The following is a 288358-nucleotide window of genomic DNA, read 5'->3' as shown; positions in this document are numbered from 1 at the left end:
GGATTCGTACTATTCGTTCTTGCTGCAAATATGTCGACAAACTTTAACATTTTCTTTTTACGAATGAAATCTCTATTTGATGCAATGGCGATTTTAGTTCAGCTGCCCGTTGCATTGTACGCCAGCTTTTACCAAGGTGACGGCGACTTTATTCCATATTCTATCTGTGTCTTGATGAATCTGTCAACTTATATCTTGCCGTCACTTTTTCACACTATGTCGATGTTTACTATGCTTGGTATAGCGTGTCAAAAATTTGTGATTATTTCATACCCGCTTAAACTTAACACATATCTGAAATTGAAATATGCACGCTTATATATGGTTTTATGTTGTAGCGTTATCACGTTGGTACACTTTCCTGGGTTTCTATTCATATGTAATATGGCAGCGGTAGAACTACAGTCAAAGTATGATGACATGATCTTCATAACAACCATGTTTCCATTCCCGGCACCAGAAAGCAGTCAATGGGTACTACTTATTTATAAATTTGGATACCAAACCAGAACAGTCATCATTCAGTTTTTGCCACTTTTCGCTTTGTTTGTGATTGAGTTGTCTTCTATAAGCAAATATCTTAGATACATCCGCAACACAAAAAACATACGGCGATCCTCACCTTCTTCAGGAAGTCTCATGCAAGTTGTACAAACATCGCTCGCTAATACCTGCATCTTTATTGTAGCTGAACTACCAAATACAATACTTCTTGCACACTATTGCTTTAGAGCCAATTTGGATTTGGGCCAAGACTTAATCACCGATTTGGTAGCTATGGTACTCAACAATGTGACCTCGCTTTCAGCATTATGTAACTTATTTGTATGTCTTCTATTTTGTCAAAACTTTAGAAAGGCATGTCTAGAATTGACAAGATGTTCGAAGCAACGTAAAACGTAACATTTCTAATAAATTCCTCAAATGAAGTTTTTCTTATATCCCAACAACGTTGTCCGATGTATTTTAAGACAATGGTGTTTTGATTGATGCTTATGGAAGAGTGAAAATCGATTTGATATTAACAGGCTTACAGTAAGTGTTGCATGCAACACACGTTCTTTGTCATTAATTACATTTTTCTAATCTATGGCCAGTTATTATTGCTTAGCTTTGCTATCATTGTATAAAATTTGAACAAATTGTGTCTCAAGTTATCGTTCGAAAACGAAATATTGTGAAACAAACTATTTTTTAGCAACAGTGACCTTTTGACCCCAAATTCAATCTCAAGCTGTATTTTGTCATATGCTACCATTGAGTGAAGTCTGATCAAAATCTGTTTATTTTTTTCGGATAATGTCTAGTAACTAAAGATGATTAAACAATCCAGTTTTAGTACCAGTGACCTTTGTAGTTGATATTTTGACCCCAAATTCAATCCAATGCTGTATTTCCCCATATACTACAATTGTGTAGAGTTTGATTAAAATGCATTGATTTTTTGTTGAGTTATCGTCTGGAAACTAATATTTTGTTAAACAATATATTGTTAGTAGAATTGACCTATGTAGTTGACCTTTTTGACCCCAAATTCATTCCCAAGCTATATTTGCCTGTGTATTACCAATTTATGAACTTTGATTACATTCCGTTTATGTCCTAAACATATCATCCGGAAACTAAAATTTGCGAATCAATCTATTTTTAGTGATAGCGTCCTTTGTATAGTTGACCTTTGACCTCAAATTCAATCCCAAACTGCATTCATATGCTAATGCTACCATTGTGTGAATTTTGAAGAAATTATGTTGATGTTTTCTCAAGTTATTGTCTTGAAACTACTATTGTGTGGAAAAATCTATTTTTGGTAACGCTGACCTTTGTTGTTGACCTTGTGACCCCAATATCAATCTCAAGCTGTAGTTCCTCATACGCTACCTTTGTGTGAGGTTTGATCAAAATTCTTTGATTTTTTTCTCAAGTTATCGTCTGAAAACGAAATTTTTTAGACTGTCTATTTTTAGTAACAGTAACCTTTGAAGATGACTTTTTGACCCCAAATTCAGTCCCAAGCTATGTTATCCCCTATGTTACAATTATATGAAGTTTGAACAAATTCCGTTGATGTGTTTTCAGCTTATTTTCTGGAAATTAAAAGGATTTATGAAACAATCTATTTTAAGTAACAGTGACCTTTGTAGTTGACCTTTTGACCCCAAACACTAAAGTCCCTTTCGGTTTTACCGGCAAGGGATTAAAAAGAATAATCCACAAATGCCATGTATTCGATTTCTATTAGTCGAATTAGTTGATAAAGAAGATATTCAATGCTTTTTGATGAAAACTAGTTATATTTCATCGAGTGAGGTGGAAAATATGAAGTCATTTTCGCACACAAACAAATGATGAAACGATCACAATGATATTTTTACTCTCAATGCTGCATTCCGACTAGCCGAAAGCGAGTGGAAATATCAAAATTGATATTTTCAATGGAGTGAAGTATATCGCTTTTTACTCACGTTAAGATCTTATATTTCACAGCGAAAAATATAATAACTATTATTGTTAAGTTGACCACTTACTTCCTTCATTGTGGAACAGGAGCATAAAGTGATGTCAACCAACCGCACGGCTAAAGATTTCCATTTCAATACAAGTTCGCGAAGATTAACGTTTGCGGAATTGATATTTATATTAATTAGTGGTTATATAACATTCACTGGACTTTGATCGCGAAATTCGCGAAAGGAAAATGTGATGTGTGTTTGGACCACGGGACAAGCCAAGCGCGTTCCCAAGCGCAGCAAAAACCAGTCGTCGTCAGGAGAGAAAAATATAAAGATGAAGTCATTAAAGGAAGAACTGAAAAGATCTTAAGTTAAGTCAGTGTTTGCTATCATAACAATAGAAATAATTCATATACCAAGTGATACCCGATAACGTTTTTGCGGGACTAGTATCTCAAATGTGATGGAATGTGACTCTTTACAGTCATCCTGTTGAATTAACGAGGAAATCATCTTTACTGTCATTCCATCACCAACAGAAACAATAGTCTTGTACAAATGTTATCGTGTATCAAGTTAATTATTCTTTTTGTCATGGGTCACAGGTCGGGTCGCTATACCTTCTACTGGACGTACAAAAATATGTGATTATCCGACAATGTATTAATAAAAGTGTCGACAGACTGCTAGGCTTGTGTCTCAATTTAAACAAAGCTTCTCATTATTAAACCAAGGCCTAAAATTACAAACACTTTTGTTTGGATTAACTCATTGAGACCCCTTGTTTCGAGTGCTAATGCTTAGCACTTAACATAGCTGTGTTATATAACAAAATAAATCGTTTCTACTTTAGCCGGTAATGTTGAGAACGAACCAGTTTAGTGATTTAAAATATCACATGAAAAATCATTGATAAGCCGGATAACGTGATATATCAGTGATATTTGAAATTAGGAGATAGGAATTCAAATTAAGAAATGCATTATATTTAGTCATCTGAATACGTCACTGCTGACCGACCCATAGTTCGCGTTTTTGCTTGTTTCTTACAACCATTACGAATATTAAATATTCTTTATGATTTTATTTTTCATTTGCATTATATTTCATCCATACGCTACTATACGCATGTGGACATCTGTACATTGTTGTAAACTATTATTGTAATGTCAATGGAAAATGATTAAAAGAGGTCACAATACGGCATCAGTTATGTTGTGTATAAAACCGGTATAACTCTTAAAATATGTTGGAGAAGTTCAGTGATTTAGACAACAATAACACTGTGATTACAATATAATAACGTTAGGAGTAGTCGTCGACAGTAATGGTGGGGATGAGGAAACTTAGTCTTTGGGCAGGAACAGTTGAGTCGGCCTCTGCGGTGCTGAAACAAAACAAATGAACATAACTACAAAATAGAGATACGTAGGTTTGTAGTTAGCATGTTTTTAGTTAAAATCCCGAAAATATAAAATCCCTTCGTTTTTAGGTAAAATCACGAAAATTGAAAATCCCCAAGTCCCTTCATTTTTAGTTGAAATAAAAAAAAATCCTTCGTTTTTAGTTAAAATCTCGAAAATTGAAAATCCCTCAATCCCTTCATTTTTAATTAAAATCCCAAAATTTTAAAATCCCTTCGTTTTTAGTTTAAATCCCTTCGTGTTTATAAAATCGCGAAATATATTAATCCCTCTGTTTTAAGTTATTAGTTAGAATCCAGAAAATTTAAAGCCTCTTCGTTTTTAGGTAAAATCCCGAATATTTAAAAATCCCTTTGTTTTTAGGTAATATCCCGAAAATTGGTAATCCCTTCGTTTTTAATGAAAATCCCTAAAATTCCAAAACTCTCCGTTTTTAGTTTAAGTCCCTAAAGTTTAGAATCTCTTTGTTTTTAGTTAAAATCCCGACATTTAATATCTCTCTGTTTTTTTAGATAGAATCTGGTAAGTTTAATATCCCGTCGATTTTAGTTTGAAGTCGGAAATTCCGCTTTTAGTTAAAATCCCGAAATTTAAAGTCCCTTCGCTTTTAGTTAAAATCCCGAAATTTATAATCACTCCATTTTGAGCTAGAATCTGGAAAATTTAAAATCCCATCGTGTTGAGGAAGAAACTACTGTAGAAAATTTAAAATCCCTTCGTTTTTAGTTAAAATACCGATAATTAAAAATCACTTCGTTTTTAGTTTGAATACGGAAAATTTAAAATCCCTCCGTTTTTAGTTAAAATTCCGAAAATTTAAAATCCCTTCGTTTTTATAAAGACACCCAAAAATTTAAAATCCCTTAGGTTTAGGTTAAAATTCATAAATTTTAAAATCCTTTCGTTTTTTTAGTTTTAGTTGAAATCCGGAAAATTTAAAGCCTCTTCGTTTTTAATTAAAATTGCGAAAATTGAAAATCCCTCCGTTTTTAGTTTAAATTCCGAAAATTTAAAATCCCTTCGTTTCTATAAAGAAACCAAAAAATTTAAAATCCCTTAGGTTTAGGTTAAAATTCGTAAATTTTAAAATCCTTTCGTTTTTGGTTTTTAGTTAAAATCCCGAAAATTGGAAATCTCTTCGCTTCTAATGAAAATACCGAAAATTCAAAATCCCTCCGTTTTAAGTTTAAATCCCTAAAATTTAAAATCCCTTCGTTTTTGGTTAAAATCCCGAAATTTAAAAACTTTCCGTTTTTTAGTCAGAATCTGGATACTTTAAATGCCCGGCGATTTTAGTTAAAATCCGGAAAATCTTAAATTCTTTCGTTTTAAGTTTAAAGATGCTCCACCGCCGACAGAGCATAAATGATATTCCTCATTTGAACAATAATTGGTGTTTAATTGTATATATATATGTCTAATTAACACGAAAAATTATATATAAATAATATAGTGCCACGGATTTTTTTCGGGATGCAATAAATTATATTTTATATTTTTAACTTGAAGTAAAATTAGAAGATCAAACTTTTCAATGGTGGTAATGGTGTTAAGTAAGTAACTTTTGTAACTGAAGAAAAATACAAATCGTTTGCTGCTGTTTTGATGGTGAAAAAATACCATTTGTCAGCGATGGAGCATCTTTAAATCCCGAAAATTTAAAATCTCTTTGTTTTCAGTCAAAATCTCTAAAATTTAAAATCCTTCCGGTCTGAGATAGAATCTGCAAAATTTTCAATCCCGTCATTTAAAGTTAGAATTCGGAATTTTTTAAATCCCTTCGTTTTAAGTTAAAATAAATTAAAAAAAAATACCTCTCTTTTAAATCCCTTCGTTTTTTAGTTAATATCCAAAAAAATTAAAATCCCTTCCTTTTTATATTAAAATCCCGAAAATTTCCGAAAGTTTAAAAATCCCGTCGATTTTAGTTAAAGTTCCGAAAATTAAGAATCTTTTTGCATTAAGTTAAAATCCCAATATTTGGAATCCATCCTGTTTTAGTTAGAATCTGGAAAATTTAAAATACCTTCGTTTTTAGTTTGAATCCGGAAAATTTAAAATCTCTCCGTTTCTAGCCGAAAATTTAAAATCCCTTCGTTTTTAGTTTTTAGTTAGAATCTGGTAAATTTAAAGCTACTTCGTTTTTAGTTAAAATCCCGAAAATTGAAAATCCCTCCATTTTTAGTTGAAATCCTGAAAATTTAAAATCCCCCGTTTTAAGTTGAAATACCGAAAGTTCAAAATCCCTTTGTTTTAAGTTGAAATACAACAAGTTTAAATTCCCTTTGTTTTCAGTTAAAATACCGAAAGTTTAAAATCCCTTCGTTTTTTGTTAAAATCCTGATATTTATAATGTCTTTGTTTTCGAAATCCCGAAGACTTAAATCCCTCCGTTTATAGTTAGAATCCGGCAAATTTAAAATCCCGTCGTTTTTAGATTCCCGAAAATTTAAAATCTCTTCGTTTTTAGTTGAAGTCCCAAACATTTAAAATCCCTTCGTTTGTTATTAAAATCACGAAAATTTAAAATCCCTTCGTTTTTAGTTAAAATTCCGAAAATTTAACTTCCCTTCGTTTTTAGTTGGTTTCATGAAACTTAAAATACCTTTGTTTTAGTAAGATTCCCGAAAATTTGAAATCCCTCCGTTTTAGTTAGAATCCGGAAAATTTAAAATCCCGTCGTTTTCAGATTCCCAAAAATTTGAAATCCCTTCATTTTTAGTTTAAGTCCCAAACATTTAAAACCCCTTCGTTTGTTGTTAAACTCCCGAAAATTTAAAATCCCTTCGTTTTTAGTAAAAAACAGGAAATTTTTGATATGTTAATAACCATTTGTTGACAACACATACAAAGTAGATAAGTAACTTGATTTTCTATTTGTATTAAATAAAACCCTACGGGTGTCAAAGTTACAAAAGGACAAAGTTTTTTTTTTATTTCCTTATAGTTCCTCTTATTCGAGTTAAGTCGGCTTGGTAAATCGAAGTTTATATAAGGATAAAATAGTATATACAGTTGTGAAGTTTTACTTTTGATATAGTGTCGTCTAAAGAGGCATTTATATCACTGCCAAAAATCATTTTCAGCTCTTTGTTAGTGCTTGTAAAATTAAAACCTATGCATTGAAAATACTGTATTTCTCAAAATGTAACTTTTGATAATAAATAACATGAAAAGCTCATCTTGATTCATGAGTATGGAAAATACGGCACCTATAACTACTGGGTCACCAAGGCTCCAAGAGCTCATAACTCAAAAGCTAGTTTGCTAAGAATATGTAGTTAGATGACGAATGTATACATATTTTTAAATGAGATGGGATTGTTTATACTTACGTATCTGTCTGTGGATCTTCGTGTATTTCCGGAATCAGTTCCATCCTCCCGGGGTCTGCCGCGTCGTCCTCCTCGTCACTGGTCAGAATCTGGGTCAGACTCGTTATCGTACCGCCTTCCTCAATGGCCGACAGTAATGGCGCACGTGACACAGCCTTTCCCGCCATGGCCTTTTCTATTATCTGGGCGTTCCTTCGATGGGAGGATTCATCGATGTCATACCCATCAGGTATGTGTTCCACAGTAAAGCTAAACAACAGCATTACATTATGGTTATCATTTATGTACTGTAAAACATTATATTAGTGTTTTAGTTTAGTCATTACAATGACATATTTGTAAGTAGTGATTTTAGCTATGTATAATTCTAAAGATTCCTAAATTTCACAACCTGATTTGGAGATATATTTAAAAATATAGATATAACATAAACTTCCATTTCCATTCTACATATAGTTTCCCGTTTTCTCTATTTTAAACCATATGGGCAACATCAGGCTATGAACTCCAATCTGGTCAAGCGTATGAATATTTAACGTTTCTGCCGCGTTACTGGCAATGTATACAATGTTTATTTAAGCATATACATAACAGTCAAATAATTTAAAAAAGTGGTTTTAAAGTTGTGCGGTCTATGGAATCTAATAGTATTATCATGTTGATAAAATAGGATATATTAAAAAATTATCATCGCATAATTTTCATTTATTCGCTTGTTTCAAACCGTTTTGTGTTGAACTATATTCAGAAGCTGATGCTATGGCTATTCCGTTTATTGAACTTGATGACGTCAACAATAGCGCAAGCAGGAAATTTAAAGGGTATACGTATAAAGTTTGGTCTTTGAATGATCGTAATGGAAATATAAGTAATAAACTGTTACCAGATTGGACATACATTTGATATGAAGCCCATCCGTCCGAAAGATAAATATTCATGGCGCCCTAACGGGCGCCATTCTATTTATCTTCCTTCCGGATAGGTTTCATACCAACTGTATGTCCAATCTGGTAACATTTTATTGCTTAAATATATTATAAACATTCGAGAGTTTCTTTTTTCCTATTTTCAGAAGGATGTTTGTCAAACATTATCTCTCTTGGGCACGACATTAAAAACGCCATGTGTGTAAACCTATTACAGAATAGAGATGAAAATTATTGCTTAAAAATGATATTTTCCTATTTTCTCAATATATTTTTTGCATTATTTGAACTGCTATATCAGAATATAGCATATTCATTTTATGCAAATTGGATGTAAAACAAATTTGATATAAAAGTTTTTAATAGGAATAGCGATCTGCAAAGTTTGTTTCCCTTACCTAAACATTGATTAGTTTTCCGGCCTTCACCAAAGAAAAAATAGATCATCGACCTTCACCAAAAGTTGAAATGTTCATAGACCTTCACCAAAACATTGAATGTGTATCGACCTTTACCCAAGCATTTTAACTATTTGCAGATTGAGTTTACCCTTCCAAGTCTCTCGCCCTCCTCTGAGCACGAGAACTAGGCAGACGCAGCAACCTCCTATCGGGGTCATTCATGGAGTAGGTTAGTGGGTCAAACTGGACAGTACGGCGTCTAGGTGATGTGAGCATGCACAGAAACGATATAAAATCCTGTAAAGTTCTGCATGAGTGGTACTTGATTTCATATAGAATATTAGAGTGCTGTTTTATCATATTGATTATATACTTTAGTGATACAGGTGCTGTGAATGTTTTATATTTAACTAAAATATATGGCCATGCATATCTTCAAATTACTTATAATAAAAAGCAGACAATACCGGGATGGTTTTGCTTGTGGAATCACATTTTCAGCGGAAGTAGATTCTGTTGATCCTCCTCCGTCTGACGAATCACTGTGTTTCCGTTTAAGCATGCCAAGAGGATAACTTAACTTCCGCTTCCGGTCGACATTGGGTTTGGCGCGTTTATTAGCTTCCTGTATAATAGTAGCACGCCTCAAAGGCACATACTCCGGCGTGGAGTCTGGATCAATATCATTGTGAACACTTTTAGAACTTCCAGGATTAGGCTTTTCTGAATGAGACCGAAGTCTCCGTAATAAACTTAACGGGAAACTAACTTTACGATGACGTTCTTTTTTCAAATCTTTTTCAATATCCCGCGCATTCGCGTCTGTATGAGATCTTTCCCTTCCAAAATGACCATGGAGTCTATTTCCCTTACGTAGTTCCGAGTCGGAAGACCAGGATGAAAACTCTCCCTGTCCTTTGCCGTTACTGCGGAGTCCCATATCTACAGACACAAACCTATCGTGGTGAAGGTGATGATTGAAGTGATCCATGTGGCCGTTTGGTACACTCCTGTAGTCTGTGTAGTCATGAGAAAGGTACGGCGGAAACCTTCTACAAAAAGAAAATGGCATCCCCAATAATTAGTTTGAACTATTGATAAATTCAGAAAACGATTCAGTAAAAGGGAAATTCTGATTTTAGTAATATCATCACTTTCAGAAACATAGAGAAAGGATGATTTTAGTAGGTCAGTACATAATCAGAAACATAGGGAAAGGCTGTTTTTAGTATTGAACAGTATATAATCCGACACATAGGGGAAGGTTGATTTTAATATTGATCAATACTTTTAGAAACATAAGGAAAGAGTAATTTTAGTATTGCTCAGTACATAATCAGAAACATAGGAAAAGGCTGAATTTAGTATTGATCAACACTTTCAGAAACATAGGGAAATTCTGACTTTAGTAATATCAACACTTTCAGAAACACAGGGAAAGGTTTATTTTAGAAGATCAGTACATAATCAGAAACATAGGGAAAGGCTGATTATAGTAGGTCATTACATAAACAGAATCATGGGGATAGGCTGATTTTAGTATTGAACAGTATATAATCCGACACATAGGGGAAGGTTAATTTAAGTATTGGTCAGTACTTAATCAGAAACATACGGAAAGGCTGATTTTAATATTGATCAATACTTTCAATATTACGTACATGTATGAAGAATTGAATGTGTAGAAAAAAGACAGGAATACGGGCGATACGTTACAGTAGAGGCTAATATGTCAAAATTATGAACAAATAACCGTACCCCGAAGTATTTAACACTGTCTTTGAGATCGCAATCTGTTTAAGACAAATCATTGAGGTCAGTGTTGTGTAAAATATAAAGGGAAGTATCTAAAAAAATGTATTGTTGTTTAAATACATGTGACTGATTTTCATTGGATTTGACAATTGACCTTAAGAATTTTTTTATTAATTACTCCAAACTTTTTTCAATGTTATGAATGGTATACGCCCCTGATGTAGTTTATGTAAGACAGCCATCATAATGATTTTCTTAGAATGTACATGTATCTGTGATTAATCTAAGTAAAGACATAAGTACGCTTGTGATGACGATCTGCCTGTCAATAAACTCAGCATAGATCCAGCAAAGTTACTTCCGTGTGAAGTCCGTCGTCTTGGGTGTGATGTTATATTGACTTCTTCAGGGGAGATAATCCTCTGCTCCTGTAACGTTGGTATCCTATCAATAGAGGACAAATACCGGACATATCTTGTCATTACTCAGAATAGTTTAATACATTTCTGAAACTTGACATAATCATGTTCATATTGTTGTTATGTGATACAACTGCATTTAGAATAACATCTTTAATCCGCTTGACCACTGAATTAAGAAGAAGGAAAACACAATAAAACGTAACCAAACGGTCCATTAAGATTCATTTTAATACATACACAGAAAAAAACAATAAGAAACCAGAGGCCCATGGGCCTGAGCGGTCACACAATGAAACAAAGACATATATGCACTATAAATTGGCCAATCAAGCCTAATTGAAATAAGTCAATAATTTTATAAGTTTGACTTTTTAATCTATGAAGAGTAATTGGTTCCATCAAATATGTGAATTCAAAAGAAGATTTTTTAAATTTGTCATTTTGAACGCGTTTGGTCCCGTCCCACTGGTTCCTGGGGTTCAGCGAGGACCAATATGGAAACGTTAAAATATTATATCTCAGGCTAATAATTCTAACCAAGTTTGACTCATTTCCTACGAAAATTGAGCTAATAATGCTCATAAAAGTGTTTTTCCAACATGAAATATAGTACATTTGATCCCCTCCCCAGGGAAAAAATCTGAGATCCCAGAGCTATGAAATTAACATTTTTGTAAAGGGCCTTAAGACCTTTCAACCTATGTAGAGTATCTAGTTTCATCAAATCTGTGAATTCAGAAAAAAATAGTCATTTTGACTCCTTTTAGCCACACCCCTCTGCCCCTGGGGGTCGGTCATGACCAATATTTATTTGATGTTAAAATGTTATCTCAGGATAATAATACTAACCATGTTTGACCTATCTCCTATGAAAATTGAGCAAATAATGCTCATAAATGTGTTTTTTTCCAATATAAACTATAATAAGTTTGACCCCCTACCCACAAAATATCCCAAATATATGATCCAGGGTAATATAATTCATAATTTTTGTAAAGGACCTTAAAATCTTTCTATTTATGAAAAGTATTTGATTCCACTACCGGAATTTCAGAAGATTTTTGAAGTTTTAACCTATTTGACCCCCTTTATCCCCACTAATCAGGACCCTGGGTGTTAGCCGTGGAAAAATCGTTAACAGGATTCAGTGGCCATTCATACTGACAATTCTGACATTTGACTTATTTTCTATTACACATGACCAAACAATGCTCTAAAATATGTTTTTTCTCTAGAAACTATAGTAAACTTGACCCACTCCCCAAGGGGAAATGTGAAATCTCAGGTTCATATATTTCACATTTTTTGTAAAGAACCTTAATACCTTTCCATCTATGAAGAACATTTGATTCTATCATTTCTGGAATTTCAGAAGAAGATTTTTGAAGTTTTAGCCTATTTGACCTCTTTCGGTCCGACCCCTGAGGCCCATAGGGGTCCTGGGACCATATGATTTAAAAGTTTGGTTGTTTTTGGCCATGGAAGGTTTCTACAAAGTTTCAACAAATTTGGTTTAGCATTTGTTGAGAAGAAGTCAAAAATGTAAATTGCTTACTGACATATGACGCACGACGGACGACGACGAAAAGGCGATTAGAATAGGTCACTTGATACGTCGTCTCAGGTGAGCTACAGCGATACTGCTTATTATTTAGTAAAACTTGTAACGGTAAATAGTTTGGATCCCTTTGATCTCCCACACAGCTCGGCGACGTTCAGTTTGCAGAACTTTTCTGATTGGCCGACCAATCAGGGAACAGTATCGGCGTGCGTGTAATACTTTGATTGAATAATAGTTTTGCTTATAGGGACCAATGTTTGACGGTAAAATTCATTTCTTTTTCTTTTTTTCTTTTTTCTTTTTTTCTTTACAACAATTGATTGGATAATATTCAAAAGTTTACATTCGCTAAACGCAGCGTGCAGTTTGTAACCAACTTCTTTTTATGTGTAACATAAAGTAGGGAAATAGTATTTAATTATCATATACATGTATCAACTATTGAAAATTTGCCTCAGAAAAAAAATAACACATCAGTCGAAAATGATTTACGAAAGAAAATTACCTTTTTAACAGTTTAGTAAAAATAGTTCAACCCATCATTTTTGTTGCTATTGTATATAATCTGAAAATTTGCAAATGTGGAACTCTCAGAATATTCAAAACATGATTGAATTTTAACATTCTATAACGGATTACATTCAAATATCTAATAATTCTACTGTAATATTGTATGTCTGCCAAGGATATATCATGCGGAACTTCAGAACTTCCTACATTAAGTGTTAACACACATGTATATGTATATTGTTCCTGTTTGGTTACATATTTCAGTTTGCAAAACGCATTTTAAACTGGATAGAAATCTAGGCTATATGTAGGCAGAAGGAAGAGAGAAAACAATTAGCAAATCATTCGTTTTTCTGGTATCATGTAACAATGGGTATCTTTGGTACAATTAAGAACGTAGATAACTTATAAAGTCATGATACAAACTTTGAAAAAAAAAATGCGACGAACCGTGGCTCCGCCTTCCTCCCTAAACTATTTATCACGCACTCACGACGATACTGTTCCCTGATTGGTCGGCCAATCAGAATCGTTTTGCAAACTGATCGTCGCCGAGCTGTGTGGGAGATCAAAGGGATCCAAACAATTTACCATTACAAGTTTTGCTAAATGATAAGCGGTATCGCTGTAAAACAACTCAATTTGTAATGTGGTAGGATTGTATTTGGTGTTACAAAGATGTCTAAATTTGAAAGTGAAACGGGTGAAAAAATTAAAAGATCTATTTTAATTTTAGACCAAATAACAAATGTCAACGTGCATATTTCATTCAAGGATAACAAAGTTTGTTCGCTCTTCGTCACTGGTAATAATTGTACATTCGTATAAACTATATATATAAATGCATTTTATCTAATAGCATATTTTATAAATGATTTATAAAAATGAAACAGGGTTCTTGTTTTCATTTCATCGAAAATAAATGTTCAGTATAATATAAATGATTTATAGTCAATCATATTACGTACGCAAGGTTGTAGGTAGATCCGAGAAAGTTTGGTTTCCTGGACGCGATAGAGGCCTCTGTGTATGGTAGTTCTGTCATTTGTTCGTCAAAGTGCATGTCACGCAGCAGTGGCGGATGTTTACCGTACATGTAGTCCACAAGGGTCATCGCAACCTAGTGTAAAACATAAAAACAGCATATTAAATTATTGTCAGTATTTGATTAATTTGTCATCCATATCTTAGTTGTTTCAACGTTACCATATTGATGTAGAAGTTTGTCTATCAAACAAAGCTCAACATAGGAAAAAAAGAAATTTACATATTACGACTACTTTTCTTTTTAAACGTTAAAAATATAAAACATTCCCTATAAGATATATTGACTCACATTTCAATTGGGGTGTTCATCTTGAACACATTTTTATTTCCGTCTTAATTTTAAAATATGCATACATATAAATGAATATGCTTTAACACTAATGTTGTTCTCGTTCTTATTCATTGTCTTGCCATTGTCTCTTACAGCCGTATGTCTGTCAAGTAACCAGTTGATGTCAAAATCGTCGTCATCCTCTCCGAACGGGTTGATCAGCTGCTCTGCTACCTACAGAAGGAATTATAAAACTTTAATTACATGGACCGTGTTTCAATTTTATCGAAGATAAATGTTTACTACATTTGTGTGTGCATTCATCTTCAAAGGAAGTTAGTCATTGTATATGAACAATGGTCGCTGAATTTTAACCTGAACACAAAACCTGATCCTACCTTTAACCAGCCCATGTAGAAGAAGAACTGCATGAGTGTGAACACAGGCACGTACAGATCAATCTCGTGTCCAGGGTAATTCTTAGTCGTGTCTAGAAACTGACGTCCAATTAAACAAGCAGCGAAAAACATATAGACAGACCATGTCACCACCTACAACGAATTCAAAAAATCATATGATTTCAACGTGAAATCAAATAATACATTTTAAAAAGTATCGGGATAACGCAAGCAAGCCGGGTTCGAACCGGTGACCCCGTACAACTGGTCCGCCGCTCTACCGATTGAGCTAAAGGGAAATTCCCTCTATCGCGAAACTAAAAGGGGACCGTATCACTATGTACAATTAAAAGCGGCTACAATAGCTTAGTAGATGGTACTGGCACATGTAAAGAATTGTAGTCGCTATTGTTAGGTCTCAATATCATTTTTTGTTTGACAAGGTAGGTAAATCCTGGTTTGAATTATTGTATATGTTTGACTATGCCATTGTTTGTCAACGGACTGGTATAATATTTGCTGGAATATTAATAAGATTAATAAAAGGGTAATAATACTATGTTTTTCATAGTGATTTCCGATATTTTTGTTAATTCTTATTACCAATTTAAATAACAATGATAAAATTACTAACAAAATGAAAAAACACTAATCAATGGTATCAATTACAGCCTGAACAAACTGATACTAAAGGCTAAAGCCTGAGTAGTAGATATTAACATATTTACCTGTGTGTAAACTAGTGGTATGGTAATCCAATCGTACACGAAGCACAGTGAACACTTGTCTCGGAAATCGGCCAGTTGCTGTTGAATTAATAAAATAATGTTATCAAATAATTCGTGTGAAAAAAACCAATTCGGGGAATCAAATCTTCGATGTAAAACCATTAGTCAGGACCTCGAGGTTGTACTATATCCTCTTCAGCTAGAAGGACCCATTTTCTAAACATGAAGTTAAACTCTCTCACAGATAGGAACGGATTGTGAAATGTATGTCAAAGGTAAAGCAAGGAGGCCAAACCGACCAAAGTTTTGTATATGATAGAGCATGTATAACACATTTAAAGTGTAATGTGAGTGCCTTATAATAAATACGAAAGTGATGGACCAATTTGTTTTTCGTGAATATAGGTCAATGTCAAATATGAGTGTAACAGTGTGAGAGGTTTGGTTTACAATATATCGCCTCGCCTATTTGGGGCCACAAGTTGTTCCAAATTCTTTAAATATTGTGGATGTAGTACAAGTAATATTTTCTTAAATATTAATACAAGTTGAAAATATAGACTTTCATTTTACGTTTATATTTTTGAATCTGTGTTGTTGTTTATTGTTACCTCTATAATCATTCTCAGTCCCCAGTCCGTCTCCACTTTGTTCTCCTGCCTGGCCTGGACGAGCACACTGTTAGCCCACATGATAGGTACCCAGAACTTGTTGTATTTACATTCCACCTCCTCGTACATAATGGCTTCCTCCTTCGATATGAAGCCTGTGTTTATTACTTCATATAAGTTTATATTATAGGTAGTAATAAGGTATATGAGTTGTATAAACTATCGAAGATATAGCCAGTTTTGAGTAATGTAAACAGCAGTAATAAACAACCAGAGATTGTATTATAAAAAGTCTTCCGCGGAACTGTGAGCAAATATGCGATGTTGATAATAGCTATCAATAATATAATTCTATATATACCTTCAATTTACCTGCTTTGGAAGACGTAATAATGATTTTATAACACCAGTTTCTCTGAGCTTACCAGATTCGACGATGTGATCTAGGGTGGGAAATCGCTTCATTACCGCCACACTGACTGATCGAGTAATCAGAATGAAGCCAAACATCATGTACCGCGCAACACTTCTGCGCATAATCCGGGCCTTTTCATCATGGCCGTGAAGGTAACAACACGTCATAAATAGCGTTCTGCAAGTTTACGTAATGAAATTATAATATCTGTTAACATTACAAAACAATATAGACACCATGATTTGTCAACCATTTCACGTATATTTGTTTGTTTGTTTGATTAATTAACGTCCTATTAACAGCTATGGTCATGTAAGGACGGCCTCCCATGTGTGCGGTGTGTTGCGTGTATGTTGTGCGAGGTGCATGTTTTGGGAGACTGCGGTATATTCATGTTGTGTCTTCTTGTATAGTGGAACTGTTGCCCTTTTTATAGTGCTATATCACTGAAGCATGTTGCCGAAGACACCAAGCAACACAATCCACCCGGTCACATTATACTGACAACGGGCAAACCAGTCGTCCCACTCCCGTTGTGCTGAGCGCTAAGCAGGAGCAGAAACTACCACTTTTATAGACTTTGGTGTGTCTCGGCCAGGGGACAGAACCCAGAGCCTTCCTCACAGGGGCGAGCGCTCAACTAAAGGCCAAAAGGGAGGTGGTGTCAAGGGAGACTCTAGGAAGAACAAAGTAATTTAGGGAGAAAGTAGGGCGTTAGAATTGTACCTGCTGCCCCTATTGCATGATCGTAAAAGGTGACTAAATTTAGGATCTTATCTTTTCTTTCACGTATAAAATGTGCGGAAACAAATGTCAGATCAATACAATTGTTGTATACAAACAAATATTATATACATTAGTGCATAGTATAAACGGGATGGGACGACTGATTTGTCAGTATAATGTGTACTTGTTTCCCCCTCCCCCACCCCCACTCAGGGTCAGTCTCGCATTTTAATATTATCAATACCATATGAATATTGGTGTTATTCAATGATTAGTTTCAGAAATATAGTATTTTATATGGAAATAGCCAAATTACCACCATTTGCCCCATCCCTCAGAGTCTCATAGGGAGAATTCAGCGGCACTATTTGCTTAAATTTGAATCCCCAACTCATAAGGATGCTACCAATGCAATATGTTGACGGACGGATGATAGGGCGCCGCGGTATCGCACTGGCTAACTTTGCCTTTTAAACCATTTGCACTATAAGTGTAGAGTCCATAATTACAAAGAGGCCAAACACAAACATACTACAGTCCCACAAATACACGCAGCGTCTGGGGAATTTGAGGTTACACTGTCATTAGTGCCATCTCTCACTGTTACGACATCCGTGTATTTCGTTAACCTGACAAACATTTAATCATTGAATACCTACCTGTCTGGCCACGGCACGTTCATAAACTGTGTCCACCATCTGTGGACGATAAGTGACACGTAAAATCCAAGTACAAACGACACGGGGATCATGTCGGTATAGTGGGCACAGAATATGGACAGCTGCTCAAACACTCTGCAACAAAAAGTCATTTAGAGTGACGGTTCATATAGCTGTAGCTCATCGTTAAGAGAACGACACATTGCTAGCTCTTGAAGATCCTTACGTTCTTAACAACAAAATTACAGTGTGATTGTTTCTGAGAAAAGTAAACATATTCACATATCTGATATCTATATCAAGATGGAAATAAAACTACTCAGTAAGCCAAAGATCATAGACATAAAGTCGAAAAACCCACAAAACCTTTTATTTCATAATTCATATTCAAAAATATTTATATTTTAGTTATCATGGAATGAATGATGAATCACTTAAAAAAGCAAAACGTAATTGTAAATTAGTGTAAACTATTTGTAAATAAGTTTGTATAACTAAACTTTACCTAATGATAAAACTTTCAATATTGAAGGTTCTATGTAAATCAGGACAAGACGTATTGTCTTGTTTAATATGAACGCCATATTAACAACCAGACTCTTGTTAGGATAGCCTCCTTGTAAACAGTGTGTAGCGTGTGTGAAGCGGGTGCGTATTTTGGGAGACAGTGGTATGTTCGTGTTGTGTCTATATGTAAAGCGGAACTCTTGTTTTTTTATAGCGAAATATAACTGAAGCATGCCAACATTACAAAACAATATAGACACCATGATTTGTCAGCCATTTCACGTATATTTGTTTGTTTGTTTGATTAATTAACGTCCTATTAACAGCTATGGTCATGTAAGGACGGCCTCCCATGTGTGCGGTGTGTTGCGTGTATGTTGTGCGAGGTGCATGTTTTGGGAGACTGCGGTATATTCATGTTGTGTCTTCTTGTATAGTGGAACTGTTGCCCTTTTTATTGTGCTATATCACTGAAGCATGTTGCCGAAGATACCAAGCAACACACCCCAGCCGGTCACATTATACTGACAACGGGTGAACCAGTCGTTCCACTCCCTGTTTGTTGAGCACTAAGCAAGACCAAAAACTACCACTTATTTAGACTTTGGTGGGTCCCGGTGGTCAAGGAAGATGTCGATAAAAAATAAAGTTAAATTAGGAAGAAGAGACAAGATAAGATCCTACATTTACTCGTGTTTAACATCATGCAATAGTGGCAGCAGGCACAATTCTATTGCCTAAGCATTGAGTTATCAAAACGCAGGCTTAAAGTATTAATTGCTAGTGAACTTACATTTTCTGATCTTTGTTCAATGCCAGTCTGTATGAACAGCTGATGGTCGCGTACAGAAATGTAAAGATAAGAACTTCCTTATACATCAGTTTGTAAATACTGCCTTTCCAGATCCCCAGTAACTTTACAAAGGTACCAAGTCTGGCTGTCGCCACGCGGTACTGGTAGGCTATCGTCATGGTTACAGCTCTTCAGTCACGTCTGTCTGCAATATCAAATAGTAGCATTTGTTTGTTAGCGATGTAATGTAAAAGTTTGGCATTAAAAAACCACTAAAAACCTGAGCCATGGAAAGTATCTGACAACTCTAAAGGTGTCTATCGGAATGATGAAGCCATATTAAAATGTGATGAAACAATATGTAGGCCTATATTTCAGATAGATTTATGAAACAGGTTAAAATTTATCACAAAAAGGATAGAATTACACTCTAACTGAAGGGAGCAAATAAAGTTAGGAGAACTTTAATATATGTCAAATATATAAATATTAACAACGTTATCTGTCACCATTTTGTACGGAAATCATTACATTTGTTCAGTACTATATGTAGCATATACTTGTACGTTTACGAAATAGAACCGAACGATTGAAGTGTATTTAAACTTCTTCATGTATTACACATGTGATACAAATTCATTCCATACAAATAATGTTACAGTGATATTATTATATTTAACGTGGAAACAATTTACAAAACATTTACAAATCGGAGTGTCATTATTATCAACACTTCAGACAAAATATGCAAATAAATCACAAATTTACCTCAAATAATGCCTCAGTTAAACATAGTTACAAGTAGTAAACACCAGATCACAACAGTCGTTATTTACCTTGAGGACTCGTTACTGTGATAAGAATGTCTGACCAATCTAAAGATAAGATAGGAGTGCTAATGATATACACAGTACAACATGCAATGAGATTTATTCACCCTTCCAAATAAAATGGTAATAAATGCCGACGGTAATTTAAATCGTATACCGATTAAATACGTTATGATATCATTGTTGATATTAAGATGAGCTGTGTAATACATGGTGTGTTAATTAAAGTGCGTATCCTTTCTAACTCGGAGAGGATCTGACAACATACATCTTGTTTTGGTGATCTTTACACCTTCGGTATTCAGTATTTCAGGATAAAGACGAACCGTCGAATTACCTACGTCATCTGTCTGTCATGCAGGGATTATAAGTGCATCCGCTGCCACGAATGCATCATCGTAAAAGGTGACTACATTTCTCTATAAAGTTTGCTTGGTTCATTTACGTTCCATCAACAGCTAAGACCATTACTGTAACACGGTTTAATCCTCTGTATGTAATGATTGGATGTTTGGTGTTTGTTTAATCCTCTGTATGTAATAATTGGATGTTTGGTGTTTGGTTAATCATCTGTATGTAATAATTGGATGTTTTGTGTTTGTTTAATCCTCTGTATGTATTAATTGGATGTTTGGTGTTTGTTTAATCTTCTGTACGTAATGATTTGATGTTTGATGTTTGTTTAATTTGGTAGTTTTGTGTCCGGATGTTTGGTGTTTGTTTAGTTTAGTAGTTTTGTACCTGGATGTTTGGTGTTTGTTTAATTTGGAAGTTTTGTACCTGGATGTTTGTTGTTTGTTTAATTTGTAGTTTTGTACCTGGATGTTTGATGTTTGTTTAATTTGGTAGTTTTGTACCTGGATGTTTGATGTTTGTTTACTTTGGTAGTTTTGTATCCGGATGTTTAATGTTTGTTTAATTTAGTAGTTTTGTACCTGGATGTTTGTTGTTTGTTTAATTTGATAGTTTTGTACCTAGATGTTTGATGTTTGTTTAATTTGGTAGTGTTGTACCTGGATGTTTGGTGTTTGTTTAATTTGGTAGTTTTGTACCTAGATGTTTGGCGTTTGTTTGATTTGGCATTTTTGTACCTGGAATAGTGAAAACTCTTGTCAATTTCAAAGTGCTATCATACTAAATCAAACTATACAGCATAACAACATATTGCCAGTCAAATACCGACAGCGGGCAAACCAATTGTGTGTGAATATGTTTTAGGAAGCTACTGGAAGTTAAGATGATCACTCTGAAAGAATATAGTCTCTTGACCAGGTATTAAATCCCTCAATCTTGTACTGTTTTTGTTAGTATTATGATGTAAGTTTTTTCAATCAATACAATTTCTATGTACATTATCATTAAATCATTCGCAGACATATCATAGTAATTAGTATTTGTTTTGTATAGTCATATAGGTAAATATCAGGAGAGAAGAGCCCAGCAATTAATGTACGATTTTAAGGCGAGTCCAGAAGACTAATTTTCAAATTTTGATGAGTCCCAATACAAAGAAATCTTGTTTGAGGGTACTCAACATTTTGATGAGTCCTACAGGAAAATCATGAATCCAGCACTCGTCTAGGCGAGTTCCGTAAACCACCGGAAGCCTGTGAAAATTTCCTGTAGTTTTTAATATAGGAAATATTACGAACAACATGTATGAGTAATTTCAATTGTCACTGTTAATTGATTGATAAAACAACACATACTGATTAAGCACTTCAAAATTCATTATTCAAGATTTTATACTCATATTGTTTAAAAAATATGGTTTGTGCTACGTTGTTTTATGCTTCAAACTGACATAGACGGTATTGTCTGTAGACGACCACTAAAGCTGAGATCTAAAGGCCGTGGTCGTTAAATGTCAAGAAGTCCTAAACAAAATTTGTCGTTTATCATGCCGTTACTGACATAGATATACACGAGACATTTATGACAGAATATAGTATAAAGGACTTTCCCATGTACAAATAAAAAATATAGAATCATCAGCCATCAACAATCACCTTAATTATTTTTGTCCACTTGAAAATCCGCTATTCCAAATAAGGACATCAAGATTAAGGAACAAGATCGCGTGCACCAGGATTGGCGAGATCATTTACATATGAACATCACATGGTAATTAAATATACGAGACATTCCCGCATTCTAACGCACAGTGTAGGGTTCCTTTAACGTGTTAGTGAATTGTTGTTTGAAAACAAATATGAAAATAATATCAAAGGGAACCTTGGATTTAATTCATCCTTGTAAATTAGGAATACTAAGTCTGCGATTTTATATGAAATAAATACTGAAAGTTCTACATGTCATGCTTCATACTAGTTTACATCCCGACATACACACGGGTTATTTTTTTTTACACATTAGTTCAACAACAATAGAAAAACGTATTTATTATAAATTATCATTTATATATCGTTAGTTATCCTCAGAAGCTAGAGGTTATGGAATACACAAATTCCATAACACCTCTACTGGTCCTAGTGCAGAGAGCCTGGTTAGGCTGAGGCGGGAGACATAACTGTCAGTGGTTTTTGTCGTGCTATTTATCAACAAGTGTTATGAACGAAGACTAAGGTGAAATTTGTACACTACACAGGTTAGCACAATAACGTGGTACATACCGACGTCAGGCGATGTAAACAGAACACAATAAAAAAGTAAAATAACTGCAGTAAAATATTAAAGCGAATGTGGTCGAATGATTACCGGTTTATGCATTAATATATATATGGTCTTCTAAAATGGTAGATTTAAAAAAATTGCCTATTGAGTCATAGACCTGAAAATAAAGCATACGACGTCATAACAAACGTATCTCGTCTCCAAAAATACGAAAATATTTTGTCTATCAGTCATAGACTTGAAAATAAAACTCACGATGTGATAAACAAACGTCTCTGGTCTCAATAAATACGACAAAATTTTGTTTATATCGAGAAGTTTTAGACTCTGGTTTGGTCAACGTCAAAACTATTGCGCTATAGAAAACTTTTCTTTTTGTAAGTAAGTTTTACATTCGTCGACTCATCTTTTTGTGTCAGTGTAAGAAACTGAGTTAAAAAGATTAAATGTGCGATTATTATGTAATCTATTGATTTACTGATCGAAAATTGAAATGCAATCTTTAATATAACTTTATTCAGACTGTGGATTAAAAAATATTATATAAATACTTAAACACAAATTATATATTGAGATGTGTATTAGGTTGAAGGAAGGCATGTCTTCAGATTTGCGTCGTTGCGATATGTTGAAACATCTGACACACAGTAGTTAGACCTCTATGTAAGTATGCACATAATAATTACACATCTACAGCCATTTCCTTGTCAACGAATTCAACCAACGACAAAACTAACGTGAAAGGTCATACAGTGCAATACCGTTAGATAAGATATCGCCAAGTCAAAGACGTAATGCTTCCTATTCTCCTTTTTTCACATTTAATATTGATTACTCTTCAATACAACTAGTATATAAACAGTTTCATTCTATTGTATTCTTACATCAGTATTCGTAATCGTTTTACGCTGCATTATGGAATACACATATTAAAAGATCAATCAATATCTACCGAAATCATTTGATATGTCAAAAAGACAAATTATTTAGGAGTTTGGTTTTATTAGTTTTTAACGCCATTTTAACAGCCATAATAAATGAATAATCAAGAACAAATTTAAGTGTACAAAATGAACCTATCTTCCAAACTATGCAATTTGTATCGACTATTTTACTTTGTACTGCATATGAACACTTACTACATTATATTCTTTTGTATTTTTGCGAATTAGTTTCTAACTACAGACGATATATACATATCCATCTTCTTGTGTATACATTTAATGCATGAATTATGTAATCTTATTTTTTGTTAAGTATAAATATTCAACATTTCTCATTCACTTAATTTTGTAGATGATAAAATGTCGAACAGTCAAAACTGTTGAACCGCAATAACTGTTTCCTGCTATATATACATATCATGTCAGACGTAACACATTTTGTTTACAGTAACAAATAAACAATATATCTACACAGGTAAATCACACATTGTATAGCTAGGTAATTATTCCTTACATGTTAAACAGATAATCTTCACGCCTAAAAACTTACCTTGAATTAGCATACCGATATGTATACGGAGGTTAACAGAAGTTTCTAATTAAGACATCTACTCTTCACTCTCAATACATGATCCGGATGTTGAATGAAGTCAGACGATGTATGCTCCCCGTAAAAAACCCTCTGTTGACTATAGAGGTCGTATAGGTTCCCGTTAGATAGATGGTCGCCTTCCCTGAGGCTGTCACATGACAGTTGTACCATACCTCTACGGTAAAGGTAACGTGGAATGATTACCGCCTTTGATATCGAGATGTAAGAGCTCATAAATGACCTAACGTCTGACCTTAAATATGGGTCAAGGTAATGAATACGAACATGCTTGGTAGTCTGTCATCCTAATCATGACTTGCCTTGTATAATGATATGTACACATACTGTGCCAAATTAGATCGAGCGCCTATATAGACTTAAAAACAAGCAGGCGCAAAACCACACCCTGTTGAACATAACACATTTTAATATTTATTTCACATACTGTGTTCAACAAGGTGCCGTTTTGGATACGATATTCTTGCGGAAAAACAACATTTTTTTCAGTATTATAATTGGTCAAAATATAATATTTATCAGGACATAATTACGACAAAAAATAGTTGCGATTGTTGGTAGAATAGAAAAAAGCACAATTACAGTAAAGGGAAAAACAAACAAAAGCAATAAAACATGTTTTGGGATATGCTTTAATGGCGGCGTTTTTAGTACTATATCAATGAAGCATGATGCCGAAGACACCAAGCAACACGTCCCATCAACGGTTAACGGCGAACAAGTCGTCCCACTCCCTTACTGTTGAGTGCTTAGCCGCCGCAGACATTACCACTAAACGGCAAGAGTTCCACTTTACAAGAGGACACCATACGAATATCCCAAATCACGTACCTCTAAACGGAATTAATTACTAAGCCTAGCATGCTGAATATGGCATGGATAAATTAGTAAAGATGTAATACAGAATAAGCAAATGTTTTAAGTTGAATATCAATAGTTTCGGAAAAAGAATATTGATTGGGTTTGTTTTATTGGGAAAACGTCCATTTTAGAGCCAAGGTTATTGTCCAGTATTATTGACCAAAATCCATTGTGACCTTGGTCATAACATTTTGTTTTACTGTTTAAACATACAAGACAAAATGATCCAATCTATCATCTGATCTATCCCATTATTTACGTCCTTCAACTGTTCAAGGTCAGTCAAACGGACCATGTGGAATGGCCAACGATTCTTATATTATAATGAAAAGTGAATGCTTAACTACAATGAAATACTACTTCTGGTCATATATAAAATATAACATAAAAAAACCACAAATAAACCATCAAACGTCTTTATTTTCTAGAAAGTTTTGACTAAAATAGTTTTTTTTAATTGTTTGGTAAGCTCAACCTAGCTGGCTGAGTAGGCTTAGGCCTAACGTTCTACTGCATTGATAGCTTTCACCAAGGCAGTTAGATATAAAAGGCGACTTAATTTATGATATCATCTTTTTTTCGTCCTAATAAACTTTCTCTTTTGACATGGGGATGAGCGTTTTTCGTTATACGTTAGGCCCAATCGATCCACCAACCAATGCATGCTTTGTCAGCCTGTGGCTAATTATAACGTTCTATCTACAAAACAGATTTTTATGAATATTTCAAAGACATCACCTTAATTCATATTGATGATAATGGCGATACGTTTATGTTATATGATGCAAAGAACAAAAGCAATCAAATACAACACAAAGCTATTATCTTTTATGTTGTTAATTACAAAAACGGGTCGAAGGGTAATTTAAATGTCCATTTTATTTTTGAATCACCATTTTTGGCTTGGTTTATTGTATTTACGTCCTATTAACAGCCATGTCATGTAAGAACGGACTCCTATGTTTCTGTGTTGCGTATTGTAGAGGAAAGAAATGTATTTATTAAAAATATTTTCATTTGCAGTCATAGAACACAATTAAAACTTTGGTTGAAAAATTCAAAAATTGCCAAATTCGTTTGTTTGATTAGTTATCGTTCTATTTACAGCCAGGGTCATGTAAGGACGGCCTCCCATGTATGCGATGTGTACTTGTAGTGCGAGGTGCGTGTTTTGGGATACTGCGGTATGTTCGTTTATTCTGCGCAATGCCTTTCAACATCTCTGGTCATATAAAGACCGACTCTCCTGTGTTTTGTATGAGACACTGTAGTTCATTTTGTGTCCCTTGTTATAGCTGGACTCTTACCAAGTCCATGGTACCGCCAAATATCGTACAGATAAAGGACACTACATGTACACACTACACACCACATACATGGGAGGTCGTCCTTGCATGACCTTGGCTGTTAATAGGACGTTAATTAATCAAACAAACAAATAAACAAACAATAATGTTACTATTGTAAAAGGCGACTAAATTCGGTTCTCTTTCTATATCACCTCATTTTATTTTTGCTTCAAATTTAGCTTTCGCCTTTCTAGTCGTTCATTCAGATCATACATTCGGTTAGCCTAAAATATACTAACGCTATTTTATCTTTAAAATGTTCGTTGCACTTTGTGAGATATTTGTTTGTTTGTTTGTTTGATTTATTAACGTCCTATTAACAGCTATGGTCATGTAAGGACGGCCTCCCATGTATGCGGTGTGATGCGTGTATGTAGTGCGAGGTGAGTGTTTTGGGAGACTGTGGTATATTCATGTTGTGTCTTCTTGTATTGTGGAACTATTGTCCTTTTTATAGTGCTATATCACTGAAACATGCCGTCGAAGACACCAAGCAACACACCCCACCCGGTCTCATTATACTGACAACGGGCGAACCAGTCGTCCCACTCCCGTTATGCTGAGCGCTAAGCAGGAGAAGAAACTACCACTTCTATAGACTTTGGTGTGTCTCGGCCAGGGGACAGAACCCAGAGCCTTCCTCACAGGGGCGAGCGCTCAACCATGATCGAAAGAGGCGACTAAATTTAGGATCTTATCTTTTCTTACTTCCTAAATTACTTCATTCTTCCTAACGTCTTCCTTGACACCACCTCTCTTTAGTGAGAAAACATGACCCAGGGTTTTACCATTACAACGAGACGCTAACGCAGACAACTACGCATTACATACGCACATTGATGTAATATGTGGATTACTATTCTTAAAGTTGTATGGTCTATAACTTTCGCTCTTTTTGTCATAGTGAAAACTGTTTAAGTGTTATACATATTTTTCTCCGTCTGCCTGAGATTTAAACTTTCTAATTTTACCATTTTTTATAAAGTTGCAGCACTGTTAGTATCTTTAATTATAAAAGCAAAAAATCTTTTTAACGCGTACACGTGAAAAATAGGCTCGAAAGATGCCGAATCATTCCGAACTCTTCCGAACATGGTCGCGACAATCTCGAAGTAAAACGAGAGTTGTGAAACCAAGAGAAAATATGAACAATTTTTCATAAACAAAACATGTGGTCGACCTCATCAGACTCTATCTACAAAGAAAATAAGGCTCGCACATTACAATATTTAATACACACAACATTTTACGGTAATGTGTAAATTGGATGTTTCAAAAAATAATCTGTGGACATATACCAGCATGATTTGCTCATATAAGCCAGAAAGAAAAAGTACACAAACACGTGTGTGCTTACGCTAGTTACCTGGCTTACCACGTGCAGGTCGTGTCGAACGTCAGTCACGTGATACGATTCGTCACTGAACATGGCGGTGATTGAAGGCGCTTTATTCAAAACTAGGAATATATGATTCCTAGATTTCGGCTCTCTTATAGGCCGATATATGCTTTTGGGGAGCTAAAACATCAAGTTACATGTCAATGTTTAAATATCAAATGTTTAAGTGTCATATCGTTACAGTGAAATTAGCAGCAATACAACTTTAAAGAGACACACAATAAATATATCACAGCCCTCCAATAAACGACTTATTACATACAGGGAATAACATGAGGGGCCCTTCCAACCATTACTATTTCTGATCTACCTTGAAGGTAGGGCGTTTGAATTGTACCTACTAATTGCATGATTGTGAAAGGCATATTATGTGAAGTTATTAATTTTCGTGGGGATTTAATTTTCCTGGATTTCGTTTTTTGACCAAAATTCAGCTAATTTACGTTCCGACTAAAATTCTTCGTTTTAATGGAATGTATACACATGTCATGTAAGTTTATGCACTATAAAAAGGGCATGCGTTCCGCTATACAATAAGACACAACACGAATATACCGCAGCCTCCCAAAACACGCATCACACACTTCACACACCCAACACATCGCATACATTGGATGCCGTCATTACATGACATTGGCTGCTAATAGAACGTTAATCTAATCGAATAAGCAAATACATTCAAAGATCCATAGGATGATTAATACCTCACTGTATAAAGTTTATTCAAATCCTTGGTTTACTTCAGGGAGTAGCATAACAAGTTCAAGGTTGGAAAATATTCTTTAAGTAAAGTTATTTTCCAAATTTTGTAGACTTTTTCCATATATACCAACGAATAATTTATTGAGTCTATCTTGAAATTACCAAAGTGACACGATAATTGTTTCATGGCCACACTTGTAAAAACAGTGGTCGAGTACCTACTCTAGCTTCTGATTGTAACCGTTTTGTGTTGTACCGGTGACAGTGTCCACTGTATATTTTTAACAGTAATGTGTAAGAGCTTCTCCACGAATATAAGTGACAACGACACTGTAAAAGGTTAAAAACCACGAAAATTGAGCACAACGAAAATCAATGATTCTATAGTAATCGGTATTATGTTTTCTCTTCTTTCTAACTAACTTTGTTCTTCCTGACTGACTTTTTACTTCCTAGTTGACTGTCTCCTTCCTGACTGACTTTTTACTTCCTTGTTGACTGTCTCCTTCCTGACTGACTTTTTACTTCCTAGTTGACTGTCTCCTTCCTGACTGACTTTTTACTTCCTTGTTGACTGTCTCCTTCCTGACTGACTTTTTACTTCCTAGTTGACTGTCTCCTTCCTGACTGACTTTTTACTTCCTAGTTGACTGTCTCCTTCCTGACTGACTTTTTACTTCCTTGTTGACTGTCTCCTTCCTGACTGACTTTTTACTTCCTAGTTGACTGTCTCCTTCCTGACTGACTTTTTACTTCCTTGTTGACTGTCTCCTTCCTGACTGACTTTTTACTTCCTAGTTGACTGTCTCCTTCCTGACTGACTTTTTACTTCCTAGTTGACTGTCTCCTTCCTGACTGACTTTTTACTTCCTAGTTGACTGTCTCCTTCCTGACTGACTTTTTACTTCCTTGTTGACTGTCTCCTTCCTGACTGACTTTTTACTTCCTTGTTGACTGTCTCCTTCCTGACTGACTTTTTACTTCCTAGTTGACTGTCTCCTTCCTAACTGACTTTTTACTTCCTAGTTGACTGTCTCCTTCCTGACTGACTTTTTACTTCCTAGTTGACTGTCTCCTTCCTGACTGACTTTTTACTTCCTTGTTGACTGTCTCCTTCCTGACTGACTTTTTACTTCCTAGTTGACTGTCTCCTTCCTGACTGACTTTTTACTTCCTAGTTGACTGTCTCCTTCCTGACTGACTTTTTACTTCCTATTGACTGTCTCCTTCCTGACTGACTTTTTACTTCCTAGTTGACTGTCTCCTTCCTGACTGACTTTTTACTTCCTTGTTGACTGTCTCCTTCCTGACTGACTTTTTACTTCCTTGTTGACTGTCTCCTTCCTGACTGACTTTTTACTTCCTAGTTGACTGTCTCCTTCCTAACTGACTTTTTACTTCCTAGTTGACTGTCTCCTTCCTAACTGACTTTTTACTTCCTAGTTGACTGTCTCCTTCCTGACTGACTTTTTACTTCCTTGTTGACTGTCTCCTTCCTGACTGACTTTTTACTTCCTAGTTGACTGTCTCCTTCCTAACTGACTTTTTACTTCCTTGTTGACTGTCTCCTTCCTGACTGACTTTTTACTTCCTAGTTGACTGTCTCCTTCCTGACTGACTTTTTACTTCCTAGTTGACTGTCTCCTTCCTGACTGACTTTTTACTTCCTAGTTGACTGTCTCCTTCCTGACTGACTTTTTACTTCCTAGTTGACTGTCTCCTTCCTGACTGACTTTTTACTTCCTAGTTGACTGTCTCCTTCCTGACTGACTTTTTACTTCCTAGTTGACTGTCTCCTTCCTAACTGACTTTTTACTTCCTTGTTGACTGTCTCCTTCCTGACTGACTTTTTACTTCCTAGTTGACTGTCTCCTTCCTGACTGACTTTTTACTTCCTAGTTGACTGTCTCCTTCCTGACTGACTTTTTACTTCCTAGTTGACTGTCTCCTTCCTGACTGACTTTTTACTTCCTAGTTGACTGTCTCCTTCCTAACTGACTTTTTACTTCCTAGTTGACTGTCTCCTTCCTAACTGACTTTTTACTTCCTAGTTGACTGTCTCCTTCCTGACTGACTTTTTACTTCCTTGTTGACTGTCTCCTTCCTGACTGACTTTTTACTTCCTTGTTGACTGTCTCCTTCCTGACTGACTTTTTACTTCCTAGTTGACTGTCTCCTTCCTAACTGACTTTTTACTTCCTTGTTGACTGTCTCCTTCCTGACTGACTTTTTACTTCCTAGTTGACTGTCTCCTTCCTGACTGACTTTTTACTTCCTAGTTGACTGTCTCCTTCCTAACTGACTTTTTACTTCCTAGTTGACTGTCTCCTTCCTGACTGACTTTTTACTTCCTGTTGACTGTCTCCTTCCTGACTGACTTTTTACTTCCTTGTTGACTGTCTCCTTCCTGACTGACTTTTTACTTCCTTGTTGACTGTCTCCTTCCTAACTGACTTTTTACTTCCTAGTTGACTGTCTCCTTCCTGACTGACTTTTTACTTCCTTGTTGACTGTCTCCTTCCTAACTGACTTTTTACTTCCTTGTTGACTGTCTCCTTCCTGACTGACTTTTTACTTCCTAGTTGACTGTCTCCTTCCTGACTGACTTTTTACTTCCTTGTTGACTGTCTCCTTCCTGACTGACTTTTTACTTCCTTGTTGACTGTCTCCTTCCTGACTGACTTTTTACTTCCTAGTTGACTGTCTCCTTCCTGACTGACTTTTTACTTCCTAGTTGACTGTCTCCTTCCTGACTGACTTTTTACTTCCTTGTTGACTGTCTCCTTCCTGACTGACTTTTTACTTCCTAGTTGACTGTCTCCTTCCTGACTGACTTTTTTACTTCCTAGTTGACTGTCTCCTTCCTGACTGACTTTTTACTTCCTAGTTGACTGTCTCCTTCCTGACTGACTTTTTACTTCCTAGTTGACTGTCTCCTTCCTGACTGACTTTTTACTTCCTAGTTGACTGTCTCCTTCCTGACTGACTTTTTACTTCCTAGTTGACTGTCTCCTTCCTAACTGACTTTTTACTTCCTAGTTGACTGTCTCCTTCCTGACTGACTTTTTACTTCCTAGTTGACTGTCTCCTTCCTGACTGACTTTTTACTTCCTAGTTGACTGTCTCCTTCCTGACTGACTTTTTACTTCCTAGTTGACTGTCTCCTTCCTGACTGACTTTTTACTTCCTAGTTGACTGTCTCCTTCCTGACTGACTTTTTACTTCCTAGTTGACTGTCTCCTTCCTGACTGACTTTTTACTTCCTAGTTGACTGTCTCCTTCCTGACTGACTTTTTACTTCCTAGTTGACTGTCTCCTTCCTGACTGACTTTTTACTTCCTAGTTGACTGTCTCCTTCCTGACTGACTTTTTACTTCCTTGTTGACTGTCTCCTTCCTAACTGACTTTTTACTTCCTAGTTGACTGTCTCCTTCCTGACTGACTTTTTACTTCCTTCCTTGACTGACTTTTTACTTCCTAGTTGACTGTCTCCTTCCTAACTGACTTTCTTCTTCCTAATTTAACATAGTTTCAACTTTGGTATTTAGTTGAGTGTTTGTCCCTGTGAAAATTGATGTGGATTATATCCCATGACCGAGACACTCTAGTACATATAAATGGTAGTTTTTACACTACCTTTGTGCTCAGCATACATGGAGTGGGACGACTGGTTTGCCCTTTGTCAGTATAATATGACAGTACTGGGTGAGCTTGTTCGGCGTCTTCGACTGCATAGAAACACATCACGAATATATCGCATCCTCTAAAAACATGACATTCACACAGCGCAACTCAGTGCCCACATGGGCCACCCTTACACGATCCTAGTTGTCAATAGGACTTTGACTAATCGGCTAACAGTTCACGTTCCCTTTTGTGTGGATATTATAATGTAAGAAAAGGTCTTGGTTTCACATTTGTGACGCAAATACACGATAATAAAATATTAAGAGTTTGTACAGTACATCTTTATCACACTTAAGTTCGGTTTGGTTAAATTGTGGTTTTATGAAAAAGCTTATACAGCAGAAATCTATGTAACACGAAAGTGAATTGTGGTGTGTAATTATGATACCTTGATGATACAAAGGAGATAACTCTTATTAAAACACACAGTCATATCACCAGCTTGGCAAGATATAGAATTAATTAATATGTAGAAAACAATGCCGGAAGAACTAGGAATTTGATTCTTCCTGTAAACATATGTCATAGTAAAGAAATATAACTCAAATTCTACTTAATAAACTAATAGAATGATTCTAAATCGATACCCTTAAGTAAATTCGCTTTACTGTATATATGACGCTGTAAATAATGTTAATAAACGTTGACTAGGTATTTATAATATATTTTATTGTGTCTTTTTTAAACGACCAAAAACAAATAAAAAGAATTGTAATGCACACATTTGGTAACAGGGTGATATTGTAAAATGGCTGCCAATTCGAATCGTTTGGTTTGGTTTGGTGAAGTGTGAGGTGCGAGTTCTAGAGTTCTTAGTTTATTCGTGTTGAGTCTTATTGTATAGTGGAACACTTGCCCATTTTATAGTGCTACATCACTGAAGCATGCCGCCGAAGACACCAAGTAGCACAACCCATCCGGTCACATTAAACTGACAACGTACGAACCAGTCGTCACATTCCCTCTATGCTGAGCGCTAAGCAGAAGCAGAAACTACCAATTTTATAGACTATGGCGTGTGTCGGCAATGGGACCGAATACAGAGCTACATTGTAGTGAGTTAGGAAGAAAGACAACAAAAAGATCCTAAAATTAGTCGCCTTTCATTATAATGCAGCAGACAATGATACTTTATTTCCTGGCACCTGGCCTTTGTCATATTAATAATGTTGTGATGCTGGTTTCATGTCTGTTTTGTTAACTTTGTTTTGGAAATATTTCTATGATGAACAATGGTCATAGACGAGAGTTTCCGCTAAAAAGTAAGTTGGCAGTAATTTCCGATAGAAAGCATCAATATTTGATATGTATGCAGTCTATAGCCTATGGGCAGACGAGTAGAGCTATTGTGGAGACGCTATTACATGTGTTTAGATGTGTCTCAAGAACATCCCGAGAGTTCACAATAAAAAGAAAATTAAATATACATTCTTGACATCAGACGTAGGGATGATTGGTGTTCCGTCCCGTTTTGTTGTCGTAATCTATTCGTAAAATACCCCTAAAACGTCACCCTTAAATTCGCTGACTGGCAATGTAAGCGATATTCTGTAAAATATAGATATATAAATGTACATTGATCAAGATGTACGAATAGACCTATATTTGAACTTTCATGTAGACATTAATCAGCCATGTCATATATGTATATAGATTAAATACACGGATATTTCACCAGCTGAAGACCAAATGTCATGTGTTACAAATAAAAACTAATTTGCACAGAGAATTGATACAGAACATTGCGAGCCTATTAGACTGGGATTTCGTAACCTAGGTTTTAGTATCTATCAGACAAAAACATTTATAGACATATAAAGATTTAAATGATGAACAGGCTGTTCATATTGTCAGGCGTTCCATAAACTACACATACTCCAGCTTGGAGGGATCCAAATGTCTACGATCACCAGAATATGATTATTGCTCAACCTTCTATAAAGTACACTTCACAAGCACGCAAAGCTTCAGAAATGCCATCGCCGGTTATAATTGGCATCTACTGGGTAGCACCTCATTTAGTGTGAACAAGTCCAAAACACCTCACGCAGTGCTGCCGATAGGTTATTTCACAACGTAAAGGATTTGTATGTCTTATAATGCCTGTTTCAAGATTAGCTGGGAAGTTTCCCGTGGTTAGACAATAGCACCAATACTAGCTTTATTAACTTTAATCATTTTTGTTGCTATTAGTGGTGATTATATTTTATTCGTTTCTATTCATTATTATGGCCACTTATTTAAGATAATAAAAAAGTCTTCTCATAATCATTACATCTCGGGATACCCGCCGACACGCTTAAATAAGATAGTTTATGCGACCCAGTGCAGTTGTTTAATAAGTTATAGGCGTCTGCTTTTAGTAGCAAATATGTGCATTACTGCATTAAAATGTGCCTTGTTTCAGCATGAATATGTGCAGCTCTCTCATAAGATAAAGCACATTTACCTTTTTATCCTAAGTATGATTCCTGGCTCCATGGTACGTTTAGCATGCGTATTGATGAGGGAGAAACTCTATGAATATAGAAGCACGTGTTTCGTTTAAGCATGCACATTATATCATTCCATAAATATGACTACTGACAGTTTTGTAGTGCAATGATGGCGGAATAAATAAACTAACCAAATCATAAATGGAAACAACATAATGGGATCTTATTTTTTCTCTTTTTTTTTGTATAAATCACTTTCTTCTTCATAACGTCTCTCTTGACACCACCTTGTATTTTACCTCTAGTTGAGCGTTAGCTCATTCAGGAATGCTGTAGGTTCTATATCTGGCGGTCGAGACACATCATGGTACCCATAGATATAGTTCCACTTGGTAAATACTCTCAGATGTTTTAGTTTGGTCTGCTTTATAAGGTTAAACGTTCGTTTACAGTCAGGGTCATTAAAAGACGATATGTGTAACGCTGTGAGAAGCTTGGGAGGCTGCTCTATAGTCTTATTGTGTCTCCTTGTAATAGTGGACTAGTTTTTATAGTGCAAATTCACTAAAGCATTCGACCGAAGAAACACATACCAATCGTTCACATTATGTTGGCAATGGAAAAACCAGTCGTCCCACATCCTTTATGCTGAGCGCTAAGAAGGAGCAGAAACTACCGCTTTTATAGACATAGGCGATTCTGCTCCTAGTGGTCAGCATACATGGAGTAGGACGACTGGATTGCCCGTTGTGAGTATAATGTGGGTGTTGCTTGGTGTCTTTGACAGCATGTTTCAGTGATACAGCACTATAAAAAGGGCAACTGTTCCACATGATTGGTGAAACAACCAATAGTGTTTTTATTTTTGAATAATGCATTTTGAACGATTAGTTTGGTCTGGTTTATGACATTTAAATTCGTAATAACAGCTTTGGTGATTTAATGACGGATTCCCCTGTGTGGAATACGTTGAGTGCATGAATGTCTGTATGTTTTAGGAGGCTGCAGTATATCTGTGTCGTGTCCTGTTTTAGTGTATATATTTATCATTATTAAAGCGCAAACTAACAGGGGCGAACGCTCAATGTCAAGGTGAGGCGATGTGGAGGATGACGTCAGGAAGTAAAATGTAACTTAAAAAGAGAAAAGATAAAATGTCGTCTAGGGTAGGTACGTTAATGATCATGCAATGGAGCATCATGTACAATTCTAACCCACTACGCTGATGACAGGCATTTGTGAACGTAGTACACTGCAAACATTAAATCCAGTGAAATTCAGCAAAATATTTTGTAAGAAGAGCAGTCTCGATGGAAAGGGCGACAATTAATTGAATACAGCATGACATTACAGATGGGGCCATGTTTTAAGAAGCTGTTAGTGACGTTGTTTCAGTCACAATATCAGTGGGGTTTTTCATTAGGAGAGTGGAGTTTCGAACAAAACAAAAATAAAGTACTCTGATAACGTCAGTTCTCATAAACAATTTCCTGTTGCTGGTTCATTTACGTCTTATAAGCCTCCTATGTGATTGTTTTTGTTAACGTTTGAATATTTTAGGAGACTGTGGTATGCTATATCTCTTTCCACTGCAACTGCATATAACGTTGCACAAATATCACCCGGTCCCATTATACTAACAACGGGTAAACTAGTCGCCACACTTCATTTATGCTCAGCCCTAAGCTGAAGCAGGAACTATTAATAATACATGAAAATATATATTGCACTGTCTGTATGATAAATAGTAATATAACTATGTTGCGGTTTTAATGTCATACTGACAGTTTTCTAGTTTAAAGGTAGAGATAATAAAAGAGGAATGTAGGGTATTTCTTTTATTAAGAAAACCAATATCTGGTTGGTATTTTAAACATTCTTAAATGCCAACTACCTTTCCGAAACGGCTCTTATTTTTTCTTAAATGGGAATGTAAAACAAGATCGATATTTTCATAGACTCTCAAAAGTTATTAACTTACCGTTAATACTTCATGTATTATCACCTTCTGAACAATATGATTAAAATAAATTAAATCCAAATTTTCATAACGCGGGTCGCCTTATGTTTCCCGCCGTCGTCCTAAATACCGCGCGGTAGTTGACTATCATTGCGTTAGACGGCAAAACAGCGAAATGACTCTCCACTGTTATATATATTACGCAGGAAATCTGGCATATGTTTGGTATGTAACCTCACATTAGGTATGTATTTTCTGATGTTATTAATGTTTTAAGAAACCTTTATGTTTTGCTCCGGAAAGGTAGTGGGCTTTTAATGTTTCTTCAGTTTTTCCATTGACAGCGATTTCGAATCATTTCGTGTCATTATTAGAAGGAGACAACATTGATATACCACAGCCTCCCGAAGCATACAGGCATGTATACACCACAACACGTTGTATACATAGGAGGTCGTTCTTAAATGACCCTGGCTGTTATTAGGACTTAAATCTAATAAAATATATCGTTTTTGACAGTTACTCCTACTTTATTAGGCCAACTGTTACTAACTAGACACACAATCCACGGATGCTCTGATGCATCGAGTGAACACTACTTGACGATGAAAGTTTCTTTGATAGTTCAAGCACAAAACGCATTCAAATAGATAAAAATGCAAATAAATTGTTGAATAACATTGAGAAATATTTTACAAGTACTTAGATGACTTTTTCTCGATTATTGTAATTTGGCATAATGCTAGTAAAACACGAAGAGAGTAGAAAAGCTTTTGTTCGCTTTAAAATCTATGATCACTTTTGTTAGCAACTTAGCATGACAAAAAAATGATAATAAAATGACAAAAATGAGCATTGTACTAATATTTTCCTTATGTCTGTTTGTTAATGAAAATTCAAGGTTAAAAGCAGTACACAATAAAATAGGCTAAAACAATACGCATAATACAAGTCCTTTTTAAACAAAAACATTCCGAATCTGGCTAAGACTAAGTGCTGCCAAGACGTTTGTAAACAGCCATTCGCGACAATAAGCTTTCCGAGATAATTGAGAGCCGCGGTTGTTATCGATCTTCCATCAGAAACAACTGTTTGGTAGACCTTTGTGATGCAACCTTTATACGTAAGTCGATGGCATTTAATGTAGTATCACAGTTAATATACATTTTATGGCTATAAAAACATCCTATTGGTATTTATTTACACACCGAATTGTCGAATCTGATCGTATCGTTAAAAGCGGAAGGACCTTTTGTTCGGCCTGAAACGACCATAATTGATTTTTCCATTGGCAAGACTCGAAAACCAGAGTACAAGTGATACGTCCCGATCGTCAGATTTGTATTGTGTTAATAATTTTGTTTTCATTTATTTCTTCACTTCGTATGTAACCAAAACTTGATATTGAAAGAAATTGAATTTCAAGTACGTATGACTCGATCATGGCCTTAACAAATTGTGTAGATGATTCATGTGAGGAAAAAAAATGTCCAGAATAAGTTTTATTTTGTTTATAAAATTTTAGAGATGAATGTCACCGTTCATTCAGCAACACTCTTATGAAAATCATTATCTGTACTACGAGTCAATAAATACAGCCTATCTACAGGTATGCATGAGTAGTGCGAGTGTCGGTGCAAGTACCTGAATGAGTGAGACTTGAGTGTGAGTATGGATGGTAGAGTAGAGTGCAGTTGTCTGATATAGATTTCCATTTTGTGTTTAAAAAAAAATAATAATAAAAAATTGTACCCCTGTATAATTTTTATCAATTGATATCAGATATTTTGAGGTGAATGATCATAGCTAAGTAGTTGATGATGATGAATCTTGATCATGATGTTACAGATGATGATGATGATAATGATGATGACTAATGTTTAAAGAATGATGATGATGATTAATCATGATCTACGACGACATGATGGTATGATGATGATTAATAATGATATCAAGATGAAGATGATGATAACTGATTATATGATGGTGATGATGATGATGATGATGATGATGATGATGATGATGATGATGATGATGGTATCATGTATTGTTTGTGTTCAATATTGATGTATTTGTGAGGATAATTACTGTTTTGTAAGGATGATTGATGATGTGAATGATGTGAATTAATTGATGAGGATGAGGACGATGATATGTGAATGAGATATTATGTATCAATGAAATTGGAATTTTTTTTTTTTAAATTATAAAAAAAATAAATACAGCCTAAACTTTGTGCAGCAATATATGTATATATTTACCCTTCGGCTGCCACTTGCCAAAAGGTAAATTGCGCTCCATTGTGCTATATAGTTTAATATTTATCTACTTAGTCCCGCATTACTGTTCGTATCCTATTATGTAATCGTTGGCGTTATGTATGTCTTGATAAAGGGGCGGATCGCCTCGAAAATTTGACAATTTTGTTTTGTCCCTACGGTTGGAATTACTTCCTTGTCCAATATATATATTCATGAATGAGATTCCTGTTTACCGACTCGGAACACACATTAAATGAACCAGAGTAGTTTTGAAATTGATAACAACATATTGAGTGTATCTGGATTATTAATGGGAAATTGAAAGTGAAAATTAGTGATTAAGGGAATATCTATTACATAGATCTTGGCTACTCAGGTTAAAGAGTTATAGCGTTAAAATTCAAATGTTTATTCGCATTTTAAATATGTTTTACTTTGGAATAAAAAATGTAAAATCAAACAATTAAAAGAGTTTTAGATTGCAATTGTTGAATATATAAATTTTCAATAGTTGCAATCTAACAATTCTTTAATTGTTTAAATTTACATTTTTCATGCCAAAGTAAAACATATTTTAGATGCGAATAAACAATTTTACTGAAATTGGTGAAGTCTCTTCCAAACAACTAGTATGTTACAAAAACGATAGGAATCAGAATAATAGCTGTGCATAGCCTTTGTCGATTAAACATCTATATAACATATGGGCTGCTATAGCAAAACACTCACCAGTAGAAAGGGTAAAATAGTGTACCCCCACGACTCTGGCATATTCACAGTTGTAAACAATAAATGGAAAACTTAATGTACAAACTAGGAAAGGAAGAACATATCGGTAAACGGACATTGTAGCAATAGAGCACGTTTGTATAAAGGTAAAAATCATTTATACAGTTTATTATTTTGATTTTAGTCAAACAACCATAGTCAATATTACATTTTAACTAGCTAACTCACAAGTACGTAATAACAAGTTTATCAAATGTGTGTAAACATGTGTTTGGAAATCTTAGTAAGCAATGCCAAGGATTCCCGATATACCAACATAGCGCCTGATATCTACTCCTTCTCTGTATCTCGTCACTGTCAACCTAATAGGTTCAAAAGCTGATTCAGTCGAAATTACGACTTTATAGACTATGGTGTGTCTCGGGTAGAAGTAAGAACCCAGAGCCGAAACCTAAAATGGAGGTGATGTCAAGGGAGACATAAGGAAGAAGAAAGTAAGTAAGGAAGAAAGAAAAGTTAAGATCCTAAATTTAGTTACATTTTACAAGCAATAAGTGCAGCAGGTACAATTCTAACGCCTTACCTGCAGGGCTTCAATCAAATAACACAAACATCTGAAAGGTAACGCATGGAGTCTGTTACACAAGCATGTAGACTATTACACAGGCATGTAGACTTTTACACAGGCATGTAGACTATTACACAGGCATGTAGACTATTACACAGGCATGTAGACTATTACACAAGCATGTAGACTATTACACAGGCATGTAGACTATTACACAGGCATGTAGACTATTACACAGGCATGTAGAATTTTACACAGGCATGAAAACTATTACACAGGCATGTAGACTATTACACAGGCATATAGACTATTACACAGGCATGTAGACTATTACACAGGCATGTAGACTATTACACAGGCATGTAGACTATTACACAGGCATGTAGACTATTACATAAGCATGTAGACTATTACACAGGCATGTAGACTTTTACACAGGCATGTAGACTTTTACACAGGCATGTAGACTATTACACAGGCATGACGATTTGGTATGATGATTCCTGTGCCGGATGTTGTAATGTTTGTTATCGACAAAAAGTCATACCAATCTAAACAGAATGCGATAAAGGGTTTGCTGACGGAGCATTAGAAATAAGGTCAAACCTCACATTTAGCTCTAACTACTTTCGTTTCGTTTAAATGGCTATCGCTATACAACGTGCCAAACCACCTACACAAAAGAACTATCCGATGTTCTATAACGTTATCTACTAAAGTGCAAGATATTGTTAAATTGTACATCACGTGATAAGCCCACCAGTCAACCTTTGTTATCAAACAGGCAACAGCATTTCATATTTGGCCACTTTAAGAACTGATGTCCTATTGATAATTTTGTCCTGTCAGAGAGCAGCGAACAAATACGTGTGTTATGCACGTCTAAACACGATGTTGCTGATAAATCTTTATTACCGCGTTAACTTTGATACTTTTTTGCCTGATAAAATTGATATTGTACTTGACAATCGTAGATGCAACACCTTTTCAGAGGCTCTGTGTTCTGTCCCCTGGCGAGACACACCATAGTCTTGAAAAGTGGTAGCTTCTGCTCCTGCTTAGCGCTCAGTATTAAAGGAGTGGGACGACTGAATCGCCCTTTGTCAGTATAATACGAATGGGTGAGATGTGTTGCTTGGTGTCTTCGGCAGCATGCTTCAGTGATATAACACTATAAAAAGGACAAAAGTTCCACTATAAAAGAAGAAATAACATGAATATACAGGAGTCTCTAAAACACGCACCGCACTTACATGACCTGGCTGTTAAAAGGACATTAATTAATCAAACATATAGACAAGCACCATGGACCGTTGTCAGAGCAAAGTAATATTGTATTTAAAAATCATTGAGAAGTTTTTAAGCATGAAAATGTTTCTGCACAGTTGTTACAAGTAAGAAAGCTGGCCTCCTGCGTGTACATACATGTCCCTCATAAATGTAGTGGAAACAATCGTTATGTTATGACGACAATTTTTTATCGTAAAACATTTTGTTGTCAAAGGAATCAATTAGGTGTGTTTTTATTGTTACACTTTTAGGATCAATGATATTTACGGTTACCTGTTTAAATTTGTTTTTTGCGAAAAGGAAAAAAATGCAGTACACTGTACAAGGTGATATGTATAACACTTTTTATAGGTCAGTTCTACTGTAGTAGATGCGAATTATACATGCGTAATTAGTATGTTAATTTGTACAGTATCTACTGGGGAAACTTGAGAAATTAATTAGTTTCAGGAATAAAAACTATTCCTTATAGTTCCCGACTAGTTTTGTATCACTTATCAGACATAACAGGGAGTCTGTCAGTGTTCCGTTTTTTACAGGCTGCACCACAACAGTTTAGTACAATAGTATCATAGATGTTCTATTCACTGGGGAGCTATTCATTTAGTCATAACAATTTTCTCTAATTACCATATGTGGCTATTATGACCAAGCGGTCATCGGTCCTTTAATTAGACATTGACCTATTAACTGCATGAACGTTTTCGGAGTGTCTGAGTATCTGCAATATATGATTATCACCCGGGCACTCCAGCTGACATTGACGTATGTCTATAAATGACTAAAACCGTTATTTATTTTAACCCAGATACACTAACAAATTATCACATATTACAACCGAATTCCCCATATACAATACTATTTTTCATTTCTTTGTCAATCATTACATTGGATGACACTTGAGGGGATTATCTGTTTTGTTCGTATTGGAACTATTCCCTAAGTGCTACAGGCGAGCGTTGGATGAATGGCCCACTGACATACGACATTTATAACAGGGTTAGAGACCCTCCTTCCCTGTCGTCTCCAGACACAGAGAACATAGACAGAGATAACATAGACACACATGTTTTGTTAGTATGGGTTACTGACCTTTTACAAAATAGAAAATCGAAAATCTTTTGCTCTGTACATCTTTTTGTTTTGTTTCAATATGCCTTTGATTTACCATTTTTAATTTAATTCTATTTTTATTTATAAATTGTATAACACTATTGCGATCAATAGCATTCCAAAGACGTCCTTTTGGTATATAAAAACAAGATTTTTCAATTACGTAAAAGGAGGTGATCTTATTTAATCGTGTATTTTAAATTATATGTTTGCGTTTTGATATCACAGTGGTCTATTCTTTTCGTTAAATTGAAGATAGAGTACTGTCGCCCTTACCTTGTTGCCGATATCAGCGTTCAAGGATAGAACAACGAATGACTAAACCAAACTGCAATTCCAGGATGTTCGCGAAATGTGTAAACTTTCTCTGTTAATACGTTATCGGCTTATTTGAATGTCATTTAATTCGCCTGACCATTGCCTATTCGTTTGTTATTGAAGGAGAGTGTTTACACTAGGGACATATATTGACACAAAATCGTAATCGTCCAACTCTTCCGGCCATTTCGGAGATGGGGGGTGGGGGGGGGGGGTGGGGGGTGGTTGAGGTCTGATGTGATTAAATTTAGAGACGATGACCTTGTCAGACCGTGAAACACATTCTTCTCACTGATCACTGATCTCGGATCTCGGCTACAGACCGTCCATCGGTCATCTATCCTAATTATGTTTCCATATACGACGACAAAATTAGAATAATATACTTTCATTTTTAGTTCTTCATTTAATTCCCTATCTTGTTGCTTTACAACAGGAGAAAACATTTTCTGAAAGTATTTTCCTCAACTCAATTTGTCTGATATATGATGATAACATGCTGAAAGGAGGAAGCGCTATAAAATTCCTATCACAAAGAGACTTAACGCACATTGACCGAAACAATCGCACTTGAACTTAACTGTATTCACGTTAACTTACTGTTAACCTACAATTAACAGTAGGGTCATTCAAACGCGCTTACTTTGTGTGTAATGCGTTACATGTCTATATGTATTTGAAGACGGAGAATACTGTATTTAGAAAGAAAAAAAACCCAAAAAAACAAAGATAATAAACAAATTAGTATTCATCTACCCTGTGAATTTAGCGCTAGAGATAGTTTATACTTTTAAATATATTGTGATATATGGCGTTCGAGTGACATAACAACTACTGTACGAGAAACAGTGCTTAAAACATGTAAGGTATGAAGATTTAATATTACCAAAAACTCTTTCAAATCAACAAGAAAACCATTAAATGCATCACTGTTTTGCCTGTGGGAAAACAAATATGCGATTAAAATTGAAAATACCATGTGGTACTAAGAATAAACTTAACAGTCTATGAGGATAATTCGAGCTATAGACTTTTATGGACCAAACCGGCAAACGCTGAGGACAAAGTGACTGGGTCTAGGCAGTAATCGTCGGCTGGATCCCCTCATGGGTCGCTGTCTAATGCCCGTGTTGACGTCACTAATAGGTTTTGGTTTTACATCTGGCTGATATCTTCCCGGCATTGAGCGGAACAACGTTGGTTAAAACGACCTTGGATTAGTTCGATCCATCAATCTTTTTTTTTTTTTTTTTTTTTTTGCTATCTCATATCAACAGGTTTAGCATTCAGTATCATAGAGTTGAAATATCTGCATCATATGACTAAACATGATGAATTGACTATATTGTTTTGTTTGGTGTATTGGGCTTTATTGAATGTATGTTTGATGTGCTTCCTATTAATTGACTCTGTCAGCAACGGATATATATGAATGTATGTATAATTTTGGAGGCTGTAGTATGTTAGTGTTGTATTTAGGTCACCTGAGACGAAGTCTTAAATGACCTATTCTACTAGCCCTTTGTCCATCGTCGTGCGTCAAACGTTTAAACACAAAAATCGAATTCAACAAATAGCATGATATAATTCCCTTCACATAGAATACTCACAAGGTCCTTTCAAACACAATCGGTTTAAATGAGTCTGGTGCCCCTGGATGTCTCTCCCCTGGGGATATGGTAAACTTTATTTAGTCCACGAGCCATTTTATTGGATAGCAGTTAGATATAAAATGTTCATAATGGTCCTGACAGACAGTATATAATACCGAGAAATAACCAATGGTCAGGTGACCTTCAAGGCCCCATGAGCCTCTTTTTCGTTGAACTAGTGGAAACTCTTGCCCATTTTACAGTACTATCTCTCTCCATCATACTCTACCTGATCACATTATACTGACATCGGGCAAACCAGTCGTCCCTGCAGTAATTAACACTTTTATAAACTATGGTTCATTACGCTTGTTTGTTTGATTCCATTAACGTCCTGATAACATTTAACGACGGCCTACGATGAATGCGGTGTGTTATGTGAATGAAGTGCGTGTTTTGCGGCATGCTTCAGTGATATAGTACTATAAAAAGGACAACAGATCCACTATACAAGAAGACACAACATCAATATACCGCAGTCTCTCAAAAGCACGCACCTCCCACAACATACACGCACCACATCGCATACATGGGAAACCGTCCTTACATGACCATAACTGTTAATAGGACGTTAATTAATCAAACAAACAAACAAACAAACAAAATTTTGGGAGACTGTGATGTTTAAGTGTTGTGTCTCTATATGTTATTGTGGAACTCTTGCCCATTTTATAATTCTCTCACTGAAGTATGCCACTAAAGAAGCTAAATACACACCATATGGTTTATGCTGAGCGCTAAGTAGAAGCAGAGACTACCAGTTTTTAGACTATGGTGTGTTTCGGCCAGGGGACGGAATCCAAAGCATTTCCGAACTGTTGTTTAAATTGTCGTGGTTGTAAACAAGAAAATAGTAAAACATCCTTATATTTAGAGATTCAGTGAATTGTCTCTATAATATAACTGTCATCATTCATATCAGTCTAGATCAAATCCAGTTCTGATCGCAATCCAAACTGAAGTCTGGTGTTGAGAGTGAGACAATTTTATTAGGTTTGGCCTCATATCGCAAAACTTTTACCGTCAACAGCATTGAAACTCCGTCAGAGGGCAACTTGGACAACAAATCAAGGGAGTAATTTCTGTAGGTTGATAGTTCATCAATCTAGCGCTATTCAACAAGTAATTAGTTTGTTAGTATATGTTAATCACAGTTCTTTCCCGTCCATCACAGCATGTCTTCGGAACTTGTCATTAGCCACGGCACGGTACTTATTGCGGAACATTGACATGTCCTTAATGTGTTCCAAGGTGTCTCGAAAACAACAGTTTGTCTCGAAACCCACGAATACAAAGGGAATTTTTATATACATATTTTTTTCATTAAGAGTGCAATTACGTTTTACAGTATTTAGTATATGGCTTCAAAGCTCAGGTCTGAGTATGAATCGATAGCTCATAACGCAGGCAGCTCCGGTAATGTGTTTCATCTCGTACTAAATCGTACTATATGAAGAAATGTTTCTTCTCTAATAACATCCTAATGTAGGTTACAAGTATTTCAGATGGTAATTGTGGCCATTGATGCGGTTAATCCGGCTAGAAGAGCCGGTATCAACTGAAACGGTTAACTCCGGCCAGAAGATTTGGGATGCATTGACACGGGTGATCCCAGTCAGAAGTGTCGATATCCAATGACACGGTTAATCCCGGCCAGAAGTGTCGGTAACCATTGACACGGTTAATCCCGGCCAGAAGTGTCGGTAACCATTGACACGGTTAATCCCGGCCAGAAGTGTCGGTAACCATTGACACGGTTAATCCCGGCCAGAAGTGTCGGTAACCATTGACACGGTTAATCCCGGCCAGAAGTGTCGATATCCAATGACACGGTTAATCCCGGCCAGAAGTGTCGGTAACCATTGACACGGTTAATCCCGGCCAGAAGTGTCGGTAACCATTGACACGGTTAATCCCGGCCAGAAGTGTCGATATCCAATGACACGGTTAATCCCGGCCAGAAGTGTCGGTAACCATTGACACGGTTAATCCCGGCCAGAAGTGTCGGTAACCATTGACACGGTTAATCCCGGCCAGAAGTGTCGGTATCCATTGACATGGTTAATCCCGGCCAGAAGTGTCGGTAACCATTGACACGGTTAATCCCGGCCAGAAGTGTCGGTAACCATTGACACGGTTAATCCCGGCCAGAAGTGTCGGTAACCATTGACACGGTTAATTCCGGCCAGAAGTGTTGGTAACCATTGACACGGTTAATCCCGGCCAGAAGTGTCGGTAACCATTGACACGGTTAATCCCGGCCAGAAGTGTCGGTAACCATTGACACGGTTAATCCCGGCAAGAAGTGTCGGTATCCATTGACACGGTTAATCCCGGCCAGACGTGTCGGTATACATTGACACGGTTAATCCCGGCCAGAAGTGTCGGTATCCATTGGGCATTAATGATAGAGAGACCGTTGTGTAAATGTATGCCTTGTTCTCCTTCATTACTCGGCCACTCTACAAACCAGACTTGACCAACAAATATTTGTCCCTCACTCTACTTTAATTTCACTGATATTGTAGATACATCTTCCCAGTTTTTGTTTTGTCACAAGTCTAAATGGCTTTTCAATCGCTTATATGAAAATACAATTGACAGGAAATACTCTTGCCAAACTGAATTTGCCAAACTTAAAGATGCTCCACCGCCGACAGAGCATGAATGATATTCATCTTTTGAACAATAATTGGTGTTCCATCGTGTGTATGTATGTCTAATTAACACAAAAATGATATATATATTTTCATTTTGCCTTTGGTGCATGCGTAATCAGTACTTCATTCCATATAGGATATAGTGCGTCGGAATTTTTTCGGGATGCAATTAAGTATTTGGTAATGGTGTAAAGTAAGTAATTTTTGTAACTCAAGAAAAATACTAAATCGTCTGCTCCTGTTTTGATAGTGAAAAAAACACTATTTGTCGGCGGTGGAGCATCTTTAATAGAACATCATGTACGCCAGACTGATAAATATGATGTATTTTGGTGTTTTATAAACAAAGTTGTCGTTAATGGATTCTTTGTTATGTTTGATGATGTATAATATAGCATTAGTAGTCCTGCCTCTCCCATCCTCGGTCCCAGGTGTACGTCGCACTACACAGGCAATATGTTTCAGGTCAATTTGGTCAATTTGACCTGAAATTGACCAGAAATTGAGGTAAATTTTACATGAAGATTCAGGTCAAACTCTTCACCTGAATTCAGGCCAATTTCATATGAATTTCAGGTCAAGGTTTTCACATGAAATGACTTTTGTGCTCTTTTCAGGTAAAAATGGCCTGAAAAATTTCACCTGAAATTGACCTGAATTTACATGAAGACATATTGCCTGTATATCGCTTACTAACACATGGGACCGAGGATGTACCACTTCCTAATTTATCTTGATTATACGTAGTGATTGCAGTATATTCTAGTAATTTTATTTCCTTTTTTTGAAAGCCAGGAATTATTTACCCTTTTGAAGAATATTCCCAGTGTATAGCTAACCAACATACATGATATACTGCTTAGACGAGACACGTCCAATCAACAACCATGTAAGGACATCAAATGTGTGCGGTGCGGTATGTCAACACAACAAAATCAGAAACAATTTACACAGGTAACGGTTTGATCACAGCCGTGGCCATCAATACATTATCCTAGTTTAACCAGTGTAAAAAGTGTTTAGTTGAAGACAAATAAAAATACTATAAACACCCGTAAGTTATTACGATGGAGACGACAGTTACTGTTAATTTTTACCGTTAAAACGGATGTTTATGCAACGTCATGAATGCCTTCGTAGGTATCGTTTAGACTTTCAGCTTTTAATTAAAATAACACGTCCTTGATACAAGTAACGTGCATATATATCACTCTATTTTAAACGTCTACATGAAGTATTACAGGTATGGATAAACATAACTAATAATGAGTTGAGGGCGTTTTGCATCTTTTTACCATCACTCTTTTGGGTTACATATCGTTTCGTTTCGTCTTGTGAAAAGTGCGGATTTATCGGTTTCCGGCTTGACGTTACAACTTGGTGAAATGTATTGCTCTTGAACACCATTGGGTAACTTGTCAATATGTTTCTTTGATTAAGTTGAGAAACAAATATATCATTAACTGAAAGATGAACAACATTCTAAAACGAAACAACAGGAATCTGAAGAGATAATTCCTTGGAAAAAAACAACACAATTTGTAACAGCAGTCTTCAGAGATGTACACCTTGTAAAATCTGACCGGCAAATCAATGGAATAAAGCCTGCAAGCGGTACGCGTTAGTTTATAACTAAGCGCGCGTTGTAGCAGATGTGACAGTATGGTGAATGTGTCAGAGGCTACAGTCAGCAGCCCGTCCCCTGGGGACAGTGCTATCAACAACACTACTGTACCACAGGAACATTTTGATATAATTGTTTTAATACCAGGAAGCATTTTTCTTTTAATTGATATTATAATTGTCGGAGGAAATCTACTCGTTTTAATGGCTGTCCACCGGCATCCGAAACTTAAGAAAAGTGTCACCACTTATTTCGTCATCAACTTGGCGTTCTCCGATCTGTTACTGGGTTTAGTGGTTCTACCTTTCTCGGCCATTTTGGATATTTTGGACTCGTGGCCGTTTGGGAAAATACTCTGTATTATCTGGGCCAGACTGGACGTGTTTTGTTGTACTTTGTCTAATTTGACACTGTGTGTAATTAGTGTTGACAGGTACATAGGTGTAACTAGGCCGCTACGTTACACTGTTATTATGACCAGACAGAAAGTGATTCTACTGATAGGTATTGTGTGGCTGTGCTCCGTAGCGATGACTGTCCCGCCATTATTTGGATGGGGAACATCCGCTCCCCCTGACCCCTCCAATTGTCATCATAATATGGATACCGGCTATGTGTTTTTCAGTGCGTTTGGGCTTTTCTTTTTACCTTCCATTATAATGAGCTGCTTATATTTACGAATTTTTCAAATAGTCAAACGAAACTTACGAGCAATGAAAACTGGTATAAAAGCCGCGGGAAGTGGTTCGAATGACATCAATTTACGGATACACAGAGCGAGACCAAAACGAGTGCGCGATACCTGTGAAATAAAAACTAATTCGAGTTTTATCAGTAACGCTTCTGATGACTCCGGAAGTGACGTCAGTGTGGTGACGGATTTATCAAACTCTGCGGCACAAGTTTACGCCATTACAGCAACGAAAACAACAGAAATAGACGCTGACGTCCCAGCCTCTCCCTCCTTTTATGACAATACGAAGAGTAAAAACGAAGCAGTGTCTTCAATGAGGAGAAGGATTGCTTGTTTTAAACAAGAGAACAAAGCAGCGATAACACTTGGACGGGTCGTCGGAGCCTTTATCGTCTGCTGGCTGCCATTTTTCGTTTATCTCCCTCTAGGTAGGTGGCTAGTCGTTTTTATTTTACACAACAGAAAATGATGAAAAATCATGATCAAGTCTAATGAATATCCTAATCTAGGGCCAAGGCACGGGGTACGTTTTCCGTCGAATCACAGAAATGTGTTAGAAATCCCTGTAAACTGGTTATGTGTTGTTAACTGGTGTATGGATGACATTTTAGACATAGTTTAAATGGGGCGTCTTGTTAAAATATCTGTTATTGTCGTATTATTATGTTGTGCATGAGATATTCCAATAATTTACGTGTTTATATCACGTTATAAAAACTATACTTATAATTTAATTCGAATAACTCACTGAGGCGTTGATTTTCCTAGTGTGTCGTATTTTTACAATAAAACAAAACTGTTGCCTTTAAAATTTCTCGCGAAAACGTTGTTCGTGTATGTACAGTTATTTCAGACTATGCAAACATAACCATAAACTTCTAAGCAATGAAAATGGGTACAGCAAATAAAATTAAATTATGCAAAAAACATATATCATGTTATGGATTGTCTTCGAGAATGTCATAAAAATCTAATGGGTTTATAAATTGAGATTGCGACTAAAAAACAACGTTTTCTTGCCAAACGGTTTTCTTTGAAATAATGATATATGAATGCCTTAAAAGGGAATATAATAAAAAGAGTTTTTCCATTAAGCAAATCATCTCGCTCTCTCTGACTATATTTGGTATGGAATTCTGATTAAATTACATATTATCTTCACTATCTTTGAAGACCTGTATAGTGATGATTAGATTGTTGGTATGGTAGTTTTCTTCTATCTGGCAATGTCGCAAGTAAGAAAAAAAACTATGAAGTATAGGACTTAGGCGTACTTGTTTTCTGAAAAATTAAACATCTGTTCAACAAAATGGCATCACTCAAAGATATAGTCTGGTCAGAAAAGTATAAGCAGTTTTTCCAGAAACATCTCTTGATCATTAAAAGTAAGTTTCTGTATATAATCCCAAACCTTTGTGATTTTCTGTAGCAAGTAAACGTAAAAGGCGACTAAATCTGGAATAATATCTTCCAATAACCTTTGATATCGCCTCACTTTTAGCCTTGGGATGGTTCACCACTGTGAGCAATGTTCTGGGTTCTGGCCGAGACACACCATATTCGTAGCTGTAATATTGTAGCTCAAAAGATTCCATACAGATATATGAATCGACTTAGCATTTTATTGCTAGTGGAGCAAAGCAATCATACAAAAATAGTAATTATATATGGACTATTTGAGCCAGATCTTCATCTACTAGGCAACGTATATAGTATTCAAATTGCAACTATATATTATTTACAACTATAAATATGGTGATTTATTATTTACAACTATAAATATGGTGATTTATTATTTACAACTATAAATATGGAGACTTTTGACAAAGGATAAAAGCATACCAATTCTACAGATAGTGAAATGAATAAATGGCAGATAACTAAGAACGAATACCGGGCTTATTTTAAGTATAATTCAGTCAAAAATGATAATTTCAGTTTATGCTGGGAATGGCTTTACTAGCACGTGTAGAAACCTCTCCGTATCGCGCGCGACTGGAATAACGGTAAGCCATCACTTCCGGTTTACCGTTAGAAAATATGCATAATCGGGCGGTCAGACCATTTGACCTCGAAAACGACGGTTTACAGGCTATTATCTGAAGAAAAATTTACACAGAAAGTTTAGCAATATTGTTGAGGAGTTCAGCAATAAATTAAACAAGATAATGGCATTTTCCTGTATCTGCATCTTTGATATTTTGTGAATTGCAAAGTTTGTGACTAAAATGAAATTTTACAAAATGTACTACATGACTTAACTTTTGAAGCCGCGGACTAGTATGACGTCAAAAGATCACGTGACTGCTTAGTTGATTATCGCTGTACCGTACACGTAATCGACATGAATATATTTTAATATAATAATTCATCTGGTGTGTTAACATTTAAAACCCCGACTTAAATGCTCTTGACATCTCATTCAAGAAACGATATTAATGTCAGATAACTCAAAATTAAGGTAGGATATGCACATTAAATATCAAACAAAGCGTTATTACGTCCGTTTTATAAGGAAACTGTATCGAAAATATATTTCGATAGATATTTTGATTATATTACTTTTTTATTAACCAAACCAAAAATGTGACTTTCTTTGCCTCGATTTGTATAAAGATAACAGAGAAAAGAGGTATTTCTACTTCTGAGCACATGGTGCCAATTTCATTTCCCCATATTCTGCGTATCAACATATCTTATTTTATGTATATATCCCGGTTATAGTTGTGTTTGTAACGTTCTAGCATTTCTCGTCAGTCATTATGTTTTTTACTCGCTCGTTTTTGGATTTACATGATAATTGTAAATGTGAAAAGTAAGTGATTATAAATTTGTTTATTCTGCCTGTAATTAAAAAAACAACAAAACCATTTCTTCGCCGCTGTGCGATATTATTAATTCATTCACTTAGATCTAATTTATTTCATGGCCTGCTATATTTCTAGGATGCCCGAGTTCTGTCCTATATTGTTTGCAACCGTGAAGGAGAGTAGATGTGATGTACGCTAATGATTTAAAATCCATTTCCCCGTAGAGAGAACCACGTTAGCTATATTTCCTGGGAAGCGGCTAGAAACGGAAGTATCTATCTGATATCATACGTCGTAATGACGCACGGCGTTATAAATAGATTTTACAGATAGTTCTTTATTTATCTACGAGACATGAGTCCGACTTGCGAGCACGACCTTTTACGTGACAGCAGAAAGAACAATGGTGGGCGGTCACTCAGTTGTCCAGCAAAATAATGGTATTATGTATAAGAAATAGTTATCAATGAGAACTATCACAAGAACATTTTAAAACAACTAGAATTGTCGCTAGACGTCTAATATCAAAACCTGTCAAGTAGTTTAGTAGGAGTTTGCTGGACAAAGTCTACAGACAAACGGACCGACGGACAACCCGATTCCAGAATACCCCCTTAAATCCGTTGCGGGTGTATATAATAATAAAATAAAACATTAGAAAGTATTTATCTAGCGTTAACGAAACAACGAGGGACATTTAGAAGCATGTTTGACGCCCTAACCTTTCGATAAACAGAAAAATGAAACCGTTAGATTATTGTAAAACCTTCCTCATTATGCTATTGGCTGCCATCAATTTGATGTCACGTTATCACTGCTAAGTCATTCCAATGACCATCTTGTTCATCAAACAGTCTCATTCCTATTGTTACTGACAAATCTCTGCCTTGTCATCCTTCGAAATCGGACACGTTTGAAGAGGGATGTGCATATTGCACATTACATCATAATGGTTACATTTATTGAGTCTTGTTGCGACATAACAAATACAATTGTACGGTTAAAGATCGTGTTAGTCCGTCTGGGAGCACCACAAAGACGACATTTTATATCGGTGGTCTCGTACCCTGCGTGGCTTTATGTTGTAGATAGACATAACAGCCACTGACCCCTGCCGGTTGTTTGACAATCCTCCACTGTAGCTGTCAGACTGACGACGATAAAAACATCTAATATTTCCTTATTTCAAACCATGTCCCTTTGCTCTACAGTAGACAAATCAATGGAGCAGTATTTTAAAGTATGTTTCTTGGTTACCCAGGTCCTAATAACATTTTACACGTAATTCTGTGATATTCAAGGTCCTTATTCCGATCTGAGAAGTACTATTTACCCAATGTTGAGTGAGCAAGTAAATTAATAATTTTATCTAATAAAGAAGAAGGAGGGGAAAAGGTTGCCTGCTAAAAACGTAGGACACTTCATGTAATGCTGAAAATTATCAAGGTTAGCCCTTTTCGAATCAATTACACTTGCTGCCCTTATTGAGATGGTAGCAAATGAGATATTTCCCTAATGGTATTTATTTTGATGAAATAATCTCCCTTGACACCGCCCCACTTTTGGCCTTCGGTTGAGTGTTCGCCCCTGTGAGGTAGGCTCTGGGTTGTGTCACCTGGCCGAGACACACCATAGTCTATAAAAGTAGTTGTTTCTGCTTACGCCTTAGCATACAGGGAGTAGGAAGACTGGTTCCTCCGTTGTCAGTGTAATGTGACCGGATGGGATGTGTTGCTTGGTGTCTTCAGAAGCATGCTTCGGTGAGAGTATGATAAAAAGGGCAAGAGTTCGACTATAACGAAGAGACACGACACTTATATACAACACGAACATACTGCAGTCTCCCAAAACACGCACCACACACTACACCCAGGCTTCACAGCGTATACAAAGGAGACTGTTCTTACATGACCATGGGTAGCATACATCTTAAACTATTTGACAACGCTGTTAGAAAAAATGTATCACTGATATTTTTCACGTTTAATGAAAGTTATATTTCATATAATTTTCACAAACTGTTTTGAAGAACATACAAAGTGCGAATAAAGAAACATCTACATGATGCTTCAGATCCATAAAAGCACGCCACCAACATACCATTCGGATAGAGGGAAGAAATTTTGTGCATTTTTAAACCAGCCACAAAAAAATTTATGTTAAAAACTTTCCGGTAATATCGAAAACCCGAGTTGCATCACGTGACCAAGATTTGCATCATGTTACCAACATCGGCAATACCCGTACAGATCGTTATATATAGGAATAATCAGGAGATTCCCTATTTTCAAGCATTGTCGGCTGTAATATTTTTGACATGCATTGGTGTGCAACACATTATAAGATAGGGCAATATAATTGTACTTACACAAGCTTGTCCCATTGCATACACGGGAGACTGTCTCTTCATTACCTTAACTTTCAGTAAGACGTTTAGCCAAATCAACCAACCAATCATTTGTTCTAAATGGGGTTATGTAAATACTATAGTTAGGAAAGATAAACCGTTCACTGCTTGAACAGTTGGGAGACCCGTACAGCCACCTCTACAACAAAGCGAAATCAGAACTCTGATTCAATACCGATTGATGGCTTGACATAGATTGATGGTTTAGATAGGTTGTCCGTCATGTATTCGATGACAGATACAGTTTTATCATTGCACTGATACTTGTTTTGAAAGTCAATAACGAGAAAGCGATAGAAGCAACAAGGAAGCATAGAGAAAGGACGAACAGAGGCAATACATTAAGAGTAAAGATAGTTGTATGCCCATTAGTTAATTACAAGTATACTCCTATTTGAAAAATAGTTTAAACATTGCGCAATGCAGTAACATTTTGCATACTGATATTTCGTGTTAATCGATGACGCCCACTTAACAAATATAGGTCAATTGGATTGAAACAACGACGATTATTTAAAAAAAGACTGTTCAGAGGTGATGATATTACACTCAATACTTGCTCTCTACACCGTATACATGGGAGGCCGTCTTTACAGGACTCTGAGTGTTAATAGGACGGTAATTTAATCAAAGAAACAAGCAAATAATAACACTATTGGTAGTTTCTGCTACTGCTAAGTGATCAACATAAAAGGATAGGGAAACGGATCTGCCCATTGTCTGTATGTGTCTAGAAAGGGTTTGTTGCGAGACTTGGGAAAGCCAAGATGACGAGTCGTCTCGGCTTTCCATGTCAAGCACAAAGATAAAACTTTTATTGTAAGATAATTATCGTGTATTATGTTTAGCCTGCAACCATTATAACATTAAAAACGAAAGCAAATTGGCAGTTACTTGGTTTCGCTCGAATCGAGGCGCTTTTCTACTGCGAAGGAAAATATTCATTCTCTACCATAGGAAATATATAAACGCTTTCGTAAATAGTACCAGTAATAATAATAATAATAATAAAATCTTTTATTTAACCAGGGTTACATATTTAGACAAGTCTTATTTACAATATGGCCCTGCATCAATATATACAGCTATCACAGACAACAGTAATACAGACAATACCTTAATTTAAAAGACATACATTCATATCAACATGTAAATATGGTTGCTTTCTAAAATATTGGTAGAAAGTATAAAACTATCAACATGTAAATATGGTTGCTTTCTAAAATATTGGTAGAAAGTATAAAACTAAAATTGGGAAAACACATCCTTTAAATATGTTTGTTTAAAAACAGCAACACTGGGGGTATTTCTAATATCATTGTTCAATCCAATTAGTAAATTGGAATAAGTGTGAACAAATGAACGCTTAAAATAACTTGTTCTAGCATTAGGAATATAAAACTTATTTGAAATTGAAGATCTAGTATTTCTCATACTAACATCCCTAATATAGGTAAACATGTTACTGAAGACACTAGGAGTATTCCCATGTAAAATTTTGTAAGCAAGAACAGCTTTCCTAAAAATGAAATAGTTTTCTATTGGCAGCAATTCAAGTGAATAAAAGGTACTTTGGATGGTGTTAAAATATCTCTAACATTTAGTAAAACTCTTGCTGCTCTTTTTTGCAGTTTGCACAATTTATGAATATAAGATTTGTTACTGGCCTCACTCCAAACAACAGAGCAATATATAAATTGTGGAAAAACTATACTTTGGTAAACTTTTTTCAGAACATCATTTGACATAAATGGCCTTAGCCTTTTCAGAACACCAATCTTTTTTGAGACTTTCTTAGATACATAGTCAATATGGTCTTTCCGTGAAAGACAACGGTCAACAAAAACTCCAAGGAGTTTTGCACAATGTACAGATTCAATATGAAAATCATTTATATTTAAATTCAACTCTTGGCATTTGGATAACCTCTGTGCTGATCCAATCATCATGCACTGGGTTTTGTTCAAATTCAGACTGAGTTTGTTTTCTCTCATCCACTTGATTGTACAATGTAAATCATCTTTCATTTGTGCCTCTAAAAGATCTACTGACTTATTTCTCACACTTTGTGAGGTATCATCGGCATACATAATTACAGCAGTAGAATGTTTAAGACATTTAGGATAATCATTTATATTCAAAATAAACAGCAGTGGCCCAAGTATTAAACAATTACAAAAACCTACTCCATGATATTATTAGACTGTAATCGGTTATGCATGGATACACTGCGTATAACAGAGATACACTTAATTTCTATACGGACTACACCTTCGTAGCAGTCCAATTGTCTGTGCAGATTTATGTAGGTCTAATCGAATGATCGTCTGTCCTTCACGCAATAATTGACCAGTTTTCTCCGGGATAGTGAAAATAAATGTGTATATCTAGGATGCAGAAGTATCTCGATAAGTAAGAGAAGTATATCCTGGAAGAGTTTATTGCCCTGTATAAGGAAATAAAATCTTCATATCGACCGACTATAAAGTACATAAGACGCTAGGGTCTATTAATTCAAATTAACCTTGATGGGTGCGTAAAAATGGCCGGGCCGTTTTTCTTCGGGTTAATGATTTGCAATCCTTACCCGCCAGCAGAGAGAAGATCTACATAGGGGAGGGCATGTCACATGAGACATTGGCGGCTGTGTAGTACAATCGTGACAATCAATAGAAAGATTCAATATACTTGGGAGTGGCTCTGTCTCAATATCATTGTCAATCACATTCAAGTCCGCGAATTATTGCCTTATATTGTGTCAACTACAGAGCTGTCTTGATAAAAGGGCAAGATTTCTACTTTAGAAGAAGACACAACATGAAAATACCGCAGTCTTCCAGGACACACATCGCGGATGCCGTCCTTACATGACCTTGGCTGTTAAAAGGACGTTAATTAATCAGTCTTGATAGAAACGTTTCTTTGTATGTTTGATCTGATTAGGTAATTTTATGTCGTACATCGTGAACGATTTACACTTTCAACACCTTTCAATAACAATATGATAAATGATAACCATGTTTTTGACATTCAAACAAAGCCGTTTAGTTTGGTTTGTCTGATTAACGTCCTATTAAGAGCCAGAGTCGTTTAAGGACGGCCTTTCACGTGTGCAATGCGTGGCAATGTCTGATGGACTATATGCGTCTAGTATGTTTTATATCTTTAAATGTTATCTTCATGACAACCAATAAGTTACATGACTCAATAATTCTCCTGAAACTTTGTTCGAATGAATGACCCATATTTTGTTTCTTGGTGTCTTACAAATATACCGCACTCTTCCAAAACACGCACAAAGCATTTCATACTCGCTATTTGCGTGGGTAATGTATACAGTTTGACTGCATTTGTAAATCATGCTTTTCTTCTCAAGAATGAGATTCGTCTTTCGTTTTGAAATCCAAATCCTTGCGATGTTACTTGAATAAAACGAATATAATCTATCCTCTTTACACTACTGTATAAATGAGGAAACCTAAACAATACGACGGTTGTACGATTTACATCCACGCAAATAATCCCCTTGTGTACGATCTATCTCAAGTGGCATAACAATTTGATTATTGTGAAAATAAGAGCATAAGGCCATTCATTTGTAACGATGCTGTAAATCGTAATAATTGTTATGGTAGGCTGTAACAGAGGTTTTGTTAACGACCTGTACATAGTATTGTGGCACTATATCTACGTTCCCCTTTACCATCATTCCCTATAAGCATTTACAGCATGTAATACTGTGACTGGCCATGATGTTAGGAATCATGTGCCATCGTATATTTAAGCATTGAACGTCTTTTAAATGGCATTCAAAGTCAATATGAATGTCAACTGGACAGTGCAATTGCCTCTATCAAGTTGGCATTCATATTGGCTATGAAGCCATCTTCTGTGATCGCTGGCACGACAATTGTGACGTCACAATGATAATGACGTTAAATGAGCGGCTGGCAGTTCATACACTGATGAATGTCAACTGCGCTTGATAAGGTTACATAGTGGCACTGCAATGAAAATATCAACATTTCTATGTAATTTCCGAGATAACACAATACACGAGAAATCTTGAAATCGACCTTATGTTTCCGGGCCATTGCCCTAGTTATTCCTTTCGATATTTTCTCTTTTAACATTAAAATCTGTTCTTGAATAACATCATTCTCTATCTATTTAGGCGACAATGAAACAATTGTAGCTTCTACGTTAAAATATACACTACTGCCGTTCGTGAGGCACCATATTTTGGCATTATGTCAATGTCTTTGTACTTTGGAAAATTGCACTGTTAGAAAAGGATAATATACTATAAGAAAATCGAAATGTTAATACATAAAGACCAAAGTTAATGGAGATATACGAAAATCAATCGTAAGAATAATTACTTCTAGAGACTTCTCTGAAATCAATAATAGGCAGTTTGCTTTTGGAAATTGAACTTTCAATGCTGTATCATTGTACCTATATATTTTCACAGTAATGACTGTTGTTTCTTCGCCTCAGTTTACGATATTCCTAAGAAAGGTTAAAACAACTACTGTACATGACGCAATTTCACATGCCCATATGGTGCATAACTTGGTTTTTTTTCCTTAACTTCCTCTGCAACAAAAGAACATTTAAAACACGCATTTCTGATTCACATTGTGCATGGTGTTGTGTTTTTGCAATAGGAAGAATCCATTTTCCACACAGGAAAAACAGCTTTAGAAAATCTTTAGAAACAATGAAAGGATTGTATACTAGTTACTAGATGTAAGTATCTGACAGATGGGACCTTGAATGGAGGTCAATGTCATTCGATTGAACAAACTTGATACTATAACCCTGCATGCCAGCGTGCTAGGTCCAATAGCAGGTCTCTAGACCCTGCAAATCTTGAGTAAAGGTCAAGGTCATTCGTTTGAACGAACAAAGGTAACCCTTCACCCCAGCATGTCACAGGCCCAATATAGGTCTCTAAATCGTTTCTAAGTCGTTTAAATATTTTAGCATTTTTGACCTTTGTGATATTGAATGAAGATCAAAGTAATTTATTTGAAGAAACTCGGTAGCCCTTAATCGCAGCATGCTACAATTCAAATATCAGTACCCTTGGCCTATCAAGAAGTCGAATGAAAAGAATACGCACGGCGGAGGGCGCACGACGACGGACAATGCATGATGAAAATGAGACAGATGACCTAAAAGTATACTAAATACACTAGTTAGAAGTGCATATTGAAATGATAATTATATATTTAAAATTACTAAAAAGGATGGTTGTTCATAGTTTCGCTTATAGAACATGTAAACATTATTCGTTCATAATATAAGTACAGCTTTATTCCGGCATATATATCAAACTTATGTTACCCTAAGTGACGCTTTTATTCTGCCTCACTTTTGGCCTCGAGCGTTAGCCCCTATGAGGAAGGCTCTAGGTTCTGTCCCCTGGCCGGGACACACCTAATTCTATAATAGTGAAAGTTTCTGCTCCTGCTTAGCGCTCAGGAAATAGGGAGTGGGACGACTGGTTCGCCCGTTGTCAGTATAATGTGATATGGTGGGGTGTGTTACTTGGTGTCTTCGGCCGCATGCTTCAGTGATATAGCACTATAAAAAGGGCAACAGTTCCACTATACAAGAAGACGCAACACGAACATACCGCAGTCTCAAAAAACGCACCTCGCACTTCACACACGCTACACACTGCATACATGGGAGGCCGTCCTTACATGACCCTGGTTGTTAATAGGACGTTAAAATGATCAAATAAACAAACAAACCTTAGTTTTCAAACCGTTATAGGATGGTAAGATGCGACCAATTATTTAATATCAAAAGCAAATTGCTTTGCACCAGACCGCTTTAATATCACATTTTATAGAAGACGTGATCATTTATGCAAACCTCATTGTGCTTTTTTATGCGACCAATTAAACTTATATGATATTCACTGAAAAAAATACCTTATATAATATTATCCTTTACAATTCAGATTACATGTGTTCACCAACCCATTCTGTTTTGTTTTTCAGATGCCGCCACTGACGTAGAGTTCCCAGACATTGTGCTAGAGGTGACATTCTGGTTAGGTTACGTCAACTCAGCAATCAACCCATTTATCTACGCATATTCCAGTCCTGAGTTCCGGAAAGCGTTCATGAGAATTCTGAAATGTCGCCACCAACGGAAGGTGTATCACTGAGAGGGCTTCACAAACAGGATGTGAAATCAATTAGCGATACAGATTTACAAATAACATAGAAATGGATATATTGTTTGGTAAGGCAGAGGAATACCTTGTTTGTTTCGTCTACTACAAAGAGGTAAATTTGGATAAAGCAAGTTCTAAGTTATAAACAGCAATCAAATTTGTTAAAATTGGATGAAATGATTTGGAAATATTTCTATATGCTTTGATTAAAGCGGTCAAAGATTATTTTAATTGTCATCAGACGAAGTGATTTTGAAATCTATTGTTTTTGACATGTTTCCTATATATCTATATCTACTGTACAAAGATAATATCATCGAACAAAGAAATACAATTTTGTATTTTTTGAATACTTTGTACATGATTCCTGTAATGATATCCCGGTTTAGGATTTCCATACATTCCTCAATCATCAGATTACAAGTTGTAAAATTGTAATTAGTAATGAACCTTGAAGATGATGCTTTCGTTTCGTTCTTCATGTAGGGGAAATACTCATAAACTGTGCTTGTTTGTAAATGTATATTATGGTTCCTTGCTGAAATGGAGATTGTCCGATATTTTTACGGCTTAACTTTGTGATAAGAGCGTCCTACTAACGTTAATGGGTCTATAATTAGATTGTGTGTCGTTCAATTAGGACCGGAAAGGTTACACTCGCACATTCTTAAATATAATTAGCGCTAAAATATCTGTTTGTAGAAAATGGTTCTCTTAGTATCGCAATACCAAATGGGGAGGAGGGGCGGCAAATGTGACTGTTTTATTTCGAGTACAAGAGTTCCACTATTACAAGGAGAGACGACACGAATAAAACCGCAGCCTCCTGAATCATACCTTTATTTACACACCTGGGAAAGCCGTCCTCATATGGCTGTTATTAGGACATTGAAACCAAATTAACGCAATCAATTCTTTTAAAGTCAATTTTATTGTTAAAAAAATCACATGTACAGGTGCTATGACGAAGATTGATCTATTTGTATATATCAAATAAAAGAATTGTTCATGATCTAATAAAAGAGTTGTTCATGCTACCTCTTTTACATGATCGAGAAAGGCGACTAAATTTAGGATCTTATCTTCTCTGACTTTATTCTTCGTAACGTCTCTCTTGACACCACCTCATTTTTGGCCTTCGGTTGAGCGTTCGCCCTGTGAGATAGGCCCTGGGCTCTGTTCCCTGGCCGTGACAAATCATAGTCTATAACAATGATAGTTTCTGCTCTTGCTTTGTGCTCAGCATGCCGGGAGTGGGATGATTGGTTTGCCCGTTGTCAGTATAATGTGAACGTGTAGGGTGTGTTGCTTTGTGTCTTCGGCGGCATGCTTCAGTGATATAGCACTATAAAATGGGCAACAGTTCCACTTTACAAGAAGGCACAACGCGAATATACCGCAGTCTCCCAAAACGCACACCTCGCACTTCATACACGCAACACACCGCATACATGACCTTAACATTACATACTGGTTTTTTTTTTTTACATGACCCTGACTTAATAGGACGTTGATTTTACAAAGGTATTGTAAACAAAACTATGGGACAGTAGCCTCCCTAACAGAACGTACTACAGTTTGGTAACATACATTTAAATTTCTAATAATATTTCGGCTGGGAGTGAGTGTTGGGGTATTTACTTTTGTGATATACATAAACTTTGTAAACAAAACACGTTTTTGTAGGTTTTCATCGTCATATTTGCTCAGCGTTCAGTGTCCGGTTACTATAGTTACATTTATTGTGACACAAATCCTCTACCGATATTGTAAACTTAGTGTCTTCAATGATTACCAGTGTCCTGGTCCCTAGTCGATGGTAGATTTTAAAATTATACGTAGAATTTAAGTTAAATCAGAAACCAGCGAGTAGATTTTAAGTTAAATCAGAAACCAGCGAGTCATCATGGCTCACGTTCCTGATTAGACGTATACTGCTCCTGACTATTGGGATGATTTTCAAGGGCCAATTCCGGAAATGCAGTTTTGTTATTGTTTCCTTATTTATGACGTAATTAACAATAAATGAAAACACACCAATAGTTTTTATGTTGTTTTAAATGTTTCCGGATTACTAGTAATCCCTGACAATGTTTAGATTGCCTGATATATACCAATAAAAATTCCCCTAACAATAATCTTTAATATAAAACCGAATTGCTTCTGTAAGCACAAGCCTTGTTTTCGTGCGTGATGACTATCGATATAGCTATATGAATGGTCGTCATTCAAACAATAGCAAATAAAGCCTTTGTTGAATATATTAATAAACTTAAATTGGAAAAGAATCATTAATATAGATATAAGTACACTTATCGTGACATACGTGGCCGTCTGTAAAATGACCTTGAATTTTAATGGCATTGTAGCGAAGTTAACTATTATGAAATTGGTTTTGTAATGGGCATTCTAAAGAAATTATAATTATGATTGTAAAGGCAAACTTTTCATAGTATACATAGTATAAAAGGGATGCACGCAATATTAAGCTATTCTATATATATGTTGCAACCTAGCACGGAATGTACTTTTTATTTTCCAACTCTGATAAGTAACCTTCAATAAACTATGATAACACACGGAACGATCGTCCATCTATCTTGCCTTCCATAGCATGGGTTTTGTTAGTAAACGTCCTACTAACAGCCAGGGCCATGAATTGACTTGCCAGGTTTATTGGAGGAGGAAAGCCGGAGTACCCGGAGAAAAGTCACCGACCAGCGGTCAGTACCTTCAACTGCCCCACATGGGATTCTAACTCGTGACCCAGAGGTTAAGGGGCTGTGGTAATGTCGAGACATCTGAACCACTTGGCCACCGCGGCCACTTTTTTCATAACATAATTATAATGCATGAAAGAAAAGTTTTATAAAATCATATGAGGTTGATTTTGTCATAACATTTCGACTCAATATTGTCATTATTATGCCATGCTCATTATAGCGTCACGTCTGCTATCGACAATAACTTACTCGATGCCTTTTAGCGAAGTTAGTGGAATATTGTTTCTTTGGATATTCAACTGAATCGTGCTGGCAATAGCTTCATTGAATGTAATTTCCGTCATTTCCTCGATTCTTCGTTAGATGATGTAAAAAGAAACAGAAGTGAAACACTCGTTTGGAGATTTAATGTACAATGTAGCTTCCCATGTAGCAATTTTATATGTGACTATCAATTTTGAAGAAAAAATACGTATTTCAAATAATGGCATAATTTCAGATAGATTCTGTCGAAGCTAATGATACCCGTTTCACATTAAGAGTATCGAGTAGTAGATAATATAATGATATCAGTAATAGTTTTTTTCAATGTATTCCCTGTTGTAACAGTAGAAGAGGAGAACAGAAGAAAAAAACAATTACCGTACCTACATTTATAAAGGCCTGTTGAAATCAATACATTTGTGGTTAACCAGGTTTAGGGTAATAGATTTCAGTCAGATGTTGTTTTTCGATCTAATGAAATCTTCTTAAAGATTACAGCTTTAGACATTGTTTTCTAGGCGTTCTATTAGCATTTGCGGCTACAGAAGAATAAGAAAATTAAGTAAATAAGTATTTTCACGTATCCTTCGTTGTTCCTTGATGTCTTATTGAAACTATTCGCAATCAGTTATACACATAATTTAGAAGGCCACATTGAAATTCCTTAAGAAGATTGAAAATGCAGAAAATCAATGTGATAACAATGTACTAGATTTTTTTATCAGTTTATAAATTTGGTTATTTTAGGGATTCTTGGCGACATCAAAAAATTTTCAACGCTATGACGAAATTCACAAAATTGTAAAACTTGTTAAGAAAAAACTACCTTTGACCGTAAAATCAACTTCGTAGCCGAATTAGGCAGAGTACATGTTTATAATGCAGCTTTCGAAGCCCAGCTCACTTTTGCCAACTAGGTTAGCTTTATCTGACATACACCATATCTATGTATTTAAAAAGTGTAATTTATTCATATCAATGATAATGTTTACATGTATGTGTAATGTGTATTTGTATGTTTATTGTTTGAAATATGTATATGGTGTGTTAAGCATCAACTATGTTGACATGGATGTTATACATAAGACTAATCAAACAATCACTGTATCACGATTGATTGTCTGGAAAGACGTATGTACCAAATTCGTCCTAGATTGTTATATATAATCTTGACTATTTTAGGGACTTTGTCGATTGGACTGTGAGAAACCAACAAAATCTTTTCATATCTGGATTCAATACATATAGTGTAACATCCATTTTGATATGTACTAATTGATGTCGAAATTTTTTACGCCATAAAGGTTATGCAGATGGACCCAGTGTCATGAGTATTACTGAACGTAGTCATAGGAAAATATTACAGAAGTTTGAAAATTATGGAAAATTATGGATAATTTTCCTCCTAATTTCTGGAATGCTTCCCTATGGAGAAATTTAAGTTAAGGAATTATTTAAGTTAAGGAATGTTTGTGAACCTGAGCCAGTAAATTGCTCGATACTTATCATTATTTAAGTTTAAATAGTTTATATCTTGATAAGATTATTTTATTTGATGTTATTAATGTTATGAACCAATGTGGTGATAATTGACATTTTCCAATGTTTATGACCTAAATCGTAACATTTTCCCTTTTATCAATGTTTGCGTTTACAATTGCTGCGCGTAAAATTACAATCTTACTGTGAATACCGGTGACAATAAAAGTCTGAAATGAAAGGTAATTATTGTGTTTTATTATTATCATTAGCGGGTAATTACTAAACAGTAGAATTATATTACACAATTACAACCGATTAACACATAGGGGAACTTTAAAGATACAATGTACTAACGAATACCTGATGATTTTCGCAGGACATTAGTGTAGTCATGAAGAATAATGAATAAATCGGGTATGTATTTATTCCGTATTTGCAAATTACAGAGTTAGGTCCCTTTTGGGTAAGTGTTGATTGTTACGTCATTATTTTATTATCGCAATTCATGTCGTTTTCTGCTAAATGTATGACGTTACGCTCACAAAGACATGACTTCACAATCAATACCTACCCGCAAGGGCAGATAACTTTGTAATAAGCAAATACGGAATAACCAGAATTCGGCATTTCAATATGGGGTAATTGTTTATCCTTGTTTTAAAGAGGAGCTAAAGAACTGGAAATTCAATCAGATGTCGATAGCATCCTGAGCCTGTGATACACATTTACAGTAATCACAAGTTTCATTCACCATAAAAAATATAAAAATATACAGTTTTAGTCCCCGATCATATTGGGGAACGAATAACACAGACATTTGAGGTTTCATTGTTATTAATGAAACGTGTGGTCACTACATTTGTGTTCCGATGTTCATTGCACGTGAAATCGACACCGTATTACCATATGTTAGCTTCACTTGAAAACAAAATGGTGAAATATTTGGCCCAGCTATACGATATTATATGTTATTTGGAGGACCATGAAAATGAGGAAATATATCAACAATCGCTAGCATTGCTACTTAAACTGGCGAAAGTAGTTAGACATTTTTTATAACAAAGAAGCATTGTAAAACAGACGTTTTAACAGGCATTTCGCATTCGCAAGCAGAAATATTTAGACAACATCAGTTTTCATGCCTTAATACCTACGAATGAGGCAATAATATCAAACGTACGAAAAACAACATAACAATACTATTAGTAATCACACTCGATATTAAATGAATGCCTTATACCAACAGTATTTAACATACATATGTAAGCAAAACAGAAGGAAATAAGAAGAATCTCCTTAAGAGTAAGCGTCTTTAGGTTTACCGCTAAATCGTACACATCAAATTCTTTAGTATACAAGAAGACACAACACGAACATACCGCAGTCTCCTAAAACACGCGCCTCGAACTTCACACACGCAACACACTGCATGCATGGGGCCGTCCTTACACGACCCTGGCTGTTGATAGGACGTCAAAATAATCAAACAGTTGTCCTATTAGATGGTAATTGGGAGGACAAGTGCATGCCTTCCAATTTTCTTACGACACAGAACATTCCCCATTAAAGCCGTGATTTCGAACATGAAAAATCTCATAATTAATCTTCGTTCACACTCTTCTCAAATCGCCTGTTTGAAAATAAAAATACAAGCAATCCGTGATATATAATCAGACATTGATAACCGTGTGTCACTTAAACCGCAATGTAGTTACTTTCCATTGAAATTGGAATAAAGCTTAGAATGTCAGAACATCATTGTGCATTAGATACCAAAAGCTCCAACACACAAAAACCCTCAATTCGAAAAGTACATTTTAAAGACCTTTATGCAAGACGTGTTGACCGACATCATAGTTAAGTTTTGTCCTTGTTATCATGCATTTATGTAAAAATGTTGACCTACTTCATTGATGTCCATGGTACTTAGTGACACCAATAGACACCCAAAGTGTAAGATAAGGAGCTGTCAACTTTAGATAAGGCGCCGGACAGAGACAGCATGGCGACCATAGTATCTCCATGGTTCCTCTTAAATCTACTTCTTGTTGTCCATCATTGCAGGACAGGTACGTACAATTCACACTCTCCATTAATTTTGTTACCAGCTATGCATGTAGATAAAACATTGCGCTATTTCATTTGATCACTTTATGTCCCCTTTTTCAACATTATATCCTCCTTGAACACATAAAGATCGTGTGAGGTTCGCTGGCTGTATATCATTGTCTAGCTCATTTAGTTAATCTGCTGACTAACGTGAATGACATGGCTCGTAATTAGAGTTTCTGAGTAGAGATCACTAGGTGATCAATAACTGTGGCTTTTCTTTTAATACTGGTATTACTTTTTTAATGTAACATCAGTTCAAAGATACAACCGAGATTTGAACTTGACATGTATTATGATCTAATGTATATTATCGATCAGTATGAATATAAAAGACTTAAAAATGAATATAACAATGGCAAGATTCGAAGATCATGAACCAGGATCCAAGCCCTGGCAAGTCACAGACACCATGCGCAGCATTAGTTGCAGAGTAGAAAAATATGACATCCAGTTAGAAATATCAATATATTTACATATGTCAGTATTTTAAACGGTCTTTAAGTGTAGTAGATACAGCAATCGGATGGATTGAATGAAGAAAATTTGAGAGCTGATAACATTTGTTGTGCAGTAAAATCACCGTACTGAAATACGAAGAAATATTTTAAAAAGTAATCGATACTTCTTTCATGCATAACTCATATTAATATAATAATTTTCGAAATCTCAAAATAGTTTGTTCAGAAATGTTGGGTCTTGAGATATTAACGTCTTTACGTGCTCAGTTTGGCAGTACCACACCAAAAAAGGGAATGGATTATGTACGTGGCGACATCACTCTCCAGATTTGTGAGGTTTTTCTAGCTCATTACCACCATTAAGACGACATGAAGGCGTTGGATAACCGAGAAAAGTACAGTTAACGTTACATCTGTGCTCCACATTAAGGAAAACACAGTTCGTTAGTGTTTCAGAAACAAGTGATTAGAGTCCGGATGTCTGCGGTAATCAGCGTGGCAGTCCGTCTGTCAGTCAATAATTGGTTTCCATACATTTCAGCAATTGTTTTGAAACAGTACATGGCAAAAGCGAAACGTATTTAAATGTGCAAAAGTGGTTTGGAGTTTTTCTCAAAAGTTTAAGATGGCCGCCGTGACCACTAAAGGATTAAAATGTTACAATTGTCTGATTTGAATGACAAGCAGTATATATGGGCTTCTTTGTGATACTTTCACGTAAAGGGTTCAACATTTCAAAATGGTATATTTCTATAAAAATGGTGAACATGTGTTAATATTGGACAAGTAGAGAAATTAAGTATCAAGAAAAAATAACGTGTTCGCATTTATTTATAGTTTATTATGTCCTCTAGAACAACATTTGCTACATTTTTTTTCAAAATAGTTCTAATTATGGAATAAATGATCTCTGGCTATTTTTGTGCGACTCAGTTAGACCAAAAATGCGATCCTATTTTGTGAGACGTTGTAACGATAATTAGATTACATTTCTTTTTTGCAAGAACATGACAAACATTTCTGTGATTAAAAACGTAAGACTTACCATTTAAGGAACCTCAGTAAAATAGAGGTAATATTTTCTAGCATGTTTTGAGGACAACAAGTGTTGGCAAACATTGGGGTATTTTTCTCCCCTATGTTGTAATCATTCGCTAAAGACTATACATCACATGCATCGTTAGCAACAGCTAATGTGTACCCTTACAATGAAATGAAGACATTAACTAATAACTAGTCTCAGAATTGAATTAACAGACTGAGGAGTAACAGAAAATTTGTGACGGAAGGAGATGCAGCGTACTATTTAGCCTGGATTTTGACGAAAATGTTGTAATAATTTAAAGGATTTAAACGTTTTATGAGTGATTCCTTTGTCATTTTTCAACAAATAATTTTGAAAATAGATGGTTTAATGTCTAATGGCAACCACACGCCCTCGCATTTAATGTTTGCCGGTATAAGAGTAGAGCCGGCATTTGTCAGATTATTCTAGCAAGCGAATTATCAAGGAAACGTTGAGTGATGAACATCGACGGTCAAACAACATGATCTCATCATAAAGAAACAGCCTATAACAATGTGAAATTTGAGCACTTTTTCAATGATGGTAATTTGCCGCAGGTATAATGCTTTCCGCTATGTGGAAATAAAGTTAAACCTACTGAAAGGCACCAAAACTAGGCCAAGCTGACTATTCTTTGTAACTAATTGGTCTGATTGAGTACTTAATACAACATCGACAGAACAGGTCAGTGCGTGCTTACATTGCCCAGTAGATTTGTTTTACATTTAGTCAAGTGATCTGTGTGGAGGCATGAAGCGCTCAGTAAACTATTTATCATCATACCATGATCCTTACGAGTACCAGATAACTTGAGTGTAGAACAGATGTGTCCACTTACCATATATAGTCTCTAGAGACTTTAACATAAAAGAAGATCAAACCACAATATGTTCTTTATTATTGATATTGGTAAGAATGGATTTAGAACATTGCTGGACCTTGATCATATAAAGGATAATACAAATCAATCATGTTGTCAAAACGGAATAACATTTTATTTACTTTAGTCAGCAAAATGAAAATATGTAACCTTTTTATAATGCTACTATTAATAAAATAGTAATATTTTCATAGATATTCGACTACTTTATAAAAAAAAAGAAACGAAACAAAAATTTGATCCCAAAAAGATCTAGGCGCCTAGCTACCGTTAGGTAGCTATCATTGCCTTTATCAAAATGGATTTAATTGTTGGTTAAATTATGCTAAATTGAGAAGAATGGATGTAATCTTCCACGACAAATTCTCTTGTTTATTACACGCAAGGGTCTGAATTTGGAGAGTGACAGCTCAGAAGAGGTGGGCGCTGTAAATTATGGCGGAAGATTGAACGTAAATCTATCTTGACGTCACCGAAAGGTTGCGTTATTTTGATACTGTGCTTGATGGATTTTTAAAACTGCCATACAATGTTTTCTATATATGGGAATAGATAAATCATTTCTGATTGCAGATGGTGTACTTAATTGCTTGTCTAATTAATTATTATATGTCTTCAAATGATTAAAAATGACGATGTTAACGTTGATATGAAAAAAATATGAAGTCGAACCATTGAAGGTGAGGGATATTTACTACTCCAATCCATTATGTTTTATAGAAAGGGTACTTTATCACTTACACAGCTGTAAATAGGGAGTGTTCTCAGCAAGGGCACTATCCTAACAGTCGACTGTCAACACTCACCACATAACAGCAAATTCTACCGTGTCAGCGACGGAGGAAGTTGACCCCTGCGATCTGGCGCTATGAATTAAATTATACAATCCTAACGGAAATATATAGCACACTATTGCGATGGTAAATCTATCTTATACATTAATTGTTATCAAATCACTTGGAACCTTGTTTTCTAATACTTCCGGGCTTTCCCGTATAAGTTTCAGGTTGCCTTTCATTTCTTTTATATTTCAGTCGGAGTCGAGTCGTATCAATGACATTGTTTGGTTTCTGTGATTCTGCAAAGCTTTAAGACGTGAAACAATTACAATTAATTCCACGGAATTAGCATTATAAATCATGTGTTTACATCATCGTTTTCAAACGGTTGGCGAACTGATACTTGTGTGGTGACCAAGAGGTCGATATTCCAAGTTATTAGTGTAGAGTTCATATCCATGACAATCCCTGATTCACAAATCCATAAATTTCTATTAATGAGTGTTTGGCAATATGATTATGACGTCAATCTTAGGGCCCTGTATACAGACGCCTCGTAATAGGATTTTCAGAAAACCATGATTCCCTTATTAAAGAAGTATAACTTAATAAACAAAGACAATGGTATACAGGGTTTTAATTAATCATGTTTTAGCAGTCCCTAGAGTGGTCATCAACGATTTTGTGCTCACTAGTAGGATGGCTAGGTTCCCGTTGGGTTCGAGAAACAAAGATGGTTGCTCGAGTCAATAACTACATAACCATTACTGCAGTAAAATGTCAAGTTAGCTGAGAACGGCACTAATTCTCCCGGACGACAGTGGGCTAGCAATGGATGTTAAGATACTGTTACAAGATAAATCAAATTTTTGCATCATGTTGTAATGATAAAGCTTAACCTACGTTTCGACATAGAAATGCAGTTAAACGTAAGCAAATGTTCATGTTATTGTTTGTGAGTGTGTTTTACGTCCTATGTCATACAACGAAATAACCCTAAAGAGTTTAAGGAGGTGAAGAAAATTACCTCTAAAAACCTGTCTATCTACGGTCAGTATCTGGCAAATCGATTGTCATTGTGCAGAAAAGTTCTTGAGATGGAAGCAATTAGTTTAAAATGACAATTGTATTTTTTTGTTTCCAAGGGTAATGACAGATACCTTTGTTTAGAGCTTCTTTAGATACATATCTAAGCACTTCCAGTTCACATGAAATCTTTTGGATATTTTATCCTTGTGTTTAAAATTGATTCCGGATGTTTCTTCAGAGTTTGTATCAACAAGTATTTAATACTGAAATCCTTTTTAGGAACTATTCATAACATCAACAGATATTTCATACTATGTATATCTTCCTACTATGTGTAATGTAGTAGTTGTACCATTGCAGTGCCGTGCCCTGATGGCGATGCTGTTTGTAGAGACTCGGGGATATGTATAGCTCGTCAGTGGGTGTGTGACGGCGAGAGAGACTGTGACGATGGATCAGACGAACTCGACTGTAGTGGTGGGTATATCGATAAAAATAACAATAATTACAGATTAGTTCAGATTGACCTTGTGTCACTATTTCAGTTATTACTCGTTTTGTTGAAAATGTGTTCTCACGCATTCACACTCCTGTGGATGGATTCGACTTATGGATTGTTATTCTTTCGACGTCATGCATTTCGATAAAAACATAACATACAGAAACTAAAAGCAATTACAATGCAAATATATTCAATTAGAACATGAATATTTGATTTATTCTGAATGGTTAGTTGGTTTATAAATGATGTTTTTGAAAAACAAAAAATATATATAAGGATTTCTGGCATGTTATGCGTGAGGTGATTGTGTGGTTGTTTTGGAAGACTGCCGTGTGTCGAGTCTCATTTTAGCGGTGAAACGTTTGGTAATTCTAAGCTCACTGACATATCTTGATACACCTGGCATTATGCTGATGATTGACACTCCAGTTGCCTTATTCCGTTTTTGCTGTGTTGAATGCTCATCTAAAGGCACAAGCGTAATGTCTAATAGAAACAAAAATAATCCACATTTAGTCGCCTTTTACAAACAGCACCTGCTGCGCAACATAGTACTGATGTCTAAATCCGTAGTAATCAATAATCCAAAGCATTTGTAACAAAGGTAGAATAGTAAACAAGAAACAAAATCAAACGATAAAGCTGGTAGCATTCATCTTAAGCAAAAATGTCAACCTGAAATGTATGTATCAATTTTTTTGTCTTTCATGATATACCTAAAGAATTTCTTTCAAACTGTGATTTTATTATTTTCACATAGTTCGTATATACCATTTTACTATGTTTACTCCTTATAAATGAAGTCACCAGACAAGAACCACATTTCAAAGGTATCAGTAATTTTTTTTATTATTTTCTTTCTTTTCTTAAAAAATAAGGTAACGTGTATATGTCTGCCCCCTTCCTCGACTGCTTATCATGCTCTCTTAAGTCAATACGCTGAATATATTATCGAAAAACCACGGAAATGACAAAACGGAAATTTGAATGAATGTTTTACTATATTTCAATTTAACAAGAGCACTGATTTTTTTTTGAACATTTGGCATATTTTGTATTCAAATTATTGACTTATATACCAATATCTCTAAAGGTTTACGTCAATTGTTGGCTAACATCCAATAAATTATTCAGCAACATGAATCAGGATTATCCCATACTCAAATAAACAAGAGGATATCCGGATACACATGTAAACAACAGGATTGCTGAATACACAAGTAATACACGTCTCCATTAGTGTTTGCGATGCTATGTTTGTATATAAAGCTGGAATTATGCCTCTATCTATATCTATCCGCAACCTAATATATAAACGATAAAATAATTCTATAAGCTAAGCTTGTGATTTTAATGCATCAATGTGTTTGTAATTACTATGCCTTATTATGATATTTTAAAGCTTCTCATTCACCATGTCTAACAGTCAATCTGGCCGTCCATAATTGGGTTTCCTAGACAAAAAATACCTATTTTTGAATTGCACTTGGTTATAGCTGAAGGTGTGACTCTATGTAGGTGTGCAAAATAGTGGGTTGTTTTCCCTCAGAAATTAATCAAAGATGACTACTACACCACCGACGGCCGCTTAAAGTGATCAAAATTGAAAACTTGCACGATGTCTTGGGGACTATGATAGTCATAGTTTCAGAGCAGTCTGGATTTTGGAGATGGCGGCATTAGCATAGTAGAGGATAATGCTATGTTTAAATTTGGCTAAAAATGATTTATATAGGTGGTTTTGCTACAATGCATATTATTTTGGAATTGGCACGTTAACTACTGTTGACTGTTTCAATACAGAACGCAATGGTATCATTAGATTATCGTGGTCTGGGTCACAATGATTACAACCAAATCAACCAAAAATATGTTGTAGCAAGACTTGAACCAGCACGTTGTATTTATTATAGTTATAAGTAAGGTTGGAGGGAGAGTGGTGGTTGGTGGTGGTTTTCTGACAAGCATTCGATAAGAAGAAATCATACATTTTTATATGTTGACATTTTCAATGCAGTCCTACTATGTAACCTTAGCAAACGCAGTCATATAGACGATGAACTTCAAGCTCTTATTATGACGTCATTATCATTGTGACGTCACAATTGTCGTTCAAGCGATCACGGAAGACGGCTGTTTAAATGGCTGTTTCATTCATTATAGATACAAAATTCCATGGAATTTCATCATAAAATTGTAACCAAATGTAAATATAAGCGTTGAACGTCTTTCAGTTGATATTCATAGCCAATATGAATGCCAACTTAACAGTGCAAATTCAACATGAACATCAACATATACGTTCAATGCTTAAATAACGCTGTTGATTTTTTGTGCAGTACAAACCTTTAAACTGATAACTCGAAGTAGCATTTCGGAAACATGCCTGTTTTAGTAACGAAAAGACAAAGATACAAAAAAATAAATAAAAAGAAAAAGAAAACAAACCATAAATTAAATTCTACTATAGCATCCTGTACACAGCAATTCTTCTCAATTCCACTTGTTCCGTATCGGTGCAGGCTATGCAAACCCCACTACTAACAACAGTTTGACACCCGGGAAAATGACATCAAACCGTCCATCGCCACCAACGACTTCAGAATCCGCCACAACCATGCAGTCCATGACATCACTGGCACCTTCAAACCTGACGATGATGACACCACAGGTGTTTACCAATTCATCAATGTTAATGACATCTGTAACCGAAACGTCGTTTTCAGAACCAGAAATAAAATCAACAACCCAGAAAATGGTGACATCATCTTTGCTAACGACGTCATCTACTCTGTGCACCGATGCATTGGGAGACACGTGTAAATACCTTGTTCGAACACAGAAGTGTACATCGCCGGAAGTGAGTAAAAACTGTCAGCGATCATGTGGCTGTCGGAACAGCGCAACCACAGAACCAACAGAAGCCCCTGAACCAACAAAGCCGAAAACGTCATCACAGAGTACTTTGACGTCATCTACCACATGTGTAGACGTTGACAACACCTGTAAAACACTGAAGTTCACAATAGAAATCTGCAGAGCGACCGAATCTGCTTATAAATTATGTAGAAAAACGTGTGGTTTGTGTGGCGATGTCTTCACTCAACCAGTTGTACCTTCGACGTCTACAAAATCGACAACAACGGGTACGTATTATATCATATCAGAATAGTAAAAACTGATTTCTTAAATAAATGCATCTCATACGGTATACAACTGAAATTCGGTTGATGTATTCGATACTGTTACGTAAAAAAGCGTAGTAGCCTTGTAATAGTAATTTTTTTTCAGAAATCCATGACTCTAATTAAAGAAGTCAAACTTAAACAAAAAGACAAAAGTATATAGGGTTTTAAAGGACACGGAACATCATGTTTACAGTTTTAAAGAAAACTGGAATTGCAAAATGGCAACCGTAGTCCCTAAAGTGGTCTCCATTAAAAACAGTCAGATTTCAATCAAAGTTTATCTTGGTGGGGTTTTGTGCTCACTAGTAGGATGGTAAGGCTGCCGTTGGGTGCGAGAAACAAACATGGCTGCTTGAGTCAATAAATCGCCATTACTGCAATAAAACAACAAGTTAGCAGAGAGTGCTACTTATTCTCACGGACGTCAGTGGGCTAGCTATGGATGTTTAAAGATACAATTAAGAGAGATTATTAAAAAGAAATAAAAATGTTTTTGTGTAAAATCCTAGCTTGCGTTTCAGTTAATGTATTCGATACCGTTACGTGTAAAACCGTTGGTTGGTTTGTTGATAAGATTTAGTGTTTTTAGATAATAACTAAGGTTATTAATCGACAATATAAAATATAAATAAGAAACCTCTTATTAAATGCGTTATTGTTTATTAAAACAAAAATTATTTTAAGATGTTCATTAACCGCTTCCCATAGCAGTTTTATTTAGAATGGACAGGGAAAAACTTAATCTAGCACAAGTACATGTCTTGCAGAAAACAATAAATAGATTCCTTAGGGTTAAACGATGTATATATTTACTGTTGTTGTCAGACCAAAACCAGTCTTGTGCTTCACACGGGTTCCTATGCACTTCTGGTGCTTGTATTCCTGCACAGTGGAGGTGTGACTCGGTCGAGGATTGCCACGATGGTTCTGACGAGAGGCAGTGTGACGGTACATACCATCCATAATGTGACATTATAAGTGTCTATAATTAAGGAAATTACAGAGAATTTTCTTCACAATGTTTCACATCTCCTGTAATATACGAACGTCCATATCAACGGTTTGAAGAAAAGTCTTACTTATTTTAGAAATCAATATGAAGAACGTTTAGTATAAGTACAGTTCGAACGAAGAGATGGATTATTTTGTCAAATTTGCTTAGCAGCCTTTGTGGAGCTAATGTGATTTAATTACAGTCTCCATTGTATGTTATTTGTCAAATGATGTGTGCGTGGTTAGGGAGACCGTGGTGAGTTCCTGATTTTCCCTTGTAATATTTGGAGTCTGATCAGCCCACCTGGTCACATTATACTGACAACGGACAATTGTCTTACTTTCGTAATGCTGAACCTTAAAGAAGAAGGCATGTAATATCCGAAAGTGAATAACTGCATACAATGTTTATATAAAATAATCAAAATGATAAATATTTTGCAATTTGGAACTAGTTTTTGCGCATGCCATGTTATTTAAATTTCCTATTAATTATTTTCAAAATTCATATTCATATGATTAAAAATAATAGGTTATCAGATCAACCAACATTCATACAAAACATTTGTCTTCAAGATAAATAATTAAAGTATTATATCCTTGTTGCAGAAAATTTGCCCCACACAATACAGCCCTTGATCAAGATGACGCCCACTCCAGCAGCAACTACCGTTATATCGTCAGGCCCAGACAGGTCAACAATGACGTCATCAATGACGACAGCCATGTCGACAGTGATGACGTCAGTAACAAATGCAACTCATTCACCTGATTGCATTGACAATAACACGATATGTGATTCACTCGACGTATGTAACGATGCAGAGACGGCTTACAAGTTCTGTCGAAAAACGTGCAGATTATGTGGAGATATGACTACACAAGTGATGACGCCATCGACCCAAACAATGAACCCGGTAGGTAAGTATGTTATTATTACAGATAGCCTAATATGGTTAATAGGATGCTGTAAACTGACTTTCTTTTTCGTGCTATTTACGTTCCCGAATTTTGCAATCCAATTAAATTTGCGAAAGTTTATCTCCGTGAATCAACATTTACATCATTGATTCTGATAAGACAGGCTTTCCCTGGATATGATATGATGTGTGCAGTTGATATATGTCTTTAGGAGACTGTGATATGATTATTTTGTGTCCCTTGTATATGCCATCCTGAATTCCCTCCAACATTGCTTCACTTATGTATGCTTCTCCATGCCCTATCAATAGTGTCGAGCGTTTAAATTAGATATACCTTTATAGTATTTTTCTCCATGTAGCCAAAATCTTTCGCTTTAAAGTAACCCTATCTACTAGATAGGTATGTGCACAATTATATTACCATTCACTGTTGTACAATGTTGCCTTGCGTTAGGTAGAGATGGAATCACCTTTTTATTGGGTTTGAGAGAAAGTTTAAACGTTTTTAAGAATTCTCCAATGCTATTGATGTATGTGGCGTGATAATTAATTAAATAATCGATGGTACTATGAAGTGGTGGAGATTAGTTTAGAAAACGACATATTCCAGCCATGGGTTTTACGTAAAAAAGATAGGTCTGCCAAGTTAACAGGACATACTGTCGATTTGCAATGCAACATGATTTGTTTTGTTTTCATCAGATCATCAATCATAGTTGTGGGCAGAACGAGTTTCAGTGTGGAACAGGGGCATGTATACCTACGTTATGGCGATGTGACACGGTAGAAGATTGTACGGACGGAACGGATGAAGAATCATGCACATGTAAGTAATAAGTTGCTTATTAATACGCATATAACCTTGGTGATTATTCAGCGATTGACGTTGAGAATTCTACGTTATATAATAATACTGACTTTACCATAGGTATCACTGTAATAATTCACCACATGTGCTTGGTGTACAGAAATAAGATTGTCAGTAAACATATCTATAAATACTTTATTGTGACGTCAGACAATATTATTTCAGCAAACATCAAAACAATACAACCTTTGATAGACGTTACAACAACGAAAACGCCAATATCAAGTCGCACTACAGAAGTTACTACCCCAACAACAGTAACCACGTCACCATCTATTGTTACAATGACGTCACAAAGTGGGTGTCGTGATTTGAATTCCACATGTGAGGAACTTAAGACATCGATAGACATTTGTAATAATACAGAGTCTGCTCTAATGATGTGTCGCAAAAGTTGTGGATTGTGTGGGATGAAGTCAACAGATGGAGTGACGTCATCGGGTGGAATAACGTCACCAGGTGTATTAAGTCCTCAAAGCACAAACGGTAAATATATCGGTAGTCTCCTGCAGTAGAATACCGCTGACATAGCCAATACGGACATTATACGTAAAACAAAAATATACATAATGCATATCAGAGACATATTGATTACAACTCACATTCAGATCAGATATACATGATTCATTAAAGCTATTTTATGATGAAAATATAGTGTATTTGTGTTTTCGTATTTGGAGAATCTAAAACCTTTTAGATGTTTAACAAAATTATATTTAAGCTTTGGTGATCTAGAGACTTGATAACAAATGGAAATAATTTTCTAATTTATAAAAGTCTGATCCTATAAAATTGTCTTCCTCTTTATAAAATATGAGTGTTATTTTATTATATATTGTGACACGAAGTAGATTCCTAGCAGCAGTAAGATTATAGATGTTTCCTATTCTGGTCTACATCCGGATGATGGTAGGGTTTAGGTCCAGCGTGTGAATAATACATTTTCTATGGAACTGAATAATAAAAGACATAGGAAACAGAGAAATCAATAATTACCTCCAAATACGTAAAATCAATAAAAACATCAACACTTAATATAATCAGTTCCAATGACATGATTAATTTGGTGGAAAATATCCCTAGCCTGTATTGTATCCATTTCAATATCTCAAAACCAGTTATTTTTTTATGAAAATCTTGTGTTAATGTTTTCATCTTGCTGAAAATATATTGGATGCAAACCACACAAAAAGAAAAAGAAAAAAAATCAGAAAAAAACCTTTCCCCTTTTTTTGTTCCCTACTTTTACATTTGTGAAACAGATTTTATTAACAGTATTTAAAAGACTTATGCAAAAGTAATGGAAAATATAATCAAAACATTTCAAGAAAACCCTGTGCATATTTTCTGTTGTAGAGCCAGTGACGTGTCCAGGGTTTTTATGTGGTAATGGCCATTGTTTACCTTCTACCTTCCACTGTGATGGTGACCATGACTGTTCCGACGGCAGTGACGAGACAGACTGTGGTATGATGTCACAACATTACATTTCATTACTCCCACACGTAATGTTAACACTTAACCCAGTACCCATGACGAATGTTTGTGATGGCTGAATGAGGTTTTGGAGACGGCGGTATATTTGTGTTGCTAATCACCTCAGATATAAAAAAAATGTGATAAACCGTTGAATTAATACCTACTCTCGCATTCTGCTGAAATATCGAGGTACATACTTCACCTGGTCATTTTATATTAACAAAACACCTTTCCATCCAACAAAGTGTGACATATTATATTTGTAACAAAATTTACCTTTCCAAGAGTCCAACAAAGTTGAAAGACAGAAAATATCAGCTTAAATGGAGATGTCATTATGAGTGAGATATATAGGTAAGTGTTGTTGTTATTGCGAAATATAGAAAACGTTGAATAAACAAGTTTACAGATTCAATTTGGTTGTTTGTTTTTCGTTTCGTTTCCCCCTTATTGGTAGCACCACGTAACAATGTGTAGTGATACAGAGTGAGTTTCCGTTATCACAAAAACGTCACGAATATACCACAGTCTGCAAAAACAAGAATTCACCAAACAAGTACAAAACTAATTATTGATATGTTGATAGGTCGGCACACATAAAATTCCAAATCGATTAATCAATACCAAATTGAAAATTGATCTTGTTCGAAAAAATAACACTTCCTCCCTTTTTCGGGGCATAAACAAATTGTTCTAAACACTATTTGGTTTTTTTTTATGACATCTTGCATATTTTTTTATATGGCATAATTAACCATAAAATTGATAATTTTGCCATTCAGTCTAGATACTAGTCATAGAGATCAGGTTCTATGTCAAGCTGTTACAGTTATGTGTTTCCTCTTTATACACCTGACGTGTCTACTGAGTAGGTAGATTCTCTGCTATTTCAGTTCTCTGTGTTTTCCTCTTTAGACACCTGACGTATCTATTGAGTAGGTAGAATCTATCTATTACAGTTACGTGATTTTCTCTGTAGACACCTACGTTTGTTGCGAGTAGCGTCAGGGTCTATTCTGATACATTATTTTGTTTTCCCTCTTTAGACACTTACATGTGATGTGAGAAGCATCAATGTCTCTGCTGTTAACATTGGTTTTTTTTTTATCTCTGTAGACACCTACTCGTGCAGTGACAAGCAGTTCCAATGTCAGTCCGGCTCCTGTATACCAAACACGTGGAAGTGTGACTCTGTCGAGGACTGTTCGGACGGGTCGGATGAGAAAGGATGTTCACAAGCGGGTGATAATCAAAACACATGTCTATATAACTATGTCTTTTCGGTTGATGTCATCGAATAACTAATAAGAATAACTTTCCTAGAAAGATGGATATCCATAATTATCAGACAAGAATCCGTTCTATTGCAAAATGTTTTCTTTCACTCGGAAGTTTAACATCTTTAAAGGCGCACTACCTTAACGAAACGGCTTTTAATTTTAAAATAAGAATGCAAAACGAGATCAATAATTTTATAGTTATGATAAATTTATTAACTTGCAGTTACTAACACACTTATCATCACCTTCTGAACAGTATAATTAGAATAAATTGAATGTAAATTTTTACAAAGAGAATCTTTTTATGTTTCTCCGTCGTCCTAAATACCGCGCGGTAGTTGATTATCACTGCGTCAAACGGAAAAACAACAACGAAATGAATATCCACTGTTATCGTATATTACACAGGAAATCTTGCATATGTTTGGTGTTGCAACCTCATCTTACGGCATCGATATATATCTTCTTTAGTTATTAATTAAATTTTGCTCCGGAAAAGTAGTGGGCTTTTAATATGAATTCAGGGGTTCATTATGTGGTGGTTACGAGTTGTATTGTTTTGTGGGTAAACTAGTCTATATCGTAGCTTGCCTTTAAAACAATTATTACACAGGATTGTGCAAATGTAAGTTCCTAATAATGTTACGTTTATTTTCCATGTGATTAAACCATGAATTCTTATCACAAGGATCCCTTCCTTGATAAAATCATTTCTGACGCGAAAGAAAAACACGAAAAACACAATATGTTAGAATGTCTCAAGACAATACATAAAGTAAATATTTTTTAGGAAAAACAAGTAACTGCTGTATGATTCCCTTTTCATATTTATCTATGTTCATTCCAGGCAGGAGGTCGGAAGCCATAGTATCCTTGCTGAACCGACGGGTGTCTGGTGGTAAAAGGCAGACTTCGACAGAAGACTGTCATGATGAATTTAATGATGAAATTTGTGACTACCTTACACCGCAATGTTATAACCCAGATATCATCCAGAAATGCAGAAAGAAATGTGGATATTGTGACAAGGATATTCCTATCGGTATCTATACATATTAAGTGAATTAATAAATACGCATAAATTGCTTACCAATTTTCATAATGAATACGCATAAATTGCTTACCAATTTTCATAATGAATATGCATAAACTCCTTACCACTTTTCACAATAAAAATGCTTAAATTGCGTACCAATATTCATAATGAATATGCATAAATTACTCTATCCAAGTTTCTTAATGAAAAGAATTGCAAAAATTGCTTACCAAGTTATATAATAATTATGCATTAATTACTATTAAATTAAGCTGTTTCCATCGTTTGTTCATAAAAAAACGCACTTTCTTTTATTTCAACAGATGGTTTATTAAATTCAAGATTTCTATCTATTCTAGTAGAATCTTATTAAAAATTTAATAATAAATAATTCCATGATCAAAATATCAACGAACGAGGTTTATAAATGGAAACGAAACATTCCTTTTTATAAAACAAAAATTAACATTCTGTGAAAGCTGGCCATGTGCAGATGTTGTGTTTCTGTCATTTTGCCAAACAGACGACAGAAGAATGACAGACTAAAACAGTTGGTCTCATTCCCTGATGTCCTTGTCAATGGAAACAATCAGCTGGCTAGATCGGCTTTATGAATAATTCATGAAAATGGGACTATCGAATTTCACAACATATGTTTTCCATCCAGACACCCATTTCTATTTTCGTTTTGACTTGACCTCGCGTCAAATAACGGATTCTTAAATCATATCCGAAAGATATTTAAATGTGTTTGCTTTGATATTATTTGTAAATGGCGACCGTGAAGTAGGTTCTAGAGATAGATCTTTGGCAAAACTGATTTGCATACACTAACGTCAACATGGATCTGAATACAAATACTATGTAACCAGCAGTTCTAAAATAAATGTTAATTGATTATTATTGGATTTCCCTTGTTAAATAGTTACTATAAAATATTCTCTATATATTGTACTTTAGGCTTACTTCATGTTGATAAATGACAAGCCAAGTTTCTGTCAACTTATGTGTTGTTGATAGTGCCATCTGCACTGTGCGTCGAAATAACATGACACTAGTCTCCGCTATTATTACCCAACTCATATACAAAAGGACTTCATTTTATTTTTCGTTCCCAATTCTTTACTTTTGTTCTTAAAATTGATGCCGTATTCTGGAGAAAGTGTTAGGCACATATACGTTACACGTTAACTTGTACATGTATAGGTTGCAGTGCATATCTTTCTCGACATTACATTTCAATGATTTTCAATTATTATATTTTATATATCGACTTTCTACCGGGATGAAACTTTCTGCATACATTGCAGATATTAGGACAAAAAGTTAAATGAGTTAAATTATCTGAGAAAATATGTTTCCCTATTTTACAGCATCGACAACCAAACCGTTTACATACAGTCCAGGAACTGTGCCACATGCTACGGTAACGCCACCAGGGGGCGTCACAGGTGTCACAACATCCGGCAGTTCTATTGGCCCATTAGTAACTACCAACGGTCTTACATTTGCACCCTCAAGTGGTATACCGTTTGCTTATTCGTCTGTATACAACAGTATACATGTACCATGTCTTCTAAAGACTAAGAAAACAAAAGTAAAACAAAGGAATGGTCATTATCAGGTGACGTTGGTTCTGGCTGGAGATACAGATAACTGCCGTGTTACTCTGAAGTGACACATAACGAGATATATATACAAAAAAAGCAGTATCGAAAAAGAAAACGTGTATGATCGTGAATTTGAAATGATTTCCACAGTATTTTGAAAACCAAAATAAGATGTGAAGTGCCTTATCTGTTATGTGAAATGCAAGCTAGTATCTGGGTGATTGCCGTAATGAAACTTATAGTTATCATAAATCCTTGTATATTTTTTCCTCAGACATAGAGTCAAAATAGGTTATTAGGAAATGGCAATAAAACAAATGTCTATATTTGTTAATTCGAAAATATTCCTCCTCCGAAACTTGTGATTGTGATTGTTTTCTCTTTGTGTCAATAGCACCCTGTAGTGGCACATGCTGTGATGAGATGTCGGCCGAGTTTTGTGTTTTCACCAATCAGTGTGACAGCTACAGTGTCGCCCTCAAGTGTAAGCTGACGTGTGGACAGTGTACACCAGATGACGCAACAAAACCGGAAGTTACAACTTCTAATAGACAAATAACTATGACACAGTCGAAGAAAAAACGTCAAGCAAACTCCACAACAGCGTCCCTTAATACACCTCAAGGACAAATAACTATGACACAGTCGACGACCAAACGTCAAGCAAACTCCACAACAGCGTCCCCAAATACACAAGACTGTATTGACGAATTTAATGATGAGATCTGTGACTATCTTCAAACCCAGTGTTATAATCCTGATATTATCCTGAAATGTAGAAAGAAGTGCGGTTACTGTGACAAAGACATACCAGTCGGTAATGTTCATTAGTAAAGTAATTTAATTAGCGTCTGTCGACATCAAAACATATGCTTAGTGTTTAAGATATTAATATATAATTATTATGAATTATGAAATATGATCAAGAAAATATTAAATAACTTTTATGAATAATATCGAAATCACAGACGATATGATCTGGATTCAAACTACTCACGGTCAGTCGAGGATCGAATGCACCAAAACTTTTCATAAATCGAATACAGAGTTTCGTATATTTCATCACAATTTACTTATATATTTACAATTTCTCTGCAACACCAATATGTAACTTTACCAAAAGCAGTTGGCGTTCACCAGTGGATGAGCTGCCACGTGCCTATCTTGACGTCATTATCATTGTGACGACACAATTGTGGTGGTAGCGATCATGGGAGATGACTGTTGAAATGACTGTTCCATCATTAACGATAATGAATTGCGGATGTAGAAACTCTCGAAATTTAATTGTCAAAATGTTATTTGTTATTAAGGCATTTAAGTGCAACCAGTTGGTTAGCATCTTGGCGCAGTTTAATGCTTAAATGTACGTAACAGAGAATATATTTGTGTCATCTGTATTCTATGTTGATAGTTACAACGCAAAAACCATTTACATACAGCCCAGGAACAGTACCACACGCTACAGTAACGCCATCTGGGGGCATCACAACCAGTTCCGGTGGCTCAGTGGTAACTACCAACGGACTTACATTTGCACCATCGAGTGGTAAGTATTAAGATTGTTCAGGATTTTTCCGCCATTGTTGATATCTCTACCGTTCTGAAAGGTTCACAGGTAAAACAAAAAATTCCTATTCTTTGCTGTTTGGGTAAAATTGTATTATTAGTCGGTACCAGGCCTCAATGTTTCAAAGTCATCAATTGTTTAAGTCTTTCCATGCAACGCCACATTAAGACAGACAATTATAGGCATTTCAGTCATATGGTCCAATAGTTAGCTTTGTGGCTGTGTGGATGAGTGTCGTGTTTGTGTCTCGCAGCACATTAGCAACGGGCTTTGCACAATAAAGAAAAAATTCTGCACGATGAAAGTGTTCAAATGGTAACATTCAATAGAAAATTGCCGTTCAATATGAATTTGAAAACGAAATTTTATATTACAGTAAAATATGGTAGTTTCCGAACTACTGATACACAGATAGTAGAAGCAATATACATGTTTATTCGGGTTAATGTAAAATTTAAATGGCCGTTAAGTGGGGTTTCATTATGCATTCTTTAGCGCGGATATGTAGTTTGTTACTGGTCCTTGTCATAGCTTAGAAACCACGCAAAACGTCTTGACGAAACTAGCATGAACGAAAGTCAAAGGTTACTGACGTCATATTACAGCATAGCCTACCCTATTGTAAATATGAGAGAGATCATTTTAATTCCTCTTATACTAATAGCATTGTTTGATTTAAAGCGAAATTAAGAGCTTCAAGCACATTTCAATAATCATGAAAGCTTTTTCAGCGTTAAATGTAAGACATTTGGGAATGACACAATCTATCGTTGTATCTTTAGCACCTTGTAGTGGCACATGCTGTGACGAGATGTCGGCTGATTTTTGTGTATTTGCCAATCAGTGTGACAGCTACAGTGTCGCCCTCAAGTGTAAGCTGACGTGTGGATTGTGTACACCAGATGGCGCTGCAACAGCAACACCCAGCATAACTTCTGGTCCAGACCAAGGGCAAATCACTGTTACATCAAACAAATTGGTATCTGTGAGTTCAGAAGTTGGTAACATCCCAACAACATCATCTTCTCCGATATCATCAGTAACAGCGTCCGTGTGTCAAGATGATGACGGAGATAGCTGTATGCCGTTGGTATCATTATGTGACAACCCAATTATTGCACAACACTGCCAAAAAACATGTAATATTTGTTCCTCAAATACAACGGCAGTATCAGATCAAGAGGCAAGTGTTGACGCACAGGAAAACATAAAAAGACAAAATGTCCCTTCAGGGCAAACACCCAGTACTCCACCTGTGTATTCTACAAGTGTATATTCTAATGGAGGGAGCGTTTCTACCAACGCATTTAGCACTCAACCTCAATTTTCATCAAATGCCAATTCTATCGGAGTTAATGTTCCTACACTAGTGACCAGTGATCAACCTGTATCTTCTACCCCAGGCAGTCTTCCTACCAAACCATATAGCACTCAACCTTCAAAAGTGTCCGTCAAAACACAGATAACCAGCGATCTCCCTGTATATTCTTCGACAATAGTCCCGTCAACCGTTAGCTATTGTGCCGATGCGCTAACACCACAATTCTGTACTGTAATTAAAAGTCAGTGTCATTCCCATGCCGTGGCCATTAATTGTCGGCAGACTTGTAATGCATGTCATCTTCAAGCACCATCTGCCCATCCGAGTGTAGTGACAGACGGACAGCCAACCATCGGAAGTGTTGTGACAGCCGGAATTACTTCTACAGATGGAAATACACCCGGAAGTACTGCGACAGCTGGAAATAGTGCTACACCCGGAAGTGTTTCAACTGCAGTGCCGCGTAAGACCATTTTAATGATATACACATTTCAATTTATTTAAATATTGTGTTCTATGTATGAATGTCGGTTTAAAATAAGGCTTCATTAGTGTACAATACGTTTGTTTCATATTGTGTATAATGAGTAATGAGGATAAATATTTATGCTTTGATTTTTTTTTTAAATAAATTAGGTAAGAAAATCTCCAGTTTCCGATATTCAATGTGTTGAGATGGTGGTAAAATATTTCTTGTGGTGGGTTCTTGTAACATCTATCTGACCTTACAATACGTACTGCTCACTGTTCATGTAGTTTTGTAAATTCCATACTTGCGTTAACGTTTGTATTTGATTGTGTATAATAATTTTACCTTCTATACTGAAGCCACATTGTCCTGTAACAAGATGGCGGACGCAGCGACAGCGATAGCAGACCCCGTCCATAGAGTATGTTACTACTACTTCACACAGGGAGAGAAAGTATCGGCCGCCAAGGCTAGGTGTGGCAGTGTCAATCTACATCTGGTTCACATAGAGACGGAGGAGGAGGAACTCTTCCTCAATAAGAAATTACTAGGTATACACTTTCATAGTTCACCATACTCAGCAAGGATGCAATGATTTATGCAGTTAACTTTATATTAGTGATCGTTGTTTGTATTTCAGTGATATTCCAATTTTTGCTTAAACAAACATTTGCTTTTGCTTACTGCTTTATTACATATAGCGTATAAAGAAAACATTGACGTCGCCATTTGTAACATCGCTTGAGGTTGGTTGATATAATTTGCGTAATTATTTCATGGAAAAAGAGTCCCAAAACAAATTTGTAATTTTGAAGAGATTATCTATAGTAGATTGAATTATAAGAATTAATTTGAATACATGTATATTTTTATCACGGGAGTACATTAAATTATTTTGTATTATGCCTCCATAACATAATTTTCTTGTTGCCTTAGCTGCAGGACATGCTGACCAGTTCTGGCTTGGTCTAGAGAAAGTGAACGGTCAGTGGGTGTGGGTGGACGGTGATGACCACACGCCCGTGACGTCAGGAACTCACTGGGAAGGGTCAGACGGGGGGACGTACGCCTACAACACTCCACCTGATCACTGGAAGGCTGCCTCGGACAGTATGTACTATAAGGCTGTGTGTGAAGACAACAAACCCTAGGATACTAGCCGTCAGCTTTGGTGATGTCGAGTATCCAATCCTGAAAATATAGCGCGCTTATGAGAGTAAAAAATTTGAATAAATGAGAATTTTTGTGTAATATGTTAGTAAAGTAATTTCAAAAACGACTTGTGAATTTTGTGTTATTTTATAATTACATTATGTGTAATTCTGTATTGTATGAGTATTATAAATATAAAAATATCCAAATATAAAGCATTTTTCGATCTATTACACTTTTCTCCAACTTTGATCTACACATACTTTAAATTAAAGGTGGTTTCCATGTAAGATGTCGAACATATGAGAAGCATACACATTTACAATGATGGTAAAAGTAGAAAAGATAGTAAAAAGAGAAAGGTAATGTCACAATACATTACAAAGAAGCTGAACATAAAGAAGGTGGGACGACTGGTTTGTTGTCATTATAATGAGACCGGCTGGGGTATTATGTCGCCGGCTTCATAGTATTATACCAAGGGTAAGACTCCCACTATTACAGAGAGACACAAAACGAATATACCGTAGCCTGCCCAAATATACAGACACAACACGAATATACTGCAGCCTCCCAAAACGTACAGCCATTAAACACGCGCAACACATTGCATACAGAGGCAACCGTCCTTAAATGAACCTAGCTAGTAATTTAAATGTACTTGGCAGCTTGTAAAAGCAATGTAAAAAGTACCGAAACAATCATTGCATGAGAAGTGCAAATGCCCCACAATTTACGGAAAAGGAACTCTACTGAAGTGATAATACATACGTAATCTCTTATTGACTCTGATCTACCGCCGGAGGTGGTACGAATGTGGTATGTCATCTTGGGCCTCTGAAATTGGCAATAAACAACAGAAATCCATCTAGTTTGGTCAAGAGAAAAGAAAACAAGGATATGGAATAAGTATCGATATTTCAAGCAAACATCATTCTGAAGAGAGAAATATAAAATGCGTAAACGACATTGTACCAGAAAAATTAGCTTCGATATAAAAACAATTCTGGAAATATGTCAAAAGTTAGGACTAAATAAGATTTCATCTTTGGGTTATTTCTGTTTAAACGAGTATTCATTATAAGAGACCGTGATCATTGTAGTTTTGTAATTTTGTTCATCTCAGTATTTTTGTTGGTTTCGACACTTAAAAATATTTTTGTTTTATCTGATAGAGCTAATGATATTTCCAACTGTAGTGTGCCATCAACACTCTCGTAGTATAAAAGGTATTTTGCATCATTGGATTTAAGACTTTACAATATTATCGACACGTATTGATGACAGTTGACGGGGATATTAGTTAATACTGAAATCGAAGAATTGGCTAGATACATAAAACGTGAATATCCATAGTTATTTTTATTTGTGGACGTCCCGTCCAACGTACATAAAATAAGCAACTATCCTTTACTCACGTATATGTCCATATTAGTCCTTACTTATCCCGGTCTCATGACAGGCAACAGTATGGCACGCACCGCAATTTCCCCTTTCTATGTTTGGCATATACTCTTCCCAGTCAACAACGTGGGAAGAGCTTGTTATCCGTCCGGTCCCGTCTTGCTATCTTCTCCCATATGTGTTGTTTCACGAATATGCAACACTAAATGCCAACGTCGGCAGAAGTGACACGTAAAATGCATTCCTCTTGATGTTGAATCTTCTTCCCAACATGGAATCGCCATCGCTGCCCTATATATTGGTGTGGAACTTGTGGTTTAACTGACGTAGACTCTTTCCAATGGGGATAGAAGTTGAGTATTGACTATAACAGTCAGGAGAGACACCTTTGGTTCACGCCAATGTAGAGCTCCGCCCTCAGTCACGGCAACAGGAGCTAGGTGTCGCATCTGCGTCGTTCCTATTACTTAGCTGTTGTGCTGATTGAAGAATACCACCTCTTCCCAGGTGATGTTAAGTTCTGCACCTTCCTCGGACGATGACGGTCTATATGGCGACGTCGACTCGCTTTCGGGACACAGTCTGAGCTCAATATCTAGAAGCAAACAACTTGCCAGTTTTACCGGGTATCCCAGCAATGTCCCTGGTTTCTTTTCTATATGTTTTACCGAGATCCCTTTCCCATCCGATATTAGATATTTGCTCAATCGGGTACCCATCTTCGACATCCCAGGGGTGACTATCAGTGTCCTTACATCAACCCATTGAATATTTAATAGGAAACCTAAAGGCTCTGTGTGCGAACAATATGGCTTTGGAGTTTAGCGTCGCTGTCTTCAAACTTGGAAGTTTCTGCAGACCTGCGATTCCTTTTTGTATGAAATATGCCATTGATTGACAAAACGACAGTGAGATCAGTCTTTGAAATATCGAGGATGCCGGATATCGTGGGACTGCTTCTGGTGTAATATACGTACATATTTATATGTCTGCTCCAAAGTTGTTGGTGTGTCTTACACCCATTACTCTGCACCTGCAGTATTTGGTATTTGATTTATCGGTTAGTTTGACCTAATTACAGTGTTGATGTTTACTCTGTTACTTATCGATACTTGTGCTTGTTTGTAATGTTAATGCAATCTCATGGTGAACCGAACGAGCTAAGTAATAAGCATGGCTGAAGTTGAAGCAGTCGAGTTTGTTCTGTGGAAAATGAAAACAGACAGAAGTCACTAAATACAGCAGCACCCATTCGTATCCCATCAGATCTTCCTCCAATCACTTTTAGCGTGGCCATATATTAGCATGGCCAGCCCCTACCATGAGGAGTGAGGAAGTCCGACGTAAAATCAGTAGTTTCGTGGACAGTATGCCATTGATAGGTGTCTCAAAGTCACTCTGGTTCTCATTTCCTTGATCGCTCCATTAAAACGCTCAACCATACCATCACATTGTGGATGACAGATTGTGGTCCTACATTTATGAAAACCAATCGTTTGGCATTTTCGGTAAACAAAATGTTCCAAAACTATCTATCCTTGTCGGAGTAAATGGAAGACCGTGAGCCAAATCTAGTAACGTTCTCCTCTGTCAAGATGATGGCGATGATCAATGTCTCATGATATGGCATCAGAGACGGCTGTCCGTTTTGTAAAGTCACCGACTACAATTAAATGTAGAGCTCTATTACATTTTTGACTTTTCAACATTGACCCCGTAATGTAATGTCAATAGCAATGCGCTCTATGAACAAGCCTCTCGAAATAATTTGTATCGGCGCAGTGAGTTTAGGATTTGCATTTTGCCGTCAATGGACGCAAGCCTTTGTGCAATCTAGGCTAACAGTATTTTAATGATGTGCGAATTCCATGATGACCTAACAACTAACCTGTCATATCGTTTTCTTAGTCGTATTCTTCCATTCTCTAACAATAACCCTTAAACTCTGTAATTTATCTGAAAGCGATCGAACTGCGCCCGCAGTGGTTTGATTTTTGTCTCCACCAGTATCAAGATGGTTGATCTCTGCATCTGTGGGATGCGATGAAAAAGTCCATTCGACAGCAAAGTAACTGTCTTGACAGTGTCAGCGAACAATTCAGTGTCATTTTTATTTTTAAATTTCTCGATATGTAAACGCCAACCTCAGCCTGCCTCATAACCTGTTCTCAACACGCCTTAACAAGTATGCCGGACTGCGCTCATTGTTAAGACGTGTTGCGATGGAAATTATCCTCCTTGCCACATTTGAAACACTTTTTATTTCTAGTTTCCCTCAGCTGACCAGGCTCAGACTTTAATCTCTACCATCATTTTCTGTGGTTCCTTGAGTGAACAGGTGGTTATTTCGAACAGTGCTTCATTTATTTTCTGTGTCGGTAGCTCTGACGTAGCTTTTTTATCCTCAATTCTGAAATACTGAAGGTTTCACAAACGCCTCCAGTTACATTACTAGGTCGGATTTGCTGTACCCACAGTCGAATTCCCTGGTGAGATCGTCAATGGATGAATCCTTAGCCAGGACTTGCCATCAATCCGGCGCAGTAGGATACGCCTGTTCTGTTAAATAAGACTTACAATTCTTTGTCCGAAGTCTACCAAACCTTTACCAGGTTTCAATTAACGGCTTTTTAACTGTGATCGGTCGGTTCTGTTTGGCTTGTTGGCAAGAATTTTCAATTTCCCGCGTTTCGTAGAATAGCGGGAAATATTTCTCCTCAGTTACATGTACGTGCACGTTGCATTGAAAAGCACGTGCGGTTTTTATTTTTCAATGAGACTGTGTGGGCTAGTAGGGTATCGGGTAGCTAGGTTTGGTCATTCTAGCGTTCGGTTAGCTACAGAAAAATATAAAAAGTAATTAATTGCTTTGTGCTTTTTTAAATTGTGTTTCTTTGATATTTATTAATATATATCATAAATATACATGAATGTATCTTGTCAAGTTCGGTTTGTGTCATGTTTTGTGTATTCAGCATCCTTAGGCAATACCAATGTGTGATTGATGATCGGGTTTTATCCATGTAAAAGAAATCCCAGCGAAGTATAAACCTTAAGCATTGGGCTGGTACACCTGTCACCCACAAGAGGTTTGGTCATTCTAGCGTTCGGTTAGCTACAGAAAAATATAAAAAGTAATTAATTGCTTTGTGCTTTTTTAAATTGTGTTTCTTTGATATTTATTAATATATATCATAAATATACATGAATGTATCTTGTCAAGTTCGGTTTGTGTCATGTTTTGTGTATTCAGCATCCTTAGGCAATACCAATGTGTGATTGATGATCGGGTTTTATCCATGTAAAAGAAATCCCAGCGAAGTATAAACCTTAAGCATTGGGCTGGTACACCTGTCACCCACAAGCGGTTTTCAGGTTGGGTGTCGGGCTTGGTTTTAATTATATAAACTCGATCTGAGAGGGAAAGTGAGTTGGGTGAGCATTATATGTATTCCTGTACGCAATATATAACACATACATGACTTTAAAAACGCTGACTCTGTCGTTCCAGAGGCCGAGCAGCTAACTACGTACAATGAGTTTGTTGTTATTTAGTTCTATAGCTCGGGAGTATATCAAGGACTTTCTGTTTTAGTGCAGCAGACAACTTTACCGGGAGGTTACCCAGAACTCCATGTGTCGTGTCAGTTCCCTCGAACTAACCACTAAGTATTTTCATTATCAGACCAGCAATTGATAGCTGCGCACGTCTGAAAGTGTGGTTTATAGTTGATCGCTATATAGCATAGTCTACGAAACAAGAGCGCTATCTTGAACAAACATGATATTTGCTGAGAATATGTATGAAGTTATGATACATCTCTAGGATACGTACATCATGTACATATATATATGTTTTTTTCAATTATGAGCTTAATTAATTTTAGATGAAAAAAGAGCAAAGAAAAGAGTAAAATTGACATTATTTCTTATACACTGTACTACAACTTTGCTCACAATAGTAATCCTAATCAGGATAATATTACTTGTGTTCAAATAAAATAATAATTCCACCAATGAAGTTCCAAACACTTTGTATTGGTTGTTGCATTATTACATTTTGTAACATTATGTATTCTTATTTAAATTGCGGCATTTTTGACTGAATGGTTATTATGTATCTCAATTTATGCCTCGTATAATTCCCTTACATTTACACGTATCCCATGATTAAGGCAACTAAAATAACCATTTCACTTAATTTTTCAAACTGTTTTGAACCATGTGTACGATGAAACTTACTCGGAGCGAAGCCTAGCGGCCGTGCTGATATCTATATCCGGTGTACCAAGGGATACACACATGAATTACTTCCCTTCGGTCGAAAGCGGAAGTGAAATGAAAACAAAAACATGGCGGTCACTATCAGAATTGCTCATGTGATAACATGGACTTTTCTATTTATAGTGGGTAAGTAGTCTTGTTATTAGCTCCGTATTGTTTTTAAACAAGTCTCTTATGGTCGTTGGATCTAGCCAGTCCTAAAACACTCCTATAAGTGTCTAGATCCGACTCTGGAAATGTTTCCGGGAAGCTCTTTATCTCGCGTTTTACCAATGCAAACGGCAAACGATCTAGATATGTTTCTGAATCATCGGTGTCTATGCTCTGATAATAGAAACAAGTGCTTAACTTTCAAATTCATTGACATGATGTTACTGGCAAGATTCTTTTTCGAAACCAGTTGAAAAATAATTGTTCAGCAAGTTTTTACCTTGACCAGTTGACTCATGATCACCTTTTATTATGACAATTTCAATATTATGAGTCACCCTTATGTATCAATGGTATTAAATCCATTTTGGGAATGGGCTATGATATGACAATGTGATCCTGTGATCTTTGATTTTTGCTGAAACAGTTTCTGTTTTAATAATTAAAATGAAATTATCCAAATACAGCTATCTAAAACGACAAGCCTAATCCTGGGTAACCAAGTCCTAGAACTCGTGAACGGTCCTAATATAATAAAACTTGTCCTAGTCTACAGCGGAAGTCCTATAAAATAGGACTTTGCGTAGTAAATTAGGACTTTTCTATCTCCTAGTGCAGTATAGAGGATATATTCGGCCCCCTTACAGAAATATCGTTTCCTCAGAATTTTCTGATCCCAATTCAGGAAACCATGTGAACGCAGGATACTGATACGTTTAAGTAAGTTTGTTTACAAAGAAACCGAAGGTCAAGGCCGCCTGTGCTGTTGGTGATTTCCGATTTTATAACGTGATACGATGCTGTCTGCCGATTTCGGCCTCTGTCTGGAGTTTTCGGCCATCAAGACTGAAGTTTTCGGTTACCTTCAATATTTGGAAATATTTCATTTCCTAGTGAAAAATTCATCTCATCAAATAATTTAGGCATGCTAAACGAAAGTATTTTTATTGGTAACCAACGCATTTTAAATATTTTCTGTCTCTTATTAGACTGAGCATGATCGGACGTTAGAATATTCTTAGTCAATTTCACCAGTAATTGGCGCCAATTAACTAATCATTATTAAGAGTTTGCATGCTTTTGTGAACGTAATACCAATACAGTATACATTGAATCAATGTTTAAAAGTTACCATGCCGATTCCTTTTTTATGAAATATTTAATTAACTGCAGCTTCTGAATATTCGTTGTTAAATTTTAAAAAACAATGTGGCCAGAAAACAAACATTAATTAATTCAAACTCTGAAGTAATTATTAATTATCAAAATACATTGAATCCGTATGTAAAATATATCCCAGGAGAGACAAAGAAATCGGATCTTATTACAAAGCTAACACTGTCAATTAATATCATCAGCGATTAAACATCAACACTGATCTCTGCTTTGAGATAAGATTTAATTTTGATTTTATTCCTACATTTCATATCAGTTGTTATATAAATTATGTATTGTTATCTTCTGTATAAAGCTGGTGACACTGATTTTTTAAAATACCCCTTTCGGGGACCCCAGCAGGTGTTATACATGTAGGTCACGTTAGGTTATTGGAAATTCCCCAAACTTTCGGAACTCTATCAGAAGAAAATGAAACTTGGTGATGTCGCTTATTTAGGGTTTTGCTATCAAAAATACAGGAAAACACTTATCAGGAGGCTGAAAACTCCAGACAATTAACAAAATTGTTGGTAATATTGGGCCCCCATCGTCCAATTCGCAACTGGAGTGTTGCGGCCTGGAAGCATTTTCATCCAGAGGCCTTCCATCAAGTATTGCCTAAAAACATCGATCTTTTTTGCTTTTTTCATTGATACGATAAATATATAACTTTATTGACCAGGTAAAAAATAATTTTGTTTTTGTGTGTGGTAAATAACAGTTTAAAATCACTACAATTGGTCTGAAAAAATAATAACACGAGATACTGTGATATTTAACTGTTGATAAGAAGTTCATTTATGATAAAAATCTTTTTTAAAAAAATGTTATTACAATCAATGATCTATTAAGAGACAGTACCACAAAGAGTTTTTACACTTTCAATGAGTTTCTTCACAGGTACAATGTAAATACCAACTTTCTTCATTATCATAGTATCATATCGGCTGTTAAAAAGTTCTTATCATCGGCTGTAATTCCTCAATCAAAACTTCAGTATCCATTTGTACCAATTAGCGTTGAATATTTTCTAAAGGAAAGAAAAGGTACTAAAGATTTTTATAATATTTTAATACATAACGAAGCTGTGCCTTCTGGTAAAGTTAATTGGAACTAAGACTTTGATCTTGATGATGCAACTTGGTCTCAAATTTACAAAATTCCATTCCATATTACTAAGAACACAAAAAGTTACAGTGGCTACAGTTCAGAATAAATCACCACATCTTAACAACAAACACTTTTCTTTTTAAAGCACATCTTTCTGTTTCTCCTTACTGTAATTTATGTAATTCTGAAAATGAAACAATAACTCATATTTTATGGGAGTGTAAAGAAGTACAAAATCTTTTAGATTGTTTCACAGCTTTACTTGATGTTTTATTCATTCCTTTTGGTTTCAATAAACAAACTTTTATTTTTGGTCTACATTCCTCCAACTCCATTTCCTTCAAAGCTGACAATGAAATTCTGCTAGTTATAAAACAGTATATTTATAGAATGAGATGTCTCCATAAGTCACTCAGTACTAATGGCCTTGTCAATATTTTAAAAGATTATTATAATACTCAGAAATATATAGCTTACAGCCAAGGAGAAAGAGCAAAAATTAAATTTGAGAAAGACTGGAAAAAATGGGAAAAAATAGCTAAACTTTAATCTTTTATTCGTACACCTCACCTTGAAATATTTGCAATATGATAATCATAGATGTATACAATTTTTTTTTTTTTTTTTTTATTTTGATTTTTTTTGTTCCTTGTTTTTAATTATTTATTTTTATCATTATTATCATTTTTTTGTTTTTGCCGATATAACTTTTTATTTCTTCGATCTTCACTTACTGTACGTGCCACTCTAAATACCATCTCTCTGTCTATCCCTCCCCTTTATCTATCTTTTTTTTCTCTATCTCTCTATCTTTCTTTCCTTTCTCTTTGTTTTTCTTTTCTGTTGTTTTTTGTTTTTCGTCTCTCTGTGTGTATATTTGATAGTATAAGGTGTATGTGTGTGTATGTGAAGAATGAAAGTGTCCTCGTTTGTCATGTCACATGTGTTACAAAATTTGAAAAAATAAAAAATTACAAAAATAACACGAGATATGTCGGTAAATCTTAACATCTTTTATTGACGCCCAATTATTGGGTCAAAAAAGTTATTTCTATATTAGGGGGCCAAAAATAGCAGACGGCCGAAAATACCCGAAGGCGCACTATAAAATTCTATAATATATATATATATATATATCAGAACTTAGGATTTTATAAGTAAATAAACGTCTTTGATATGAACAGAAACATATATCATGTATATATGTTTCTGATATGAATTATAAATAATTTAATTGATTTATTTTTTTGTGATTAATCTTCATAAAAGACATTTGATTATTCTTAGCTGTCTTAGCTAGGCCTATATATATAGGCTCTATTATATATGATTAAAACAAGGATGATTAATAATTAAGCTTTATCAGTCAATACAGGGATCCCAAATCTGTGTAAGTAAAGTGTAATAGGAGAGGAGAAAATGTAGCGGCCAGACCGGGATTCGAACCCGGGACCCTCAGAACACTAGCCGAGTGCTCTACTGACTGAGCTACCTGGTCACCGATGATCAACCCAGTCCAATCCCGCTACACTCCTCGCTCCTTTCTCGAAGTCTTCGCCCTCGAAGGCATACGAGACCCTTCCAAACACCACCACCATGGGTTATTTAGTTGGGCACCAATTCTGTAACAGGAGAGGAAAAAATGTAGCGGCCAGACCGGGATTCGAACCCGGGACCCTCAGAACACTAGCCGAGTGCTCTACCGACTGAGCTACCTGGTCACCGATGATAGACCCAGTCCAATCCCGCTACAAAAGTACACCTTCCAGTGATTGTGACGTCAGAAAATTAACGCCAAAAAATGACGTCACAATCACCGGAAGGTGTGACTAATTGATGGTAATATAAATCATACTTAATTTACCCATGACATTTTGGGATCTTGAAACTCCGGTTTTGATCAATCGCAAATTTAAGTTTATGCATTAAAGCTTATATACATTATTTGTAGCATGTTTTAGTTATAAATGGTGCAGTGCATAGTGATACATGTACAGTCGCCTTTTAGCTTCGCCTTCCTGTACGTATAACTCATGATCATGATCAGTTGGTAGATCTAGAGCAATGGTTCAGTTAGTCTGGGGTTGCTGGTTTAAGCCTGGCTGGCGGCACACAAAACTCTCGTCCTGTTACACTTATATTACTTACAGTGAAATTTAACTGACATTTTAAAATTTGTGATGTTAAGTGTTTTTTGTTCCAGTAAACTGTGAAAGAGTAAGCAACAAGACCTATGTAGACATTACTGGTGTTTCCGCCTGCTTCAGGAGATTCAACGCCACACATCAAGTTGGATGTAATTGTAAGGAAGAAATTTGAATTTTCTTGAGCATTTGAAATTAATCTGCTTTGCTTATAGCATCTCTCAGAGTAATTGTACATAAATTGAGTATTATTGAATGAACATGGCAATATGTATAATGCCTTCTTGATTATATTAAAAAAAAGTGTGTAAAGATTATACCTCTATCTCTTTATGCCAATATTAAACAAATAAGCGTGCATTAGTAGTGTGTATTTTTACAAATCTGTTATTGCAGCTAAAGCTTCAGGGAATGTTGGAGTGGTGTATTATGCAGACTCTGAAGAAGATATTAAATACATAATCGATGTAGCTAATCAACCACCGTATGCCATCCTTATGGGGTCAACATTGTTTACTCTGTAAGTATTCAGTCATTGCATATTACAGAGTTAGTTCCCTTGTGGGTAGTTATCGATTATTATGTCATTATTTTGTGGCCACAATTCACATAGTTTTCTCCAAAAAGTATGATGTTCTGCTTACAGACACATTACATCACAATATTATATCACAATCAGTACCTACCCAGCAAGGGCAGATAACTCTACTAAGCAAATACAGAACATTCAGTCTGTATATATATTGGTCTGTGTGATTTAAAACCCATTCTGACTTATATCAAATTAAAGGTGTTGTATTTTGTGTTTTTTCTTCTTCAAAAATTTATCAAAATCAGCTTATTAAGAATATCATTACCATCTCACTTTGGTACTTAAGATTTACATTTCAATGCTACAAAATTCTTTGTGAAATGTAACTTTTTTAACTTACTTAAAATTTTTAAGTCCATGTGAAAGAAGTTTCTTAAGCAACCTATAGTAGTATGGTCAGGTCATAAAGAGTGTTGTCTGCCAAAGCAGATTTGGTAGAGGAAGATTTGGCTTGAATAAAAGGGATTGTGTACTATGTGTTATAAACAAGTAATTTTATAAAAACGATGAACGAAAATACCCAAAGCGAAGGTATTTTCTTAAGTCCATTTTAAATGTAACTTTAAAACCCTACCGTCAACGTTTGATTGTCCAAATGCACTGATCAGCTGCAGTATGTCAACAAAGTACCGAAAGTCATGTGTCTGATCATGTGATTCCTAGCCCAGATTTTGTGTTATTGCAAATTATTTTGGCGATGCAACTTACCCGAAATTTTCCGCGCGGTATTGATGAAAACATAACATTATTCTATGTAATCAGAGATGTTCATCACTTTCCATGACCAATTGGTTTAAAGACTTCAAATTAAAATTGATGTAATAATGAGAAATTTTTAGCTTAAACACGATTTCACAAATGCCTGCTGCTCAACATTTATTTGGAATAACTTCAGTTTTCGGAACAAGCCAAACAGCTCCCCTGACGAAAATAGATCCCTATTGTGTTGGCCATCACCCAGCAACCGGCCGATAGAAATGTTCTGTATCGTGATAGATAAATAACGATTTAATAGACAACTTGTTGTACAAGTAAGACAAAATGTTAGATATTTGTGTTGATATAATTGGTACATTTTATTTGTTGCTGTTGTGTTGATATCCGAGGGGATTTGATTACCCTGACGAAAATTGGTCCTTCAAATATATATTGTTTATAAGGAATATATCTCAGGTCAACTGATTTGTACTTTTACCAAATTAATTTCTTTTACACTTCAATGAAACATTATCAAAAGGCAGATCAGATATATCCTCTAAAATTTTCTCTCCTTTCTAACACCTCTTACAGAAAAAATGTGCAGAACTTGTGGAACTCTGGGAAGATCAACGGAATGATGGTGATACATTTGGACTCCACTCCGATACCGGACTCATTCTCCCCGGATACCACCTGTCCTAATGACCCCTATGGTATGAAGGTTAAATGATAGAAATAGATGTCAGTTACAAATTACCATAATAATCTCTAAATTACTAAGCCAAGTAATACTGGGGTTTAGAGATTTCAAAAAGATGTGGGTAAAGTACAAATTACCATTGATTTGTATCACCTTCCGGTGATTATGACATCGCAAAATTCCCATAAAAAAATGACGTCATAATCATCGGAAGGTGGTACTACCAGTAGTTTTAGGTACAACTTATTTACCAGTGTGACTTATATATGTACAAAAACTTCAAAAATCGTAAAAAGCCAGTGCGGCTTATTGTCTGATAAAATAAGGTAATCAACAGTAAATCTTACTTTACCCATGTTATTTTGGGATCTCGAAACCCCCTATTGTCATTCATGTATCAAATAGGGATGTTACATGTTGTGTCATTTGTACTACATGAAATATATAATTTAATTTGTGTAACACATTATATAAATGAAAGTTTCTGTGTCAGGTGTATTTAACGCATGAATTGTCATTATTGTAAAGGCTGCTAATTTGGCTATAACAACAGCTATCTTAAATATAGTTAAATCTGTTATTTGTAATTTAGATCACTTTCAAATATTAATGATTTGTGTGTTGATGTGTTGAAGGTCTGTACAATGGTAACAAGGATTATGGCAGCTGTAAACAAGGAGATTGGAACACGTATGGGAACAGTATGATGTTCCAGGACTATGCATTCCCAATCTTTGTCATGAAGAATGAGACAGAAGTGAACTACCTAATACATGATGTAAATACACCACTTGACTGGATTCAGTGTTTTATTTCTTATATAATAATGTTCCATTCTTGTGAGAAAGTTTGATTGTTACTTTTACAATTCAGTAATAATAATAACAATCAATACCTACTTAGAATAGAAAACAACTTGATATGATGTAAGATAAAAGAACATATCATTGTTATAGGATTAGGACTATTGTTTCATTCAACACAATTTTATAAAACCAAAATGGTTTTGGGTCATTTGAATGATCCATCATGTTTGAGGAAATTGTAATTAGTATGGCCAGATACATGTATATCATTAATGTTTCATAAAATGATATTTAATTTCAGTGTTTTGAGAAATTCAACAAACCAATCAATGGACAACCACGTGCCTACCCTCTTTGTGCTGTGGAACTAAAGGTATATTTTTATAAGTCCAGTAAAATACAGGTAATTTAAAGTTACCTGTATAAAAAACATAGAAAAAAAACCAACTCAACATCAAACTTCCAAACAAAACTTTTAATAAAACCTATCTAAACTCATGATGGGTATAAATCCCTAATTAATGTGTCACATTGTCTGGTTATTGGGAATCTGTTTGAAGGTACATGTATCTGTAATTTGTAGGACAGTATGTCTGGATCCAAAGACTCAGTCACTTGTATCCGACGTAACAACATGCAAGTCAGCCTGGATCCTGAGACCTATTGTGACCCTCTTGGAGATAGCAATATTGTGGCACCCTTGAAAGCTGTTCCTAGTTCAGAGGATTACCCTGATAATTCGGTCATAGTGGCGGCTGCTAGGGTAAGTACAGGGGATTACCCTGACAACTTGGTCATAGTGGCGGCTGCTTTTGATTTTGATAATGATATGTTATTTTTGTAGAATGTTGTCTGGTTTAGCTGTTTCCCTTTTCATTTATATCTTTCCTGTCTATAAAATTGCCAATTATTTCAGGTTTGATCCTATTAAAAAGATTTATGAACTGGTATCACTTTTCTAATACAGTGCATATTATTACCTTTTCTCCAAATCACTGTTTAGGATGAATCTTGTGTAGTTCAATAATCAAGTTTTAATTGTACTATTACCAGTCAATATTTACATGTTGGAGCACAGTGACGATTTTGATCTGCTCAGTGCAATGTATGGTATTTTCATAAATGTAACGTTAGAAATGGTCGTCTGATGGCTGTTTTCTGTCTAGATTTACACTGAAGTAAAATAATGTACTATAAACTAATATCATATCTTCATATTTAAATATGCTTCATTTTTCATCTGCTAAATGTAAATACAAGCATTGCTTATCATATTTGACATTTTACAGTAGGCATTAGCACATACCATTAGGTATGTAGGCAGCCTCATTTATGTTACACATCAATGCATGTCAAAGTAAAGATAACCAATTCTCAAATATTATAGATGGACACATTTTCCATGTTTGAAAATGAATACCCTGGAGCAGATAGTCATGTGACAGGAATTGTAGGACTTCTTGCTGCTGCTGAGGCTATAGGGAAAGTGAAAGACCGCATTACAAACAGCTCCAAAGACATTCTGTTTGCCTTCTTTCAGGGCGTGAGTATCCAATATTCATTGTTCCATTTTTAAAATATTTGTGTTTTCAAAATGTTTAAAGGGACAATTCATTCTACGAGAACATTAAAATTTGTATATATATCGGAAAACCCCCAGTTCTAATGAAAATTAGATCAGTCAATTCTACTGTGATATGTCAGAAAATCCCATGGTGGTGAAATGCGTGTGAAATGTTCAAACTCACTTACTGTTCGCCATTACACATTGTGGTCGAATATCTTGTATGCCGAACCCAGTCCCTTGCTCGTAGAGTAATGCTACTTTTGTCTAGAACTGCTCAAATCGCTCTGACAGAAGTGTGTTTACCTTATTGGGTGAATTGTCTTGCCTAAAAAATCTTTATATCACCTCCACAGTGGTTATGTAGTTCATTTGTTTAACGTGCGTGACTTTGGCTCGGATATTGGTACAGCGTACATATTGTACCTGCTTAATCGTATTGATCAACGATTTGTTATTACAACGGTATCAATTAAAATACTAAACAATGACGTGGAATTTGTCAATATCTTATGTTATATGTTTCATAAGAAATGTAGCGTGACTTTGGCTCGGATATTGGTACAGCGTACATATTGTACCTGCTTAATCGTATTGATCAACGATTTGTTATTACAACGGTATCAATTAAAATACTAAACAATGACGTGGAATTTGTCAATATCTTATGTTATATGTTTCATAAGAAATGTAGAACAATACATTTATGCCATATTTTGCTTCTTGGTTATGTAAAAGAGTTAGCCTGAGTGAATTGTCCCTTTAATTTAGAGGCAACAAAAATAAAATCATTACACTAAAACAAATCTGTGTCCTTCAAATCAATTTCAGCATGAAAAAATATTGCCTGGATTATTCTTCTGATGAATATAATATAAGCACGGGGAATGTAATTTGTAACCTAAATGTTGAATAGGGTACCTTCATAACCTTAGCTATGGTCATGCAGTGATGAACTGAATTCAGAATTTCTTGATCAGCATGTTATTTTTGTATTGTAACTGTTATATGATGCAGGAAGCCTTTGACTACATAGGAAGTAGCCGCATAGTATATGACATGGAGAATGCCAAATTTCCTGCGGAGCCGATAGCAGGAGAGACCCATGTCCATCCCATCAACCTAAGGCATATCTCCCACTTTGTAGAGGTTAACCAGCTCGGTCTCCGTGACGACGGCAAGCTGTGGATTCACACAGATCCCATTAGTGTGAATGGTAGCACAAAGATTTCTGATGAGGTGAGTTTTTTTTTAAACAATCATGTAAAAAGTGATGAGGGATTACATAAGAATTGATGTATTTCTGTGTCTGAGGATGCAGCTTTTTATCTAAAATTTTGAGTTTTGCCTCCCATTTATTTAAAGTTTTGATTTTAATGTATTAAGTACAATTGCTGAAACTGACACCTAGACTGAATTTCTAGGTTTTGCTTATCTAAAGGAAAACCTTTGATTGGATAGAAAAAGTGGTTATAAACGATAACTTATAGAGAACCGGTAGTCTTCATAATAATTGTCACTGTATATATACATATATATGTTTGAAAGCTTTTAAAAAGTATACAGTTACATTTCTTTTGTTGTATTTTCTATTGCTGTCTTCGCAGGTAAACTTGATGATAAAAAACATCACAGACATTGCAAGACAGCTAGATTTAGACCTGGGTGAGACTGATGTGACCAAGCCTTTACCTCCCTCCTCTGTCCAGAGGTTCCTAAAGAAGAAGGCAATACCAGCCTTCGTCCTGACTGATCACCAAACCAGCTACACCAACAAGTATGTGAGCCCTCACCCCACCCATGTGAAGTTGTAGGGCATTTAAGCATTGATCTTTATTTTGACTGCATATACGATAGTTGATAATGAACATATTCTATGGAGCATGTTACATAAATGAATATGTAGGTTGCCAATTGAGTTCATACTATTGTATATCTGATATATCGTTTCCTAACCTAATGAAATTAGTCCCTTTTTTAAGAGTAATACCAAAAGTTGTCTTGTCTTTTGCATTTCTCTTTCAATTCATCTGCGACACTCCTTCAGGTGTTGCCCACTTGTACTACCATATAATAAGTCACAATGAAGGTCAAATCCTTATATTTAAATCCCTGTTTTGGTTTTAGACAGAATAAAACTGGTAACTACGGAAGCCTTGGTTGCTAGGCTAAATAGACTGTGTATATATTATTAAAGGCTTATGTACTTATCATATTTTACTAAGTCAGAGAAGAGTAAATTGTTCATTATTATATGTTCAGAGTGTCCAGCCCTGACCAATCCATCATTGTAGATGTCCTTTATCTCTAGTCCAATGATTTGATCAAAGCCAGGAAATCTGTACCAGACTATTACTATTAAGATGTAGTGATGAACATTGTAGTTCAACTGTTTCATTATGCATTAGACCATTAAAGATGCTCCACCGCTGACAAATAGTATTTTTTCACTGTTAAAAACAGGAGCAGACAATTTAGTATTTTTCTTTAGTTACAAAAACTACTAACTTCAGACCATTGAAAAGTTTGAGCTTCTAATTTTACTTCAAGTTAAAATATAAAAAATAATTAATTGCATCCCGAAAAAATTCCGTGCCACTATATCCTATATGGAATGAAGTACTGATTGCGCATGTACCAAAGGCGAAGTAAATTACTTTATGTTATTTTTTGTGTTAATTGTACATATATATACACAATTAAACACCAATTATTGTTCAAATGATGAATATCATTTATGCTCTGTCGGCGGTGGAGCATCTTTAACAAGGATTTTAGCTTTGACCTAAATGTCACACCTGAATAATTGGCTGATTAGACTTAACGACCTACAGTGTATCTATAGTTAGGTTATTTAAGGACAGCCTCCCCTGTATGAAAAATGTTGAGTGTGTAAATGTCTGTATGTTTTGGGAGGCTGCAGTATATATCCATATTGTGTCTTTGTAATTATAACGGAAGTCATGCCATTATCATAGAGCTATCTCACTTATGCCAAAGACACCAAGTTTGATTTCTTAAAGCTATTGTTGGAAGGAAGGCATAGGCTTTTCTTTCTTTCTTTTTCCCCCTCTCGGATAGATTGTTCACATTTTACTGACTATCACTATTTTATCATTACAGATACTACAATAGCAGGTTTGACAGTGCATCTACAATACAGGCAAACACCTCCGATTATGATACTGTTTCTTTACAAGCTAAAATGCTGACTAAGGTTGCCACTACACTTGCAAGGTCTCTGGTCCTGATGTCTACAGGAGAAAATGCCACTGATGTTGAGGCAAACGAGAAGACAGTAAGTAGCTTTCAATTGTTGTGTGTGTGAAATCGATTGTTTGAACTTTTGATGGTACAAACTGCCAGTAATTCAGAGATTATAGGCACAGTAACAATTTATCAAATATCCATCTTTATTCATTTCTTAAGGCATAAAAATGCAAAATACAGTTCATATTCCAGATAGTGACACCACATTTATGTCTCATCCTTAATCCCAACGAAAACCCTGTGATGCTCTTTTACCCCTGGGTATATCGGCTACATTTTGTTTGATATGGTTAAGTAGGCCTATTCAATCATGTGGTTGCTTCAGCCAGGAGTTGAGATTGAAATCTTGACCAACAAAAGCTAATGTTCAAACAAGTGTACACTTTTTCTGAACTTCTTCCACGTGTAATAACTGTGTGGAAGGAGAGCGAGGTGTTGATTGGGGCTTACTACTGGTAAATTCAGAAGTGAACAATTTCCAAATCTTAAATCAATAGTCTATGTAATCAGTACAATTTAAGGTAATCTAAAGCTAAATCTGTCTGATATTGTGTGGTGTCTAACACCAGACCTGATACACCTCTGTAAATTAATCATTTCATCAATTGAATGAAGTTAATGAAATGCAAGGAATGTTTTAATGTGACATTATATAAAACAATTCAATGGATATTAATTAATAAACACATGTTTTCCCTTCCTAGGTGACCCATTTGCTGTATTGTTTCCTGGTCAACAAGTCCTGTGACCTTTTCCAAGAGATCATTGAAGAGGACGACTTAGCCACATTATGTAAGCTTTTACTAATTACAAAAAAAAATTAAAAAAAATTAGTGAACTAATCATTACTTTTTTAATAACCTGGTCCGAAGGACCAAGGTGAGCTTATGCCATACCGTGGCGTCCGGCGTCCGTCGTCCGTCGTCCGTCGTCCGTCGTCCGTCGTCCGTCGTCCGTCGTCCGTCCGTCCGTCCGTCCGTCAACAATCGACTTCTTCTCCATAACCGCTGGTCGGATTTCAACAAAATTTGGCTGGTAGCATCCTTATGGGCTACTAACTGAAAATTGTACAAATGATGGGGGCTGACCCCCAGGGGCCTGAGGGGCGGGGCCAAAAGGGGTCAATTTGGCTATTTCCATATAAACGACTTCTTCTCTGAAACCAAGCATGGGATAGCACCCATAATGCAATGGTAGCATCCTTATAGGGTGGGGATTCAAAATTGTACAAATGATGGGGCTGACCCCCCGGGGGCCTGAGGGGCGGGGTCAAATGGGGTCCATTTGGCTATTTCCATATAAACGACTTCTTCTCTGAAACCAAGCATGGGATAGCACCCATAATGCAATGGTAGCATCCTTATAGGGTGGGGATTCAAAATTGTACAAATGATGGGGCTGACCCCCCGGGGGCCTGAGGGGCGGGGTCAAATGGGGTCCAATTGGCTATTTCCATATAAACGACTTCTTCTCTGAAACCAAGCATGGGATAGCACCCATAATGCAATGGTAGCATCCTTATAGGGTGGGGATTCAAAATTGTACAAATGATGGGGCTGACCCCCCGGGGGCCTGAGGGGCGGGGTCAAATGGGGTCAATTTGGCTATTTCCATATAAACGACTTCTTCTCTGAAACTAAGCATGAGATAGCACTCATAATGCAATGGTAGTATCGTTATAGGGTAGGGATTAAAAATTGTACAAATGATGTGGCTGACCCCCCGGGGGCCTGAGGGGCGGGGTCAAAAGGGTTCAATTTGGCTATTTCCATATAAACGACTCTTCTCTGAAACCAAGCATGGGATAGCACCCATAATGCAATGGTAGCATCCTTATAGGGTGGGGATTCAAAATTGTACAAATGATGGGGCAGACCCCCGGGGGCCTGAGGGGCGGGGTCAAATGGGGTCAATTTGGCTATTTCCATATAAACGACTTCTTCTCTGAAACTAAGCATGAGATAGCACTCATAATGCAATGGTAGTATCTTTATAGGTTGGGGATTCAAAATTGTACAAATGATGTGGCTGACCCCCGGGGGCCTGAGGGGCGGGGTCAAAAGGGTTCAATTTGGCTATTTCCATATAAACGACTTCTTCTCTGAAACCAAGCATGGGATAGCACCCATAATGCAATGGTAGCATCCTTATAGGATGGGATTCAAAATTGTGCAAATGATGGGGCTGACCCCCCAGGGGGCCTGAGGGGCGGGGTCAAAAGGGGCCAATTTGGCTATTTCCATATAAACGACTTCTTCTCTGAAACTAAGCACGTTATAGCACCCATAATACAATGGTAGTATCCTTATAGTGTGGGAATTCAAAATTGTGCAAATGATAGGGCTGACCCCCCGGGGGCCTGAGGGGCGGGGTCAAAAGTGGTCAATTTCCATATAAATAACTTTTTCTCTGCAACTTAACATGGGATTACGCTCATAATGCAATGGTTACATCCTTATAGGGTTTGAATTCAAAATTTTGCAAATGATGGGGCTGACCCCCCGGGGGCCTGAAGGGTGGGGTCAAAAGGGGTCAATTTAGCTATTTCCATATAAACGACTTCTTCTCTGCAACTAAGAATGGAAGAGCACTTATAATGCAATGGTAGCATCCTTATAGGGTTGGGATTTGAAATTGTACAAATGATAGGGCTGATCCCCGGGGCCTTAGACGGCAATAGATGCGAGGTCAAAAGGTCAATTAGGCTACTATTTTCATATAAATTACTTTGTCTCTGAACCTATGTATTGGATAGCATATTTGTATGGTATCAATAGCATCATTGTATGGTTGTGATTCAAAATTAAACTTTGGGAGTCAATTTTGCTTATTTTTCTAATTGTCTGAGTCTTGTGATAATTACTAACAAAAAACCAGGTGAGCGATACAGGCCCTCTGGGCCTCTTGTTTAATAACGATATACAAATTAATAATAGTTAATAATACAATTGCCTCCATCAAAGGCATCAAAATGTAAAACATTTGTTAATTTTATGGGTAACAAACCTTCCAATTGTTATTTTTATTGATAAGTAAATATTACAGTCTGAGAGTAAACTTTTGCAATATAACAGGCAAAGCTATTAACTTAACAACTTCATTGATATGTTTCAGTGGAAAGTTCGACCCCATACCCATTCTATGTGGGAGTAACCAATACCAATAGTCATGTGACCAGTCTCACCAAGCGCCTGTTGAGTTTGTACATAGGGGACAGAGAGGGGGCTGACATAGTGAAGGATAAGTGTAACGTCCAAGGGAACTACAAGGTGAGTCTCACACTCATATACTTCATCAAAATATGTAAGTTTTATGTGTCACAAAGCTGGCTGTGAGTCTCACACTTATATACTTCATCAAAATACATAAGTTTTATGTGTCCAAGGGAACTACAAGGTGAGTCTCACACTCATATACTTCATCAAAATATGTAAGTTTTATGTGTCACAAAGCTGGCTGTGAGTCTCACACTTATATACTTCATCAAAATACATAAGTTTTATGTGTCACAAAACTGGCTGTGAGTCTCACACTCATATACTTCATCAAAATAAATAAGTTTTATGTGTCACAAAGCTGGCTGTTGAATACTGACAGAAATGGTGTATGAAAATCCTACGCTGATTATTAAATTGTAGAATTATTCATGATAATTAATGACCAGACTTTTATCAGAGGGAGGGACATTAACTAGAAGAGAAATCGTCATCTGAACACATTACAGTGTACACAGACTTTGGTATCTATTCTCATACCTGTGTGTTTAGAAAGTTTCCGATTGAAAGACTAGGCTACCATAATTTCAATTGTTTTGTTTGTTATTGGTCTAAAATGTAAATAAATGAAATGCCCTTTTTATTCTTCTTAACTGATTTTTTTAATGATGTCACAGGTATATGACTACACATGGATGCAAGGTCCTGTTAAAGATGGAGAAAAGAAACGTGAGGGATTCTGTATGCGGAGCACTGTGAGCCTGACTACTGCTAAATCTCCAGCCTTTGATATCACTGGTAGGTAATGAGTAGAGAAATATCTAAAAATGGGAGATTTATATTGGTGGAAAGATATCTAGAAATGGGAGATTTTTATTAGTGGAGAAATTTCTACAAATGGGAGATTTATATCAGTGGAGAAATATTGACAAATATGATATTTATTTTAGTGGAGAAATATCTACAAATGGGAGATTTGTATTTAGTGAAAAAATATCTACAAATGGGAGATATGTAAATGAAGGGAAGATATGTCAATTGAATAACTATAACAGAGAAAGTGGGGAATTCAATTGAAACTAAAGCTGATTTTATAATAAAATACCCTTTTTAATAGTTTTTTTCGTGAACTTCCTTTATTTTGCTTTCATTTCTGACAAAAGACAGTATTATTGTTAATATGTGGTAATGGAAAAATTATGTTGCGTTGTAATAAATTTAAACTATATTGCCCACATTTCTACTGTAGAACATGTTTCTTTTCTGATGTCTCTATAATGGACATTTAAAGAAAAGACACAGATATTAATTTTAACTGTTACTAAAACAGAAAACCATATAAGGAAATTTTTGTTTGATAATTTGGATCAGTGACTTGTGTACCTCAAAATGTATGTAAAAGGCGAATACTGTATAAAAAGAGATTTGTGAGTTAATTACGTAATCATGTCTTTCTCTATTGTGTTTATCTGTAACACATACTATTTGTATCGCATGTTTTTTTATACATTTTATATGTTCATTGATCAGTATTTTTGAGTATTTATATATTTGTGAAAAAGTTTTGAGAGTTAATCCACTGTATGAATAACATTATTTTGATATTTAAAAGTGATTTAAAGTAGATTTTAAAAAAATCAGATATAATTATACATGTAGAAGGAGTTAAAATAAACTTTTCTGGGTTTTATGCATTATCAGTGTTTTTAAAACCAAGGTTCAAAAATACAATCCTGTTGTGTTATGTTTCTTGCTATGACTGTTTAATTTTGTATAAATTGACTGTTGATCAATGCATGACATGGCTGTGACTGTTAAAATGACCGCAATGACCTGTGTATTTCAGCCTCTCCTCACTCTGTTTGTATTACTGGTGGCGCTTCTGTGCTCTGGCGTTGGCACTTATCATTTCCATTTGGCCGTTACATATTTGCATTGTGTTGTTTTTCTCTTATTTTTCAAATTTTCATTGAAATTTTCCCATCATTTTGTAGCTCAAGCTAGTGCTTCTGAAGAATGTGTGTGGAAGCAAGTGTTATATTCAAGCTGGCACTTCCTAAAGATTTTGAAAACCCCTTTCCCTATTGACTTTATGAATTGATTTGAAAGCAGCCCTTATCTGAATGAAGTAACATATGGATAGAACAAGTTGGTCTTTTGTTATATTATATTTCGGACAAGAAAAAACAAACTTCCAATGCTCTGGTTGCATGTGCCTATCCAAAGACAAGAATTTTAGCCTGAGTAACACAGGAATACAATTTGTAAGAAACTGTTGATATGATTGAAGTTTTGGAAAGGATCTTCTTCTTCATTATACAGTACCAACATCCGTATGGGAATATGATATGATATAAAGTATAGCAATCTCTATTTTCTTAGTACAACATAACTGGATATAAAGTACAATCCTCTTTCGTCATATTAAAATAATGATATAAAGTACAGTCTCAATTCTTTAGAATTTCTCTCAAACATTAATGAATACAATGTACAGTACCTCTTTTCCATACTAGCATAAAGTACAACGGTCAGTCAAAGTACAGTCCTCTTTTCTCAATACATACGTAATGATATAAAGTACCAGTCCTCTTTTCTCAGTACAACTAATGATATAAAGGTACAGTCCTCTTTTCTCAATTATTAACATAATGATATAAATACAATCCTCTTTTCTCAGTACAAATAATGATTATTAAAGTTCTGTCCTCTTTTCCTCAGTACAACTTAATGATATAAAGTTCTATCTCTTTTCTCAGTACTACGTTATGATATAAAGTACAGTCCTCTTTTCTCAGTACAACGTATGATATAAAAGTAACAGTCCTATTTTCTCAGTACCAACGTAATGATATCAAGTACAGTCCTCTTTTCTTTTGTACAATAATGTATAAAGTACAGTCCTCTTTTCTAAATACAACAGCTCCTCTTTTTCTAAATGCAATCTAATGATATTAAAGTAAATCTCTTTTCTCAGTGCAAATGTTATAATGATATAAAGTACAATCCTCTTTTTCTTATTACACAAATGTACATGGATATTAAGTACAATCCTTTTTTCTAAATACAATGGTAATGATATAAAGTAAGTCCTCCTTTTCTCAATACAAACTTATGATTTTAAAGTACAGTCCTCTTTTTCCAATACTTGTAATGATATAAAGTACATTCTCTTTTCTCATTTACAACATTTATGATATAAATACTATCCCTCTTTCACAGTACAAATCATAATGATATAAAGTATAGTCCTCTTTTCTTATTAACTTATTATATACTTCCTCTTTTTCTCGGTACAACGTGATATAAAGTACAGTCCTCTTTTCTCAGTCAACATATAATATAAAGTACAGTCCTATTTTTGTCACTCAACTCTTTGAGTGGACTGGTTGATAATTTACTTAATGCTTTAACTTTTCTTCTAAATTTAACCAATTACTGACAACATCAAATCAATATTAAATGGCAGTTAAGATGCATTTAAAACTCCGAAAATATTACTTTTACCATGATTGTTTGAGGTATAAACTACCAAAAGTGTCCATCTCAATAGGTTATCAGTTTTAGCTGTGGAATGCTTTTTGAATTTTATTTCATACTAGAGATGCGAGGGAGATTTTAACACTCACCATCGTATGATCTATGTTAGTCAAAGGCATGAAAGATCACACTCTTCCTTTGAAATATTTTGATACACATAAGAAACTACATTATGTACACATAAAGTGTGCATAGCTGCAAAACAATTGTATTGAGATAACAAAACACTTGAGTTATCAAACTCCAAGATGACAGTCTGTCGACCATCTGGTAATCAGAATGACCCCAATATGCACGAGTTGGAACCAAGGGGGGCTTACGTATACAATTTTTGGAAGATCCCTGCAGTGTTCTCTAAGCAACGATGTACGAAAGGACCAAAAACAAAAGCCAACCGCCTGCATAATGGTGGGATAATTTCTAGTTGTATGGTGTAAAGATACAAATAACAAAACGACCAAAGTTTTCATAAGTATGTTATAACTATGTTGACCAATGGTGAATGCATTCCCTGCTGTATATTACTATTACTGTGGCTGTGGTGAGACATAGGCGCACCTTTATGAAGCATTATATGGAGTATTGATACAAGTTCAACCATCAAATACAATGCATTTTACTCATTATACCAGCATTTTCCATGCTTATTAACCTTTCTGGTTCACCGATGCTTTCTTTTCCAGGAATGGCACACAGCTTTAACTACACGTTTATGAAGAAAAAAACAAAGTTTAAGAATCAGCGAATCAGGGCTTTATGTTAATAATTATATGACCAATATTTAAAAACACACCATTCGAATATCCATGGTAACAAATTGTAGCTTTTTCTTTCATTATGTATACATTCAAGCTGAACACAAGAGCTGATCAGGACGGTGATTATAACCTTATGATATTTCATATTTACTATTATGAGGGAAGGCACCCCTGGCACGTCTCTCTTAGTTTAAATACAAGTGTGAGTGTTAAGGAAGACCAGTTTGACGTACAGATGCTGGGTGTTATGGAATTGGGAGGGAGACTGTGGTAGATAATGTGGGTTTGTTTTGCTTTGATTATAAGATTGTCCCATTAACAGCCAGGGTCATTTGAGGACGGCCTCCCATTTGTGCAATGTGTTTTGTAATGTGTTGCGATATGTGAATGTCTGTATATTTTGAGATGCTGCGGTATTCTCCTTGTAATTGTGGAACCCTTTGAATAGTGCATTCTCACTGAAGTATGCCACCGAAGACATGGAATAAGCACAATTTACCCGGTCACATACTGACAACGGGCGAACAGTTGTCTTATTCCCATTATGCTTTGTGCTTAGCAGGGAATGGAAATTACAATTTTTATATGGTGTGTCTCGGCCGGGGGGACAGAACCCAGAGCCTTTCTCACAGAGGCGAGCATTTAACCATAGGTCAAATATGAAGCATCGCAAGGGAGACGTTAGGGAAAAGAAAAGAAAAGCTAAGGTCCTAAATTTAGTCGCCTTTTACGATGTTATGCAATACGGGCAGCATGTATAATTCTAGTGTCCTACCAGCAGGGCAGATTGATTAATACAATAGAGGGTTGAGTTGGAGTACAGAATGGAGTTAGTTAAATAAGTGACTTTTCTATATTTCAGACAATCATCTTATCGTCTGGAGTTATCCTAACCCTACTTTTCCTCCTGCTGGGCTACTTCATCAACGCCAGAGCTGGAATTATCTTCTCCGCGCGCCCGTCCAGATACTTCTCTTATTGAGGATCTTGGGCAAGAATGTACTCGCTGATCAGGAGGTTTCGTGTCAATGAATCACCAATATACATATCGTGTTACGAAATAATGACTGTTGAGACATTGAGTTACATGAATTTTGGATACTTATGTCCATTTTTGGAATTGGTGCTCACTCTTCTGAATATCTTGAGATTATAACATTTGATATTGAACGAAATCCATGTTGACGCCATTTTGTGCTGGACACAAATGGAAAACTGACAGACAAGGTGTCGTGTGTTTAGGAACAAATTTGTGAAGCAAAGAGTGATATGTTGTTTGAAAATCATGAATCACAAAGATGATAAATCAAACCTAAATTTGTGGTTTATACGGGGGATCAATAATGTAAGCCTTACATTGCCCATTGTTGAACGTTTTATTCATAGTGTAAAATGTATCATCTTCATATCGATGTCACCCTCGGACAATACTTTGGTGCCAACGTTACTAGACAATACTAGTTTAAAAATTATGAAGACTCTCACTCATTAGTTGTTGTTTTATCATGAATTTGAAATATTTGTTATATGATTTGTGTCATTTGTCGTGAATGAATACCACATTTTGTAATTAAAGCTTTTCAACTACGTGAAATGTAACATTTAAAAAATAGATGTTGAATGATATTGTTGACTTTTTCAAATGCTGTGTGTATGAAAAGGTTTTGTTTTTATGAACTGATAAGAGTTATATGTGTTGTATTGGTGTAGCTGTTACAGAATGATTGACTGTATGATGAGTGTTTGACAGGTTAATATAACTTATTTCATTATTTGTCGCTTTAATATTCATGACCTGTTTGTCTGAAACAACTTTCGTGTAGTAATAAACATTCCAAACAATATATTCGTCTTTGTCTCTGACTGTTGAATATGGACTTTTTTGCAAATGCATTTACATAAATTACTTACCCTTCTACCGGACCAATGGTTATACACTCAACTGTCAATTTCTATGTTTGAGAACAAACGGCGAAATCCAATGCCAAACAGACCATGTGATTAAATGATTTCAATATCTGAGTATAGGACTTTTTAGCTCGCCTATTCGAAGAAAAGGGGAGCTAATGTTGTCAACCCGGCGTCGGCGTCAGCATTGGCGTCCCATTTCACGTTAAAGTTTTTGAGCAAGTTTCTGTTTCGTCAATTGTTTAAGCTTAAGTCATCATAAATGTTTATGATTTTATTTTCCTAATGTGTATGGATGATGAACGTGATAATACAACCAATTTGGGGCCCTTTAGGTTTTTTTGAGTCTGTTAATTTGTCATATTTCCATGTTAAAGTTTTTGCCCCCAGCAAGTTTCTATTTTGTCTATTGTTTAAGCTTAAGTCATCATAAATGTTTATGATTTTATTTTCCTAATGTGTATGGATGCTGAACGTGATAATACAACCAAATTGGGGGTCCTATAGGGGGTTTTTGAGTCTGTTAATTTGTCATATTTCCATGTTAAAGTTTTTTAAAGTTTCTATTTTGTGAATTGTTTAAGCATAAGTCATCATAAATGTTTATGATTTTATTTTTCTAATGTGTATGGATGCTGAACATGATAATACAACCAATTTGGGGTCCTTCAGGTTTTTTTTAGTCTGTTAATTTGTCATATTTCTGTTTAAATAGTAAATACTTGAACATCAACTTCTTCTGAATAGGCGAGCTTTGCTGTTCTCAAACAGCTCTTGTTTTATTCTAGAGTCATTTATCCTAGGTTTTAGTCAAAAGGCTTCATAAAAACTCGCAATATTTGATGGTCGGTTAGTTTTATTTACGTCCTGTGATTTAAGGGCAGCTTCCCCTGTATGCAATGTGTGTTTGTATGGATGTCTGATTATTTTGAGAAGCTGCGGTATGTATGCGTGTTGTCTCTCTTTGCAATAGCGAAAAATATTTGCTCATTTTATAGCGCATTCTTACTGAAATAGTAATGTCATATTATACTGACAATTGACAAACGAGTCGTCTCACTTCCTGTAAGCTGTTATTGGGCATTGGATTTATTGTATATAAGTAAGTATATAAAGCTCATTATTGCATTCTTCTATTCAGATCAGGGCAGGACATAATAGTCATGAAAAAGATAATTTTAAATGTTTATCAGAAAGTAAAACGTGTATCAGAAACATGTCGTTACAATATATTGCTTAATAAAACCTAACAATAATGATAAAACGAACATGAATTGTAGAGTAACCGATATACCTCTAAAATTCGTTTGCTTTGTTTCATTAGATGCAATTTTATACATTTTTATGTATTACGCATTGCAAGTGACGTCCGTTTGATTGATAACATCATCTGAACTTTAGCCCTTTATTCAAACTTTAGTAATGATTTAAGGAAAACATTTAGGGTTAAAGGTCCAATATCTAGGTACATCATTAATTATTCTTAAATAATTCAGGTCTCTGCTGATCATAAATTGTGCTTATCTAACTTCATTCGGAATCTTTATATGATCTTAAAATTTATGATCTAAAAATGGTTGACAAATGCACAGAAAAGAGACAAATACTATGGACAATGATAATAGATTAGTGTAATGTGACTTGATGCTGTATATAGCTTGTGTCCTCGGTAATGTGAAGTACCAGGAAGCAGATATCTGTGAAGGTTAACACAAGTCACTCGCTATCATATATCATAATTATACAAGTGGATAACCCTGAATTGCCGTTGATAAGAGAAGAGTTACTGAGTGAAATAACATGCCATAGTACATGTTTTTGTCAAATTCTTTATTATCAAATGTTGAGAATTGATGAGAAATAAAGATAATGTTTGTCAGACTTATGCTGCTGGTCTCCATGTGTTATGTCACGTGAAAATACCAGAGGGGAAAAACTGCAGCAAAATGGAACTAAACACATAATGATAATATAAACAAACATGTCAAGATGTAGGTTACACTATCTAAAAAAATGGTGTTACAAGACAATAGATTTAAATTTCCTTGTATAATCCTTAATACTTTCATGTTCCTAATTCAAAAGGTTGACACACCCACAAAGAATTACGAATATCCTTACAAAGTTTCCAGACAAATAACATTTTAAGTCTCACAATGCTAACACGAATCTGAACAACGCTTAAAACAGTCCTGATTACCCATTGTAAAGCGCGAGTGTAAATGTTGGAGAAACTACTTAATTCTGAAAAAAATGTTTAAAATCAGTAAATACACAACCCTAGACATCATTTAAGAAATAAGAAATGTATCATTCCGGGCTCCCCCTTATTGTAAACATATTTACACTCAGTACACGTTCATTCCCCGATGTAAAATCACTTCATGACTGTTATATATCTACCTTATCATTTAGCTAATTTATACAGCGTCATTTATATGATTAATGTAACAGTGAATTTTAGGTCATCTGACCCGTCGTCGCGTGCAATACCTCTTCTGCAAACTTTTCATACAAACGAATTCTGAATACGTGAAACGTTCAGCGTAATGATATAGGGCCTGTGCCATGCTAGGATGAAGGGATACTAAAATATTATCCAAATGAATGGTCCTCAACTAGAGACTTTTGTATGTGTATTTGTTGTTCAATTGAACGACCTTGACCTTCATTCATGATCATCTGCATCTGTAAACAAGTCTTGAGACGGCTTCTTGTCAATAGCTAGTACTGGATACCTGATTCTGGGATAAAAGGGTATCTTACTCTCACCTAACTTTCAAGTTCTCAGAGGTCACGTCTGGATAAGCCTTCACACTTCTCTATGTCTGAAAGTACTCAGAATTTGGGCTTGACCCACTTTCAAGTTCACATAAAGTAAATTTTCTCAGAATTTGGGCTTGACCCACTTTCAAGTTCACATCGGTCAAATTCATATCGGGAGTTAACAATTTTACCTAAAGAGTACTTAGTATACAGAATCTTCTTTGAGTCGGAAAGGTGAGCATTTCCAGCCTAGTTGTATTTTATTCAATGACTTTGTCCATAAATGAGTGCTGTAAGGTTAATCCAACCGCACGTAATAACACTAAACATATCTATAATTATAAAGATATTAACATTTCCATTCGAATTTCGCCTTGATTCAATCTTTAATATAAGAATAGCGTTTGTGGGTAAAGGTTTCGTATTTAAGTACATTTCCCTACCCTTATTTATCTTCCTGAAATAATGAAGGTCTCTCCTGATCATAATTTGTTATCCAAAGTTCATCTCGGTCTTTATGTAATTCATAAATGACTGACAGTTGCACAATAACAAAAAGAAAAAGTAAGCCAGTTGGCATTGAGGTAACTTAGTATAATGTGACATGTATGTAGCAGGTGTCCTCGATTTTATTAAGCACTCTTCAAATTGTTAAGTCTTTCACACGAAACCAAAAATCAATATATTGTATAACGTGAAATGTTCGTGTGTACTTTCTGTCGTGGTTCGGAGTTTTGGCATGATCACGTAGTTAGACGATGAAACAAAACGACAATAACATAAAAACAAAAAGGGTGGTTTTTCTATTTGTGCTTTCAACCAACCACAGAAATAACGAATGTTTCTATGTAACGGTAGTTTAATGTTATACAGTTACCAGTACGTGCAACAAAAATTGTAGTAAATTCTGTACGTGATTTGTTGTGTTATAAAATGTTTAAAATTTAAAAAAAAACTCACAGGGAAGTTAAATTTAGTGTTGTCAGGTCGTTGCCGCTGATTTCAGGCCAATTTCACATCTTTTTTTTTATTCGTGTCATCTGACCCATCGTCGTAAGTTGTGCGCCATCCGAAAAATGTCCATTCAAACAGCTTCTTCTCAATAAACAAAAGGCACAGAGTACTGATATTGAGCCTGTAGATGAAGGGTTACCAGTATTATTCATATGATTCTACAGTCAACGTAAAAGGTCTCAGGGATAAAAGAGGCTTACATGTTTAAACGACTTCTTGAAAATCACTAACAGTCCTAGACTAGAATAACTTAGTTTGTTGGATTGATTAACTCCCTCAAGGTCACACGGGTCAAACTGGATAAACTATTTTAACAACAACTTGTTTCCCATGTCTAGATACATGACATTGAGTCTGTAGAGTACTTAGATGAAGAAATATTTTTTGATTAGGTTTTGTTTACAAGAAAATAATAATGGCAACCGTTGTCATTTAAAGACGGCCTTCCATGTGTTCAATGTGCTGCGGTGTGTATCTGTTTTGGGAGGCGGTGGTATATTCGTGTTGTATCTCCTTGTTACAGTGGAACTCCTGTCCTTTCTATAGTGCTATATAACTGACGCATGCCGTTGAAGACACTGAACAAGCGTACCGCACCCGGTAACATTATACTCACAACGTACAAACCAGTCGTCTTTCTTCCTTTCATCCTCGATATTCCAGGGGTTCCGATCACATACGATCTCCACACCCCTGGACTATCTCATAGTAAAACTGGAGGCAACAGAATAGAACAGGTAATTTAGTCATTTGATGTACATCAAAAGAGCCGTATAACGGTACACTGTGGTTGACTTTGATGTTAGGCGTCGCTCTCTCTGTAGTCTTCAAAAAAAAATCTTTGCTAGCCTGTGATTGGGCAAATGTTTTCCGCTGAGCTGCCTTCAATTTCACAATGAAATAGACCAAGGGTGTAGAGATCGTATGTGGTCGGAACCCCTGGAATATCGAGGATGACTTCCCTTATGCTGAGCGCTAAGCAGCATCAGAAACATCACTTGTATAAACCAGTCCAGGCGGTGTCAAATAAGATATTTTGAAGAAGAGAGTTTTAAGATCGTGCAAAAGAAGCAACCGACACAGTTCTAACGCCCTATACTACTTGCAGCCTGTGCAGTAAACCAGTCTTTTAGGTAAGCTGAGATGAAGCTTTCAAATGACCTAATCTAATCCCTGTTTTGTCCCTCTTAGTGCGTTGTCCGAATTGTGTCCGAAAACAATTGAAATTTTTGACTTCTTATTCGTTAGGTTGATTAGAATTGTGAATGATATGTGAACCCCATGCCAAAGGGGCTGTGGTGGGACCAAATGGTGTAAAATTGACTAAAATTTTTAACTATATGAACAAGTTTACTATAGTTTATATAAAGAAACAAATTATTGAGCATTACTTGTTCAATTTTTGTTGTCAACTGGATATGCGATATGCTTTAAATTTCTTGTGAAGGAGAGATCTTCATGTAACCCAAAACTAAATCACATAACACTAATGAGTCAAAATAGCTAAGCGGTACATATGATCTTCATATTTGATACAGACCATCTTGTTATTTGTACAGACCATCTTGTAATTTGTACAGACCATCTTGTTATTTGATACAGACCATCTTGTTATTTGATACAGACCATCTTGTTATTTGATACAGACCATCTTGTTATTTGATACAGACCATCTTGTTATTTGATACAGACCATCTTGTTACTTGATACAGACAATCTTTCGGTCATCGATGTTGTGTGGAGTGCGCAATCCGCCGTGCAGAAACTTTCCATTCAGATGACTTTTCTCAGTAACCGTCAAAGTTACTGATATTTGGCATGTAGCATGCTGGGATGAAGTGTTTTTATTTGTTAAATCAATTACCTTGCATTTCATTCCACATGGATGATATAGGCTAAATCCTAAACTAGCTTCGTGTAAATAATAACTTGTTTTTTTTATAAAATAAGATATCCAATTAATATCATTAACAGATTTACGGACGACCTCTCATGTGTACAAATGTGTAGATGTCTGTACGTTTTGGGAGGCTGCGGTATTTTCGGGTTATGTCTCCTATTGCCCTTGTTGAAGTGTTATATTACCAAAGTATGCCACCAAAGACACTGACCTAACACACCTTACCCTGTCATATTATACTGACAACGGCAATACCAGTCGTCTCATTCTCTTTGTACTGAGCGCTAAGCAAGAGCAAAATCTTACGGCCAGGGGAAAGAACTAAGAACTCTCTTCATAGGGACAAGCGTTCCACTGAAGACTAACACTGAGGCGGTGTCATAGGAGACTTTAGGAAGAACAAAGTTAGATAGGAGGAAGAGATAAGATAAAATCTTAAAAGTCGTCTTCACGATCTTGCGATAGACGCCGCATATAAAATTCTAGCGCACTAGGGCAGTGTCCAATGATGACCTTTGTGACCTTAATTCAACTTTAGGAAACATACTTTTGCTGAATACAAAAGTCAAATTGACAGATAAGGTGTAATGTGTTCGAAACCTACGGTTGATATAAGTGGTAAATTAACCTTATTTTTCACCAGGTTAAGGTTATGGTGCAACTGTTGAAAAACTGTTATCCATAACAACTGATATTGATTTCTGCATTTACATAGGATTGTATTGCTTTTGGTATGGATAAATATTTGAAGGATGAAAAAACATGCCTAATGTACCAATTCATACTGTATTTTATACAATTGACATTAATTTCTGCCTCGGTATAAGGCCTTAGGTTCACATACATGTTGTGGATATGGGCATTCATTTATTTTGGGGTAAAAAGGATTTTGAGAATTTCAAGAGGCCAAATGGGTAAACATGTGCGTGCATGATATGCTCTTTGGTTTTTAGTGGCTGTCAGAGTCGAGCTTTGCTGTTCTCAAACAGCACTTATTATAGCTTTTTAATAACAAGCATGTAAGCATGTATCATCTTCATATCGAGCACAATGTCATTTCATTCTCGGACAATACTATGGTACCCTCTTCACTAGACAATACTTGCTAAATATGAAGATTCACTTATAATGTGTTATTTCATCATGATACATTGTGGTATATGATTGTCACATGTCATAAGATTTATTTTGGGTGAACTTATAAGAGTACAAGTATATTATGAACCTATATAGATGTAGTTTGTCTGAAAAGACTTTCTCATGGTAATAAACATTCGAGACTCTGTTGATCTATCTTTGAATGTAAGATATTAATTTCTTGTCTATATGAATCATCTATCCTACTGCATCCAAAGGCAAAATACGCCAGCATATTGCCTGTCGGCTAATGTCAAATCTAGTACAGTGGTGAAAACACATTGTATAACGTAATTTTACAAAATGTTTGATTATCAACAATTCAATGTAAAACACAAGTATTTACTAAATAAACTTTAGCATATAAAACATCAAAAACAATGTATGGACATTGATTTCATAGATTGTTAAACTGGTTTCAGAGTTGTTCCTTTTCTTGGTTGAAAATATGATATTCATAAAAATGAAAACATTATTTTTTATCTGTTTTCAGAATATAACAATGCGATCCTTCATACCTATAACATCCAGTTTAGAAACTTACTTTCAAAATACCGAGAGAACAATATATTAATTCATACATTTTTCAAGACACTCAAGAGGACTATTTAAATTGTTCATATTTTTTAGTCCACCATCATCACATGGTGGGCTATTCAGATCGCCTTTCATCCGTGGTCCGTCCGTCCGTCCTTCCGTTCGTTAACAATTCTTGTAACCGCTATTTCTTATAAGTACATATCTATCTCAGATTTCACAGCATTCCCTATGGTCCCAGTTGCGCATATTATATTTTGGACCGATCGGTGAATAAGCCGTCTTTGATATTGGCAGTTGCAGTTTATTACCGCTATTTCTCAGAAAGTACTGAAGCGATCTGTACCAAATTTCATGTGTAGGTTTCCATAGGGGTCTAGTTGTGCATATTTTATTTTGGGAATGATCGGTGAACAAGATAGCCGACAGGCCACCATTTTGGATATTGATAGTTGAAGTTTGTTACCGTTATTTCTCACAAAGGACTTTAGCAATCTGTCTCAAATAGCCCGTGGAGAAGGTTAACAGAATCGGGGTGCGCAGGAGTTGCGTACCTCTGACTTAAGGGGCGCTTAGACGGCATTGGAGGGGGGGGGAGGAGCTAGAAGCGAGAGAATGGAGAATGACCAACGGTAGTTTACATTTTTTCAATGCTATCATAGATACATATATCGAGAGGAAAATTAAAAAGCAACAATTTTTGCATGTAAAATGATTTCCATTCTACCGATGAGATGTGTTGATTGAAGCCAAGGATGCACGATTCATTTAAGCTAAGCCATGCGAGTAGGAGCGTGGGGTGATATGTTTTCAAATTCAATGTTCATGATCCAGCCAAAAATCGATCGATTTAGTCAACTCCAAATGATTTGGAGTCTTTGTAATAATAGTTTTTCTTTCGAAAATTTCCGAAGTCTAATGTTCTGGTCATCTGCACATGCTCAAGCATATCCTTGACTACTTGCGGAACCATCTCAAACCCACACAGCTCTGCATGGTCCTTGTTCATCCGCCATTGTAGGTCGCCTTTCCCCATATAATGTGCATGCAAGTGGGTCATATCGAATTCCTTTCTCTTTTGCTGAAAGTCTTTTTCCGCGTCTTCCATCATTTCTTGTTCCGATGGAAACTTGACACCGCCCTCCAGTATAATAGAGGCAGCCCTAGCCTGTTCATGTGACTGGGCGAAATAGGAGACACAGCGTGCAAGTCCGACAAACAAAAGGTTAGGGTATTTGATGTGTACCAAATGTTTATACAGGGGAGTTATCCTCTCGTCTTTGAGCTGTATGACATCCTCAGCCAGGAACGGGAAAGTATAGCTGTACCCAGTACAGAGTATGATGCTGTCAATCTCGGCCTCTGACCCGTCCTTAAACACCACCCTGTTTCCCTCCGCGAGATGACTCACGTCTGGCCGCTCGGAGACGTTGGCTGGAATCTTAGTCTTTAGATCCGGGTCCCTGTGTCCCATGTAGATCTGCAAGGACAGAAAACGAAACTCACCCCGAATATCGGCATAATTCACTCATTGTGTTCGTATGGAATCTTATAAACGAATCTAGTATTACATACATACGTTTATATATGTAATGAAGGTCACTCGATCTAAATGAACTTTTCCATACTCATCTTTTCAAAATACTACATAAAGAGTCCATAATACAAACGACTTGTGTGTCTTTGATTTAACATACTTAAGTTGGTCTTATATTTGAATAAACCCAGTTTTAACACAGTTTTCTATTAATATTACCTGCTTAGCCTTTGTTGATAAATCGAATGCTATGTCAAGTCCTGAGAAGGAGGCCCCGAGGATGAGTACCCGTTGTCCCTCGTAAACCTCTGGTCGCCGGTAGTCACGGCTGTGAATGACGCTTCCTTTGAACTTGTCCCGCCCTTCGACGTGTGGTATGTGGCACTTCGAGTAGTGACTACCAATATACCAAGTAGGCGTTAAAAAGTGTCTTAAATTTCTTAAAGTATGTCTGCATACAGAAGGTATTATTTTCTAATCACCTGTCACGGAGTCGCGAAGCTAGAACATAGCATTGCTTTCCTAACAACGATCACGACAGCACATATATAATATGAATGCCAAAATGAATATCTAAGAGCATGTCACTGAACACCGTATAAAAGCAGTTATCGCAGCATTTTGAGAAAAAATAGTCAAATTTTAGGATGAAAAATGTTTCTTCAGCATTCGAATGGTATGTACACAGACATTAGTATGGCTTCTACGTAGGCCTATAAACAAGAGGCATGTGTCGGCGGATTACATTGTAAAAGAAGAAGACAGTTGCGACATAGTAAGGATCTGTTAAATTAAGTAGTTTGTTTTAAAGTTAGAAAACAAATTTAACTACAAACAACCTTGAAAACCTACCCAGTGCTTACAATGACGCCATCGAATCGTTGTGTGTCGATTTCGTCAACATTGTGTCTGTTGCATGTTGTCACATCCCATTTCACTTGGTTGTCACCAGTCGACACTGGGCGGACACTTTTAGTAACAGTATTTAACTGAAAATAAAGCTTAATATGAAATAATATTCAGTTAAAACACAAAATAATGTTTTCGTGATTGCACATACACGTGACTCAAGCTAGACAACCGGAAAGCTGAAGTAAGAGCATTGCCTGTGTGAGAAATTGGAAATATAAAAAAGTAAAGCTGAAAACCTTAGTTGATCATTCATCAAGAGTTTTCAATGTATAGATTTTACAGACCATATGAGGTTACCTTCACACTTTTTCATCAGCTATACAATGATATTGCCTATCAGGAGATAGACTGGTTCCCTTCCAGTAGTTCTTTACTCTCCGCCAGGCTTCTCTCACTCACTAGGGACCAGTAGCGGGTAACGATGAAGATGTTCTGATTGGTCAATCTACATACTCGGTTTTGCTGGCATTTTTGTTTTAGACGTGGGAAACACCTTTACGCACGAAACGATGGATTTTAACGTAAATAATAAATATTTTAAAAACGAAAGTAAATTAGGCTTTAGGTTTTAAATCATTGCATGCTAACAGAACTGTGTGTGCTTAAAGGAACGACGTAAATGACGTTATTTTCTCCGAACGGAAGTAGCCGTCTCCATGATGCGCTGGAGTCGGAATTCCTACTTAAGATGGTTACTCGCTACCGGTCCTCAGTGAAGCGTATGCAAGAGACTTAACTGAGACAGGAACCAGTCCCCCTATTCAGACCGATACAGTATTGGGTGTGGAGTGATTCACCTTGACATATTTATCCAGTTGATAGTGCCTGGCGAACGCCTGCACATACTTGAGTATCTCTGTGTGATGTAGATAAGAATTGCCTGTCTGCTCATGTGGAAATCCAGGAATTGTCATCAACTGTTTGGGGCCGTTCGTCCTAGAAATGCAAAATAACCCGACTGATACAGATATGAAAACTAATACAATATCGATAAATATATAATTGCCTATTTTATGGTAGAGGTATTTCAATAGATCTATGCTTGTTTGGTGCACTATGTACTTTGATAACGAGGTCTGCGGACGTATATGCTGCAGCAGGACACTTTAAACTGATTCGTTAATAAGTTACACAGTTTTTAGTGACCTAATACGGAAAACTATTGAGTCTAAAATCAACTTTATTGGGCGAGGTGGATTTATCCCGTGTAAGGCCCTTTCATTCAAAGACATGCAAAATACATTATGTATGGAAACAAAAATGACTTCTTCCATTTCTGTTAAATAATTATATAGCATATAGCATATAGAAGCATTTTGTTCTGAAAGTGCTCCTTGGCGTTAATATTCGCATGTTTTGTTTCCTTCTCTCCGAGTGCCGTTATTCGGCCTCATACAACTACATTGTGGCTATCACGTGATGTCATTTTACCCAATCGGAAAACAAAGTTAATATCTGAGGCGGGCTAAAAGTTGTGATATATGGATCGAGAAATTACAAATCTCATATTTAATTGAAAATACGTTATTTTAGTAGAAATAAATGGATTCGTTGTGAAACTTACATCATATTGTTGTATATCCCGGAATGTGTCTGGTTTCCGTACTCGTCCGTTGTTCTCTCCGTATAAGACCAGATCCCACCAACCTCGTGATGTTTTTCAAACGCGGTCGGAAGGAAGATATGTGGCTTCTGAGAGAGGTGTTTGAGGGCGCAGAGTCCAGATACCCCAGACCCTATCACAGCTATCTTCTTAACGTCCTCTCCTGGCACGCCATCTGCCCTGCGGATCAAGGTCAACGTTCTAAAACATGCTGTAACAACTATGACCCTTAAAGAATGGTATAGGGTAGTTGATTTGATATTGAATATTTGTTCGTAAATATTTTAATTAATCAGTCAATGATTCAATTCAAATCAGGGCTGGCAAATTTGAGAACGAACTTAATTTAAAAGATGACGTGCCAAGCTTTTAAGAAAACATTCTCCAATTATATTGCTCAGTCAATCTTATCACTTGTAGATCAATTAAAAATATCAATGTATTTATTGGTTAGTATGCATGATTAGGTGCAGGTGTACTCATCCAGTTCATATGCCACAGATATTTCATTATATTATGGTTTGCATTTTGACGGAAAATTATCAGAAAAGTCTACCTTTTCCTTCAAATGTCTCCTTGATTCAAACTTAAATATTGATTGAAGAAAAACGATTTGGGTTAAAGGTACCATATCTAGGTACATCAATTAATATTATAAAATACTGAAGGTCTCTAGGTACATTAACATTATAAAAGGTACAATATCTAGGTACATTAACATTATAAAAGGTACAATATCTAGGTACATTAACATTATAAAAGGTACAATATCTAGGTACATTAATTAACATTATAAAAGGTACAATATCTAGGTACATCAATTAACATTATAAAAGGTAAATATCTAGGTACATCAATTAGCATTATAAAAGGTACAATATCTAGGTACATCAATTAACATTATAAAAGGTACAATATCTAGGTACATCAATTAACATTATAAAGGTAAATATCAGGTACAATATCAATAGGTACATTAATTAACATTATAAAAGGTACAATATCTAGGTACATAATATATATAAAAGGTACAATACTAGGTACATCAATTAACATATAAAAGGTACAATACTAGGTAATATTAACATATAAAGGTACAATATAGACATTAAATATAAAAGGTACAATATCTAGGTAATTAACATTATAAAAGGTACAATATCTAGGTACATACATTTACATAAATATAAAGGTACAATATCTAGGTACATTAAATACTAGTAATATAAAAGGTACAATATCTAGGTACATTAACATTATAAAAGGTACAATATCTAGGTACATTATAACATTATAAAAGGTACAATATCTAGGTACATCAATTAACGATTTGGGTTAAAGGTACCATATCTAGGTACATCAATTAATATTATAAAATACTGAAGGTCTCTCCAAGTTCACATTGGAGCTTTATATAATTATTATATGACTTGAATAACGGTAAAATATCTAGGTGCATACGTTTGTATTTTTAGATAATCAGGGTCTCTTAATATTAATAGATTGTGCTGATCTAACTTCACCTTGAATCTTTATATAATATTTAGATGATCTAACAGCGGTTGACAGTTGCACAGGAAAGAGTCAACTATTGCTGACATGAGGTATCGGGTCCGACTTTTACAAGCAACCATACACTAACATACCAGTTTCCGGATCACATCACATACATCTTGAACTGTCCTTAATTGACTTTTTAGACAGAAAAAGTGTGAAATGACAAGCAACATTACAGTGAATTATTTCTGTTGAATTAAAAATAATAATAGAAAAGAAACGCTTGTGTTTGGTTGGATATATCAGGTTAAACGTCCCATGAACAGTCATTTCAGGACGGCCCCCTATGTGTTGTGGAGCAATGAAGTCTATTTTAGGTGGTTGTGCTATATTTGTGTCTCCATGTGAATATTAAGTGTTTCTATGGCTGTACTGCTAGTTTCACTGCAGTTTAGAATATATTTTATTTAATTTCTCCCACGCGTTGTTGTGTTCTTTAACATAAGGTATGGTTTATTAGATTAGCGTATTAATAACAGTCTTGGTCATGTGTGGATGGTCTCTCACGAGTACAATGTGTTGCAGTGTGCGGATGTCTGTTTTTGGAGGCTGTAGTATATTCGTGTTGTCTCCTTATAAAAGTGGGACTCTTACCTTTTTTATAGTGCTATCTCATTGCAGTATGCTGTCGAAGATACTGAGCAATATATCTTATCCTTTCATATTTTACTGGCAATGGGTAAACCAGTCGTCCCATTTCCTTTACGTTGAGTGTTAAGAAGGAGCAAAAACTACCACTTCTATAGATTTTATATTGTGTCTCGGACAAGGAACAGACCTCAGATCCTATCTCACAGAAGCGAGTGCTCAACTCAAGGCCAAAAACGAAGAGGAAAATATCGCAAATATCAAATAGTTTAAAATCTTTGAACGTCTTCTTGTCAATAACTAAATGCCTAAAGACCTAAATTGACTAAATTGTTTATTCAAATGAATGACATTGACATATTTTCAGGATCACATGGGTCTAATATGGGTCAAATAAGCCAAACCTATGTGACGGCTACTTGTCAATAACCACTAGTCCTAGTGACCTCATCTTAGGCCTGATGGAGGGAATGCTCATAGAGGTCAAATAACTATTTAGGTGTTGAAATATTTCACCTGTTACATGCTGGATGAAGTTCTTCTCCAGATTTGTTGACTGGACTCTTGACACACTTTGATGGTTACACTGGTCAAATATACTCGAAACTAAAATCTGTATTCATCTGAAGTATACAATATCTGTCGAAAAGTTATCAGAATTTCCAGCTGACTTGATCTTTTTTGTGTTATCCAAAGACTTTTTTTATTCACTACCATGTATACATTTGCATATCTTTCTACTGTTTCCTCTCATACCTACAGGTATATTACTGCTTGGTTCCGAGCAATGCACTCATGTCGCCTGGGGCTCTAGTTTATGACTATCCATGCAATACAGCATTGTGACGTCACAGCGTCAACAAACTTACAATTTCGTGGTTCAGTTGTAACATTAATTCAGAAGCTAGGCTAGCTTTACTTTAAAAGAGATAAACAACGGGATTTGGTTTGAAAATATTCAATTTTTATGTATGGAGAGTTTGCTTGCAGTCGCATTTTCTCGAATTCGTTTCAAACTAGCGGAATATCAAGGTATGAGTGAAAAAAACCTCTTTCAATCAATCCTCGCGATTACAAAATGTTGTAAAACCTTTCGCAAGCCTCGAATTTTACAACATTTAGTGACGCTTGGGTTGAATATCCCTATCCTGCATATCCACATATGCTTATAATATACCAATAGTCAGATAACCTTTAAGGCCTATGACATAAGTTGTACATTTGTGTACAATCCTTGACCTAAATAGAGATTTATGTATCGATTTATTTCCGTGCTTGACGTTATATGTATATAAGAAAGATACAACAAGTGAGGTTACATAATAGTATATAGACATTACATAACACAGTAACGACCTTGTTGATCGACTGAAGTACTGCAAGGTTTCTCTACCTGTTCGTACACCACGACACATACTGTGTATAGGAGTAAACCATGTATTAAATATCCCATATACATGATTGCAAAAATGTTTGGTTTTGTAGGGATCATCAAGTTCTTAATAATCATTCATGTAGAAAAAAAAATCGAACACAATAAAGTATATTGATTTAAAATGACGAGGATTGTGAAAAAAGACATATCCAAACTCTAAAACCAAAACAGTTTGTACTGAGGCTCTTAGAAATAAGGTAGAAAAAGAGGATAAGGTTGTCCGGAAGTTCGCTTAATGTCCAAATCATTTCGCTTAGGTGTCTTTTATTCTATTAAAACACCATGATTAAACGCAACTCATGGTTTCCTTTATAGTATTTACACCCGACATATCTTTATGTTAGTATGTTAGCGGTGAAGTTTAGGTGTACTTGATGCCTAATTGATACGAAATGATACGTATATATCATTCCTTCTGGGTCAATATTTTGTAACACTATCGTGTTTTATCAACACCAGCAGATGTGAATAAATTATACAGTACGTTTTATTTTTTTTTCAACGGTGGAAGGTAACAATATTGATATCTAAAAGGCAATCGAACAAAAATCAAAAGTTTGGCATTAAGTTCTGCATTTATTTTTATAGATATACATAATAAAGTTTATTTAGTCCCTAATAATCAGTAAATGGTCGCTTTACACTCTATGAAATAAGTCTGGTTAGTAGGGTTAATGTCCGATTAACAGGCAAGACCATAAAAAGACGGCCTCACATGTGTGCAATGTGTTATGGCGTGTGAATGTTTTGGGAGACTACGGTTTATTCGGTTTCTGTCTCCTTGTAATAGTATCAGTAATAACATTTTTTGTTATGTTTTGTTTTGTTTATTTATACATGAATTATAATCCCCTTTTATCTCATGGTGGGCTCAGTGTCTCAACTTCTCTTTGGTATGCATTTTTACCAAATTATAGACATGAATTTAGTTCTAGGATGTATTCCTTTTTATAATTATACGATCTTTCTCCTTTTTATTATTTACTGTTTCGCTAAATACACAGGGATCTGAGAATAAGATACAGTTTATATCAATATAGACCCATATCTTCCGGCTACATGATCACTCACAATAAGCGGTTTATGTACATTGTATTCCCGTCTAGAAAAATTATGTAATTGATACATAAATGTTAACCGTCATGTTGTGAATGTTTGGCGTCTCCTGATGTTAAAAATAATAGTAAAACAGAAACAAACAAACAATTAAAAAAGTCAGTATCAGTGAACGTAGTGACTGAATTGAATTGCATTAGTATTGGTTTTTGCGTGTTTTTTGCATGATTTGACAGTTAACATGCAGCGAATTTCGTAAAAAATGTTTGGTTCTAATTCAGAATCACATTTATGCATCATTTATATACCAAGAATGAGTGGTAATATTTATAAAAAGTTGTCCTGCTTGAAACATATGCCTGAAATGGCACAATTTGTTGCCATTTCTCCATGAAATTTAGAGTCACGCGATCCTCTACCATTTGAACATTATATAATTTTATTTGCACTATCTGGTATACCATTTGAATATTATATAATAATGTATATGTATTTCCAACTGATAAGTCAGAAAAATTCAATAGACTAGCCTGAACTTTAAAAAAACATTAATATATTTGTGCCTATTGCACAAAAATTCTTACGAATCCATTATATCAGGAAGCAGTAGCAACACTCGCATGCCAAATGTGAGTCACATACTAGTATGTATGTTTTCAATATATATTCTAGTATATTGTATGTATCTTCGTGAAATCCATTAATAAATGAGATCGGGAAAAACTCAAAGAAAAAAGTAAAAGTGCATACATTTTATAGAGAAAACATACATGACGATCATGCTATCCATGACGTCATGTTATCCGTGACGTCCTTGGCATTGTTGAACCGTTTAAGTCTGGGTGAGGCTCTCTGAGGCCCTTTGGCACTCAATGGAATACGCCAAGAACCTCATTTTAGGTTCTGTGGCACTCTAAGGGTTAAGTGGGATCAATTGAATAAAGAATTATCGGTTTATAATTTTACTTTAAAAGTTATATATTTTCCAGCTTAGGCATTTCTGTCGCTAGCAATATATATTGTAAATGAATAGAATGTAATATTATGATATGATAAAAAGCCTAAATATAGGATCTTACATGATTGTTCACTTCATATGAGATTTTATGAATCGAGTCTAAGACGTTTTTATTTTGCGAGCCTTGGCGAGCAAAAATGAAAACTTCCAGTTTCATAAAATCTCATATGAAATGAACACAAATTTAAGATACTTTTTATCACACAACTCCAAAAACCTACATAACAAAGAATTTCACGTCAAAATGTATTCCGAAAATCCAGCAAAGGCCGCAGTTGTCCCGCCGTCCTCGTTATCCTGACGTCACGTCATTTTTCCTGACGTCATTTTATCGTTTCTGTCTGACGTCACAATGAATTTCTAGCCAATGAAAATCGCTCCAGGTCATATTACACTAGTGACATATGCAAAAATATTACACGGGCGAAATCACAGGATATTAAGCGGATTATGTGATAAATAATGTATACATCGTCCTATCAACATAAGTCTGAGTATTTATTTGTTAACGTTTTAATCAATTTTAAAAAAAATGTAAAGGCTGCGAATATTTTTACAGTAAAGGCATACTTACTGCGTGGTTTGCTTGCTATCGCTGTCAGTAGGGCGTTTTACCCACGTCTTCTCGAAGTCGTCTGAAGATAGCGTTGAGTATCCATAACGAGCAGGACCCCGGACAGCACGGACAAAACGAAACATCTCTTACGGTTACCAATAGGATTAATTCTGAATGGTTATTAAACATGTTAGCTGGAATGTTTTATAGAAAGCTGAGATCCTAGTACAGGCATACCCAAAATTCTTCCAACCAATAAGAATTAAGGTAAATAGCCTTTAAGCCAATCAAAACAGTTTTATTTCATTTCGGTATTTTTTATAAAGGCACCAGCGGAGACCTTGTCGATAATTTTGATAACAGTATGAGTAATATATCAGATGCCTTAGATACCATGTACTTAATACCCTGGCTCAGCTGAAGGTTATAAAAATAAGGCCAAATATCATATTGATATCCTTATATAGGAAATGATGAAAATTGTACTGCGAACTGAATAAAATAAAATTCACGGTCAAAAATTTATTTCGATTAGCATTTTTCTCAACATGTCTGAAAAGTCCGAGACATACATAAATTGATTAATGCGTTTAATACACCATATTTTAGTCTTTCACATTAAACAATTACTTTTATGTTATTTTCTTATGTCTTAGTATTTAGTAATTGATATATGTTGATATTCAAGATCATATCTGATGATTCAGGCCGCCTCAAACAGATCATACCTTTTAGATTGGTTGTTGATTTTGCTTACAGTCCTTATAGCAAATTGAATCGTGAAGTTAATTTTGATATGTTTATTTTGGGTTTCCTAGTAATTGTGGAAGCTCTGGTGCGGTTTAAAGTTTTTAATGTTGCATACACACTACTAACGATAGCACATTCCATCTGGTCTAACGATACCACTAACCAGTCGTCTGACTCTACCTAAATGCTGATCATGAGCACAAACTACCTTTTTGGTTTGGGTTGCTATGGTTTATTAACTTAACGTCCTATTACCAGCCGGGGACGGTTTTTCGTATGTGAAATGTGTTGCTATGTGTGAATGTCTGTATGATTTGGGAGGCTGTGGTATATTCTTGCTGAATATCTTTGTAATACTGGCTTGCATTTGCCATATTTCCCTCTTACTTTGTAGCATATGGTACACACAAGAAAACTGCATACTAAATCAACACAGCAGCAAATATATAACCATGCCTTTAGAACCACCTCTGTATTAAGACCCTCTCTTTTATTATTCATTTTATTCCGGTTTCCCTCTTGACATCATCTAGTCATTACTTGAAATGTTGGTAAAGCTTTTGTGTTGTGTCTCCTTGTCTAAATAGTTCAGATTCTAAAAAAAATATCTTGTTTAGAGCTAGGAAATTCAGATAGATACTTTGTAATTGTCCTTGTTGAAGCTGTGTGCCCAAGTTTAATAATACTGCTCGGTATTCAACAGAATGGTTCAGTGCGATAACACTATATTATTAGAAGAAAAAGATGAGTTCGTTCATAGTACTGAAAAACAGCTGTCTGCAAGCCACACACCATTCTCACCACACTCATTTACAGGGAGAGGCCAATGTACCTAATGACCTCGTTTGATGAGATTACGCTATTGTACATTTGCTATTAGAGATGCAATGAAAGCGAATTAACATAAATAAATCAGTTAACTTTCAATAAAGACGCCTTTCTGGTAAAGATAAATCGGTTTTATTGACCATATGTGCACCCGTGATTTGTTTCTAAAATATACCATATGTGCACCCGTGATTTGTTTCTAAAATATACCCATCACAGTTTGAAGTCACTGAGTAGTGATGTTGGCGTTTTGCTATCGTACTGCTGACTTGCTCCAAACTAGATTACTGACACAGTTAATTTATTATATTTGAATTTTTACAATTTGTTCAGTAAACTGTCAAGATGTAACAAAAACATTCTTGGTCGATAACAGTTAATATATCATATTTGAATAGTTATAAACTGTCAAGATGTAGCAAAACATTCTTGGTCGATAATATATTAGTGCTCCGGTCCAAATGTAACAAATCGTGTTCCCAACTCAGAATGATTAATTAAGAGCAAACTAAGTAGAAGAATCGATTTTCATTGAGACACTTAATAAAAGAAGGGCAAATAGAATCAGAAGTGCCAAAGTGTTATCTAAGACATACGTACAATTTGTGGTCAGTCGAGGTCTCATTAAAATCCTGGAAATAATACTTAAAATATATAAAGCTATAAAACATCAATTCATTATTCAGGTACGACAATATTCTTAGTAAATCTTACATTATTTGATGGAAAACTTGAACTCTAGTTTTTACAATGTTAACGATAAAAAGTCAAAAGGAAAACGAAACATTGTATGATATCGTCAACAAAATCGAAGTCATATTATGGTTTTAGACCTTGTTTAAACTAATGATATTTTGTATATTTGGTATACTTGAACATAAGTAAATTGATCAAAAGTGTGCATGCATCAGACCAACCTTGGAAAGTTTTTTTTGACTCGAAGATTGTTGTATTGTTTGCAAATTTTGGCAAAACATGCAAAATACTGTATACATGTATTTCAGTTTAGTAAATTCACACGGTTCGGTACATATTTATGTCATCATGCCATATGCCATTGTACTAACTAGTGTTTATAGCATGTAGTAGGAGCGCTGGTTTGGCTGGTTTTTACTTTACAAAGACATTTACTCATCGAGTCCGTTCTGACTTAGAATATATGATGCAAGTCCGTTCTGACTTAGAATATATGATGCAAATATAGCATATAGGAAGTCATTTCAATTGTATATACTTTCAGGAATACTAAACTTCTGTATTTTGTGGAAAAGATGCAGATTTGTGGAATTGCCCTTAAACTCTAAAAGTTATATGTGACGTAATTTTCATTCTCACAAATCAAGATGAGCTTTTAATATGTTACTAATTACCAAAAGTTACCAACATTTTGAGAATTACAGTATTTTCAATGCTTACGTTTTAATTTTACGAATAAATATAAGAGCTGAAAATGATTTTTGACAGTAATGCCAAAAATCATTATATTAACATCTGTAGTGAAGAGAAATGAGTTCATACAGTCGGACCATGAAGCCAAATCGTGATCTACAATTTCATTTAACATTTTTATAGCGTTATTAGTCATTGTAAAGTGATTTCTGCCGGTAACTTTCCTTATAAACATACATAAAGTATGAAAACAACAGTTTTAAAAGTGCATAATTTCTGTGTTGCAACTAAAGTTTATCACACATCTGAAGTCATCTGAATGATTTTCACAGCTTTATTCACCAAACTTTATGGTTTTCAATATATTAGTGAAGAAAAAATAACATGTCAACATTTTTGCCCAGTTACGGCACTTATAACTTTAAATTAAACTTTTTTTTCTTAAAAGCATTATGTCCACTATGTTCAGATGACATTATAACATTGAATATGAACATTAGTATCAATCTGTAGCAGTCATTTGCATGACAATATTAAAAAGGATTCGATCTGTATGTTTCGTCAAGTCGAATCCGGTAAAACAAGCACTCGTGGTACATGCAAATGAACACTAGTGAACATGATGGCATGGTTATTTGGCGACAAAAATATTTTACTGAACTTTTTTTCATATTTTTACAAAAAAAACACAACGATTTACGAGTCAACAATAATATCGAAGACGGATGCATAGCCATTTTTAGCAACTAAGTTATGTTCAAGTACATTTAAGAAGTGATATGTAAGTATACACAATCACTAGTTTCAACAGACAGGGTCTAAAACTTAAAGTTTGAATCACTTCTTTGTATATAATTTTGATGTCCTGTAAGGGGAACGTCTATAAAACAACTTTGGTTTGGTTTGATTACACAGGAGGTCTTCTGTTTGTTTATTTCTTTGATTAATTAAATCAACGTCCTATTAACAGCCAGGGTCATGTAAGGACGGCCTCCCATGTATGCAGTGTGTAGCGTATGTGTAGTGCGAGGTGCGTGCTTTGGGAGACTGTGGTATGTTCGTGTTGTTCATTTTTGTATAGTGGAACACTTGCTTTTTTTAAAGTGTTATATCATTGAAACATACCGCCGAATACTCCAAGAAACACACCCCATCCTGTCATAGTATATATATACTGGTTAAACTGACAACTGACACTCCTGTAATGTACCACTTTGATAGACTATGGTGTGTCTCGACCAGGGGATTGAACCCAAAGCCTACCTCACAGGGGCGAGCGCTCAACAGAAGGACAAAGCCAAAAAGAGGTGATGTCAAGGAGACCTTAGGAAGAGAAAAGATAAGATAATAAATTTAGTCACCTTTTACGATCGTGCAGTAGTGGCAACAGGTATAATTATTTTGTCTGTACCTGCATGACGCGCAAAACTTAAAGCGTTGAAGAGTTTCATAAAATCGCATTTAAAATGATTGCTCATTCAAGGTACTTTTCATCACATAATTACAACAACCTATATTTCGAAGAATCTTGCGTCAAAATGTATAGCGGGAACCCGTCGGAGACTGCCATTTTGTCTGCTATCCTCGAATTCCCGATGTCACTTGATTGTTTCTGTCTAGACGTCAAGCTGGATTTCCTGTCCGGCATTGCAACTGAAATCGCTCAAGGCCATATGCAAAAATATTATATAGGCAAAATCACTTTGCTATATAACCAATTACCAACCGGGAAATTGTTTACACTTTCGTAAATGCAAAGGTTGCCGCGCAAGAATTCACACACTGGAACCAGGACTTCCGCAAGTAGTGTGGATGCGTATCCGATTAGGCCTATATTTCTTTATTTGTATTGAGAAATCTTCAATATAATGAATGTATGAATGTGATGAAAATCTTAAATTACAAAATGTTAGAACTATATTACTGTCTAAACTTGACAAAATTTCCCGCAAAATTGTTGCTGTTCCAGTATTCAATCAAATGATCGGTTGTTACAACAATCGTATAGCACTGAAAAAACAATGGTTTATGTTATCGGAACACTAGATTTAAAAAAAATGATCAGTCCAAATGTAGATATAAGGAAAGACATTAATTTTTACGTTAACTGGTGTATGAAATGCATTTTTGTACATGGCTCACTGCAGTTTACACAACAGTTAATAACAAAAACACAAACTGTGATGTTGGCTCAGGGTTTTGACCCCTGGCCAAAACAAACTATAGTCTAAAAAGTGTTAGTTTCTCTTCCTGCTTAGCGTAGAGCATAAATGGAGTGTTGTCAGTAGAATGTGACCGTGTGGGGAGTGTTGATTCGTGTTTTTGGTTACATGTTTCAGTGATATATAAATATGAAAAGAAAAGGTCAAAAGTTCCACTATTTCATAGACACATACCACGAATCCACACACATAGGACGTTAAGGCGACTAAAGTGAAAAGTGTGTATAATACTAGTAATAGATACCACCAACTGTATAGACTACGGTGTGTCTCAGCCAGGGGACAGTAACCAGAGTCTTCCTCACATCAAAAGCCAACTCAAAGCCAGAACAAACGCGGTGGCAACAGACGCATCTTCTAGGAAGAAACGAAAATGTAAGAATGGTTGTTGGTGGGTTGTTTTATTTAATTAACCGTCTAACATTAACATTTATCGACGGACTCCCCTGAATACATTGTGATTGTGTGAATGTTTGTATATTTTGTGAGGCTGCGGTATATCCGTGGTGTGTCGCCTTGCTACAGTGGGAGTCTTATTCATTTTATAGTAATATCTTACTGAAACATACCTTAATCGACACCGTACAGCACACTCACACGGTCACATACCGACAACGGAAAATATAAGATCACAGATTTAGTGTAACATGTAATGGGTGCAGCAGGGATCATAAAATAAGGCGTTAGAATTGTATATCCCAATACCTCATATAATTATGTATAAACGAAGGGGTCAATTGGTCTTAAATCCAAGCGGTGATTCACTTTCCTTAATGGATAGGAATCCGCGCTGTGTATTTTTTCCAAATGGGAAATGAAATGAAAAATGGAGTTGGTCTTCTGTTTATACTGCGGTAGCTTTATTTTAACGCTTTTCTGGCTGCCTTTGAGGTACATATTCAGGTGCAACGTTAAAATTTGTAAAGGGGTATCTTTGGACTACCGGATTGCGCTAATTTATATCCGCGATAATTAATTAACAGTTTTTCAAATATCCACTAAAATATGTACGCTTACAACATCTGTAAAAGGAAATAGCGGTGTCTTCTTGTTCTGTTATATAATATGTTCAAATATTATAGCATATTTTCGTACCTGAGTGCTAGCCTTTACATTCTCCAGGCTGGAGCCGACATACCGAGAACGCTATGTATTAACAAGTGTTCCAAACATATCGACAAGGAATTCTGTATGTTACGTAATCCATATCCGTGAGTGGTATGGGTATCTATTAAAGTACATTATATATTTACATAGACTTTGTTTAGTGCAAACCTAGTGCCCTTCCCGGATATACATATAACAACAGTGCCCTTGTACCAAATAAACCGAAGACTAGAGATTTGAAACCGCATTTATCAGTTTTTACTATAGAAACAACTACACGGAGGAACGGAAACTGATCACAAATTCAAAGGAGCCTACATTTACAAAATCAAATGTCTCTCGTATGTGTATAATTTCTCAAATTGAATCTATCAGCCCTAACTCGGTTCTATAATGATGATCTCTTAAAGTAGACACATGTCATAATTAATCGATTTCTATCAATATTGTTCTATTACACGCAAGTTAATCAAACTTCATTATTTGTTTACAGACGCTACAACGACTTCAATAATTTGGAATACATTATTTTGCATACAAGATAATTACAAATACATGGGGCATACACAAAATATGACAGGATATATATATATTGTATTAACATCAAATATTACTTACCATATAGCATAGCATGCTGAATCGGTATGGAAAAAATAGAGAAAAAACAATAGCTTGATATATTTGATAAACTAATAAAGAAAACTTTTTTTATTCTTATTGAGTTATATAGGACTAAAAATCAAAATTTTACATTTTAATGTTTCCTGAAGAGAAGAAATGCTGAGGGGAGGTAAGTCAAATTGTTTTTTATCAGCAGCTATACAGGAAAATTATGTTTCTTACACAATACATATAATTACACACACATTTATATCAATATAAGTAAAAGTAGTATTGATCTGTGAAGCTAGAGATATTTTAAAAACTCAAGAAACAGTAAAAATGCGAAGTACTTGTATAACAAGATAAAGTGTATTGAACACTATTGATATTTCAAACCTGATGATATGTAGCTTAATGGAAGCAAGTAAAGGCTTGGCTGGACAGTCTCCATCAAACAAAGGCATTATTTCCCAGAACTTAAAACTTTTTTTCTTCCAATCATTTTTGATTTTCCTCGTTGACCAAAATATGTCTGTTTAAGAAAAAAATTGGTCGGTAGGGTCAGGGTTAAAAAATAATGGCCGGAACGGAGATCGAAATCCCGACTATTTTTTTTTTCGTTGAAAAGTAGGAAAAATGGCCCGGGTAAACAGACATTATTTTGGCCATATCATTCCGTCTAATAGAGGATCTGACTAGATCCCTTCATTCAATATATCAATGTACCTGATCTAAAAATGGCTAACCTAATTAATCCTAATTCTTGAAATTTAAAACCTCAAGAAGAAATTGGGTAAAGTTTCTGGTTATATATATAACATGGACATGGTGCTTTCTAAGGTTTCAAAGATTATTCGTTAGAATAAACCACCCCAAAAAAGTTGTAAACGGTCAGAATTTAACAACCATACAGTATTCCCACATAAAGCTTACCTCAACCACTTCTTTTGAGAGTAGACAACTCAATATCTGGTATTTAAGGAACGTATGTTCGAGTTACCTTTCTTGCCTCACAAATGTTTTGTAACATCAAAACCTGTGACAATATAAGGATGCCAAGTTGACATTTGCTAGGACATCTAGCACATTATTATTGCTAACATTACATCTAGGAGCAAAGCTGGTGCAACATTATAGTAGAGGCCGTTTAGAAGTTTATTTACATGACTGTCTCGTTGAGGTTGAAAAAAAACCAATTTATGTTGATATTTTTTTTCTAAAAGTCCTGGTGAAATCGTAAGACATCCTAGAGCACCTAGCTATTGGACCTTATTTTGGTTTGGAATACTTTATAAAATGAAAAACAATCCTTGTTACCTTTTCCACAATATACTGTCTAATTGTGGAAGTACCAATATCAATGGGAAGCTACAACAGTAATATTTTACTAAAGCTGATCAGCCTGGGCATTAAGCCATCGTTGTGTCTAACGTGAACATTCCATGCCATATATACAGGTTAAGTATTATCACTTTTCCTGTGGCCAAGTGGTTCACGATGTTAATAGAAGCAAATTAGTCTTCTTTCTAAATCTCCAGACCTTCTTCACATCGAAGAGTACCTTGAGTGCATTACGGACGCATACATTTTGATTTTCTTTAGATATACAGGGTGTCCCAAAAACACGTACCGACTTTGACGGGTAATAAATTTTGGAATACTTAACTTTTTTTGAAAATTCAAAATAATTTGGAAAGCAGGAGTATCCAAATTTAACTTAATTGGGTAAAAATGTACAGATTACATTGTCATTATGTGTAATGACGTCATAATAGAAATGATGACATCATCGAAGATGTCACATTTTGATGACTCTCTAGCACCATGAAGATTCAGGCTGAAGTTATTAAAATCTACCATGCGGTCGGAAATTCCCCTACTTTAGTAAATGAAATGTTATGAAAATGTCAACCAAGTATGTTGTTCATCTCCAGGAAGCAGATTTACAGAATTGTGAGGTGGTGAGGAATTTCAGGGACAGAATTCCTCATGTCATCGAAAAGAAGGGCGGACACCTCGCGCCCTTTCTTTAACTGAAAGTTATTGATTTTCTGAACAAATCGCAAAATTAGCGAAATATGACTTTCTCTCGATTTTCAATGTAAGTATTAACAAAAAGATATTTCTCCAGGTTGTTATATATCGTTGTACAGAGCAGATCTCTACTGTTCTAATGGTATATAGATCAAATTCCTCCGTCTTTCAAAACCTTTTTTTATAAAGCGTCAAACTCGGGACATGTTTTTTGGGACACCCTGTATATATACAAAAACTATATACAAGGTAGGAAGTTAATAGTGGAGAGATGTGCGAACGGTTGGTGTCAGCTGTTTCTCGGAATGAATCTACAGTAGGAGTGTCAAACCATGGGATTATATGGTGTACGGAAACAAAGGCCATTTCAGTGTGTCAGTTGCAGTAGATATTTGCCTACTGATGATAGGGACGAGAGTGTTGATGGTAGGAACTGCTAAGTGACAGTGAATGGTTTTGTAGAAAACCACTAGGCGAGATTTTAAACGCCTTTGTGATAGGAGTGGCCAGTTGACTGTTGTTATCATGTCTGTTTAACTCTCATTTTTCGATTATTGTTTAGGACATACCGTCCTTCTCGTCTTTGAACTTTTTCTATGTTTGATAATTTTTGTTGTGTGCAGTGGTCCCATACACAACTACTGTACTCAAATTTGGGTCTGACCAGTGCTAAATAGGCCTTGGATTTCTTGGTATTTGAGAGTTGTAAATTTCTCCTCGAGAACCAAAGGATTTGTTGTTGCAGTGGATGTTCCATTTCAGATTTGACTGGAGAATAGATGATTCCACTTTGTACAAATGAGTCGTGTGCCCTCCAAGACACTTTGGGTGTATATTGCCCCATCCCCGAAATCAATCGATTTTTCAGAATTATCCTATTGTATTAGAAATAGCTTTGATTCTTCTATGCTGTTATTTTTTTTATATCTTTAAAGTTCTAGTTGCCATGGTAACCATCCAAACTCTGCATAAATTAAGTGAATGTGAATATTTGGACATTTCGGCCTATTTTGTATAATTTTAGATAGAACCATTTCGCGGATATGGGTGCTAGAAAGGGCCCAACCATATATATATTCATTTATGACATTTATGATACTTTTAGCGCAGCATCATTATATTTCAAAGGAAGAGAGGAAATTAATTAACTTCGTCTTCCTAACGTCTTCCTTCTTAGAGGTCAGCATTAAGGGAGTGGGACGACTAATTTGTCAGTATAATGTGACAGGGTGACATTAATACAGCTATTTTACACTATAATTGCTCTTTCAGTCTTCCATAACACACACCTCGCACTTCACACACACACACAAGACACCACATATACACGAAAAACCGTCCTTAAAGGACCCTGGCTGTTAATTTTACGTCCTATTAACAGCCAGGGTCATGTAAGGACGTGCCAGGTTTGTTGGTGGAGGAAAGCCGGAGTACCCGGAGAAAAACCACCGGCCAGCGGTCAGTACCTGGCAACTGCCCCACATGGGATTCGAACCCGCATCCCAGAGGTGGAGGGCTTGTGGTAATATGTCGGGACATCTTAACCACTCGGCCACCGCGGCCCCCAGTCCTTAAAGGACGTTGGTTGTTAATAGGACATTAAAGCAAAACAAACCAACATCAAAGATCTCTCTGGAATCTCTTCGTTTTATTTTTTTTTCTTTCCTTATATCTCGTCTTTTTCAAAGTGCTTGATATTTAATTGTATAGTGAGAAATGTCTTGTGTGCTGGCCAGGACATACATGCAGTTTATTGGTAAAGCATTTTTTTATCTGTGTTTTGCATAACGTTAGTGTGACGACTGGCTTGTCCACTACCCAAACCGAATCAGGTCACTTTTTTAATTTACAAAGAGGTACGAAAACAAATGTTTGCAACGTAGAAAAAAGTCATTTGAAAATTATTATTTTGATTTTTCAATAGCGACATCAATGCTTATTATTAGTTTTTCAGACTTCTTGACAAAATAATGTGCAATTAAGGGCCTCTGTGAAGGGGTGCATCTGGTATTATCTCCATGGAAAGGGTAATTCCTCTTTCCAGGGAGACAATTCTAGATTAATCCCGACACATAGGGACATACAGATAATTATTATACTGTATCATACCGAACAAAATTTAAAACAAAATTAAAATAAATCAATACAACAGTTATATTCAACATGAACAAGATATCTTAATCTCTGGTTAAAGAAGTCATTAAGCTATTTCCAAACAACGTCGCTTAATTCGCCGAACTGCAAAAAAAAAAAAAAAAAAAAAAAAAAAAAAAAAAAAAAAAAACAGCGTTGTCATTGCAAAAATAATCAATGATTGACGTTGCAGATGACGTCCACATCCGGTCACGTGCGGATATTCCAAGGGATTATTTCCCTGAGAGGTTATTTCCCTCGCCTTCCAATTCTGGGGACACATCTAACTTATTCAATGTCATGTGATCAAGTTTAATCCAATCAGAACATTCTAAATGAAAGTGAGGTATGATACTATACATTTTAATGTACGATTACAGTGATTATCAAAAATTATTTCCGCATATCAATCGGCATAGTAAATATTTCTATTCTGACTTTACGGTAGCGTCTGGTTTTAGATTCTTAAATTATATTTTTCAAAGAAGTATGAACTAAAGAATTAGAACTAATTTTATTTTCTTAAAGGGAAAGGTACTTTCTGTAACTTGATAAACGATAACCGCATTGTCCTAACTATATGCTATATGATACTTTGACTTGTCTTCGTAGGGCAATTGTTGTCTTTATGCCTATGTTTTAGCCTTGTCTGTATGCTTGGTTTTTGTAAGTTTCTGTGTCATGTTTGATATTGTCAACAATGTTCACGTCGTAAAATAGTCGATAATACAATTATATTTTCTACCTGTCAATCATGGTGTAATTGCCGTCATAAAACGTCGCTCTCCCTAAAGGTTACCAGTCCATCCCCAGTGAATGTCATAGCAACATACAGTGCTTGTACATCACAACGAAAACCAATCTCATACAAACGTCCAGGTGATCCTGTTTATCACGCCTCCATCGAAAACGATACTGATTGGGAGACACCTTAATTAAAAATCAATACATAAAATATGTGATGCAGGATAGTTGACATTGGGATGGCGGAAGCAATTTGATCTATTTGAATGTATAATTAATATTTAGGAATAAGATACCCAATGCTTATTTACATGAAAAAAGAACTTCCATATGTTGGTACTTTTGTTCTGATTATGTAACAAAAATATTCATATTGTCAACTGCTGTGAAAAGTTCGCATTACTGCTGCATATGAAGGCAATCTAATATTAAAAAAACGACAGGCACATGTGTTGTCGACTAACTGCTTATCTTTTAAAATTTGTTCTTTTTTTTAAAGATGTTGATTTTCTTACACGTTTCCATTCTGTGTTTCGTATTAATTGATGTAAGCAAGCTAGTACTAGCAAAAGCCGTGTTTTCCAAATCGTGTAAATATCTTTTAGTAGGTAGGTGACAATGCATATGGTAATAAAAGATGTTAAATCCCATGAACCCAAAATAAGTTGTTCTGTATGTTAAGATATTATTTTCAGATGTTTACTGATAATTTATTTTAACGTTTAGTTAGGTTCATGTCTCTTTAACGTTAGCTCATCATTCTGTTGGGTAAATACTCCGTTTCCTTGTGCGTAAGATGTGATTTCCGTGATTAATAATATCTAATGATCATTATCGCTGTATAACAGTTTCCTTGAAGACTGATTTCAGATTTTTTTTCACTGTGTAAGTTGTATTGTTAATTCATGTCAAATCGTATTGTTGCTATACTATCATTAGTTAAATTTGTTAGATTTGTTTTTATTTCATCGTTATCTTATATGATATTTACACAACAACGTATGTCCTCGTTATTCTGATTGTCCTATATTATAATCATTTGCAATGTTATTTCACAGCCGTTACGGACTGAAACGTCGATAACACAATCATTTCAGCACGCGTCAATCATGATGTAATTGCCATGATAACACATCACGTGACCAAAGTTTACCCGTCAATATAGAGCATATCATAGCAACGGACGCTTGTCATCAATCACCAGAAATACTTTGCCTACAAAAATATCATGTTGATTTGGTCTGTTAAACCCTCATCAGATCTTCGTTTTACGCTTAAACAACGAAATCAAAAATCAATACATGCATAGAAAATATGTATTGTGTACAGTTGACTCGATATTGACATATGTATATTAGGATTAGATATTGTTATTATCACAAATAAATGTAGGACAAACATAGATATGATGACTATTTATATAAGTAAGCAAGCATGAATTTTTTTATTAATTTGATTGCGTCGTATTGAGTGTTCTGATTAGATTCAATGCATTATTACAAACGAATGGAGAAAGGAACTTTTTAAATAATATTCACGATTTTTATAATGTCATCTAATTATGTACCTCCATACCTTTTCAAACAATAAAACAACGTCATACAATGATTGGGTCAACATAAAAAGGTTGAGTGGAATGGTTTGCCCGATGGCGGTATAATGGGTCTGGGTGAGGCGTGCGGCCCGACGGTCTCTTGCAGTATGCTTCAGTGATAGAGCACTATAACTTGGACAAGAGCTTCTACTATTACAAAGAGTTCCACTATACAAGAACATACCACAGTCTCCCAAAACACGCACCTCGCACTTCACCGACGTTACATATCGCATACATGGGAGACCGTCCTTACATGACCCTGGCTGTTAAAAGGACGTTGATTTAATTAACCAAACAAACAAAGAAAGTCAAAACGAACATACCGTAGTTTTCCAAAATATACATATATCCACACAAACACATACATGGGGTGTCGTCCTTAAGTGACCCTAGCTGTTAACACGATTAAAGAAAGCAACTGACGAACGTATAATCCTACCATTCCTCCTACATACCATGCACGTGATTCTCCTTTCAGAGTGGAGCCTATTTTACTGCACTGTATTGATTTTAAACACATTCGAGATAAGTATTACTATGCCTCCGACATGTACACTTTGTTCCATGTCTTGAGACATAATTGTATTTTCATCTATCTCAAAGAGATCGACATTTTAAACAAAATATGAACGTTTTCTCATCTTATCATCGTATCAACTCAACATTTCATCTTTTCATCAACATTGTGCGTGTGTTTTTTATTTGTTTTAACCAAAACTATTTTATCCCATACAAATCTAGTTTAATTAAATGAACATTTACAATTTGTGTTTTAGTTCTTACTTGCCTTTTTCTTATCCCGATCTTTTAGATGCAATCATTGTTTATATCCTGATATTAATGCCTGACCTGTAGTTTGGCCCTAAATGACCTTAGCTGTCGATAGGCCGTAAAACTCACAAAACAAACAAACAAGCAAACGCCATCTGAACATGTGTGTATCCTGGATATATTAGGTACATCTATATTTTAGAGTTACGTGAGGAGCTATTGAAGTTGTATGAAAATAGAAATATATGACTGTGTGATGAAAAAGGCATTCATTTCTATATTCTGTATAATTCCGTTGTTGCGTGCCGTTGCCATGGTAATATTACAAACAATATAGTCGGTCGAGATCAGACCATGTTCGCATTGGCATGTCGCCTTGGCAACTGAAATAACAAAAAAATATATGTATTTGCGATTTAGGAGTTGATTAGATTGATGTTCGATGGGTAATAAGATACGATCTATCTGTCACACAAGCTACAGCTAATCTAGTTTGACATGATCCCGAAGTTTCAGCCAATCGAGTGGTCATCCTAATCGGTTAATTAAGAGGGAACTATCCTAGTTTTAATCAAAGATATTATGCTAAAACGTAGACATGATGACTTGTCTGTTACGTTAATGTCCGACATTATATCTAGCATTTCAGGTCCATTATATTGAAATGTTAAAATATTATAAGACAAAATAAGAGTATCCGATGTTATGTTTAATGATTATCAAGCGTAGATGTTAACATTCTAGCATTTGTTTTGTGATGATATTCATTTACTAGATGCAAATTATAAAACTTTTTGTTTTGTTTGTTTTAAATTTTTCCAATTTTTTTTTGTAATGTAGCAATTTATCATAGTTTACAGGGATTGTTTTGAAGACCAACTGTTACACGATGTACTCAAGTGCATGCCAATAGTAAGTTGTCTTCACAGCAAGATTTTGTAATTTCTTATTATTATCATTAAAGTCGTGCAATACAATTTTCTAGTTTACAAAATGAAGCTTAATTGCTTTAAGATAAAACGCTTTATTTAGTATCATAATGTTTGAATGATCTGATAAAAGCAAAAAAATATCATATTTTGGTTATATATGCACCCTGGCTACATATGGTTTTACTCTTGAAATATGGAATTATACTTGTTCCCTTGTGCATGCAGTGCAGCGGGAACCAGTATGTGTCGCTTGACACCGCTTTCCTTGTGATCTTTGTCAAGAAGCATTCAAGAAGATCATTGTCAAGATTCCGGCCATTGACCCAAGTATGCTGACCCACGATTTTGTTTCTGCTTGCTCTCGGAAATCTATCTGCCCTTTTCGAGAAGGAGTCGGGAAAGTGCGATCACTAAGTCCTTTTCTTTTTATGTTAATCCCCCAATATCATGACGTATCACATCAATACCTGCCTGCAAGGGCAGATAATTCTGTATCTACGAATATAAAATAATACCTTGTATTTGTTAATTGTTCGGTGTTTTAGCTGTCTGCTCTATAGATTGATGTGGCTTTTCAAATCAAGCAAGAAGCTCGCATTCCACACACCTTCAAACACACACGCAAACCTACCACACACATTCACATAACATATAAGGGGCCGTTTTATAATGACATGGATTTTTGAAAGGTCTGAATGTTTTTTGTGCCAGTGGGATAGTCAAACTGTGCAATGGCATTGTTTATATTTTAGGGTTGATCCCAAGGCCTCAACCTTGGCAGCCAGATTATGGGACATAAAACGTTTTCCCCTGTGTTAAAAAGACAAATCGCTTTGTCGACGATGATACCTTCAGTCACTTATTCAAATATCTAAATGTCTTCTGAGAACTAATCGACTTGAGGTATACATGAAGTAATGAAAAGTGCCCACATATCATTTTGGAAACCCGAAAGTATTAACAGGATAGGCCAATCTAAACGTTCACTAGACCTTCATTATAGTTGTAAGGATGGACTTGTCCATGGAGTTAAGATATAGACATGCTCCTTGCATTTTTTATATGCATTGTGGTTCATTTGGCGCCTGATCCACATTCAAGATTATGTGAATACATAAGATTTTACCTAGATTGGTACATCGGCTGCTTTCAATGAAAAAGTATGATTTAGATGTCCTTTTGTGTGTGACAATATTCCAAAATCTTCTTATGTTTTGTGTTACGCAATTTTGTAATAATGAACAGTCGTTAAAATAACCAATAGTTATTTCATGTTGTACTTATTAACCTTTGGGCTAGCTCCCACGAATATTTGCTCCTTTCACCTCACACCCGATATCTAACATCCCCTTGTTGTAGCAGCATTAACCTCCTCTTCCTTTCATTAAGACCCGCTCAGCCACACACTATGACAATGATTATCCCAGCATGAAAGTAATTACGGTCTGAATGAGAATCGATCCGTCACTACTCCAAAAATAGCTCATTAACTATATCGTCCATGGTCCGTTGCACTTGGCGACAGTAACGCGCGTTAGCTAGATATGGTCTAGGTTCCGTCACTATAGACTCTGACTGATAGCTACACGGTAAGGGTGTGTCTAAATTACAAAACTCACTTCCTGTCACCTTGTTCGGACCGACAAAAACGGATATTAATCTAGGTGGCGTTTATGAATTTCTGTAATTGGCTCTCGATCGTGCGTGTCATTGTGGCATCAACGTCAAATTACATACATGAATATATCCATCTCTACACAGTAATCACAGACTCTTTTTTTAAATATAATAAATTCTAAAACAAGATTTCGTTTCGTTTACCTTTTGTCATTCATATATGGTCAAAATGATCTGGTTTGTAAATATACTTTTGAAGCACCAATGCAGTGCAATATTATAGTCTTTGTGCGTTTCTGTTTGTGTGTGATATATGAAATAAGCTTATATTCTTTTGCGAATTACTTAACCAGTCGTCGTAAATTTAATGGCGATATCTACGTTTTCGAAGACTAGTAATCTAGATTAGATCCTAAATTTAGTCGCCTTTTACGATCATGCACTAGGGGCAGCAGATACAGTTCTAACGCCCTACCCGCAGAGCAGGGTACAATGACAAGTTTGAAAACTCATAGATAAGTAAGTTATGTAGCCACGTAAATTATAACCAGATGTGAAATAAATAAATCCTATTTCTACCATACTAAACCATTGACAGCAATGAATGTAATCTGGGAAAGTGAATATATTAAATCTTATGACATTGTCGTTTGAAGTTTATCTTTATAACGGAAAAAGGCATGGTATGCTTCAAAATCGATAGATTAAAGAAATCACTCACGCACTGAAACAGGCAGACAGACCAGTTGTGGTTTTTTTTATTTTGTTCCCCATGTCTTAGTGGGGTTCCACAAACTGTTAATTACCAATAATACTTAAAACTTCAAATTCGGGGTCAACACGGTAATAAAGATAACAGTGTGACGTAATTGATCCTTTCAAAGTTCGTTAAAATCAAATTATGTGGGTATTTTTTTTAATCCGTTAATGTGTTATATGTTCAGCAATGCAATTAAGCACATCTTTAATGCATGTGTTTGTGTTTATGTTATTTGAAAATTAAGAATAATTCCTAAAATAAAATATTAATTTAAGCTCCTGAAATATTGCATATGAAATGTACTTGTATCTTGTAAATAGTTGGACTATGTATGTTTCCAGCATAATTGGTTTACATTATATACGCGTTTATTGTTTCTCTTGTGTATTCCTGTGTCATATTGACATCTCCAGGGCATGATAACTATGCATATTATATGTTTATTAACAAGCACATTGGTATGGAAGGTTCATTGTAACGTTATCGTTGCTACAGGACATTTCTTGCATTAAGAATTGATGCCAATATTTTCGAATTCATAGGGATTTGAAAAAAACAGTTGCCATACTGTGTGTGATGTGTGAAACTGTGAATCCGCGTAGTTTTTTTTTTTTATAACTTCTCATAAACGTAAAGAATAGTGACATTTGATCAATGCTTATAATTAAGAGATTATCTTACAAATTAAAATAGGTCTTAAAGGCCCACTACCGTTCCGAAACGGCTTAAATTTTTTAAAATGGGAATGTTAAACAAGATCGATAATTTTGTATAGCCGCAAAAATTATTAACTTACCGTTAATACTATATTTATCATCACCTTCTGAACGATTTGATTAAAATAAATAAAATGTTTATTTTCATAACGCGGGTCGTATTATGTTTCCCGCCGTCGTCCTAAATACCGGGCGGTAGTTGACTATCACTGCGCCAGACGGCAAAACAGCGAATTGACTCTCCATTGTTTTCATATATTACGCAGGAAATCTTGCATATGTTTGGTGTCGTAACCTTATTTTAGGTCATCGGTACGCATTTTCTGATGTTATTAATGTTTTTTAAGAAACCTTTATATTTTGCTCCGGAAAGGTAATGGGCCTTTAATGTACGATTCAATTATTTATCGAGGAATTATTTTTTTCGAAATAAATACGCAATGTCTCTTTTCTGACGTCTTGATGACGTTGTTTACTTCACACCATCAGATATTTCTTTATTAAGATATGATAAAAAAATCGAAGGCAAGATTTAGTATGAAACCTAAGAAAAAATTACAGACGTTGATAATGATAAATGAGCGAAAAATACTCTTTCAGATATGACAAAAGTATGTACTATCCAACACACTGTCATTTATACCCTCACATAAACTGGTTCTATATTATATCTTCTCGTGCCAAATAGGCCTTCCAATTGATAATAGTTATTGCACATGAACGAGTGTAAGAAAACCTAAATGTGATGTTACAAAGATTACATGACGTTGCATGCACAGGGATGGCATTTAACGTGTTCTCAAAGACTTATCCTGGAGAAGAAAGTAAGAAGAATAGGAATATTTTCTTCCCAATGAGGCACTAAATTAGGTGAAGCCCGGGACTCGTACCCTCATAACCGCGGAGAATCCACAAGGAACTGTGAGGTGCTTGTTAGTGTAGTAACTGCTGACACAGAAAAACATACCACAGTAAACACTATAACTTCGTGGGAATTTAATATGATATTAGCTTACACAGTATCAAATACATCGTATATATATTACATAGTAATACACTTGACCACAACATCGATATGTATTTGACAGGTATAGTATTATCACAGTATAATTACAATAACATGCATAATTACAACTTCTCAACGAATACATTTGTTCCAGGAACACTTATATCGAAGAATACTTGCTCTAGATAGGTACATTGTATAATCAGGTTTGATTTAATCAGTTTACCACTACAGGAGGTTTGTATGTTTATAAACAAGTTAGAATAGACGGTGCTTTACGACGTCAGGGATATTACAAAACACTTCAGTCCTGTTATAATACAATATACTGATATAAAATAGTACGCATTACAGTCCCTCATTTTGAAATATTCAATATTGGACATTATGAAATTAATGATTATCATGCTTTGAGAATAGTTTCTACCTCATTCTATAATATAACTTCTCAGTTATATTATACAAAATTTTAACTGTTCCCCGTGTTATATTATTCATGCATTAATTTGATAAGGTTTCATGTTTTAATATTTTGAGCACATTCAACCAAAATAAAGTTATTTACTGATAATGTATATAATTTCATTTTATGTTGTTTACTGGTTAGTAAACTGCCTTTATTTTAAATGACGTGCATTAGCGCGTCATGTTGAAATATCATTCCAACAAATGCAGTTTACACACCAGTAAATAACAAAAAATAAAAATCATTCCTTATATTTACATTTCAACCGACTATTTCTTAATGTTCCAATAAGATAAACCTTCGATTTTTAAACGTTATACTGTTGATGTACATGTAACAGCAGGTCAATTGATGGAATCCCGGAACTGATGGCTCCATTTTGGCGGGGAATGTTGTCAAGTTAGGAAAGAACCCAAATATAGTTCAACAATAACACAATCTATTTTATTCCATTGATGCAATATTTCTTAAATATCTTATTTTCTGAAGCATAATTTATGATATTCATTACATTCAATTGAAGAACTAAAAATAAAGAAACAATAAAGGCCAAATCTGATGCAGATTAACATTACTTGCATAAGTCAGCATTCCGACGTATGCATTCTTGCGCGACAACCGACTGCGTTACACAAGTATTTTTTTCATTCAAGATGATGAGATAAAATATGATAACAATTTCATATGAGAATGCAAATCACTGCCCAGTGACGAAATAATTAATTTTAAGTTTGATGTACCAAGTATTGAATTGAATATGATTGTGTAAGACATCGCTTAATACACAGGAATATAAATAGGTTCCGTGATAAAACCATTTTTAACGGGATTATGAAGTTTGATCGTGACCAAACAAACTGGTATGTACATCAACAATAACGATAAATTCTCCACCAGTACCCTCGGTAAATCGGCAACGTTCTGGTCCGTGTGAGGCCAGAGTTAAGTGTTAATCCTTATGGTATACATACACAGCATGTTAGCCTGTGGGGTGAGTGTATGAGGTGATTTGCAGTAGGGTGGGATATATCCACTAGATATATTAACAAATGGATTATTTTCTCTTACAAAACAACACGACATCTAACACCGCTTGCAAAATTTGAAGAGATGTCCGTGTTCAGTAAATGAAAATAACCATATGGTATCTCTATATCGGGTATCGATAGTCTCCTTGATAACCAATATCAAAGCTATAAATTGGATTCTTTGTCACCCATGGACACACGTTCTGATTTCCTCACATTTGTTTTTCTGTTTAAACATGTCAACATAACTTAAAACATCGCAAAGGGATGTTTGATTTACATTAATTATATCATTTACGTCATTTTTGTTCAATACAGAAAACATATTCTAGGATAATATCGTATTCTTAACAAAATGTAATTCATTTCACTAGGATGTAAAATGTTTATATAACTATCAACAATCTTGTAAAATGGCAAGTCTAGCTTTAAAGATGCTCCACCGCCGACAGAGCATAAATTATATTCTTTATTCGAACAAAAATTGGTGTTTAATCGTGTATATATATGCCTAATTAAAACAAAAAATAATATAAAATATTTTATTTCGCCTTCAGTAGTTCATTCCATATAGGATATAGTGCTACGGAACATTTTTAACTTGAATTAAAATTAGAAGCTCAAACTTTTTAACGGTGGTAATTGTATAAAGTAAGTAACTTTTGTAGCCGAAGAAAAATACTGAATCGTCTGCTCCTGTTTTTGATAGGGAAAAAATACCATTTGTCAGCGGTGGAGCATCATTAAAATCGAGAGGTCTACTAGATTCTGTCTATAGCAATAGAGTCTAGTACCTGACCATTGTATCAAAAATGTGGGTTTATATAAAGAATTTAGCTTTTGATTTAATTTTAAATCATAAAATGAATAATCGATCATGAATCTAAATAATAGCAAGAAAGAACACAAGAAATTCAAGGTGACAAAATGTAAAATAAAAAATAATGATCAGAAAAATTTTGATTTCATAGAGCTGTATCTTAATTTATAATGAGATAAAATGTGCTGTACTTCACACGACTTTCATGACTTTAAAATCAGGAATACTTACCATTACCTAGACAAAATATTAAAACAAAATGGAAAACAAACTTCACAACCTAATAAAAAATATCCCAATTACAGAATAGAAATGAGGTAGAACATCTACTCCTTTGTTTTCAGATCAAATAAAGGTAAATATTTTAAAATGACGTGACTGTTCAGTTTCCATAATGCTAATAAAAACTTTGTTTGATATGGCTTTGATATTGTTATTACAATAATGTTCTGATGACACTAGCTAATGCGTATACATACGTACGATAACAGTTTTTCGGATGGTGATTTCAAAGTGATGTACAAATTATAGAATTCCGCTTCTTGTTATACAGTTCAAGGTCGTCTATGACAATAATGCAAGATTAATAGAAACAGTTTACCTGGTTGTTTTTTTATAACATGAACATTACGTGTTATGGACAGCTTGTATTGGTTTTAACTTCCGGGGTCGCGAGGTCATGTGTGCATTAAATGCACCTGCATGTTTTGCATCCATTTGATCAGGGCCAACCAAATTGTTCCGCCGAGGCTTCAAATCAAATCCATTTGGAAAGTTTCCACACTTTTTCTTATGCTTAGCTAACATTTTGTCAACATTGTATTTCGAATCTGTGAGCTCTTGGTTGGCACGATATCGTAGTATTTCATTCTCAGCGAGTATATTAATTCCTTCAGAGAATGGGCGTAGTTCATACTTATATTTGGATTTGGGATCCTTTGTTCCTTGAACATGAGCAAACTTAACATCACGGTTTCCAGGTTTACCGAAAGTTGTTTGTGTAGTTGTGTTTTGTGCGATGCCATTGTACCTAGGGATCCAGCTTTTTTCACTTCCAGGCGGACCTCGTGTATTATTGGCACGGCTGCCAAGAAGTCGGCGACCATCAACTTTTGTTAATCTTGACTTTTTTACACCCACGGAGTTATCAACTAGGTCACCATCGTGTATAGTCTTTGTACTTTGCATGATAACTTTGTCGTCTGTCAGGGGCCGCACATGCTTTCTGGTATCTGACGCCAGTAGTCCAGGACCTTCGTCAAAAAACATGGCATACACCGAGTTTTTAGTATTAACATATTTTTTTCGAGATAACAGTGTCTTGTTATTTACTTCTTGTATACTTTCCGACCAAGGTCTCGAGTCCTCGTCGTATTGCGGTGGCTCCTTATGGCTACTCGGAGATCGCATTTTTTGTTTTTGAGTTTTTTCCATGGTCTTTGATTTATCTTTGAATATGGGTAGATCCTGTATTGTAGGGTCATTGAAGTAGTCCACTGGGTCAAGATTGGCGTAGTACTCATCCTCATTGGTGATGATTGGGGTCAAAGGTCGATAGTAACATCGAGTAATTGTTTTCTTTTGTGTAACTTGCTGCTTAGCGACCATCTGAACATTTGTGTTATTTTCCTTCATGTTATCAGCTGCCATCCTAGTCATTGGCGTCTTACCATGTCCAATTTCATGTAAGGCTTTCGTCTTTGTGCTTCTTTTCAGATTCGATTTTCCTGGATCCGGTAGATTTGGTTGCCCCCGCGTATTCCGACCATTAGTTATGACAGTGATATCAGTATAAACACTGTTTTGAGAGTTCACAATATCAACAACAATACCACGGCGACTTTTCGCTCGTGGATGTGCACTCTTTGGTCGTGCCGATTCCAATCTAGTTTTATCCGGTTCTGTTGACTTCTCTGGTTTTGTGACTTGTTGATTACGACTCTTGGGCGATTTTGGCTGCGGGGCTCGATTCCGATAATTGTGTTTGGCAGATTTTGGTCGAAGCTTGGAAGATTCCATGAGAAATCAATATTTTAAAACCTGATGTCATCTGAACGTGTTATACACAATGTTGCGCGTGTTAATTTCATCATGAGATATATTGTAAAACAACTGCAGCTGCTAAGGTCCAATTTTTGCACTTATCAGGTTTAGATAATTTTCAATGACATTAACCACACCACGACAGCAAGAGTAGTGTACATCCGATAGTCTTTACGTATTACCAACTGTACAATCACGCTGTCCCTTTAATAACCCCACCTGGAAAGTCCAGGCCAGATTCCAGTTTGATGGCAGTGGGCATTCCCTGATTGATTCTGTGGTATAGCCGCGAGTATCTGCAAAATACAAAATAAAAAACAGTTAATCAGATAATATTGAACCAAATTGGTTTTTCCAGAACGTTGTGTAAAGTATTTTCCCGTGATTCCCGTTTTGGATCTTGTTACTGTTTGACTTTACTGATTAGATGTCATTGTTTAGATACGATGGTAACAAATATCGTTATATCCTAATTTGTATGAAATATATAAAGTCAGACAAAAACTATATATAGACCTATTCGTTAGAATCTAGATCATGCATCCATGCGGACATCACGTTGCTATCTAATTATCGACACACAATCACCAAACTATTGTTACAAAGTAAAAGCCCGACCACGCGCGTAATCCACCTCTACAATCGTCATCAGGGGCATCATACGACTAGACAAGATAAATGAAAGTAAAAAAAACAATAAACAAAATAATAAATAAACACACTGGTTAGTAGATGTGATGACGTTCGTACGTTTGGACCAAGTCACAGCATGCTAATACTAACATTGATAGTGTCCCTATGGCGAGAACCATGTATGGAACCTTGAAACGCACCGCCCCTCCCGGGGCTGCCATTTAGATTACTGACTGACATTAGCACACTGTCAGATTTGTCCAGTTCCGGGCAAAAAATGATGAGAAGTGAGATCAGCGATGATCATACCGACACAACTTTGTCATTGTTTTATTCATTTGATTGTTCTGCCTTCTGGTAAACGCGTCATAATTACTTGAATTCCTGTCATGTTTTCAATTAAGGCAATAAAAAGGTTAATGTTTATGTAAAAACTAACGTTAAGCTGACATTTACTTAGTTTTAATGAGTAATTTCGGCCACATGCGCAGATTTAATTCGTGTAAAAGTCAGATATAGCAGGAAATTTATACTTTATTGTTAATAAAATAGTATTTATCTCTAGGCTTAAAGGTTACCCTGGTGACGTATGACCACGTGCCTACGTTCAATAGCAACACAAAAATAACATTATCGATTGTCAGAGCTAAGGAAAACGTATACTATTTGAAAACAATAGCATACTTAAATGAATTGATGTCGTAACCCAGTGACTGTGTCGTTATACATAGGTGTTGCTATGGTGATTTACGATTTTATTTTTAAGTTCTACACATGCAACAATGCAACAATAATGAAATTTATATTCAAACCAACATACATAACAGAGCTATTCATTTCAAAATATCAAAACAAGTATATGTTCTTAACATAGACTGGTATTTATTTATTTTCATATATTATATTTGCCTCAGTTATCCATCTTGTTTTCTTACACCAAGAAAAACAAAATAGCTTCATTGTGCATTTACATTTTTATATGTCCGTTATATCTATATGATTTTAATTCCTCTGAAGGGAAATCTTGTTTATTACTTTTAGTTAAATAATATATGCTTTTCAATACACTAATATTTAAATGGAAATAATATATGTTTTGCCAGTAAAAACAAGTCCCATTAGCATATACAACTATTACATGTCAAAACATAGATATTATACATTTTTGATACCTAAACCTGATCTTTGTATTGTGCACTATACAATCCTACAACCACGGGGTCTTTAGTATGACGCTACATGTTACTATTACGTCAGAATAAATATCTGGTGAAACCTCTCAATAGATAAAACGTCATTTCACCCGTCCTATATTATAGGGATCTGATTGATAATGTATGTGATGAATTTATCATAACATTCGCGGTTATGAAATGTTCTAATAGTATCGGCAAATACTTATTTAATTTAACATTCGCATAAAGGTCATACGATATATAATAATGATATTCGTTTCATAATCCATGCTGCTTAGCCATATATGTAAGAACAACTGTATAAAGGTAACCAAGTTTATCACATTCATCAACAACTAATCCTTTAATATGTATACAAGCAGTTATATTTAGTATATATACATATATTATAATTAAGTACTTCATAATTATCTGTAATTCTTAGATGTTTTAAATGTAAAAAGAGACAAGAAGGTATTCTTTTTATCAAGACTTAAATTTGTAATAAAACCTTATGAAACATCACATGCAATTTTGTATTCTTAATTGAACGTTGTAATGCAATCTGTAATACAATTATACATTTTAAATAACATAGTCTTTATGTATTCTACTTCGAACTGAACAACATATAAAACATCATCCGCAATCATGTAATTCCCATGACTGTACACGTGTAACAAAACACTAAATGTTTACACAGACCTTTTTAACGTTTAACTTAAAACAACACGTGTCGGTAATTACACTTTCTCTCTTGTAACCTTGTGTAACAATGCTTTAGACGTTCTATTCTATTTCTGTATTGTCTGTGTATAACAAGTCAATATTTAACTTTGCTTTACTCTCTGAGAAGCATGATTAAGGTGAAAGTATAGATGATTTGTTAAGAAAACATGACATGCAGATTAAAAATCGACCACATGTGATGGAGGTACCGACTCTTGGTGTTCTCGGCTTTTTTTCTGTGTTACGTAAAACAAATGTTGGCGTGTCATGACAGATAGCATCGATCTGTGTCCAACAGATGATACTCGACTTCTCATTCGACACGAATTCGAGCCAACAGGTTGGCACAGTAAAACGTTTGCTCAGAGGTGATAAGTGTTGCCATGGGAACAGACAGATGTTTCATCTTGTGAAATTGATTTTGTCTGTGGACACCACCGGATAACGGGCTAAAAGCTGTTTATCACTGTAGGATTAAATATGGGTGTTAAAGGGAACATTTCTCTGCTGTTGTTTATCTTACTTGCTGTTAAACCCGAATTGATGTTTAATTGTTTGAGGAAACATGCATACAGAAACACCTGTTTAATTTACAAATTAATATACAAAAGATATCATTTGTATATTTTAGAATAATTGTAATTGAATCTGGTTGGTAACAATAGATTTATTTACTAAAATTACTTGGCCAGCCAATAAAGGAAATAAAATAACGTTGTCGTTTTAGACGTCGCTTCTGATGGCTGAAACAACGGCGTACTGATTGTATAGCCCCTCAATAAATGTGGAATGTCAAAAACTATCAAAACTAAATTGAATTATCAGAATGAATTTGAACATATCTTTTTTGTTTTTTGTTTTAGAGATATAACACAAAAACTGATTCATGGTTTATTCAAGTTGGATACTTTTCCCTTCTGCGTAACTGACTTTCCTCTCCGTCTAAAATTATTTTGGCGCTAATATATTGCAGCTTATTCATTTGATTTTTTAAAATATTTATCCTCGTGACACAGGATTTACTTTTCAATATAGATGTTATATTTTATCGGATCTATATTTTAAAATGAATTGAAGATGGTTTAGCATGGTCATACAGTTATCTTATCAAACCATATTTGATCTGTGTTCTTTTAGCGTCGTAAAACACGTTCAATGTAATCGTTTAAGAACACATTCATGTCACATTCGTTCGTGACATCAAAGTTATATGGACGGGTATTTAACACATGGTATGTACATGGTGTTTGGCTGGGTAAGAAGTCGCGTAATGACATTCACCGTCTTTCATGTCTATAGGTTGTAACATATATCGCGATATATTCACACAATACATGTAGCTAATGTCAATATTGTCTAGTAGTTTCAAGGCACTGCTTGATATAATTGGTATTTATTTGTAAGTCATAAAGTTAATGCTTTATTGACCTCGTATGGCCTAATATATCGATAAGTGTAATAGTGGGTCATTATTTATGTTCTGAGTAAGTGTACAAATATTTGTCTGTTTTAAACCTCTCGGTAAACAGTGATTGTGGGTGATCATTCCGTACATTTTGTAAGGTTGTCGCAGATCGATCACTTTTTTGCTTCATTATATTCCTAAATTAAAATTACTTGAATCCACTGATTTGTCTTCCGGTTCTGCAGAGACCCTGCCTGGTAATAGAGCATTAGATAGAATAATAAAAGATTACGTTTTTTAAAGTCTTAGCAGTATAAGAATCCTGAATTTAGTATATTCAAGATGAATACAAATCATATCGTTCGTTATATAGCCGCCTCTTGATATTATAAAGTAGTTATATTTCTACACTGGTCTGACAGTGGAAACGCTATGTGTGTCGTTTTAATCGGACAAAAATACACAGTAAATATTTGCAAGGTAAGATAGATATGTATATATATATATTATATGGTAAACGTACATAATAAAATAATGTATATAGAACAGATTCCGAACAGATATCTTCAAAATCATAAAATCATTGATAATGAAAAGAATGTATACTTATTAACCCATTATATGCGCTCAAAGTCGGCCAACTCAGATTTATTTTGATTTCCGATTATCGCATAATGTCCTATGATAATAACTATCCAATGTATGCTTTATAGATATATGTATTGTTGGTTGGTTTATCGGTGTTATTTTTTTCATGTGAAATTTTAACACGTCCCCGAAGACATTATATGTTAAGTAGCAGTATTATATATATTAATGGGTTTACACTCGTCTATATAGGAAACGCTGGCGACTAGTATCTGACATGAATTAAACTTTTATCTGGAGACCATATGAAATACGTTTTATTCATAACTAACACAATAGCTTTTTAATAATTTAATTTATATTAAATTAAATACTTTTGGTAAGATAAATGATTAAAACGCATACAGGTGTAAGTAAATACATATTTGTCATCAATTTTGATTTAAGTTGTAATCATAATTATTCATTTTCACTTGGCAAGTGCCATTGGTAGCAATGGCCTTGGACCAATTTATAAATGCACCACACGGACTTAAACTGTTTATGCACACGAATTACATATTTAACTATGTTTCCTATATTGTAGCAATGTTAAAATGCTGCATTTATCAAATCAGGTAATGCATATATGTTTTCGTGTAGGTGTCATGCACCTGAATATTTGGTCCACTGGGTCATATAAAACCACCACAGAACAAATTGGCCAATACTTAATAAATGTATGATATTACAGCATTTTATAATTGAGCACTACATATATAAACTATTCCATTCTCATCATGAAATCTACCTGAAATTAAGTTCCCCATGTAATATCTTTAACCACCTACTTTTATCAACATATTGGATATATGTATTCATTATGAAAACATGTTGTTTCTAAAACGGACACAGGGTCATAAAAAACACACACACACAAAAACCCTCATAATATATCAAATCCAAAGTACATTTTCAAATTTGTATCAGATTGAAAAGAATTTGAATTATTTTTAAACGTTCCATGAATATAGAATATTTTCCGTTTCTCCTTAACCTAGTAATGTTTGGACAAATATAATTAAATAAGATTAATGCGAACAGACCAGATCTATAGAATAAGATTGGAACATAACCTCTACTTTCTTTAAGATTTTCTATACGAGTACGGCGCTTCAAATCTGCCTTAAATATGTCTTTAACCAGCCACTTTTATCAATATGTTGCAAATATATTCATTACAAAAATCATGTCTTAAAAAAAAACACAATAATATATCCAATCCAAAATAAATTTTCAAATTTGTATCGGAATGAAAAGACAGCCAATTTAATATTTTTAATCAATTCAAGAATATGGAATATGTTCCGTTCCTAAACAGTCCTCCTAAACCCAGTAATGTCGGAACAAACATAAGTACAAAATTTATACGAACAAAGCAGATCTGTAAAATAAGATTGGACTTATTACCTCTTTTCCTTTAAGGTTTTGAATCCGTTTTACACGAGTATGAAATCGGCGCATCAAATAAGTCCGAAACAAAATGTCTTTCCTTCATTCGAGTCTGTTAATGTATTCTCATTTATGAATGCATTCACCTTTGCAAAACAGGAAATGTGACCATACATTTGTTGTGTGTAGCTGGCAGGCCGGAATCGTACAATTATATAGGACAGTATACATCAGTTTGGAAATACAACAGTTAATTACCGATATTTCGCTGGACCAGACGACAATTGTGTGACGGTGTAGATTATAGAGCACGTTACTCCTATGTTCTTTAGTTAGGTACACACTACAGGGATATGATGTATCAGCTTCGTTAGGTAAACAGACACTCGCAGACCGCCATCAGGACAGGATTTAGCCGGGTATATTTACTCGGATAGTTGATATTTTGAACAAATAAAATTACCCCTTGTACGACCAGTATCTTCACAACAATGCGTCCCACATTAGGCAACATACTTTAAAAACATGGCACTAACTATAAGATAGCATGATGTGGCGGAAAATGTGGCATGCATTTAGAGGGCAGAGTTTTAAAAATGGCGTGCCAACAAATGGAATACATTTTTTATACTTCATCGGTAACTCAATGCCTTGCCATCCGCACAGTGACCTTTAGGCAATCGGTACATACGTCATACCGTGGACAGTTAGTAGTATATCATAATGGTTACGTTAATGAATAACATTTTGATTTTCTATTCGGTCATTTAAAAATGTTAAAATATATCGTCAATATCTTTGCAATTATAAAAGTGACAAAGAGAATATGAAATATATGAACACATTTTTTCACTGTGATGTTGATAATGCACGGCTACGGTTTCTTTTGATTGGTGACTCCTTATCAGACACAATCACACGAGTATAAAGGCCCAAGGCCAATATGACCGTGGGCTACTAATGGAGGTTATTAGTTATTGTACCGCGTCCTTTGTTTATAAAACATCAATTTTTGATAAAAACGAGGACAAATCAAAATAGACTAGATTTAGTCATATTGGTCAGTTTGTCGATTTGTCTCAGTATCAATCATTTATCAGTTTGTTTGTCGTTGTTGTTTTTTTTCTTTTTTTTTTTTTGTTAACCTATATAGCTAGTACATCTGTATTTATGTACCTCTTTTTTACATTGGACGATATTATTATCATATTGGTAAAAATGTACTGGTTTTTGAAAGATTTTCAAATGGCACACTTTCCTTTACTCTCATATATTTTTTTTTTGGGGGGGGAGGGGGGTAATGAAATACATCAAAATGAATAGCAAATAAGCAAGACAATGAATGCGTTTTTCCAATGTGCTGAATACTATTTTAATTTAGAGATGGAATATTTCAATGCGCCCCTGATCAATAACATAAATTTGGTATGGAACTTTAATGGCCCCTCATCCATTACTTCATATTCTATAACATATATCGATTAGTGTAGGTGGTTATAAACTATGATTGATAGTAATATTGATTGTTAAACAAAGTATTGTTTGATATTGGAAACACGAATTTCTATGTGATGTAAAACAATATAGTTCAAAGGAAACTGAACATATAAATGTCACTTCTCTGGAGGTCTAAATATAACGAATATATTTCCCCTCACTCAACCAAGGCTTCGGTAAATATTACAAAAAACTGACAAAGAATACATAGTTATAATACAGGAAGCCAGCATATGTATACAATTTTTCGAATGAGATATTGCGGAGTTGGCAAAGGCAGCTAATAGGAAATATGTGAACAGAACGAAATCGTTAGGATAATTAATTTAATTTAAACATAAAATCCGACATAATCCGCGTAATAAGTTAACACAGATATAGGCGTACCTTGGTCCGAGCTTATCTATCTCAACTATAATCTCAACCATCAAACGGTGATAGCAAAGGCGAATTATCTGATTATATGAATTGGAATTTCATTTAATAAGCGAGTATGAGGAAAGTAAACATGCCTATTGTAATGGTATTGACTGGGGTAGTGTTATCTGTGTACCAGAACCTCTGCCGCTACAGGTGACACATATTATTGTTGTTATGATTCTCTCCATTATGTCTAGAATATTTAAAATGGAGAAATATTTATATTTTGTAATAATAAACATGGTATGTCTTAGCGAACATTTGAGTATTTCTCCAATGAAATGAGTGACGATATTTATATGTAGTCCAAATGTATTGTTTTTTAAATGTAATTGTACTCATTAATAACATGTGTTATGCAAGATTTAGCACTAGCCTGAATAAACAAAATGAAATGTATGCATATATAGTTTCCGGTCAAGGCCTTCACAAATGATAATATGCACACCATGTACTAAATATCTTCACTGGTATGCCATCAGATCAAAGAAAATAAATAATATGAACGAAAACATTAGACCTTAATATCGCACACGACAGGAGAGTCTATGGCTATGCCTGATAAACGACTGTACGTGTACTCTGCATCACCTTCAGTTGAGCTTCACATGTGTCGTGCAGTACACCATTAATATCTAAGAACTAATTATTTGGCAATGAAGACTTTTACCGATCGTGGAGCTTAACCTACTTTTACTTTGATTTGGCCTTTCACAGATCTCGTTTTTGAATGAAGTGGTTTTTTCAGCGAAGGATAATTTAAAATATTCCATGAACCAGAAACGAATATGAATTTAATGATATCTAAAAAATCTAATGATATTTGACATGCGTTATAGATATTAGCAACGTCCTCTTTCAATGTCAATGGCATCATTTCATGAACATTATAAAAAAAACCATGTAAACAAAGACAAAGCCTGAATTAACGGTTACTGATATCGATATCATTATATACGGTAGTGTGGTTCAACAACACCAATTTATGAAACTATATCACGACATTTCATCTGAATAAACAAAGTAATTTCAAACCTAGTTATAGATGTGCTCTTACATATAACATTATTTAGTGTTATATAGGGAAATTGAACATAGACATTTACATGGTATGAAATAGTTTATAAAGTTCGTTATCTTACGCCAAAATCATGTGACATTTGTCTTTCAACCATTATTTTAAGATAACAAAGGCCGTACTTACTGCTGATTTTCCCTTTGTCACTATAAATTTGTGTATTTGTTTTATATATGCTGATTTTCCCTTTGTCACTATAAATTTGTGTATTTGTTTTATATATCCTAGATTCGTGGCTTACGTTCGCATGCTACTTATTTTTGTTTTATTTAGATTCTGTAATACGAAGTTTAACTTTTAGTTCTAATGATAACTCATCAATGTTCCATGGTATAGGATCATAACTGTAAACTATATGTGAAATATTGACCATTAACTACATATAAAATGAGGACAGGTTATTAGAAATGGCAAGAGTAATATGAGAACAAAAAAATAGAAGATACGTAACTGGATATTGTAAAATAATGCATTATCGTATAACATAAACATATACTGATATTAATATCTAGAAACATTACTTTACTAATTATATCATCTGCAGTTCGGTGACGTTCGTTTTTATAAACGAATTCGTTTTTAGAAATGACATCAAAACAGTAAACAATATTATTGTCGCTATTGTGATTCTATATCAACATCTGTTAAAATGTATCTTTTCTGTAAATAATCCCTTATACTCAATATAGAACACAACAATTCATATCTTACCTGTATATTATCCCTAATATCCCATCTAAAACCCAACAATGCGTACCTTACCTATTGATTATCCCTAATATCCAATATAGAGCATGACAATACCTAACTTACCTGTATATTGTCCCTTATATCCCATATATAACACAACAATACGTATTTTACCTGTATAGATTATCCCTAACATGCCATATAGACCATGACAATACGTACCTTACTTGTAGATTATCCCTAATATCCCATATAGAACATGACAATACGTACCTTACATATACCTGTATATTGTCCCTAACATTCTATGTAAAACACAACAATACGTACCTTACCTGAAGATTATCCCTAATATCCCATATAGAACATGACAATACGTACCTTACCTGTATATTGTCCCTAACATCCCATTTAAAACAGTACATAGCTTACCTGTGACTGCTTTCCATTATTCCGTGCTGATGTATCCGCTGTTACTATGTCGCCTGACTGAGCCCAACCTCATTTTACCTGGCATCATATGTAATCCTACGTACACAAACACTTCATCCATTTATCGATTCGCTTTTATCATGAAAACTTGCTGTACATAAAATCAAAAGTGACGACAGCGTGACAGCATCAGTACCATTTTTTCAGCGTAGTCGTCCTGCTCTTTGTGAAATAACTTTTTATCCATCAAAATATTCTGAAAATTCGGTTGCTGATTTTGTTTCCACTGTCAGATAACGGGAACAATAGTTCTGATAACATTCAATATACTAGGCGTAAGTATTAACGAATTCATTAACAATGTGTTCCATTTAATGATACAAGTATTGTTGGCCTTTAATTAGTTCAAATTCTATACGTCATGGCGACCGTGTTCAATGACAATTAGGTCCTATTTGGCATTAAAAAGCACATTAACAGCCTGCTACTATTTTAGGATGAAGATGAAGGTTCATTAAGAAGGATCTCACTTGTAATAAGTTCATATATATGCCATAGATTAATGAGTTGAATAGTAACAGGTTCCAATTATCCGTGAATTAAAAATTCATCAAGGTAAGTTTCTATGACTCATACCAACTTCCCATGAATCCGGTCCAGATGAAAGGGTGTACTTTTTTACACCCTTTTGGCCAACTTTGAAAAATAGGTTCCGTTCCAGTGAGCTAACGAAGTTCGCAAGCATTTGACGAGTTTCGAGTTCTAGTAACTGAGTCGCGTTTGTGTTCCGTCTCCTTTCGTCTCCAACCATGTCATAAGATCCTATTGTTATCCATATTCACACAGTCTTATACGCCCTCCTTGTTGCTTTTATTTGTTGCGGTACGATCAGTTGTAGTTTATCAAATATAAAATTAAATGTCCACGGTCGGTCCGATGGTGACCCCTGTTACCTTAGGCCTTGGTGTGTACCAGCCAATGATTTATAGGTAATACATAGATTGACGACACACACAATGGTCATGGCAGGCATATCGAACGTCTATCATTGAAGCATGTCCATTGAATAGTCTCAAATGACGCGTGAAAGGATAAGGCTTTGGCACCTAGTTTCAGTTTTCCTTTGTAAAAAAGATTGTCAAAATGGGTCGCAATTTTTCTTCGGATGTTTATTTGATGTCAATCGTTGATTTTAGATACCATGTATAACGTATAATGTATGGATTTAGCTGATATACTATTAGCCATTTGCAATCTAATATTGATAGATCATTTTTTTCAGAACTAACTATAATGTACATTTATCTTAAATAATCTTGAATGTTTGGCTGTCTATGATAAAATTATTAATAATGCAATCTATAACAGTATGGTATGGTTTTGAAGCTAAATGACATATAGTTACTCCAAAATACTGTCTGTCATCGAAAACATACTCATAATATGTTTCTAAATTGTATATACATTTGTATACATTTTGTAATACATGCATGCAATCATGTGGAGAGGGTATATATAGGCTTTGCCTGCTGCCCGATCCAGAATTAAATCTTTTGATTTAATATAATATTTTGAAATGAAATGTATGCATCGTAATAGTTCTTGTTTGTAAGCTTTATGTAATCTATGTTTATAATTACTAATATCGTTGTAAACTATTAAATGAAATTAAAGATCACAACTTTGCCGTTTGGTTTGACCTTGTGTGTTCATTTCACTGCACGGTAGACGTAAACGCCATATTGTAACTGCTTAATCGTATTGATCAACGATTTGTAATTACAACGGTATCAATTAAAATACTAAACAATGATGTGGAATTTGTTGATATTTTATGTTATATGTTTAAATATAGAACAATACATTTCTACCATATTTTGCTTCTTGGTTATGTAAAAGAATTAGCCTGAGTGAATTGTCCCTTTAATGGTTGGTAGAATTCAAATCTGTGCATTGTAAGTATTGTAATTCGTAGAATGCATCATATGAAAGACAAGCAAACTCGTACATTTGTTTTATATTTCCATAACAAAAGCATGTTCAAGTTAATCCTTAAAGCAAACAAAGATGCGAATAGAGACTGAATACTGATTATAAGATCGACAGAGGACATGGAGTGATTGTAAGACAGAACACACTCTTCAGCACCATATAAACTAGTATGGCATGTATTGTATAAGATGCCAGTAAATGTGATCTGACAGGTCATAGAAACTCTCATGTAAACATGTATAAATGAATATAAATAGACAAAATTTTCAGTTTGAATGTAAAATATGCATTGCATTAAATATCATGTAAAGAATGCATGCATAATGACTATTGACATACTAGGTATAAGTATGTATGAACAGGTCTTCCAAAGGCGCCTGAATCAGTTCAAAGACAGTATGATCATGGGCTCCAGGACAGTGAGTATTGTATACTTCATCGACACGCAAATTAGGATAGGATATTTATTGGTTAAAAACAAGAACCAGATAAGGAAATTTTCTCAAGAATTATTTGGAATCGCTGGGAATGACTGGCATTTACTCTGAATATTTCCAAATGTCCTAATAATGAAAGTCGTCCACAACCTTCAGTCGAGTGCACCTAAATTCTATTATCATGTATCTATTACTTCTTATACATGACGTGTGAATCATTTACAGAATAATGGAAAGTTTAAGATAGAGGGAACAATATTGCTAAATTGATCGTTTTTTGTGCTTGAGTGGTAATTGAACATATGCAAATGACTTAATTACGAAGTTTGTTATACGGTTAATGCTCGTTAGAGTTATATCAATAGCAGCACCGACCGCTACATAACATTGTTTGTTCGATAACTATCAAACCATTAAATTCAATTATAAAAATGACATCATGATACACGTGTAGGTGGAAGTCAATGTAAATATTAAAACAGATAAAGTCATACAATCAATTCTAAGTTAAGAATCCAATGGTCAAATGAGGAAAAAGTAATAGTAGTGGTAATAGAAGAAGAAGAAGACGAAGATGATGACGAAGATGATGATGATGATGATGATGATGATGATGATTGATGATGATTGATAATGATGATGATGATGATGATGATGATGATGATGATGATGATGATGATGATTGATGATGATGATGATGATGATGATGATGATGATGATGATGATGATGATGATGATTGATAATGATGATGATGATGATGATGATGATGATGATGATGATGATGATGATGATGATGATGATGATGATGATGATGATGATGATTGATGATTGATAATGATGATGATGATGATAATGATGATGATGATGATGATGATGATGATTGATGATGATGATGATTACAAATAAAATAAGCTTTATAGTGATTTTTCTTTTTGCATATTTCAGACTATTAGCATACATGGTCGTTACAGATGACAGAGCTATGCATGTCAGTCACGCGCTAGATAGTTTTGTGCTTATATTTACATTATTAACTTGTTTTGGGGTTCTAGCATTACAATTGTTAGACCATGAAAACCGTTAATAAACGACCATATGCTCAACAAGATAGAACAGTTATTTTGACGGTGATCAGTTGAGATTACCATGTCAACTGTAGTGACGTCATAATGGTCACGTTTTGGGTGTCAGTTATACCCTCATAGACTTCACTTTGGCTTGGTTAGTTTATATAGTAGAAGTGACAAGTGAATTTAAATATATAATTATAGTACGACATAAGTATGATAAATCACGGGAACATTATTCTGCAATCATAATGAGGAAAAACGGTATAAAGCTAGTATATTAATAATCCGAAATAAAAGGCCAAAATAAATTCAAAGTAAAATCAAAATCATTTCTATGGAATATATATTCAGCCACTATAGGGCCTTCTTCAGTCCGAAATAACACTAACACAACGTGTTCGTCTACATGTTTGTTTACATCTATTGTGTGCAGGTACCTGTTAGATTCTTAATTATTCTGCAAATCAGAACCTTTAGCTTAAATAGGTAAGATAACATCAAAATAAAGCAATTAATTGAAAACCGTAAATTTGCTTAGGTACGCCCGTAAAGGATAAACCTATGTAAGGCGTTATTTTTACCTGCTGCCTCAATGATCATGAAGGCGACTTAACTTGGAATCGTATCTTGTTTAACTTATTTTGTCCTTGCTAAAGTCTCCCTTTACATCATGTATTCTAGATTTCAGCACTCGCTCCTGTGAGGAATGCCCTGGGTTCTGTCACCCCGGCCGAGGCAGACAATAGTCTTTAACAGTGATAGAAATAATGAATAATATTAGTGAATTATAATAATAATTCAGCATAATGGTGTCCGGTTAGAGTTTGTTGGCATATTTCAGTGATATAGATAATGTAGAGTTCTCAGTATTGCTAAGACAAGCAACATTATTAATACATTTGTATTTCGGAGCCTCCCAAAACTTACGCAGCGCACTACATATATGGCAGGCCGTCCTTTAACGAAGCTGGTTGTTAATAAAAAGAAATGCCCAATCAACGAACCGGTCCAATCAATCGTTGAATGGTAAGTTTGCAATGCTTTCAAATTTTTATTCCGATCAATTAATTAATAACCCAAATGTCCTACATAAGGATTCTATAGCATAAACAATCCGGATGAAGTTTTTTTTAGTCATGGCCGATAACTTTCTATGATACAGCGATACACAGGCCATGAATTATTGACGACTAACCTGGCTGTCATTGTTTTGTTTGCTGGTTGTCATAGGCATGGCTTCCCACTCCACGTAATGGGACAGCACGCTTCAGTTCCACCTGGTGTTGTGTTGCCTCCCTTGACAAGCCTCAAATACTCAAATTCGTATTGACTTTTCCTGTCACTAATAAAACCCACTAAATGAAATGTTATTTGATTAACGGGCGCGTTCATGTGATATGATAATAGGGTGAATAGTGAAAAAGATAATTATATAACTCGTGATGCAGATGATAGAATTGCATTTTGAACTCTATAATATTTGCATTGATTACGCAGGTAAAACATCAATTCCACCGTTTTCTTGAATTTCTGTAGATATACACAATAACTTTGATATATTGTGTTGGCATCTCCATTCCACTGATGCCAGATGGTTTTGTCATTCTATGTATTATCTTCGATTCTATTTTTTTTCTTTATTCATTTTATTATTTTGTTTTTATACGCCGTTTATGACTCTTTAGTCATCTCACTCTAATCCTCACATCTAACGCAAAATTATAAGCAAATATTCCTGAACATACATATATCCGCTTAAATAGTAAGCGTTATACAAATATTTGTAACTCGATAACGTCTGCGTAGCACCTTTTGAACAAGACGCAATGTCATCCAGACTCCTGACACATGTGCTTATCCTGGTGTTGTCGGTTGTCACAGGAACGTGATGATCCTAATCACCGAGGGCTGGGAATGCTGGGCTGGTTATACCATCTAAAGTGGATAAAGGAACTCACCCCGCTTTTAAAAGATCACAAGCTTCGACTGGTGGTTACTGTCAGCTAACTTACTTCGACTAGTGGTTACTGTTAGCTAACTTACTTCGACTGGTGGTTATTGTTAGCTAACTTACTTCGACTGGTGGTTATTGTTAGCTAACTTACTTCGACTAGTGGTTACTTTTAGCTAACTTACTTCGACTAGTGGTTACTGTTAGCTGACTTACTTCAAATAGTAGTTACTGTCAGCTAACTTACTTCGACTAGTGGTTACTGTCAGCTGACTTACTTCGACAAGTGGTAACTGTCAGCTAACTTACTTCGTTTGGTGGTTACTGTTAGCTAACTTACTTCGACCAGTGGTTACTGTCAGCTAACTTACTTCGACTAGTGGTTACTGTTAGCTTACTTACTTCGACTGGTGGTTACTGTTAGCTAACTTACTTCGACTAGTGGTTACTGTTAGCTAACTTACTTCGACTAGTGGTTACTGTTAGCTAACTTACTTCGACTAGTGGTTACTGTTAGCTAACTTACTTCGACTAGTGGTTACTGTTAGCTAACTTACTTCGACTGGTGGTTACTGTTAGCTAACTTATTTCGACTAGTGGTTACTGTAAGCTGATTTACTTCGACTGGTGGTTACTGTTAGCTAATTTACTTCGACTAGTTTTTACTGTTAACTAACTTACTTCAACTAACTTACTTCGACTAGTGGTTACTGTTAGCTAACTTACTTCGACTAGTGGTTACTGTTAGCTAACTTACTTCGACTGGTGGTTACTGTTAGCTAACTTACTTCGACTAGTGGTTACTGTTAGCTAACTTACTTCGACTGGTGGTTACTGTTAGCTAACTTACTTCGACTGGTGGTTACTGTTAGCTAACTTACTTCGACTTGTGGTTACTGTTAGCTAACTTACTTCGACTAGTGGTTACTGTTAGCTAACTTACTTCGACTAGTGGTTACTGTCAGCTAACTTACTTCGACTAGTGGTTACTGTTAGCTAACTTACTTCGACTAGTGGTTACTGTTAGCTAACTTACTTCGACTAGTGGTTACTGTTAGCTAACTTACTTCGACTAAGTGGTTACTGTCAGCTAACTTACTTCGACTAGTGGTTACTGTTAGCTAACTTACTTCGACTAGTGGTTACTGTTAGCTAACTTACTTCGACTAGTGGTTACTGTTAGCTAACTTACTTCGACTAGTGGTTACTGTTAGCTAACTTACTTCGACTAGTGGTTACTGTTAGCTAACTTACTTCGACTTGTGGTTACTGTTAGCTAACTTACTTCGACTAGTGGTTACTGTTAGCTAACTTACTTCGACTAGTGGTTACTGTTAGCTAACTTACTTCGACTAGTGGTTACTGTTAGCTAACTTACTTCGACTAGTGGTTACTGTTAGCTTACTTACTTCGACTTGTGGTTACTGTTAGCTAACTTACTTCGACTAGTGGTTACTGTTAGCTAACTTACTTCGACTAGTGGTTACTGTTAGCTAAATTACTTCGACTGGTGGTTACTGTTAGCTAATTTACTTCGCCTAGTGGTTACTGTTAGCTAACTTACTTCGACTGGTGGTTACTGTTAGCTAACTTACTTCGACTAGTGGTTACTGTTAGCTAACTTACTTACTTCGACTAGTGGTTACTGTTAGCTAACTTACTTCGACTAGTGGTTACTGTTAGCTAACTTACTTCGACTAGTGGTTACTGTTAGCTAACTTACTTCGACTAGTGGTTACTGTTAGCTAACTTACTTCGACTAGTGGTTACTGTTAGCTAACTTACTTCGACTAGTGGTTACTGTTAGCTAACTTACTTCGACTAGTGGTTACTGTTAGCTAACTTACTTCGACTAGTGGTTACTGTTAGCTAACTTACTTCGACTAGTGGTTACTGTTAGCTAACTTACTTCGACTAGTGGTTACTGTTAGCTAACTTACTTCGACTAGTGGTTACTGTTAGCTAACTTACTTCGACTGACTAGTACTTTCGACTAGTGTTACGTTAGCTAACTTACTTCGACTAGTGGTTACTGTTAGCTAACTTACTTCGACTAGTGGTTACTGTTAGCTAACTTACTTCGACTAGTGGTTACTGTTAGCTAACTTACTTCGACTAGTGGTTACTGTTAGCTAACTTACTTCGACTAGTGGTTACTGTTAGCTAACTTACTTCGACTAGTGGTTACTGTTAGCTAACTTACTTCGACTGGTGGTTACTGTTAGCTAACTTACTTCGACTAGTGGTTACTGTTAGCTAACTTACTTCGACTAGTGGTTACTGTTAGCTAACTTACTTCGACTAGTGGTTACTGTTAGCTAACTTACTTCGACTAGTGGTTACTGTTAGCTAACTTACTTCGATTGTTCTCGACTAGTGGTTACTGTTAGCTAACTTACTTCGACTAGTGGTTACTGTTAGCTAACTTACTTCGACTAGTGGTTACTGTTAGCTAACTTACTTCGACTAGTGGTTACTGTTAGCTAACTTACTTCGACTAGTGGTTACTGTTAGCTAACTTACTTCGACTAGTGGTTACTGTTAGCTAACTTACTTCCATTAGTGGTTACTGTTAGCTAACTTACTTCGACTAGTGGTTACTGTTAGCTAACTTACTTCGACTAGTGGTTACTGTTAGCTGTTAGCTGTACTTACTTCGACTAGTGGTTACTGTTAGCTAACTTACTTCGACTAGTGGTTACTGTCAGCTAACTTACTTCGACTAGTGGTTACTGTTAGCTAACTTACTTCGACTAGTGGTTACTGTTAGCTAACTTACTTCGACTAGTGGTTACTGTTAGCTAACTTACTTCGACTAGTGGTTACTGTTAGCTAACTTACTTCGACTAGTGGTTACTGTTAGCTAACTTACTTCGACTAGTGGTTACTGTTAGCTAACTTACTTCGACTAGTGGTTACTGTTAGCTAACTTACTTCGACTAGTGGTTACTGTTAGCTAACTTACTTCGACTGTGGTTACTGTACTATTACTTCGACTAGTGGTTACTGTTAGCTAACTTACTTCGACTAGTGGTTACTGTTAGCTAACTTACTTCGACTAGTGGTTACTGTTAGCTAACTTACTTCGACTAGTGGTTACTGTTAGCTAACTTACTTCGACTAGTGGTTACTGTATAGCTAACTTACTTCGACTAGTGGTTACTGTTAGCTAACTTACTTCGACTGTGGTTACTGTTAGCTAACTTACTTCGACTAGTGGTTACTGTTAGCTAACTTACTTCGACTTGTACTGTACTTATGACTAGTGGTTACTGTTAGCTAACTTACTTCGACTAGTGGTTACTGTTAGCTAACTTACTTCGACTAGTGGTTACTGTTAGCTAACTTACTTCGACTAGTGGTTACTGTTAGCTAACTTACTTCGACTAGTGGTTACTGTTAGCTAACTTACTTCGACTAGTGTTACTGTTAGCTAACTTACTTCGACTAGTGGTTACTGTTAGCTAACTTACTTCGACTAGTGGTTACTGTTAGCTAACTTACTTCGACTAGTGGTTACTGTTAGCTAACTTACTTCGACTAGTGGTTACTGTTAGCTAACTTACTTCGACTAGTGGTTACTGTTAGCTGTAGCTAACTTACTTCGACTAGTGGTTACTGTTAGCTACTTACTTCGACTAGTGTTACTGTTAGCTAACTTACTTCGACTAGTGGTTACTGTTAGCTAACTTACTTCGACTAGTGGTTACTGTTAGCTAACTTACTTCGACTAGTGGTTACTGTTAGCTAACTTACTTCGACTAGTGGTTACTGTTAGCTAACTTACTTCGACTAGTGGTTACTGTTAGCTAACTTACTTCGACTAGTGGTTACTGTTAGCTAACTTACTTCGACTAGTGGTTACTGTTAGCTAACTTACTTCGCCTAGTGGTTACTGTTAGCTAACTTACTTCGACTGGTGGTTACTGTTAGCTAAATTACTTCGACTAGTGGTTACTGTTAGCTAACTAACTTTACTTCGACTAACTAAACTTCTAAAAATTAACTTCGACTAGTGTTACTGTTAGCGTGCTAACTTACTTCGACTAGTGGTTTGTTAGCTAACTTACTTCGTTGGTTACTGAGCTAACTTAGTGGTTACTGTTTGCTATTACTTCGACTAGTGGTTACTGTTAGCTAACTTACTTCGACTAGTGGTTACTGACTAACTGTAGGTATATTTAAAACGTTACTTCGACTAGTGGTTACTGAAATACTACTGTAGTGGTTACTGTTAGCTAACTTACTTCGACTAGTGGTTATGTTAGCTAATTACAACTAGTGGTTATGTTAGCTAACTTACTTCGACTAGTGGTTAAATTTAAACTGTTAGCTAACGTTAACTTCGACTAGTGGTTCACTGTTAGTCTAATCTTACTTCGACTAGTGGTTATTGTTCGATTCTAGTTTAATCCATGACATTGGTCTCGTTGACAAACAATTTTAGCATATTTTACATCAACTAATTAGTTAGCTAATAATAACAACGCATACATACACAAAACCGTAATAGTGCGTAAAATTCGTTATTGAACGTTGCAGGTTTTTTGATACAATTACATTCCATTATACGACATTTACCATTTTTATCTGATCGAGTTTTACTTAGGTCTGGTATCACGGGGATAAGGGAAACAACTGTTGAAGTAAAAATTCAATTGGTAACATTTAACTGCACATTAATCATTTTCGTAGTTTTTTTCTACAGTATTTAAAAGTGTTGCTTTTTGTTTGTTAATTTATTTTTGAAGAGTATGACAAAAACAAAAATATATTATCATCCTTATTTACTTAAAAATGTAAGATGACTTATCCTGAAAAAACGGACATAATTAAAGAATAGGTACCTCTATTGAAAAAAATAGCTTACGCCGAGCAACACTGCAATAGTCCGATGTCACATATGTGGGTTTAGTTTACAAGATTATATTTAGCTAAATGTTTAGGAGGGACAATAAAACACGAATTTTTATGTGAGTGAGAAGTTCGAGTTAAAGAGGTTTCCTTGAACATACAATGTAGGCCCTGTGCAATTAATTTGTATAAAAAAAGACCATCAATGTTGTCAAATTCATTTCTTACTAGACGACACATTTGAAGTAAAAAATCATTATTCAGCACCAAGGTCGGACTTCTGAATACATACTTCGAATTTTGATTTCCGAGGTATTAAATAACTCTGTTACAAGTTTTTATTTCCTAACTTACTTCGTACTGTAAAATTTCTGGCTTTTAAACTCCGTAAGAGTTGCTTCCCTTCGTCTAAGGCTAAATAAGAACTACAGAAACTTATGATACGCTGTTTGTTTTTTCTTATCTATAACAAGGTTTCCTACGAATGTAAAAAATTATATTCCTACAAATATAATGTATGGCCTTTTATAAGTGACCTTTCGGATGTGTTTTAAAACGATTCTATTCCTTAATTTGGCTGGTCAGACGGTAATTAATTGCTAGACTGGACTTATTACAAGCTGTACTAGTTATGTGTAGGTCTTCAAATACGACACAAAATTTTCAGGAGGTGTCGGTGAGCAATAACTACTATTACGCAGTTCTGTGGATTAATCAAAGTAATAGGGTAGTACTACTCCGCCATCAGGTGTATGCTTATATCTATATAAAGAAAACACATGTGATATAGGCACAAGAAACCTTACACCAAGGAACTTGGGTAAACACGATTTTGATTAATATTACAAATAAGTGTCAGGAAACTAAGTCAATTGATTAATTCAACTAGTAGGTATCTACATAATTTGGTTAGTTCAACATGAACACAAGTCAATAAATGATATTGATTTCAGGGCTCAGATTTTAAATTGTTTTCATCAGTGGACGTCGGGCAATCAAAATTATTTCATCGGTTGGCGCCAAAGCACAAAGTTTGAATTCATCTTAATACTGAGCGTAATGATACGAGAAATTGATTGATTTTACTAGTGGACGTCAGGCCACAAGATATTATTTAGTTTTACTATTGGCCGTCTGGTCACAAGATATACTTTGATTTTACAAGTGGACGTCTGGCCACAAGATATTCTGTGGTTTAACTAGTGGACGTCTGGCCACAAGATATTCTTTAGTTTTACTATTGGGCGTCTGGTCACAAGATATGCTTTGGTTTTATAAGTGGACGTCTGGTCACAAGATATTCTTTGGTTTTTACTAGTGGACGTCTGGCCACAAGATATTCTTTGGTTTTACAAGTGGACGTCTGGCCACAAGATATTCTTTGGTTTTACTAGTGGACGTCTGGCCACAAGATATTCTTTGGTTGAACTATTGGACGTCTGGCCACAATATATTCTTTGGTTTTACAAGTGGTCGTCTGGCCACAAGATATTCTTTGATTTTACAATTGGACGTCTGGCCACAAGATATTCTTTGGTTGAACTATTGGACGTCTGGTTACAAGATATTCTGTGGTTGAACTAGTGGACGTCTGTCCAAAGGATATTCTTTGGTTTTACAAGTGGACGTCTGGCCACAAGATATTCTTTGGTTTTACTAGTGGACGTCTGGCCACAAGATTATTCTTTGGTTGAACTAATTGGACGTCTGGCCACAATATATTCTTTGGTTTTTTACAAGTAGTCGTCTAGTCACAAGATATGCTTTGTTTTTACAAGTGGGGCGTCTGGCCACAAGATATTCTTTGGTTTTTACTAGTGGAGTTCTGGCCACAAGATATTCTTTGGTTGAACTATTGGCGTCTGGCCACAATATATTCTTTGGTTTTACAAGTTAGTCGTCTAGTCACAAGATACACATTTGAAGTAAAATCATTATTCAGCACCAAGGTCGGACTTCTGAATACATTGAATTTGATTTCCAGTATTAAATAACTCTGTACAAGTTATTTCCAAACATTTCGTACTGTAAAATATCTGGCTTTTAAACTCCGTAAGAGTTACTTCCCTTCGTCTAATGCTAAATAAGAACTACAGAAACTATGATACGCTGTTTGTTTTTTCTTATCTATAACAAGGTTTCCTACGAATGTAAAAAAATTATATTCCTACAAATATAATGTATGGCCTTTTATAAGTGACCTTTCGGATGTGTTTAAAACGATTCTATTCCTTAACTTTGGCTGGTCAGACGGTAATTAATTGCTAGACTGGACTTAATTACAAGCTGTACTAGTTATGTGTAGGTCTTCAAATAGTGAGCAATAACTACTATTATATTCTTTGATTTTACAATTGGGTACGTCTGGCCACAAGATATTCTTTGGTTGAACTATTGGACGTCTGGCCACAATATATTCTTTGGTTTTACAAGTGGTCGTCTGGCCACAAGATATTCTTTGATTTTACAATTGGACGTCTGGCCACAAGATATTCTTTCGGTTGAACTATTGGAACGTCTGGCACAATATATTCTTTTGGTTTACAAGTGGTCGTCTGGCCACAAGATATTCTTTGATTTTACAATGGACGTCTGGCCACAAGATATTCTTTGGTTGAACTATTGGACGTCCAAAGCACACAATTTATTCTTTGGTTACAAGTGGTCGTAATGGCCACAAGATATTCTTTGATTTTACTAATTGTGGACGTCTGGCCACAAGATATTCTTTTAGTTTTAACTATTGGACGTCTGGCCACAAGATATTCTTTGGTTTTACAAGTGGACGTCTGGCTACAAGATATTCTTTGATTTTACAATTGGACGTCTGGCCACAAGATATTCTTTGGTTGAACTATTGGACGTCTGGCCACAATATATTCTTTGGTTTTACAAGTGGTCGTCTGGCCACAAGATATTCTTTGATTTTACAATTGGACGTCTCGTCACAAGATATTCTTTAGTTTTACTATTGGACGTCTGGCCACAAGATATTCTTTGGTTTTACTAGTGGACGTCTGGCCACAAGATATTCTTTGGTTTTACTAGTGGACGTCTGGCCACAAGATATTCTTTGGTTTTACAAGTGGACGTCTGGCCACAAGATATTCTTTGGTTGAACTAGTGGACGTCTGGCCACAAGATATTCTTTGGTTTTAGAAGTGGACGTCTGACCAAAAGATATTCTTTGATTTTACTAGCGGACGTCTGGTCAAAAGATATTCTTTGATTTTTCTAGCGGACGTCTGGCCACAAGATATACTAGTGGACGTGTAGCCTCACGATGTTCATTGATTTTACTAGTTGGCGCAATAAAGGGCCTATTGATAATTAAAGATGCTCCACCGCCGACAGAGCATAAATGATATTTATCATTTGAACAATAATTGGGGTTTTGAATCATGTATATGTATGCCTAATTACCACAGAAAATAACATGAAATAATTTATTTCGCCTTTGGGGCATGCGCAATCATTACTTCATTCCATATAAGATATAGTTCCACGTAATTTTTTCGGGATGCAATTAATTATTTTTCATATTTTAAACTTGTAGGAAAATTAGAAGCTCAAACTTTTCAGTGGTGGTAATGGTGTAAAGTAAGTAACTTTTGTAACTGAAGAAAAATACTAAATCGTCTGTTCCTGTTTTAGATAGTGACAAAACCCATTTGTCAGCGGTAGAGCATTTTTAATAGAATCTTTCTCCCTTTTAGGATGAGACAGGTAAATCTCAACATGAGGGGTAAGATTCTTAAGTTGTCAAACACGAAGCTTTTAGAGTATTATAATACAATGGATGTTTGGTAATTTGGAATAATAAATGCCAATTGTAAATACACAACGTAAATGAAAACACATATATATGATTTTAGATAAGAAAACATTTCATATCATACCTTATGAAATAAGTTTAAAGTTTTTGCTCTTGCGAGCCATAACGACTTCCAAAAAATCGAATAATATATAAACTCAAACGTAAGATATTATATTTTATATGTTACGAAAATCCAGCGGAGGCCGTCATTTTGTCATGACATTGTCGAATTCTGACGCCACGTTATTGATTACTGACGTTAAAGATGTTCCACCGCCGACAGAGCATAAATGATATTCATCACTTGAACAATAATTGGTGTTTAATCATGTATATATATGTCTAATTAACATAAATATAAAATAATTCATTTTGCCTTTGGTTCATGAGCAACTAGTACTTCATTCCATATAGGATATAGTGCCACGGAATTTTTTCAGGATGCAATTAATTATTTTTCATATTTTTAACTTGAAGTAAAATTAGAAGCTCAAACTTTTCAATGGTGGTAATGGTGTAAAGTAAGTAACTTTGGTAACTGAAGAAAAATACTAAATCGTCTACTCCTATTTTTGATAGTGAAAAATTATCATTTGTCAGCGGTGGAGCATCTTTAAGTCATGAAGTCACAATGAATTTCCAACCATTAAAAACAGCTTCGGGTTATATTACACTTTAGAGACATAGGCAAACTCATTACACGGGCGAAGTCACTGAACAGGCGAATTGTATATTCATATGATAAAATCGACGGCCATATATTCCTATATCATATAATATTGATATATTTCTACCATATCAGTAATGGAATAAAAATTCTCAATTATTTCATTTTAACGCGGTAATTTTGCGAGGTAATATCCATCATGTGACTGTATTAACGTAGTGCTTGTAGTGACCAATACAAAATTTCCTTACCTAACAATTTCTGTTCTTAGGTCCGCTACAAATCTCTGTGATTATGATTTATAAAGACATTTTAACATTTTTGAGACACAAACAAACTTTTGACAATGGTAATGTTACGCTTCAATTGATATCAATGATGTAATCACTATGGTGATTACCAGTCATAGCATTAGACAGTAGGTTTTAAGTTTTCACAATAACAATGGAAGCAACAACAGAAATCCCAGTGGGCACATAACGTCCGGACAACATTTTGGCAACGTTTTATTTAGGTTGCGACGTCGGGGACATTCTGACAATGTTGTGAGAACGTTTTTCTCCAAACGTCCTCACGACATTAGCATTTGACATCCTGAGAATGTTTCTATATTGATTTACACTTATATTTATTTATACTGATTGACTGATTGATTTTAATATTTACCTATACATGTATGTATATACTGTAGTGAAGTATGTCTCACAAACTGCCGGGAGGTCTGACATTACTGTAGTCTATCATTACAGAACACTAATTGGATCTAATACTAAATCCATTAGCAGCAATTAAATCACATAACAAGGATAGCCTTCGTTTACATTATACCATGACGTAAATGACAAATAAGAGTGGACAAATAACACATCCATTCTTTAAAGAGAATATTTCTTCTAAGAGAAACATATCATATTTTGGTTATGACTCTTTGAACTAACCCTCGGTATAATGGATCCCTACATCTATTGGTTTGTGTGTGTTCTCAATATTTTAGGAGTTCAGGCAGCACCATATTTAGATGCCTATGTAAACCCAGATGGCGAGAGATCTGGTCCCGGGATGGAAATGAAAGCTGGGATGGAAATGACACCTGGAAAGGAAATGAACCCAGGGATGGAAATGTATCCCGGAATGAAAATGATCCCAGAAATGGATTTTGAATCGGGGAACTGGACGACCATTAAAGGCTTGGACAGTGATTTAGATGGTGATGAATCCGTACCTATTGATTTTCTGAGAAAGCTCCCGGAATATACCACAGAAGTAACAGTAGACAAAGTCATGGTAAGTTTAGGATTTCACAGATGAAACTCTTTTTATCTGATAGTACAGTATAGATAAAGTCATGGTAAGTTTAGGATTTCACCGACGAAACTCTATTTATCTGATAGTACAGTAGAAAAAGTCATGGTAAGTTAAGGATTTCACCGACGAAACTCTATTTATTCTGGTAGTATAATGTCGTTTATTTCCAAAGGTGACGGAATTTGCGAAAAAGCTACAATGCAGTACCTGTTATCATCCGTAATATCTTAACTAGTTAAACTTTCTTCAACTATACAGAGAACAACCAACTAAATAATTTTACATAGACCACAGTGTTATACTTTGTTAAAGTTTTGTAATGTATTATTAAAACAAAGGAATATTAGTTAGCTTTTGTGTTCTATAATTAAAGTCCAGGTTCTCATATAACACTAGATAGAAAAAAAGTGTGGGTCCTTCTGCTCAAACTCCAACCATTGTAGCTATATTGAAATCAGGCGCTTTTTGCACTAAAAAATCCTGAAATTCTAATATTTTTATAATCTACCTATTTACAGTGTATTATCACAAGAGCTGTTGGAGAACAGCAAAGCTCGCCTATTCAGAAGAAGTTGATGTTCAAGTATTTACTATTTAAACATGGAATATGACAAATCAACAGACTCAAATAAAAACCTAAAGGGCCCCAAATTGATTGTATTATCACGTTCAGCATCCATACACATTAGGAAAATAAAATCATAAACATTTATGATGACTTATGCTTAAACAATTGACAAAATAGAAACTTGCTCAAAAACTTTAACATGGAAATATGACAAATTAACAGACTCAAAAAACCTAAGGGCCTAAACTAAGGAATTTAACATGGAAATATGACAAATTAACAGCTCAAAAAAACCCTAAAGGGCCCCAAATTGGTTGTATTATCACGTTCAGCATCCATACACATTGGAAAAATAAAATCATAAACATTTATGATGAATTAAGCTTAAACAATTGACGAAACAGAAACTTGCTTAAAAACTTTAACATGAAATGGGACGCCAACCCTGACGCCGACGCCGACGCCGGGGTGACAACATTAGCTCCCCCTATTCTTCGAATAGGCGAGCTAAAAATTGATATTAAATATTTGAAACTAAATATCAATATGAATTTCTAATTCATATCATTGTTATCTAGAAATAACTATCTGTCAGAAAACATTTTTACTATTGAAATTCATAATTAGCCTGCCAATCATCGGCCGGGTTAAAATTCTATCCTGGGCTCATTCTTGTATACACAGGGGCCATTTCGAAGGTCTTTTTTATTTAGTTGGTTGTTCCCTATAGGGGTCTTCAAATTATCGACATTGTGGAAACCAGTTTTCAAATGAAACTAAAGAGTCTTCAGACATATTTTGAACTCAAATACAATACTACAAACCAAGTTTATTGCAGTATGTTCGGATTATTCTGACAGGGGGTATTTGGTTTGTTTAGGTTTACATTTTACAGTTAACAATTATGTTAGGAATCTCGTAATAAACCATCGTCAATATTATTCTAAAAATGTGGAATCGGAAACTCAGTGTAATATGTCATAGATATGACGGGGTCAAAATACTTTACACAGATGTGCACACATTCTTATCTGTATCATACAAGAAGTACGTTTTAATACTTATGTTTCAAAAAAAATTAATGTGTTTGAATGGAGAGTCTCATTTTGTCCAACAAAAGATTATATCAAGGGAAAATATGCAAATTGGAATTTTTCTTTTTATTCTAGTATTCTCTTCATATATTTATTTAGAAAATAGCGAACTCTAGTCACTCACTCACTCACTTCGCCGCCCGGCCGAACACATTATTTTTTCAAAGTTGATTATCTTGTCAAAGTAAAATTGCAGAGTGAATATGGGACCCGAATTTTGTTCCTATTCTTGCTACAAATTCTGCTGAATATCTTTTCATTATGCATGCTAATTTACTTTGAAAAACAAATGTGGTGATATATACATATATTTACGAAGCGAGCTAGTTTAAAATAGATACTATTTTACCGATATATCTTTACATCTTATCAGCAGAGTGTGTAAGATTCCTTTGTGTGGGAGACCCAACAGAGAGCATAGACACATATCCGATAGATAAAGGAAGCGATCTGTTCTATTTTGTTTCTGCCCGAGGGCAAAGGTATTAGAACATGCGTAATAAGTACATCAAAACAGCCAACCCCAGGCTGTTTTGGCACCGATGCTTCGAAAGTGATCGACTGATAAAATGTACTCACAATGTTACTTAGAAATGTAAATAATACTTGTCAAACAAATATCCGTTTGATAACAAACTCATTGATATTTAAATAATTATTTTTTAATATCTTAAAATATCCTCTTAATTGCTTTAAATGTACAAAACGGCCCTTAATCCTCAAAAGATAAAGCAATTATAGATATGTCATTAAAATATTCAATAATGAATATATAAGGACAGCCAAGTTTGCCAATGAAACATTAAAAAGTAAATCATATATTAAAGATGAAAAGCTTGAGAAAATGATTTTGACACATATTGCATTTTGAGATGACCATTTACGTTTATAAACTTTACGGTTGTTAGATCGCCCCACAGATAGATCGGTAACGTAATATGCTATTTTCTTTTTTTGCATTGTGCATTTAATGGAAACACGTAGAAAAGCCAATCGCAATGAAGGTTTCAATAAGTCTTTGAGCAATTTCAATTGTAATTCAGTAAAGAGACGGTTTTCATATATAAAGATGTTTATATACACTGTTCTAATACCTTATTTATATATTTACTCTGACTATGAACTGACTAAAATACCTGGACATAAACAGAACAATAATACAATAACCGATACACAGTGACAAAAGCGTCACAATTTTTAACGTCGCGTCATTTTCTCGTCGATTACCTGCACTACAAATTGCACAACACAAAAGAGCTCCGATTCTAGTTCAAAGTTGGAGGAAAGAAACTGTAATTACATCCGAGTATATTACTGACGACGCGTCATAAAATGTAAAAGACATTTGGCACGTCACTGCATGTCATATTCACAATTGTCGTTTTCCATTTGGATTGTTTTATTTTTTATTGTTATTATTATCATCATTAACATCGCTCTCTGTGATCTTTTATGTAACTGATGGTTTAACCTAAATACTTTAATATTAAAAGACTTCTGGCTGTGTTATTATACCTCATCATGCCATAACGTTTTTCTATAGGTTGATAGTCGCTTCATTTGATTTTCCTTCCGATGAGAATAAATGAGTTTAATTTGACGTGACATTAATTATGGATTTAATTGTAAATATCCGTGATCGCGTCATTGTCTATTCAGTCACAATACTATCACACATGTAAGTAATCACTAATCAGTATTAATTAATTATAACCTTGTTGATGTTGTTACCAGGACCTGTTCATATTCCTACCTGAACAAGAGGATGTGTGTTACATCAAGGATATGGCTGACTTTGAGAAATATGCCTCTAAGAAATATACGGTAAGCTCAATGACATATTTGGTAATGCAGAGTTATAAAACGGCCGTCATGTCAACATTTTTGTGTCCTATTTTAACACGTGAATGCCTATGTTGATAATGATCCCTCTGAACTATTTATATCGGAAAGTTATACGGTATTGGCACTAAATTAAAGTTTTATGGTGACTCTAAAGTTACTTGGTAGGATTAATAATGTTAAGAAAGTATATGATACTTGTAATTGAAACTATCAATATTGCACAAGCGTTGAGTTGTTGACATGAGAAATAGAAAAATGTTTAGTCTCAAGCGATGTTGATCATATTAAGAAACGTCGGATGTTCTCTATATATCAAGTAAATATTGAATGTTTACCTAAATAATGAGATACTTCACGTTCGAAATGTAGTTATTTCTAACTTCATTTTGAAAGATCAAGATACGTATTATTTTCAGCAATCATCGCTTTACTAATGGCTTAGTGTTGCCTTTGCTTTGATAAATAGCATTGTTCAATGCTATTTATAGGTTTTGTTATTCAATTCCACATTCACAAATAAAGGTCTTTTCCCATTACTTGTTGTATGGTGCCCATTAGTACGTGTGTCTAAATATGGTAATTCATATATTATATGTGATATTAATTTAAGATGAGAACACCAGCTGATTGCAATGACACAAAAGATGATACAATACCCGATTACATCAATCTATCACTTCCGGAAAAATGTCGACAACTTCCAATTAAATGGTTAGATGAATTTTACTGCGAAAACAACCTTGACCTCGACAACCCAGGTTAGTGTACTACTGTTTATTCTACCATGTTGGCAATAACAGCCATATTTTGATCACTTAAGTCATCATTTTTGATAAAAACATTTAAAGAGTAGATTTTGAAACATAATTGAATTTAAGGAGGATGTTCTAACTAAAATATTCCGTTTAATTCTGAAAAGGGAATAATATGGCCTTCCAGTATAGATTCCCTACTACTGATAATTTCAGTACATGCTTTTTGTAAACGGTTAGGAAGATTATTAGTCAATTGAAAGTATTTTGATTGCTTTAAACGAAATAGTTAGATTGGAAATCATCAATGCTTGCAAAAAAACTATTCATCAAAGCTTCTTTTTCGCCTTATAATTCTGATTTTTTGTTTGACCTTTCTGTTATCGATCAGATGGAAAAAAATAATCATACACGCTATACTTCAGATAGTCGCTGAAAATTAATACAAGTCATTTCCAAAACAATTCAATGATCGAAAAAGTAAAAGTTGTGTTAATAGTTTTTAGTTGTGCTTGTACATGTCATTAAATGTTTGAAACAATAAGAAGAAATGACTTTTAATCTAATCTTGTTTTTGTTTTCTTTTTGTCCAGACGTTATCAAAGCCCTACGACCTTTTCCAGGCTTAAAACGATTTTGCGCATACGAAGCTAAAACGATCCACACACAAAAATGCTATAGATGGAAACGAGATGATAAGCTATTGGTTAAAAAGACTCTGGTGTGTCTCCGCTCTATTCAAGTCAACAGTAAACTTAAATGTAAAAAGGAAGTCACGAACCACCAGTCGGACAAGGTTTACGCCATTGCAGAGGAAAAGTATGACGACAACATTATAATGTTAGCTAAATAATAACTGATGATGATAGACAAGGGTATACTTATGGTAAAAGATCTCCTAGACCACATACCAGTAAGCCTTGATATATCTCATTAATGTAAGTTGAACCGCACGTCGAACTAGCAGTTTAACTGAAAAGAAAAAAAAGATGAAACGATTTGGCTAATTAGTGCATTATTTGCTTTAATCTGTTAAAATTATCTTAAACCTCTGATAAATATTTTGCTAACCTGTGTTTCGAGTATTCAGTATTTTTGTTATTTTGTTCATGTGTAAATCTCATGAAAGAATAAAGCACAAAATTACTAATGTCGCTTTTCTTTTACATTAAAAAACTATCATCGAAAGACTGCAAACATCAGCTCGTCTATTCCATTTAGACGAACCCGACAGGTATCGGGACCGCGATGAACAAGTGGTTACGACGTCATGACACATTACCAATCTCATTCCCTCCGTTCTAGATTGCGAGTTTGAATTTTACGTAGGCAGTTCCCAGGCACTGACCGTCAGTCGATGCCTCCAACCCACAGACCTTGCGCATACATGTAGTACTTACATTTCCTGGTTATTATTAAGACGTTAGACCAGTAAAACATATGTCTTTCGACTACACGAGGAACAAATAAAAATCAACGGACGATCGGCAGTAGCCATGGTATTGATATACGGCCTTAAGTCGTTTATCTGTAGTTCGCGATGACCAATGGTTTTCTAAGTTAGTTAATTTAGTATAGAATTTCACATTAAGACAGATATATGCAAGCAACATATGGAAAATAATGCTTACACAATAACGTTTTGGTTATGTGATCTTGACCTCTTTGTCAATACGGGTAGATAACCTTTTATAAAAATTCACAACAAGCATATGTCTTTTTATTCTGATAAAACTATAATATATGTGATGAACTGCAGTGTTTGACAGCCTTGTTCTAGGGGCACATGGAAATGTCTACCTTGACTAAGGAAGTATCATCACAGGCCGCTTTGGATAGCTCACATCTGAAACAAACATACTTCATATATTTCGTGTTATCATTGCCAAAATATAATATTGTGTAGAAAACTGTTCGAAACACTTTAATGTATTATTTTAAACGCAAATGATGTATTTTACAAAAGAAAAAAGATTGGTAAACATCTTGTTCCGCATAGAATTTAGGATGAAAACAGATATGACACGTGCTACATTGTATGAGTGGTAGGCATTGTGATAGGAAACAAGAGCTGTTGGAGAACAGCGAAGCTCGCCTATTCAGAAGAATTGATGTTCAAGTATCTACTATTTAAAAACATCAAGCAGTGCCCTCAGTCTATATTATTTAAACATGGAAATATGACAAATTAACAGACTCAAAAAAAACCTAAAGGGCCCCTAATTGGTTGTATTATCACGTTCAGCATCCATACACATTAGGAAAATAAAATCATAAACATTTATGATGACTTAAGCTTAAACAATAGACAAAATAGAAACTTGCTCAAAAACTTTAACATGGAAATATGACAAATTAACAGACTCAAAAAAACCTAAAGGGCCCCTAATTGGTTGTATTATCACGTTCAGCATCCATACACATTAGGAAAATAAAATCATAAACATTTATGATGACTTAAGCTTAAACAATAGACAAAATAGAAACTTGCTCAAAAACTTTAACATGGAAATATGACAAATTAACAGACTCAAAAAAAACCTAAAGGACCCCAAATTGGTTGTATTATCACGTGCAGCATCCATACACATTAGGAAAATGAAATCATAAACATTTATGATGACTGAAGCTTAAACAATAGAGAAAATAGTAACTTGCTCAACAACTTTAACATGGAAATATGACAAATTAACAGACTCAAAAAAAACCTAAAGGCCCCCAAATTGGTTGTATTATCACGTTCAGCATCCATACACATTAGAAAAATAAAATCATTAACATTTATGATGACTTAAGCTTAAACAATTGACGAAACAGAAACTTGCTCAAAAACTTTAACGTGAAATGGGACGCCAACGCTGACGCCGACGCCGGGGTGACAACATTAGCTCCCCCTATTCTTCGAATAGGCGAGCTAAAAACGACGTCGCATCAGAAACTGTACAGTTTCAACAAACTCTTTATTCATGATTGCACAAACTCCCAAGAGGAAGGTGAAAATCTACAAAATACAATAAACTAATTGTCAGTAAAATGTACATACATTTCTAGACAGTAATGCTAAATTTGACAAAATTGCCAAGATTTGCCAAAATTTGCCAAAATATCCAAAATTGCCAATATAATTGCCAAGTGCTGACTCTGGCTACCTAGCTATTCAAACACTGCTTATCAAAACTTACATTTATTATTGTTGCAAATCTGTATAATCAACATGACTACTGTACATATATATCTTCCAATAAACTTAAGTCCTGTTGTCAAAACTGACTTCGTTATGAATTAAAAAAGTAAATAACGTTTAACACCAAAGAACATCACACTGGGTTAATATCCTATTTTAAATTGAATTAAAATGTCAAGAATTTATTACCCAATGTCTAATGTAATGTGAGAATACTGCCAAGATATCAAACCTATGTATACAATACATATAAAGCTTAGTATTCAATGTAATTGTCATAAAAACCTACAACGCTATGCTTTTGGGCCTTCAGATATCAACATTCTAAAAATAGCACATTGGCCGCTTCACCGTGTAAACTTATCTGCAGAATTACAGTTGCAAAATTCTAACAACATGCGTAAATATCACACAACTACAATTATCAAACAATCTGACATGGGACGGGAAAATAACTTACTCTGTTACTCTGTACACGAGCACGTTTTTCGTGTCTTAACCAATACCAAAAGCATCATGGGTAATACCCAGAATCCAAATAGAAACAACAAAATACTTGAATGGACGAAGAAAGACAACTCGTACGGAATTGGAAGTAATTAAATCAAATTTGCCTACATAGGCCATGGACAGAAACAATCTTTTTCTTGTTATCTGTTACATCCGGTCATACAAATGCTGGAAGTACCTTCTGTCGACACTTATTAATATAATGACATGGTAATTTAGTGGCAGAAATATGCTCGGACCTTGTGGATATTATTTATGAATCTTTGTCAAATTACGAACTACACAACAATTTACGTGTCAAAAGTAATACCAAAGGTTATCTATGATGCATACACAATTTATATTAACATCATGTTCAACTGCACCTAAGACGTGATTTATAGGCATACAACATATCACTTGATAAAACAGAGGATAATTGACCGACTGCCAGGCAGTATGTAGCCACGACACGTCCTCGCAAACGCTCGTGTACATTTTCAATGTCGTATTATACACAATACAAAATTTAGTCACGTGTGGTAACCGGATTGTTGATTGACAGCTAGCGATACGTAATACTATCTTACAAACAGATAAACACAAATTTAATGTTTGTAACTAAAAAAAGTAATTCCTGACTGGCCTGTGGTTAGGATATATATTACACAGATTTACAGGTTTGTAGTTAAGATAAATACTTCCTGACTGGTCAATGGTTAGGGTATATACACAGACGTATAGGTTTGTAGTTAAGATAAATACTTCCTGACTGGTCTATGGTTAGGGTATATACACAGACTTACAGGTTTGTAGTTAAGATAAATATTTCCTGACTGGTCTGTGGTTAGGGTATATACACAGACGTACAGGTTTGTAGTTAAGATAAATACTTCCTGACTTGTCTATGGTTAGGATATATACACAGACGTATAGGTTTGTAGTTTAGATAAATACTTCCTGACTGGTCTATGGTTTAGGGTATATACACAGGACGCTACATGGTTTGTAGTTTAAGATAATTATTTCATGAACTGGGTCTATGAACGTTAGGTATATAAAATTATTGTTACACAGCATACAGGTCACATATTTCTTTCACTGGTTCTTAATTGATTTTACTGTGCAATTCCACTCTGTCACATATTTCTTTCACTGGTTCTTAATGATAACCATTATCATTGTACGTGCTATCTCACCTCACTGCTCCATCCACTGAAGAGACTCGGCATGTCTGGTAGCTGGTAGTCCAAATTATCAGAATAATCGAGATATCAGTATCAAATTCGTCGAAAGCCATAGCGTTGTCTTCACTGTCGATGAGCTGATGTGACAGTACATTACCAGTGTTGTTCTAGCCTGTCATCTTTCATAACCCATCCTTGGCCAGAGTTCATATCAGGAACAATAGGTTCGGAGATGTGGGATCTCCCTCAGATTCTAACATATCGTATATACTTTTCCAGACTTCTTCGGCATAATGGAAACTACACCAGATCCACATTATTCGAATAGTGGAATTGGTTCTCCTTAGCACATAGCTCCATAATTTGTATGAAGTACCATTCATTAATGACTAAAATAGTGGAACTTCTTCACTGCAGACCTCATTTATGACCTCAAAGAATCCACCTGTGCCATCTATGGTCACTGAAGGTTCACAAGAATGAGGAATTGTGCTTCATACGAAATAAGGAGAACCAGCTCAAACCTTCGCAGAATGTGGATCTGATAGTCTGGAACATCATATACGATATTTGAATCACTAGGTTGGAAACAGGAAGAGCTCCTACATGACACTGATGTTAACTCTGGCCATGGACGGTTTACAAGCTACAACCACGATGACAACCCGGTAATGTAATGTCACATCAGCTCATCAGCTCATCGCTATTGAATTATTTTGAAGTCCCACTTAGATATTCAGCCAACCTAAAATTCTTTGTTAAGATTTAAATTTTCAGTAGCCACTTTTATATTCAGGAAATTCTAAGACGCCAGGAAACTGTAGTCTCGGCGGTTTGGGAAAAAATACACTATCATATGACCTGTATACGCAAACGGTGATGCTTTGTAAACCAAATGATGGTATAACAATAATTCTTTTTTGCATTTCTATATATTTTGTTGGTGTTTTTACTCATTGACAAGAGATCAAATAACTGATTACGATCAATAATAATTGTTGGAAAACATTTTTGCTTCCTGAAGACAAATATGAAAAATTTGCTGAAAAATTACCATTTTTGAGCTTGAAATCTTATTTATTCATTTCCTACGTACAAATCGCTACATATATTGGATGATTAGGTACTGATATGTATTTGTTGTTCTATTGTGGTCATTTTGATACCTCATTTGTCTACTTCAGTTGAAAAATGTCAATGTTATGAATATTTTTTTTTTTTAGTGAAATTCGTGATGGCGGCCATTTTGATGACGTCATAACCGGAACTTATACAATGTTAACATTGTTTTTTTTCTTGTCTTTGTTTAAACTGATTTATAAGTGGACAAAAAACTAATTAGAAATAATAGTTTGCGGTTGGAAAACGTTTTTGTTGCGTCAAGCAAAATATGAAACATTTACTAAAAAATTACCATTTTTGAGCTTAAAATCCTTCCTGCGTAAAAATCACTATATATATTTGGTTATTTGGTCCTGATGTGTTTTTCGTGTTCTATTGTGGTCATTTTGATACCTCATTTGTCTACTTCGGTTGAAAAATGTCAATGTAATGACTATTTTTCATTTTTTAGTGAAATTTGAGATGGCGGCCATCTTGATGACGTCATAACCGGAAGTTCATCCCAACTTATGCAATGTTAACATTTTGATTTGTGATCAGTGGGTCATAAGGCGTAAGAAAAATATTGGTTCGGAGGTTTAGGGGGGGGTGCATGTGGGACCCTCCTAGCCCATGGCCTAACAGTAACAGGACAGAAACAATCTTTTTCTTGTTATCTGTTACATCCGGTCATACAAATGCTGGAAGTACCTTCTGTCGACACTTATTAATATAATGACATGGTAATTTAGTGGCAGAAATATGCTCGGACCTTGTGGATATTATTTATGAATCTTTGTCAAATTACGAACTACACAACAATTTATGTGTCAAAAGTAATACCAAAGGTTATCTATGATGCATACACAATTTATATTAACATCATGTTCAACTGCACCTAAGACGTGATTTATAGGCATACAACATATCACTAGATAAAACAGAGGATAATTGACCGACTGCCAGGCAGTATGTAGCCACGACACGTCCTCGCAAACGCTCGTGTACATTTTCAATGTCGTATTATACACAATACAAAATTTAGTCACGTGTGGTAACCGGATTGTTGATTGACAGCTAGCGATACGTAATACTATCTTACAAACAGATAAACACAAATTTAATGTTTGTAACTAAAAAAAGTAATTCCTGACTGGCCTGTGGTTAGGATATATATTACACAGATTTACAGGTTTGTAGTTAAGACATAGGTATTTAGCACGCTGATAAGTCAAAGACCCACTATAGACTAATATATAGAGAAAGGTAAGGAACTCCTCCGTGAAGCTAAAACCAACCGACCAATGAGATTAGGCTTTACATAACTTTCAAGATAGTGGCAAAATGGCAGTCAACCTGACCCGGATAACTATTAACGCTGAAAAACGACATAAGGACCACGAGAGGGGGATTTGAACGAACCGTCAAACAAGTAAATACATTTGTTTTCACCTGTTGTTTGTTTATGTCAAAGCCGGTAATTGTAGGCTGCCGTGTTTTCAGTGTAGCGAATAGACATTTTCTTTTGTAAAAATGTTCTCGATCGTGTCCGACTAACGGAAATTCGTCAATTTTTCAAGTTTCGAGGCTGTTTGTGAATAAAGTAGACAAGTTCAGTAAGATTTCTTGTTATCGTCGTGAAGTGTAACATCTTAACTTTCAATTAAGACCAAAGCCGTTGAAATATCTGGTCTGGATATTTTTTTACAACACTTTGAACTAAATTACCCAATTTTGCGTCACGGAGGAGTTCCTTACCTTTCTCTATATATTAGTCTATAGTGGGTCTTTGACTTATCAGCGTGCTAAATACCTATGGTTAAGATAAATATTTCCTGACTGGTCTGTGGTTAGGGTATATACACAGACGTACAGGTTTGTAGTTAAGATAAATATCTCCTGACTGGTCAATGGTTAGGGTATATACACAGACTATAGGTTTGTAGTTAAGACAAATATTTCCTGTCTGGTCTGTGGTTAGGGTATATACACAGACGTACAGGTTTGTAGTTAAGATAAATATCTCCTGACTGGTCAATGGTTAGGGTATATACACAGATTTACAGGTTTGTAGTTAAGATAAATACTTCCTGACTTGTCTATGGTTAGGATATATACACAGACGTATAGGTTTGTAGTTTAGATAAATACTTCCTGACTGGTCTATGGTTAGGGTATATACACAGACTTACATGTTTGTAGTTAAGATAAATATTTCCTGACTGGTCTGTACTTAGGGTATATACACAGACGTATAGGTTTGTAGTTAAGATAAATACTTCCTGACTGGTCTGTGGTTAGGGTATATACACAGAGGTACAGGTTTGTAGTTAAGATAAATACTTCCTGACTGGTCTATGTTTATGATATATCCATATAATTTTACACTTTGTATGTGGTCTATAGATAGAATGTATACTTACTGGTTGGGGTAAAGATTGCCATTAGAGCCACACACAAATAGAATCTGGAGGTCACACTTGATGGAGTCCTTGTTCTGACAGAAGACCGACTGAATCACTTGTGAAGAGGATTTGACAGTTGTCGACATCATCGTCATCATTGTACTGGCAGTTGTTGGCATCATAGTCGAACCCGGTATGGCGGTGGGCTGCATGGTAGAACCAGCGACTACGGGCATGGCAGTGGTGGGCATCACAGTGGATGGTTTATCGCTGGTTAGTACACATGGACCATGTGCACTGACGATCAGATCTTCGAACATACATGTAGCATGCACAAAGTAACAGCTGTAAAATGGACATGTCAGTTTCCCATTGCAATGACTTGTATTTCTACATAATGGTTCGAATAAAGCAGAGTTAAAAGGATTACTTTCGAAAGACTTTGTTGCCACATCATGACCTAATCGCTGATTATTTCATTGTGACTCACCCAGGGTACGACCAACACTTGTATTAATGGGGATTGCATTTTGATTGAGATTGCTTTCTTATTTTATCCTAACTTCTCCTAAATGCTACTTAATCATAATAAGATTCGATCATGACATTAATGATAATGTGAATGTAGTTTTGACATATCTTTGATTATTTTAGATAAGGCAGAATAACTTGTTGACCAACAGTCCAAAATAGTGACCGGCATACAACTGTTCTTGTCAGCTAACATCACTATAAAAACTCAACTCTAAGAGGTCCCATTCTTGCGGATTTCACAACCTGATGAAATATTAGGTCGATTCACAGCCTCAGGGTCATATCTATAGGTCTAACTTTTACTTACTGATTTGCATATGTTCGTCCATCCGAGCCGCATATCTGTTCGTCCGCATGAGCATGATGATTCCTGCAGTCCAGCAAAAGAAGGTCGATACAAAGATGGTCCCCAAAATGTGAGGTCAGGTGGTCCAACTCGCCCTGTACTTGGTCTGGACTGGCCGTATGGTACTCGTGGCCGTGTCCATGGTGATGCTGCCCCCCAGCCAAGGTCACTGGAGGAACAGACAGATTAGCTTGTATACAGTTAAGAAAGTTTCACTCTTTTGGGTACAGCAATGGTAACGATCGAGAAATGATTGCTACCGGAATATTTGATCCATTCTCTGATATTAGATTACAGCATGGTGTAATTTAGAAAAATCGACGGACTTCGGCAAATGACTACAGGACATTGCACTCCAGACCATACGAGACAAATGTCGACAATGAGTTTTAAAATATCTATCATATGAGACAAATGTCGGCAATGAGTTATAAAAGAGACAAATGTCGACAATGAGTTATGAATTATCTATCATATGAGACAAATGTCGACAGTGAGTTATAAAAAAGACTAATGTAGACAATGAGTTATAAAATATCTATCATATGAGACAATTGTCGACAATGAGTTATAAAAGAGACAATTGTCGACAATGAGTTATAAAAGAGACAAATGTCGACAGTGAGTTATAAAAGAGACAATTGTCGACAATGAGTTATAAAATATCTAGTATACGAAATCAACACAAGCCTATTGCCTTATATATGAGACCGTGAAACGGTATGATTAATATTGCTACATCTTACAACCCATTATTGTCGGAAATGTCATCTCCAGTAACAACTTGTCATACATGTAAAAACCACTTTAAAATATTGTTTAAAATCCTAAAAGAAAGCTAACATACCTTGATAAGATAAATTTCCGTTCATCGTAATGTCGATTACGTTGTTTGGGCTTAAGTTCTAAAATATATTTTTTTCTTATTTTTCTGTAACAGTGTACTGATGGGCTGTTAAGCGTAAAGTAATAAAAAAATTTGAATTTGAACCGTTGAAATTCTAACAAGCGTTATATGCAAATAAAAAGAATGCAGAGATGAATTCACCAACAGGAAGACGACTCGTAAAAAAGCCAATTCCACATCCAACATGAGAAACAGTAAATGTCTGAACCCAAGCTACTGATAATGTTCATACTGCTTCAAAAACACATATTTTATAAAGTAAATATTTTATGTTTTAGTCCCCATATTGATTTAAAACCTCGATATGGAAGTCAAACTTACAAGATATAGCGGTAAGCATCCAGTAGAACATGTTGATAGTGTAATGGTATCTGCGTGACTAGTACGAAGCCTATCTCTATGGGTCGTGTTTATAGAGACCTTCACACTTGATCGTAACCAGATTAATATAGAACCAGTAAGAATGATAACAGGCCAAGACTATTAAAACGTCATACTCCTTCATGACTAAAAGATCTTGTGATGTAACACATTTAATAAGAAACTCTGTAAGTAGTTGAAGTTCGTCACAATCGTGGTGGTATCGACATACTCTCCGTGACTGGTATATATTCCATATCTTACCTTCATGTTTCAAACGTCCCTGACCTCTGTATGAGGACACGATAAAGCCAGACGCTCCATACCTGGTATTCAGGAACTTTAATGTGTTACAGGTAAATTGTACAAAATTCGTAAATTAAATATAAAGAAAGTTTTCCAAAATTAAGTTGGTTCTGCTCGACCATTCTTCATTCACATTAGCACAAAACTAAGACGATTTGTTTTAAAGAATTCAAAATCTTTACTTGTAAGATGTAAAGGGTTAATAAATTTAGTATGATGTCTATTTTGTAGTCATTCTAAGCAACTTACATTGACGAAATGACATACTGGTGGTTTATTTTCGCTATAGTCGTGGTTTTACAGAAATCTGCGTATTCAATCCACCAGTGAAGTAATTACTACATTACCGTACCATCACAGGGTTTTGTTTACTATGTATCCTATCAACAATGGCACCGCTCTCATGCGATTATACTCAAAATTAATTGCAAAAAAAAAAAAAAAAAAAAAAAAAAGATTTACCGTCTGCTAGTCATAATTATCGGAAGGTGGAACTAATTGACGATAAATTATACTTTAAGCTTTATTTTAAGCTTATTAAATTAAGTTTTAGAAGAAGACTGGATAATATGAGTAGAGGTGTACTACACAGCGTCGGTGGTTAAGGGGTCTGAAGGTGACCCCCGGGGAAAAATATTGTAATTCAGCATGGCTGAGATGAGTTTTACAATGTATTTTGATGATTTTGCGAGTGCCCGAAAGCGCGAGATTTTGGTGTTTGGGGGGTCCGGGGCCTCCCCCGGGAAAAATATTATGATTTAGAATGGCTTAAATGAGTTTTACGATGCATTTCGATGAATTTGCGAGCGCCCAAAGGCGCGAGAATTTGGTGTTATCGGGTCCGGGGGTCTCCCCGGGAAAAAAATTGCGATTTAGAATGACTGAGATGAGTTTTACGATGTATTTTAATGATTATAAAGCGTTCTGAACATGGTAGTTTTTTTATTTAAAGCTACCTGCATTTAGAAATGATAATTGTGTCGTCATAACATTATGCAACCCTACTCGATCTGAATACACCGGCTTCACACCATCGGCACATTGTTGTGTAACATAAAAAAAATGAATAATTTTCTAGCTAAGACAAATTGATCTTTTAAGAGACATTTTTTTAAATAGTACATAGAATCCCTTGATGGACATTTTAGTCTAGTTTGTGTGTATTGAATTTTTACTATTTAAGGTTTGACATTATGTGCTTGAACGTTTTAGGAAATGCGCCGCGCAGCGGAAAATTTTCTAGAATGAAGTACGAAAAATGTACAGGAGGACCCTTTTTTCTTTCAAATAAGCATTTTTAGAAAATTTCAGTCGGCGAAAATGGGGGGGGGGGGGGGGGGGGGGGGACATGTTTGCCCCCCCCCCCCCCCCGTCCTGGGGAACGGGAGGCAGTTGCCCCCCTGTCCCCCCGCTACCTACGCCCCTGTCCTAGAAATCACACAACGGTACCACACAGACAGCCATGCGACGCCGTATTTTCAGTTTATCATAATACGCAATATGAATTGAAACTAAAATGTATTGGTCCGACAAAGCCTATTGAAAATAGCGAGAAATATCGACACATAAAAATGTATCAAACAAGATTCCAAGTCTTATGGACAGTACCATTTAAGCCTCTTGGAATCTTGTTTGATAAAAAACAAGCAATTCATCCGTTTAGCTGCATTTCAGTGATACATTCTTTTTCATTAAAATCGTAATATACAGTAATGTAGCATTCCTACCAGTGAGTGTAACCATATATTATCCACCAATGTACGTGACATTCTGCACACTATCAGAATGTTATAATTATCTCTGGATTTCCACAAAGAGTCGTGTATAAACCGTCAACACATGGACTTACCTTTGGATAAAGGTAATACCACGTGTAAGCTCAATCTATCTGGTTGTCTTGGCTACTCATGTGTGTATACCGATTATACAAAAAAAGATAAAATACACAGTAGAAAATAAATGAAACAAAAAATAGAATCGAAGATCTTATCTTTCTTCTACTTCTTAACGAATCTTTTCTTCCGCCTCACTTTTGGCCTTCGGTTAGGCGCTCGCCCCTTTGGTATAGGCTTATGGTTAAAAGAGTACCACGCAACATTTGACTGTTATGTTATTAAATATAGTTGTTGCATTTTTCTGTCGATGACAATAGGTATTGTTCGGTACGTAATTACTTTGTCTCAGATTATGATGTCGTTTTGTGTTTAAAATACAAATAAACAACAACATCAGCGTCATATCACAACTGCAGGTAACTCAATATTACGTCAAATAGTATGTTAGAGGTCGCCTTTTATCGGTCAAAAACAGCGAGCATAACTTGATCAGAGCTTCTAGTACATCGCCCGCCATCATGTGGCCACACCTGATTTCGGCGAGTGCATCTTACGTTATATGATATTTTTGCGCACAGATGTAAATAGTATGATGACTATAACAGGATTAAACATGTTTAGAAAGAAAATGATGATGTTGAGGGGATTTACAGTGGGGATAGGTACACAGGTGTCGTGGTTAACAGGCACTATATGAACATGACTAACGGATAACGTTAAGTTTAGATTGATACCTCCATGATGGAGGCTGTCCTATGGGTAAGTCACATTTATTATATCGAAAAATTATGAAATTGACATCAAAATTTGAAATGACATAAACTTTTGATTTAAGTCTTTTACACACACGTAGTTTGCAAAAAGTTGACATTTGGATTTTGATCCTCCATAATCAATGAAGATCTTAAAGATGCTGCACCGCCGACAATGGTAAGTCTAACCTATTAAAAACAGGAGCAGATGAATTAGCATTTTTCTTCAGTAACAAGCGTTACTTACTTTACACTATTACAACCATTGAAACGTTTGAGCTCCTTATTCTACTTCAAATATAAAAATAATGATAAACTGCATCCTGTAAGAAAATAAAACATGCCACTATACTCGATGTAGAATGAGGTACTGATTGTGCAGACTACAGAAGTAAAACAAATCATTTCATATATTTTTTTGGGTTTTTTTTTTTTTGCGACTTATAAACATGTATATAGATCTACAGGTATATACACAATTAAACCATAAATTATTGGCCAAATGATAAATATCATTCATGCTCTCTCGGCGGTAAAGCATCTTTAAGATTCCTTGTTTTGTTCCTGGGAAATAGCTGACATTGATGTAATAATTTGACTTTCTTCTTACCCACCTTTGGCCGAATTTTCGCTTACAAAACATTTTCCCTACTTCTGCGATTTGTAATTGTTCTGTAAATATAATTTTTTTCACGATGTTTAAAATTATTTTATTTACTCTCAGACAATTTCTCCTGTGCTGCAATTAAATCAAATCTTTAAAACGACGTAATGTAGTAATGGTAAATAAGGTTTGAATATTCGACTTTGTGTGTGATATCATGCTATCGTATTGTGTGAATATTCGACTTTGTCTGTAATATCATGTTATCTTATTGTGTGCATATTCGACTTTGTCTGTGATATGCTATAGTATTGTGTGAATATTCGACTTTGTCTGTGATATCATGCTATCGTATTGTGTGAATATTCGACTTTGTTTGTGATATCATGCTATCTTATTCGGGTGTACTGTCAAACAAGCCAAGTTGGGAACTTCCAAGTTAGCTTGCGGATTGCTTGAGTACCTTTAACGTCCTATCAACCGCTAAAGTCATTTAAGACGGTCTTCTCTGTACTCAATATTTTGGGTTTGTCTTCATAGGCCGCGGTGGACCCGAGTATCGCCATATAACAGTGGAATACTCGTTCAAGACATCGTAAAAGCACATCTTTGTTTGATGTGGTTTGGTTTATAGGATTGACGTCCAATTAAAAGCTAGTGTCATTTAAAGATGACCTCCTATGTGCAAAATGGACGACGTGTTGACGTTGTTGGTGATCCTCAATCCTCCCCCATGCCCCACTCCTACTGAGCAATACGCAAACTATGGTATGAGTGGACAGAACTAAGAACATCTTTTTTTTCATAGACAAAGCCACATTATGAAGACAAGAAACAAATGTTTGCTTCTTATATTTATAGTATTCTTCTATTTACAGGTTTTTGTACTCGCGATAACGCCGGTTATATACGCTGACATAGAGGCCATTGGGTATCCCGCCGCCCTTGAACAGTTGTATAACGCCTTCAACAACACAAATGCGGAGGAGAGCATAGGTGAAAGCATCGCCAGCTACTGTGTTACTACATATGCGTTTAGGAATAACGTAAATGTCGACCCGTATGTTCCATCCGCTGCTGATCTGGACCACATCGATAAGGCCTCACGGAATAATCTGAGGAGAAGACGAAGACGGGCGGCATTCTTACCCCCCGGACAGTACAGGTGTGTGTACATTATGGCCCTAAATCAGAGCATTGGATCTGGATATATTCTGTTGAATATCAATACATCCGATAACATAAGTGTCTGATTAATTCCTTTGTCTTGCAGAATACGCAAAGAATACCGTATGCTTAGTCAGGAGGAAAGAGACAACTACCATTGGTGTATGAATGCGCTCAAAAACGATGCGTTCGTAAGTGTTTGAACTTAGCTACTAATGGGATAATTATGCTATAATGATGTATAATATACTATATAATTTTGTCATATATTTTATTTGCATTCTGTTCATTAAAATGGTACATGATTATAATTTCCTTAAGAAAATATAACGAGTTATATAACTACTAATAATATTGTTGTGCCAGAAACACTAATCAGTATTGCTCTAATAGCATTTCTGTATACTGATTATACAGCGCTAACCTCTTCTTCTCCCACAAAAAAATGCAAAAGTAATTATATTTTAGTTTTTTGTTTCAGTTCTTATAATTTTGATATAAAAACAATTGTAACGAATGACATTTTGTATGGTACCACATTCATCAACTATTTCCTTGACAACAAGGAAGATATTTTTGTCGGTGTCAATATCCTGTCCTACGAAGCACACCAAATAATTGACGATTTTGCTTTTGCTAAAGTTCATCAGAAAAAGAGTGTGGCAACTAGTTTGTTTGTTGTCAATGTCACCGGTTGCATGTCTTCTGGTAATTGTCTTTGGCAGCCTGCTGCAGTTTGTTAGCACTAAGGAATAGAAAAGGTCCAATTAAACATAACCAGAAGATACTACACAAAACATACGACAGACTTCCAAAGCAACACATCCCATACAGGGAAGTCTGTCCTTAAATGTTTGTCCTATCAGATTATATGCATATAAAGCATAATCAACCAAGAACTGGTTTTGTTATTTACAGTCACTTCAGCATGAGACAAAGTCAACGATTTATCGCACTTCTGATTTCTGATTTATTTTTTATTAAAACCAGATTCAGCATGAGTGGGAATGGAAGAGTAAGTATGACGTAATAGTGGACTATCACAGAATAGCAACGAACGCACATGGTGTAGAAGCCTTCCTAGCGTGGCACAGGGTATACCTTTGGACGTAAGTACTACTATAAAAGCAGCATGGCACAGGGTTTACATTTGGACGTAAGTACTCCCATAAAAGTAGCGTGGCACAGAGTATACCTTTGGACATAAGTACTCCGATAAAAGTAGCGTGTCACAGAGTATACCTTTGGACGTAAGTACTCCCATAAAATCAGCATGGCACAGGCTATACCTTTTGACGTAAGTACTCCCATAAAAGCAGGATGACACAGGGAATTCCTATTGACGTAAGTACTCCCATAAAAGCAGATTGGCACAGGTTATATCTTTGGACGTAAGTACTCCCATAAAAGCAGTGTGTTACAGAGTATACCTTTGGACGTAAGTACTTCCATAAAAGAAGCATGACACAGGGTATACTTAAGTACTCCCATAAAAGTAGCGTGGCACAGAGTGTACCTTTGGACGTAAGTACTCCGATTAAAGTAGCGTGGCACAGAGTATACCTTTGGACGTAAGTACTCTCATAAAAGTAGCGTTGCACAGAGTATACCTTTGGACGTAAGTACTCCAATAAAAGCAGCATGGCACAGAGTATACCTATGGACGTAAGTACTCCCATAAAAGCAGCATGGCACAGGGTATACCTATAGACGTAAGTACTCCCATAAAAGCAGGGTGACACAGGGTATACCTTTTGACGTAAGTACTCCCATAAAAGCAGCATGGCACAGGGTATATCCTTGGACGTAAGTACTCCCATAAAAGCAGTGTGGCACAGGGTATACCTTTGGACGTAAGTACTCATATAAAAGTTGCATGGCACAGGGTATACCTTTGAACGTAAGTATTCCCATAAAGGCAGCATGGCACAGAGTTTACCTTTTGACGCAAGAATTAAGCAACATGGCACATGGTATACATTTGGACGTAAGTACTCCCATAAAAGCAGCATGGCACAGGGTATACCTTTGGACGTAAGTACTCCAATAAATGTAGCATGGCACAGGGTATACTTAAGTACTCCCATAAAAGCAGCATGGCACAGGGTATACCTTTGGACGTAAGTACTCCAATAAATGTAGCATGGCACAGGGTATACTTAAGTACTCCCATAAAAGCAGCATGGCACAGGGTATACCTTTGGACGTAAGTACTCCCATAAAAGTAGCATGGCACAGGGTATACTTAAGTACTCCCATAAAAGTGGCATGGCACAGGGTATACTTAAGTACTCCCATAAAGGCAGCATGGCACAGGGTATACCTTTGGACGTAAGTACTCCCATAAAAGCAGCATGGCACAGGGTATACCTTTGGACGTAAGTACTCCCATAAAAGCAGCATGGCACAGGGTATACCTTTGGACGTAAGTACTCCCATAAATGTAGCATGGCACAGGGTATACTTAAGTACTCCCATAAAAGCAGCATGGCACAGGGTATACCTTTGGACGTAAGTACTCCCATAAAAGTAGCATGGCACAGGGTATACTTAAGTACTCCCATAAAAGTAGCATGGCACAGGGTATACTTAAGTACTCCCATAAAGGCAGCATGGCACAGGGTATACCTTTGGACGTAAGTACTACCATAAAAGTAGCATGACACAGAGTATACCTTTGGATGTAAGCACTACTATAAAAGTACCACTACAATATTAAAAAAGATTCGATGTGTATGCTTTCGTAAAGTAAAATCCGGTCAAACAAGCGCCCCTGGTACTTTACTAAAATGTACAATGCTTTGCATATTTTGCCAAACAATAATATCTAAGGCTAAGACGGATGCATAGACACTTTTTAGCAACTAAAATATGTTCAAGTGATGTATAGGCATACAAAATCACTAGCTTAAACAAAGTCTAAAACCTTAAGCAAAAGGCAAAAGAATTACATATAAAAGTTACTGTTTTAGCACCATGCTTTTTGTTTAGAACACTCTTACAAGACAGCCACTGCGATCAGAGGTCCAGCGGCCTATATCGCTCGCCTGGTTCATTTAAGTAATGATTTTTATTTTTTGTTGTTTAATGGTGTGTAAACTGCATTTTTGTACAGATATTTTAAATGACGCGCATTAGCGCGTCATGTTGAAATATCTGTACAAAAAATGCAGTTTACACACCAGTAATTAACAAAAAATAAAAGTCAATCCTTATATTTACATTTAGACAGACCAATTCATTTAATTAAGTGTTCAAATAAAATAAAACTCTGTTTTTCAATGTTATACGATTGTTGGAACAGCCGGTCTAATGATGGGATCCCGGAACAGCTGGCTTCAATTTGGCGGGAAATTCAGAGAGTACACAGATTATAGTTCTACATTAACTTCATCTTTTTTCATTTCTTATTTTCTGATATATAATTTAACATTTACATAACATTAATATATGCATTATATTGAAGATTAGTCAATACAGATACAATAGGCCTTATTGGATGAGCATTCACACTACTTGAAGAAGTCAGTGTTCCGGTGTGTGTATTCTTGTGTAGCAACCACTGCTTTTACGCAAGTGTAAACAATTTCGCAGTTGGTAAGGTTATATAGCAAAGAGAAAACGAAAATGCAAATATTAAGTGATAACGTTAATGATTAGTTTCAGTTAATTGATCAGTCGGCTATCATCCCTCATGTTTGTATTATTGTTAGTGCTTTTACACTTAACCGAGATTAGCTTTTAGTGATTTGGTCCAAAATGCTATGACTTCCTTGTTTAGATATAGCATCTTGCTTAAGCATTTGGATTGTGTCCAAGTTACATTAGTTTAGGAAAACATGCTCCAAACCATTATATTACAGATTTTAAAGAATTAACAGTATTTCCCCAATTGGGTTCTATTTCTTTCTGCTCCAGGGGACCAAATTGATACAAATTCTGTTTCCCTTCCCCAAGGATGTTTTTGGCCAATTATGGTTACAATGCAATTAACCTCTATTTCCCCAATCGGGCCCCGCTCCAGCCCCAGGGGATCCGAGCCAAACTTTATACAAATTCTGTTCCGCTTCCTCAAAGACTGTTTCTGGCTAAATTTGGTTACATTCTATGCAGAACTCTATGATAAATAGTAATTGAAGTGATTAACCTCTATTTCCCCCATTGGGGCCTTTCCCTCCTGCACCTGGGGTTCATAGCCAAAGTTTATACAAACTCTGTTTCCCTTCCTCCAAGAATGTTTCGGGCTTAAATTGGTTACAATATATACAGAACTTTATGTTTAGCAGTGATTTAAATTCACTTTTGCTTTTTTGTCGCAGTGAAAACTGTTTAAGTGTTATACATAATTTTTTTCCGTCTGTATGAGTTTTAAACTTTCTAATTTTACAATTTTTTATAAAGTTGACGTACTGGAATTATTTTTAATCATAAAAGTAAAAAAAACTTTTTAACGTGTACACGTGAAAAATAGTCTCGAACGATGCCGGATCATTCCGAACTCGTCCGAACGTCGTCGCGACAATCTCGAAGTAACACGAAAGTTGTGAAACCAAGAGATAATGTCAACAATTTTTCATATACAAAACATGTGGTCGACCTTCTACAAAGAAAATAATGCTCGTACATTACAATATTTGATACACACAATATTTAACGACATTGTATGAATTGGATGTTTCAAAGACTCAATCTGTGTACATATACCAGCATGATTTGCTCATATAAGCCAGAAGGAAAACGTAAACAAACACGGTTACGCTAGTTACCTGGCTCACCACGTGCAGGTCGTGTCGAACATTAGTCACGTGATACGATTCTGAATCAGATAAAAGCCGAAGTCACTGAACATAGCGGTGATTGAAGGCGCTTTATTCAAAACCAGGAATATATGACCCCTAGATTTCGGCTTTCTTATATACCGACGTATGCTTTTGGGTAGCTAAGTCATCAAGTTACATGTCAATGTTCAAATATCAAATGTTAAAGTGAAATATCGTTACAGTGAAATTAGCATGCAATATAACTTTAAAGGATTTACCTTTATTTTCTATTTTTGACCCCGCCCCTCTTGCTCCCAGGAGGCGATAGCCAAAATTTATACAAAAGTTGTTTATCCGTTTCTGATCAAATATGGTAACAATCAATGCCGAACTATATGACTAGTAGTGATTTAACGTCTAGTTCCCCTATTGCATAATTATAAAATGATTAAGCGTAAGTGTTGCATAACATGTACTAGCCACATAATCAATTCCATCAGTTGATTAATGGTCCATAAATCAGATTTCGTAGATCATTTAGCTGTTCACGTCATTTCCTAGGTATCTTATCTATGTGCCAAAGAATTTCATTTATATACTTATAGAATCAAAGCGCCAAGGTCAATCATAGATACTGTGAATGAAGGACTCAAACAAAGGAATAAAGAAATTGGTTTTTATTTATTTAAATATTGAATTTAATACAATGTATACTAAGTGTGCAGTGTTGAATTTCGGAGTTTAACAAAATATATTTACGGTTTACCGTATTGATTTTATGATATTCTTTTTTTTTCAATAGCAATAAGTTGAATAACTCATTTTCCTTAAATAACTGAAATTAGTTTTATATTTAAATTATTTCTGAAATAACGATTTCAACCCGGATGAAACCGTTCAGAATCTGAGTATTATTTTTTATAATTCTTTATTAATTACTAAATTATCAATTTTTTCAATGTCTCTTCAAAGACAAAACAAAAATAATAAGTTAACATATCCTTATCTTGATTTCCACTTATCATTAGAAATATTACCATTTCCGGATATGTTTTAGTTTCCTTTTTAGAAAACTAACATAAGTTGCTTTGACGACTTTTGACTAATAAATCATGGCAATATACTTTTGTCAAATAAAAGGTACATTATTGCATTACGTATATCACTCGGATTTCTTATAAATTCACAAAAACGATAGTCGTTAACATCAAGAAAACTTCAGCAAGTCAAGTCTAACAGTTAACTGGTTAGTGACATATTATCGTAAAGAACATTTTATCGTGATATTTGCTTTGCCGGCTTTTGACAAATTATAAATCATGGTCATATACTTTTGCCAAATAAAAGGTACATTATGTGGTTACTTAAAACACGCAAAATTCTTTTGAATTCATAAAAAACGCTAACATCAAGAAAACTCCATGCAATGCATCGGACTTTAGCAAGTCTTCATAAGGCTACCGCACATTACACGGCAATATAAGTTTATTTGTCACTGTAAGTTGCTCGTACATATAAAGATCTATATTATCATTATATTTTGTAAGTTTATGTTGATAAATTTAGTACTTTTTTCCCTTTGATTATAACGCAGTTGTCGATAAACTAAAGACACAATTCCAACTGACAGAACAAGGGAAGAAACTCGTGCTCAAAACTAGTTTAAACTTTTACTGCGCAATAATATCATCAGATATTGTTCGTCAATGCAACCAATACAAAAAAAATTATTAGCTTTATAAGAACTTTCTTTTGCAATTTCCTTTCTAACATTTAATTACAATAATTGATCGGTAGCATGAATTACGTAATATTTAAATAAACATACACAATCCAAAATGCACCGAAAGTCTACCGCGGAGGAAGACAGCGAAGAAGGCGTTGTTCGTGATTTTCGGAAGACCACTGATCTCTGAGTGATACAAATATCATAGAGTCCCAACTGAACACTTTAAGCACTTCATCCATGGTGTATATTTATGTTCAAATTCAATGTCTGTGGTTTAAAATATTGGGGTTTTATTTTTTCATACCATCTAGTAATACGTGAAATGAACAAAACAACTTTTAATTTTCATCGTGGAGTGGTTTCATTGTTTTTGGTGTGCACCGGCTCGCCGAGCGTACCTAAGAATGCTGTTTCACAGCATCAAAAATACAGAGAGGAGAGATATTTTTTATACTTTTGTCGACCTGTTTCACGTTGAGGTGAATTAGAAATGGTCGCTGGCACGGATAAATGTATAAACAATTAAAACAAAAACTAGCATTTCCAGACTAACAATATTGATTGATAAGCTAAATGAAAACAAAAAAGACGAAATCAATGCAAATATCAGTCATAATAATAATAATAAAACAGCATCGTTCATTCGTTTCGCTTTTATTAAGTTTGATGATACTCATTTGATTTATCTATCTTTTGTTTGTTTTTGTTCTTGACAAAGAAAATGAAAAAATCAAAACTCGAATGAAATAAACAATAGCATGAAAAAGAAGAGACTCTCATGACAGTGGTGTGTGTTTTGTGTATTTACAGGCTGGAGAACGATCTGAGAGCTTTAGGGGGGCGCTGTAGTGATCTGACCTTACCGTTCTGGGACGCCACAGCTGAGCATTATGCGAATATTCTAAAGCGCGGCTCAGCAAAAGAATCTATCATTTTCTCTAACGAATATGCCGGAATAGGGAGCGGAGCAAATTTCGGTTCATGGGGACTTTCCAGAAGTTTGGCGGATGAAGGCCATTTGTTCGGCCGCGATCGTATAGAAACATTAAAGATAGCATCTCTCAATGAAAACATAGCACTTCCGTTTAGAACGTATTCATTAGAGATTTACCATAATGGCATTCACAATTTCGTTGGAGGTTTTCTTGCGGATTTAGTCTTTGCTCCTAGGGACCCAATCTTCTTCCTGTTGCATTGTTATATTGATTATCTTTGGGAAGAAATAAGACAATACATGCTCGCAAATGGCAGGGATCCATCCATATACTTTACTGCGGACCGTAGTGTAACAATGGCAAATTTTCCTTCTTGGACGAACGAGGAAGGATTTTCCAACCTATGGTACGAGAGACATGTACGATATCAGCCATCATTTAGCTGCCAGCATGACACGTGTAGCAACAACCCAGGCTTAGAATGCAAAAATATCACGGGCGAAAATATCACACCCCAGGGCATACAATGTGTGGCTACCAGTGGACAGAAAACTGGTTCTAGTGGTGAAATAACTACGCCACCACCCGAAGATATTACTACAACTACTCCAGCAATTAATGACATCACAACAATGTCCGAAAACAATGGCGTAACAACTACTTTAGAAAGTACTGACGTCACAACTGCTCCAGCAAATAGCATCTTGTCAATACCTTCCACAACAATACCGTGGTGGAAATGGTTTTTCCGAAGAAGAAAGCGTGACGTTCCTACCACAAGCCATGGTGATCATAGTTCAAATGATGGTAAAAAGGTCCCACAAACAAAGATCCATGTATGTAATTCTCGTACGTGCCCGTATGCACCTACAGCTTTACAGAACACATTTACAATTAACGGCATCACGGATGCATCTTTGTGGGCTTATATTCCAGTTAAAGTAGTCTATATGAGACCACGAGGACTCAAATTCCATTCTTTTGCCTCCTCGTATAGTAGAGAAAAACACGCTCCAACTAAAAATTCGACTATGGACATATTTGACACGAGATTTAACCCGACATTAGAACAACGTTTATACACTGGAGATGGACGTCCCTACGAATCCTGCCGAATCGATGATTCAGGTTCCACTAAAATCCACATCCGGACAGATGGCATCAACTACCATGGAACGTCTATGGAATACGCCAATGTAGACGGTCGGTTTCCACTCAATTCACAAACGGCATTTATTCCTATAAAGGATCCAACTATTAACGCCACAGAAGTTTGTTTAATGGCTTATGACACATGTGGCCGTTTATGCCTACCAACCTGTCGCCAGAAGGGATCAACACCTGTATATAAACCATGCACCGGCTGCATAAGGGTCACCAATATCTCTCCAAGAAATTACGGCAAATATGTGGCCGACATTTGTGGAAACGAATGGAATTTCGTTGATGTTGAGAACACGGAATTTCTGGACCCCGAAGAGTCAGATAATGATATATTTTTAAAGTTTGTTTGTGATGCATCTTCGAAATTTCCATGGCAACGTCAACAGAGTGGAAGATAAGCACAACACCTGCACATTCTGCTTTCTCTACAAATAATACTAATGGGGGTTGACAGATTTCAGATTAAATACGATTCCTCTTTCGACATCAGTTATGTTAATTTTGTTATAACAAAAGTACAGAAAGAAAAGAATCTATTATTGCTCTTTGAAATAATGTTTAAACAGGGCTATATAAGAGACCGTTTTTCTATTTCTGACTTTCAATATGACATTTTGCTACAAGTCTTTGAGTTATCTGCTATTACACGTGGAGGGGTATATTAAAGAAATACCAAAATTAAAACAAAATATTAGCTAATCTTTGAGAGAAGGGTAAAGTGTTTATCTCTTGGTTGACTTTTATTCGTCCTCACTCCCATTTTTCATGAATATGCATTTAATGTATTTCTAATTATTTCAAAGCAGACAATTATTTTTTCTTCAATTTCTTTACAAAATATCTCTAAGGGTGTAATTTTCCATTCACTTTATTTGCAACATTCCATTATGACATACGCCAATGTAGACGGTCGGTTTCCACTCAATTCACAAAAGGCATTTATTCCTATAAAGGATCCAACTATTAACGCCACAGAAGTTTGTTTAATGGCTTATGACACATGTGGCCGTTTATGCCTACCAACCTGTCGCCAGAAGGGATCAACACCTGTATATAAACCATGGGCTGCATAAGGGACCAATAGCTCTCCAAGAAATTACGGCAAATATGTGGCCGACATTTTTTTTCGTTGATGTTGAGAACACGGAATTTCTGGACCCCGAAGAGTCAGATAATGATATATTTTTAAATTTGTTTGTGATGCATCTTCGAAATTTCCATGGCAACGTTCAACAGAGTGGAAGATAAGCACAACACCTGCACATTCTGCTTTCTCTACAAATAATACTAATTGGGGTTGACAGATTTCAGATTAAATACGATTCCTCTTTCGACATCAGTTATGTTAATTTTGTTATAACAAAAGTACAGAAAGAAAAGAATATATTATTGCTCTTTGAAATAATGTTTAAACAGGGCTATATAAGAGACCGTTTTTCTATTTCTGACTTTCAATATGACATTTTGCTACAAGTCTTTGAGTTATCTGCTATTACACGTGGAGGGGTATATTAAAGAAATACCAAAATTAAAACAAAATATTAGCTAATCTTTGATAGAAGGGTAAAGTGTTTATCTCTTGGTTGACTTTTATTCGTCCTCACTCCCATTTTTCATGAATATGCATTTAATGTATTTCTAATTATTTCAAAGCAGACAATCATTTTTTCTTCAATTTCTTTACAAAATATCTCTAAGGGTGTAATTTTCCATTCACTTTATTTGCAACATTCCATTATGACATGTTCTTGAAGAAAGAAAGGGATTAAGATGAACTGGTTTTTTTTTCGTTTGCAAGAACTTCATTGACCAACGGATCCGTGGTGAATAACGCAGACCTATTAGGCTATTGAGCACACTCAAGGCACACTGGCTGATAACGAATGCTCAAACAATTTTTGGAATGATAATGAAGCAATCACCGTCAGTGATATTGAGTGCGTGTAGAAATTTGTTTGGAAATTGCAACTCTGCTGGCTGGTGATGCTCCTTGCCGTCAACCAATGCAGTGAAAAACAGACGGAACTTATTGCATGGAAGGCCAGCGAATTCCTGGAGAGACTGCTTTAGATCACGCACAGTTTGCATAATGCTGATGTCCATCTCTTTCGATTTTCCATCATCATCGTCCATTTTGATTATGACCCTGCGTGTTTTCTTTGGAGAAAGATCAAGCTCAACAAGAGGATCTAGTTTCCCATATGCTTGTTCAAGTTCATGATATCTGAAATAAAAAATAAAATATTCTGTTTCATTTCTAGATAATAATACTGATATCAAGTTGCAAACCCTTCTATGCTAAATGGTAAAAAGATACCATTGCGGTATCACCGGGTAATTGAAAATAAGAGATCCTACAGGGATTTTTGCTCCCACAATAGAATATAGAATTATCTATGTAAGGCAAAAGAATTTTTTTTCTCTACTCTTACTTTCTTTCCTTCTTCCTTTATGATAAAGAATACATATAGGGAAATTTAAAAACAAAGGTGAACACACTTTAATTGTCCAATTCAATAAGGTCTATGTATGTGACGTTGTGTTTGGATTTGTTTCAATATATGTGTGTAGAATTAAGGACAAATGACCGTTTCTGTTTTTTCAAAGAAAATATCAAAAATGATGTTCCCTGCATAATTGTCATTCTCAAAAATCCATATGCATAACTATAGGGCCCAACAAGAACCGGAAATTTGATTTCAAAAAGATCCTTAAAGTTTGGGTTACACCCTTGGGAAAAATAACTTTCACCAATACAAAACGTAGTATCTGCATCCCGTGCACGTGAAGTAGCACGATATTTAATGCAAATCATTTAAGATTAGTCATTGTTGCAAGACATTATTGTCAAAATGGCTGTCTTGCTGTTATGTACGTGTAATGGAATGGAAATAAGTTATTTTTCAAGACACAAGATACAAGATACAAGAATTGTTATTTAACGTTGTACATTGGGTAACAAAACATTGGCTCTCTAGAGATATTATTGCGGCAAACAAAGTAAGAAAACAAATAAATAACATAATAAATTATATATAATGCCGCATGCAGGTAAGTTAAGCAAGCATGTACATGTATAACAAGACATTAATACTTAAAGACAAAAAAATCGGAACTAAAATAAAACAGCACATATTATGATTTGATTATCGCAGAAAAATAAATGTTATTTTTTAGGTTAATAAAGAATACAAGTATATCACACATGTATTGCTAAACAAAAGATATAAACACTTAGAGAGTGTATTGTACATATATGCTAATATAGCATAGGGTAAGATTTGACAGAATATACATCAATATAGTTTGAAATAATCGGGATGGACTATGAACTCGGTTTTATGTAAATATTGAATCTAGAAAGTCTTAAATAAAAAATGCTGTACAATATTATAACTGATATATTCAAACTTACACAAAACACAAAGATTAATAATCTAAAAGGTAACAAAATCATAAAAAGTAAACAAATATAAGAAGTGAAAAAGGCATGCTACAGCAGAGGGGAGAGAACTAAAGTAAAATACGAATAAAAAAAATCATTAACTCCCTTGCTAGCAATGTGGCACAAAAAGGCCAAGACAAACTAGTGATTGGGCAGTCCCTACCTACAAGACTTGTCCTGGCCTAAAAGATAAACACAGAAAAAACTACTGGGAACAGATACTACATTGACACAGATCAACGTCCAAGGTGCGGAGCAGTCTGCAGATCATTCCATAGTTTTCAACAAAACGAATACCATTCGTTAGGCTGTTCCACACCAAAGCCGCCTGAAACATGATGGATCTCTTCCCGTAGTTCTCCGTCTTTACCCTTTTATATGTTGACAGTCTGTTGTTGTCAAAAGTATAACTTATAAAATTTAGTTGGATAAGTCTGGTGCCAAATTTTCTACAATTTTGAAAACTTCTTTTGCTAGGGTTTTTTGCCTATTAATGCTAGGTTTACACTATGTTCCCGGCGGCCACGGCAGCCCCGTTTCAGACCACCGTGGACTGAACGTGGTGACCGCGAGACAACGTGAGACAGCGCAGAAGGACGTGATAGACAAACGTAAGCGGTCGTGAATACCGTGAATGCCGTGCCAGATTTTTAAACTGTCAAAAAATTTGCCACGGCAGTCACGGCAAAGATGGTGAACGCCACAGGACGTAATAAAACGGGATTGACGTAACAAAACGTAACAGTGCGTACGAGGCCGTAACAAAACTTCCTGACGGTCCGTGGTGGAACGGGCAGCAAGCACGTTCCCCGAAATCTCACGGTGATTTCAAGTTTTGTGACGTTCTGTTGAGTTTTTTCCACGTTTTATCACGGTTGATGCAGATTGGCTGCACGTTTTGTGCCGTTTTGTCCAGGTTTGTCAAGGTTTTGACGGCAAGCCAAGGTGAAAGATAGCCGTTTCGATGCGTTCTGTAAAGGCACATCACGGCTTGTAGCGGTTGAAAGCCCGACGTGATACGACGTGTTGCGTCTTACTACGGTCTTACGTTGCAAGATATATATGATGGAGTATCATTGCCTGACCTGGTACATATTTGCTACTTCATGGAGTTATTTGTATTAATAAATAGAAATAGTCATTATCAAACACATTTAAACCATAAAATCATACCAAGACTATTATTGCAAAAGGCAGATTAAGTGAGAACCATTAGCTATAATAATTATAATTTTGTAATCAAAACGTGTTTGAAATGACATTTTTGGCAATAAATATTGTTTCATTTGCTCCAAAAAAGCCCGGCATCAGACTTTCATCCCTAGTAAGCCTTGGCGGACCGTGAAAAAAAGTATCGGAGCTTGATCAAAACGTGTAAAACGTAGCAGATCTCATCATATCGTAACAGGCCTAGAGAGAACGTAGTGGTATCCTTGATAGACCGTGCTATAGCCGTAGTGTACCTTTAACCTCCGGGAATAGCACTTTCCCCTATATCCACGGTCCACCACGTAATCCGTAAAATACCGTGGCAAAACTTCACAAGACCTAGTTCAACTTGAATGCAGAGACAAAAATAGCCAAAATTCCACGGCGCACCACGTTTCGGGCAAACGGGGCTACCGTGGTCGCCGGGAACATAGTGTAAACCTAGCATTACATGTAAACCAGAGGGCCTGTATCGCTCGGCTGGTTTGTAATGCCAAGTAATGTCCTGAATACAGGTTCATTGTTTCTTTTCTGAAGGAATTTTAATATTAACCTCTAAATCCCCTATTGGGCCCCACCCCTCCCGCCCCCAGGGGGCCAGAGTCAAAATTTATACAAGTTCTGTTCCCCTTCCCCCAAGGATGTTTGTGGCCATATTTGGTTACAATCCATGCAGAACTCTATGACTAGTAGCGATTTAAAGGATTTACCTCTATTTCCCCTATTGGGCCCCGCCCCTCCTGCCCCCGGGGGTCAGAGCCAAAATTTATACAAGTTCTGTTCCCCTTCCCCAAAGGATGTCTGTGGCCAAATTTGGTTACAATCCATTCAGAACTCTATGACTAGTAGCGATTTAAAGGATTTACCTCTATTACCCCTATTGGCCCCCCCTCCTGCCCCCGGGAGACCAGAGCCAAAATTTATACAAGTTCTGTTCCCCTTCCCCAAAGGATGTTTGTGGCCAAATTTAGTTACATTCCATTCAGAACTCTATGACAAGTAGTGATTTAAAGGATTTACCTCTATTTCCCCTATTGGGCCCCGCCCCTCCTGCCCCTGGGGGATCAGAGTCAAAATTTATACAAGTTCTGTTCCCCTTCCCCTAAGGATGTTTGTGGCCAAATTTGGTTACAATTCATGTAGAGCTCTTGGACAAGTAGAGATTTAAAGGATTTACCTCTATTACCCCTATTTGGCCCCGCCCCTCCTGCCCCCGGGGGACGAGAGCCAAAATTCATACAAGGTCTGTTCCCCCTCCCCCAAGGATGTTTGTGGCCATAATTGGTTACATTCCATTCAGAACTCTATGACTAGTAGCGATTTAAAGGATTTACCTCTATTTCCCCTATTGGGCCCCGCCCCTCCTGCCCCCGGGGGACCAGAGCCAAAATTTATACAAGTTCTGTTCCCCTTCCCCCAAGGATGTTTGTGGCCAAATTTGGTTACATTCCATTCAGAACTCTATGACAAGTAGCGATTTAAAGGATTTACCTCTATTTCCCCTATTGGGCCCCGCCCCTCCTGCCCCCGGGGGACCAGAGCCAAAATTTATACAAGTTCTGTTCCCCTTCCCCCAAGGATGTTTGTGGCCAAATTTGGTTACATTCCATTCAGAGCTCTATGACAAGTAGCGATTTAAAGGATTTACCTCTATTACCCCTATTGGGCCCCGCCCCTCCTGCCCCCGGGGGGTCAGAGCCAAAATTTATACAAGTTCTGTTCCCCTTCCCCCAAGGATGTTTGTGGCCAAATTTGGTTACATTCCATTCAGAACTCTATGACTAGTAGCGATTTAAAGGATTTACCTCTATTTCCCCTATTGGGCCCCGCCCCTCCTGCCCCCAGAGGGCCAGAGCCAAAATTTATACAAGTTCTGTTCCCCTTCTCCCAAGGATGTTTGTCGCCAAATTCGGTTACAATTTATGTAGAACTCTATGACTAGTAGCGATTTAAAGGATTTACCTCTATTTCCCCTATTGGGCCCCGCCCCTCCTGCCCCCGGGGGGTCAGAGCCAAAATTTATACAAGTTCTGTTCCCCTTCCCCTAAGGATGTTTGTGGCCAAATTTGGTTACAATTCATGTAGAGCTCTTGGACAAGTAGAGATTTAAAGGATTTACCTCTATTACCCCTATTTGGCCCCGCCCCTCCTGCCCCCGGGGGACGAGAGCCAAAATTCATACAAGGTCTGTTCCCCCTCCCCCAAGGATGTTTGTGGCCATAATTGGTTACATTCCATTCAGAACTCTATGACTAGTAGCGATTTAAAGGATTTACCTCCATTACCCCTATTTGGCCCCGCCCCTCCTGCCCCCGGGGGACCAGAGCCAAAATTCATACAAGTTCTGTTCCACTTCCCCCAAGGATGTTAGTGGCCAAATTTGGTTACATTCAATTCAGAACTCTATGACAAGTAGCGATTTAAAGGATTTACCTCTATTTCCCCTATTGGGCCCCGCCCCTCCTGCCCCCGGGGGACCAGAGCCAAAATTTATACAAGTTCTGTTCCCCTTCCCCCAAGGATGTTTGTGGCCAAATTTGGTTACATTTCCAATCCATGCAGAGCTCTATGACAAGAAGCGATTTAAAGGATTTACCTCTATTACCCCTATTGGGCCCCGCCCCTCCTGCCCCCTGGGGGTCAGAGCCAAAATTTATACAAGTTCTGTTCCCCTTCCCCCAAGGATGTTTGTGGCCAAATTTGGTTACATTCCATTAAGAACTCTATGACTAGTAGCGATTTAAAGGATTTACCTCTATTTCCCCTATTGGGCCCCGCCCCTCCTGCCCCCAGGGGACCAGAGTCAAAATTTATACAAGTTCTGTTCCCCTTCCCCCAAGGATGTTTGTGGCCAAATTTGGTTACAATTTATGTAGAACTCTATGACTAGTAGCGATTTAAAGGATTTACCTCTATTTCCCCTATTGGGCCCCGCCCCTCCTGCCCCCGGGGGACCAGAGCCAAAATTTATACAAGTTCTGTTCCCCTTCCCCAAAGGATGTTTGTGGCCAAATTTGGTTACATTCCATTCAGAGCTCTATGACAAGTAGCGATTTAAAGGATTTACCTCTATTACCCCTATTGGGCCCCGCCCCTCCTGCCCCCGGGGGGTCAGAGCCAAAATTTATACAAGTTCTGTTCCCCTTCCCCCAAGGATGTTTGTGGCCAAATTTGGTTACAATCCATGCAGAACTCTATGACTAGTAGCGATTTAAAGGAAATGTTGACGGACGGACGGACGGACGGACGGGACGGACGGACGGACGACGGACGCCGCGCCATGACATAAGCTCACCGGCCCTTCGGGCCAGGTGACATGTAAAAAATCTAAATTGTGATCTTTAGTAAAAAAAATGATTTTTTTTTTGTGTAAATCATTTTCAATAAATCTTATAGCTCGTTCCTGTATCTTTTCCATTTTCCTGGTGTTGGTCATAATACAAAAATGCCACACTAATGGACAGTAATTAACATTTCATATAATGAAAGATTTTAAAATAGTGATTTTAGCCTTTTCGGGTTAGTAGATGCTTATTCTTTTCAGTACACATGCTTGTTTAGAGTCTTTTCCACATATATTTCATAAATGAGAGTTAAAAAGGTCGATATCTACGCCTTAACGTTTCACAGTGTCTTCACAGGGTATGTTTTGTTTTCAATGTTAAAAGATTAAATATGTTGCGTAGATTTCTTACCAATATTAATGATTGAAATTTATCTTGGTTAGTCTTCATCCTGTTATTTGAAAACCAGTCAATTAAAATTCCACTTTCTTTCTCTAAAACACTTTGTACTTTTGATACAACGCCATTTATGTAAGACAGTGTGTTATCATCAGCATGATTATAGAGGCAACTGTCTGTTAAATTCATTAAAAAATATCGTTTACAAATATATCAAAAATATGTAGCCCGAGTACAGACCCCTTAGGGACCCCGTATTTAGGGGCTCCCAGGCACTGCGTATGAACACCAGTCTAGTCTGCTGTAATCTCTTGCTGAGGTAACTGCTGATGGACTCAGTACATGTAGCTGGTTTATCAAACCCATGTGCCTGCAACTTCCTCTGCAATAATCTATGAGGAATGCAGTCGATGGCCTTAGAAAAGTCAATAAGGATTCCTCCTCTATATATATGTATGCTTTCCATTGTCCAAAGCCAGACGCCAGTCCTCAAGGAGGCACATAAGAGTAGACTGACACCCAAAGCCCCGCCTGAAAGCCGCCAAGTAGGGGTTAAAGATGGTGTTGTGGAAAGGTTTGAACTGGTTGTGAATGATTTTTTCAAATACTTTAGATAATGAAGGTAAAATACTGATGGGGCGGTAATTTTCTTTGTAAAGGGGTTCATTCTTTTTAAATATTGGGAAAACTTGAGCTGCTTTTAGGAAAATTGGGAATTATTCACAACAAAACAGATACGCCATCAAGTACAACTGACTTCTTTGTGTCAAGTTGTGAAATTGTTGATTTGACCATATTTGGTTCTATATGATTTAAGGAAAATGCCGGAATGGTACTGTCTACTCTAGTTTCCTTAATTTTACATATACTGGAGTGACTAGAGAGGTCATTGACTTGTTCTAGGTTCGTACCAATATCTTGCGCTACTGTGGAAAATTAGTTATTGAAAACATCACAAATGATTTTTTCATCAGAGATAATTTCACTATTTTCTTGTATTACACTATGTTCTATGTTCCTACATTTATTAGAAAGAAAAGGTATTACAGTTGGCCAGAAATCTATTGATCCTGGTCCTCTAAAGCAACGTTCTATAATATAGTTTCTGATCGATTTCTTTTTTAAACAACATAGTTTCATTGTTTCTGATAATTTTCCCAGTTTTCAGTAAATCAGACTCTTTTATATTTATTTAAAAACATCCATTTTTTGTATATTTCTATTCTAAGCTGGCATTTGAAAAATGGTCGTTTATTGAATTATTAGGTTTTTTAGTTTTAATAGGTAGATGATCATCAATACCACCTTTAATGAGCTGTTCATGTACCCAGTATATTGGGAAGGTGTACATGTTCCAGGTCACGATTAAATGAGTCTGGATCGAATATTTTGGGATCCTGTAATCTGTACCTTTAATAGCAATTCCAATGATGTTATGCCAATCACTAATTTCTGCTGAAGACAGTCACGGGTAGTTAGTTCTAATTCGAATAATTGATTCTCGTTTGAAGAAAAAAACCAAAATCAAACAATTAATATGTTGCAACTTACTACATGTACCTGTACATGAATGTAAAATGAAGATAACGCTGCATGTCCTGACTTGAAATACTTCTTTTGTAAGAAATCAACGGGAACATTACGCAAATGAGATAGTGATGAATTAAACCCATTCTGCCTTGATTGAGAGAGCACTATACTCCATGATGGGATAGTTACATTCGCCTTCCACTCGGGCACTATCCATTGACAGACAATACTGCCCTCTCAGCAAGGTTATAATATATAAAGAGCAAGCAGTGCTTAGAAAACACAAGAGTTCACAAACCTTGAAGGTGGGTTTTCCTTGTCCATGAAAAATCGTATAAAGGCCCGTTCCGCATCCTCACGCTCAACCATAGTTATTGGACTACCATTCAAATGAGTGATATTTGGCAAGCGAGCTATGATCATTTGTCGTCTCATTTTCTCATTATAATTCTGGAATAATAATCAAACGTACATTTAGCTCTTCAACCTTGGACTTACATGTCCGGAATTCTAATTAGCATCATGGTAAACTGACGTGCATCTGGTAGTTATAAATACTTTAATAATTATATGTATATATATATATATCATATTTTGTTTCATTCTGATTATTCCAGTTAACATTTCACAAAACCCTAGATAAATGTTATTTTGACTAGCTATTACTAGTAAAAGATGTGGCAAAGAAGTAATTCCTAACGGTGTGGACAAAAGATTGTCGAAATTTCGAGGTGATCTGCCCCTTTGTTTAGACACAAGAATTTATTTGTTCTTCTTGTGTCTTGACAAAGGGGCAGATCACCTCGAAATTTCGACGATCTTTTGTCCACACTGCTAGAATTACTTCTTTGCCCTATAGTTACTACTTTCAGTTATTCATATCCTACAGACATATGTCTATAAGGATCTAGTGTGATATGGAAAATAATTGTTGATATTACTTCCTTGACCCATAGTAAAAATGCATACACATTTTAGTGATTCAATAATGAGCTCTTTTTGCGCCACAACATTTACGCTAAAATATCATTGTGCTGATTTTGATTAATTTACACTTTACACTGTTAACATATCAAATAATTGGAAATACATCACGATAAATTGTTGTCATAACTCAAACACTTCAACACCCCCCACCTCCCACCCCCGCCCTATCCTATTCTACATTGGTGATATGATGGATGTTCTCATTTATACTATAATTACCCATGTAAAGAGTGCATGCATAGGCAACACGGTTTTATATAGTTTTCTATTTTAATCAACTTCATATTTCATTCCCAAATGTACATTGGTGTTTGCAATAAAAGCATATATTCTGTATAATATAAATAATTAAGTTTTCTATGTAGACTACTTTGCAGTTAGTAATGTAAGACATGTACACTATATGTAAAACAGTCTCATCTTACCTCCAAAAATGGAATATTTTTCATACGTATATCACAGACTTTTGGAATTCTTCTAAGTTCTTCTATGTGTTCCCAACTGGGTAACCTCGTCGAACTGATATGAAGACATTTGAGACAGGGAAACATGGCCACTGTTTCAGAACAGTCCGAAATCATATCCGTGAGGTCCGAATCAATTGTGATTAGAGTTTCCAAATTTGGAAATACACGTCCAAGTTTGGAGATTTCTGACCATTTCTGGACTGTATGTTTGTTGATGAAAAGTTTCTGGAGACTTGGGTAAGTTTCTATTTGGTCTACATCTATGGACGCGTAGCCATTCAGACTAAGGTGAAGTTCACTTAGACTGAAAAATACAGCAGAATTATTCACCTCATTATGTCTACTGAATGTAAAATCTATACCTATCATAGCCATTAATATAAAATCAACACGAGTCACTGGTCTGATAACCATTAAAAAATTAATTAATTGATTAATATAATTATATATCATGTCTCCTACATTGGATCGTTTGTTATAGAAATTAATTCATCAAACAAGAGATCTCAGAGGAATTTTGCCATTCAACATAAAATGGGATATGTTAGTCAATAGAAAAGAAAATCTTTCTCTACTTTTGCCTCTTCATTTGAATACACAAAGGGAAAATTAAGAAAGTCTGCATAACTGTAACACAACGCCAAATTAATTATAGCCAAGCGAACCGTGCAAGTTTGAGAACGATCTTATCAGCACATTCTGTGAAAGTGTCAAAATCCAAGATGGTTGTTTATATACATATCAGCACCAAAAGTATAAATGGAATTTTAAAGTGATTCCTTCATTACGTTTTGATGGTGATAACAATGATTTAATTGTCAAAATACAAAATGGTTGTCTATCGGCCATCTTGTTTTCCGATTAGTCGCAAATTCAAATGTGCACAACTAAGGCCCATGGAAAATTTCAGACATTTCCTTTAGTACTTTTTGCGCAATAGCGGTCGGTATTTATCAAAATACAAGGCCTAAGTTTCATCTATGTAACAAGAATTCGTAGCATAAACTTCTTTTTAAGAAGACATCATATTAAATGAGAAATCTGAAGTTGATGAACTTATCTTTACTTCTATTAAATGCTTTTCTATGGAGAATTCAATGTTAAGGCATAATGAGGAAACTGAGCCAAGCAAGATTAGACCAAGTAAAATTTTGATCAAGCCAAGAAAACATCTGTATTCTAAGTAATCATACATTTTCTCGTGGAAACAAATGCTACAGTAATAAGTCCAAAGAGAGGATACCTTTGTAAAATTAAAAAAAACTCAAGACATGAGTTGTAGGTAATAATTACCAAGGAAACATCTTCAATAAGGTCTTCATGGCGGACCACGATGTCTGTGTATTGTTCAAAATCAGCAGATTTACAGTTGGAAACGTCTGTGCTTCCCCATCTGTGCCTAGCGATTCAGTCGACAAAGAGTTAGATGTCAGATTCAGTGTTCGTAGTCGTGGCATGTGTGTTATAATAGACAGCACCTGTGTTCAAATCAATTAATCAGCTCATCTCTGACATTGAATATCATAATGATATTCACTTGTGATAAATCCTGTTAACTCTGATGTCGTATAGGAATGACTTTGTTCATGATCAACGTTTTGCCATCAGCCACTACCAGACAAATTGATATGCGATAAGTCATATGTCAGCTACAAAGATAGTAACAATAAATGGCCGTAAAACATCTCAAATCGTTTCTGTTAGAATAAGAAAGGTTATAATGTGGTCTTTGAAATTACGATCACTGAATAGTGCTTACAGTAATATCTTATTTATATCATATTTCAATTGAAAATTTTTAGTTGGTAAAAACTAAGGATTGATTGATAATACGTTTTCTCCTTCCCATAATTTTGTGCAACTGATAATATTGAAAACTCAAAGCATAAAAGCATAATTGTTTGCTTACACATTACACTACCTCTTTAACTGCACACCCGTATATTTTGAGACTATGATGTGATCAAAGATTATATTACCTCTTTCCAACAGGTTAATAAATTATTGGTAAGGTCAAGTTCTGTAACACGGTAGCACAGTGATGCGATGGCGTCAGTCGGTCCAGCCCACGTCACTTTGTTGTTGTCCAAAACAAGAATCGGTGGAATCACAAGACTTCCGCACTCTGTTTCAATAAAGAATACATTTGTATTTGCAAAAGAATTAAAAAAAACACATCCAAAAACATATTTGTGTTTGTCATAAAATCATTACGAAAGAAATATTTTTTCTGTTTTTTTTTTTCAATTTTTGAAATATGTAAAAGACAACGGGAAAATAGCATAACGTTTGCAAAGCAGCAGCACACTTCAATATTGTCAAATTGAATATGGCCACTATCCTCCAGTTGTGTTTGGATTTGTTTTAAAATGGAGCTGCACATTTAATTTTAGGCTGACCACTTCAATACTTCCAAAGAAAGATCCAAAATGACTTGCTGCTTATCAGTCCTATTGTTTCCTGATCATTCAAACATTGGCAGAACTACATGGAACACGATAAACTTAATGTACAGAGATATCCGTACAGAATATGTTGAGAAGTCTCAAAATTAAACTTAAATATTGTCATATAAATCGATTAATCCAGGAAGTGTAGAAGAGAGACGTAGGTTTTCCGTCGTGACGTACACGTATATTTATATGTGTGTGTGTAGATGATGTCGTTCTGTAAGTTAGGCGGGTGGCAGAGAGACGTACGTTTTCCGTTCTGACGTATATTTATAGATGATGTAATTCTGTGTGAGATGACACATAATTAACGTCTTAGGATATGCTACATGTATGGATTTTCCTGTTAATCGGTTGCGTAAGCTTAAATATCCAATCATCTGGTCGCAAATGGCTGGTCATTCTCAAATAATATAAGTAACTGTTTCGGGAGTGGAATTATAGAAAGAATTGGACCTCTTTGCAAGGCGAAAGCGTGTCTAAACAACATTTACAATATTTGGGGAGCAAACTTAATTAGTTGGGCAACAGCAGTGATGGATGGGCAAGTACTCCTCCGCAGACTCATTGATGTATATAAAAATAATGTAATTTGCACTCTTCGACATATTGATCACAAGATATACATGCGAGGCGATATGATATCTTATGGTCATTCCCCTTCCGCGGTCATTTATACAAATGCTTGGAGTGAAGGGGTGGTGATCACTGGGGAAGGAGGACTGGTTTTATTAGTCCCCTACCGGGGAAACTGGAGGAGACTATAGTCTTTGCTCTTGTCTTTTTGTGTGTATGCCAGTCCGTCTGCCTTTCCGGATTTGGTTTCCAGATAATAACTTGAGAACGAATTCGTGGATTTTTGATCAAATTTACACAATGGTAGCATATGAGATATTTATAGATAAAAATTTTCACAAAATTTTAGTTTCTGGACGATAACTTTAACACATTACCAGAATTTGTCCAAACTTCATACAATGATAGCAAGGGAGGTGGCATAGCTTCATTAATTGGGATTGAATTTGGTAAGAAAGGTCAACTACAAATGTCACTGTTACTTAAAATAGATTGTCATTTATAAGTTTCTGGACGATAACTTGAGAACACATTATCAGAATTTGTTCACGTTTCTGACAGTTGTTCACACCGAATTTCCGATGTTTATGAAATATACATAGAGGATCTTACATCAGTGGCTATGTAATAGGCTCGTGCCATATCAATGTTTTGAACTCGTTTGATAAATGACGTCAAATCTATATGTGACGTCATCAAAGTGTTATTACACATGTGTTTTGCAATGTTTATGACATGGCCGTATATTACATGACTAGAAGGGCCAGTTTTGTGATAAATGTATGATATATAAAGGCCGATATGATCAGGCATGTACATACTCGCGTTTTTGACAGGTGTAACATGTAAATGTAGTTTAAGGTTGGGCACGGATTTCGTCTTGATGGGAGAATTTAAGCAATACTTTTTATCAAATGGGATGCTACATTATATCTGTGGTGATTCAAGTGTATTGAGATTGTTTTCGACAACATTTAGTCATATTTGCAATATAGTCAACAGTTGGATTATATTTTGTTCAGAAATAAAGCTAGGGCTGCGAACTCTAGATGCCACAAAGTGTTCGTACATGTATTGTGAAGGGATTCTGACATTCATTTATCCATGTTTCTTTTAACACTATTGATATTTCAATGCAATGTAAGTGATATTTGCATTACCCATATCATATATACAGTGTATGTGACTTTAGTGTGTACATTTATTCCCTTGCGAGTAAATGTTACGCAGCAAGAGAAGCGGTAATACATTTGAGCCAATAAATATACAGTATAGTGAAATCACAATGGAAATTGTATCCTGCTTTCCTGTTAATTAATGACACAAACAGCTCTTTATATTTCACCGATGTTAAATCATTATCACAAAGTAGTGTTAGAGACAGTGCCTTCACAAGATCGTCAACCGAGTTGCATGGATACGTTTTTACACAGAAATGCGTTGGGAACGTTCTATTATTAGTATTATTTGTATCATACATTGGTACATTTTGATGGTGATTATAATATACATATACTTATAATCACATTTAATTGTTTAGTGAGTAATTTTAAAAGTACATTGTATATGTTCTTTTTAAAATATAATTTATAGTTTGTGATTATGATACATTGCCAACCATTAGCATGCTATGGTACTTGTACTGTACATATTTACCATTGGCAAATTATCCTTTAAAAAATCATATTTCTATTTACTTTACAAAAAAAAATATTTTTACATTACACACATTTATTTGTATATGTCATATTTGCACAAGTACACAACACAAATATATATCTTTATATTTACATTTATTTAATTAAAATCAACTGTACTAAACAAAATCATACAAATGTAATTCAATCTTACAACATTATAATTTCATAAAACACATAATATTATTAGAGGGATATACCTTTTTTTCCTGGAGCATTTGTAGAAATGTAAACTTTGAAGTCATTTGCATTATCGTCAGCACTGTATTTGGCATTAATAGCGTCTATCAGGGAAAAAGATTCATCCTGCTCGACTGCAGCCATCTTCAATTCTACACATCGATCCTGTGTAAAATAAGTCTGGAATTTTGCCGACATATAATAAAAAGAACATTGCTAGAATTTCATTTTATCTACAAGATTTTATAATCAGTTGTATGTTTACTGTTTAAAGTTCGCTGCCACACTTATATATAACAACAAGTTTTAAGCATTAAGAAAACATATAGGCCCTAAAGGAAGTAAATATATGAATATATTATATTTTTAAAAATAAAAGGATGCCATATACAGTTACTAAGCAGAAACAAAGAAGAGATTAAAACAGAGCCAGTATTATAGTGACATACATGTATATTACAAGTACATGTATGTGAAGAAGACATTGCCAAATTTTGCATTATGAGCCTATCTTTTAGGCTGATTAATTGCTTCCCTTTTCCATTATATATTCTTGTGCACATTTCATTGATATTTTGAAACACCTGTAATATATACATGTAGCCTGTAACATATACATGTATTATATGTTAAAAGTTTATTATTATTATTATTATTATTTTATTTTTCATCTCTTATGCAATATTGAAGAATTTGAAACAAAAATTTTAAAAAAAAACACTTAAATTGAGCATTTTCAGCAAAGCTTTCAAATTTCAAAGAAAGGACAAAAACTCTGTGAAATCTACAGTAAATATATACTTGCAAAAATCGTATTCAACATCTTATTTTGGGAAACCTGGTCATATCATATCATAATATACATACATACATGTATCGTTATATATTGGTGTATGCAGAAATAATCAGGGGTGGATATAACGTCAGAGATAGTAACCCCTGTATCATTGAGGGTGGTACCGTATGGTTGTGTTATCTGGATATTTTGAAAATAAACTAGGCCTACATGTTGGTTTGTACTATAAGGGACTAACTGGCTACGGGACGAAACCTATCAGTATTGCGTCTATGTATATATAGGTAACGTTACACTATATAGCTAGCAGCTAACATGTAACGTTAACGTTAACAAATGTTTCTAGAACCAGCCGCGGGGTTGCTTCTTGAAGAAGGGGCCTTGTAGTATGGAAAATAGGTACATAACTTACCTTTTACGGATTTTTAAGGGAGAAAATCAAAATAACACTTAATCAGTCAAGATTCACAGAGAGGTGAGTACATGTAACGGTTTTAACTGACCCATGAGTTATATCAATCGATATCTACTAGAAAGGTAAACATTGCGAAACCGGAAGTGTGTAAAACGTCATCGTAATATGTGTAAAAATCGTCACCCACAACCACGTACACAAATGCTAAATGGAGATGACAGTCAGAACAAACTGATATGGAAAAAATTGACCTTAGTGGCCTAGAAGGTGATATTAGCGTACCAGAATCTCAAACTAGCGTACCAGAATCTCAAACTAAGAAAAGGGGGTAAGAACACAGGTTTGGTTTAGAATTGCTGGGCCGTTTTCGTTTATTCGGAACAACCGGTTCGACCGTTGGTTAAAGTCATTATTTCAAGTATAAATCCTGATGGACCTGCATTTTTTGATACAGGCCTGTGAGGGCTTTGTCAAGGCTCGTCTGAAAACAATATAAAATTACCAGGTCCGTGTTTAATTAATAAACGAAACAACTAGGTCCAACCAGTCAAACCGCATAATCGAAAACGGCCCAGGTGCTTGTCTGATAATGATTTGACAGCTGTAACGTACAGTACGTACTGTAGACAGACAGAGAGACAGATTATTCGGTCTAGATACTGTAAAGATTTAGACCAATTCCGCCTAAAGTTAACAGGTGGTTAAAGTTATGACTCATGAAAAAAATCTACAATTATGAAAATCTCGTATTAATATTTTGATATTTTAAAATAAAATAAATTTTTAGGCAAAACTTATTATATTGTACTTAGCTAATTGTACTCTAGTTGTTAGGAATGCAAGCTTAAGTATGAAAGGGATTCCTACATCAAAAGAGTTATCTCCCCTGACCTGTCAGACAATTATTTTCTTGACTACATTTGGTTTATTTTCTCTGTGTTATACTATTTATATTTGCTTATTGTATGCATAAATAATTCATTTACTGTTAATGGCTAGAAACTTTTATATTAGAATCCTAGGCAAGTGTATTCATCACCAAGGCCAATGATATTGATGACTGCTCTAAACTATATACCGTATTTTCCCTATTAAGAGCACCTCCTCTAATAAGGGTGCCCCCACGTTTTTTGCTGAAAAAAATCAACTAATTTCATACAATTTTTATGCCAGATTGTGGCGATTTGTCTCTGCAGACGCTAATGAAATACAGTTTTACATCAACCTGATGCCTAACAGATATCCAATCAGCTTGTACAACTTAGGACATCTTTGCCAAGTATTTACACATAGAAATAGCGAGAACGCCATGTTAAACATCAAACGTGTCACTTGAATGCCCCACACACGTGTATGGATGAAGACTAACTGGCAACAACATTTTAGCGATGTCTATACAGATTTTATTAATACTTACTTTATATCTATGATAAAGGTTCCTTACTAACAGGAATATTATCATTTCTAAGCATGTTATTGTGAGCTCTTGTCGATATTGCCCTACATAAATGTAGAATTCAAACACCAGTCCGATTAACTCAGAGGTTGAGGACTTGTGGTATTAATTACTATGTCAGCTAGACATTTTAACTACTCTACATCTGCTTGTACAAATTAACAGGAAAATCGTTATGATTAAACTCCTCTGACCTACATTATTTTTGTTATTAATTCCCTTTCGTCCATAGTCCGTCCATCCTTCCGTCCATTAACAATTGTTGTTACCACTATTTCTCAAAAAGTACTGAAGGGATCTAGCTATCTCAAATTTCACATGCAGGTTCCCTTAGGGCCCTAGTTGTGCATACTGATTGTTGAACAAGATGGCTGACAGCTAGGCCGCCATCTTGGATTTTGATAGTTGAAATTTGTTACCGCCATTTCTCAAAAAATACTGATAGGATCTGTCTCAAATTTTATTTGCAGGTTCCCTATACCTAGCACCACAGTTGTGCATATTACATTTTGGGACCTATCGCTGAACACTATGGCTGACACTCACTCAAGGCCACCTTCTTCAATTTTAATAACTGAAGTTTTGCTATATCAAGTACAGAAGAGATCTGTCTCAAATTTCACATGCAGGTTGCCCTAGGGCCCTAGTTCTGCATATTGCATTTTGAAACCAATCAGTGAACAAGATGTTCGACAGGCTGCAATCTTGAATTTTGATATTTGAAGTTTGTTTCCGCTATTACTCAGAAGGTACTTGTTTCCGCTATTACTCAAAAAGTACTGAAGCGATCTGTCTCAAATTTTATATGTAGGATGTTTTCAATTAAAGTTTGAAAAGCAAAGAAAAGATCCCTTTTTCCATTGTCAGACATAGATCATTCTTTGGTGGGCGCCAAGATTCCTCTGGGATCTCATGGTTTTTTTTCTGTCATGTAACCTGAAAAATATACATGTATATATATATTGTTCTGGCCTTATAATATGCAGCAAGATACACATCCCTATTCTTTCATATACCCTTGTACCAGTTGTTAAATCAGGTGAGTGAGGGAAATACACATGTAATGTGTGAAATTTGTCGGTAGTCCCTGTAATAAACACCTTTCTCTTAATGATTCAAACACTTTGAATCTTTAATGGAATCATAATTCATACCTGCATGAAATTGTGCATTCATTATTTCTTTGTGATGTTTAGATTCCAAGACCATATGTCTTCAATGAAGGATAGGTAAGATAATCTTTGACAGAGTGGGTCGGTACTATGGTAATTAGCAAGATTTTATTTTCCAGGGGACTGTTTCAAAGATAAGTAAATGTCTTAGCTCTGATGCATGTTGTGTAGACTGCATGTGTTTAATTGTATTGTTGAAAAATACACGTCACAGCAAAAAAAAACTCTTTAAATTTTTTCAGTCAAAATACAGCCTGTGTGTAATTTTTCTTAAAGTTCAACATGTAATAATATATATTACTTTATGAATTAACAAAGTAAAACCTGTGAAAGATAGACTGGTGCACAACCAAGCTGTGGGGTATGAAATAGTCTGCAAGGTTTACACTCTTTAACTAAATTATTGTATAAAAACCATTTCCTATTTGTTCCTTGGGTGATCTCTATAGACAGGTTATACTGTAGTTTGATCTACAATTTTTATTTCAATCCTATTTTATTTTTTTATCATAAGTGGCGTTTGGTTTTGAAGAAGTGACTTAATTTATTTATCAATTACTACAAACCTGTAAACATTGTCTTTCTCCTTATTCTCTAGCTCTCTTTTTTTTTCTTTTTTTTTTTTTTTAATATTTTTTTAGGGGTACACATAGTTTAAGCAAATATGCAGGGTTATAAAAATCACAATTTCTTCAACTAGTTTTATGACAAAAGATTACAGAATATACATAAATTCTTATTTCTTCAACTAGTTTTATGACAAAAGATTACAGAATATAATAAAAATTACATATATTATTAATTCAAGACTTCCTACATGTACCCAGTATTAGCTATATAAGCTAAGATTATCTGTAATATTCATGCATACAAATTATTTAATTTTAGAATCATGTCACTGACATTGTCCAATGCATCCGCGAGGGAATGGCTGGCTCGCACCCGGGAAGGCATCAAACCATGGGGAGAATTCATCAACACAAGCAAGTTCAAGACACCTAAATCAGTTGCACCTGTTCCAAAAAGAATAATGAAAAACATTGAACATTTTCAAAGCAATTACCTGTTTGTGTTTCTAGGATTAGTCTTGTTCTGTGTGTAAGTATGTATTATGGTGGTATATATTGATAATAGTGTATGCTTAAGATTTCTATTACCCTAATCTTGGTATTCCAAGTAACAATGTCTCTTTGAGGCAGGTAACATTATGGATTCTTATGTGATTTCTATTCATGCTAATACAGACACAATATTAATTTATTGTTCTCATTGAGGAGTCATTCCATTTTTAAAACAAATATAATTAGTTTTATAGTTTTATAGTACAAATAAGACATGTTTTCCTTGTGATTTTATGATGCATTATAATGATCAATCAATCTAATTAAAATTCAATGTACCTTATCTACTCCGTAAATTTGTTCTTACAGTTTTTGGAGTAGATAATAAACATTGAATTTTAATAAATATAGATGATAAGTTTTGATATAGGCGTAAGTTTTGTTCACAAACAACAAATCTATCTAGTAACCACCACATCCTTTTCTGTACTGTTGTAGACTGACCTCCCCTATGTTATTGATCGCCATCGCCGCATGTTTAGGTGCATGCTACATAATCAACATCAAAAATCAGGAAAAGAAACTGTCTATAATGGGTAAGTATAATTCACAGCAATATAAGTTACACCTTAACCTCTTATAAGTCAAGTGCATGTTAAAAAATCAGGTCATGTTAAATTATTGTATACCTCATACACATCCTGCTATTTATAGTATTCCTTAAATCATGATTATTGCAAGATTTTAAAGCTGCTTTATAAAGCTGTTAATTATGTTAAGTCAATTTACTTAAATGCTAAATTTACCTTCAATTTTATGTATGCTAAGGTTTGAATTATACTTTCAGAAAAAAATTCTGCTATCAATAATAATGGATCTTTCATGAAATACTTATGATGCCATACTATAAAGGCTGTCAGCCTTATGTGTTATGTTTTTGCTGAATGGTACGTGCTTCCGGTCCTTAAATACGAATCTATGGAAATACATAGGATTTATTTAGCGCTATATATGCCACCCAAATCATCATTTTAAAAGTCAAATAAAGGCAACTTCATCCACAGAAAAACACATTTTTTTTTGAGATCTTTTAATTGTTACACTTTAAACTGGATGGATACTGTGATTCGCTATAGGAACATGGAAGAATGTTATGTTGGAGAATTAGAAGTCCTTGCTGCTGTATTCAATCGACTTTATCTGCTTTATATGTTATACATGATGTGATCCTTGTATATAAAGTGTACACTACCTAGTGGAGGTATTATTTATCATGTATTAAAATCAAGCATGAATAAGTATGTTATTGTACCAGGTTTTTAGTGACAGCTAGATAGATACAGTATACATTGTATTATACAAATATCGACCTGTTTTCAGGTGGATACGGTGATTTATCAACTCGTGGAAGTGATATAACCCAAGGCCGAAGGCTGAGAGTTATATCACTTTCGAGAGTTGATAAATCAGTGTATCCACCTGAAAACAGGTTGACATCTGTTTTATCATATGGCATTTACATGATGTAAACCATTTGACACATGTATATATACATGTTTTTCGTCTTCATGATATTGAGCAGCCCCTCTCCCTGATACTCAATAGTTCTGTTGAAAAATTTCAAAGAGAAAAATATATGCTGATAATATCGATAAAATAGAGAAAACACCACGTAATACATTTAACTTGTTATTTGGAGAAAAAAATGAAAAATATGTACACACAAACATTGGCAGGGTCACATTGATTCCAGTAAATCTGCTGCTCTCTGTCACATCTCGCTGAATGATGACGTCACAATAGATATATTTGACGTCACGGAAATTCCGTTTACACTATATTTGGGTACGACCTGGACCCATTGGAATCTTATATCAACCTGTGAAGTGATTGTAACGTCTTTTTACATGACATCACAATTCAAGATATCTATATTTGGGTACGACCTGGGGGTTTTGGAATCTTATATCAACCTGGGATGATGTCACAATGCATAGTTCGGAATTTTCTGGTGGATTTCATGTTGTATCATGGCGGGAAAGTGTAGTTTCAGCCTATCAGGAGCGAGCAAAACACACAGCCATATAATAAATATCATTATTATTTGAACTTATAATACAATAATTGATTGGTGTTAACATATTGATGGGTTTTTTTCAGGTAAAGAATTAAGTGTTTCACAGCAGTATGCAGCTGTAGGTCTCTGTTCATTCCCCCTCTTTTGGCTGGCTGGTGCAGGCTCTGCTGTTTTCTGGATTATTGGTAGGTATCAAGTTCTATCCACTTGTCTATCAGTCCAAAAAGTTGCAAGAATTTACTGATATTTATACTCCATCATTTGATTAAAGTCAGAAAAAATTCAAACTAATCAATATTAAAACACACTGAAAATTGCTTTCTGTGGGCCATGTGTGAGCTTTATATGGTGAAATCATTTTTTTTCTGAAACTCATGAAAATTCTGACAATATAGAGACTTTGAAATATACAGGACTGATTTTGAAATTTTGATTAAGAAATGAAGACCAAATTCAATCATTGTAATCTCGCTTTCATTGTATGGCCTTTACTTATGATGTCTTTCAACCCTATCAATATTCTCATACGCCAATGGCAGATTGCTTAGAATTATTATAACCCCAAAAGGGCCTTTTCCGTCTTGCATTTTCTGCGAAGTGAATTTTCCAAATTGCGAATGGGTACAATACATGCTCTTAAAATAGACTACACCTAAACAGCAGCAGATTACCTGTAGACAATACATCGGTACAAACAAAATTATAGAAATACAAATATCTGACAGGAACAGGCAATATGATACTCAAAAATGTGAGCATTTGTAATCTGAAATATCTATGATATAATTATATACTTACAGGTTTACACTTTATCACGTATTTTGTTTATTTTCTAGGTGCCTCATTTTTCGTGATCATGCTTCATGCCTCATTTTACACCCTGGCAGAAGATGGTGAGGACATTGATCTGGTGATGGATGAAGTTGTGTGATAGAGTAACTATTCAGCAGTGTTTCATATTTGTTGTAGCCCGGTTATCTTTTCTGTTTGAGAAGGTTTTGGTTGTTAAAATTAATTCCTACACTGAAAAGCAGATACATGTCTCGTGTACAATGCTGAAAGAAATGAAAAAAATATAATAGTGCCATTCTTCAGTTGATTTGAGGAAAGTGATCAAAAGAAGCAAGCATTTAATTGACATTAACAACTACATGTACATGGATACTGAATAGGGAATCTCAAGCAATATATGTAATATATTAGACGAACACTATATGTCAGTTATTTAAACTTTCAATACAGATAACCATATAATACTGTATTCGACCTAATAAGTGCTCATATACAGTTTTGCTCTTTTTATGCCGGGCAATTGAAAATGAGACCTGAAAAAGGTGAGGGTAGGGGCACTTATAGGGTTGAATACAGTACTTAAAATTGTAAAATGATGTTTTATTCTATTGATTTTCTCTCTCTCTAAAAAGAGAAAAATGTACACCTCTAATTGCACAATGAAGATACTTGCCATATTTTCATTATACTATGCAAAAAAATGTATAAAAGTATGAAAACAATTTCAAAAAAATGTGAAATAAAATTAAGCAAATTTAATTGGACTACATATAATTAAGTATCTATCACTAATCAAATTGGTAACCCATACTTCTGTCAGTTCTGCCAAATTAAAATGGTTTTTCTTATGAAAGCATTTATTTACATCGCTTGTAGTAATAAATAAGACCTAGTCACATGCAATCGTTTTACAAGGTAGTGTCACTATCTACTCAGAATTAACAAAGTTTTGTAAATTTCAATTAAAAGAGACAAGTACATTCATATTTGTCCATGTGCACAAAGGGTTATTCATTTTATACCGTAATTCTAATATTGTACACAAGGTCGTTTTTGTATATATCTTCATTTATGTTATGTACTCAAACTTGATGATGTATGTATAGAATTTATAATGTATATGCTATACCTTTAATTTATTATGAGGGAGATACATTGTCATGCAAATGCAGTTTATAATTATTTTTTTATGTCTATTGTTGGAACCTTCTGTTTGAATGCTATGAGTGGAGAGAATTTAGTGAAAAGTTGAGTTGTAAAATAGCTCAGACAAGTCCATATTTTTCTTCATTTGTGTAAGATAACGCATGTGATGTGGTACATGTGAATGCTTTCTAGCTGTTCGATTCAAGAAGTTACTAAAATAGACTATTAAATTACCAAACAAAGCTGTTCTATATTGCTCTGTTGGTTTTGTGATAAAGACAATATAAGAATAATACTTCTGAATTTTGGTAATGGTTTTTGATGGATAAAACTTGTTCATATATGTGAAATATTCTATTTTTTTAAAACAATTCCTTTGAATTAAGCACAAATTATTATTGGACAAAAGAAATTAAAGAATCATTTAGCCATGTCTTTTGACAGTCGCAGATCAGTCCAACTGTGTGTTTAGGTGGGAATCAGAGGGAAAATGAAAATAAAAGAGGAAAAAACATAAATTTAATTGTTTTGATTTTTTTTCATCATCTGACCTTAAGAGTGTGAACTTTCTGCCATGGTACTTGTACCATCATCGTCCGTCGTGCAGTCTTGTAAATAGGCGCTGTGCAGGTTAAAGTTCTCCCATTCCACTGGTGGGATTTAGCTAAAACTTGCCATGGATTATATTGATATAGAGACCTGATCAATTTAGTAATGTACAGTAGTTTTGTTTCCGGTCAGGTGCTATTCAAAAATGGCTGCCGTCTTGAAAACATATTTTAAATTTCTTCAGTTCAACTAGTGCGACGGTGTGGTGCTGAAAATTTGAACGGATATAAAGGAATTTCAGTCCTTGTCATATCGTATTTTTTCAGCTGCCAAAAACGTTTGAATGACAGCTGGGGCAGTAATATTTGCTTGACAATAACAGTTTTAGGAAACAAGACCTATACATATCATATTTTCCAAAATACTCCAGTGATATTGATCTCAATCTAGACTCGTAATTACGGTGCTCTACGAGCGTAACATTACTATCTGAAACGAAACCAAACCAGCGACCCAACAGAATAAACAATCTAAATACCAGCATTCATCAACTGAATAAAAGCAATGGCATTGTTGTTCCGAAATTTTGTGTAGACCTAACAAAAAACAGGCGTGGGAATAAAGACGGGACAGAAAACCAACGGACATGTTTCTCTAACAACACAGACAGAATGCAGACTTATCCACTGTTAAGTAGATACTGGGCCAGAAGGTTAGCCCTAGTACAGTTGGAAAAATAGTGTTTTTAAAGAGAAGAGAGTCTAATACAAACGAAAGGCTGAGACTAGATTGGATAAACTAGAGGAACAGATACCCGCAAGAGTAGAAGAAGCTGTATCCAATTTAAAGTGGGATCTGACAAACAGCCTTAAAACCGATATTTTAAATGTTGTCGAAGAACGATTCAAGGAAACAGAAGAACAGCGGAAACGAGAGCAACATATAATGGTCCTGCAATCTACCATAGTCGGATTTAAGCGATGGTGAGCAAAGGAAAAGAGCAGACCATCAAAAGAATACAAATTTATCTACTAAGCATGGAGTGGAGAATCTACAAATCAATCAAATGATAAGGATAGGAAAGAGGGAAGGGACACGATTAAGACCAACAAAGCTAGTTTTTGACGACAACGAGTAGAAAGGCACTGTTGGATTTTGCCAGGAATATTAAGGCAAAGAGAAGATGTGAAAATTAGGACAGGGGAGGTAATCTAAATCCAAAAGCCTAAATCTAAGACTGATAGAAAAATCACTTCGGCAGCAGTACAACCACCTGCAAGTTCTTCATGAAAAATCAAAACGACTTTGTCATATGCCCGAAGCTCTGGTACAGTGCGAGGAGATTGGTTCAGCCGAGTATCTGAACAGAGGGAAATGACATCAAGCAAAGGCCTATCATCAACCGCCGGAAATCAACAGATCACAGAGCATGATCGGACACCACTGTCGTCCCAAAAGTCTAAATACGATGATTCGGATCAATTTAACATTCTGTTTTAATCAATTAGAAACATAAACGATCACCTACTGGTAGTTGGAGGCTTCAACTACAAGAACATCAACTGGGACAATGAAAGTACAATGAAGCTGCGGAATCACCATCTGGATGATTCATGGATCGTTGTAGGGATAGGTATTTAATTCAACACGTTTTCGAGGCTATCCGTTTCAGAGAAGGCCATATTCCATCCATACTCGACTTGGTTTTCAGCAGCAATGAGAAAACTATCCAAAACCGCCTGTAAAGACCATGTCACGATTACACTAAACCTAAATATACCAGCGAACAAGTGTCCACAGTATGGAGACAAGTTCAGTTATTACGGAGGATATTATCAAGGATTAAGGGAGGATCTGAATGCTGTATGTTGGAGGTATGAACTCCATGTAATGAGCATAACTGAAGCTTGGGAGTACTTTGTAGAGAAATTATTCAAGTATGTGGAAGTACGTATACCATTTACTAAAGCACAAACAGGCAGAAGGGAAAGGAAACCTTGGATGAATGAAACCACTATTACAACATTAAAGAACAAAAGAAAAGCTTTGTAAATTTGAAACCAAATATCAGAAAATTTCGAAGAGTATAGGCAGACAAGATACCATGCTGCACATAAACAAAGAAAATCAATAAGAGAATATGAAGGGAAGATAATATCAGACTTCAAGAGCAATCCCAAAGGGTTTTGGAAATATGTAAAAAGTATGATGAAGTCAAAGACGGGACTGTCAACATTAAAATCATACAGAGGAGAAATTGTATCAATGATGTATTCACACATGAAAACTTGGAGAGTATACGGAATACCAACTTAAGAACAAACTACATCTTGAGGATCTAATTATTGAACAGAAAAAAGTTGACGGAACCTTGAACAAAATAAATATATTGAAACCTCCGGGACTATATAAAATATAACATTTTGAATTAGGGGCATAGCATATTTAACAAGTCACTACAGGAAGGAATATTCCAATTTTCAAGAAAAGCGAAAGGAAGAAACCACAAAACTAAGATCAGTGAACCTTACAAGTGTGGTAGTAAACATTTTGGAATCTAAATGAAGAGATCTTGTGATGTCATTTCTAGATGTAAACAATCGGCTCTGTGGCCATCAATTGGGATTTAAACAAAAATAAACCATTTTGGAACTTTTGGAGGTAATTGATGACCTAACAAATGAGCTGGACAAAAGTAACAGGATGGATATAGTATATCTAGACTTTCAAAAGGCCTTTGACACAGAACCTCACTAGCACTTAATGTTCATACTTAGTTCAGCGCTAGGAAATCAAGGGAACATAGGGAAATTGGTAAAAGCCTTTCTTACAAATAGGAAACAGATAGTAATGGTCAATGGCGAATCTTCATCATGGATGCCTGTTATAAGTGGAGTTCCTCAAGGTAGTGTAATGGGACCGGTTCTCTTCCTGATACTGTATACATTCCATAACACATATGTGAAAGTCTATGGGAAAGCTAATTGGATGATACAAAATTAATCCAGAAAGACTTGGATAGCCTACTATCTTGGTCAAAGCAATGGCAGATCATTTTCAATGTGGAATAGTGTAAAGTGATGCACCTAGGGGTCTGTAACCTTCAAACAAGCTATGATATGAAGAGAAATGACAGTGAAGTGATCTTGGGAAACACCAAGGAAGAAAAAGATCTAGGAGTTATATTTGATCATTTACTAATATTCAGTGTACAAGTATATCCACCTGTGTTAAAGAAATCCAGCAGACTGTTAGGTATAGTACGGAGAGCTTATACAGTACTCGATAAGGAGATGTTTCTACTTGTATACAAATCTTTGATAAGACTACAACTGGAATATGCAGTTACAGTGTGGAGCCCGTTACTGGTAAGAGACTGTCAAGAACTAGAAAATGTTCAACGTAGAGCTACAAAATTGGTAAAAGGCATGTATAATCTTAGCTATACTGAACGCCTTACCTTAAAAAGTTAGTATTACCAACCTTCGAATATTGGAGGGACTAGACATAACTAATGATAGGAAGAGAGAAATATGATCTGTGAATAACTCTACTCGAACCAGAGGACACAACAGTAAGCTAAAAAACACAATATAGGATAAACATCAGAAAACATTACTTTTTTGTCAGAGGAATTAATGTATGGAACTCGCTACCACAAGAGGTAGCACATTCAGAACGTATAAATCAATTTAAATCTAATCTGAATACACATTGGAGAGACTGTGCTACTAAATTCAAGCCAAGCTTTTTTGCATGGAACATGCAGTAGATTGGTGAGGAAACTTTGTTCTGTGGAGAATATGATATTATTTGCTATCGGCACTTATATATTCATACCAGCGATAAATGGGTTGGTTCCGAAGGCAAAAAGAGGCTCGTGGTGGGGGAAATTTTGTTATTTAGAGAACATGAGGAGTTAATTGAAAATGAATTAAACTGACTCACAAATATTCTATGACAAAACATCACAAACAACATTTGTAATATGTTCCCATTACATGAACTGAATTTGTTTAATTTTATTTTAAAAACAAAATCCTTGAAACAGAACTCGGAAATCGGAACCAATTCCAGCGTCCCGAATTTAAAAGGCTTTAAACCGAAACTGTTATATCATAGTTTTATAAGTGGCATTCTTATGCTTATGCTCAAGAGGATGAACATTCAAATGGTTATGACGAAATACCATATTTTAATCGCGCATGCTCACAGATAACTATTCAAGTAAAGGAGATAAAGGTGATCTAGTAGCACCAAGTGCTTATTTGACCGAAGATCAGGTAAATCAGATAAATATAAAGAACATACTACTATGAAACTTGGTGTAATATATGCTGTATGCCAACGAACGTGTAACTATATACAAAATTGTAAACCTCGATGTTAAGTGTCCGTACAGCCAATATCTACGTTAGCTAAGTTTTATATGAATGCCTTTGCTGTGTTATCGCGGAGAAACTTGGTTACCCCTTTTGACTGGTCTCTACTTCGACTCGTTAATCTCAACCATCCATTGTAAGTTCCCGTCGCATATCTTATCGCTGTTTACAAATAGATCTGTAGGACAATTTACATGTTATCCAACACTCTGGGTGTAGCTTCAATGCTGAATGCATGGAAATATTTTTTGAACAACTATGTCTTGTCGGAAGAGCGGTATAGACCACATGTACGGTATGTAGTTCTATGATATTTTAGTTTGATAGAAGCACGAGGATACTATGACAGACCTTTTATCTTAAAATTTCTTACGCTGGAGTCTCTAAAATGCCTACGATATGAACCATTCATACTTTACATTGATTAATACATAATTGTTCCTCGAATCCAAGACTTGTGATTTGATATTCATGTCATTGATGAAAGGATTTGTTTTGTTATTATGTGAAATTTAGGTCACTGATTATCTATACCCTACTCAGCTTTAATCCTTCTATATATCTACCAAAAAGATATTCTATCCTTATATTTACAGATTGTATCAAACTTCCTTAATAGTAAATGAAAAGAAAGTAACGATGATATGGCTGGTCTTTATACATTGATTCAAAAATAATCGTGTGTCTATTTGTTTTAAATCAGAAAAAAAAAATCCAATAAATATTTGCCAAGATATTATTGGACATTTCTCTGCTCTTCTTCTATTTCAGTTGGCAGTGATTGGGTAGAAAAATTAGGTGCTTATTTCTCCCGAAAGTTGTTACGCCATAAAGATATACCTGGTAGTGCAGATTTAATGCAATAGGGATGATGTTGAAACGAAAGTTATCATTCCGCGTTTACTGTCTGGTAGTTATGATTGTATTGTCCACATTTCTGCCATTGTTAAAGTTACATTTACGGATTGATATAAATTCTGTTACTTCAAAGGTTTTACTAGAGGGTAAACATGACAGTCGAAAACATGATGATGAACAATTCCTTTTCCAATTTTCTGATTTGCAAAGACCCAGAAGTATCCAAATTAGCTGCCCATTGCTCTTCGCTGGTAATGCTACAGAACAGAAGCGTGCAATGTCGGTGAAATGGCAGCAAAGGTCACAACAAAATAACACTGATCAATCGCAGTCTATAAACTGTACATTATTAAAGAAAAACTACATTACAAGTCCTTTGACACGTGAGGAACAAAACTTCCCCATTGCATATAGTATGTTAGTGTTTAAAGACTTCGTCCAAGTCGAGCGGCTTCTCAGAGCGATATATAGGCCGCAAAACTTTTACTGCATTCATATTGACATAAAGTCCGATAATAAATTCCGTCAAAAACTACTGCAAATTGCTAAGTGTTTTGAAAATGTCTTCGTTACAAGAAAGTCAGTAGATGTTCGTTGGGGGACACTTACAGTTCTTGAACCAGAACTGTTGTGTATGGAAGAGCTTTGGAATTACAGCACTTGGAAGTACTTCATCAACCTAACTGGACAGGAATTTCCCTTACGTACAAATGCAGAGCTGGTCAAGATCTTGAAATTATACAATGGTACTAACGACGTGAGTGGAACCATAAGAAGGTATCAGTTTATTGTATGATATAATTCAATTATGCTTGTAACGATAATTTCCATTGGCTTAAAATCACTTTATCAGTCAATAAAGGAATACTTGACGTCGAAGTTTGTAACGTTGAAAATATGATTTCATAGATAAAAATGTCCCAAAACAAAGATCTAAGTGTTCTCTCATCCTAAACCGCGATGAGAGTATACTCAGTTTTTGTGTTATATCTCCATAACATGAAAATCTATTCAAGTTAATCCTTAGTGTCATAGACTCAATTATGACCTTTGTCCATTTTTCCAATGCAAAATTGTTCGTAACTCCGTAACTATTGGATACAGTTTATCATTTACACGTGTGTTTTTATTTTTAATACATTAAATGCTCATCAATTCGACAAGATAAGATTGTTTTTTCTCCCATCATTCACTGATTTGTCACCGGTTTAGCCATTGAAAATTTCTCTGTCAACATCTAGGGTATGACAGATTGCGCGGGCTAATTTTTTGATCCTGAAGACAATTACGTGACGTCATGACCTCAAGCGGTGTGACCGTGGCGTGCATTGTCGACGGCGTCATCAATATTGACGTGCAGACGATGGAACCATGTTCATGTCGCGGTGAAAATGCTTCTTTTTAGGCTATTATCTTTTCTTTTTGTTTCTTGTTTTATATGGGAGAAAAAGAACCATTCCCTACCTCTGTGGTTTTGACAACAAAAATCACAACCATCGGGTTCCTGATTGTCCAACCCTCGGTAAGCCTCAGGTTGAGCGTTCATGAATTATCCCTCGGGTTGTTTTTTGTTGTCACACCCTCTAGTTAGGAAAATATTCCATTAGTCTACTGTGTAAGGATTTATATCACTATAATGTCGGTTTCAGAGCGAATAAACAACGGTGGGCTAACGCTGGAGGAGATCCTCCAGCAGGAATTATACCGGGGAAGGGATCTGTCCATATCACTGTTAACAGACACTTTGTTGACTATGTCCTCCATAATCAGACGGCACGCGACTTTTTGGACTGGTGTGGTAAAACTTGGGTACCAGACGAAACCTTCTTTGCCTCACTCAATCACAATCCTCACCTCGGAATCCAGGGCTCTGCTGACGGTAAGTTTGATTGACTAATATATTAATATGGTGGTCTGATTACATCATGATCTTAATATAATGAATGACTCTCTCTTAATTTATTCGTTTCAACCGTATAGAATGCGCCAATATTCAGTTGCCATTCGTTTTACACAAATTCTAGCAATCAAATTTAACACTTATACTCAACCATGATATTGCAGATTGTAGTAAGTTTAAGTGGTACCGGTGTTTCTGTAATGATATTCTGACCCGATTTCATAAGATACCTATTAGACAAAACTTGAAAATTCGATTTTATCTCTTATACGCGGAAATAGGATTACATTGGCTGTTTTATTGGAAAGAGAACGCAACTATATTGGTTCACATACGGATTTTCCTGTTTAGCAAAACCTTTTCTACTTTTTATCTTAAACCCTCAGAGTACACTATACGCGGGGACACTACTCCGTCATTCTTTAGGTAATAATCGACTTTTCATTTCAGGATTTGTTGAACCCTATATAATGAACTCTCGCTTCAAAAATTGGGGAAATCTCCATTGTGCTGGTAAAGTAGTCCGCCAGATCTGTATTTTTGGTGTCGGAGACCTGCCAGTGCTATCTAGGAGATACGAACTCTTCGCCAACAAGTTTTACTGGGATTTCCAGCCAGTTACCTTAGACTGTATGGAGGAGCTGTTGTATAACAGAACACGGGATGACTATCACAATAAACGCACGTTTGACGCAGCCGTATATAAAAACCTATCATTTTTGAAACATTGAGTTAATTTCATATATAGGATGTTTTTACTTCATTTTACAGCGATTTCACATTTTTGACGGCGATGATCGGTATCTTGTTTAACCCTTAACGTACATACATTATGTATGTAACGCTACCCACATAAGAACACTTTTTAGACAATTGTAAAAACATTCTAGCGTGTGGTTGAATGATCGTTCTCTTGACATTCCACGAATATATGTCTTAAGTTTTAATTTCATGATTTGTTTACTTGTCAACAGTGAACATCACATACATTTATAAATAGAGAGCTTTGAAGCATGCCTGGTCCAGCCCTGAATACCTAACACAATTTCATTATTTTCATTTTTAAATACAGATAATAAGCAACTGGAAAGAACTTACATATGAAAATGGACACAGATATAATTTAGCACCTTAATTTATGTTCAAGGCAGTTTTTGTTAGTTTGAATTATGAACTGAAAATTCTGTATCACATACATGTATTCTAAAAGTGTTTCCCTCCAAATGGAAACCTGTGAAGCCTTTGATAACCTAGCTGGATTCCTGTTATACACCAGAAACAAAAGAATACTCTACGACTACAACATCATACTACATACTACAACGTGTGACAAAGTTGCCTGGTAATATATATCACAAAGTTATTTTTCAGCTTTTATTAAAAACAATTACATCAATAACGGATGAAACACAACAGAAACACAAACTTGTATATCTGATTCGAAGCAAAAGCAAAATTTCATCAATTAGAATTTCACGTATTGTTATTTTTAATCGAAGAATATGGTATGGTATGTGTAATGATAATAAAATTATATTTTTGTGAAATGAATATGTGCTTTGATATTTATCTGAATACGATTTACACAGTATTAATTCTGATCGAATTACAAGCAAAAATAACACTTGTTCGGCAGGGTATCACACGTATTTCAACAAAAACAAGTTAGTTAGTTTCATAGTATAAAGCATATTCAAGAAATAAAACTCGCTTGGCAAGCAAAATTATACACCAGTCAGCATTGTCTTTTATCTGTATTTAGCATGCAGTTCAATGTCACTGCTGTTAGTTCGTGGCAAGGGAGGCAATTCGTATTTTGTATACAGACTATGCTTTTAATTGACTACATCTAAAGTGACTACTATACATCATGCTGAACAGCACCTCCTTTGAAGTTAGGATTCAATTAATAAATTTCCATAAAATCAATAGTAATATTTTATTCTAAAGATACATTGATTAAAATATTTTTGTTTAATTTACGATTAAAGATAAAAACATTTAAGTTATGTCCATGAAGCATGCATGGAATATTATAAAATAAAGGGAGGCTATTCCTGATCAAAGACCAACAAGGATGTTATGGTGCTACATGCTCTTTCTTGGTAAAGCTTCGAATTTGATTTTCTTGAAAAATGACTGAATAAAAACAGACTTGTCAAACTTTTGTTTGCATTGCATATTGATTAATGTGAGAAATATTACGGCACTTTAGATAATAGATTTTTAGGTCATTTTTAGGTCATCTGACCGAAGGTCAGGATGACCTATTGTCATCGTGTTTTGTCCGTCGTCGTGCGCCGTCCGCCGTCCGCCGTGCGTCGTGCGTAAGACTATTTATACAAAAGCCTACTCCTCCTTCATCCTTGGATGGATTTCATCCATATTTGGTTTGAAACATCATTGGGGAAGGACAATCATATTTTATATAAATGAGCCTGGTCCGACCCCTAGGGGCTGAGGGGTGGAGCCCCAAAAGGGCAAATTTTCTTAATTTAAGCTTTAAAATCCTACTCCTCCTTCATCCTTGGGTTGATTTCATCCATATTTGGTGTGAAGCTTCATTAGGGAACGACAATTATATTTTATATAAATGAGCTTGGTCCGACCCCTAGGGTCAGAGGGGCGGGGCCCCAAAAGGGCAAATTTTCTTAATTTTAGCTTTAAAATCCTACTCCTCCTTCATCCTTGGATGGATTTCATCCATATTTGGTGTGAAACATCATTTGGGACGAACAATCATATTTTATATAAATGAGCCTGGTCCGACCCCTAGGGGCTGAGGGGTGGGGCCCCAAAAAGGCAAATTTTCTTAATTTTAGCTTTGAAATCCTACTCCTCCTTCATGCTTGGATTGATTTCATCCATATTTGGTGTGAAACATCATTGGGGACGGACAATCATATTTTATGTAAATGAGCGTGGTCCAACCCCTAGGGGCTGAGGGGTGGGGCCCCCAAAGGGCATATTTTCTTATGTATAGCTTTAAAATCCTACTCCTCCTTCATCCTTGGATGGATTTCATCTATATTTAGTGTAAAACATTATTGGGGAAGGATAATCGTATTTGATGTAAATGAGCGTGGTCCAACCCCTAGGGGCTGAGGGGTGGGCCCCAAATGGGCAAATTTTCTTAATTCTAGCTTTAAAATCCTACTCCTCCTCCATCCTTGGATGAATTTTATCCATATTTGGTGTGAAACATCATTGGGGAAACACAATTATATTTTATATAAATGAGTCTGGTCTGAACCCTGGGAACTGAGGGGTGGGGCCCCAAAAGGGCAAAGTTTCTTAATTTTAGCTGGCCCACTTCCTGTTTTAAGGTTTCAGTCTCCGACCTCAATGAAAATTGGTCTATAGGGGTTTTAATTGATTCAGAAGGGGGAACTTTAGGTAAGGACAATCATATTTTATAAAGGACCGAGGTAAGACCCATGGGGATAGTATGGCCGAGGTCCAAAATGGGAGCTTTGCTGGAATTTGGCTTTAAAATCTGACTCCTCCTTATATTAATCCTTGAATGGGTTTCGACCATATTTGGATGAAGGGCTACCAAGTTTGTTCAACAAATGACATTTACCTTTTTCAGAAACTTACATATTCAACTAAGGAGTTCCTTGTATTGTTTGTATTAATCGTTAACCAATACTTTATACTGTGACTTTGTTGTTTTGTGCCATGAGTCAGATGACCGTTAAGGTCCATGGGCATCTTCTTCTCATATCCACCAGAAATCCCCAGAAATTATTTACGACGAGAAAGTTAAGATTAAAAAAAAATATGTCACATTTGTTAAACAATACATATATAGAATATTTACCTGCTAGTCAGATGAATGTTTTTTTGTAATGTACAAGACAAGTGGTGAAGATGGCATGTTCTTTTTTTTTTTATATATAAAACTTAAACAGAAAATCTGAAACTAATTGAATAAATCATAACTGCAATCTGACTAATTACAGATTCGAATAATGCAACGGGAAGATTGGACATAAAATGAAAATATTTGACACTTGTAGGTGAAAATTCGAGGACCATATTGTATATGGTGATTTATTGATTCAAATTCTACATATTCTATATATACGGCATTCTAGTATCATTAGAAAATAGAATTGACTACGTATATCATTTAAGCCGTATGGTTAAAAACAATTAGCAAAATAACTTGAAAGTGTTTTGCTTACTTTCCATTTGATGCATAACATGGAAGTTATTCAGCTTCGAAATGAACAAACAGGAAAAGAGTATATCTTCCTAAACATATTTACATATTTTTTTAAATGTTTTCTTCTTTTATTTTAAAAGTTGACAAAATATCTTTAAAAATAAATCTGAAATATTTTAAATGACTATCCCCATGTTACACCAGACTGCAATACTCTATTTTTCAAGGTATTAACCTCACTTGTAGCTGGCTCTAAAGATAAGCTTAACTGTGTCTGGAACATAAACCTGGTATCTTACATGGGTGTTCATTTCAAATCAGATCTTACAATTGTTTTCTTTCTCTTGCTTGAGCCGTGGCAGTCCTCGATATGACCACAAATATGCGACATTGCTTATAATTATATAATAGATACTATAAAAGCCTTCATAAGACGTTCAAACGTTAAGCTGTACAAAATAAAGTAGATGCAACCAGTATGTAACCACGTCTTCGAATGGTGGCGTCATATCATTCACAGTATTTATGACGTGACATTACATTTTCTGCCTGGGGAGACAAGTGAATATCGCGCAAGGTCATTTTTTGTTTGACATTTGCAAAGATAATGCACAGGCAAGATGGCATAATATGATAATTAAATGATAATAATTAATATGGTTAACTTTTCTTTTAGGCAGTATTCTTAAGCGGGGTAGCATATTACATTACCCTTTGCACTTATGTAAAACATTGATACATGGGGACGCGTTCTCGTCATTCACAAGATTTAACGACATATGATTTTATGTACAACTGTAAAACTTGTGCCCATTCCGCTATGGAATTGTGGGATTTACGTCATCTCTCTTTATCCGTCAATAACTGCATCTTTTCTCTTGGTATTTGCACGTCATCTGGGATTTTCCAACGTTTCCTTCAGTTTATGTACATCCACGTATTCATCTTTTTGTGAATCTACAAAAATATTCATTAAAATTAATTCTATTGATTGTTGAATATAACGATTTATGCGAAAAAACAAACTATTTTTGCATAAATGGAGACATTAAAAGTGTAAAGTACATTGTACCTACCCGGTCCCTTCATTTCCATATACTGACATCCGACGTTAGAATCGTCAGACCTGGGTTCCTCCTCTCTACAAAATAATGTCTATCCGCTTTATAATCAAAGATAACATATAATTTTCAAATTAAATAAAACTAATGAAACTAGACTTCCATAACGCTATCAATATTTCTAATTAATTTGTTAACCTATTACAACTCTTCTGAACACATATAGTTTTGAAAATGCAAGGTAATGATTTTTCTTTGGTATAATATTTTATGACATAATAAAAAAAATATTTCAGGGCTGTCTTTAGAAGAGGACATGAAATGATTGAACTTAAGAAAATTCTCTTATTGGGTAAACGTTCATATTGAATTTAAATATCCTATATACAATTTAGAAAACGTTCATATTGAATTTTAATATTCTATATACAATATAGAAAACGTTCATATTGAATTTTAATATTCTATATATAATATATAATATATATGTATTAAGCATTTGTTTTGTTTGAAATGAACAGAGATAATACTTACACCTCTGGTAGGACATCTGAAAAAAGTAAAAAAATGAATAATTCCGGATGTTTTATTGATTAAGACACACCTTGGGATGCATCTACGATGGCATAATGAAACTCTTGTCCTTATATTCCTGCCCAAAATCTGCCTTTTTAACATGATATAAAATATAAATAATTTGTTACAGAATGAGTAAGATCCCGATCATGAAACAAGGTATTACATCGAGGCTGTAAAGACATATGTTATTCGACAAGCAGTACAAATCTACCTCTGAAATACGTTAACATATCTTAAAAAACGGTAAAAAAAATGGCGATATGTATTGGTGTAATAACCGGTAAAATTCACCTTTACACATTTGTGCCTGCGCTACATTTTGCCAAACGTGTTGGAGTAATACATATCTGTTAAGCTACGTGCGGTATAACTTTACCTTTGACGTATCTGTTAAGCTAGGTGCGGTATAACTTTACCTTTGGCATGAGTGTCAGTCTCTGTAGCCGGATTCTCCGGTTCCGGATCCCGGTTTACATCCTCCACTGTGACCACCACGGTGTTTTTGTACTTCCTACTAGGAGGCTTCTTCAGAATGGGAGGTTTCTGTTTCTGTTTCTGCTCAGATACAGGCTCTTCCTTCAACAATAAAGTTATCCAATACATAGTAATTACACGTACACAGACCATTGCTTCGTCTGCCTTAATCTAAACTACATCAGTTTAAGCATTAACTCCAATCCTTTCCATAATACTAGCATCCTATATATTCCTAGAGAACGATTTCTGTCAAGATAATGTAGTGGTTTGGCCCACTTCGATATCATGTATCAAAGACATAGATTTTTTTATACCTACACGTGTAATACTGGCTGGTCCAGGGCAATTCACTCATGCCGCCTGAGGCGGTATTGCATGACTACGCATGCATTAAAGCCTCGTGACGTTACGGCGTCAACAAAATATCTGTTTCATCGGTACAATTTTAACATTTTTTTCACAAATATGACTGGTTTTGCTATAAAAGATGAAAACAACGGAATTTGTGTTGAAAATATCACGTAATTTTTCATGTATGGAAAATTGACTTCCAGTCGTGGATTTCTTCGAATTTGTTTAAAAATGGCGGGATATTATAGTTGTAAAATTGCAATAAAACGTCGAGGTATGAAAGAAAAATACTCTTTCATAAGTGGATATAAAGGATAGGGATATTCTACCCTCGGGATCACAAAATGTTGCAAAACCCTCGGCATGCCTCAGGTATTACTACATTTTGTGACCCTCGGGTAGAATATCCCTATCCTTCATATCCACATATGAAAGAGTCTTATAATACGTCCTTAGCTTTGATGGTAGTGTTGAAGTGTGCGGGTATGTATGCATTATCGAATTTGGCTGAAAAAATACACTATTTAAAAAGAAATTGCTCTATGGGAATATAACAAATGATAATGTGAATATTGTGTACCAAACCATAAAAACGTTTACTACACCACATTTTCTTATTTGAAGTTGGCCTGAAATATTTCGTGTAGGGTATATTTTGAACACGTACCTTCCTCGCATTGAAATTGTACTTGTGTTGGGGACATTTTTTTGCAGTATATACTTTCCGACATCGCTCATGGGCAATGATGTTGTTAACACTTTCCAAAAGATAATGGTATGGGTTACTGATACTGACTAGGTCGCTCCTGTTTGATTTTCTCTTTTCGTTTTCACAAAAATATTTATTCAAAATTTTAGAAATCATAATGAAGAGTGAAACACTTTATTAAAACTTTGAGACGACACTGAACAACGTAAAATGCAAAGACTCCTTCTCAACCTATATATTGATACGAAAAGGAGTGAACGAAATCAATTTCAAACGTAAAATAGGTACTTTCCTACAGGGAAATGCACAATTTTTTAATCTCTAAATTGACAGGAGTGTGGTAAATATTCGAACAATCAGGGCTTGGTTGATGATAAGCTTAATCACATGATTAGTGAAATTTCATTTCTGATTTGCTGCATAACTTGTGAATATATCTTCACTGAAACCGCTAGTAAAGAATCGAGTTCTTAAGAATGTTTTGAAATTTTGTGAAAATTCCTATTACCAAAAATATTATTTTATCTGGATTTGAATGGTTTCGCTAAACTGTGATTAGCCTAATCAACTTTTGAACAACTGTTCCCACATTATTAAACTGATTGAATACGTTGTTAAGACGGATACTAGGCTTTTCAAATATTTATGCTAGGGAACAGAAAAATATGCATCAAGAAATTTTTATAATACTTCTAACAATATCATTAGACGTTGCTCTCTTGATTACTAGTATTCCACTTGTATTTTACGTGACACACTAATTACAGGGCAATTAGATTCTAAACACGTAGGTTGGTGACGTACCTCAATCTTTGGGACAGATATCTGGACTTTTCCCTCCTTAGGTGAGGATGAAGAATCGGTACTGGACCTCGTATAGAAGACAGACGCACCAGGAATGTCGTCATAAATGTTTCCAGGACTAAAGTAAAAATACACTTTACCAAACCGATGATATGTAATACATATATTCAATTATACACCACGTCCCTGGCTAGTAAATATCACCACTGGTCCATCATGATTCTATGATTCCATAGCTACCATCAGTATTATTTACAATTATAAAAACGGAGTGGATATGGTAATCAGGATAGTACTTACCTTTCTTTCTTGATTCCGTCTTCTGTAACATTTAAAAAAACCACAAGGGTAAAAAATATTTCAACATAAAACAAAAACAAAAACAAAACATATACACACACAAGGCCACTGCTACAATTATTTATGAAATAGATGTCAGGTTTGGTTACCTCAAATCGTGAGGACCAATGCATATCATGCATTCCTTATATAATTGAATTTCTTGTATCTTATATAAGTTGCGTGGGTAATCTGGAATAGTCCACATCCCTTTATACCTATACCAAGGGGTTACACATGGAATTACGGTATGGTGACAAAGGTTTGCTATCAACTTATTCAGTTATTATTCCGTTTTATATACACTGCATCACCTACCTATACTTGAGCCAATGGAATTGTACATCCCAGATACCAAACCTTGTGTCGCTTTCAGCTCGCCTTTAGTCTTTCTGAAAAGACATCAAATTTTATGAAATTATACATCGATATATTTACTCAGCTGTTATGAAATAATAAACAACAAGATAATCTTATAGGACTACTGTAAACGTTTCATACAAGTACCTGTTTACGGTAGGCCCCCACACTCAATTCGAGTAGAGTATTGTTTTCCTGAGTTGCACCAATTTGTAATATATTGCTTAGCCTTTGGGGAATCGGAACAAATGTTGTAATTTTAAATCAAAAATACAATTTAGGTTTTATATCAGAAATTATATGTAAAGCAGTTTAGCAGTTCTTAGGAAGTATTTGATAAAACCGAAACTATCACTCTATATTTTTTGTTATAAAATGTGTTTTAAATAGCTGTGGTCTACATCATAATTCCACCTAATTGTATTTTTTCGTCAATAATCATTTTCGTGCTTACCTCGCATTCTTAAGACGCTTTTCTGAAAGAAACAAAAAGAATCATTTGAAGGACAATTGCAGTTGTTATTTGGAAATTGAACACATTTTACTGGCAATGTTAAGGGCAGTCCTGCATAGCCGCCATTTTGCTAACGGTGTAATCATTCATTAGAAGTGCTATATTTTATTGGGCATTATGTAGAATTTAAAGCTATTTCATTGACAAATTTAAACCGAGATAAATATATACATTTTTATTCTAGTAATCAGTTTCCTTACAAAACGTTTCTTAGCAAAAGTAATAATTGAATTCCACTTATCAGAACAAGCCCCGGCACCATAAAACTATTTTCAGACACATTTTTTACTCCAGTCTATGTTAAATCATAAATTTGAGTAAAATGTCTGTCTTTGAATAGTTTTATGGTGCCGGGCCCGAGAAAAGTTTAGGATTTAAAATAACTACCAATGACAGGCGCGTCGCATTTGCCCAGATTTTCTAGGTCCTCGTACATAGGATCAGGCGCTGACCCTTCCCGTGAAATCAGTATTCTGGGAATCTTGAAAGGGACCACGTCTAAAAATATAGCACATATTCCACATAAATACGGGCATTTAGTTCATAAAAGTATTTAAAACTGTCGATCATTTCTCATATTGATAAACCTAGGGCTCATTAATATCCAACAACAATAATGCATAAAAGTAACTAATACCATAGTTAAAAGACAAAGCACGAAACGTATGAGTGGAACAGAGAAAAACCACATACCCATGTAAAGTAGTATAACTTTTAATAATGCTACAATATGAGATCACACAGCTCCTATATAACTATGCTTGATCTGTCGGGCACCTGGCCGACGCCTTAAAATTATACCAACGTCATCTCTGTACCAACGTTCAAAAACGCAGATACTCTCTTAAGTTCGTAAAACTATACCAACGTCTCTCTGAATCAACGTTCATAAATGTAGTTACCTCTCTTCAGTTTGATCACAACACACACGCCAAATGTCACCAGTAGAACAACGCTCACTGCCATTAACGCCACACCCAGATGGAAATACAGCAATCCAGACTGCGCTTCTGAAAAGTACCATAACGGCAAAATCTTGAAAAAAATTTCTCTGTCCCAGGACGAGACTAAACTGCTGAACTTTGAACTATATGATTATCGGAATCGGACGTCAACATGTCTTTCAATAATCCGACGAAATAACGTATTGTTTGTTTATATTTCTTTAACTTTAAGTATTTCGAAATGATCCCTCGGGACCACAAAATGTTGTAAAATTCTTAGCAAACTTTGGGTTTTAATATATTTTGTGACCCTCGGGTAGATTATCTCTATTCTCCATATCCACGTCTGAAAGGGTCCTATACCCCGTCCCCACCTGTAAATATGGTGACGTGCGTAGATACAGCAGAGCTTGTGCCCACGTCGTTAGAGGCTGTCACAGATATGTTGTAAGCCGTGTTTGGTTGAAGTCCTAGGACCATGCTGGAGAACAACACACCCGCTGGAACATAATATCAAGATATGAAGGAGGGGATACAATAAGCAATCGTCTGTTCGTTTCATTCTGTTTATTATTTCTGTGAACTATATTTAACAACAAAAACATTTTCTTTGTCTGTGTAAAGTATCCCTTTGCAACAATGGTCATGATTACAGTAACATATGACCAGCATTAGTGAATAACAGCTTGTTATGAGACAATATTACATTATACCGTATAACATATACCTTATTTACAAGGTATAATTCATGTAAGTATGTAAGATGAAAATTCCATATCCGACATAACATACCTTCTCGGCATTATGCCTTTGATGTGGCGTTTTTTAATTTGTCACCATTCAGTTACATTATATTATGATTGTTTTATTACACGTTAAACACAAAACATCTATCCAAGTGAATTAAAACTAAGACAAGGACGTCTGAAATTCATGTCGAAGTTAATCCTTCATTTTAAGACAAGGATTTCAATGTCGTAATAATGCGATTGACTTGATATGTGTCAGACAGACTGGACGTCAAACTACACTTATCTGCGTCCATTTCAAAAGAAAAGCACATATAGTGATAGGAAAAATACTTACAACTGTTCTGGCGGGTGGGAGATCCTATCGCTAGTCCTGCTGTGTTGGGGAGGACACTGATGTCAAAGGTCAAACGATATAGTGACAAGGGGTCAATACTCCAGCTCAGGTTCAAAGAGGTCTTGTCAATGTACGCTACCGACATAGCGGTGGGCTCTGGAGGTACACCTTAGTTACAATATAAAACTTTATCATTGTACAATACATACAAAGCAGCGGGCTCCGAAGGGACGTCTTAGTTACAATATAAAACTTTATCATTGTACAATGCATACAAAGCAGCGAGCTCCGAAGGGACGTCTTAGTTACAATATAAAACTTTATAACACTTTCTTAAGCCTGGGTTAAGTTATAAACTGTAAAGTAGTTTGGATCAATTTAGTTTTTCTTAGAAAGAAAATTTAAGTTAAAAGAGGATACTTACGAAGTATAATGATCTCAAGTGATTTAGAACGAACTTTTGACATGTTATTTGACATGTAATTTACAGCAACACACTGGACAGCTGACTTCAATATGGAGTCCCGAGCTGTCGATATCATCAGCTTCTCAGAGGTTTTAAGCAGTCCATTCTCGATCGAGATGGTTGAATTGGTAACTAATGAAGATATGACCGCCCCGTCTTTCATCCATAAGATGGTGGCATTGGGGCGGCAAGGCGACGTCTCGCAACGCAGTGTGATATTGTCTCCCTCTTTTACGATTAACTGACCTTCGCTGCTCTCTCCAGATAGATATTGAAGGTGGACATATTCTAGCGGCACTGAAATATATACAGAGGAATTACTCAACAAGTTATGAATTTATATCGTTTTTAACTCTCAAAAAAATATAATATAAACAGGAAAAGAATAAAATCTATACACTGTTGGTTCTATTACAAGGTGGTGTATGTCCATAAAAACAAAGATATGGGCCAATATCATCATAGGATGTACACAAGTGAGGCTAGGTTTTGTTTTAACAGAATACTTCGTGTGTAATGCTTCGTTTTCATTTCTTATATACAATCACTAAATATGTTCGCTTATGTGCCGAAGAAGTGCTTTTTATCGACTCAAAAGAAAGAAAAGTTCCAGTCAAGTGGTTAATTATGTGTATATGTGTTATACATGTATCTGTTAACGCTAGTCAACTGTTAAACATGTTTCAGTCGGCTAATCTACAACTATGACGTCAAGTAGTACTAGTATTGTGCCAGTAACCTGTCTCGGAATGAACGCAAAGATGACGTCGGTGTAGAAGAACTGTCTCTCCTTCGGACAGCATTAACGCTGACGTCATCGTATCTGTTAACGCCAGTCAACTGTTATACATGATTCAGTCGGCTAATCTACAACTATGACGTCAGGTAGTACTAGTATTGTGCCAGTAACCTGTCTCGGAATGAACGCAAAGATGACGTCGGTGTAGAACGAACTGTCTCTCCTTCGGTCGGCATTAACGCTGACGTCATCGTATCTTTTAACGCCAGTCAACTGTTATACATGATTCAGTCGGCTAATCTACAACTATGACGTCAGGTAGTACTAGTATTGTGCCAGTCACCTGTCTCGGAATGAACGCAAATATGACGTCGGTGTAGAAGAACTGTCTCTCCTTCGGACGGCATTAACGCTGACGTCATCGTGGAGGCAATGATAGTCAATGTCGACATTGTCAGTATTATATCTTATGTATGTGTTGGATACCTAGTGTAGATGTGATATCTTACCCTGGACATAGACCTCAGTATACGACAGCTTACGTAGGTGTTGGATACCTAGTGTAGATGTGATATCTTACCCTGGACATAGACCTCAGTATACGACAGCTTACGTAGGTGTTGGATACCTAGTGTAGATGTGATATCTTACCTGGACATAGACCTCAGTATACGACAGCTTACGTAGGTTGTTGGATACCTAGTGTAGATGTGATATCTTACCCTGGACATAGACCTCAGTATACGACAGCTTACGTAGGTGTTGGATACCTAGTGTAGATGTGATATCTTACCCTGGACATAGACCTCAGTATACGACAGCTTACGTAGGTGTTGGATACCTAGTGTAGATGTGATATCTTACCCTGGACATAGACCTCAGTATACGACAGCTTACGTAGATGTTGGATACCTAGTGTAGATGTGATATCTTACCCTGGACATAGACCTCAGTATACGACAGCTTACGTAGGTGTTGGATACCTAGTGTATATGTGATATCTTACCCTGGACATAGACCTCAGTATACGACAGCTTACGTAGGTGTTGGATACCTAGTGTAGATGTGATATCTTACCCTGGACATAGACCTCAGTATACGACAGCTTACGTAGATGTTGGATACCTAGTGTAGATGTGATATCTTACCCTGGACATAGACCTCAGTATACGACAGCTTACGTAGGTGTTGGATACCTAGTGTAGATGTGATATCTTACCCTGGACATAGACCTCAGTATACGACAGCTTACGTAGGTGTTGGATACCTAGTGTAGATGTGATATCTTACCCTGGACATAGACCTCAGTATACGACAGCTTACGTAGGTGTTGGGTACCTAGTGTAGATGTGATATCTTACCCTGGACATAGACTTCAGTATACGACAGCTTACGTAGGTGTTGGATACCTAGTGTAGATGTGATATCTTACCCTGGACATAGACCTCAGTATACGACAGCTTACGTAGGTGTTGGATACCTAGTGTAGATGTGATATCTTACCCTAGACATAGACCTCAGTATACGACAGCTTACGTAGGTGTTGGATACCTAGTGTAGATGTGATATCTTACCCTGGACATAGACCTCAGTATACGACAGCTTACGTAGGTGTTGGATACCTAGTGTAGATGTGATATCTTACCCTGGACATAGACCTCAGTATACGACAGCTTACGTAGGTGTTGGATACCTAGTGTAGATGTGATATCTTACCCTGGACATAGACCTCAGTATACGACAGCTTACGTAGGTGTTGGATACCTAGTGTAGATGTGATATCTTACCCTGGACATAGACCTCAGTATACGACAGCTTACGTAGATGTTGGGTACCTAGTGAATATGTAATATCTTACCCTGGACATAGACCTCAGTATACGACAGCTTACGTAGGTGTTGGATACCTAGTGTAGATGTGATATCTTACCCTGGACATAGACCTCAATATACGACAGCTTACGTAGGTGTTGGATACCTAGTGTAGATGTGATATCTTACCCTGGACATAGACCTCAATATACGACAGCTTACGTAGGTGTTGGATACCTAGTGTAGATGTGATATCTTACCCTGGACATAGACTTCAGTATACGACAGCTTACGTAGGTGTTGGATACCTAGTGTAGATGTGATATCTTACCCTGGACATAGACCTCAATATACGACAGCTTACGTAGGTGTTGGATACCTAGTGTAGATGTGATATCTTACCCTGGACATAGACCTCAGTATACGACAGCTTACGTAGGTGTTGGATACCTAGTGTAGATGTGATATCTTACCCTGGACATAGACCTCAGTATACGACAGCTTACGTAGGTGTTGGATACCTAGTGTAGATGTGATATCTTACCCTGGACATAGACCTCAGTATACGACAGCTTACGTAGGTGTTGGATACCTAGTGTAGATGTGATATCTTACCCTGGACATAGACCTCAGTATACGACAGCTTACGTAGATGTTGGATACCTAGTGTAGATGTGATATCTTACCCTGGACATAGACCTATATACGACAGCTCTTACGTAGATGTTGGATACCTAGTGTAGATGTGATATCTTACCCTGGACATAGACCTCGGTATACGACAGCTTACGTAGGTGTTGGGTACCTAGTGTAGATGTGATATCTTACCCTGGACATAGACTTCAGTATACGACAGCTTACGTAGGTGTTGGATACCTAGTGTAGATGTGATATCTTACCCTGGACATAGACCTCAGTATACGACAGCTTACGTAGGTGTTGGATACCTAGTGTAGATGTGATATCTTACCCTGGACATAGACTTCAGTATACGACAGCTTACGTAGGTGTTGGATACCTAGTGTAGATGTGATATCTTACCCTGGACATAGACATCAGTATACGACAGCTTACGTAGGTGTTGGATACCTAGTGAAGATATGATATCTTACCCTGGACGTAAACCTCAGTAGACGCCGTGAGTGTGGTTTGATTCGGATTCCAGGTTCCTGGTATCATCACTGCACAGTAGATGTAATCACCATGTACAGGGTTCTCCACGGAGAATCGTACTGATGTAGAATTAATCAGACATGCCTCAGATAGTGGTGTACTCTCCTGACATGTCCCTAACTGGCGAGACTTTGCCGATCCAAGCGTGACCTCTCCGGTTGCGCTCGTGGACCACTCCAGCCGCCAGGAATCTGCAGATACTATGTTGATGGTCAGAATTAGCGGATATCCTCTTTCGACTGAAGCCACGGGCTCGGGATAAAGGTGCACAGCAGCGTTAGCGATTGGAGCAGTTTCTGTCGGTGTGGAAGTCCCCGACATCGATGGGTATGTGACATTGCTACTAACTACAATAAAAAGGTAAGAGAATGATGGTAGGTATGCGACGTCTTGATGTTGCTGTCTGCAATCAAAATGAAAGAGAATAAGAGGGTAGGCATTTGTAATTCAGCATCTAGGTCCGTACTCTGTCTGTTCGGTGAATTTGCATTCTTCATTCTTTCTAATTTTCTGGTATCTGTATTATGTTTTCTTGACTAGTAACCATGACACTTCCTGCTTTTCTGCATTTCTTTCTTGTTTCTTAAGAGTGATGAGACAATATGTTGTCATTTGCTGGTAACCTTCAGTATAATGGAAATTGTTTCAGCGAGGTGTCAGTGTAAAGTAGACGAGCTATCATAAGATGACACGTCACAAATACCATATCCCTCTTCCCACACAGAACACAGACGGATTAAAACTACAATGCTTTCTTGTAGCATTCACGCAATCACTAAAACACAAGCTGCGTTCTTTTGGAGGTAGTAGTGTTGAGATTGGTTTATTTTGGTACACCTCCCATCAACAATAAATGTCATTTATCCTATAACTATGCATGTTTCACAATGGAAAACCCATGTGATAAATTCCATAGCAGTTGGTTATCGTTTATGTTTACACACTCCAGTGTGTAAAAACCGAGTGTGTAAACACCTACGGCGCCTCTAATTGGTCAACTCCAAGATCTCTTGATTCCGATTGGCTCCCATCTTCGGGCTACCTTTCGCAGCTCATTTTTTTTAAATATCATTGTATATACTGTTTAACAGGTAGTTGCTTATTCAAAGCATTAAACAATAAAATATTGGCTCTCTATTTATGCACTATATTTTATGGCGGGAGGTTATCACTACACATTGTATAGTGGTAAGTTTCCCTGAATGAAGACGAGACAATGGTGACCATGGTATAACTATAGAGTTAAAGTTATGGGATAAATAAGTTCCTCAACGAGTGACTGTTGTTTATCATGTCTATCTAAACTCTCGTTAGTTAATTTTCAAATTTTTAAAAGACAATATAAAAGGTCGTGTCTTTTCAAAAATTTTAAAATCTATTTAAAGAGTGACCTGTGATGTTTTTGGTGTTTTACAACCCACTTTGAAAAAAATAACACAATTTGAAAAATTATTTTCAGATTGCGTTAAATATAGTGTAAGTCAACACAGTTTGAAAATTTGGTGTAAGTGATGTTTGTGTTTTGGAAAAATGTGGTATATATGCGTTGTGCGCCTCTGTGATAGTATGTTTTGACGGACTGTGGTATATAGGCGTTGTGTCCCCTTGTGATAGTATGTTTTGACGGACTGTGGTATATAGAAGTTGTGTCCCCTTGTGATAGTATGTTTTGGACGTTATAGACTTGTGATAGTATGTTTTGACGGACTATATAGGTGTTTAGTTGTCCCCTTGTGATAGTATGTTTTGACGGACTGTGGTATATAGGTGTTGTGTCCCCTTGTGATAGTATGTTTTGACGGACTGTGGTATATTAGGTGTTGTGTCCCCTTGTGATAGTATGTTTTGACGGGGACTGTGGATATATAGGCGTTGTGTCCCCTTGTGATAGTATGTTTTGACGGACTGTGGTATATAGGCGTTGTGTCCCCTCTTGTGATAGTATGTTTTGACGGACTGTGGTATATAGGTGTTGTGTCCCCTTGTGATAGTATGTTTTGACGGACTGTGGTATATAGGTGTTGTGTCCCCTTGTGATAGTATGTTTTGACGGACTGTGGTATATAGGCGTTGTGTCCCCTTGTGATAGTATGTTTTGACGGACTGTGGTATATAGGTGTTGTGTCCCCTTGTGATAGTATGTTTTGACGGACTGTGGTATATAGGTGTTGTGTCCCCTTGTGATAGTATGTTTTGACGGACTGTGGTATATAGGTGTTGTGTCCCCTTGTGATAGTATGTTTTGACGGACTGTGGTATATAGGCGTTGTGTCCCCCTGTGATAGTATGTTTTGACGGACTGTGGTATATATGGCGTTGTGTCCCCTTGTGATAGTATGTTTTGACGGACTGTGGTATATGGCGTTGTGCCCCTTGTGATAGTATGTTTTGACGGACTGTGGTATATAGGCGTTGTGCCCCTTTGATAGTATGTTTTGACGGACTGTGGTATATAGGCGTTGTTCCCCTTGTGATAGTATGTTTTGACGGACTGTGGTATATAGGTGTTGTGTCCCCTTGTGATAGTATGTTTTGACGGACTGTGGTATATAGGTGTTGTGTCCCCTTGTGATAGTATGTTTTGACGGACTGTGGTATATAGGTGTTGTGTCCCCTTGTGATAGTATGTTTTGACGGACTGTGGTATATAGGTGTTGTCCCCTTGTGATAGTATGTTTTGACGGACTGTGGTGTATAGGCGTGTGTTGTGTCCCCTTGTGATAGTACGTTTTGACGGACTGTGGTATATAGGCGTTGTGTCCCCTTTGTGATAGTACGTTTTGACGGACTGTGGTATATAGGCGTTGTGCCCCTTTTGATAGTATGTTTTGACGGACTGTGGTAATATGCGTTGTGTCCCCTTGTGATAGTACGTTTTGACGGACTGTGGTATATAGGCGTTGTGCCCTTCCCCTTGATAGTATGTTTTGACGGACTGTGGTATATATGCGTTGTGTCCCCTTGTGATAGTACGTTTTGACGGACTGTGGTATATAGGCGTTGTGCCCCTTTTGATAGTATGTTTTGACGGACTGTGGTATATAGGCGTTGTGTCCCCTTGTGATAGTACGTTTTGACGACGTGGACTGTGGTATATAGATAGTACGTTTGTGTGAGTTGTGCCCCTTTTGATAGTATGTTTTGACGGACTGTGGTAACATATGCGTTGTGTCCCCTTGTGATAGTACGTTTTGACGGACTGTGGTATATAGGGTTGTGTGCCCCTTTTGATAGTATGTTTTGACGGACTGTGGTATATAGTGTTGACCCCTTGTGATAGTACTTTTGACGGACTGTGGTATATAGGCGTTGTGCCCCTTGTGATAGTATGTTTTGACGGACTGTGGTATATATAGGCGTTGTGTCCCTTTTGATAGTATGTTTTGACGGACTGTGTGTATAGGCGTTGTGCCCCTTTTGATAGTATGTTTTGACGGACTGTGGTATATAGGGTTGTGTCCACTTGTTAGTATGTTTTGACGGACTGTGGTATATATGCGTTGTGCCCCCCTTGTGATAGTATGTTTTGACGGACTGTGGTATATAGACGTTGTGCCCCTTATGACAGTATGTTTTCATGATGAACTGTGGTATATATGCGTTGTGTCCACTTTTGATAGTGACACTCTTGCTAACTTTATGATTTACGGGTAAAAATGGTCGTGGACACTGCGCAGTAGTAATACCGACTCATTTATCTATCTTCACAGGGTTTGAAACAAGTTTTTTTTTCATTTTTGATTTGGATTTACATTACTGTTACTGTCTTTGTATTTAGTATGTAAATGGAAATCACAATCCTAATAATAGTATTGAAATCATATATGTTTTGCCGCCACACGACCATGTATGGAATGAAATCACACTTTTAAACTTAGACATCTATATACATTGCATGTATTCATAAATTGCCTACCCACAATCAGCTCTTCATTTCAAACACTTCCTTCCTTGTTATTGAAGTGACGCCCGGTCATACATTGATGCGAGTTTCCGCTCTTTAGAATAGATACTTTGTATATCTGTGTTGTGAATTGCTTTCAAAGTATTTCAAATTTGTGCTAAAGACAAAATAAATATGATTCAAAATAACAATAAATCGAACTCGAACGTTTCGTTTATAACAAAGGTTACCGGGTTTATACTACTAAACAATTGCACACCGGATACATTGTTTGGTGCCTCTTCGCGCCATATGAAATAAAGTACTGATTGCGCATGTGCCAGAAGAAAAACTATTTTTTTAATATATTTATGGATATTAATATGACATAAATTTACTGAATATATGATAATTATTGTTTTAAAGATAGCTTTCGACAATTGTCAAAGTCTAGTGGCGCTCGAGTAATAAAGGAAAGCCCCAGATTTGTTATGATTTAGCCAATAAATTCATTGTTTTGTTTAGTGAACGAATTTAGACCTTGTAGATAATAAAGACCAAGTTTGTGTCGGTGGCCTAGTGCACGTGGATGTTGGTATCCTTGGGGGTTTGTGTCCAGTGGGCTTTGACCTAGTCACTAGTTATGCCCTATTGATTCTTAAAACCATCAGATTTTAAACCTGAATGAATGTTTCAGGCTAAATACATGTATTTCCGTAGTTATAAGGCACTAGCGTCATTGTACGGAGAGGTTGAAATAGGTAAGCGGCTATTTCAATTCGTCCACGAGTACCCTTTTCTCTCTGTCCATTCAGAATATTGTAACAACGGGGACGAAAATACGTACAAGATCTACTATGGCTTTCGATCGCCAGATTACGAATGGTATCCATGCATATGGATCCTAGTGGATAACTGTCCAAGTAAGTACTCGTACATACTTTTTTTATGTTATCAAATTATTTTATGCGTTTAGTCTAATGTGGATAATCTATATATCATTACCGCTCAAAACAAATATTTAACATTCGCAGTACAGTCAACTTCATAATCTGTAAAATCGCCAAGTTTAATTTACAAATATACATGCATGTTCAATTCCTGCATACATTTGTATAAAAATGCTTTAAATAAAAAGATTAAAACTTAAAGTTGAGGGGTCTTATTAGGCTATTGACCATGGGAACAGCCCCAGAACCCAAAGGATGCGACAGGGTGAGCAATGTCAGCTTGTTATATTATTAACCTTTCTCAAAAAATCTAGGTCATTTAGAATGAACATAACCTAAAATATATCCGGGTCATATGACATATGAAACGTTTTCAGTAGAATCTGTAGATATTCAGGAAGTATGGTCGTCAGGCCTATTGAGGTTGTATTAGACAGTCAACCCTGCTTGACCTGATGAATAAACAACAAAACTATTAAATAATGTCATTTCATATAATAGCCTATTAAGATAAGAGCCATAAATATGTCTATTGAACCTTTTCTACTGAAACAAAAAGTTATTTTGTTTCTCCTTTAGACCCTGCATGAATACATCGTGTCTGAATGAAGTGTGTCATAAGAGTAATGGGAAACGGACCTCCTTCAAGTCCTTCAATACATTATCTATCTGTGAGTATGCACATTATAAATATTTTATGGAGATCGATTCGTATATAGATCTAAGGGGTTTATTAATATCATTTTCTGGTATTTGAAAAGTCTTACGTCCTGAAATTTATTTGAAATACCATCATTAGCATTATCTAAAACTTTTTAATTACATTTCTCAGATTTCAGGTTTGCACAAGTCCTTATGGAAACAATATTCGGCTATTCAATTTTAATATTTGACTTGATAAAGAATTAAAAAGAGGCGTATTACATGTATTAGCTATGTTCTAAATCACACACATTCACTTCAAGGAAGACAAACTCTGAAATAGCGTCATCCTTAATACTTAGACGTTGAAGAGATTATCGTTCAGCGATAACGATACATATATTAGACACTTCTAACTGAATAATTCAATATTGCTTGTAACAAGTATTTTCATTGGCTTAAAAAATGGCGTCGCCGTTTGTAACGTCGCTTCTTATTGGCTGATATAACGGCGTAATGATTTCATAGGGGGAAAGAGTCCCAAAATGAATTCGGAATTTTGAATAGATACCTTTAGTAAATTGAATTATAAGGATTAATTTGAATACATGTTTTATGTTATGGAGATATAACACAATAATCCGAGTGTACTCTCATCATAAACCGCTTCGAGAGTACACTCAGATTTTTGTGTTATACATTTTGTAACTCCATAACATAAAAATATCTAAATGGAAGAGTGGTTTGTTTTAGTCGTTTAGCGTCCGATTAAGTCAATTTAGGATTACTTCCCTGTCGTGCGGTGACATTGGTAAAATATGTTTTTCTGAGACTAACAAATTTCTCAGCTTTGTCCTTGTGAAAACATATGTCAGCACATGTCTTCCGTAATACAGGGGCCAAAGTAAGGCGGAATTAAACGACATGTTAACAATAAACTATAACCTTCATAATGAAATGCAAACAGTAATGTAGCTCCAGAAACCGATTCTTCAAAACAAAAAATAATACAATCGCCATTGAATGTTCACATACCAATATCTTCAACAAAATGAACGATTTTAGTTTTGGGAGCAAAGTCCAAAACCTCCATAAGTTTTAACATATCATATTCCAATTGTAACATTAGATATGCCTGAATACTGTATATCAACTTTTTTGCCAGCGATTGAATTTCGCGAACTTTACCGGCGAATAGAAATCTTACAAATGCGTTCGCCGTGAAAATGCTTCATTCGTAGACAGTAGACAATGTCTGTAAATCATGAAATCAAATCGCATTGAAAAGTTCAAAAACGCGAAATAAGGTCGGCGCGAAAATGTCGCCACGAAAACAAGTTGGTTTACAGTATATAGTGTTGTCACTTTCACAAGATGAATGTGTGATGAACTTACCGCCTAAATGTCCCTGTAGGAGATAGCTAAATACCATGATATAAATCGTGGTCCTTGTTATACAGATCATGACGACGGTGTGGATAGTTAAAGATCTTAACACGCTCTGACAGTTCAGCTAAGTGTAATACATGTTAAGAAATCGCTCAATGATTTCCGGGTCTACTTAATTTCCGCTTAATACAACTTTTTAAAACCGAAACTTAAACTTATTTCTATTTACATAAACTATATACAAACATGCAGACTAAATTATAAATAACGGCTGTGTCACTATTGTTCGATAATAAAGTTCCTGTTTAGACAGCTTATATAATTAATGTGTGAGAGTGCTTTGATTAAACGGTTTTCTTGGGTGTATTTATCAACCACACATTTCGGTGATTCACCTAACCCGAATAAAGTAAATTTAAGAGCGTTTACCTTAAATTTTCCGTTAACCCAGGTTACCTGAAAATTACCATTCACGTGACATTTTTACAGGGCAATTTTACCCCATTATCAGAATACAACATATGATACACAAGACTTCTTGCTCTTTCACTTACGGCTAAGTCCATCATTCGTATTTTGGGAAAGAGGGTCTCGTCAGTTTTGTTTATCCGCAGCATTGACTTCAGTTTTCTCTTTTAATGATGCGATTATAAAAACGTGCAGAAGATAAATGGAGGATAACAGCCAAATGTCCGGTGTTGATCTATCGTCGTATCGGTCAACGTTTGTAGAGTCCTAGTTTTGAGCACATAGCACGGTCCTCTTAAAAGTGTTATACCGCCGACGAACGATGATTTCATCTATTAAAACCAACAGATGGAATAGCACTTTTCTACAGTAACAAAAAAGATCTATTTAGTTTACTCTATTACTATCAATGAAAAGTTTGAATTCCTTATTTTACTTCGGAATAAAAGTAAAGAAAATAATTATTAAGCATCGCGAAAAACTATTAAACTAATAATAATAATAATAAACTTTATTTATTGAGGATGGATTTACATGTTAAGCCAAAGGCTTATCTACCACATGGTCCTCCTAAACTTGCTATTTGAACGACTTATTGTCAATAAATAAGCGATCCTTTCCATGATATCAATGTGTTAAGAGCGATATTTGAACTACTTATTGCCAATAAATAAGCAATATTTTCCACGACATAAAAATGTGTTAAGTGTGAAAGGGGCAAGATCAGAACAATGGACACAATCGTGGAGGAACGGGTTCGCCGTTCCCAGATAAACACGTGGCTGAATCTGGATTTTACCTCGATTAGTATGGTGAATATCGCTGTAACGCAGATCTATATAACAGGTGTCGATGTGACTTTCAATTATACGTCGGGGATCGCTTTTTTGGGGTTTTTTTGTTGTTGTTTTTTTTAGTTTTTAAGAATCTCCGAACTTACCCTTTTGTTTATGTATTGATTTTGTATCATCTGTTTGCAGTTCATTATTATCATTTCGACAGTTTTGGTCGTATTTCCTGGGACACACAACAAAGCTGTAATTTTTGCTGTTATACTTTATGATGATTAAAACACAATTTCCTTTGGAAACTTTGACATAGAAACATGTAAAACAAGAACAGAAACACTCGATCACAATAAAAAGTATAAAGACATAAAACATAAATGACTTCAATTTTTTTTGTTCATCTTATGGACGAAATACATATTCTAACAACTATATTATGTCGGTTTTGTAATATTTCTCACTTGTCCTGTCCGTTACTGTAAATGTACTTGGTTAGGAGGCCACCCCACTTCAGCACTGTCACCTTATCAACGCAAATTACACGTTCTGCATAAATATTATACAGAAAATTGTTGATGTGCCAAATCAATGTTATAATTCATCCATATCTAAAATAGATCTTCGATCAAACAGTTAAATCAAGTACATTTACAGCAATTGCTGTTTCACAGAAATCGGAACTGTCATGCGGACTCACTCCTCAACAAACAGTCGGTAGTTTACGCGACAAGTGATCACTCCTGCTCGTTGGTAGATGTCTGTTCAGGAACAATGTAATGCAGCAGGTCAAACTCCTGTAACGTTCTCATAGCGATGCTGTCCCAACCCTTGTTAGCCTGTGGGTTCAGGGGACTAGGATGTTGAAGACAATGAACTTTGATGTTTGTGATATTTGCCTCCTTCAGTGCCTGTAGAGCTCGCGCCTCCACATAGCGGCCTATGGCCACAATCACCTGGATATTGAACATGTCTATGAGTTCCAGAAGAGCCGCGGAACAGGCCTGAGTTAACATGTTTCGGTCCCAAACGAACAGTTCTGGGGGAGTCAGATTTCGCCCTGATCGTGCCATGAACGCCAACGGACACATGTTATGGATAAGGCAGTTCCTAAAAAAATTCTCCGGTGATTTGCAGTAGTTCTTAAAAAATCCCCAAAACCTTGAGCCGCTTACCTGAAACAAAGTCATAGATTCCTTCCATAAGTTTATATCGCTTAATATATTAACTCAACATGAATTATGCGTTATTGATAGTCACGCCTATATGATTTTAATAGCCCATTCGACAAATGAAACACAGGACAACAACCTAATGTTCTCAATAACATTAAACATGTGTAATAATAGAAGAACCGGACCTAGCCTCATTAAAATCAAATTTAAATGAAGTTTGTCAAATAGAAGACGTTCATACAAATTCTCAAAATCTACCATAATTCTGAGTTTTAAAATTCTTTGTACTCCAAAAAACACGAAGTTAAAAAACTAACAAAAAAACAAATCCTTCTCAATCGGTTCTGACTGATTCAAAGTGCAATTTACCATATCGTAATTCAATTAAATGTACTTACATTTTCAAAAGTGATTGCAGCGCTAATTTCTCAAAACTATCGGTTTTATACAAATAGGTGCCAGATCTGGTTAAGGTATTTTCTCATTTTTTTATTTAACTGACGCAAATAGTCATGTGATTATTTAACTTTGTACTAAAAATTGAAACCAAACTACGGAAAGGTTATTGTGCAAGTATCGAAAGGTAATTGTATCCAATTAGAAGATGTCAAAATTATAGGGTTTCGAAGGTAATTTTATATTAATTTGACATACAACACGGCGACGTTGTCAATATTATAGGGTTTCGAAGGTATTTTATATTAATTTGACATACAACAAAAATCTGGCTCCAAAACCATGCACCAGTCTTAACATAAATTGTTCTTCACTTCACACTTAACCAATCATAGTGGACATTATAAATAGATACATTATTGCTGGTTAGCTAAGCATTTTCGTGATCCCGTGTTTGTACTTACCTCCGAGCGATGACAGGACAGTCCCATCACAGGCCGTTTAGGATGTTCTCTGGCTGGCTTGTGGACTGTCCCCTGTATCCCCAACCAGTCGCGCACAGTTCCTACCTCACCAAACGGCACCTAGTTAATACACATAATCAATGAAACTGTACATTTATATATGTATGAATCAATATTACATTCTACAATGAAACTGTACATTTATATATGTATGAATCAATATTACATTCTACATATGTATGAAGCAATATTACATTCTACAATAAAACTGTACTTTTATATATGTATTTGAATCAATATTACATTCTACAATGAAACTGTACTTTTATATATGTATTTGAATCAATATTACATTCTACAATGAAACTGTACTTTTGTATATGTATTTGAATCAATATTACATTATATAAACATTTGTTTTATTACTATTATACCAAAAACAGAATGCACTTCAACATGTTTTAGAGAACCCCCACTCCAACAGCACCAAAAGTACCCCGTTCAAATATTCTAATTGATGCAAAGATAAAATAGTGAAGGTGAAGTAAACTTGGAATTGATGAACTTTGTTCAAAGTCGAATTTAACCCAAAACAATGAAATTCACAAACCTAAAATACCAGAACCGCGGAAAACAATCTTATTTGTCTATTATTCTGATTGATTTAAAAAGCAGATTGGCAAAGTTTATTTCAATTCAATGTAATTCAGATTACCAAAGGTGGACTTCAACGCTAATTCTAACCCCAATATACCAGAATAGTTTAAATTATCTTCCCTTTTCTAGGCCCACATGTTCTCGCTGATGCAAAACAACTGCACCAGTTCAATAGAATGCGATTCGTTTTATCAGAAGTAGACATTGAACACAAACATTGACGCCGCCAACGCCGAAGCAAAACCCTAGTCTCGCGTTCCTCGACAAACGTCGAAAGCAAAACTCATATATAGCCTAAATTTTCTCTGAACAGGAATAGTGATAATAAAAGGCCTTAAGAAACACCAAGCAAATGTAATCTAAAAAATTTCAAATATTCTGTAAATCTCGGAGGTTCCAAAGACCCCAACAGACTTCAAGATTATGAAGTTAAACACAATGTGATTTCATTCATTATTCCTCGAGTGTTCATAAACTTACCCCATTCTGAGACATCCCAAAGGGACCCGGGTTCATTCCAAGGAAAAGTATAGGCTTTTGTTTATTGGTGAACCGCCTCACAAAGTCAGCATGGGTCTCAAACGCGTAGACCAGTGGATTGTAGATGTGAGACACAGGCTTTTGAAACTGGATTCCTCGAAGTTGATTACATAACTTTTGTTCTAGCATCAGATATTGGTCCGAGAGAGAATATTCACCATCCATAACAGTGAAATTAAATATTGTCAAAATTGGTCGACGAGTTTCTGGTTCTTGTTTTATAGCGACACTGTTGATCTCACAATCCTTCGATTCAGAATCGTCCAGGGATTTTTCCGTTTTTGTTAAATTGTTTTCAAATGGCACATCCGTGCGATGTTCCGACACCATGTACCAGTGGTTACACAAGCTATAGTCGTAATCATCCTCCCCGTCTGCGTCTTCCTCTTTCATTTTCCGCTTTCCGTAGCCCTTAGTGCGCTTTTCAGGACTCTTTCCGTAACCTTGATGCTGATGTTTCACGAGCTCGTCGTAATTTGAAGGTTGTTGTTGACCATATGGCATCATCCCAGGAGGAAACTGACTGTATTGTAGCTGACGTTGCTGAGACATGTAATAGCTGTTGGGTACATGAGCTCCCCGGTCCATCACTGGGTAGTAAGGATTGCCACGACCAGGCAGTTTATCCAGTTGTGAGTAATACGCATTGGCACTCTGAGAATCTGTATGTCCATACACTGACGGACTAGAGGTCATTGGAAGCCTGCCATGAAGAGAGTACATAAACTCTGGGTTTAATACTGGTGACATTTTACCTTGATGCTGATAGTACGGATGATAAGAGGGGTTCCCTGTATCCGGCAGTGTACCGTCAGAACTGGTGTAAGATCCTGCACTTGGTGGCAGTCTACTCCCGGGAGGTAATGCAAGAAACCTGGGGTCTGCACTCTCCGACAATGAATAGCTTGCACCCCCGTCTGCAGGCCCTCTAGCGTAGTTAGATGTGGTTGACAGCTGTTTTGGTTGTGTTGGAGGGAATGTCCCTCCCTCGGTGCTCGGCAGAAGGTCAGACGTTGAAAAGGTGGAGCTAGTTGTTGTCATCATCCCCCGCTGGAGACTATAATTCATGCCACCCGTGTGGGCGTTCTGTGGACCACTCTGGCCGCTGTGTGCAGTCGGTGGCTGCTGGATACTGTGAGCACTCGGCGGCATAGGGCCACCAGCGGTGTTGGTGTAGTGAGAAGATGCTGCGCTTGTCTGAACTCTATCTTGCTGCGAGTACACAGGGTTTTGAACCCTCTGAGACAACGCGTAACTAGCACTTTCTGAAGGTGTTAGTCGATCCGACAGAGAAAAGTCTGCACTTGCACTAGCCAGATTGTCTGGGTAGTTAGAGCTTGGTGTTAGTCTTTCAGAGTGAGCAAATGTGTTGTTATTCGTAGTACTATGATGTCTTTCAGACAAGGCGGAAGTATAACTATTTGTACTCGCCGAAGGCCTATCTCCAAATTCTACTGATAAATTAGCCGGTATTCCATCTCGCAAAGTGTTATAGTCGACACTTGGATTGGTTGGTAGCTGCCCACGATCTGGCAGTGAATAATTCGAACTAGAGCCTGGTGTCAGTCGGTCCGACATTGAATAGTTGGAGGCTGCACTTGGAGTCAGCCTCTCAGACAGGTTATAATTTGTACCAGCTCCAGCAGTTAACCTCTCAGGTAAAGCGAAATTGGAGCTACTACCAGGTGTGAGGCGTTCTGAGAGAGAATAATTTGTAGCACTAGCCCCGGGAGTGAGTCTGTCTGGTGCATTGTAGCTGGTTGCACTAGCCCCGGGGGTCAAGCGATCTGGTATATAGTTATTCCCTGAACCTGACTGTAACCTTTCAGGCAATGCGAAGTCTGTATTTCCACCTGAGGTCTGACGATCTATATAACTTGATGCAGAATTTTGAGCCAATCGTCCATGCAAAGAATAATCTAGACCTGGGCCTGAACTGGCTGATAAAGGATCCGAAAGGGAGAAATTTGTTGCACTACCCCTTGTCCCGAATCTGTCTTGAGAAGTATACCCTATAGGGGACCCCAGAGACAGATTTTCCGCGGTAGGAAAATTCATACCCGAACCACCCGGGAGAAATTTCTCTGACAAACTGTTCAATACACTTTCCGGTATATCCATAATTTAAATTTGCCAGTAATATCCCAAAATACGGAGGTCTGAGCAATTCACTACTTTTTTTCAATATGATATTGATTATGACAAAATGATTAACGACTATGAAAAGAACGATTTAGAGATTCTATCAACTTTGGAGATCTGTTTGACACGAAGTTGAGTGAAAATTCCGTGACTTTTATGGGTAAATAACTTTAAAAGATTTTAAGATAATAAATAGGTGAATCTGATGTCATATTAAATATATGAAAACATGAAATACTGTTCAATTAATTAATGCCCTATATATGAATTAATTATGTATTTACATTGAATTCTGATGGAAGAATCATATTATCAATAACAATAAATAAAACAATTTTATCAAAATTTAAACTTATTCTAGAACTTTGTTATTCAAATTCAAATATAAGTTTTCATTTGTGTATTGAAAAATCAAGTGCATGATAAAATCGACAAATCAATCATAAGGAAGCTATTTGTTTTGAAGTCACAACCACGTCTTCTAAAGATTTTCATTATTTTCTTACCAATTACCAATCTAAAATTTTCAAATAACTTATTTCATCGTGATATCTGAAACAATAGCTAATTTACTTTTAAAATAAAATCCCTTGTTTTTGGCATTGTCTTCGAAATTGATTAGAACAAGATATAGAAACACATTTTAAAATGAGGAATTTAACACCTATAGCTTTGAATGGGCATGATTTGTTGACTAGATACATTCATAATCAGAGTTAAGTAGAAAAAGGACAAAACAATCTATTACGAGACCAAAAACGTGATCTAAGGGCGGATACAATATCAAGACATACAAGACTGCAAAGACACATATAACAAGATGTGAAGATTATCAAAATCGGTTCGAATAAAAGGCGATTAATCTGCGGAATCCAAATCCTGGTTTTAATGTAGGTTGGACGACAAACGAGATCCTGCCCACCCAATTCCTGCTGGTTATGATTAGGTTTGGTTACTATCCATGTTTACATGACGACAACAACAAGTTAAAGATGATGTCCAAAGACAGCTTGTTCCAAAATGTCACGGAAATCTAGGAGGTGGAGTCCGTCGTTTGGCCCTGTCTGATTATGGTTGCTTAGGGACTTTGTCGGTCGGTCCCGGGGTGAGTACATGTCTGATGTTTGTAAAGTGTGTCCGGCGGTGTTAGTCCAACACCGAACTCTAGATAAAGCCACAGCACTTATCTTACAACTACTATGGTTGATCATCCAGGTTAGGCTTCCACTGGAAAATCACATAAAAGGTTATTATTCTCATGACTTATTCATGGCATTTACATTTAACAAGAGAAAACATGGAAGACAAAACAATGAACCACAAAAATCTCGAAAATATAATAAAGAAACATTTTTATTTGAATTTGGATAATATATTTATAACGTTCATGTGTATATGCTAGTGTTACATTTAGATTTTAATCGAAAATTTAATCACTTTCTTCAGTTGATCATATTGGAGTTTATTTAACAGCATGATTTTAGAAATGACATCTAAAAAACTAAGACGCCGACATTTGTCTTGTGTTCATGCAGAAACAATGTATGCATGCAGACTATTGAAGTGTACAATTATTATTTTGAGAGCTGACATTGAAAAGTAAATTTATTATTGACTTTACTCATGAATTTGGTGTGAGAAAGCATCTGTACATCAGTTAACATTTTAGGAAAAAATCAACATTAAACATTTTATAAAACATTTGCTCATCAAAACCTTTTTTGTGAATGAGATAAGCTAAAACAATGCCTTTATACTCCAGACATGATACCGATGACATTTTCCGTGCCAGCCCTCGGACGATATAATGTACAATAATGTATATGATTTATAATCATTTAATCAATGATCTATAAATAATTACAAGACACAAAGAATAACAAATCAGACAAAAAAAACAAGAGGCCCAAAGGGCCTTAACGGTCATCTGACTACCTTGACAATAGTAAAATTAATTATATATGGTGTCACTTTGTCAGGATCATGTCAGGATACATTTTCAAGCAATTCACAACTTTTTTTCAATATGAAACATTAGGCCCAAGGGATTAACGAATATAGGAAATTAATTTAGGCGACATAGTGTCATGGTAGTCATCTTCGATTTGGGATCAACCAGAGATGTAACAATACTTTGTCTGGACCATGTCAGGATCATTTCATGCAAGTTTCAGCCAAATCCCTTCGGTAGAACTTGAGAATAAGTTCAAAATGTGTTTTCAAGATGGCGGCTGTGACGGCCATCTTGGATTTCGGATTGACCCGAAAAATAACAACACTTTGTCTGGACCATGTCAGGATCATTTCATGCAAGTTTCAGCCAAATCGCACTGGTAGAACTTGAGAAGAAGTTCAAAATGTGTTTTCAAGATGGCGCCTGTGGCGGCCATCTTGGATTTCGGATCGACCCGAAAAATAACAACGGGACTTTGTCAGGATCATTTTCATGCAAGTATTCACCATGTCATCGTGATATCTGAAACAATAGCTAATTTACTTTTAAAATAAAATCCCTTGTTTTTGGCATTGTCTTCGAAATTGATTAGAACAAGATATAGAAACACATTTTAAAATGAGGAATTTAACACCTATAGCTTTGAATGGGCATGATTTGTTGACTAGATACATTCATAATCAGAGTTAAGTAGAAAAAGGACAAAACAATCTATTACGAGACCAAAAACGTGATCTAAGGGCGGATACAATATCAAGACATACAAGACTGCAAAGACACATATAACAAGATGTGAAGATTATCAAAATCGGTTCGAATAAAAGGCGATTAATCTGCGGAATCCAAATCCTGGTTTTAATGTAGGTTGGACGACAAACGAGATCCTGCCCACTCCAATTCCTGCTGGTTATGATTAGGTTTGGTTACTATCCATGTTTACATGACGACAACAACAAGTTAAAGATGATGTCCAAAGACAGCTTGTTCCAAAATGTCACGGAAATCTAGGAGGTGGAGTCCGTCGTTTGGCCCTGTCTGATTATGGTTGCTTAGGGACTTTGTCGGTCGGTCCCGGGGTGAGTACATGTCTGATGTTTGTAAAGTGTGTCCGGCGGTGTTAGTCCAACACCGAACTCTAGATAAAGCCACAGCACTTATCTTACAACTACTATGGTTGATCATCCAGGTTAGGCTTCCACTGGAAAATCACATAAAAGGTTATTATTCTCATGACTTATTCATGGCATTTACATTTAACAAGAGAAAACATGGAAGACAAAACAATGAACCACAAAAATCTCGAAAATATAATAAAGAAACATTTTTATTTGAATTTGGATAATATATTTATAACGTTCATGTGTATATGCTAGTGTTACATTTAGATTTTAATCGAAAATTTAATCACTTTCTTCAGTTGATCATATTGGAGTTTATTTAACAGCATGATTTTAGAAATGACATCTAAAAAACTAAGACGCCGACATTTGTCTTGTGTTCATGCAGAAACAATGTATGCATGCAGACTATTGAAGTGTACAATTATTATTTTGAGAGCTGACATTGAAAAGTAAATTTATTATTGACTTTACTCATGAATTTGGTGTGAGAAAGCATCTGTACATCAGTTAACATTTTAGGAAAAAATCAACATTAAACATTTTATAAAACATTTGCTCATCAAAACCTTTTTTGTGAATGAGATAAGCTAAAACAATGCCTTTATACTCCAGACATGATACCGATGACATTTTCCGTGCCAGCCCTCGGACGATATAATGTACAATAATGTATATGATTTATAATCATTTAATCAATGATCTATAAATAATTACAAGACACAAAGAATAACAAATCAGACAACCTAAAAAACTACTGTAAACACTACCACCATTCTGAGATGCTACATTTCCGACAAAACGTAGTTACGTTCACTTAAAACACGAATATGATTATAATTGTATAAAATACATAACTAAATTTTCTTTCCTTCAAATGTCATTGAGTCTATTTTTATCGTTTCATTCTAAAGCTAATCATAGGGTTATTCTCAAACATATTACGAATTCCGAATTTCTAATGTGTTGGTATAACTACATACATGAATATGATATATTGTGGATTTACTTTGGAAGACCGATTTAATTTCTTTACTATGGAATAGAATAAATAAAATGTATGTGTTTACAGGTATGTGTTTACAGAACTTTTTTTATACAATGATTTAACATGCAGGAGTAAAAAAAACTTAAATTCATATAATAATGAGAAACAAAAAAGGAAATATTGGAAATATAACGGGGCTTCCATTGCAGCCAATACGTATGCAGCTAACATGATGCCTAGCGCCAGCAAACAATACCATTTTAAAAGTATGTACAACTCTATGATCAACATACATTACAAGAAACAACAAGTATGTATGTCCAAAAATCGCATTACTACATTATTTTTCAAAACAACCAAAACACATACATTGTGCTTCTTTTGTGCAACAAAATATTTATCATGGTCATTCATATCATTTCAACACTCCATCCATCCATTTCCCTAAGATCTACATTACAACTCTGTTTAGAAACATCTATGCAATCTGATCTTAGGAGAAGATGGCACCCAACATTAAAGTAGTTTTAGTCAATATAATTTCTGAAATCTACATTTTGTACATTAATTCATGTAACGGAATATAACGAAAGGACCTCTGTATTTCAGAAAAAAAAATTTCTCTAAAATGTGGAGGTCCTTCCTTCCGGTACAGAACTCATCTTGCAATTACAATGTATACAGTAATTAATTCCGTTGGCGACCATTTCATGACATTCGTCAACATTTAGCACTGACTGTATCTGGTCGTCTGATCTACTTTAGAGGGAGACTAGCAGGAATGTACGTAACTATCAGCAATGTGAATTTGACCCAGAAAAGTGATAAATATCAGGAATCTTTTCTTTGCATTCTTGTTCTCAGCTAATTTATTGAGTCTGAATTTTAGGTAAAAGATTTGCTTATCTAAATTATTTCTCATTATATAATTGAAAATAATATGTGTGAACTGTACAACTTTGTACTAAATTAATTAAAAAAAAAAAAAAAAAAAAAAAAAAAGATGCTCTCCATTGACAAACTGTTTTTTTACTCTATTGAAAACAGGAGCAGTAAAATTAGTAACGTATTTTTCTTCAGTTACAAAAGTTACTTACTTTGCACCGTTACCACCATTGAAAAGTTTGAGCTTATTATTTTACTTAAAGATAAAAATATCAAAAATAATTAATTGCATCCCGAAAAAATTCGATGGAACAATGTCCTATATGGATTGAAGTACTGATTGAGCATGCACCAAAAACATTTTTATTTAATTTTTGTGTTAATATGATATATATAACCAGTTATTGTTCAAAAGATGAGTTTCGTTTAATCTATGGCCTGTCGGCGATGGAGCATCTTTAAGGTAATTTAGGTTTAAATCACCAGAAACACACTTCCAAATGGTGCCTTGTGCATTGAATGCTTAAAATAAAAACTAAGATGTTGGAATAACGATATATGTGTTGAATAAAGATATATTCTATCCTTCGTGTTCTTTCACTACACTTCTGAAGATTATGTTAGTTCATTTCTGTAATCCACTGATCAATTGTTGTTTCAGGCTTGTCTATATTCTCAATGATAACACCACTTTTTGGCTCACCTGGTGTTTTCATTTCATCTTTGGTTATTTCTTCCTCATCTGGCTCACTTGGTGTTTTCATTTCATCTTTGATTATTTCTTCCTCAACTACATAGTTTATCACGACATATGGTTCAGTCTTCTCGACTTCTTCATGGGCAAAAACGAATTGAATCTGGTTTTCGTCAATATTTGACTCTCTCTCCTGTGTATTCGAGACCACATCATCCGACGCTAAATTCTGACTCAGTTGATCAGTCTTCTCGACGTCATCATTACCAAAAGCTGTGTTGATTTGGTTTTCTTCAGTGTCAGACTTCCCCTGTTCACTGGGGAGTGCCTTAATCATTATTGAACTTGGCTCCTCGTCTCTTAGTTCGGATGATTTCTTACTTTTGGAATCAACAGATGACTTCTTTGATTTTTTACTTAGATCTGATGATTTCTTTGGTTTTTGCTCTTTTTTCTTGGCAGTTGAGCTCCGTTTCTTTGGAAGGAGCCCCGGGTTTTCGGAGTGCGCCTGAATCTCATGCCTCTGTAAATACTCTATCCTGCTGAACCCTTTCTCACATTGTTTACAAGGAAACTTTCTAAAGCCTTCGTGAGTCTTCTGATGGACACTAAGATTTCCTTTTTGGTTGAAACTTTTGCCACATTCACAGACATATGGCTTTTCATTAGTATGGATTCTCATATGCTGTTTCAAAAGATACGCCCTGATAAACTTCGCTTCACAAAAACTACATTGATGATCCTTTACCTGGAAAGGAGCATGTGTCTTTTCATGCGCCAATAGTACATCTTTGTGTGCAAACCTCCTAGCACAAATCGGACATGGATAGTGTGTAGAAGGGTCGCCGTGCGTCCTCAAATGTCTTCCTAGTGCAGAATTTGTGATGTATGTCTTCGGACAGTATTCACATTTGAATTTGCGCTCCCTGGTGTGTACGGTGCGTATGTGCCTGTTTAAAGTGGATGTCCTAAAAAAGGCCTTACCACAGATATCACAGGAACAAACTTTGACGTTAGCATGACATCGCAGATGTATCTTAAGCTCACACCAACTAATAAACTTTTTACCACAGATATGACAAAGATGATCCCTGGAATACACTCGGACAAAGTCAGGATCATGAATTTTGACATGTTGTTTAAGACTATCCAAACGTGTAAAGACTTTAGAACAAGTGTTACATGTATGTTCTTTTAGGTTTTCCTTTTTAAGTGTACGAGGGCTTTCTTCACTAGTTTGTTTTTCTGGAGACTTTTTTATTTTCAAAGTGGACTTCCTTGGATTTGAAGTCAATTTTGTATTTTTAGATTTAGCATCTTTGCTTTTAGTTGTGGCAGATCTTGTAAGCTTTCTTGTATTAACCATTTTTCTTTTACTTTATACCCTTTTTATATGTAAATATGATGCTTTAATTTGCTATTAAGTCTAATTATTTTATAATTGCCAAATTGTATAGTTTAAAACCTCAACCAGAAAAACAGATCTCCAACTGATACTCTAATGTTGTTGAATAAAAATCACTAGGTAGCCCTCACAACAAAGGAAGGAATGGATTCCTTTTTCAATACTAGAATCAAATCCTCCGGAATGACCTTTGGAAATTTATCTATTTCTTTTACTACATAGAATCTGCTTTAGCACTTACTAGCAATATATGATCAATTAACAGCAATTAACAAAGACACATTTCCATTTCGTTTAGAACAGGTTAGAAAATATTACATTATTTCCCTTTGAATATTGCACTAATTATAAGAACCTATAATATTTTGTCCTTTTTGATTTAAGAGTCCTCACTGTATGTAATTATGTTTGTCTGATCTGTTCTATGCACAGATAGATGTCATCGGTTTTGCACATTTTCCAAATGTAAAGAAGACAAAAGAGGAATCAAAGTCAGTCTCCAGTCCAGCTTGAGGAATCAAATTCTGTCCAAGTTCGAAATATCAAGTTCTGTCCAAAACCGGAGTTGTCAAATTCTGTTTCCTTGATGATGTGTCAATTTCTACTCCAGCAGAGGTTTCAAACCTACATTAATTTTAGGTAATGAATTATATAGACAGTTATTTAGAAACATATAAAATAAATAGGAAAATCATTGGTGAATTCTACACAAAATAACCACACTTACAATTACTGGTTAACATGGAAACAGGAAATTAAATAGCAGAGATAGTAATTTCATGTACAATTCAGGATGGACGTATTCATTACATATGGAATAACTTACTAACTCACAATTTTAGAGAAATTTGAACTGAAGATAGGTCTGTAACAGCTCAAAGCATACCCAAATATCATCTTATTAGGATTTTCAAATTTCATGTTTGAGTAAACATTTTTTTAGATTTTGGTATGTATTACAGGTAACATCCATCCTGAAGTTTTACAACACCTAGCTACTAAACATGGTAGTGGTTGAAAGCTTAGGAAACAAAATCGAAATTTCCAACATCGAAAAAAAGCATTCAGGAAATTCAGATTCTTGTAAGTTTGAGCAGTATCAAAAGTCACATCAAGTAAGTCTTGGTAGAGAATAAATTGCCAAAGTAATATATTATCCTGATTAAGCCATTCTATAATTTTGTTTTTCTAGTTATGCATCATGTACATTGGTTTGTAGTGTTTATTATTTTCAGTAAATCTAAAACAAAGCAAGGTATTGAAGTCAACAGTGAAATTTGCCATGGTTGTTTTCGTTTTGCTTTGACTTTCAGTTTTCACAGCTTTGATTGATGATTGGACTTTTAAACTGCTTCAACTTAAGAGTCAACTGTGGGCAATGGTTTAAAATGTACACATTTAATGTAAATCATATGTAAATAACATGCACAGGTATTTCTTCTATAGCTAATTAATATGTTTTCAACTAGAAAATAAGACTCTGCATTTGTGATGATTATTCTTTTTAGAAATCACTATATTTGACTTCTGAAGTTGCTAAAAGGTCATGGGTCAATCAGGAAGACTGGAGATTAATGCGGAAGCCAGTATCACAAAACTAACATATATACTGATATCTATTTACATTTTACTTATAACCAGCAGTAACACCTCAAACAATTGATATAGAATGTTTACCTGGGTATATATCTTTTTTCCGTAATTGACATTCAATATTGGGTCCCTACAGCTTTGTACCTTAGGGTCTACTTACAAATTACTTATCAAAAGTTATTAATTCAATTGTGAGAATTCAACCCTGGCATCTAAAAATTAATTTACTCCTACTTTAGTCAGATTACGAATCAAGTTACTGAGATTTCAGTTTCAATTTTCACAAAACTTAACTAATTAAGTAGATAACACATTTTTTACTGAGAACAATATTATGAGTTCTCATGTTCACTTGATTTCAACTGGGTGCTTACAAATATCATCTAGTCATTGATAAGAATTACAGTACTCGTCACGATCAATATATTTTATGTTAGGGTAAAGATTCCAGTTAAAAATCTACTACAAGAAATAAATATACATATATACATTTTGTATTTTGTGAATAAATACTGAAATTAACTATGGATTTTCTTAAATAACCAACCTTGGTAAATCATCTTTTGCATTTTAAAGGATATGTCTAGTTGGCTTCTAAGACAGAACTTCCATCAGATCAATCTCAACCATGAATTTATCAAGCAATGTCAGGAGTCAAAAGAAGTAGGTACATATCAGAAGGGTTCAAAGACAGTGAAAAGACAACATTCAACTACACAATGCAGTTCTTATTTGGAGGAAATAAAATTGAATGGTTCCTTTTTTTTTAAACTGATGCATATTTTTATAAATTGATATATATTCCTACATATAAAGCTTATAAGATTAACAATTTCACATGATAATCAATATTTCCTGTAATCACTACTTACCATTTTAAGATGATAAAACACTATGTTTGGAATAATTCCTCATCCCAGCATGTCCAGCTGTGACTTGAGTGTCTCCTGACCAAATCTTTGATCCTATATTGACCAACAAGGTTGAAGTATATCTGCATGATAAATACAAAGTTGCTTAAGAACAGCAGACAAGTTACATTATGCAATCACACTATTTTTAACATATATTATTAACATATATGAGCTAAATAAAGAAGAAAGCAACTTTAAATCAAGGTGTCATAATGGATCACAACAACTTAATTTAGGTAACAGTCTGTACATGTGATGTTAATTATTTTCGCTGCTAGTCATTTGGACTAGCTAGTTAACCCCAAAATTTTACTGGTCCTATTTAGTCACTAGCCCAAATTAAATATACAGCAGTTTTGATTCAGCATTTCAGTCATGATTAGTTTTTTACCCAAATTACAGTCTGGATATGTTCGTGACAAACCAGGGCAAGAAATATACCAGATGTGATGGACCGAGACCAGTAAAATATGCTCCCGGGCAAGTGAAAATTGGTGTAAACTTGCAATTGCCCGGTTTTAAAGTTAATTACCCTGTTTTGAGCAAAATTAGACTGACATCTTAAATTCCTGCAAGTGGTTTTCAAAATAAGTTTCTTGCCCTGCAAACTGATGGATCTGAACAGAAATAATCGCATACAGAATGGGCTCAAAATATGTTGAAAAATACAAATCGCTCTTGTAAATCTAGTATATTTACCAATTTTAAATGGTACAACTGATTACTAGTCGTGGGCATCGGACCAGTGCTTTATAAAGTCACAGACTGCAGATATTCATTAAATCTTATATTCTACAGGGACATCATAAATAAAAGTGTAAATATAGATAAATATCTAGAAATAACCAGAAATGGTGTAAAAGTTTTTATTTATATTGACCCAACCATAACAACTTGTTATAAGATTTCCAGCTTTTTATATCATGAAGAGTTTTTATAAGGCAGGACCAATACTAATTTACAAAGGAGGTGTTGCTTGGCCACCCACAGTCAATTTCCAAGTTTTTGGTGCAAATGCATCAATTGGAGCAGTACATATTGGAACAGGGCTTATTCCATGAATAGATTATCCCTACGAAAACAGCACCACCTCAGGTCATCCAGTAGACCCTTGTGAGTATGTTTTTGACTCCCAAAAATCAGATTTGATTCTTGAGTTTGAAACACATGTCTATTTGTCATGTTTTGACTCTTTAGATTTCTTATAAATTGTGATTTGACTCTTGGATCTGCTAATAATATATATAAAAGTCAAGGGTCAACTGGATGCCCTGCTACGTATTATACTGTTACAGGAGAGGAGAAAATGTAGCGGCAAGACTGGGATTCGTACCCGACCCTCCGAACACTAGCCGCGTGCTCTACCGACTGAGCTACCTGGACACTGATGATCGACCCAGTCCAATCCCGCTACACTCCTCCCTCCTTTCTCAAAGTCTTCGCCCACGAAGAAAAATGAGACCCTTCCAAACACCACCACAGTGGGTTATTTAGTTGGATGCCAATTTTGTAACAGAAGAAGAGAAAATGTAGTGGCCAGACCGGGATTTGAACCCGGGACCCTCCGAACACTAGCCTAGTGCTCTTTCGACTGAGCTACCTGGTCACTGACGATCGACCCAGTTCAATCCCGCTACAATACGTTTCACATCCAATTCCTACTTGTGGGCCTTTAACTGGTTGGGCACAACCCTGTATATGGGTAACAGTTATCTGTTTGTAGTTATAAATAAGTTACCCAATTGAGGAATTCTGTGAAAAGAAAACACATAATGTTGTTTTAAAAATTATTATCAAAAAAGGCATCATAATTTTTAGAATGCCTTACAACTGATCTAAGACTCCATGTTTCTTTGGGTGAAATATCAAATTCTGTTGTAAGTTGACAATTTAGGTGCTCTCCATTGAATACAGTGTATATATATAGTCATCAGGGAAATTCAGTGCAAATGTCATGGTTGAATGAGCTTAACCTGTGTTCCATTTTTAGCACCATAGTAAGCAATGGATGTGATTTAGTTTGTGACTTTTACCAAAACTGAGACAATGAAGTTAGCCCCATTTGGAATAATCATGTACTAAGTTATGTTAGTAATGGTGCCATGTCAAAATTATTACGCCCTTTTTTGATAATAAAGTTTAAAACAAGGTCATGCATTTTTCTTACACATAATATCTCATTTGGATAACTTATTGATAACTCAAACAGGTAACTGTTACTCAAATGGATAACTGTTACTCATATGTAGGGTTGTGCCAACCTGAATGCATCATATTACGGCATACAAGAGCCAAAAAGATGACACTCGAGATACAGGGATAAGTTGGAAATGATACATATAGGCATATTCATCAATCTGGGATGTGGAAATCCTGATAGAGGCAATCTGTAAATGAAGACAGCACAGACAAGACTTATATATTAGGGTCTCCCGCCGTTTCTCCTGCGACTTCATAATGGACTTACTGCATCTCTTGGCTGTTGATGAAACAAAGAGCTAGTTTTTCGCCCAAAGCTGCATATGATAACTGCAGATAATTTAGTGTGAAATAACAAGAAACATCACACGCAACCTACAAAAACAAACCTGTATACAGCAAACAGCTAAATACGATGCTTTGATTTTCACAAAATCTTTTCACCAATGATTTTAAACCGGAAACAGAATAGTACATTCTAATAAATGAAACCGGAAGTATTATTAAAATTCCGGAAAGTCTTGACCCTTCGTTAACGTCCAGCTTTGTGTCACAACGGGAAGTAAGGGCATGACTAATGTTCGAAACAAACCATAAGTGTATCCCAGTTGGATATATATGTACGTTTTCACTGCAAAATACTTTAATTCCTTCACAGAAACCGGATTATAAAATTAAAATTAGCATTTAATATATTCTTGGGGCAGTTTTCTTTGTTCAATACCACGAGTTTCCTCCCCTAGTCCGGTCTGTATAAATTATATGATTTAAAAAAATCACTTGAAAAATGGCTTAAAAGGTAAGTCAATTAGCGATAAAACAGAATTCTTACAAAGAAAGAAAGAAAGAAAGAAATAAAGAAAGAAAGAAAGAAAGAAAGAAAGAAAGAAAGAAAGAAAGAAAGAAAGAAAGAAAGACAAGGGAGATAAAATTAATTTAAGAGGAGAAAAGAAGGGAGAGGAAGTGAAAAAGAGAAACTATTTTAAACTATTTTTTTTCGTTGCACATGTCTAATTGTACGATGCAATGGAAATGATGATATGCTATATATTCTTATTAGCTAATGTTTAGCCTCATTCAAAAGATAAATAAATAACTATTGTCATCTGCTGAGTGTTCGATTACCCCTTAGATATTTAAACTCTTGAGATGTTTCCTAACAATTGCTTATAAAATGTAGGTTGATGATTAAAAGCTTTATTTAGGTAAAATTTTCTGATTTTCATGCTTTCAAAAATCATATTAAATAAACATCAATCGGGAAAACTGAATGGTCCCATCAAACCATGATATAATGTTTAAACTTTGAGTTGATGCAAAAAAAAATCACGTTTAAAAGAATACACTTAAAAGTAGTTAGCCAAGGGAAAATGCCTATAAACCGGAGATCCCGCTCCCTGTCAACAAAGACAAAGAAGGATTTTCCATGTTTCCTCTATTAGCGTATAAAATGCACATAATTTCAAACCAAGTTACAAGTGAAAAATTGAAGTAATTTAATTAGGTCAACATCGCTGTTTTGTAGGGAGCTTCTAGGGGCCTTGGCGGTCTCTAACACCTGCCTTCTTTTTTTGTCCCAAGAAAATTTGGGTAAAGATGATCACAAAGTAAAAATCAGTATATATATATATTTATGAAAAATGAAAATGTACAGCTAAAGGGATTTTTGTTATTCTTTTAAAGGAAGGTATCAAAGCCACAGAATATTTGATGTTTTGCAGAATTTTATAGAGAGCTTCTAGGGGCCTCAGTAGTGCCAGTTTCCCAACTCTTCTTTGTTTCCACCATCAGCAAATCTTACAAATAATATTATGAAATAGAGCAGATGATATTAAAATAATGTACAACTTAAAAAGTTCTTGGTTGTTTTCCGAAAAAAAAAACGTTTCTCTCAGTCTCAAAAAACAAAATGTTTATCTAAAAAAGGTTTATATAATTTTTAAACCATCCCTAAAAGCCCCACATTTCTGAGTTTTGTAGAGTAAATGCTCATGAAACCCCAAAAATGCAGAATTTGTATTTCATGGCAGGATTTCAAATTTCGAGGGATTAGTATACCCCTTCCGTCAACTGCAACAATGTGTGAATGGCGAAAAAGACAATACAGAGAGAATTAGAGAGAAGATGGAAGAGAAAGAGAAAAGGTAATTTTAAATAGACTACTGCTGATCATAAATCCATGTATTGTTATGCTAGATATGGATCCCAGCATATCTCTATCTATCTTTTATTTACTTATTTTTTATCCTTCGTTGTATCTGCAATTACTATAAATATACAACAAATCAATATCGTTAGGCATAGTTTTCAGAAATGACATTAAAGCTTTGGAGACGTACATTTGTAATCGTGTACATACAATAACATATACCCCATTAATCACTGGGAGTAGGCTCACATTTATAATGAATTATATGAATTACCTCCCTTCCTATTGGTGGTTCAGAGTAGTTTATTGTAAACAAAACATTGCCTAATACAATTAATTTAAAAGATGAGATATTACATAATAAATATGTTGATCTATTTTAAAATCGTCATCAACAGGCTAAACCTATATATATATAAGGATTATCCTTATGCACATGTACATAGCTGAAAAGGTCATTTATATATATATATACATTTTTTTATGTATATTAGCTGAGGTCAAAATTTCTTTCAGCGCAATAAAAATATTTTTCGTTAGGTCTAGGATTTTCAAAGATCCTGGGAATCTATCATAGTGCACATAAATTAATTTGCACAATGCATGTATATGTACTGTTTTTCACGTGGCAACCTGTAGGAAAGAACCATCTAGATTGTACTCTTATACGAATAAAATATTTGAATTTTATTCCGTTTTCACACCTGTTATAAAACACTTGTTAATAAGATGTTCAATCTAAAGTTGTACCCGGAGCGTAATGAACAGGAAATCGATTGGACATAGGAACAAGTGTCTGCGACACTTATATAGAAACCTATAACCATATACATCACAGCTAATGATAACTTCAGTACATGCTAACACCATTCTTATAAAAAAAATCGCATTTACACTAAATATTCAGCAAGTAATTAGCAAACAAAATAAAAAAAATCAATTAATTAACAAAATCAACTAAATATGATTAGACGCCCCATCAGTTCTAAAAACAACATATTTTGTTTTTGTTGGGTATTGTTATGTACGCTCCAATAAATGTGGCCTCTAAGAGGTTTTGACTCTGGGATTTGAACACTCAGTAGATCGAGATTATCATTTAGAATGACCAGATAGGATGAAACTTGATCATATGATATTGAATAATTTAGATATTTCACCATAATCTAGAAGTGGAAGGTTGTGGAATTAACCCCTAGGGAAAAATACCCCCCCCCCCCCCCCCCCCCCAAAAAAAAAAAAAAAATAAAAAAAAAAAAAAAAACCACAGGGATATAGGCCCTTGGATGCTCCGCACGTGACAGGAAGTTGACGTCGTCTGCAAGTTCAATCAAATTTGGCAACAATGTTTCTGTAATTCTTTACGACAAACATGCCACAAACAACAACAAATCTACGAAGTGTTCCATGCAGTCATTAATAGCTACACTACGTAGCTGATAATTTTATGCGTAGTAAAAAAGCACTTTTATTTATAAACCCCTAATTATGACAGTTGCCTATCGATTTTGATAAAACGGAATGCTACGTTTTTTAATGAAGAGCAGAAAAACATCGATTTTGTTTACATAACCATTTCTTATCCAGAATAACTAGAAACCAATAGCAAAAAATATAGATATATTAATTATATATCACAACGACCTTTGTATATACAGAAAATATTTATCTACTCTAGAACCACGAAATGTCTGAATGAACACTGTACAACGAATTATCTGGGTCAGCTGAAGAGGCGATGAGTTTAGTCTTGCATTAATTTTAACACATATTTTCTTTCGTTTTTCTTTTTTTGAGAAAATAACGAAAACTCTTAACAAGGTTAAAACGAGGGTTCGGACGACTAAAGAGTGGTTGTTGCGTGATAATGAAGTACCGGTATCCTGATCAGCATTTAGTATGCCAGTTGTATCATTGTGTTTTAACTGCATCTGTATAGTTTGCTTTTTCCAATCATACGACCCCTTTATGATAATTGGTTTGAACATTTTAACATTAAGGTGGATATGATTCAGTT

The 288358-nt window shown here is 35.5% G+C and overlaps 15 protein-coding genes across 26 annotated transcripts; 7 read left to right on the top strand and 8 right to left on the bottom strand.

Annotated features, from left to right (window-relative positions):
- Positions 1–3517: 3517 nt before the first annotated feature.
- On the bottom strand, positions 3518–24101 carry LOC138317827 (bestrophin-4-like). Of its 3 annotated transcripts, none has more exons than XM_069259743.1 (14): positions 23901–24101; positions 18943–19147; positions 17643–17777; positions 16268–16434; positions 15843–15997; positions 15232–15309; positions 14504–14656; positions 14259–14339; positions 13756–13907; positions 10598–10738; positions 9007–9591; positions 8688–8798; positions 7213–7461; positions 3518–3840 (listed from the first exon to the last, which is right to left on the bottom strand). In XM_069259743.1, the coding sequence occupies exons 2-14, from the start codon at positions 19119–19121 to the stop codon at positions 3759–3761; spliced, it is 2268 nt and encodes a 755-aa protein (XP_069115844.1). In that variant the 5' UTR covers positions 19122–19147; positions 23901–24101; the 3' UTR covers positions 3518–3758. The 3 variants fall into 3 exon arrangements, with proteins under 3 accessions (XP_069115844.1, XP_069115845.1, XP_069115846.1); XM_069259744.1 differs by lacking the exon at positions 23901–24101 and adding an exon at positions 19711–19795; XM_069259745.1 differs by lacking the exon at positions 8688–8798 and having other exon boundaries at positions 23901–24100.
- Positions 24102–48186: 24085 nt separating this feature from the next.
- LOC138317826 (alpha-1A adrenergic receptor-like) lies at positions 48187–61697 on the top strand. 2 transcript variants are annotated; one of them, XR_011207807.1, is made up of 3 exons: positions 48187–49690; positions 60497–60787; positions 61378–61697. XR_011207807.1 is itself a non-coding variant. In XM_069259742.1 (2 exons), the coding sequence occupies exons 1-2, from the start codon at positions 48607–48609 to the stop codon at positions 60664–60666; spliced, it is 1254 nt and encodes a 417-aa protein (XP_069115843.1). In that variant the 5' UTR covers positions 48187–48606; the 3' UTR covers positions 60667–61697. The 2 variants fall into 2 exon arrangements, 1 of the variants encoding a protein (XP_069115843.1); XM_069259742.1 differs by having other exon boundaries at positions 60497–61697.
- A 5404-nt stretch (positions 61698–67101) lies between these two features.
- Positions 67102–87986, top strand: LOC138317825 (mucin-2-like). Its single transcript, XM_069259741.1, has 16 exons — positions 67102–67213; positions 71829–71945; positions 74493–75116; positions 75984–76106; positions 76761–77068; positions 77777–77900; positions 78108–78428; positions 79299–79409; positions 80538–80663; positions 81549–81743; positions 83111–83260; positions 83742–84164; positions 84762–84896; positions 85700–86701; positions 87067–87258; positions 87644–87986. The coding sequence occupies exons 1-16, from the start codon at positions 67147–67149 to the stop codon at positions 87856–87858; spliced, it is 4233 nt and encodes a 1410-aa protein (XP_069115842.1). The 5' UTR covers positions 67102–67146; the 3' UTR covers positions 87859–87986.
- A 5576-nt stretch (positions 87987–93562) lies between these two features.
- Positions 93563–109776, top strand: LOC138317824 (nicastrin-like). Its single transcript, XM_069259740.1, has 14 exons — positions 93563–93673; positions 98169–98267; positions 98506–98629; positions 99992–100113; positions 100736–100878; positions 101208–101279; positions 101490–101669; positions 102294–102449; positions 103488–103709; positions 104078–104247; positions 105594–105768; positions 106445–106532; positions 108855–109009; positions 109633–109776. Exons 1-14 carry the CDS (start codon positions 93616–93618, stop codon positions 109759–109761), a joined length of 1893 nt encoding a protein of 630 aa, XP_069115841.1. The 5' UTR covers positions 93563–93615; the 3' UTR covers positions 109762–109776.
- A 12523-nt stretch (positions 109777–122299) lies between these two features.
- On the bottom strand, positions 122300–132962 carry LOC138317823 (uncharacterized). The gene is made up of 6 exons (XM_069259738.1): positions 132796–132962; positions 126529–126747; positions 125762–125900; positions 124905–125041; positions 124272–124449; positions 122300–123995 (listed from the first exon to the last, which is right to left on the bottom strand). The coding sequence occupies exons 1-6, from the start codon at positions 132918–132920 to the stop codon at positions 123366–123368; spliced, it is 1428 nt and encodes a 475-aa protein (XP_069115839.1). The 5' UTR covers positions 132921–132962; the 3' UTR covers positions 122300–123365.
- Positions 132963–151967: 19005 nt separating this feature from the next.
- On the bottom strand, positions 151968–166739 carry LOC138317822 (uncharacterized). The gene is made up of 2 exons (XM_069259737.1): positions 166422–166739; positions 151968–156639 (listed from the first exon to the last, which is right to left on the bottom strand). The coding sequence occupies exon 2, from the start codon at positions 156317–156319 to the stop codon at positions 154928–154930; it is 1392 nt and encodes a 463-aa protein (XP_069115838.1). The 5' UTR covers positions 156320–156639; positions 166422–166739; the 3' UTR covers positions 151968–154927.
- Positions 166740–182066: 15327 nt separating this feature from the next.
- On the top strand, positions 182067–187924 carry LOC138317818 (uncharacterized). Its single transcript, XM_069259732.1, has 4 exons — positions 182067–182494; positions 185912–186001; positions 186633–186780; positions 187368–187924. Exons 1-4 carry the CDS (start codon positions 182159–182161, stop codon positions 187625–187627), a joined length of 834 nt encoding a protein of 277 aa, XP_069115833.1. The 5' UTR covers positions 182067–182158; the 3' UTR covers positions 187628–187924.
- Positions 187925–188472: 548 nt separating this feature from the next.
- Positions 188473–197391, bottom strand: LOC138317819 (uncharacterized). The gene is made up of 4 exons (XM_069259733.1): positions 197249–197391; positions 195982–196189; positions 195159–195485; positions 188473–188620 (listed from the first exon to the last, which is right to left on the bottom strand). Exons 1-4 carry the CDS (start codon positions 197277–197279, stop codon positions 188551–188553), a joined length of 636 nt encoding a protein of 211 aa, XP_069115834.1. The 5' UTR covers positions 197280–197391; the 3' UTR covers positions 188473–188550.
- A 2683-nt stretch (positions 197392–200074) lies between these two features.
- LOC138319548 (uncharacterized) lies at positions 200075–211117 on the top strand. The gene is made up of 5 exons (XM_069262700.1): positions 200075–200187; positions 201663–201949; positions 202058–202142; positions 202942–203060; positions 209251–211117. Exons 1-5 carry the CDS (start codon positions 200170–200172, stop codon positions 210935–210937), a joined length of 2196 nt encoding a protein of 731 aa, XP_069118801.1. The 5' UTR covers positions 200075–200169; the 3' UTR covers positions 210938–211117.
- Positions 211118–212241: 1124 nt separating this feature from the next.
- Positions 212242–228110, bottom strand: LOC138317817 (tubulin-specific chaperone cofactor E-like protein). Of its 3 annotated transcripts, XR_011207806.1 has the most exons (8): positions 227972–228109; positions 226784–226943; positions 223840–223985; positions 223154–223338; positions 221819–222164; positions 220705–220856; positions 219117–219407; positions 212628–212763 (listed from the first exon to the last, which is right to left on the bottom strand). XR_011207806.1 is itself a non-coding variant. In XM_069259731.1 (7 exons), exons 2-7 carry the CDS (start codon positions 226905–226907, stop codon positions 212427–212429), a joined length of 1290 nt encoding a protein of 429 aa, XP_069115832.1. In that variant the 5' UTR covers positions 226908–226928; positions 227972–228110; the 3' UTR covers positions 212242–212426. The 3 variants fall into 3 exon arrangements, 2 of the variants coding, with proteins under 2 accessions (XP_069115832.1, XP_069115831.1); XM_069259731.1 differs by lacking the exon at positions 219117–219407 and having other exon boundaries at positions 212242–212763; positions 226784–226928; positions 227972–228110; XM_069259730.1 differs by lacking the exon at positions 219117–219407 and having other exon boundaries at positions 212242–212763; positions 227972–228104.
- A 26-nt stretch (positions 228111–228136) lies between these two features.
- LOC138317820 (prenylated Rab acceptor protein 1-like) lies at positions 228137–236196 on the top strand. Of its 3 annotated transcripts, none has more exons than XM_069259734.1 (5): positions 228137–228302; positions 231491–231700; positions 232162–232259; positions 233824–233925; positions 234577–236196. In XM_069259734.1, the coding sequence occupies exons 1-5, from the start codon at positions 228211–228213 to the stop codon at positions 234669–234671; spliced, it is 597 nt and encodes a 198-aa protein (XP_069115835.1). In that variant the 5' UTR covers positions 228137–228210; the 3' UTR covers positions 234672–236196. The 3 variants fall into 3 exon arrangements, with proteins under 3 accessions (XP_069115835.1, XP_069115837.1, XP_069115836.1); XM_069259736.1 differs by having other exon boundaries at positions 228148–228241; XM_069259735.1 differs by lacking the exon at positions 228137–228302 and adding an exon at positions 230625–230659.
- A 4366-nt stretch (positions 236197–240562) lies between these two features.
- Positions 240563–244404, top strand: LOC138317816 (beta-1,3-galactosyl-O-glycosyl-glycoprotein beta-1,6-N-acetylglucosaminyltransferase-like). Of its 3 annotated transcripts, none has more exons than XM_069259729.1 (4): positions 240563–240904; positions 242125–242244; positions 243117–243346; positions 243818–244404. In XM_069259729.1, the coding sequence occupies exons 1-4, from the start codon at positions 240804–240806 to the stop codon at positions 244096–244098; spliced, it is 732 nt and encodes a 243-aa protein (XP_069115830.1). In that variant the 5' UTR covers positions 240563–240803; the 3' UTR covers positions 244099–244404. The 3 variants fall into 3 exon arrangements, with proteins under 3 accessions (XP_069115830.1, XP_069115829.1, XP_069115827.1); XM_069259728.1 differs by having other exon boundaries at positions 240828–240904; positions 241381–242244; XM_069259726.1 differs by lacking the exon at positions 240563–240904 and having other exon boundaries at positions 241074–242244.
- Positions 244405–247390: 2986 nt separating this feature from the next.
- On the bottom strand, positions 247391–265965 carry LOC138317815 (uncharacterized). 2 transcript variants are annotated; one of them, XM_069259724.1, is made up of 15 exons: positions 265822–265965; positions 258891–259298; positions 255187–255525; positions 254763–254930; positions 254051–254176; positions 253635–253742; positions 253120–253230; positions 252673–252694; positions 252177–252250; positions 251820–251841; positions 251520–251637; positions 249595–249754; positions 249134–249149; positions 248615–248679; positions 247391–248495 (listed from the first exon to the last, which is right to left on the bottom strand). In XM_069259724.1, exons 1-15 carry the CDS (start codon positions 265889–265891, stop codon positions 248431–248433), a joined length of 1872 nt encoding a protein of 623 aa, XP_069115825.1. In that variant the 5' UTR covers positions 265892–265965; the 3' UTR covers positions 247391–248430. The 2 variants fall into 2 exon arrangements, with proteins under 2 accessions (XP_069115825.1, XP_069115826.1); XM_069259725.1 differs by having other exon boundaries at positions 249595–249733.
- Positions 265966–267324: 1359 nt separating this feature from the next.
- On the bottom strand, positions 267325–274429 carry LOC138317814 (uncharacterized). Its single transcript, XM_069259723.1, has 3 exons — positions 270241–274429; positions 269104–269223; positions 267325–268243 (listed from the first exon to the last, which is right to left on the bottom strand). Exons 1-3 carry the CDS (start codon positions 272419–272421, stop codon positions 267806–267808), a joined length of 2739 nt encoding a protein of 912 aa, XP_069115824.1. The 5' UTR covers positions 272422–274429; the 3' UTR covers positions 267325–267805.
- A 485-nt stretch (positions 274430–274914) lies between these two features.
- On the bottom strand, positions 274915–284675 carry LOC138317811 (myoneurin-like). Of its 2 annotated transcripts, none has more exons than XR_011207805.1 (3): positions 284582–284675; positions 281952–282073; positions 274915–275594 (listed from the first exon to the last, which is right to left on the bottom strand). XR_011207805.1 is itself a non-coding variant. In XM_069259722.1 (3 exons), the coding sequence occupies exon 3, from the start codon at positions 279445–279447 to the stop codon at positions 278008–278010; it is 1440 nt and encodes a 479-aa protein (XP_069115823.1). In that variant the 5' UTR covers positions 279448–280110; positions 281952–282073; positions 284582–284675; the 3' UTR covers positions 275703–278007. The 2 variants fall into 2 exon arrangements, 1 of the variants encoding a protein (XP_069115823.1); XM_069259722.1 differs by lacking the exon at positions 274915–275594 and adding an exon at positions 275703–280110.
- Positions 284676–288358: the final 3683 nt, after the last annotated feature.

The sequence above is a fragment of the Argopecten irradians genome, chromosome 3 (genome assembly GCF_041381155.1).
Source record: "Argopecten irradians isolate NY chromosome 3, Ai_NY, whole genome shotgun sequence".
NCBI classification, from domain to species: Eukaryota; Metazoa; Mollusca; class Bivalvia; order Pectinida; family Pectinidae; genus Argopecten; species Argopecten irradians.
The sequence above is the reverse complement of the archived record's forward strand: the minus strand, read 5'-3'. Positions and strand labels throughout refer to the sequence as shown.

Bases quoted from the DNA above. Each gene is read 5' to 3' on its own strand.
- LOC138317827 (XM_069259743.1), bottom strand. From the start codon at position 19,121: ATGACGATAGCCTACCAGTACCGCGTGGCGACAGCCAGACTTGGTACC. The intron at 10,739-13,755 runs GTACGTAATATG...CTCTATTGATAG, and splicing joins GGATCTACCTACAACCTTGC to GATACCAACGTTACAGGAGC. The intron at 8,799-9,006 runs GTATTGTCTGCT...CACATCACCTAG, and splicing joins CCACAAGCAAAACCATCCCG to ACGCCGTACTGTCCAGTTTG.
- LOC138317826 (XM_069259742.1), top strand. From the start codon at position 48,607: ATGGTGAATGTGTCAGAGGCTACAGTCAGCAGCCCGTCCCCTGGGGAC. The intron at 49,691-60,496 runs GTAGGTGGCTAG...TTTGTTTTTCAG, and splicing joins TTTCGTTTATCTCCCTCTAG to ATGCCGCCACTGACGTAGAG.
- LOC138317825 (XM_069259741.1), top strand. From the start codon at position 67,147: ATGGCGACCATAGTATCTCCATGGTTCCTCTTAAATCTACTTCTTGTT. The intron at 67,214-71,828 runs GTACGTACAATT...GTACCATTGCAG, and splicing joins TGTCCATCATTGCAGGACAG to TGCCGTGCCCTGATGGCGAT. The intron at 83,261-83,741 runs GTATACCGTTTG...TTGTGTCAATAG, and splicing joins TACATTTGCACCCTCAAGTG to CACCCTGTAGTGGCACATGC.
- LOC138317824 (XM_069259740.1), top strand. From the start codon at position 93,616: ATGGCGGTCACTATCAGAATTGCTCATGTGATAACATGGACTTTTCTA. The intron at 98,630-99,991 runs GTAAGTATTCAG...CACCTCTTACAG, and splicing joins GGGTCAACATTGTTTACTCT to AAAAAATGTGCAGAACTTGT. The intron at 104,248-105,593 runs GTATGTGAGCCC...TTATCATTACAG, and splicing joins CAAACCAGCTACACCAACAA to ATACTACAATAGCAGGTTTG.
- LOC138317823 (XM_069259738.1), bottom strand. From the start codon at position 132,920: ATGTTTCGTTTTGTCCGTGCTGTCCGGGGTCCTGCTCGTTATGGATAC. The intron at 126,748-132,795 runs GTAAGTATGCCT...CTTGATCCGCAG, and splicing joins GATAGCAAGCAAACCACGCA to GGCAGATGGCGTGCCAGGAG. The intron at 123,996-124,271 runs GTAATATTAATA...CTGTCCTTGCAG, and splicing joins TATCAACAAAGGCTAAGCAG to ATCTACATGGGACACAGGGA.
- LOC138317822 (XM_069259737.1), bottom strand. From the start codon at position 156,319: ATGGAATCTTCCAAGCTTCGACCAAAATCTGCCAAACACAATTATCGG.
- LOC138317818 (XM_069259732.1), top strand. From the start codon at position 182,159: ATGGATCCCTACATCTATTGGTTTGTGTGTGTTCTCAATATTTTAGGA. The intron at 186,002-186,632 runs GTAAGCTCAATG...TATTAATTTAAG, and splicing joins ATGCCTCTAAGAAATATACG to ATGAGAACACCAGCTGATTG. The intron at 186,781-187,367 runs GTTAGTGTACTA...CTTTTTGTCCAG, and splicing joins CCTTGACCTCGACAACCCAG to ACGTTATCAAAGCCCTACGA.
- LOC138317819 (XM_069259733.1), bottom strand. From the start codon at position 197,279: ATGTTCTACTGGATGCTTACCGCTATATCTT. The intron at 196,190-197,248 runs GTAAGTTTGACT...CTGTTCCTCCAG, and splicing joins GATGCTTACCGCTATATCTT to TGACCTTGGCTGGGGGGCAG. The intron at 188,621-195,158 runs GTAAGTATACAT...TGTTTGTTTCAG, and splicing joins GGCAATCTTTACCCCAACCA to ATGTGAGCTATCCAAAGCGG.
- LOC138319548 (XM_069262700.1), top strand. The intron at 201,950-202,057 runs GTGTGTGTACAT...TTTGTCTTGCAG, and splicing joins TTACCCCCCGGACAGTACAG to AATACGCAAAGAATACCGTA. The intron at 203,061-209,250 runs GTAAGTACTACT...GTGTATTTACAG, and splicing joins CACAGGGTATACCTTTGGAC to GCTGGAGAACGATCTGAGAG.
- LOC138317817 (XM_069259731.1), bottom strand. From the start codon at position 226,907: ATGGCTGCAGTCGAGCAGGATGAATCTTTTTCCCTGATAGACGCTATT. The intron at 223,339-223,839 runs GTAATATAATCT...ATTTGAACACAG, and splicing joins TATTAACCTGTTGGAAAGAG to GTGCTGTCTATTATAACACA. The intron at 212,764-220,704 runs GTTTGTGAACTC...TTTTTATTTCAG, and splicing joins AAGGAAAACCCACCTTCAAG to ATATCATGAACTTGAACAAG.
- LOC138317820 (XM_069259734.1), top strand. From the start codon at position 228,211: ATGGAAAAAATTGACCTTAGTGGCCTAGAAGGTGATATTAGCGTACCA. The intron at 228,303-231,490 runs GTAAGAACACAG...ATTTAATTTTAG, and splicing joins TCTCAAACTAAGAAAAGGGG to AATCATGTCACTGACATTGT. The intron at 232,260-233,823 runs GTAAGTATAATT...GGTTTTTTTCAG, and splicing joins AAAGAAACTGTCTATAATGG to GTAAAGAATTAAGTGTTTCA.
- LOC138317816 (XM_069259728.1), top strand. From the start codon at position 241,478: ATGATGTTGAAACGAAAGTTATCATTCCGCGTTTACTGTCTGGTAGTT. The intron at 242,245-243,116 runs GTATCAGTTTAT...TGTCGGTTTCAG, and splicing joins GTGAGTGGAACCATAAGAAG to AGCGAATAAACAACGGTGGG. The intron at 243,347-243,817 runs GTAAGTTTGATT...TTTTCATTTCAG, and splicing joins AATCCAGGGCTCTGCTGACG to GATTTGTTGAACCCTATATA.
- LOC138317815 (XM_069259724.1), bottom strand. From the start codon at position 265,891: ATGATCTGTATAACAAGGACCACGATTTATATCATGGTATTTAGCTAT. The intron at 253,743-254,050 runs GTGGGGACGGGG...GGTACTTTTCAG, and splicing joins GCACGTCACCATATTTACAG to AAGCGCAGTCTGGATTGCTG. The intron at 253,231-253,634 runs GTAACTACATTT...CTATATTTTTAG, and splicing joins TGTGATCAAACTGAAGAGAG to ACGTGGTCCCTTTCAAGATT.
- LOC138317814 (XM_069259723.1), bottom strand. From the start codon at position 272,421: ATGGATATACCGGAAAGTGTATTGAACAGTTTGTCAGAGAAATTTCTC. The intron at 269,224-270,240 runs GTAAGTTTATGA...TGTATTAACTAG, and splicing joins TTGGGATGTCTCAGAATGGG to GTGCCGTTTGGTGAGGTAGG. The intron at 268,244-269,103 runs GTAAGTACAAAC...ACTTTGTTTCAG, and splicing joins TGTCCTGTCATCGCTCGGAG to GTAAGCGGCTCAAGGTTTTG.
- LOC138317811 (XM_069259722.1), bottom strand. From the start codon at position 279,447: ATGGTTAATACAAGAAAGCTTACAAGATCTGCCACAACTAAAAGCAAA.